The sequence below is a fragment of the Euprymna scolopes genome, chromosome 9, assembly GCF_053919585.1.
Source record: "Euprymna scolopes isolate OS-2025 chromosome 9, ASM5391958v1, whole genome shotgun sequence".
Classification (NCBI taxonomy): domain Eukaryota; kingdom Metazoa; phylum Mollusca; class Cephalopoda; order Sepiida; family Sepiolidae; genus Euprymna; species Euprymna scolopes.
The window spans coordinates 39,914,956-40,132,455 of record NC_136490.1 but is presented as its reverse complement, the minus strand read 5'-3'; the positions used below and the strand labels follow the sequence as shown (position 1 = coordinate 40,132,455).

At 33.6% G+C, this 217,500-nt stretch overlaps 2 protein-coding genes across 8 annotated transcripts in view; both read left to right on the top strand.

The window, feature by feature from the left end:
• The first annotated feature begins 23,971 nt into the window (after positions 1-23,971).
• On the top strand, positions 23,972-193,038 carry LOC145284509 (electrogenic aspartate/glutamate antiporter SLC25A13, mitochondrial-like). 6 transcript variants are annotated; one of them, XM_080133392.1, is made up of 20 exons: positions 23,972-24,437; positions 24,871-25,038; positions 25,502-25,570; positions 52,037-52,090; positions 62,566-62,708; positions 82,009-82,124; positions 85,607-85,746; positions 105,890-106,036; positions 110,767-110,908; positions 120,229-120,325; positions 126,686-126,703; positions 140,596-140,680; positions 142,363-142,456; positions 145,084-145,292; positions 147,750-147,830; positions 154,171-154,314; positions 155,355-155,493; positions 159,691-159,849; positions 161,490-161,580; positions 192,611-193,038. In XM_080133392.1, the coding sequence occupies exons 2-20, from the start codon at positions 25,018-25,020 to the stop codon at positions 192,819-192,821; spliced, it is 2,160 nt and encodes a 719-aa protein (XP_079989518.1). In that variant the 5' UTR covers positions 23,972-24,437; positions 24,871-25,017; the 3' UTR covers positions 192,822-193,038. The 6 variants fall into 6 exon arrangements, with proteins under 6 accessions (XP_079989518.1, XP_079989520.1, XP_079989516.1 ...); XM_080133389.1 differs by lacking the exon at positions 23,972-24,437 and adding an exon at positions 177,304-177,324 and having other exon boundaries at positions 24,728-25,038; XM_080133394.1 differs by lacking the exon at positions 126,686-126,703 and having other exon boundaries at positions 23,987-24,437.
• A 21,884-nt stretch (positions 193,039-214,922) lies between these two features.
• Positions 214,923-217,500, top strand: part of LOC145284510 (nuclear envelope integral membrane protein-like) — a 148,139-nt gene continuing 145,561 nt past the window's right edge. Inside the window, exons 1-2 of one of the 2 annotated variants that reach the window (XM_080133396.1) lie at positions 214,923-215,076; positions 217,093-217,223. In XM_080133396.1, coding sequence (XP_079989522.1) covers positions 214,995-215,076; positions 217,093-217,223 — 213 coding nt within the window. In that variant the 5' untranslated portion in view covers positions 214,923-214,994. The remainder of the gene's footprint in view (positions 215,077-217,092; positions 217,224-217,500) is intronic. The other variant, XM_080133395.1, reaches the window with a different exon arrangement.

Here is a 217,500-nt window from a genome sequence, read left to right as displayed (position 1 = left end):
CGCACGCATACACAATCACACACATACATATACATGCACACACATATATATACACCTATGTATGCACATACACATTCACATACATACGCATACGTATGCAGGCACATATATATACATACACACACACGCATATATATAGAGATATAAGCAGCCCATATATAGAGAGACATAAGCAGGGGCTCATACATACGCATACATTCATATGCACACATACACACACGAATACATTTACCCACCCATATATATGCATACATATATATACACACACACACATATACAGATACATATACATTCACCCACCCATATATATATGGACACACACACCCACTATCACGCACACACATACATATTCATACACCCATACCTCACATATATATTCGTTGAAGTTTTCTTTCTTTCCTAATCCAAGCACATATTCATACATGTATTCAGTCACCCAAACATAAGTGCACGCACACACACAAACAAGATGGAGGATGGATAACAGATGATATATATACACACACACAATCACACAATCACACACATACATGCATACATACACATACACACACATATATATATACACACACACATGTGTGTGTACATACACATACACATACACACGTATAATTTCTAATTGTTTAGGGAAATAGTATTATACTGGATATGGATGTGTGCGCCCGTGAAAGTGTGCGCATGCTTTATTGTGCTTGTTTTGTTTCATGTGTGAGGGTGCACATTTACCTAAGTATGCATGCATATAAGTGTATTTTGTGTTTTGCCTATTTATGTGTATAATTATTGAGAGATGTTTAAGACGGGGTTGAACTTTGCTATGAAGTTTTTTTCTTGTGTTAGTAAGTAGAAGTAGTTGTCAGTTTGGAAGATGTGCATTATCTCAAATTTGCCTCCACTGCATGTGAGTATATGCTGTGATACATGCAGGTGTCTATTTTCCGCGATTTTGATGCTGGATCGGTGTAGGGCTACTCTATTACTAAGGTTTTTTGTGGCGCCTATGTAGGATTTATCGCATGCTGCACATTTTATTACATACACCACGTTTTTTGAGGTGCAATCTAGTTTTTTTTTAAATTTTGAATGTTTGTATGGGGTTCGTGAATGTGTATGTGTTTCCCTCTAATATTATGTTGCAGACTCCACATCGTTGTTTGTTGCATTTTGTGACTCCTTTTGTTGTGTCTTGATTGAGTTTGGATGAAGTAAAAATGCGTTTTAGGTTTTTGAGTTGGCGTTTGCTTTTTATTATTTTTGTTGTTTTAAGGAAGTTGTTTAGTTTGCTGTTTTGGTTAAGTAGGACGAGGTTTTTCGTTATCTCTGTGAAAAGCTCTGGGTTGTTTGTGTTGTGTGTGGAGACGTATGTTAGGATTTGTTCTTTTTTGGTTCTTTAGGGGTTCTCAAATCTTCTACTGGTATATTTATCGCAAGTTGGATTCCTTTGTCTATAAGTTGTGGTGGGTATTTTCTTTTTCTTAGATTTATTCGTAGTTCCTTGAGTCGGATTGTCCGAAGGTTTTTGTCCGTGATTATGGTGCAGATGCTACGTGCTAGGGTGTAGGGAATGGCTTTTATGCAGCTTTTAGGGTGGTGACTTTTAAAGTGTAGGTATTTTTGGGTGTCTGTAGGTTTCCGGTAAATGTCTGTGATAATGTTATTGTCTTTAATCTTTATCAGTCTATCTAGGAAGGGTAATTCTGTAGAGCTTTGTTCCATGGTGAATTTAATTTTTGGGTGTAGGTTCTGGAGTATGGTGTGTAAGCCTGTGATGTCCCCCCCCCCCATGTGGGTTTCCACAGGATGAAGCAGTCATCAAGGTATCTTTTCCAGGATTCTATAAACAGTTTTTTAGTGCTGTGGCCAAATTTTTGTTCTATCTTTTCATATTTTCTTCTAGGTAGACTAATGTAAGTGTTGCGTAAGTCGGTGCCATTTTCGTTCCCATTGCTGAACCTAGTGTTTGGCTGTAGTTGCCATTGTTGAATTCGAAGGAATTATTATTTAGGATTATGTCTATACTATCGATAATGAATTGCTTAGTGAATCTAGGGTGTAATGTTTGTGCGTGTCTGTTGATCCAAAATGTTATTGCTTCTTTTCCTAATTCATGGGGTATATTACTATATAAACTGCTAACGTCAAATGTAACTAATAGTGTCCCGTTTTCTACTGCATGTGGTAAGGTAGTAAGAAAGTAAATGTCGTCCCTTATGTAGCTCTTAACTTGATCTGTGAAAGGTTGTAATAAGATTGGATTCGGAAAGAAAGAAAACTTCAATCAATATATATGTGAGGTATGGGTGTATGAATATGTATGTGTGCGTGTGATGGTGGGTGCGTGTGTCCATATATATATATATATATGGATGGGTGAATGTATACGCCTCTGTATATGTGTGTGTGTGTGTGTATATATATATATATATATATATATATATGTATGCATATGGTGGGTAAATATATGTATGCATGTGGTGGGTAAATGTATTCGTGTGTGTATGTGTGTATATGAATGTATGCGTATGTGTGAGCCCCTGCATATGTCTCTATATATATGCGTGTGTGTGTATGTATATGTTTGTGCCTGCATACATATGCATATGTATGTGAGTGTGTATGTGCATACGTGTATGTATTTATATGTGTGTGTGCATGTAAATGTATGTGTGTGTGCGTGTGTGTGTGTTTGTATATATCACCTCCTACCTATTCTCCATCTTATTTGTGTGTGTGTGTGTGTGTGTGTGTGTGTGTGTGTGTGTGTGTGTGTGTGTGTGTGTGTGCGTGTACTTATGTTTGAATGATTAAGTACATGTATGCATGTGTGTTTTGATTAGAAAAGACAACAAAATAAATTTAACCAATATGTGTGTGGTGTGATATGTTGGTGGGTGGATGTGTGTGAGTACGTGTGTGAGTGTATAGGTGGGTATGTATATATGTATGCTCCTACATATATTTCTGTGTATATGCGTGTGTATATGTGTATATACCTGCGTGTGTATGCGTGTGTATATGTATATGTACGTGTATGTATGTGTATGTGTGTGTGTGATTGTGTGTGAGTGTGTGCTATACATCAAAAAAGAAAGTCATAAAAAAAACCCATAAAAACCTTCACCAAATGGACCAAAAGCCCCCTCTTTGAACTTAACTCTGACTGGACACTACCAACACTTACTGTTGGGGACAGAATGTCTGAGACTACATCACTCTGAAAAACACATTTAGTATCAGCAGATGTAATAATAACATTTCAAACTCTCATTTAAAAAAAAACCTTTTTACGAAAATATCGGAAGAGAGCGAAACAAAGCTTGAAACGCGTTATAAAATTATTTTAAAATAAAAAATGATAAAAGGCTGAAAACCCCACAATTGTTGATGGCTACACTCTTTTATATACACACACACACACATATATATATATATATATATATATATATATATATATATATATATATATATATATATATAAAAGAGTGTAGCCATCAACAATATATATATATATATATATATATACCAAGTCGGCTTTTTTTCCATTGGGTTTTATTATTTATATATATAGGACATAACGCAGAAGTTACACCATTCAAGTTTTTAATGACTTCCTACATGTTATCTATATATCTATAAAAATGAAATTTCTGGTCTAAACATTTGAAATTTTACATAAAGGGTATTCAGAAATAGGGCAAGCTTTTTAATCGGTTTGGGTCAAAAATTTGAGTTATCAATATATAAATCTATGTATGTATGTTTGCATGTCTGCCTAAAACTTTCGACAGAGGCGACGGATTTTCACAAGATCAGTATCGTTTTGAAGATCGACCCTTCAGACGACAAATACCAAAAAATTGGCTAAAGAAATTAATTTCTTCATCCTCAATTGCGCACTTTTCTACAGGGAGGGGTCGCTTTTTTCACCGATATTTTTGAAAGTCATCCCCTGTTTTCGATTGTCTAGCCTTAATTTAAACCTATGTCACTTCCGGTTTGGCAGTGGTCGTAATAGCAAAGACATCACGTTATTTTCCTGATCTTTTCCTCCTTTGCAGTACGGGTTTGAGCCTGCCTTCCTACTACCAATTTTTTTTTTTCTTTTGGTCAACACACACCTCTAACCACCCGGTCAACATCGGGCTGAAATGCTAGCCTATCTATCTATCAATATATATATATAAAAGTGAACGTGTCTGTGTGTGTGTCTGTGTGTGTGTGTGTGTGTGTGTACATTTCCCTACAACATAACTCTGTCAATTTTTAGTCTACAGACTCGAAATTTAATATACAGGGTACTGAGATTTGGGAAAATCTTTGTGATCGGTTTTTGGCTAGAAATTTGGGTGTTAAGGAGTCAATATTCAACGATTTGAACTTTGAGAACTCGACCAAACTCCTCCTACAATTTTGGGTCAAAACACTTGAAATTTTAGATATAGGTTACTTGGACATGGATTTAACTTAATAACTTGATTTGAGCCAAAACAATAAATCTTAAGGGGTCATAATAGGGGTCAAAGTTAAAAAAATTGACCGCTTTTTTTTTTTTTTGCTCCACATACGCCTCCAAATACCTGGGCAACACGGGGCTGAAATGCTAGTATATCTATAAAAGTGAACTTGTCTCTGTGTGTGTCTGTGTACATTTCCCTACGCAATAACTTGATTTGAGCCCAAAACAATAAATGTTAAGGGGTCATAATAGGGGTCAAAGTTTTTAAGAAATTGACCTCTGCGGTCTCTACTCAGACAATTTCCGGTTTGGCAGTGGTCGTAACAGCAAAGACGTCACATTTTTTTCCCGATCTTTTCCTCCTTCGCGGTATGGGTTTGAGCCGGCCATACTACTACCACTTTTTTTTTTTGTCGACACACACCTCCAAACACTCGGGCAACATCGGGCTGAAATGCTACTCTGTCTCTATATATATAAAAGTGAAAGTGTCTGTGTGTGTGTCTGTGTACATTTATCTATGCAATAACTCTGTCAATTTTCAGTCTACAAACTCGAAATTTGATATACAGAGTACTGAGATTTGGAAAAATCTTTGTAATCTGTTTTTGGCCAGAAATTTGGCTGTTAAGGGATCAAAGTTCAACGATTTGACCTTTGAGAACTCTACCAAAGTCCTCCTACAATTTTGGGTCTAAACACTTGAAATTTTAGATATAGGTTCCTTGGACATGGATCTAACTTAATAACTAAGTTTGACCTCAAGACAATAAATGTTAAGGGCTCATAATAGGGGTCAAAGTTAAAAAAAATAGATAGATTGTGGGTTGTCTTATAATAAAATTATACATGAAAAATCTATTATTTACAATTATGGTTTCAAGTATAACATGCAACGAAATTTGCAAAGCGGTAGGGTACATAATCTATCTATTATATATATAAAGGTGAACGTGTGTGTGTGTGTATGTGCATTTTCCTACGCAATAACTCTGTCAATTTTTAGTCTACAGACTCATAATTTGATATACAGGGTACTGAGATTTGGGAAAATCATTGTAATCCGGTTTCGGCCAGGAATTTGGCTGTTAATGGGTCAAAATTCAAGGATTTGACCTTTGAGAACTCTACCAAACTCCTCCGCCAATTTTGGGTCTAAACACTTGAAATTTTAGACATAGGTTCCTTGTACATGGATCTAACTTAATAACTTGATTTGAACCCAAAAGAATAAATGTTAAGTGGTCATAGTAGGGGTCAAAATTAAAAAAATTGTCCGCTTTTTTTTTTTTTTTTGTTTACTCAACAGACACCTCCAAATACCCGGGCAACGGCGGGCTGAAATGCTAGTATATCTATAATATAAGATATCCGTGTTCCTGTCGGTTTGTTTGCATTCTCACAATGACGTAATAGCGCATAATGTAAATGTTTTATGTCGTCATGTATGACGACTAGCAGATGATGTCGATTATGACGTAATATCGACTGGCGGCACATATGATGTCATGTATTGGAGTGGTTGGGTCAAAAATGAAAGTAGATTCATCGTGAAGCACCCAGCAGCTTGCTAGTATATCTATAAAAGTGAAATTGTCTGTGTGTGTGTGTGTGTGTGTGTGTGCATTTCCCTACCAAAAAACTCTGTCAATTTTCAGTCTACAGACTCGAGATTTGACATAAGGGGTATTGAGATTTTGGAAAATATTTTTAATCGGTTTTTGGCTAGAAATTTGGCTGTCAAGGGGTCAAAGTTAAACGATTTGACCTTTGAAAACTCTACCAAACTCATCTGCCAATTTTTGGTCTAAACACTTGATATTTTAGATGTAGGTTACTTGGACATGGATCAAACTTTTAATTTGGTTTGAGCTCAAAACAACAAATGCTAAGGGGTCAAAATTGGATTCAATGTTTAAAAAAATTGACCTCTGCGTTCTCTACAAAATTTCTCAGCCAATTTTTGGTCTAACTATTTGAAATTTTACATAATCGTTTTTCTGGCCGAAAATTTGGCTGGCAAGGCATCAAAATTCAAAAGATTTGACTTTTGCGGTCTCTAGTAAACTATTCAGCCAATTTTGGGTCTAATCATTTGAAATTTTACATAAAGGATATTCAGACATGCAGTAAGCTTTTTAATCAGTTAATCAGATTTGGGGCGAAAATTTGGCTGCCAAGAGGTCAAAGTTAAAATATTTGACTTTTGCAGACTCTACCAAACTCCTCTGCTAATTTTATTACCGAAAAGGTTGTAAAAAATTGGATCTTTTGGAGGTATCGGAATCAGAAAAATGTCCCTATTGTATGAGCAGCACATGTCAGGAGGCGGCATTTTGAGAGGGTAAAAATAGAATGCGTATACATGTGTGTGTGTGTGTGTGTGTGTGTGTGTGTGTGTGTGTGTGTGTACTACTTATGGTATGATTCAAAAATTTTCCCCGATTCCGATTCAATTATCGATTCTGTATTAAACTCCCGATCCAATATGATTCCCGATTCCGCTTCTTTTTCAATTTCTAAATATTTAATTGGTGATTTATTTTTGTCTTTTTTTTTTTTCGAATTACTATAAAACATATTCATGTCTGCATATATTTTCGCAAACAAAAAATGCAGTTAGTGTGTGTGTGTAAGGAACATATATTAAATTTACCAGAGGGGTGGGGGCTAAATATTTTTCTCTAATATTTTCCTTTTAATTGATTTAAAATAATGAAACAGCTAAAGACACATTTCTCTTTTAAAACAAAGCCAATTTGCATTTGTCATTAGTTGGAAAAATGCTATTTGAATATTTCATAAACTATTGAAAATAATTAACGATTGTTATGCAAAATAAAACGGTATAGGAACAGAATAGTTAACGAAGTCCCCCTCTCTATTTTAAACATGAGTTTCTAAATAACATAGTTAATATATAGAAAACAATTCTTAACTTAATAACGGATGTTAATGTATTCTTAACTATTCTATACGTTCTCTCTACCAAAGAATATTCACGTGTTTACCATAATCATAAATATTTGCCCGGTTGTTACTACTGACAATGTCATAGATATGTAGCAGATTGATTTGTTTTAATGCAAAAAACAAAAAAAAAAAAAATGAAACAAAAAAGAAGATGCAGATAATTATAATAAAAATACTTTTTACTAATATTGTGCGTATTTTAGACTAACACCTTTGGCTAAAAATGATATTTTCCTTTTGTTTTATTCGACTTTCATTTTGTTTTATGCGATTGCATATGGACACCTAGAAAATCTTGCCGAAAAAAAGCACAAACAATTATTTTTAAATTTAAACTTTCGTACATTAATTTAACCTAAAATGATAAATAATCATCATTTCTAGACTACTCTTACATTATAGAAATGTTCACTAAGCTGAAGCCTGACTGGCAAGGTTGTAAAACTATGCGTAATCGTTTAGACCCCCCCCCCCCCAAAAAAAAAAAAAAAGCTTACAGAATTTATTTCCATGAGGAAAATAATAATTTTTGGTTAGTGTTCGAAAATGCTAAAATGTCTCTGAAATGAAAAATCATTTTACGTCCAATTAATATTGCTCAAGCATTTCTCAACTGGAAGGATCTAGAGATCCGACTTGCTGAAGGAAACATAGTTAACAAAGTAGAGCAACATCTTATTGAGAAGGAAACTAAGAAGTAGCGGGAAATTCTAGCTAGATTGCTGGACATCATCAGGTTTCTTGCCAAGCAGAATTTGGCACTACGGGGTCACCAGGAAGACATCCATAATGATGAAAGATCAAGAAAACAAAGGTAATGTTTTAGAATTAATAAATTTATTGGCCAAGTATGACCCTGTGCTCCGTAAACATTTGGTGAAAGTTAACCTGGGAAAGAAAATCGCTACTTCTTATCTGTCCCCAGAAATTCAAAGTGAATTTGTGAACATTTTGGCAAAGCAGATGAGAAAGAAAATCATCGATCAGATTAAAGAAAGCAAATATTTTTGCATAATTTTTTTATAGCACTCCTGATGTATCTCACAAGGACCAGATGAGTGAGGTGTTGCGCTACGTAAAAATTGATGAAAATAAAGTGACAGTGGGGGAGTCATTTCTGCGCTCCATCGAAACAAAAGGTAAAAGCGTGGACGACATTTCTAAACTGATTTTGAGAGAACTGGGGAACGATGGGATTCAGATTTGTGACTGTATTGGCCAGGCATTTGTCAATGCTGCTATTGTGGGACGGGTGTGCAGAAACGAATCTCCAAAATCAACCCAGAAGCTCTATTTGTGCCATGCATTAACCATTCATTTTATCTGGCTTGTGTACATGCTGCTTCTGTAGTGGTTCACTCTTTTGCATTTTTGGCATACTGGACCGGTTATTCTCGTTCTTTTCTGCATCTACACATCGCTGATACGTCTTGATTCAGTTGACTGGTCTAAGTATCAAGCGGACTATGGAAACTAGATGGAGTAGTCGATTAGATGCTGTAAATGATGTGGTAAAAAAAATTATTGGAAGTCGTCATTGCCCTGGAACAGCTCACAGAAGAAGGAGAAAATGCAACCAAAAAATCAGATGCATCTTTAATTCTCAACTTGGAATTGTTGTTTCCGTTTCTTTTATTTCTGAGCTTTTGGAAAACTATTCTTCCAGAAATCAATGATGCCCAGAAGTATCTTCAAGAAAAGGGGCTGGATCTGCAACAAAGTTCTGTCACGTTGACAGCGTTAAGAGATTACCTTCTTCAGAATAGAGAAAAGATGGTGGACACTGCAATAGACGAGTAAAAAAAACTCTGCTTTGAAATAAGGATAAGCATGGAGCATCGTATCCACAAAGAGAAACGAATGGGTGGTGAATGATTGACTGATGTAGCACTGGGGTTTGATACTGAGTTGATACGGGAAATGCTGTCTTTCATAGACAGGTTGACTGAAGAAATATCTTGCAGATTTCAACAAGTTCATAATCTTGCAAGAAAATACGCTTTTCTTACACCGTCAAATCTGCTTGATGATAATTATGATTGCCAGCTTGGTGAAGTTGACAAAGATATAGAAAAAGATAAATTCTTTGCCGAAGGGAAGAGGTTACAGTATTTTGTGAAAGCTTCAGGAAAAGACAAAATCAATGGGCCTCTTGAACTTTTGAACTTTATACAAAGATACCACCTTATTGTGATCTTGCTATGCATTTTCCTTACTCGAGCTATTAGCGTTGCAAGCTGTGAGCGCTCTTTCTGAAAACTGAAACTCATAAAAAACTACTTTCAATCAAAAATGAACCAGACAAGGCTTACAGACTTGGTAATCCTTTTCATAGAGAGGGAACTTGTCGATAAAGTGAATTTTGATAGAGTTATTGATAACTTTGCTGAAAAAAAAAGTGCAAAAAGTATGTTTGTAAATTTTCAACCAACTTGATGCTTTGCGATAGTTCTCTCACAAAAAATAAATTTCTAGACTTATTTTCAATTCATAAATATATTCATTTAAAAAATTTTTTTTAACTATTTTTATAAAGGAGTAAAATATTATTAATAACAACAAATTTCTTAAATTTCGCCCTTAAACCAAGCGATTAAACACACGGATTTCAAAAGGCACAGACACAATACGTTTTTTTTCTCTTAGGGAGGCTCGATTTCTTAATAATAACATTATGAAGAAAAAGAAAGGAAAACTTCATCGGATTATCCTCTCCTTGATACAGTCATGTTTTTTGTGAAAATTCGGAAATAAAAACAATAAAAAAGCAAATAAAAATGATTTTATCATTTTTTAACCTTTTCATGTTTTCAAATGTTCTCATTTAAATTTATAAATTCAAATTTCAAATATTTTCATTTTAATTTATAAAAAAATGTTTTCTTAAATTTTGCGCTTAAACCAAGCGATTACACACAAGGATTTTGAAAAGCGTTGATACAACACTTTTTTCTCTTCAAGAGGTTCGACCTCTTAATAATAACATTATGAAGAGAAAGAAAAGAAAACTACATCGAACTATCCTCTCTTTGATACAGCCAACAAAAAAAAGTAAATAAAAATGATTTTATCATTTCATAACATTTTCAGGTCCAAATGTTCTCATTTAGATTTATTATTATATTTGTTTGTGTAGCCAATTAATTTAATTTAACATTTTTTTATAATTTGAATGATACAGTTTTGTTTTGAAATAAAATATTTGGTTTCCTTTGTTTCGTATTGACATTTACATAATTCCTTTCAGATTAATGTTTATATACTTATTATTCAAATTATTGAAAAGAAATTGTTAAATTAAATTAAAATTTAAAAAAGGGAAATTGTGTAAACATTAATCTGAAAGGAATTGTGTAAACATTAGTTCAATGGAAAGAAATATTTTGAGGGCTTTTTGGAATTTTTAAGGTTTTAACAGGTTGTCATATGCCAGCAGTAGACGGGGGAGGCAGCAAAACAGGTAATCATATGCCAGCGGGGTGGGCAAAATAGATACTCATATGCCAGTGGGAAGGGGACAAAACATGTAATTATATGCCAGTGGGGGGGGGGGCGAGTAAAACAGGTATTTATATGCCAGCACGGGGGGGGGGGAAAACAGGTAATTATATGCCAGCAGGGGGGGGGACAAATTTTCCGACCACTCCGGGCGACAAAAACTGATGCTACACCATTGCTTGGACATAAAAATTTTGCAGGCAAAGAGCAACGATCTTTCTCGTGTGGACACAAAATAAAAAATTAGTTGCGGGAATTCTAAAAGAGCCCATATTTTTATGGAGCCATTCCGGTTTATGATTGGTTGCTAGCAAAATGTGGCTCCATTTGATTGATCAGTTCCTATCGCCAGTGTTTATAAGTAGAACCTTCAAATTTTCTCTAATCATACCCTCATATTACTCTTTGAATTATGAGCATGATTCTCCTTGCTGCTTCGGCTGGTTGGAGATTAGGTAGAAAGTGCTAGTCAAGAATTTGTTCTTGACAGGTGTGGGGCCAGGAACTGGCCCAGTACTTTTCAAACTGAGGTTGGTATCTAGGTATTACCTTGGAGGTCCACCTTCCTAGGCCTTGCCACCCGGCTTTCAGATGGGGTCAGTTTATTACTTGCTGCCTGAGGTGCCCCGACCAGGGAATGCTAACAGGGATGCCCAGCCAATTTTTGCTAAGCAAGAATACCTCTTTTTTTTAATGGGAGCTGGTTTAACATTTCCACTTCCCTGACCTTGTGTCACATCTTGCTGAGGTGGGCAGCAAGTAAATATCTACCCTCATATTATTCTTTGAATTATGAGGATAAGTCTCCTTGCTGCTTTGGCTGCTTGAAGACTGGGTAGAAAGTATGTCAAGAATAGATTCTTGACAATGGTGATGAGGATGCCCAGGTAATTTTTGCTAGGCCAGACTGCTCCTCCTTTATGAGCGCTGGTTGGACATCCCCACTTTCTGACCTTGTGTCACATCATGCTAAGGTGAGTAGCATGTAAATATCTACCCTCATTTAATAAAAAAATATTGCAATAAATATATAATTACTAGTGTACACTCTTGACAAAAAAAGTATGCTTCGCCAGTGTTTGCACTCATAATTTATTAATATTTATTTAAAATCATAGAATTACATTAGAAATTTAATTTGCATGTATGAATTATAATTATCATTTCTGACAAGCAGGGAGACCCGACATTTCCCAGGACTGAATGATGATCAACGAATGTTTCACACTCCAACATTTTTATTGTCATCAAAACCGATAAAATCACCCATTTTAAAATCAAATCGATTCATTGCTTCCTCTAGTTGGAGATCCATAACAATGCACCAAGAAGAAAACTTCACATGCCTCCCCGCAGTAACTCAGTCCAAAATATATTGTAGTTTACATTGCACTGTAGAGAAGCTACTGTTGATTTTATAATTTTGTTTTATATATAATGGCTTAGATTAAAGTTTAAAAATGCGAAAGTCAAGTACCATGGTTCAATTGTGCTTTAAGCAGAAACATTAACTTCGAACGCACTCCTGTCATATCAAAGAACCTACTGCTAATTTTATATGTTCAGCCTTACTGCTTGTGTGATGATAATAGCTTGAATTTAAGTTTAAAATAAAATGTCTTGATCACATAGGGTAGGGCAGAACAGGTAATCATTTTATTTGTATTATCACCTTGAACAGTACTTGCGTCACATTTCAAGCAATCTGCATAGTACACTTGACCTTTTATTTACCAATTCACCTTAATTTTCTATATTTGTTGATTATAATCTAGGTTTTAAGGTTCTGTAAATTACTAAACAAACTATGTTAATCTTTAAATCTGTTTAGAAGAGCCTCCATTTTCTTTGCAGAAAAGAAAGGACACATTTTTATTTTACAAGGGTGTCACCACTCATCAAAACTCAAGGGCCACGCTAAGATAAGGGTAAATGGTGGTCACTGAGACAAGAGCATAATGATCGTTAGTAGTGGAAATTAGGTAGAATTTGATTATTTAAGGGGACGGTTCAACAAGAACTTGTTTACATTGGACTTGAAGACAACCATGTTGCAGTTAGTTGGAAAGCGTGCCAGCATAACAGAGTTCAGGCAGGTAGTTCTAGGAAAGAAGCTTTGTTCATGGAATTCGCATTTAGTTATTTTTTTTACAAGGTATTCAGCACTTGTCAAGGCCTAAAGGCCACTCGAGGATAAGGGTTAATGAATGTAAGGTGGCAGTTTAGTATAGTATAGATTGGGTAAAATTTGGATTATTTAAGGGGACGGCTCAACAAGAACTTGTTTACATTGAACTTGAAGGCTACCATATTGTAATCTACTGGGAAGCAGTCCAATGAAACAGTATTCCACATGTGGTCAGTTCTAAGAAAGAAGATTTTGTTCATTGAATTTGTGTTTAGAATTAGACACAGGCACAGATAGAGTGTGGGGAAATTGTTGATAGTGATTGTAGCTAGACGAGTGCTTTTTGTCAAAGTTTGGCAAAGGGAGAGGACCATAGATTGAAGCTCAGATGAGCACTTATCATGAAGATAACTATAGAGCAGAGACAGATTTGCAACGTCTCACGTAAAAGAGATTACGGGGAGTAGTAAAGCCCATCACCTACTAGGTTTCGAAGCTGTTTTTGAACTCTATCAAGGCAGGATAGGTGCTCCAAACATTTATTGATCCCAACACTAACCCTAACTCGAAATACAAACATTAAACAACTAAAATATATTAGCAATTTTGATTTAAAAAATTGCGTCCAATTTGGATATACAAAAACATGATTACTCATTCTATGTGGTTAGGAACTGGGTGATCATTTTACACTAAATTTAGACAGTAAAATGAACCCCAACTCTTAAGACTAAAATATTTTACTTACTTAAAAATATCTTTTACAGGTAGTTCCAGGTGTTGACAAGAAAAAAAAAATAGAATCTCATTTTTATTTTTCTGTTGACCATGTGGGGGTAAAGAGTAAAACTTACCTGAAAAACATCTCAACTTATAACGTGAGTAGAGTTTTATTACCGGTTGGATTTCAACATAAAAACAAAAGTATCATTAAAGAAAAAAGTAGCATTAAATGTTTGTATAACGATATCATTTTATATGACTTTTGTTTTTATGTTTGTTCACACAGAAATCAATAGGAAATAGAGACAACAACAACAACAACAACAACAACAATAATAATAATAATAATAATAATAGTAATTGGCGCTAAAATAGAAATATTTACTTGTAATTTGCGCAAACTTTAACAGTCTATAACTCTGGTTGTGATTAACGCAATTTTATGGTCAAGCCACCAACTTGAGTAGCTGCTCACGCTTGTGTTTCTAACTACTGTGCCCGGCTGCAACTATCGCATCTGTACATGCTAGATTGTGTACCGGTAGCTTCGCACCTGCTCCTGCTGGTGCTTTTAATGGTTTTGTTCAGTTGGCGACTTTCTCCATTTTATCCATCCATCGACTCAGCCAGGCCATAAAGCAAACACAGCGATTGATCCCCTGAAACACACCACTTTATGACTAGACACTGGCATCCCATTAGTCTGTCCCAGGACAAAAGCTGTTCTTTTCAGGAAAAGACACCCTCAACAAATAGTGTTATTTATTTGTCCGTTTCAAAAAAAGCCTCTCACTACAAAATATCATATTCTACCTGTCCTTTTCAGTACAAATCATTCACAAGAAATTGAACAATTTTACTTGTCCTTTTTAGGAAAATTAAATTACTATAAATTGTACGATTCTCCCTGTTCTTTTCATAACTTACCAACCACATTTTCAATGCATTAATCGTCCGTTTCAGGTGAACTCCCTCTTTCAGTCTGTCCAGCAATCATCCAACCTTGGTGCGATGTTCACCTTTGATGTGCATCGATCGACCAGACTCCTTTTTTTTGCACTCATATTCACCCCTAACAAGGTATATCACCACTTAGACATAAGGGGCTACTATTTGGACCATATCTAGGAAAGATAAACAAGATGTTGGTTCACATTACATTTAAAATTCTGCATATCAGTACAGCCAGGGAAGCATGTAACAAGAAAGGAATTCCAAAGTTTAGCTGTTCAAGGAAAGAAACTATTAGAATAGAAAGCTTTCGGGCATTTAGGGACCTCAACAATGAAGGGGTGAGATCTTATTGCTAAGCGGGTTTGTCAGGGATATGTACGTTGAGGGGGCAGAAGTGCAATGATTTCATCAGAGCACATTCCATTAAAATATTTGTAAAACAGGCACAGAGATGCAATGTTCTAGCGATGGGAGAGAGGTTTGAGCTTAATAAACAAAGTGGGACCTATTAGATTGGAAACTTTTTTAGACCCTATCCAAGAGGGAGAGGCTTGTGGTAGATGCACCAGTCCCTATGTGGCAACAGTACTCTATGCATGGGCGAATGGTGGCTTATAGAGGTACAGGATACTCTCAGGTGTGAGTAGTCTTCTAGCTCAATAGAGGGAACCCATCTTTTTTGCAGCAATCTATGCAATGTCCTCAATGTATTTGTTCCAGTTCATATTGCCCGCAAATGTTAGGCCGAGGAGTTTGAAGGAAGAATTCTCAGGTAGGGTGTCATTTGTCATGAGTATAGGCAGTTAGAGAGGCGTCTTGTAATTGTTAAAGGAGAGCAACTTAGTCTTACTAGCATTAAATGTTACCATCCATTTTCTGCCCCATTTCAATACAGCCTGGATGTCATTTTCTAACAATTCTGCCATTGTCTTAGATTTATGTACATCTGTTCTTCCCTCATGCATGTTATAGAGCGTTCTATCATCAGCAAATATACCCATCTCGGACACAATATTATCAGGGAGGTCATTTATGAATATCAAGAATAATGGGGGTACAAGGATCGACCACTGAGGCACTCCCGTATTAATGTTATATTGCTTAGATGTACATCCATCAATGACAACCTGTATGCTTCTATTGTCTAAGAAGGATCTAATTATATTTAGTATACATTCAGTTGTACGATTTAATTTTAAATGCAGCCCTCCATGCTAGACGTTGTCAAAGGCCTTGGATATATCAAGGGCTACAGCTCTGGCTTCCCCCGCCTTATCCAGTACATGGTAAATGCGTTCAGAAATGACTGTTAAAATATTTGCAGTAGAACGACATTGCCTGAATCCATACTGTTTGTCAGAAAGGTTGGTTTTTGTGAGGTGGTGGACTAGTGTTGGATTAAGGTCTCAAAGATTTTAGCGAAGAGGGGGAGGAGACTAATAGAGTGATAATTGAGAGGTTCAGTCCTTTCATCAGAACTCTTGTACACTAGTACCACAGAGGCCATTTTCCAGCTGTTAGGAAAGCAAGATTCAGCAAGACATTTATTGTAGAGCTTGGAAAGTATGGGGGCTGGCTCAGCTGAGCATTTCTTAGTGAGTATAGCAGGGATGAGATCAGGCCCACACACCTTTGAGATGTCTAAGTTTTTTATATCACAGACTTGAGAAGGGGTGATTTTTACATCATTTAGTGTGGCTTAGGTTCACGTAGAGAAATTTGGGAGGGAGTTGTTATTTGGCTCTAAGGTGGAGTTGGAGGCAAATCACCGGACAAGCAGTTCTGCCTTCTCCATTGCTGTTTGTGCTCAGTGCAGGAATTACTAATTGCCCTTTATTCACTACACTATTATAGATTTTCCAGAAATCACGAGTTCCTATCTTTTGCGATTCTATGCGTCCCCTGATTATTTCAGCAAGCTTTCTTTTGGATGTTGCTATTTCATTCTTACAATGATTTCTAGCATCTATGAATTTTTGCCTATTTTTATTTGACTTATGACGTACAAACTGGCGGAATGCATGCTGTCTTTGTGCAATGGCAGCTGCAGTGGGGTTTGCTATAATACTTCTATGTGGAAACATGTGCTTCAGTACCCGCTTTGCACCATTCAGTTGTCTCATTGACACACTGTTCAGCAGGAAGAGAAGATATCGGTCCATGGGCATCTCTAATGTGTTCTCTAATGACTTCTTAGCCAGCCCTGTTGTAGTACCTTGTTGTTTTGAGCAATGGCTCCTCACTTTGGGGTTGGAATTTAAGTGTGATTTCAACTGATACCACTAGTTGATCTGCATTTCCAAATGGACTGTGGGCATTAGTCACACAATCCTTGAGTACTGTGATGACTAAAGGGCTAGAAGTGAAGCCTGCATCAAAAAGGAAAAAATATTATTTGTATTTTACAATCAGAACTTATGCGTGGAGACAATGCTGAGATGACATTTCTAGCCATTGACTATTTGAGATCATGTGTAACAACAAGGGACTGTGGGGAGTTAAGCAGTGAGATGTCTGTTTGCATTACGTCAAAAGGACACAAGTGCTACTGAATTCATGAGAACACATTCTATTAAAGTTCTTGTAAAAAAAATGAAGGGGTGCAACATTGTGGCGAGGGGACAGAGGTTGGCTTTTGGCCAATAGTGTGGGATCTATTATATTTGAGACTTTTTTGGGAGCCTGTCTAAGAGTTAAGAGACTAGTGGTATGTACATCAGCCCAGATATGGTAACAATACTCCACATATGGACGAATTGTTTTGTAAAAATATAGGATAGTCTCCGGTGTGAGTAATTTTCTAGCACGGCAGATGGAGCCCACCTTATTTGCAGCAGCCTCTGCAATGTCCTCAGTGTATTTGTTCCAAAACATTGTTCAGGCCGACGATGGGCTCTCTGGTAGGATGTTATTTGTCATGGCAATCCGTGGTTGAGAAAGTTTATTTAAATACTAAATTAGGCTTAAACTTTTGGCACTTTAAAAAATAAATTTGGATTTTATTTCAGGACAAGAAATTCAGTTTTAAGATTAATAATAAATTTCATCCCAAGTGCAGGCAAAAACTAAGTGAAATCTCTCTCTCTCTCTCTCTCTCTCTCTCTCTCTCTCTCTCTCTGGTTTGTAAATTACTAAATAAAGTTGGTTTTTAAACTAAGTTACGGAAGCTACATATGCAGAGAGTTTAAGAGAACCTTACAGGCGTCTCTATTTACTTGCTTCTTCTTCTTTTGGTTTTTAAGGAGCACTCTGGATTAGGAACAAAACTATAGGTTTAGGAATTTTTGTATTATTCAGAAGACAAAAACAAAAAGTTTTAAATCTCTTTATAATTTTAACCACGCCTTAATCTTTTTTTTTTTTTTTTTTAATTTAATTTTCATCCCAAACAAGGCACAGTGCCACTTTGAAGTAGGGGGCTACTATCGGGGACATAAGTTGCAGGGATATTATGAAGGGAGATGAGCAGCAAGATGTCTGTTCACATTACACTTGAACTTCTGCATGTCAGTACAGTTGGGAAAGCAGAATCCTGGAAGGGAGTTCCAAAGTCTAGCACTTCTGGGAAGAAACTATTGGAGTAGAAGGCCTTCTTACACATAGGGATCTCTACTGTGAAGGGGTGGGATTTGGCTGCTTGTCGAGTTTGTCAGGGGTATTCATGTCGAGGGGATACAAGTGCTTGTAGTTCGTCAGAGCATTCACCATTAAAGTACTTGTAGAACAGGCAGAGGGATGGAGCATTTCATTGATGGGAAAGAGGCTGAAGCCTAGATGACAGTTCAGGACTTATCAGGTTGGCGAGTCTCTTTTGAACCCTGTCCAGGAGTGAGAGACAAGTAGTCTCTGCCTTTAAAATAGAAAGTATTAAGAAAAAAACAAAAGTAATTTATTTTATTGCATTATTTTATTCCTTTTCTATATTCTGCGCTATCTACTCGCTTGAAACTCTATTTTCCCCGATCTGTCTCACATGCCATCTTGTTTGTAATATATTAATAGTTAGCAATATATGTATAGATACCATAGAAAATTGGAAAGACGCATCTCTTTTCTAGCACTCATCACCTTCGGAAAATGAGTTTGTATATTTTAAATTATTAATACGGAAATCGAAAATTATACCGTTTCAATTAAATAAAAGAAGGAAGTATTAAAATCAAAGCCCACATTTTACTCTTAAGGCATATCCTCCTTCCCTTCCTCCCTCTTACTGCTCTCAAATAAATGCTAATCTTTGCACCCCAATTTATTCCACGTGGAGACACTGATCTTTTAGCTGACTAACATGGATCTCTCGAAGAACACCAAGTTAAGTGCATCTATCTATCTATCTATCTATCTATCTATCTATCCGTCTTGTGTGTAGCCTCTCTATGTAGATCTAGTCCCACCATTTCTTTTGTTTCTTTGCTTTATATTCTCTTACATATTCAAGTAATCAATATTCTATTCATTCGTTTTAATACAAATTAGTTGCTAGAGCAGATAGGTTTTCTCACAGTACTTGAAAGATACAATTTCTTGTAGATGTTAGAGGGGAACCTATCACCAATCCTCCGCTTATTTATGAAGAATAGAGAAAAACTTTAAAGTAAGATACTCAATATCTTCATCCGGGCGGGGGTGCAGAAATACCTGGTGTAGAAACCAGGCGCATAGTTACCTCTCTCGGTGTGATGGACCCATAGATCATGTCAGATCATCCATCTAAGAGAAAGAAAACTCTGATAATAAAACTGGGGGAGAGAGGCTTCCTCAGTCATGGACGACAACCTTCCTAGAGCTGATGACCAAACAAATTCCCGGTTTGCAAACCTAACTTGCTTAAGGACTAGATAGGCTCTGCCTATTGCTGGCTTTCACACTCCTTTTTTATCTATTAGCCAGGCGCAGAGGTACAATACCAGGGACTCATCTGAGCCACCCTGTGCTTGGCCTCGTTTCCTGACTAGGGCATTGAACGCCATTCCTCTATTCCCTATTTTAACTTTTTTCTCTTAGAAACTGAGCAAATTGGGTTTGCTTGCATGCCACTTGCGCTCTCAACTTGTTTGAGTCGATCTTGTTTGAGAGGTTGAGGGTACCTGATTGACAGTTTATCTGGCTGCTGTTTCTGACTGACAGTACAGGGGCCCTAACTCTTTGGTAGCGCTTAGAGCAGCTGCTCTATCATCAGTTGTATAATATCAGGATAGTTGTAGTGCCATGTCGCAGATAGAAAGGGATTCTGCTGCTATCTCTGGTGAGCTTTCACGAGGCCACAACTTTCTAGAGAGGACTCGGCTAATGGACCACTGTGTGTGTATATTTAGCATCAAAACTGGCCCCCTTTTCTCAATACTCTTCTCCTAACCTGACATTAAACAAACACGTAATGAAATGACAACCCAAACAAATATCACGATAAAACCAGACAACCACCCAAACAAAACCAATTCATCTTCACCCTTGAGGCTCGCTTTCACAAATATCCATAGGCTTAAACGTAATCTAGATGATGTAGAGTCTTACCTTTTAGTAAACTCCCCAGATATTTTAGCATGAAGTGAAACAAACTTACACTCATCAATCCCCTCTAACTAGTTTAACATGACAGGATACCTCCGACTTTGAAGTAAGAACTCTGATAGATATATGCACGGGCTTGGAGAATATATCCGTAACACCCTCCTTTTAACTAGAGAGAAAAATCTTGAATCGGATGACCAGGCTTTTATGTGCTTTCGACTAACATTTCATCATTGTGTTAGTTACTTATGTTTTCTCTACCATTCTCCCTCAAGCCAGGATTGTACTCTAATCGATCATGTCTCTGATAGTATAGATGCAGCACTCTCTTTAGACAGTAACGCCCAAATACATGTGTTTGGTGAGTTTAATGTCCACCATAAAAATTGGCTTGGTCTCTCAGGTTAAACAGATGCAGCTGGACGCTCTACTTATAGCCCATTTCCTCACACATACAGTAATGTTCCCAACCTGCCTACCAGATCGTGAACCTCAGTAGGCTTCAGTTCTAGACCTATTTCTCACCACAGTACATGAGGATTGTGTGACTAATGCCCACAGTCCACTTAGAAACCATTATTATTATGATATTCATACACGACCTTCCTGATAATATTGTGTTCAATAGTGGTATCAGCTGAAATCACATTTAAATCTCAACCTAAAGGTTAGGAACCATTGCTCAAAACAACAAGGTACTACAACAGGGCTGTCTGGGAAGCCATTAGAGAACACATTTGAGATGTCCCATGGACTGATATCTCCTCTCTTCCGGCTGAACAGTGTGCCAATGAGACAACTGAATGGCGCAAAGTGGGCATTGAAGCACAAGTTTCCACATGGAAGTATTATAGCAAGCCCCACTCAATCCCATGGTTTACTGCAGATTGTGCAGCTGCCATTGCACAAAGACAGCATGCATTCTGTCAGGTTGTACGTCATAAGTCAAATACAAATAGGCAAAAATTCATAGATGCTAGAAATCATTGTAAGAGTGAAATAGCAACAGCCAAAAGAAAGCATGCTGAAATAATCAGGGAACGCATTGAATCGCAAAAGATAGGAACTCGTGATTTCTGGAAAATCTATTATAGTGTAGTGAATAAAGGGCAATCAGTAATTCCTGCACTGAGCACAAACCAGAAGGTTGCATGCACGGCAATGGAGAAGGCGGAGCTGCTTGTCTGGTGATTCGCCTCCAACTCCACCTTAGAGTCAACAAACAACTCCCTCCCAAATTTCCCTATGCAGTTTGAAGCTACACTAGATGATGTAAAAATCACCTCTTCTCATGTTCGCGATATCATAAAAAACTTAGACACACGCAAAGGCGTGTGAGCCTGATCTCATCCCCGCTATACTAATTAAGAAACGTTCAGCTGAGCTAGCCTCTATACTTTCCAAGCTCTACAATAAATGCCTTGCTGAATCTTGCTTCCCTAATAGCTGGAAGATGGCCTTTGTGGTATCAGTGTACAAGAATTCTGGTGAAAGAACAGATCCTCTCAATTATCGCCCAATTAGTCTCCTCCTCCTTTCTGCTAAAATCTTTGAGACGTTAATTAATCAAACACTAGTTCATCACTTTTCAAAAGCAAATCTTCTTTCTTACAAACAGTATGGATTCAGGCAATGTCGTTCTACTGCAGATATTTTAACAGTCATTTCTGAACGCATTTACCATGTACTGGATAAGGTGGGGGAAGCCAGAGCTGTAGCCCTTGATATATCCAAGGCCTTTGACAACGTCTAGCATGGAGGGCTGCATTTAAAATTAAATCGTACAACTGAATGTATACTAAATATAATTAGATCCTTCTTAGACAATAGAAGCATACAGGTTGTCATTAATGGATGTACACCCAAGAAGCATAACATTAATGCAAGAGTACTTAAGGAGTCAATCTATGGACCATTATTATTCCTGATATTCATAAACGACCTCCCTGATAATATTGTGTCCGAGATGGGTATATTTGCTGATGCTACAACGCTCTGTAATATGCATGATGGAAGGACAGACGTACATGAATCTAAGACGATGGCGGAATCGTTAGAAAATTACCTCCAGACTATAGTGGAATGGGGCCGCAAATGGTGGGTAACATCTAAGCTAGTAAGACTAAGCTGCTCTCCTTTAACAATTACAAGACGCCTCTCTAACCGCCTATATCCATGACAAATAACACCCTACCTGAGAATTCTACCTTCAAACTCCTCGGCCTAACATTTGAGGGCAATATGAACTGGAACAAATACATAGAGGACATTGCAAAGGCTGCTGCAAAGAAGGTGGGTTCTCGTCTATTGAACTAGAAGACTACTCACACCTGAGAGTATCCTGTACCTCTACAAGGCTGAGAGTATCCTGTACCTCTACAAGGCCACCATTCACCCATGCATGGAGTATTGTTGCCACATCTGGGCTGGTGCATCTACCACTTGTCTCTCCCTCTTAGATAAAGTCCAAAAAAGAGTTGTCAATCTAATCGGTCCCACTTTATCAACTAAGCTCCAGTCTCTGCCTCATCGGTGCAATATTGCATCACTGTGCCTGTTTTACAAATATTTTAATGGTATGTCTTCTGATGAACTCATTGCACTTGTACCCCCTCGACGTACATATCCCTGACAAACCCACTTAGCAATAAGATCTCACACCTTCACTGTTGATGTCCCTAAATGCCCAAAAGCTTTCTATTCTAATAGTTTTTTCCCTTGAACAGCTAGACTTTGGAATTCCCTTCCTGCTGCCGGTTGCTCTGGTTGTACTGATATGCAGAAGTTATAATGTAACATAAATAAATATCTTGTTAATCTTTCCTAGACATGGCCCCAAATAGTAGCCCCTTACGTCTAAGTGGCGATATGCTTTGTAAGGGGTGAACATAAGTAAAAAAAAAAAAAAAAAAAGAAGACAATTCTCATTTTGGTTAATCCTCGCCTCCCTAATTTTGTCATTTAGTCTTCACATTCCTTAAACGATTTATATGACAAAAGGGGGGGGGGGGATCAGAATTGCTGTTTCTTTTTAGTTAGAATCTATCCATCTAACACTTATCGCTAGCTAGTTTTTGACCTTGAATTCTTTTCATTCCTTACATCAGGTGGCTTCATGCCTTGTCTGGAGCAATTTCGGTACTTGTTCAAAGACATGCGACAGATCGATTTTTTAATATGTCCTTTTAATCAAAAACAATATTACTTAATTGCCATGTTGAAAATAGTAATATATCAAAATATTATGAAAATTCATCGAGTAGAAAGTTATAGTTAAAAGTAATTGTTATTAGGGGAAAATGCATTTTCACAGACGTTTCTGAGTAGACTGTAAAGATTGAAGAAAAAGGGGGCATAACTCAGAAAGCATATTTTAGATTACATCGTAATGGTGGCCAACATGTTTAGCCGATATCGATTAACTTCTTTTTTTTTTACTAAAAATACAATAGCAGTTGTTCTATTTGATAAATTTTCGTAATTTTGGATATATTACTATTTTCGACATGACAAGTAAGTAATATAGCTTTTACTTAAAAGGACATATAAAAATCGATCTGTTGCCTATCTCTGTACAAGCACTTTCTATTAAAAAAAATAAATAAAACATAAAATAATTTCAAAAATAAATATTCAGTGAATATTATTCACAAAATTTGAAAAGACCCTGAATAAAGTGGAGTGGAGAGTTACATCGACCGAAAAGTACGGGTTCAAATAATTCAGACAATACAAACACATCTATATAGTCTCTTCGGAACGAAGGAAGTAACAGGTAATAACCCCCTCATCCGAAAAAAGAAGGTAACACTTGGGAGAATAGCTGCAAGCTGCACTGCACTATTGCATCATCAGGGACTGAACAGATAGTACACTTTGATCTGAGCCAAAAGGCAGACACAAAAACTCCTCACTTATGCTCGGACATGTTCTTAAAAGCCTATATCAGAGTAAATTATAGCTATGTTCGACTCCAGTAAATTATTCTCCCAGGTATTACTTTCTCCTTTTGATGTGGGGAGGGTTGTTGCCGGTCGTTTGAGTGCGATGCAGTATGCAGCAGCACCCCAATCAGGGAATGCGGACGGGTTTAATCGATGTAACTTTCGCAACGATCCCGACTGTAGCCCTTTTTAGGAGAAGCTGGGTTACCTAACGTTAAACTAATCTCAGCCTTGTTATAGTGAGCGACAGGTAATTTAACAGATACTACATTGTGATCATTTTTTTTTTTTTTTTTTTTTTTTTTTAAGGCAGGAAACCCTCCGATTCACGTCAAAGCAAATTTTATAAAAGGTGATATTTCTCCATCGGAATATTATTAAAATAGATCGAGATTGGCACAAAATATTTATAAATATTTGAATGACGTTTTTTTTTTTTTTTTTTTTTTCGTAGAAATGTAAATAAAACGGTTCCAAGAAAATGGTAATCGCACGCCAATTTTTTTTTTTTTTTTTAATCCCATGAAGGGCATTATGAGCGCAGTCATCAATATTTCCGTTACAAGTGGTGACGGAGTGTCTTTCTTTTAACCCTAACGCGTCATTTTTTCCAAGTATTTATATACATTAAAGTCTGTTTCTCTGCCTTTTCTTTTCCTAGTAACCTCTACTTACACTTCTAGATATACAAACAAGAAGAGAAGAAGATCTTGCTAAGGAAAGAGGAAGAGGTTGCCTAAGAAAGCAGACTCCCGGATTGCGTGGTGGCCTTCACGCGAAATCTGAAGGTCAGCAATAAATATTCTCCGTCTCCTTCATTCAGCTGCAGCATGGCGGCGACGAACGTGCTCGTAAGTGCTTTCGGGGAGCCTTATTTCCCCGTATTTTCCCCATATTTTAATTTAACTACATCTACTATTATCTTTCTCGGCGATTAGATTAATCTCGGTAGAGTTTAGTCTTTTATTTTTACTTCTATTTATCATCTGATATGGTTGTCATGCATATCTTTTGCTCCAAGACCATAGCAGTCGTTTTTTTTCTTTTCTTTTTGTTTAGATTAATTTTTCACATTTGTAATCTAATAAATAATTATTTATTAATCTCTGTTTTTTAAACGGTCTATTTAAAGTTCGAAATGGTTGATATTTTGGTTGTTTATTTTAAATAATTATTATTAAAAAAGAATATGACTGCCGCTCCTTCGCATTCACCTTGTGTTAAACTATAAACTTTTTTAATGACTTTTAGTAGATTTTTTTTTTTTTTATTATTATTATTAAAAAAATGATCGATTTTTATTTTTACTTTTAGGGAGGACGAACAAATTTTTCGGGGAACTGGTCCATGGGCATGATAAAAGCTGAATGTGAAGCTCACAAGGTGGGTTTTATATGGAAATAGTTTCTTAAAAAAAAAAAAAAAAAGATTGTCATTCTCTCTCTCTGACCATTTCTACGTGACTAAAACATATATTTTTTTTTACACTATTAACCGGTTGTTCTTTTTTAATTATTTATCGAAAAAATAAATAAATACAATTAGCGTAAAATAAAACGAAAATTTTGAAGTCTTATTTAAAAAAAAAAAAAATGAATTTTTAAATCCGCCAGAATACATTTCGCTGTCTGTGTAAACAAGTCTGCTATTTTGATCTTTTTATTAAATAGCTGAAAATAAATAAATAAATAAATAAATAAAAATGATTGATTACTTTGTAACCGTTTGAAATTAAAAACAACGAAATTGGATACGTCTAAACTTTCGAAAAAAAACAAACAAAAAAACAAACAAACAAAACAAAAGGTACTCAGTCATGCAGAGAGTGATCAGTGCTAAAATAATATTATTTTAAAAGCCATTCTTAACATGGGGAGGGTGTTTTGTACCTACAATTGAATAAAAAAAACATAAAACTTTAATTAAACGTGGAAATACGATTTAAACAATAGCGCGGATCCGGATCACTCTCTGCATTAGCACCAAACAAAACAATATTTGGCATTAAATTTCGGTATTTTTGCAGAATACGGATCGTGCCGAAACAGTAAACACTTACTTAGAAACGCATTTTTAATATGGAGAGAAGGGCGCTGTTTTAACTATTCTGTACTTTCATGTAACAATTCAATTAAAAAAGAATACCATAAGAATTAAATTAACGTATAGATTCGATATTAAAAAAAAAACCTGAGTGTGTGTGTGTGTGTATATATATATATAAAAGTGAAAGTGTGTGTTTGTCTGTCTGTGTACATTTCTCTACGCAATAACTCTGTCAATTTTCAGTCTACAAACTCGAAATTTGATACAGGGTATTGAGATTTGGGAAAATCTTTGTAATCCGTTTTCGGCCAGAAATTTGGCTGTTAAGGGGTCAAAGTTCAACGATTTGATCTTTCAGAACTCTACCAAACTCCTCCGACAATTTTCGGTCTAAACACTTGAAATTTTAGGTATAGGTTCCTTGGACATGGATCTAACTTAATAACTTGATTTGAGCCCAAAACAATAAATGTGAAGGGGGCCATAATAGGGGTCAAAGTTTAAAAAAAATTTGACCACTTCGCTTGGTGTATCAGAATTTTGGGGCAATTTTTGACACCTCTTACAGTAACACGAAACTGCGAATAAAATATAAAAAAAAAACTCGTAATTTATCTTTTAAAAGTGGGTTGTTTATTTTCTTCATGGAATATACTTCCAAAATAAACTATTAAAGTTGTTTAAAAAATAATAGAAATATTTTTTAATTTTTAAAAAACAGTGTTTACAAAGTGCCGGTGCGCCTTCATGCAGCCATTTAAAAAAAAAATTTTTACGCGATGAAATCAATTGAATTTTACGAGTTAAATATTTTTCAATTTTTAAACTTTGAAAATCTATCAAAATTTTTCTATTGGTGAAATTTTTATGATATTTTCAGGGTCAGTGTGAAATGTTATGCTTTTTCCAATAAACTGAATATAATATTTTAGACAAACGGTTTTTTTTTAATTCACCCCCCCCCATTTTGAAATGTCTATTAAAATTTTAATAATTAATTTCCGTATCAAAGTTTTATATATCACAAATTGAAGATAAAAGATCAATAAATAATATATTGTAAATTAAAACAACAAAAAAACTGTTTTTTTGTTGTTTTTTTTTTTAAGTCCAAAGTGTAAAATCTTTTTTTTTTTTTTTTTTTTTTTTTAAACCACGTTGATTTTTTTTTTTAATTGGAAGCCTATGTTCTGCTTATATTGTTCAGTAAGTAATGGACGCTGATGACAATTTTTTCTATTTCATTCAATGTTGTCTTCTTTTAGATATTAAAAAAAATGAATTTCACTCGATAAAGAAGAATGAAAATATAAGAAATCAAAAATTTATGTATTTCTGAGGAAAAAAAAAATTCCCTGAGTGTTTTTTTTTTTTTTTTTTTTTTTTTAAAGGCAAAAACTTATAAGTAAAATTTGACTATTTTTAAACTATGGGAACACATATTTCTTCAGGCACAAGGCTAGACGGCTAACGCGAACGTGTGGTTTTTACTGCCTTCTATCCATCCGTAGTTCTAAACAAGGACAAACGGCTACTTCCGATTTTCGATAAAGATGTAAAAATGCTTGCATAATCGGCGTTTAAAAAATTCTTTTATTTAAAAAATAAATGGAATTTAAAATATAAATATGGATAAATTCTGAACAATGAAGAGTGGAACTATATATTCAATAGCATTTTTTATAGGTAAGTGATTTTTTTCGAATTTATATCGATTTTTTTTTTTTTTTTATATAACCGAAGTAAGTAAAATTTTGTTGATTTTCTTTAAATCTTTTTTAAAGAAAACCGATCTAAAAAAAACAAACAAATATTGCATAATTTGCTGTTAAACCTGTTATTTTTTTAAATTTTGGTCTTTGCTCTTTTAATTGAAAAAAAAAATTAGGGTTTGAATTAGATGTTTCAAGTAGTTAGAAGCTTGTAAAGATAGGAGGTCGAATTATTCAATTTTTTATGCATTCTTAAGATCGGTTTCTGATACTACTACCGCTTCGCCGAATTACTCAGACAATTTCTGGTCTAAACATTTGAAATTTTACATAAAGGGTATTCAGAGATAGGGCAAGCTTTTTAATCGGTTTGGGTCAAAAATTTGAGTTACCAATATATAAATCTATGTATGTATGTTTGCATGTCTGCCTAAAACTTTCAACAGAGGCGACTGATTTTTACAAGATCAGTATCGTTTTGAAGTTCGACCCTTCAGACGACAAATATCGAAAAATTGGCTAAAAACAATATCTTCACTTTCAACTGGGCACTTTTCTACAAGGGGGTCGCTTTTTTTGCCAATATTTTCGAAAGTCATCCTCTCCTTTCGATTGTCTAGCCTTAATTAAAACCTACATCATTTCCGATTTGGCAGTGGTCGTAACAGCAAAGACGTCAGGTTTTTTTCCCAGTCTTTTCCTCCTTTGCGGTACGGGTTCGAACCTCTGCCTTCCTACTACCACTTTTTTTTTTGCTCAACATACACCTCCAAACACCCGAGCAATGCTCGGCACCCATGCTAGTGTGTGTGTGTGTGTGTGTGTGTGTGTGTGTATATATATATATGTATATGTATATATATATATATATATATATATATACACACACACTTTCCGATTAGGTATTCAAGAGTGATAACTTATAAATTTAACAAAGTTAAGAGTGCTCAATAAAAGTAGAGCAAGATATATTTTTATTAACAGAAACAAATTTACATAGTCGTGTGAAAACTAGGAGTCCTCTTCAGCCGACTTATTGGTTTCTTTGTGTGTGTAATATATATAGCTTATCAGAATGCGATGAAGAGAAATCAAATAAAGTGCTCGGTCGCGAATGTGAGAGCTAAAATACAAATATTTACTTAAAAACCATACGTACATATTCCAAATACAGACCAGCGGTTTCATCGTATTGACCCAGCCAATATATATACATATACACGTACACATGAGGTGCCTCTAATAAGTTTCCATGGGTGCTACCAGATCAGGCTGTCTGAAGATATTGGCTTCCTGAGACGAAATGCACCTAACATTGATGCGTTTTGTTTTTCTACTTCCTTTTTCAAAACTTAATTATGTTCTGCGAAACCAAAAACAAAAACAACTCACCTTTCCCCCCTTTTCCATCTTCCCATTTCCCTTTTCTCTTTCTATCTCCCCAACTTTCTGACTGGTTTCCTAACTTAAAATGTACCAAACATTAATGCTGTAACCCTTTTCCCTCTCCCATTGCAAAATTCATTCATGTTCTGCAGGACAGAGAACAAAAACAATAAAATTCACTAAAAAACAACCAAACCAAACACAACAAACTAGCGATTGAAGATACAAAGAGCTTGAAGAATAAAAACCTTCTACAAAATAACTGAATGCAACATAAATACTATTTCCAAAATAACTGGATTTGGCATTAAATAACCCGAAAAGTGTTGATATGCCATAAAACAACCAAACCAATAAATTTCCAGACTTTTTTCATGTGGCACTTTTATTCATAGTACACACCTGAAACTCTCCTCCGGTTGCAATGCACTTGTACCGTTCCAACGTCTGGAAGGCTCGATGGAAGTTCTCTTGTGTGTGCATATCAATGACCCTCGTCTCTTTCATCTCCTCAATTGTCTCATAACGACGGCCTCTAAGGTTTTCCTTGGGCTTAGGGAAAAAGTCACAGTGACCAAGGTTTGGACTATAGAGAGGGCTAGGAACTGTCTTGATGCCATCTTGGTCAAATCGTCTGTGACAAGGATGGAATTGTGGACATGAATTTGTGAAAATCTTCCGCATCTTCAGTTCCTCACGAATAATTGTATGACAGTTCCCACACTGACATCAAACTGTGCACTCATTGTCTCTATAGATGCACGACTGTCCTTATCCATGAAATTCTTTATTTGGCCAATCAACTTCTAACTTCCTTACTCCTCCTATATCTCCTCATCCCTCACAGACTCCCTGCCTTCCTTGCATCTTTTATACCATTCGACTGCTGCTTAATTCATGCAAGATGATACAAAAGCAGTCTTAAGTATTCCATACGTTTCTGTGGTATTTTTTCCAAGTTTAAAACAGAATTTTATTGCATATCATTCTTCTAAAATGTCCTCACATCTGGATTGCATTTTTGAAATTCAGCTGTGACAATCTGGCTTAAGTAGGTTGCATTCCAATTCCTGCTGTAGCTGTTCATTTAAACCTGGAATCATAAATATTGGTCAGTCATCTCATAAGATTATAGTAATAAGTAACATACTGAATTTCCAAGAGTCTATGACAATTTTAAATGCCTGTACAAAAGTCTGGAAACTTATTTAAGATACCTTGTATATATATATATGTATATACAGACACACACACGGACACATATAATGACATAATCACATTGACAAACCGATTCTCACCAGATCATTAAAGTTAAGCAATGATGAGCCTGGTCAGTACCAGGTGGGTGACCATTTGGGGATGCTACATGCTGTATGTACCATATCGGTACGTAGAAATTTTCAGATCATTGGGATAGATGCACCTTCGGTCTTCGTTAAAACATGCATCTAAAAGTAAAATCTTGAGGCTTGCTGTCTGCTCTGTCTTATGGCAGCTATTGAACCGACTGAGATTAGCAGTTGTACCAAAACAGTGTGGTTGGTCCTGCAGAAAACCTTCACCATTATAAACAAATCACCTGTGGATTTTGGTCCTGGATATGACCTAAAACTATATCCGATGGTGAGGCCCCAGCTTGCGGGCCTTGGGGAGTGTGGAGCCACCGTTTAATTGCCATTGCTCCCAGGTCCATTCTGACCCGGAGTGGTAGTACCTGTTAGGGTCCCAACTATGGGTTAAATAGAATCAGACTTAAAAAACAAATATACTCCATTAAAAAATCGTTTCTCAAAATCACTAGATTCGGCATTAAATAACCTGAAAAGGGTTGATATGCCGTAAAACAAAAATAACCAACCTGTGGATTTCCAAACAAATTACTTTTTGTAGTGAAACTTGTACATCGAAATCGATGGGAGTATCATCATCGTCATATATATATTAGAGTTTGGACGATTAATCGGAATCAGAAAAAAAGCAGACCTTTTGGAGTATTGGAATAAATAAAAAAAATTGTGCCTATTTTCCAAAGGCAAAAACGGTTCTTTAATTATATTTTTATTTTGTTTAATACTATGAACAATTATCTTCTCACCTATTTTTGCTCGAAGACAGTGTCAAAAAAAATTAACGAGGTGCTAGTGCACTTATGATCCGTGCTATTTTTTAAATCGTATTTCCAAGTTTAATTAAAGTTTTATGATATGTTTTTTATTCAATTGTAAGGTTAAAGTATAGAATAGGTACAAAACACCCTCCCCATCTTAAGAATGGCTTTTTTAAATAATGTTATTATTTCAGCATGGATCAATAAGTGCACTAGTACCAACAACAATTAAAACGAAGTATACCTCTAAAATTCAATACAAATTTTATTCATTCTTCATTGCAAAAAAAAGGAAATGCCTAATTTGTCTCTGTATAGAGCTGGTAACACGTTGAAAGATAATAGTCTTTTATCTTCATCAGGAACTGGAATATGGGTTCTGCACTGTTCGAAGATCGGATTAATTACAGCCGTTTGAAGGAGTTGGTATGATGCCTTCTGATGAAAGATTCAATTCTCAACTAGAGGTGACATCACAGAAGTTCATAAAGAATGTTGAATTGAATGAAACGTCATAAAAGGTCAATAATTCTGACCTTAAAAAGTCTCTGTGAGACAGTTAATAATAACTTGACCTAATCATTTAGGCCCTAAATAAAGTCTCAAGAAGACGAAGGGTAGAAACACCCAATTGCCTCCGATACAGAGAGAGAGTTGAGTTCCATCTTTCTTCTATAACTGCTTGTCTGGAACTAAAAGGAAAAAGTATTCAAAAACCTGCCAAGCCCAACGCTCAGCAGTTAAACTCTCGACCAATCTGATTGAAAGACAGTGGATGGCCAATCAGTCAATGACCATCCCTCTTGAAGAAGCCCGCATAAATCGGGCGAAACGTTGAGTATCCAGGTCCTTCCACCTCCATTTTATTTCATATCATCGGATTTAATCCAGCTCAACAATCATATATATATATATATATATATCTATATATATTATTTATGGAACGATTCCGATACACTTACCAAGTCAATGACCATCCCTCTTGAAGAAGCCCGCATAAATCGGGCGAAACGTTGAGTATCCAGGTCCTTCCACCTCCATTTTATTTCATATATATATATATATATATATATAATTTACGGTGAAACTAGTATTAAGTCATTGATATTGATTATTTTAATTCAGAATAATATTTAATCATCAAAATCTATCAAGTTTTAACTAATTTTATGTCTCTATTGGGATGTTCATTGTTTAATTCTTATTCTAATCACGTCATTTATTTCGAGTGAACTGGTCATTACCCCCCAACAACTTATTTTTACTTAAAAGACCTTTTTAACTAGAAAATTATGAACTTCAGTTATCCTACTCCTTAGCTAGCTTTGTCCCCGACTTGTAGCGATAACTTTAGCTTTTCTTTTCTTTTTTTTTTTTTTTTTTTGCGTCCAAATTTTAAGTTTCTATTTCGGAGTTTCGCATGTATAATGAAACTTTCTATAACTTAAGTGTTTCTGATGTTATTTATTTTAATTTTCTTTTAACTCTGACCTGCTCAAATAGAAATAAATTGTTTGTAAACAAACCTAGTTATTTATAAATAATTTAGGTAGCTAAAATAGGAATTATATTTTTTGATGAATATACTTTCATAGGTAAATAATTGCTTATAAGATATAAGTGTTTCTAATGAAAAATATCCCAAGTTTCTCTTTTAATGTCGTGGCTAAATTATGGGCTGCCATGTATTTTCGTTTTCGTTTTGATTTGGAAAAAATTATAAAATATAATTTTATAAAAAAAATGACATTTTTCGGAAACCAAGCAAAAATGCTAATTGTCAACAATAAAATTACAAACATAAATATTGGTCGTTTGTGTGTTTTGTTAATGTTAAGATATGATTTAAAAAAAAAAAAAATATGGTAACTCTAATAATTATTAATTCTACTAATACTCCTGGCAGGGAGTTCTCTTCCAGTCCACTGCAAGAACTTAGACACCAAGCGGAAAGTGGGATTGAGAAGTCAGTGCCTCCAAGGAGGAAACACTCTGATCTGCAAAAAGTGCCATCGGTATTACCAGTGAGGGCGCCTAAGGCGACTAGCAATGAACGAACTCCTTCTCAAAGAGAGAAGGCAAAGCCTGGGAGTGTGGACCTCCTAGAACTGCACAGAACTAAACTTCCACTACAAAATCAACAGGGACCGAATCTTTACAGGAATGCTATAATCTCTTGATTTTGGAGATCCAGGATAAAAATCTCTAGAGATGCTAGTTCTTGTGTCTAATGATACAATAGTGACGAAAGAATATGGACGGGGCCTATTAGTAGCACAAATAAACTAAATGAAAATAACTAATACTTAAACTTTTGGCTATGATGAACTTTAATTCTCGCCCTCAAAATTAGTTTTGTACTGAGATTCATATTTAACAAAAAAAAAAAATCTCGGAATTAACTGAAAAGCACTTGACGAGTTGAAAGTCTTGAGAAAAAGAAAAGTAAAAAAAGTAGACAACACTAAATACACCAAGGGTTATGTTAAAGTTAAGAAAAACATTCTAGCCTATCAAAAAATGTTGGAAAAAAAAAAGAAAAAAAGGTGCTTGTACTCTTTTGCCACCGCTATTTTTAAATAGTTTTTTCAGATTCTTCACGATATCTTTTTTTTTATTATTATTAAAGTGTCAGGTGGAAGCACAGAATAGTTACAAAACACTCTCCCCCTCCTTATGTTATGAATGGCTTTCAAAATAACGTTATTTCAGCACGGTGGCAAAAGTGCACAAGTACCAAAAAAAAAAAAAAAAAAAAAAAAAACTTCAAAAGGTGTTTTTCAAATCGTAAATTGCTGCGGTCATTTCTGAGACTGACTAAAGATTCTCCGTCAATACCCTGGACTGGCTTTATAAGTACTCTGGATACCCATTCCATACATTCGTAAATTGATGGCTAGAATTAAAGCTGCAAGTCAAACATTCAAGTATTATGGTTCATGCGTATTACTGTTCTCAAACTAGAGACGAGCGAAAAGGATCTGTTCTCGTCTGAGGGATAATTGAACAGGTGCTACATTTTGATCATAAGAGATCGATTCCGCGTTTGATTTGATTTTAAACCATTGAGGATATTTAAAAATAGGGTAGAGCCCTATAAAGTAAATGTAGTATTTTGGTTACTGCTGATATGAAATTGAAAAAATGGGTGGTGAAAGAAATTGGGTATTGGTAATCTAGTTAAAATTATCACCCATTTTGGATGGCCTGCCTAATTTGTAAATATTTTTTAATGTTTTTTGAAAATAATTAAAAGTATATTATCTCCTCGATCATTAGATTAGTCTTACAAGACTGGGGAACTTTTAAATTTTTGTTCTATTCTGTGTCCGCCTTCAAAAAGATGGAGGTTGTATATTTTCCTTACATTAAAAAAAAAAAGAAACAAAACAAAAAAAGAACGGTCTCGTATCTAACTTTGTCCTCGTAGAGCGGCAAATGAATTGGGACATTCGTGTCGCCCCTTTTCATTGTGTAAGAAATGTTTGTAATTATGTAAGAAGTTATAAAATGGTTCGTTTTTGTGTCCCCCCCCCCGCTTCCAAAAAGTTCGACGTACTAAAACTAAAAATTAATATTTTGTAAAGAAAGAATACTTTTAAAATTATTTTTTTTATAAATAGTTTTATTTAAAATAAATAATTAAAAATAACAACTACTTAAATAATAACATTTAAACACTATTTGTCGTCCTTAACCTTTTCTCCTTGGAACGAGAAACCGGCAAGTTACCTTGACTTTTTTGTTAAACTGACAGACATAAGAAATGTCGAATATTTTTTCTTTTTCTATTTTTATTTCAATATTTTATTTTGTTTAGTAATTTTACTTAAAAAAAATAAATAAAATTTTGATATGACCTTGACTAAGTTTTGATTTTTTTTTTTTTAATTAAAAATTCATATTACTAAAAACGTAAGTAAATTAAACAAAAGCTGAATTTTTACGATGTTCCCCAGCGTATTATAAACATCCAACCTCCCCATGTTAAGAACGGCTTTCAGAATAAACACCCCCCCAACCCTGAAAGCCGTTCTTAACATGGGGGGTATTCCGGAAGCCGTTCTTAACATGGGTGGTTGGGAGTGTTTATACTACGCTGGGACAGATCATAAAAAAATGCCGCAAATATACCCGGTGTACCAAGTGCAAGAGAGATTCAAACAATTTTAATGTTTTGATTTCATAAAAAATATCTGTGAGATGAACAAATGAACGAATCTCTTAGTAACTGAGAGTTGTCTCCCTCAGCACAATGACAAATTGTAAAACAGCACCGGAATGGCGTTTTTAAACTGGCTTTAAAATGTTTAACAAATCCAAATATTGAAAGTTTTTTGTTTTGTTTTTATCCTTTTTAGATTAATTTAAAGCAATATTATCTTAATAATGATCTTATTTGATAAGAAAATAACTTAATTAAAAATAAAAATCCCGGGCAATGTTGTGTTTATAATAAATAAATAATTCACATCATTAGCAAAGTCTTTTTTCTATTTATTTTGGTACTTGTGCAGTTTATGCACCTTACTTCTTTTTTCTTTTTTTTTTTTTTTTAGATAAATTGAAATTTTACGGTATCTTTTGTTATTGTTAGGTGAGCGTACAGAATAGTTAACACAACTCGCTCTTTAAGTTAAGAATGGATTTTTAAATAGCGTTATTATTTCATAACAGTCCGTAAACTACAGAAGTATCTGTTATTTGGTTTATTTTTAATTCATTCATCGTCATGACCTCCAATAAGATGCCCTTACTAGTGTTAAGGTTGTCAAGTCAACTTGTTTTTGTGATATTTTCGTCGAGTAATTCAATCTTTTAACCACATTAATTTCTTTTTCTCTACTTTATCGATAAATTTAGTTAATTTTCTTGTCTTTTCCTTCTATTTATCATTTAACTAGTTGTACATACCCAACGTTGCCCGGAAGTTTTTTTTTTTTTTTTCACTTTATTTTTTGGCAGTTTATGGCATTCTTTCGTTTTTATTTATGTTTTTGGCAAGTTCAGTTATGTAAATTATTTAGAGTGGAATGAGTTTCGCCATTATTCCCAAGCAACTTTATTTTATTTTTTTTTATACTTAAATTCTGTAGTTTTAAAGCAATAACATTAAAAACACTAAATTATGACAAGTTTCATCGTACACGTAAAACGCCACGACGAAAACTAGTCCGATTTAAAGAAAAACAAAAACAAAAAAAAAACGTAACCGCCATTTTTATAAACAAATCGAAACGAGTTCCTAATTCTTTAGAAACGGTTTTAAAGGAGAAATGGTTAACTACAAAAACAAAGAACGTTCTTTTACCTCTTATATTTAAATAGAATCCCCTCTCCCAAGAAATGTACCCTGTCTTAAACTAGAAAATTATAAACAAGGCCTCGTTTCGACGTGTTTTCATTTCGGCGTTCACGTGTATAATAAAACTTGTTATAATTTACTGTTTTTAATGTTTTTATGGTGTTTAGAGTTGACTGTTCGATTTTTTTTTTTTTTAATATGTCGTTTTAAGCAGAAACAATATTACATACTTAATTGTTATATCGAAAATAATAATAGATCCAAAAATTATGAAAGTTCATAGAGTAAAAATATATAGTTAAAAGTAATTTTTAAGGAAAATCAGGTAAAATTGTATTTTTCTTAGCGATAGGCTTTATTTACTAAAAACAATAGCATTTATGAAAATTCATCGAGCAGAAGTTCTGCTCGATGAATTTTCATAATTTTTGGATATATTCCTATTTTCGACATGACAAGTTATATTGTCTTTGCTTAAAACGTCATATTTAAAAAAAATCGATCTGTCGACTCATCTTACCAAGCACTATTTTTATATTTATTTAATTTTGCAAAAATATGATTAAAATAAAAATAAGTTGTTTGTAGGTAATGACCATTCCCTCAAAATGAAAGGTAAGTAATGACCATTCCTGCAATGACCTAGTCCATATTGATTGCGGTGCAATAATGCTAGTTCTGTGCAGTTCTAGGTCCACCTTCCCAGGCATTGTTTTCTCTCTTTGAGAGAGGGTCAGTTTCTTGCTAATCGCCTGGGACGAACCTTATCGGTGAATGCTGACGGGACTGCCCGGGCACTCTTTGCAGGTCAGAGTGCCCCTGCTCGAGGGCGCTGACTTCTTGATCCCACTTTCCAACTCTGGTGTCACAGTTTTTGCAGAGGGAGAGAACTAACCCCCCCCCCCCCCCAGCCAGTTTAACCCTAAATAAATTCTGTGACTTAAATAGGAATCGATTTGTTTTTTTTATTTTTGCAATTTTGTTTTTGATTAAATACATTTTCCATTTTTTTAATTATAATATAGTTACAAATGTAAATTTTAATTTTTTTTTACAACATATATTTAAATTGTATGTTTGTTGATAAAATAACATATTTTTGAAGAATTAATGGTAACTTTTTTAGATTAGAGGCATAAAAATGGGGCGACCTCTATTTCGAACTTCTGCTGTAAAACTTTATTAAAATCGTTATTTTCATGCAGGCACTCGACTGAGCTCACTCTACTCCACCCCGTAAAGCATACAATAAAAACTCATCTAGCTACAACCACTGTCATTGGCCTTCGGGACAAGATAAAAGTGTAGTATCTGTTCTTCAGATGCTGCACTTCTACTTCTTGTTCTCTTTCGGTGGAGGAGAAATCCTTCACGACTGAGACAATTTTTATTTTTGTACCTTTTCTCCACGTTAAAAAACGACCCTGGTGTCTAACTCTGTCCCGTGGGGATGCATAGTAAATAGGTACAACCACTGTCATTAATTTCTTTCTTTCTCTCTCTCTCTCTAAAACTAAATGAAACTTCCATGGACAATGTTTTTTACCTAGAACAGCCCATTTGTAGAACGTAATACTACACGGCTGCTTCCCAGTTGACTATAACATGAACTTTTTCAAGTCCAGTATAAACAAAATCTTGCTGAGCCACATTATCAAATTCTGGCCAATCACCATCATCATTACCAATAATCACAGTGTAGTTTCACCGTCCACCTGACCGTCATTTTAACCGTTATCCTCGAATGGCTTTTTGGCCTTGGTAAATTGTGCCGCCTTAATAAAATAAAAAAAGAAGAAAAAAGTAGATTAATGTTTCTGAATTTTTTTAGGTGATGATTGATAATTTTGAATATTAACTTTGGATGTTACTTTCACAAAGTTTGAGGTGCATCTTTTCGAACTCTCAATTCTGTACGGAATTCAAACTGAATCCTTTATTTAATCTGTGGAGATAAATTGTCCTCATTCTATCAGCCATGACCTGATACATATGTCAAGTAATTTTTATTATATTCTTAATTATCAGAAGACTGTCATTTGGAATTGTTACTCAGTGCATTTTTGGTCGTTACCCCCCCCCCCCCCCCGACAAAGGTGTGATTGGGCTTTTACTCCTCTTTGTCCGTTCATTTGTTTGCACTTTTCTCTATAACCATGCTTTGGATTTTTAAAAAGTTTGACACAAGCATTCGCCCCCCCCCCTCCCCCCGGGGCCATTATGCCCCCAAATTGTTCATCCATGCATTTTTTTTCTCACTTTTCTCAATAACCAGGCCATGGATATTTTTTTAATTCTTGCACAAACATTAGTCATGGTGAAAGTAAATTTTTCACCCCGTATGCTTGACTTATTTTATTTATTTATTTATTTATTTTTTTAATGGAAATTGTTCCAGATAAGGCATGAAGCCAGTTGATGTAAGGAACTTTTAAAAAAATGTTATATAACAATTCAAAAAGATGGCCTGAATTAGATCGGAGGTTACATTGACTGAAACTCTTTCTATACAAAAAACATACTACCTTAGAGTCCACCATTCAAATTCATCGGCGTAACATTCACAGGTAACATGAACTGGAACAAATGAATAGAAGATACTACCAAGTCTGCAGGAAGGTGGGTTCCCTCTACCAGGTTAGAAAACTTCTCACACCTACCAATTTATTGTCAGGTTGACAAGGAAGTTCTTGCAGTTTTTAATTTTTAAATTCAGATGAACATATCTTGGCTCAAATAATAATCAAAATAAACGCCATCAGAATCAACACACTTTTGCCAATGCAAAAAAAGTGTATTTATGTCAGTAATGTAAAAGAATCTTGTGTTCTGGTGGTGGTGATGAAGTTGCTGAAGGTGTTTTTGATATCGCTTAGGTTTTTGAAGCATTTCTCACAAAGAAAGTTGTTGAGATGCTTGAAAAAGTGGTAGTCGATAGGTGAGAGGTCTGGAGATTGTGACAGATGAGGCAGTTTTGTAGCCCAATTTGTTCAACTTCTACAGGGTCAATTTAGCAATATGTGGTCGGGCATTGTTGTGGAAGAGAGTTGGGCTTTTTTTTGTTGCCTAATGCTGGTTGTTGTCAAAGTTTCTGATGCATTTCGTCTATTTATTGACAGTAGTTCTCTGCCATAATGGTTTTGCCTGCATTCAAAAACCTGTAATAGATGAGACCGATTGCAGATCACCAAACAGCATGACCTTCTTTTGGTGCAACTCTGGCTTCAAAAAGTGTCGTGGAGCTTTGTTGCCGTCTAACCACCAAACTGTGCATCGCTGGTGGTTGTAATAAACCCATTTTTCATTGCAAGTCACAACCTGGTCGACAAACGAGTTGTTCTTGTTGTGTAAAAGATGACACTACATAACGGCATTTCTTTCGATTGTCATTCAATTTGTGAGGCACCCATTTATCAAGTTTTTTTGTATTTCCAATCTCTCAAGTGGTTGGAAATCTTATGTGTTACGTCTAATTCAGAAGCAAGTTCTCAAACAGTTGTGCGTGGATTGGCTTCGACTGAAGCCCTTAATTGATTGTTAACATCCGATGGCCGACCACTACGCTCGTCATTTTCAAGACTCGTCACCGCCATGAAATTTTTTAAACCACCATTGTGCTGTGCGTTTGGTAGTGGTTACTGGGTCAAACACATCGTTGATGTCACAAACTATTTCACAACCTTTTGGCCTAACTTGAATCGAAATAAGAAAATTGTGCGAATTTGCTTTTAGTTAAATATCTCGATCAATTTGATCTACCTCTGATAACTAAATAAGCCCATAATACCATTTACCTTAAACCAAGCCAACCTAATTACTAAACCACTCTCAATAAAATATCTGCCTAAACTATGTATCTTCTAAATGTTCTTGTGGTACCATTATAATACACTGAATACCCCCCCCCTTTTTTTTCTTATTACTCAATATATGGATCTTGGGAGTTAACTAATCTTCTCCTCTAGCATATATTGGGCTAATACTTAACTACCTGAACATTTCCAACAATTAATTGTACTAAACCCAATATAAGTTAATGAATAAATCTCTCAAATGAATATATAGATTTGCTAGAACAAAAAAAAAAAAAAATTGCTAAAATTTATAAAGATAAATAAGGTTCTCAAAAACAGTATCGTATTTTATTTAGATAAGGCTACTTAACTAAAGGGATCACAAGTGATTTTAAATAGAATTTTGGAAATTTGGGAAACCTCTGCCAAATGGTCTAGATTGGGATTTCCTTTTATAAAAAAAAAAAAAATAATTAAAGCACACACACACACACATATATATATATATATATATATATATATATATATATATATATATATATATGTATGTGTGTGTGTGCTTTAATTATTTATATATATATATATATATATATATGTGTGTGTGTGTGTATGTCTATATGTTAACAAACTAAAAGTTAGAATAAATACTATCTGGTAAATTTCTTAAATAAATGTATAAATTATTAAAAAAAAAAAAAAAAAATGGAATTTAATTCAGCCCCTAAAAAAGTAGATTTAATCTTAAAAAAGTTGTCTTAAGATTCTAAACATAAAAAATTAAAAAGTTCCCCAAATTGGAGACAGTGATATAATATATAAAAAGATAGACCCTGACCCAAATTCAGTGAACTGCTTCTAATTAATAGATGTATCCCACTTCCACCATCTACCTAATTCAAATTGGTTGAAATATTGTTTTCTGACCTTCCCATACCCCTTCTCATTTATATTCATTTTATATCCCTTCCCTTTTCTTTTTTCTTTCATTCTTCTCTCTCTTACTGGCTACATGAACCCCCTCCTTCTAAAACTTTCCTCTTTCACACTCTTTCTCTCACTTTCTTTAATCTCCAAACATCATCCCCCACTCTGCTTTTCATAATGGAAAACAGTTATAAAACTTTCAACTTGATATCATAAGATATTTAAACCATGCTACAAGTTAAACATGGCAAAATATTTTCCCCTCTAAAATTATAAAAAGTTTTTTACTTACAGACACAGCTAGTAGCATAACACATAGCTTCTCTATATCTCATTCCCTATCACAGACGGTTACTTTTCCTACACGTTTCGCAGATCAGCAAGATCAACGTGCCTCACTTCTAGATCTATTTCTGACCACAGTTCACGATGATTGTGTAACGAATGCCCATAGTCCACTCAGAAAATGCTGATCACGCTGTGATAATGATAGAAATCGCCCCAAATTCACGACTCAAAACTGAAGAGTCATTGCTCAAAACTACAAAGTATTATAAAAAGGGTGACTGGGAAGCCATCAGGGATCTCATCAGAGATGCCCTATGGGGAAATATCTTTTCTCTTTCCACTGAACAGTGCACAAATGAGACCACTGAATGGTTCAAAACGGCAATTGAAGCACATGTTCCCATACAAAAATTCTATAGCAAACCCCACTCTCCCCAATGATCTACTTCTACTTGTGCAGCTGCTATTGCACAAAAACAGCATGCATGTTGGAGACAGGACGGTCTGCAGTGCGATAGACGATCCCGTCTCCATGTATATAATGGTGGATGGATGTATTTAATGGTAGAGGAATTGAAAAGACAAAAGGTCGCACAATGAAGACGAAAATATACCGTTATATATCAACAAAACAAATGCAATTTATTTGCATAAATATACAGGAAAGAATGATAGAAAGAATAAGAGTTCAGTGAGAGATGTGGTTGACTGGCTAGTCAGGACACGGCGGTGGCTCATGGCCCCACCGGAGCGGTGTTTGTCACATCTTGACTGGTCGAGCGTTCAGCGGAAAAGAGGGTGAAATATGAGAAATAGGAAGTGACGTAGCTAGGTCGCTCTTCTGAGTTAAAGGGCGACAATCGAGTAAGGCTGGGAGTTTTCAACTCCCACAATACTCCCTTCCTAGTTAGCTGGAAGCTAGAGAAAAGAAAATTGGAGAAAAAGCGTGCATATATATGTTTGTGTGTTTCCACTGTATAGAGAACGAGAGAGATTTTTTTTATTTATTAAGTAGAAGGATGTAAAGATAGTTGCGACGTTAAAGGATATCAGGAAAAAAGGTGTGCAAGCTTGTACAACTGTGGAATTGTCATAGGAATGATGTTATGAGTTTGAGTGCAAGTGTTGCGGTCATAGACTGTATTGCCGTGGAGTCTATGAAGCGTGCGCAATGGTCAGCACGGTGATTGGAGTTGGTCACAAGTGGGTCTTCGAGGAAATTTGTCCGTCCGTAGAGAGCAGTGTCAACGTTGTTCAGGTGCTCGCGCGTACTCAGTGGGTCGGTACGGTCTGAACGTCCAGGATGAGTGTGTCAGTGTGCATGATGCAGCTTACTCATGTTAGCTGGAGAACTTCGGTGAGGTGAGGTGAATCATTGTGAAATCCAGAAGTGTACAGTGTTTGGTGAACATCTTTGTGTTGGTTGTCGCGTTTGTTGCTAAAAAAGGTTGATATCCTGTGAGGTGTTGCTGGAAAGGATTGATATGCTGTGGAGAGGCTTGATGCGTGTAACGTTACACTGGAGAGGCTTGTTGTCGCTTTTTCCTTTCCATAATTGTGAAAAACTGGAGTTGAAATAGCGTGAGAGTTGCTATTTGAGTTTTGCAGTAGGCTTGTTGCCACACGTTCTCCATGATGAAATCGAAAGCTGAAATAATTTTTTTTATATTCGCACATGGCAAAAAAAATATTTCGGTAAAGTGAAGAAGGTTTAAAGTTTTGATACGTAGCTAAAATGCGTGTGACAGAATGTTTTGAGACTTTGTCGTCCACAGCAAAATCCATATATGAAACGCGTGCATGATAGTATGTTTGTTAGACTTCGTCATCCACAGCAAAATTCATACATAATTTCTGGTGTTGAACATACGTGGAAAACACGTTGAAATTGCTATTGAAGTTGTTAGGAATCTCGTTCAAATAAGGAAATAATTTTCGTTCGTTGTAGTAGTGGATGCATGTCGCTGGAGTTACATCTGTGCTATAGTGTGACGTTCGTTCGTTTCAAGTGCTCATTACATGTGCGTAATCATGTCTCTTCGTGCGAGGTGTTCCTCGTCTGAGATAAACAAGAACTGATCCTCGGAAAATAGTTTTGTTGAACAAACTGATTATTAAGAATGAAGGCAACAGAAAAATTTGACCTTTCAGGTTCTCGAGGTCATATTTTGCTTCGATTATGATGGAGAACAGAATAAAAAAGTTGGAGTTAAATGACGCGAAAAGAATGTCTAAGAATATTTCAGGGAGCACGTTATATTCAGGACGTCATTAAAATTATTTTCTCGATTGGATTATAACGGAAATGTGCATCGTTTGCGAGAAAAATTGAAATGTTTGTGAAAATAGTAGTCCGTTGGTATCGTCAAAATTTTAACAGACATTGTTGTTCAAAGATACGCTTCATTATAAAAAATGTGAAGAAGATAATAATGTCTATATGTTTTTTAAGTGCGTGAATATAGATAAAACTTATTGTTCTTTTATTATTATTTAGGCTGTGACGAAAAAATATTTTTTTTTTTTTCGAGGGGATTTGTTTACATGTATCTGATCACGAGTAGGAAGAAAAAAATATGGCGGACGATAGATAATTGACGCACGTGTGTTTAGACATAACATTGAAAATGCAACGAAAATTTTTTTCTCCTTTTTTTTTTTTTGGAAATTGCGTTTTTTGTTTTGTTTTTTCTTTCTTTTTTGAGTATATTTCGCTGATTATTTAAAGATATAACGGTATGTTTCATTGCGACAGTGAGGACGTTTTAAAAGTTTTTGGGAACGAAGATTGTTCAGCGTTCGTTAGGTCATCATTTGAAGAAATATCACGTCGGGGTCACCAGATGTTTGAGACAGGACGGTCTGCAGTGCGATAGACGATCCCGTCTCCATGTATATAATGGTGGATGGATGTATTTAATGGTAGAGGAATTGAAAAGACAAAAGGTCGCATAATGAAGACGAAAATATACTGATATATATCAACGAAACAAATGCAATTTATTTGCATAAATATACAGGAAAGAATGATAGAAAGAATAAGAATTCAGTGAGAGATGAGTAATGTTACTTGCGGTTGACTGGCTAGTCAGGACGCGGCAGTGGCTCATGGCCCCACCGGAGCAGTGTTTGTCACATCTTGACTGGTCGAGCGTTCAGCGGAAAAGAGGGTGAAATATGAGAAACAGGAAGTGATGTAGCTAGGTCGCTCTTCTCAGTTAAAGGGCGACAATCGAGTAAGGCTGAGAGTTTTCAACTCCCACATGCATACCACAGATTTAACCACCATAAGTCCAGTACAAACAGACAAAAGTATATAGGAGCTAGAAGTAATTGTAAGAAAGAAATAGCAACAGCTAAGAGAGAATATACCATGACCATCATGCATCGAACCACAGAAATATGAAACCTGTGATTGCTGGAAAATCTACAACAGTAAATAATAGACAATCTCCCCACTATCCAACAATCATGAGGTTGTTTGCACGGAAACCAAGAAGGCTAACATACTTGCCAGTCGGTTTGCCTCAAACTCTACATTGGACCCAGCGACCCACTCCCTCTTTGACTTTCCTTTGTGGACTGATGCCACATTAGTTGATCTGAAAATTACCCCTCTCGGGTGCATGATATCATTAAAAACCTAGACACCTCAAAAGCATGTGGACCTGATCTCATCCTGGCTGTGCTATTAAAAAAATGCTCCGCTGAGGTTGCTCCCGTCTTAATGAATCTTGCTTTTCTGACTGCTAGAAAACTGCTTCTGTGGTATTAGTTTACAAGAATTCTGATGTAAAAACTGATCCATTAAATTATCACCCCATTAGCCTCTTCCTGCTTTTTGCCAAAATATTTGAATCCATAATTAACCAAGCTCTAGTCCGTAACCTTACAGCTGCTAAACTTCTGATCGACCAAATATGGATTTAGGCAAGCCCGTTCTACAGCAGATATCCTAACTGTAATCTCTAAACATATATACCATACACCGGGCCAAGCTGGAAAGGGTAAAGTAGTAGCTCTAGATATATCTAAGGCTTTTTACAGAGTATGGAATGATGATCTTCTAAGGAAAACCAGGTCAACGGCATCACTGAATAAATACGTAACATAATTAAATCCTTAAACGGTCATACAATATGATATAAATGCAGGTGGACCTTTATTATTCCTAACTAGCAGTTCAGCCTAGCTTTGCTTGGGCCCTATGTATTGTTCATAACTTTATGTGCATATGTATGTATATGTGTGTGTGTATATATATATATATATATATATATATATATATATATATATATATATATATATTAAAAAGTTTGACTCATATCCAGGTAACGTACATCTAAAATTTCATGTGTTTAGACCCAAAATTGGCGGAGGAGTACGGTAGAGGCTGCAAAGGTCAACTCTGTCAACTTTGACCTCTTGGCAGCCAAATTTTGGCCCAAAAGCTGATTAAAAATCTTGCTGCATTGTCTGAATACTCTTTATGTAGTAATACACACGGACGAAAAAACGCTTTGGATAATCACAGATTTCAAGGTAGCTCTACTAAAATAGCCATATTTTTTAAACCAAAGCACTTCAAGTCTTCAAATTACTACTGTTTTGTTCGGAAATGAATATACTTTCAAATGAATTAATAAATATGAATGTACATTATATATTTTAAGAGTTTTAAGCAAATAAAGTGATAAAAATGTGAACGTCATAAAATGGCGTTTTCGGTAAGGTTTTGTAATGACCCCCCCTGTTTTCTAAAGGTCCGTACCGTGATTGTATGAAGAATTTCGTCATGAAATTTGGGAACCAATTAGAAGAGGTGTTAATCTTAATACTGTCAAGTGTCCGAAATATTTTTGACCATTTCTTTTTTTGTCGTGTTAAAAATAAGATTTTAATATGACGAGTATTGAACATTTTGAAAAAAAAATTCTTCGGACACCCAGTAGTAAGTAAATCAATCTTTTTACTATCTTTATCAATTAAAAGTATTGTTTTATGTTGAGTAGGACCGCGGTAATTGATAATTTAAAAGGACCTACCCGAAAAAAAAAATTGTTTCTTTTTAATCGAATTTGGTCAAATGAAGTTTAAGCAGCAGCAGCAGCAGCAGCTCCAGCCTGTAGAATCAGCGATAGCACAGTTGTAAACAAACACGCGTTCTTTAATTTTTATTCAAGAACGAATTAAGAAAAACATGAAAATATGAATATAAATGTTCTTATGTTTAATTAGAGCTATTTTGTTATCAGAATAACATTAGTTTAGAACTATTCGGTTTTCAGAATATATAATAACAACAATCCTAACCAATTCGGCATTATAAATCTGTTGCAATTTCTCACAAATCTCGTCAAATTTAAAAACATGGTTAAAAAAACAAAAACTTTTGTAGATATATAGCTTGCATGCACTTTTATTCTTTAAATTAGTTTTGAACAGCGAATTAAAACAATGTTTTACTGCGAACAGCCACAAATTTTTTTTTTTCAAAATCAAAATAAGTATCAAAATCTCGTTTATACATAGATTCGAAAAAGTTGTCAAAAAACAAATATATAACAAATAAATGTTATCAAAGGCAAGATAAGTTACTTTTCTACCAAACTGGATATATTTTTTGTGTTTTTATTCAATGTAACATGTTTATTCAGCTCGAAAAAAATACAGTGTTTACCGTGGAAAATTAAAAATGGCGCCCGGCCCGACTCTCTTTGACACGGTAAGTTTGAGAAAAGGAGTTAAAAATAAAAAAAACTATACAAAATACTGTTAAAAACTCACCGAATATATGTCAGCCTATGTCACGGTAACATATATTGAGCGAGTTTCTAGCAGTATTTTGTCTACTTTTTTATTTTTAACTCTTTTCCCCAAACTTACCGTTTCAAGAGAGTCGGGCGCCATTTTAAATTTTCCAAAACATCGGTAAACACTGTTTTCAAGCTGAATAAACATGTTACATTAAATAAAAACACTAAAAAATTATCCAGTTAGGTAGAAAAGTAACTTGCTTTTGATAACATTTATTTGTTATATATTTGTTTTTTTGACAACTTTTTCGAATCTATGTGTATAGTAATACAAACCCTCAAAATCTATATCAATATTCTTGAAATTTTAAAAGCAGTTAGAAAACACATCAAACTACAATTAGGAAGCTTTTTATTTCGTTATTTTTTTTTCTACTTATTAAGCGAAAGATATTTTTACAACCTGCTCCAGCGTAGTATAAACGGCCTATGGAATTAACACCTTCAACCTCGAAAATAGAAATCAACAAATTTTTGAACGCTCTTTTTGAAAAAAAGCTCTCTTAACTTCACCTCTAATACAAATTATGTGTGGCAAGTCTCCTCCTAAAACACTCTTTAACCCTAACAATAACACTAAGTTCGAGTGGCAAGCCCCCCCCCAACAAAATACCTCTGTAAGCCACATACAAGCATCTAAAACAAACAAACAAAAAATAGATCCTTCCTTAAAGAAAAATACACATAAAAATAAATTGGTTAACTGTCCTAAAATGCTAGAACGGCCAGGAAATGATGAATTATTTTACATTAAATTTTTGTGAAACTAACCGCTCCCCCCTCTAATATTGTTTTTGTTAGCTTTGTCTCTGTCAAGTTTTCAGTATGTTCACACATAATTTTCCTTGCCCTACAATTAATTCAAAGTCCGAATGGCAACCCTCCCCATATTCTCATTGCATAGAAACCCTCTTAAAACTACACATAATCATCTTAAAAAAAAAAAAAAGCATGCATATTTTCCCATAGAAAAAAAAACAGTTAACTGCCCTAAAATGCTAGAATGACCTGTAATAGGAAATTATTTTACATTCAATTCTAAAATAATTTGTTTATCTTTCATTAAAGTTTTTCATGGCATTTTATACATAATTTCCTAAAAAGGTAGAATCACATTTTGGAGGGGTGGTCAGAAGGAGTTGAGTGGGGTTAAACAGAAGGTGTTAATCTACAATAATACCAAAGAAATATTGCAATATATTCATTTTTAAATGGTCTTATGTTTAGATTTAAGTTTTTTGTACATAAAGCACATTACAATTCAACTTTGAGTTCTCCAACTTCTTTTCTGTTTATGGATACATGGCATTTTTAAGGAATTGCTGCATATTTATGCACATTTACTGCAGATTATTTGGAAACCATAAACTTTGGGAGATTTTCAGTTGCATATTCTGATTCCTTGTACAAAAATACACTTATATGGTAAATTTCATTTCTTAGTCTTGTGTTTTAACAAAGATATGACATTTTTACTTAAAAAGTAGTGTAAAAAATGTGACGAAACGCATATGGTCTTAAAGAGGGAAAAATATCCAAACGTGTGAGGCACAAAAATAGCCATAACTTCCTTAATTTTAATCAGATTTAAAAAATTTAAAAAGATTCTTTCTTAGCTCATCAAGCTCTTTCTATGCATACCAATATTGAAATATTTCAAGCTATTTCAATTTTTTCATGTGTATTGCTACTTTATGTAAAATTTCAAATGTTTAGACCCAAAATTGGTAATTAGTTTGCTAATAACTTCAAAGGTAAAATCTTTTGAACTTTGACCCCTTGGCAGCCAAATTTTTTGGCCAAAAACCAATTAAAAAGGCTGTCCTATGTCTGATTACACTTTATTTAAAATTTTATATGTTTAGACCAAAAGTTGGCTGAGTAATTTGATAGAGACTGCAGAGCTCGATTTTTTTTTTTTAACTTTGACCCCAATTTTGACCCTTTTACATTTGTTTTGGGCTCAAATCAAATTAAAAAGTTTGATCCATGTCCAAGTAACCTACATCTAAAATTTCAATTGTTTAGACCCAAAATTGGCAGAGGAGTTTGGTAGAGTTTTCAAAGGTCAAATCGTTGAACTTTAACCCCTTGACAGTCAAATTTCTGACCAAAAACCAATTAAAAAGACACACAATTTTACTTTTATAGATATTCATAAATGACCTCCTTGATAAAATAATCTCTGAGATGGGTATATTTGCTGATATAACAGACATGAGGGGAAAACAAATGAACACATATCTAAGGAAATGGCAGAAACACTATAGGAAAACTTCCCATCTGTAGTGGAATGGAGACAAAAATGGATGATCACATTCAATGCTGCCAAGACAAACCTTGTTTCCTTCAATAATTACAAGAAACCTCCACCACCAATAGCTATGGCTAAAGATACATTACCTGAAAGTACTTCTTTCAAACTCCTCGACTTAACGTTCACAGGGAACATGAGTTGGAACAGATACATTGAGAGCATTGCCAGGGCTGCTGTGAGGAAGGGGGGGGCTCTCCTTACTACACTAAAAAGTTTCTTACACCTGAAAATATCCTGTATGTATGGAGTATTGTTGTCACATTTGAGCTGGTGCACCTGCTACTAGTCTCTTGCTCCTGGACAGGGTTCAAGAGTTGCCAACCTGGTAGGTTATCCAAGCTTCAACCTTTGCCACAACGATGAAATGTTGCATCCCTCTGCTTGTTCTACAAGTATTTTAATGGATGCTCTGACAAACTACAAGTCCTTGTACACACTCTATGTAAATACCCCCGACAATCAGCAAAATCCCACCCCTACAGAGATCCCTAAATGTAAAAAAGGGCCTTCTACTCTAATAGTTTTTTCCTCAGAACTGCTAGACTTTGGAACTCCCTTCCGGGTTCCTGTTTTTCCCAATGGTACCAACAAAATGATAAGAACAAAGTGCTGCATTGTCTGAATACTCTTTATGTAAAATTATCTGTTCTGATACTACACTTTACCTTTTCTGTCCTCTGTCAGTGGAGAGGAAATCCTTCATGACGGAGACAATTTTTTTGTTCCTATCCAGAGTTCCTCTTTTTGGGAGCTGGATTTTCTTAATATTAAAAAATCGACCTTGTGTCTAACTCTGCCCTCATGGTGAGACAAGTAAACAGGAACAATAAAAAAATTTAAAAAAAAAACGTGAGTTTTCAAATTTATTCCTGATTCACACATAAATGCTAGTGCTGATACAATATTTCCACAAATGTAAAAATACGCTGGTGGATTATGGGGGAGGGGGGATCTATAGATTTTACTTTCATTGTTAGTTTAAAAATTAATGAATATTTGTTGTTTTATCATTGGTACCAGCAAAAGAAAATTTAAGTTTTAAACAAAAAAAAAAAACAAACAGACAGACAAAAGCAATTAAAAGAATTGTTTTTGGCATTAGAAAATAGGCACAAATTTTTCTGATACCCTAAAAAGTTTTGATTTTTTTTTTTTTTTTTTTTTTTTTTTCGATTCCCAATTCTGATCAATTGTCTCTTCACTAACAAATACAAGTTCAGTACACAACAATTAGCTGATATTTTTTTCTAGTAGTAAATAACAATTTATCACACACATACAGATATACATGCACAGAATTAAAAAAAAAAAAAAACTACCTGTTATACATAAACTAGCTGTTATACAGAATATACCCGGTGAACCAAGTGCAAGAGAGTTACAAACAATTGCACTTGAAGGGACAATTAGAATCTTAAAAAGATCTCTCAGTTGGAATATATGAGATAGTGGGTGAATGCCTGGCATCCAGTAGGATGTCCCATCCTCAGCTAGAACAAACTGATAAAATTTAAAAAGGAAAGATATAACCCATACACCTGTATGTTAGTACATACATAAACAGCGCAAAGTGTTGCTGGTCGTAAGTGACACTGGGATGCAAAACAATTTCCTGTTCGCACCTGGATGATTAATCAAAAAAATATACCTGTAATATTGTCTGGAGAGGTTGACTGTCCAAGACATAAGTAGGAATACTTACTACATGTCTCGAAGATCCCAAATTACATACTAGGATTATTCATATGGATCCGTGGTGTAACTGTTAAAGCCATTGATTAACAATCAATTTTCGGTGGCTGACTTGTGGAAGTTGAAGGTTCATTCTTAACTACAAGTACTAATAACTAATAATAACAAACTAATTGACCCTTCTACCGAGTCATGGCATCATAAATTAAAGAAAGAGATTCCGTTCAAAATTGCGTATGGATTCTCAGAGTTCGATATAAAAAAATTCTCAAGTTCAAAAAGATGCACCTGAAGAATGTCTGAGGTTACATCAACTGAAACATTAAAAATAACAACTGAGAATAGTAGTCTGAATAATACAGATTATCAGTCCTCATCTAAAAAAAAAATTGTCAGATATAATATTCGTTTCTTTTTTTTTTTATTATTTAATTTTTATAAAAAATTTTTCTTTTCATACAGATTGAAGTCTTCAAGCGGGCAGATACTGAGAAACTAAAAGAGATTTTTCTTAAGGTGAGTGACTTGTTGTTCATTTTCAAAAGTATATTTTTTAAGGCTAAGTACTTAAAAAGAAAACAAAAAAACAAACAAGAATAGATATAATGCCAATGTGTCCATTCAGTCTATACAATTTAGCAATGAATATTCTATTTTAAACTTAAGTATAACTGAGTTGGTGGAAGAAGGTTACAGGAAATTGTGTTTTTTGCTTCTATATCTTTCATGCTTATAAATACATGCTTTATACATATAAAGTATCTTGCATGCTTTATACATATAAAGTATCTTGCATGCTTTATACATATAAAGTATCTTGCATGCTTTATACATATAAAGTATCTTGCATGCTTTATACATATAAAGTATCTTGCATGCTTTATACATATAAAGTATCTTGCATGCTTTATACATATAAAGTATCTTGCATGCTTACAAACTACGCCAGCAAAATAAAGCGTAAAGATGTTTTACTGCTTTTGTTAATAATAGACTATTCCAATCATTTTATTCTTTCAATTTTTTCTATTAATTTTGACTGTAAATTTTAATGGAGAGGGCAAAAGTGATAGAAACTGTTACGAAGTTAAGTGCAAGATCTTATTTCGATTTGTGAAGTTTTCTCGCAAAGAAAACAACAAATTAGCAGCAAATACATTATGGAATTAGAAGGGACAGCCCCGATCATGACAAATAATAGCAGCAGCTGAAAACAATATTTACAAATCTTTACAAAATACCAAAATACTCAACTCTGATTGGTTAATTTTCCAACAATTTGATTGGCTATCAAAATCTAACTTTGACCAATCAGAAACAACTTGCCGTGGGAGCCTGGCATCTGTTATGTTTACATTTTAAATAGAGAGGAGCCAAGCTGATCCAGGGAGATTGGCTCGATAGAGTGCGGTGCATACCACACGAATCTCTGTCAGTTGAGAAACTAACTTCAAACCCAAGGAGAGCAACCAACTTTAACCCTGGCCAGTTTGGCCATGGGTCTTGACTAAAACCAAGATATACTACAACTTCACTGGTCTACCACCGGCTAGTACTGACTTCCACACCAGATCACTGGTCAAATCCTCAGACTAAGGATCAACAAATACATCAAAGGCACTACTACTAGATGCTTGCCTGGGAGATGAGATGGCTGCAGACAATCGATATCACTAACTGGCAGACAAATAAACATCCCACCTAAACGTGAGAAGAACAGCATTTCAAAAACAAGTGGACGACAAATCTGCTAAGTTGCTTCCCTTAATGTTTCCCCTTGAAAAACATTCTTATTTTCCGAGAGTATTATCAAAGCTACCCAGCGCAAAGAATAATATATAGTGCCATATTTCATCAACAGTAGATGACAAATCTGCTGTGTTGCTCATCTTAGACGTATGGAAAAAAAAACCCCAAAAAAACTCTTATCCTTCGATATTGTTATCGAAAATAACACCATAAGGAATAACAAATATTGACATTTTACCAACAAAGAAAGATGTGAATCGCTGATAAGGATTATGCTGAAATGAATAACCTTAAAAGCAGGGGCAAACTGTTGTTGAACTGAAGAACTCTATAGTTTATTTTGCTTTTCTTAAGTTTTTTTTTTTAAATAAACGATTGAGTAATCAATCGCTTAAAATCAAACTTATATTGTTTGTCTGGTTCTTCCCGCCACCATACACTTATTCATGATATAACAAAACTGTATAAAATGAAAGAGAGGGGGGGGGGAGAATGATAGAGAGAAACTTAGTAAGGGATGGTTCATTTGTTGGGTTAATTGCCAATTATGGCTAATTAGATCAATTAAAAGAGGATATCTTTTGAAATATAATTCAATCCCCAGACTAAGGAATATTTTAACATGTATTAAAATATAAAAAGAAAAAAGCCTTAAGGAAACAAACAGTTAATTTTGCTTTAGTCTAATAAATTAGATACGCTTTCTTTTTGCTTAATTATGAAATGGGAATATTTGATTTTAGTGTCTAAATAATAGAAACTGTCCATGTGGACTTAAACTTTTCAGCCATTTCTATTTTTGTACTTTCTGCTCTAGATGACAGAAATATGCCACTCCACTGTAAATTTGTCAATCTTATCTATATATTAACAGGATAGCGTGTGTGTTATTTTGTGTCATGCTTACATCCGAGTGACTGCTGTTTAATTGTTATGGACTTCCATTTCTGGTAATAAATAATTTTACCAAGAATTCTTCATAAGTTTCAGTTTTCATTATAGCTGAAGGAACTCAAGCTATGTATACATATTTTTTTCAAAAGTTTGAGTTTCAGGTTCAATCCAAGCTGATGCACACAAGTCATATGGATATAATTTTTATTTTTGAAATCGTAACTTCATAATATGTAAAAATCGATAGGGCATTAACTCTATAATAATCTATATATATATAAAAGCAAAAATGTATGTATGTGTGTTCGCTTTTTGTGTATGTCTACAAAAGGCTTTTTTCGCTTGGCTCATTCCTTCTTAAAACTTTTTATATCACGTCTAAATGATAATATATATGAGTTACGAATGGGGGTCACCTGTCTATTTAATTTGCCCAACTTTCACGCGTTATTTTTTCCAGGTTTTTAGAGCGTCCCGTATATCTTTCGCTTTTCAGTATAAAACAAGCAAAAACTGTCTTGCAGCCACGTCATGTTTCAAGGTCAAACATCACGTGACAAGGTTCTTGCACCTATTAATTTCATTTTATAAACGTTAAATTAAGAGGTTTTTCATTCCTCTTCTCTCTTGGCCGAGATGACTAGGTTTCAGGGTTTTTTTTTCCATTTCGTTTCCATCTCCACGTCAAAGGTTCGGGGTTCAAGCCTACTTTCCTACTAAAACTTTTTTTTTTTCTTTTACACCTCCAAACACCTGGCCAACTTTTTTTTTTTTTTTTTTTAAACAGGGTTGTTTTGATCACCCCCACCCCCCAACATGCACACCTACAAACACCCGGGCCATGCCGGGTAACCCCCCCCATCCCCTGCACTAGTATATATGAAATCTCCAAAAATTAAAATGTCATATTTAAGTGTACTTTATGACTGGGCTTTGCTGAGTGTCTCTGCTAGCTTAGATAAATACTTTTGCAGTTTTAACAAAAGAGCTACAATCGTATCGGAGGGTCTCCATTTATGCTGAACATGTACAGAATGCCAACATCAATATATTACATATGAATGAGTCCCCTGTGGAATTTCTACAGGTCCTGCTAGTATAGTTATTTCTATCAACAGCAGATTTGCTTTTATTCAAAATAGTCACAATCACTTATGAAAATTTCAGCTTAAGTAACCCCATCTCCCCAACCCCCATTTCTTATCACTGTTAACAGAATCCACGACTTTGTGATTGCAACCCTATGCAGAGAAGCAACAAAATATCAAAATGACCTGGAGGCCTTTGCCGACCTGTGATGCCTTTTGGCGGGATCCTATTGGTTGTCGTTCTTCTCCTTCAGCTAAAGAGAATATCAGAGAGGCCCAATTTGATCGATCATTTCCAACCATGTTATTAAATCTGATTCTTCAAAAATAAAAAAAATAAAAACCTTATTTCTCTTTTCTATTTCTCTCCCCAAATCCATACTAGAAGGCGGTGGCTGAGGATCACTCATGTTGAGAACAAAGAAGATTACCAATTCCAAAGAGTAATGTTCCTACTCTCACTGAAATTTCCTTCTATGAGTGATGTTTTCTGAGAGCAGTGTATTCTTAGAATATAAATAATTATCCTATTTATAGAATTACATTTGACAACTTTATTCAGCTTTTAAATAACCAACAGATGGTTGATATGCTATAAAACAAACCAAACCTTTCAGGATAAAAACTTTTCAATGCTGCTGCCATATTCAGTGCTTCTATATTGAATGAACGAATCTAAATATTGAATTCCAAGTAAAATAAATGGTACCTACATAATTGTCATGACACAAATAGTAACATATCCAAAAATTACAAAAAACAATAAAGTAGAAAAATAATTGTTAATGAAAAAAGAAAATCTGTGAAGTGAAGTGAAATCACTATATTATCTATCTATATTCCTATAAATTCGTTTTTCTTTTGTGTTAATTGATATTCATATTAAAACCCCTCTTTTCTATTTCTTTAAAAAGAAAATACAATTTTCTTTATATATGAGTTGTGGGATTGCATTCACTAGCAAGAGATCTAGCTAATTTGCATATTCTTTTAAACATTCATTTTAATTAATTCCCTATTAGTTTTTTCAGTTTTCTTAAGGAATGATCACCTTTAGTTAACTATTACGTGTAATTATATTCATGCAGATATTCTACATAATTTATACTTGCATAATATTTGCGTAAAAAGTTTATAGTAAACACAAAATTATTTCCATATATATTTATATATACGTATATATTTTTGTTTAATCTATCTATCTATAAAAGTGAACATGTCTGTGTATCTGTCTGTGTATCTGTCTGTCTGTGTACATTTCCCTACGCAATAACTCTGTCAATTTTAAGTCTACAGACTCGAAATTTGATATACAGGGTACTGAGATTTGGAAAAATCGATGTGGTCGGTTTTCGGCCAGAAATTTGGCGAATAAGGGGTCAAAGTTCAACGATTTGACCTTTGAAAACTCTACCAACCCCCTCCGACAATTTTGGGTCTAAACACTTGAAATTTTAGATATAGGTTCCTTGGACATGGATCTAACTTAGTAACTTGATTTGAGCCCAAAACAACAAATGTTAAGGGGTCAGAATAGGGGTCAAAGTTAAAAAAAATTTGACCTCTGCGGTCTCTACCAAATTACTCAGACAATTTCTGGTCTAAACATTTGAAATTTTACATAAAGGGTATTCAGAGATAGCGCAAGCTTTTTCATCGGTTTGGGTCGAAAATTTTTAGTTACCAATATATAAATGTATGTATGTATGTATGTTTGCATGTCTGCCCAAAACGATGGATTTTCTCAAGATACGTATTGTTTTGAAGTTTGACTTTTCAGATAACAAATATAAAAAAATTGGCTAAAAACAATGATATCTTCACCTTCAACTGGGCACTTTTCTACACGGGGGGGGGGGTCTTTTCGTCCTTTGTGGTACGGGTTCGAGCCTGCCTTTCTACTACAACTTTTTTTTTTTTTTTTTTTTTTTTTTTTGCTCAACACACACATCCAAACACCGGGCTGAAATGCTAGTGCTTACTAAAAAAAAAAAGAGACGAGTTGACAGGGGAGATAATTAAGTTCTGTTGCTTATATCATGTGACGAACATAATTACCCCCCCCCCATCCCCTCATATAAACTTCATCAAAAACTGGTTTTCATTAATAATTATTTTTCTACCTTATAGTTTTTTTTTTTTTTTTTTTTATAATTTTTGGATATGTGACTATTTGCAACATGACAATTACGTAGGTACCATCTTGTTTTACTTGAAATTCAATATTTCAAATTTTATTCATTTAGTCTAGAAGAAGCACCGCATATCGTTTGTGCCTACTCCGTGTTTGTGGGGGTCACCCTGATATTGTGGACCAAAGCTGCTCTTCAAATTATGCTGTCCACTTTTCTTCTCAGCCAGGGTTGGAAAAAGCATTTTTTTGCTCACGATCGATAGGCAATCGTATTCTTTAATTAGGCGACAGCAATTATTTTTCACTTACTGTATGTTTCATCTAATTGAACTTTCTTATCTAAGATGCTTCAGGTTATCTTTCAAGATAGCACAAGGAGAGTAAAGTAGGTGCCGACATTTGGCGAGAAAGTATTATTTAGTTGCTGATGTGACTCGAATGCCTTTATTTAAACTCTCTTATATTATCAAACTAGCTGGTTACCCAGCGTTGCCTGGTCATACAACACATTTTTTTTTTTTTTTTTACATAGGCATCACCACATTATCAAGGCCAAGAGGCCACTCAAGGATAAGGGTTAAAGAGTGTACAGTAGAAATTGGACATTATAGTAATCATTAGTAATGAAAATTTGGTAAAGTTGATAACTTATATGGAACGGCTCATCAAGAACTTATTTACGTTAGACTTGAACACAACCATATTGTAGTCAGCCGGAAAGCAGGAAAACGGAAGACAATTCCACAGGCGTGCAGTTCTAAGAAAAAAGCTTAACATGATATTTTAATTTATACAGATTGCGTATTATTATAGAATCAGTGGTCTATTAATTATTATATATTACGAGGAATAAATTGCCCGGTGGACTAATTCTCAAAAAAAAAAAAAAAATATATTTAATACTTATGCAGTATTCTGTATAAGTATTAAATATTCTCTTATTATTAAAGCAGACATTTTCACTTTTCTAGATATACTATACTGGCAGACAGCCCTGTGTTGCCTGGTTGTAAAATATGCAGAAATATTATATTTTAATTCATGCAGATTTATCTATTATAAAACAGAAATACTGTAGGTATTAAACATCATGTTAAATTCCTTAAAAAAAAACAAAAAAAAATGTAAAAAAAAAAAAAAAAACCCAAGGAAACTGAGACATGTTCATATGAGGATTATATTTTTTTTTTTAACAGTTCACTTCTTGCAAAAAAACAAAAATACTTGACCTGAGATTGAAAACAAAACTTAAAGAAAGTGAGTCAAGTATGATGACCATTAGGCCAGCTTGCCATGAGCTTTTAAAAGTGTTTTCAAACTTATCCTTAACATAAGAAAGCTGTCATATGAATATTCGCGCATGCAGTCATGAAACAGTTGACAAACAGATAAAAATAAATCGATGACCTCCATGTACCAATTTAATTTTGACTCCTTAACAGCCCCTTTTTTTCTAAATGAAAAGTGATTAAAATTTTTCCACATGTCTGAATACCTTATATACCAAATTTCAAGTCTATAGATCAAATATTCGTTGAGTATATAGGTTGAGAAGTGCCCTCAAATACATGCACACTCCCTTACATGCTCATTTTTATAGATATATTGATAGACTAGCAAGCTTTGCCTGTTCTCAATTTAATTTTTATTCATCACTTGAAATGAAACTAATTGTTAGGAAAAGAACTTTCTGGTGTTTATCCAGATTGGCACTTATGGCTGCATTTAAAATGAAAGAAATTACAGAAATGTCTGTATGATGTATGTACCGGTCATGGGATGAAGATCAAAAATTCCATAATTTGATCTAGCGTTTTTATTTGTTTTTATTAAAAAAATAAAATTTTACTCTGTTTCAATGCTGGTGAAAAAAGCATCCAACGAATCTGTAGACAAGAGCAGACAACACTGAAACCACTAAAAAATGCATCGAAGCACAAAAATTAGGAACTCATGACTTCTGGAAGATCTGTAACAGTGTAGTAAATAATGGGCAATCAACAATTCCCCTACGAACCAACAATCACGAGGTTGTTTGCTCAACAACCGACAGGGCTAATATGCTTGCCAGTCGGTTTGCCTCAAACTCCACACTGGACCCTTCCAACCACCTCCTGCCTGACTTTCCTTTGTGAACAGACACCATGCTAGACGATCTAAAAAGGTGCATGCTATCATAAAAAAAACCTTGACACTTCAAAAGCATATGGACCCGATTTCATCCCAGCTGTGCTAATAAAAAAGTGCTCAGCCGAAGTAGCTCCAGTTTTCTCCAAACTCTACAACAAATGCCTTAATGAATCTTGTTTTCCGGGCTGTTGGAAAACTGCTTCTGTGGTACCAGTATTCAAGAATTCTGGCGAAAGAACTGACCCATCAAATTATCGCCCCATTAGCCTCCTCTCACTTTTCGCCAAAATATTTGAGTCCATAATTAACCATGCTCTAGTCCATCACCTTACAGATGCTAAACTTCTGACTGACAAACAATATGGATTTTGACAAGCCCATTCCACAACAGACATCCTCACTGTAATCTCTGAACGTATATACCATTCACTGGACAAAGTAGGGGAAGGCAGAGCGGTAGCTCTAGATATATCTAAGGCTTTTGACAGGGTATGGCATGAGGGTCTCCTCAGGAAAATTAGATCATACGGTATCACTGGTAGAATACTTAATATAATTAAATCCTTCTTAGATAAGAGAAAAATCCAGGTTGTCCTCGACGGTCGTACATCTAAACAATATGATATAAATGCGGGAGTGCCTCAGGGGGTCTATCCTTGAACATCTATCGTTCCTAATATTCATTAATGACCTCCCTGACAAAATTGCCTTTGAGATGGGTATATATGCTGATGACACCACTCTCTATAACAGGCATGACAGGAAAACAAATGAACACATATCTAAAGAAATGGCAAAAACACTAGAGGATGACCTCCAATCTGTAGTGGAATGGGGACAAAAATGGATGGTCACATTCAATGCTGCCAAGACTAAACTTGTTTCCTTCAATAATTACAAGAAACCTTCTCTACCACCAATAGCAATGGCCAGTGACTCTTTATCTGAGAGTACATCTTTCAAACTGCTTGACCTAACGTTCACAGGAAACATGAGTTGGAGCAATTACATTGAGAGTATTGCCAGGGCCGCTGCAAAGAAGGTAGGCTCTCTCTACCATACTAGAAAACTACTAACACCCAAAAGTATCCTGTACCTCTATAAGGCAACCATTCGCCCATGTATTGAGTACTGCTGTCACATTTGGGCTGGTGCATCTGCTACTAGTCTCTCGCTCCTAGACAAGGTTCAAAAGAGTCGCCAATCTCATAGGCCCTGAACTGGCATCTTCAGCCTCTATCCCATCGACAAAACGTTGCGTCCCTCTGCCTGTTCTACAAGTATTTTAATGGTGAATGCTCTGGCAAACTGCAGACACTTTCGCCCCCACGACGTAAACACCCTCGACAAACCCGACAGGCAGCTAAATCCCACCCCCACACAGTAGAGATCCCTAGATGTAAAAGATCTTTCTACTCCAGTAGTTTCTTCCCCAGAACCGCTAGACTCTGGAATTCCATTCCAGGTCCCTGCTTCCCCAACTGTACTGACATGCAGAAGTTCAAGTGTAACGTGAACCGACATCTTACTGCCCAAATCCCAACATAGTACCCCAGTAGTTGTTGCCCCTGATAGTAGCCCCCTACACCAAAGTGGCAATGTGCTTTGTTTGGGGTGAAAATGTAATAAAAAAAAAAACTTTTAAAAAAACTTGGAAACTGTGAAAAAAATAATCACTGATTACTTCCCCATATTATTTTTTCTAGATAAACATTGCCTAGTCTGTCACTTATCGATAAAAAATAGCAAATTTTTTTTTGTAAATAAGAAAGAAAAAAAAACTACTTGATGAATTTTTGTAATTTTTGGACTATACAATCTTCATTCCGTGACAAGTAAATACAATATAAAAGTTTTTCTGCAATTTTGTTTATTGCTATAAGTGTCAATCTGAGTAAACACAAACTTTGTTTTTTTTTTTTCTGTTTTTTTTATTTTTTTTATTAAGAACAAAAAATTAATAAGAAAAGGGCAAACTCTCTTTCTCCCCGTTCTGTTTTAATAAAAGAATATTTGATACTTATGCAGAATACAGACTGTGCTGAAATCATAGCATTATTATTTATAAACCCATTCTTAATACTATTCAGTATATTCACCTTAAAGTTTAATAAACAAAAATATTGTAAAGAATTCAATCTAACTTGCAAATCTCACAAATATTTTGCATAAGTACCAAATATTTGTCTTTATTAACAGTGAAATTCTTTGTTTTTCATTATCAAATATTGAAATTAAGCTTTTTGCTCATGAAAATTAAATTTGCGTATGCGATTATTCCCGCCTTTTTTATTATCAGTTATTAAAATTAAATTTTTCACTTGTTCATAAATTAAATTTCCTTACATGATGATTTAAATGAGCCGACAATCCAAAGACTCCCTTTTCCTACTACACCGAAATGAAGGGGAGGACACTACTTCATTCCTTGGATTACTCTGCTTGCCCTTGATCATCCTCCTTATAATGCTGAGTTTTACAAAGAGCATCAAGCCCCTCCCCCTTTTCCCTTCAAGTTTTTTGTATGACTTAACCAAGAATTGAATCCTGATCTCCCGGTTTGTTACCAGACACTTTTACCATTATGCCAAATAGGTCAGTTAACCCATTAGCTGCTGAATTAATTAATTGAATTATAAAAAAAATAATCTAAAAAAGAAAAAGTAGAATGTCTGAAAAACAATGATAATTCAATACTGCATAAATTATAAATTTTGTTGAAAATTTGTCAATGGTTAGTATGGAATGAATGGACATGAATAAAGACTACTAGACTAGCAAACTGTTTTAATTTTAAGTAACCATTGAAAAATGGCGTTTTCTTTTTAGTGTCTTATTATTAATGGGAACGTTGGCAGGTAATAGGTTAAGATAAAGAAATACTGAAAAGAAAAAAAATAATCTAAAAAAGAAAAAGTTACCAAAATGCTGTAAGTTTTATTCCATGATTTTACAAATCCATTTTTTTTTTTTTTTTTTTTTTTTTTGTCATTCAGTATGCCAGCCAGAAGATACAGGATGAGCATTTTATGACTTACAATGATTTCGTCATCCATTATCTGCAAATTTTGAAGCATGACAAATTTGATGATTATACACTTCAATTATTTGCTGCTTCTGCTGATACATCCCGAGACAGGTAAGTCTGTATTTAAAGCTGTCCTAGCTCTGAACAATAACCAATGCTGTGTGGAAAATAGGAGCGGCCTACCTTTCAAACGCCCTCATGTCTGTCTTTTCCTGCGGGTTGGGATGAAAAAAGATCCAAGATGGCGTCCGTGAGGTTTTAACACACACGGTCTCACAAAGTCATGCAAAGTCGCATCAAATGAGGTGTGTCGGGCTCTATAAAGCAGGTTGCTTGGAGGAATTAGGGAGGATTTCCTTTTTTTGCACACATTGCTTTGCAGCAGACATTTTGAAATGTGTTGGCACGTTGAGGCATGCGGGAGAGAAAGAAATGTATCACTTGGGATACATCCCTTATTACTCATTATGACTGACGTCTACAATGCTTTTTTTGTCTCTCTAAAATTTTTTCTTGCTGATTTTTTTTTTTTTTGTTCTGGGGAATATTATTGATGAAATCTGATCTTCAAACCAATATTTAGCCTCAAATATCCCATTTATAAATACCTTTTCAGTATTTTACGTGGGCATGTTTTAAAAAATATATATTCATAATCTGAGGATTTTGTGTTTAATTAACATAGTAATCTGAAAATTTATTGGTACTTCTGCAGAGTTTGAACCAGACATAACTAACCGTCTGATCGGCTTGTAAGTTCTTCTAAAGGTCAGTGGGGTGACCTTACAGACAGAGAGGTTGGGCCACATTAATTGGTGCCGTGACCAGGATCTATTAAAGCTATCTGAGCATAGTCATCCGGCTCCCCAATGAGGGGCAAATCGCTCCCTTAGGTTGATCATGTTACAGGCTTTGCTCGGAACATGATATCATGCACTCGGGTTTGAGTGTAATCTGATGTAAAATGCCAACCAATGCGCGGCAAAGGAGCAAACGATCTTTGGAAAAAATATTGGTGGTGGCGTCAACAGAGCCAGCTGGGAGCTTCTCGACGGTTATCTTTTCGGGTTTATGCGGAGACAGAAATTTGGTAATGATCCTTTTGTCTCCATCTTAAACTATATGTCGGAAAACTACCCAGTTGGGTTGGCGAAGTTTCTTCCACATCTGTTGTTTCTTTTCACAGCCAGTTAGTTACGTTTGGTTCAAATTCTGCACAAGTCCAATTTATTTTTTAATGGATTGTTAAGAAATTAGCAAGATATATCAACTCCAAGTGTATAATTTTATGATTAAGTTATATAAGAACCTGAGAAGTTTTAAAAAAAAAAAAAAAAAAAAAAAAAAAAAAAAAAGATACATTCACTAATAGAATTTGAAATGAGCGAGGGAACATTTGTAACAGAGCGTGTATGGGAAAAATCAGCAGCAGCCAAAAGATAGCTTGCTAGGGAAAATGTTAACAGCAGTAGCCATTAAAGCACATATGCAAATTAGCAAGTGTGCACAAGTTGGCGTCACAAGAAAAGAGAAAAATGTACCACGTGGTTCAGGAGAGAAGCAAGTTGCATGTTGGGCAAGATGGACATGTGAATACGAAGGCACTAGCCAGCACAGAGTGGCAGGGACAGAGACTTTTAAAAAGCACATGTGTGTGCGAAAAGACTTTGGAAATGAAATGCATTGTTTGGAAAAACCAGTAAATAAATGCATTTTATTTGCACTTAAAAAAAATGCTGAATCGGATTTTTATTTATATCCTGTTTTACTTGTTTGTCACTTTGCGACGGTGCCAGACAACGTATGGGTCTGAGAGGTTTGAAATGTAACGACATAGTTTAAAAGTAACGGCCACGTTACACATTGTACATATATGCACTAAAATTTCAGTAAAGAAAAAGAATATCAATTTTTATCATTCAGTAAAATTAAATATCCCAAATCAAAATTTGATTTTTATTATATCTAAAGACTTTTAATGTGGCCAAAATATAAACAATATACCAATTATCTGTCGAATTATGACAATTCAAAAATTGTTTGAAAATTGTTTTTTTAATTTATTGTCTTGTCTGCTATTGTCTAGAAGCTAAATTTCATGGTGTACAACTAAAAATGCTTACTTTGAACAATAGAAAATTTGGTGCTTCTATATTATAACCATGAAAAAATATTGAATTTCAAATAAAACAAATGGTACCTAGATAATTGTCATGTCACAAATAGTAACACGTCCAAAAATTACAGAAAACAAGGCAGAGAAATAATTATTGATGAAAAAGTTTTCGATAAAATTTGTCCAACATTTTTAATTGCAGTCCCGAATTTTTTAGATGAGGTCCGATTGTTTATATTACTTGTATTGATCAGACTACTGTTTTCATCTTGAGTGTTATTTGTGCAACGTTTCGGTCAGTGTAACCTTCGACTTGTGTTAGGCATGTTGGTTGTTATCTTTGTCAACAAAAAAAAATTTTTTTTGCGCATACAAAACCACAAAAAAACTAAAAACAACTCCAAGAATACAGGGTCCTGGATATGACCTTAAATTATATCCAGTGGTGAGGCCCCAGCTTGCGGGCTTTGGGGAGTGTGGAGCCACCCTTTAATTGCCATTGCTGCCAGGTCCACTCTGACCCGGAGTGGTAGTACCTGTTAGGGTCCCAACTATGGGTTAAATAGAAACCGACTTGAAAACAACAAATATATTCTATTAAAAAATTTTTCTTCAAAATCACTGGATTCGGCATTAAATAACTTGAAAAGGGTTGATATGTCGTAAAACAAAAACAACCAAACCAAACCAAGAGTACAGAACCATATACAGAGCCACTAACTTTTATCCTTTCTTTTCCAAGATAATGACCAACATGCCTGACGGTGGTTGAAGGCTACACTGACCGAAATTTTGCACAAATAACACTCAAAATGAGAACAATTTTCTGATCAAAACAAGTAATATTTTTAATTATGTTCAATGCATAAGTAACAGAATTTAATTATCTTCCCTGTCAACTTGTTTATTTTATTTTATTTATTTATTTATTTTTTTTAGTAAGCGTAAGTGATTTTACTAATTTCTTTTTTCATTAATTATTATTTTTGTACCTTATCGTTTTCCATAATTTTCGGATATATTACTTTTTGCACCATGACAATTATGTAGGTACGATTTATTTTACTTGAAATTCAATATTTTTTCATTGTTAAAATAGAAGCACCAAAAATTCCTTACAAATGTAAAAATGGAAACAATTATTAGATTAAGTCGGTCTCAGCATTGGACAAAATCTCATTACCTTGCAAAAAAAAAATTGCTTTAATATGATGCGCAAGTGTAATTTTGTTCATATAAGTAGCAATACACATGGCCGTTAAAACGCTTTGGATAATCACAGATTTCAAGGGTTTCTGCTAAAATAGTCATATTTTAAAAACCAAAGCACTTTAAGTCTTCAAAATACCACCGTTTTGTTCAGAAATGAATATACTTTCAAATGAATTAGTAAATAATAACATACCTTATATATTTTTAGAGTTTTAAGCAAATAAAGTGATAAAAATGTGAACATCATAAAACAGCATTTTTGGTAAGATTTTGTAATGATTCCCCCCCCCCTGATTTTTAAACATTCGTACCGTGTTTCTGAAGAATTTTTTTATGAAATTTGGAAATTAGCCAAAAGAGATGTCATTTTTAATAATTTCGAGTGTCCAAAATTCATTTGACCACTCATTTTTTTGTTGTGTTAAAAAAAAGTTTTCAAAATGATAAGTATTGAAAATTTTGAAAAATTTTCTTCGGACACTCACTATTAATTAAAACGATATTTTTACTATGTTTATTCGTTAAAAAGATGATTGAACAGTGTTTTCTCTAGTGGTACGTAGCAATTTAAAAACATAATATCCGAAAAATTTGTTATGAATTTGAATCAAGACTTCTGTAGTATTAGTGATAGTAGCAGCAGCAGCAGCAGCAATAACATGGAGTAAACAGACGTTTTGTTTTTGTTGTTTATTTTTATTCCAAATCGATTTTTTTTTAATTGAAAATCTGGTTATAAAAAAAAATTCTTACATGTTTAGTTAGAGCTATTTTGTTATCAACCCTACAAATATTTTTAAAAATTGTGTAGTAGTAAATTTTTAAATATTTTAACAAGCGAAAATGTGAACTATCATTGTTTTGGTTCACGTGTACGAACGGTACACGCACTTCTAATTTTCGTCCCTTAAAAAATTTTTTCAGTGAATTATTATCGAATGGAAACTAATGTACCCGATTATTAAAAATAAAATAAAAAAAAATAATCAATATTTTAATATTTGTAGGAGGTGCTCAGTTAAAAAATAAAACCGGTAGGAAAAGACATGAAATGTAATTAAAAATCGAAATAACATTAATTCAAAATTTTTAACAATTTGTCAGCTTTAGCAAAAACTTGTTTCTTTTTTTATATTTAAATAGAATTTAAATACTTGATATTTTTCCAAGCATCATGTTTTCTGTTAGAGGAACGTCCTTTTTTAAATAACATTTATTTTTGTCTGTTTGTCATAATTCTTGTAAAGTTTTACAATCGGTATCAAACACCCTCTTTAAAAAAAAAAAAAAAAAAAAACTTGCTTAATTTTATGTCTAATCCTAGGTATGAGTGGCAAGCCTCCTCCTAAAACCTTTAGCCTTAACAATAACGCTAAGTACAAGTGGTAGAGCTCCCCACTAAACAAACTTCCTCTGTGAGCTCATATAAGCGTAAAAAAAGCATAAAAAACGTTTAAAGAAAGTGCACATGATTAATCTCCTATAAAAAAAAATAAATTGGTCAACTGTCCTAAAACGCTAGGATCGTCTTGAAATGGTGAATTATTTTACATTTATGTGAAACCAACCCCCACTCTAAATTCTAAAATTGTTTTTGTTTTGTTTCTATCAAGTCTTCAGGATGTTCACACATAATTTTCCTTAGCTCTATCATTAACCCAAATTCAGAGTGGCAACCTCCCCACCTACTCATAATTGCACAAAAACCCGTTTAAAACCACGCATAATCGCGTTTTAGAAAACAAACAAGCAAACAAAAAACACCCAGGATTTATCTATCATAGGAAAAAGAGGGGGGGGGTAACTGCCCTAAAACGCTCAAATGATTCAAAATGGGAAATCATTTTACATTAAATTCTAAAATAATTTTTGTTTATCTTTTAAAGTTTTTCAAGTTGTTCACATGCAATTGTCTATAAAGGTAGAATCACATATTTGGGGGGGGGGGTCAGATGGACAGGGGTAGCAGAAGGTATTAATCTACAATAATACTAAAGAAATATTGCAATATATTCATTTTTAACCAATCCTAGATTTCGATTTCAGTTTTTGGCGCATAAAATGCATTACAACTAAACTTTGAGTTCTCTAACTTCTTTTCTTTTAATGAATACATGGCATTTTTAAGCAATCGCAGCAGATTTATGTGCTTTTACTGCAGATTTTTGGAAACCATTCATTTCTGGAGGTTTTCAGTAGCATATTCAAATTCCCAGCACAAAAATACACTTATATAGCAAATTTCATTGTTTTTACAAAGATATAGCATTTTTACTGAAAAAGTAGTGCAAAAAATGTGACAAAACGCATATGGTCTTAAAGAGGGAAAATATCCAAACATGCAGGGCATAAAAATAGTCATAACTTCCTTGATTTTAATTGGATTTTAAAAATTTAAAAAGATTCTTTCTTAGCTTATCAAGCTCTTTCTATATATATATATATATATATATATATATATATATATATATATATATATATATACCAATATTGAAATATTTTAAGCCATTTAAATTTTTTCATGTGTATTGCTAATATAAGATTTATTTCAACAGCTAAAACTTTGACTTGGATCTTAATATGATTCATAGTACATTAGCAATCGAGCTAGATTTTTATTTTCAATAAAAAATAATTTGGTGCTTCTATATTATAACAAAAGAACATATTGAATTTCAAGTAAAACGAATGGTACCTACGTAATTGTCATGTCGCAAATAGTAACATATCAAAAAATTATGGAGAACAATAATGTAGAAAAATAGTTATTCATGAGAAACAGTTCCAATAAGGTTACATGTTGGGTCGGACATATTGGGTTACGTGATGTAAGCAAAAGGGCAAGTAACTCAGATGAAACCCAATGTGTAGCATACAAAGTTTATTCAGAAAACAAAAAACATAATGGTGCTTATGTATTTAGGTTACTGTGCTATTTTTTAAAGAGTATTTTCAAACTAAATTTAAGTTTTACAATATCTTTATTATTAAATTGTTAGGTAAAAGTACAGAGTAATTACAAAACACCCTCCCCTCCCCATGTTAAGAATGGCTTTCTAAATATTATTTCAGCACAGTAACCTAAATGCATAAGTACCAACATCTAATATATAAACGGCTATCTGTCTGTCTGTTTCCATATTTTCAAACTCTATCTCATCTGAAACTAAAAGTCGCAGTGCTAGGGGCTTCAACTGATTGGATTTTTATGGATCTTTATCTAGTTAAAATTGTTTTTAAGGGGTCAAAATAGAAAAAAATTGTAAAACATTTTTTCACTCATCTTAGTTTATCTTTAATTTTTAATCGGTTTATATGCGTGTCGTATTCGTACAGTGGTAACATCATCAGCTTTGAATACTGCAGTTTTAGTTTTGATTCTAGTTGATGGCACCTAAATACTTTTATCAAAATGACTACATTCTGCATCAAATAATCTGAAAGGGGTCAACATGTCATGAAATAAAATGATCAAACTAAATCATTAATTTGCTTTGGGATTTGATGAACTTTTTCCAGTAATTTACAGTGATTGCATCCAGATATACTATATCTTCCCAGCCAACCTTTGTAGAAGCCTTATGAACCATCTCCAATCATTTTGATGCCTGATATCCAGGGCAGGAATTTTTGCTTTTCTCTCACAAATATCCTCCCATGACGTAACTTCCAGTACACATCGGCATAACTTGACCGCTAATGAAAAGTTCTATTTCCTCGCTTGACTTCAACTTTTAACTTTATCTTTTTACGCACTCTCATCTTAATTGTCAGAAGGTTTTGTTTTTTTGTTTTTTTCTGGTTCAAATTGCTGCATCATGGAATAGGCTGCCAGAATCTGTAGTCAGCCTGCAGACAACCAAATGGTTCAAGGCAGCACTTGATGCGTCATGGCTGCTAATCGTGAATAGTATAGAATGTGAGATGTAAATCTGGGGTAAAATATCAACCAGAATTTAAATGTTTTAAGGAATCTTTTCACCTCAGCACCAAATCATGGTCTTCAAAAGAACTGGTCCTGGATATGACCTTAAACTATATCCGATGGTGAGGCTCCAGAGTGGTAGTACCTGTTAGGGTCCCAACTATGGGTTGAAAAGAAACCGACTTAAAATAAACAAATATATTCTATTAAAATTTCTTCTTTGAAATCACTGGATTTGGCATTAAATAACCCGAAAAGGGTTGATATTCCATAAAACAAAAACAACCAACCAATCAAGAGAACTAGCAAAAGATATGCCAGAGTTGATTTCGTCTCATTAGGAGAAAGACAGCATTCTCTGCTGGATTACTGCTTTGTTAAACATCTTACAAAGATCGTGATAATGCCTTGTATCCAGGTTTAAAGTTGCCTCGGACAAAACATTCAAACAGTATGCATCTTTTTTTTACACTTTTACATAGCTTCATGCATTTTGATATTTTTTTTTTGCCAATTAATTTCATTTGATAAATATTGCTTTTGGTTGTGTTTGAATACTCCTCTCCACTGGACGTAAAGAAATGTCTTTAAAGATTGTGCAACTCTTGTTAACTTGGTGCAAATAAGCCAAATGAAATTGATGTTGTTTCTTCGAGCCTAAGGTGAAAACAAATGTCCCGAGTAAGTCTTGCGTCTCTCCTTCTCAGGGAATTTGTGTCCATATTTTTTTAAAAACTGTCTTATATACATCAGATCTATGTCATTGTTTCTATGTTTTAATTACAATACAATCTTTATTTTTTCTTGTATCATTTTGTTTATCAAATTTTTTATGAATCACTCAACTCATTTCGGAGAACTGTGATTTTTATTGTTCATTGTCTGTTGATTAATGGCATACAAAAGAAAAATCCCAACACTAAAATTGTTTTACGAATTCTCCAACCAAATGCATTCCAATAATCCTTTCACTTTTTAGTATTTTTTTTTTTTAATTATTACTTGATTTTCAGTAAAGTATTCATCTGTATTTTATTTTTATAATACTTATCAATGTTGCCAGATCAACTTTATTTTATACTAGCAGGTAGACCTGACTTTGCCCGGGAGTGAATGATGATCAATGAATGTTTAACACTCCCATATTTTTATTGTCATCAAAAACGCTGAAATTGCCCATTTTTCAATTAAATCGATTAATTGCCCGCTCTAGTTGGGGATCCATTGCAGGGCACTTGAAGGAAGCTTCAAATGCCTCATCACAGTGACTTAGTTCACAATACATTGTAGTCTACGTCGCGCTATAGAGAACTTATTTTGATTTTATAAAATTATTTTTATACATAATGGCTTGAATTAAAGTTTAAAATGCAAAAGTAAAGTATCATGGTTCAATCGTGCTCTAAACAGAAATATTAATTTTGAATGCACCCCTGTCATATCAAAGAACCTACTGTTAATTTTATATGCTAGGCCTTTCTGTTTGTGCAGTAATAAACCTTCCCAAATGCACTTGTGATGTTAGGCTGTATAAGATGTTAACTTTAGTCAAAATCGCCTGTTCTTTCTTTCATCGGATTTTTTTCGATTATCAATACTTATCAAAGACATTCTAATACAAAACCTAAGAACACTGTCAGATACATAAAGTACATTTGTGTGAAATTTCAAAAAAGTCGGCCCGGCCGTTTTGGAGTCTATAGAGAACTCTCTTTTTCTCTCTCTCTCCCTCTCACGCACACACAAAGTTCATTTTATATAATGGTAGATAAATACATGCATACATAAATTTTTAAGAAATCTTTTTATTTTTCCAATTTATTTGGCATGCAAAAGTTTATTTGGCATTTTGCCTTTTTCATATACTGAAATGCTTTTTTAAGAAAAGTTCTTTTTATAGTTGATTATATTTGGCATTATTTCTGCTACTTGGAATAGGTAAGAAAGGTGTCTTCTGCCAAGTTGGAACTAGTTAGGCATATATGGTTTTGAAACGGGTCAGATTGTCTCCAACTTTAAAGTGGTTTGCTGTGCTGTATAATCGTTAATAATTAATATAAATAAGTGTTTTTTGGGGGGGGGGGTTTATACATAAATTTCTTTTTCTTTTTTTTCTTTTTATTTTATTTTAATTCATCTGTTTTATTAAAAATTATTTTATCATTTTTTAAATTTTATTTATTTTACCTTTTTTTTTTTTTTTTAACAAATCGGAAATTCTATATCGTTGTGGGTAAATTACATTTGTTTAAAAGCATGATCAAATATTTTCAAAAATATACCTTTTCAGCGAAATTTTTTTTCAAACATTTTTATTTAAATCCATATGTAATAGGATTTCAACAACAAAAAAAAAATTAGAATTATTGACTTAATAAACAACAAAAAAGATATATTTCAACAGAAGGGTTAAAAATCTCTAGAAAAGTTTCTAGCGTTACTTGGCTTTGTATTAAAATTTAAACTAAAAAATCTTTAAGTTTTATTAATTTAAATGCAAATATAAATTTCTCTCCTTATTAAATATCAATTGATAAGCTTTGAAGATTGAATGAATAATCTTAAATAACTGTGGCACTTAAAATAACTTAAATAAGGAACTTGAACATTTAATGAGTTTAATGGGAGATTTCCCTGATTTCAGTGACAATAAAAATATGGGAGCGTGAAACATTTGTTGATCATCATTCAATCCTGAGCAATTTCAGGTCACTCTGTTGGTCTATTATATAAAATGTGTTGTCTGTTTGTAAAATCAGAACAGTAGTCCAACAAATAATTCAAATAATACCCCTGTCCAAAATGCAGCAGTACTCCATAATGATATAGGTTCTCTTATCATTTTGTTTAAGTCAGGGATGGGGCATCCTACCAGATGCCAAACATACACCTGCTATTTTAGACACTCCAACCGAGAGATCTTTTTAAGATTCTAACCGTCCCTTTAAGTGCAATTGTTTGAATCTCCTTTGCACTTGGTTTACCTGGTATATTTGTAAGATAGTTTGTAAAATTCTTTTTCATAAGTCCGGTTGCTCCTATAATTACTGGAATGATGGTTCATGATTGGGAGGAAGAATGTGCAGAAATACTTATTTGTACCTGAGCAGGATTGGATGTGTTTGTTAACATATTATAGTTTAAGAATTTTATCTTTTGTTTCCTTCCCTTCTTTATTGCTAATTCATAGTTGATAAAAGTTCAGGTTCATTTGTTAAATTCTTTTTTTATTATTTAATTGATGTTGCATCCAACATAATCCCTAACCCCCCACCCCCACTCAACAATGCTTATTGTTGCCACTGAAGCATAAGCTTCAACTCTTACAGGATTTCTTTTTTATGTTGAGCTGGACAGCAAGATACTTGTCCACATTGTTTTATTAAATAGGAATCGTAATCTAGATAGAAACAAAATGTCTGTCTGATGTATGCGTAGATGTCATGTTCGGACTGCGACTGTTTTGATAATTGCAAAGTTAAGATGAAATAAATTTATAAATATATTATCGCTTGTATTTTGAGGTAAGCCAATTTGAGGAATGTGTTAATCAATATATATATATTTTAATATAGGGCGATTCTGGATTTTGGATTCCTCTTTTTAATTTTGAATTTTTTTTTATTCTATTTTCACCCCAAGCAAGGCACAGTGCCACTTTGATGTAGGGGACTACTATCAGGGCCATAAGTTGCAAGGATACTATGTAGGGAGTTGAGCAGCAAGATATCTGTTCACATTACACTTGAACTTCTGCATATCAGTACAGTTGGGAAAGTGGGAAACCGGAAGGTAGTTCTAAAGTCTAGCAGTTCTGGGGAAGAAACTATTAGAGTAGAAGGCCTTCTTACATCTAGGTATCTCTACTGCGTAAGAGTGGGATTTTGTTGTTTATCGGGTTTGTTGGAATTTTTCATCGAGGAGGTACAAGAACTTGTAGTTTGTCAGAGCATCCACGATTAAAATACTTGTAGAATAGGCATCGGGATCCAACATTTTGTCAATAGGACAGAAGCTGAAGCTTAGATGACAGTTCAGGACCTGTCAGGTCCTGAACTTAGGAAGTTGACTACATCTCTAAAAAAGGAGTGTACCAAGGGAATGTCGACATAATTATAAATCATTCTTAAAAAATATCTTTTTTTTTTCTGCAACACGCATCTCATTTTGGGACCCATAAAAAGCAGGCCATAACATGTTTTGCCTCTTCTGTGACCAAATTAATGATGTAGATTAAGGAGATTTCAGCATCTTATATACACACTCCTCATCATCTTTTGTGTTTGCCTTTCTTTCAAACAAATCCTTGCATATTTCATACTGTCATATGGAACGTAAAGGCTACTATGTAGGTTTGTATCTAACAGGGGACTGTAGGGAGTCGAGCAGCGAGACGTCTCTTCATGTTACATTTAAACTTCTGTGGGTTAGTACAGTTGGAGAAGGAATTCCAAAATTCCAAAATCTGAGAAGAAACTATAAAAGTAGGTTTTCGGCATCGTAGAACCTTAACATTGAAGAGGTGGGATTTTGCTGCTTTTTGGGTTAGTTGGGAGTATGTACGTCGAGGAGGCACATGTGAGTTCATCAGCGCATATTCCATTAAAGTACTTGTAAAACAACACTATTGCAGCCTCTCTTTCAAACAAATCTATGCATGTCTAGTACTGTTGGAGTCAATCGCCAAAATGAGACTCTCATCTCTAGTATGTGTGATATTGGGGTTACACATGGTATCATTTAATCTTTTTATATCCTTTCACCTTTTCATGACAATACTAAAAGTAAATATTTGTAAAAAATATAATCATTGAATTATCAGATAAAGTTTATCTGTCAGTTGGATTTTTCTCTGGGGTCAAATTTACTCTGTTGGAAGCTTATTTTTATTATTATTTTATTTATTTTTTTAATAAGAGAAAGGGTAGTTTCTGCTGACTGACGAAACAAAACACCTTCCTGTGAGACGGTCTTTGTTAGTTATTTTATTTGGCAAAACAATGAACCTGTGTGGTATTTTTAGGAAATAAGTTACACCTAACCTACCTAACAACTTTTGGAAGATTTCAAATATATAATGTCTGAGTCTTTGTTCCGGCCTTCTGTACTAAACAAAAGAAGAAATGTTTATTAGAGTGGAAATTCTTTTACCATGTCATAATTTTATAACATACTAACATCAGGTTTCTCAAATTTTTCTCTACTACAAATCTGTCCAAATTTAAAAAAAAATGAAAAAAAATGTTTTCTTTTTTATTTATTTATATTTTTTTTTTTTTACTTTAAACCAACGAACATAATTTTTTAAAATATTCAGGTTTATGATTATGATATCGCTAGAAAATAACTGGAATGTTTTGGCAAAAAAAAAAAAAAAAAAATTGAACCCTGAAAGATGACATAAGACTGAACTGAAGAGAAGACAAGCAATCTGAATTTTTATATCTATTTTCCTACTTTTAAATTATTCTAAATCGTTACTTCCATGGCAAGTGCTCGTCTGAGCTCCAATCTCTGGTCTCTCCTCGCAAATCTTTCACGAGGAGCACCCGTCTAGCTGAAACCACTGTCAAAAATTTTCCCCACTCTTTATCTGTGCCAAAACCAAAACGTAGATTCCATGAACAAAGCTTCTTTCTTACAAGTGCACGCCTATGAAACTCTGTTCCATCTGCCTGTTTCCCACCTGACTACAACCTGGATTTCTTCAAGTCCAACATAAACAAATTCCTTATGAACCGCCCCCTTAAGTAAAACACTTTATAAAATCTCAACACTAATGTACTGCACATGCAATAACCCTTATCCCCAAGTGGCTTCCGGGCCTTGATAAGTGATGACCATCTTGTAAAAAAAAAAAAGATTTTTAGATTATTCTAAATCAGTCAGGTGAAAAGAAATATTTGCCTCCAATGTCATTTTTATGTACTTTTAATTTTGCTTGAGTTTTAAAAATCTGATATGACATAGTATAAACAAAAAAATTGTATATCATCCAATGATATGATATAATGATTTAGTAAAAACGATTTCATTCAATTTTTCCTTTCTGTATTTTTCTTTGAACCATGAAAGAAACATATGAAATATTCAGTTTTTAAAACGGCTGTTGCATGCAGTTCATTCTTCCTTATTTTTTTTTTTTTAATTCAATTTTCATGAAGTGTAATTGAATTATGTTAATCTAATAAAATTTTTTTAAACATCAAAAATTTTTAATTTGAACATGAATTACCACCGATAATGTTACCTGATGCTTTTATTGGATATTAGCTTTCCCTAGGCAGTGTTGCCTGGTAGTCTTTAATTTTTGTTTCGCTCCTTTTTTAATATTTCAAGTTAAGTATAATTATGGATATAAAATTTATTCAATAAATGCTCAATTTTACGTTTGAAAGCATAGATTGAAATTTAACAGTTCATGTAAGCGTTTACTTTATTTAAAAGTTCCATTATAGCATATTTATTATGAGGTGGAGCTGGAATGCTTGAACATTCTGGCATGAGGTAGATAAAGGCAAAAAGTATCCATGCATTAACATGGTAGGGGGAGACTATCTTCAAGTAGTATCCTAAGCTGGGAATGGGGCAACGGACTTAAGTAAATATTAATAAGTCCTTCTCACCTTTTTTTCTCCATTTTTTTTTTTTTTTAATGGAGAGTAGATAATGTATGTGGATGTGTTATCAGCAGCTCCAGTAACTCGCTTCTTTTTTGTCCCTCAGTCCTCATTTCCAATGAATGATTTTTCTGACAAAAGGTGAAGAAAAAGCTGCTTTCCAGGTCGGTAGTACTTTGTGAACAGTAGTCGGAGATATCGGAAAATTTCTGTTTCTATGTCTATCCTTGTGGTCATGTCACTAGTAAGGGTGCTGGAGGTAAACGTTTCATCTGGGCTGACGTTATCCGCCTGATAGTCAGGGACCCGAACCTTGGATTAACCAGTAAGGAGGCTGTCCTATCAGCAGGTGCAAAGTACCCGGGCTGCTGTATTGCCATTTAATGAATGGATTCTGGACCATACAGTAGTTTCTGGTAGGGCCTCTCGATGCCATACTAGTGGGTAATTGTTACAGCTTTACCTTATCATGTGCTACAAAAAAAAAAAAAATTCTTGTCTTTTTCTCTCTTACTTTCTCTCGCTGTCCTGCTCCAACCAAGTCTATCGACCTGCTCCACAAATCCCAAAACCTCAGCATGACAAATCTCCCCAAAAAAAAAAAAAAAAAAAAGCATGAATAAAACTAGAACCCCATCTTCCAACGTAGACCCCTACTACCAGGTCTCCTTCTCCAACATCAGGGGTCTACGTTCCAACCTTCCAGAGGTTGAAACACAATTACAGGAGACAAAACCGAACATATTCTTTCTAAGTGAAACTGGCATAGGGCCAACCACTTCCCTAGACGAATTCATAATTAAAGGCTACTCTAACTTAACATCTAAATCTGACCCCCAAGATCGCCATGGGCATGGAATATGTGCCTACATTAAAGATGGCTTTCCATGTGGTAGGGATATCTCCAGAGAAGACACTAATTTACCTTGTATGTGCTTCCGGGTTGCACTAGCTTGCATCGCTGCATTTATATTTGCCCTCTATCACCCCCACAACAGTGGGGTTACTATCTTTAAGAGCATATCTGAGAAAATTGACCACATCCTGTTTGCTCATCCTTCAGCTAACATTCACATTTGCGGTGACTTCAATGTCCATAATGTGGAATGGCTGATCCACTCAAATAAGACCGATGACGAGGGGAGGTTCTGTCATGATTTTGCCACTGCCTATGACCTCACTCAGATTGTTCACAAACCCACCCGTGTGCCCGATACTACCAGTCAATATGCAAGCCTTCTAGACCTTTTCCTCACAACTTCCCCTGAGCTATTTTCATGTTCCGTTCTATCTCCTCTGAGATCCTCCGACCACTCCGTTGTAGCAGTTAAGATAAAAATGAAATGTAATAAGTCTTCAGACATACCTCTCCACCGGTATATTGATACTCTATAGCTGACTGGGATAGCTTCCATACATTCATATCTGATCTACCTCTGCATTCCATGTTTAAAAAGGATGTGTCCTCTATAGTATCAGACCTGACCGAATGGTTAATTGTAGGCATAAACTGATTCATACCATCCAAAAAATTCCAACAAAAACCTAACAACCAGCCATGGTTCTCCCCAGAATGTGCTGCTGCCATCGCACACAGAAATCACTTTACCAACGTAACCAATGTAATAGATGTACTGAGACTAAAGCTGCTTTCAGGACTGCCAGCAAACACTGTAAAAGAGTAATAAAAAATGCAAGAGAGCTATATGCCCAGTCTGTTAAATCCAAAGTAGCTGAGCAGCGGCTTGGTTCCCACCAGTTTTGGCAAATAGCAAACAGGATCTTGAACAGAAGCGTGCGTTCTATCCCAACTATCATCAATGGACCTGAGGTCATCTCGTCAGCATCAGACAAAGCCAGACTATTTGCCAAGAACTTTGCAGCTAATTCTACCCTATGCGACAAAGGCCATCAACTCCCCATATTTACTCCTATAACAGACAACACGCTATGCAGCATACAAATATCTGTGCGTGAGGTCGCCGAGCTAATCAAGAACCTTGATTCCAGTAAAGCAACTGGCCCTGACAGCATTCCAGTTACTGTGCTGAAAAAGCTCCAACCAGAACTTGCCCCCATACTTACAAAACTGTTTAAGCGTTGCCTTAAGAAGAATTGCTTTCCAACACCCTGGAAAACCTCATCAGTATGCCCTGTATTTCAGGTGAAAAGTCATCTCCCTCTCAGTACAGACCAATAAGTCTCCTGTGTGTCATGAGTAAGTTGCTTGAATCCATATTAAATAGAGAAGTAGTCAACCACCTCAGCAGAAACAACCTTCTTAGTGACATGCAATATAGTTCCCGCTCCGCAAGATCTACAGTAGATGTGCTAACGGTTATATCACATAGGATTAGTGAATCTCTTGACAAAGGCTTCCTTTCCAGGGCAATTTCTCTTGACATATCAAAGGCCTTCGATAAAGTATGGCATAAGGACCTACTTTACAAGATTTCCAGCTACGGTATCATTGGAAATATTTTTTCAAACATTAAATCATTTCTCTTCGATAGGTTCATAGGAGTAGTGGTTGATGGGCAGAAATCAGAGGCCCACAGTATTAATGCTGGAGTCCCTCAGGGGTCCATCCTAGGCCCAACTCTCTTCCTGATCTACATCAGTAATCTCCCAAAACACATACTTAAAGCATTCATTGACATCTATGCTGATGACACGCCAATCTTTCACAAGAAACCCTCGTCTGGCTGAAACTACTGTCAATAATTTTCGCCACTCTTTATCTGTGCCTAAATCCAAACATAGATTCCATGAGCAGAGCTTCTTTCTCAGAAGTGCACGACTGTAGAACTCTCTTCCGTTTGCCTGTTTCCCACCTGACTACAACTTGGATATCTTCAAGTCCAACATAAACAAATTCCTGACAAACCGCCCCCTTAAGTAAGACACTCTATCAAATCTCCAATACTAATGATTACTACAATACTATCTCATTGATTACTGTACACGCAATAACCCTTATCCCTGAGTGGCCTCCGGGCCTTGATAAGTGGTAACCTCCGGGCCCTCCATGTAAAAAAAAAAAAAAAAAAAAAAAAAAAAAAAAGATACCTTTGTTATTACTTAAAATTCAGTATTTCGGTTTTTGAATTTTGCTCTAATAAAAAGGAAGCATCACCTGTTTTGTATCCAAAGTTTCCAAAAAACATTTAGAAGCATGCGTTATTTGCCCTTGGATTCAACCGGACGTCAACAAACAGGAAGATGCAAATGCAAGCACTTACTGACATCAGCTCAGTGAACTTCCTCATTTTCATAATAATTCTCTTCAGTGCTAAGTTATCAAATATTTATAATTTTAATCGGTAATCTCCAAAAATACCGTTAGGGCTTACAACATGGCCGCCAGAAGAGTCACGTGATCCGGTTGATCCAAAACATGAATCGCCATATTACGAAACCGGAAAACGCAAATTTAAAGCAAACTTTGACAAACAAGCATAATAATTAAGTACAAAAACTTTTTATAAACACTGTTTTAACTAAAAACAACCTAAGATTGTTTCTCAAAGTTTGCCTATTTTTATAACAACATTATATCAACAAAAAATTAAATACAAACAAATTGTGATTGTTTGTCAAAGTTTGCCTTCAAGGCTGCGTTTTCCATTTGCACGATTCATGTTTTGGATCAACCGGATCACGTGACTCTTCTGGCGGCCATGTTGTAAGCCTTAACGGTATTTTTGGAGATTACCTTTTAATCTATATATATATATATATAATCGTTTTCATCCACTTTTTTCTTCATATTTTCATTTTACCACTCACAAGCCACTTCACAATAGTATGGGTACTTATGGTTTACCCATTGTATCTAAAATTTTGGTGATGTCTTTCAAAATAAATCTTAGGTTGATATTAACTTCTCAGCACAGTTTTCATGCCGTTCTTATTTGCAATTTAGATTTTCCTTTACACGCATGCAAATTTTCTGTTGTCTCAAACTGTTTAAACTTTTTTTTAACAACCTGTACTGTACATCTAAAAATAGCTCACAAATTTGAAATAGTGTTGAAGTTAAACATTCTGTCTAAAGTCAATGTTTATCTCCTTTGTCTCTCCCATAATACTGTTAATGCAAGAATAATGAGGCTTTGTACTGTGATATTCTTTGATGTAATTATAAAATTTTACTGAATAAAATAACCATATCAAATTTCATAAATTGATTAATTTCAGACAATATTTTTTACTCTATGAATAATTTTGTTTTTTCTCCTCCTCATTCTCTTTCCTTTTTCGTCTCCCGACAAAAAGTGGGTGGACTTGTAAATTCCCCTTCGTCTGTTCATCCGTTCGTCTGTCCGCATTTTTCTCAATAACTACGCTTTGGAATTTTTTGAAATTTTGCACAAACATTAAACATGATATGAGTTTAGAAAAAAAAAAAAAAAAAAAGTAACAACGGATTTTCTGGGGAATCCGGTGCCCCCCACACCCCACCCCGGGAATGCCTTTCGGGTTAAAATGGTTAAAATTGACACTTTTGTGCTTATTAAAAAAATTGATGCCTTGGATTTTAATAAAATTTTCTGAAAAGTTGTAACTAACTGATTTCTATATAATTTTGTTTGTCTACATTTCACAATAACTCTTGTGTGCTCCAGGGGCTCTTTTAGGGCTAATAAAAACACTCCATTTTTGGGACTATTTTACCATATTTGTCCAAAATTTTCTTTGTATGTCTATTTATCAGTTTTGCATGGTGCTGGACTCAAATTTAAATATGTTAAGGCCTTGGGGACTTTTGGGGCTAAATGGGGGGAGAGGGGGCAATGATGGACTTAGTCATTTCTTTTTTTGCATGGTGCAGAACTCAAATTTACATATGTTAAGGCCTAAAACTGTACCGTTTGTTCATTTTCACCAGGATTTGACGTCCCCTGAAGACTTTTGGGGCTAAAGGGGGAGGAGGGGAGTAAATGCTGAACTTAGTCATTTTTTTTTATGTCTCATTCATTGTGCACTCATGGGGAACCATGTATGCTTCACTTGATCCTCTCTCAACCTCTCTATTTCTTTCTTGGTTTCATTAAAAAAAAGAACAGAAAGCTGTTTTATCTCGTTTCAATTTTTTTGAAACAACTACCAGTAATAATGAAGGGGGGGGAGTTCTAGGAGGTTCACCTTCTCTTTTTGAGAAAGGAGTTTATTGCTAATCGCCTGAGCTGTCCTTACTGGGGAATGCCAATGGGGCTGCCCAAGCAGTGTTTGCAGGTCAGAGTACTCCTCCTCAGAGGCACTGACTTCTCAATCGCACTTTCTGACCCTGGTGTAACAGTTCTTGCAGTAGTAGAGAACTAAATACTCTCCCCTTCCCTGCCTTTTCACCACGGGAATTTTGTGGCTGTTGATTCCAAAGAGTTTTTATTTGTTTACCATGAACAGGTTAGGGATCACACTAGATCTGATGATGTAATGTTTATAAATGTATTTCGTGTAGTTTCTAACTTTTAGCCAGAACACAGACAAAATTATGACTTTCTTTTCTCTAATAGATTACTTTTTGTTTTCCAGATTGATCTCATTTCATGAATTTCAAGCTTTTGAAGCATTACTGTGTCTTCCAGATGCCCTCTATGCCTTGGCTTTTACCATTTTTGACCAAAATGGCAATGGCTACATTACCTGTGGTAATTATTTTTATCTTCTGTTATTTATCTTATCTTTGAAAAATAAAAAATGTGGTTCTTGGCCAGAATTTCATCCTATTATTAAAAGACAAAAATAAAGAAAAAATCATTAACATATCTGCGATAAGCAAAACTATATTAAAAAAATCACGTAAATTGATATTATATTGATCTTATAAATTGTCTTATATTTATAAAGAAAATAATTTTTAAAGGAATTAATAGGAAATTGTAGGCATTACAACATAAATCTAGTAAGCATGACTTATTGTTGAATTACCTCCCTTTTGTTTCTTGGCAATTTTTTTTTTTTTTATTAAAGATGGTTGGTAAGACAGTCACTTCTTGGATATTCATGAAATTTGATTTTCTTATTTAAAAATAAACTATAGGGAAAATTCTGGACAAGAACCAATTTTTTGTTTTTCAATTCCTCTGATAACACGATGCCGTTGTATTGTCCTTACAACTTAATAAAATAAGATGTCCAGTTTTAATTCTAATGTTGTTGTACTCCTTTTCACTAATACATCCTTCTTTCTATCAATGCTAACAACTCTTTTGTCTGAGTGCATAAAGACATAAGGAGTCAGAATCTGCTAGAAACGTATGTAAATATTGGCATGGTCTGTGGGAAGAAAGTAGTCTTACTTTTTTTGTGCCAAATCTTTCCATCATTATCTAAAAAAAAAAAAAATAATAATAAAATAGTTTTTGTTTCACTATTGGCGGGGAGCCTAGCTTTGCACGGTCATAAAATACGCTTAAACATGATATTTTAATTTGCCCAGATTTCGTATATATTTTTATAGTCGTAATTTCAAAAGTAAAAAAAAAAAAAAAAAAAAATGTATTTGGGTGCCATCAGTAGGAATCGAAACCGTAACTGTAGCATTCAAAGCTGGTGACGTTACCACTCTACCAACGTGACATGCATATGAACTGATTAAAATTAAAAAAATAAATCAAGATGAATGTACAAATTGTATATTTTTATTACTTACTACCTACCTTTACTTGCATATTGAGCACTGTTGAAGTAAACACTAAAAAGTAATACATAAAATATTATATCACCGTATAGAATTTTATTTGAATACATGAAATTATATATATTCATATTTTCAGAAGATCAAATAACACAGTAGAATCCCAGGATACTTTTTTTCAGGTTACGATGTGCAATATGATGTTTTACCGGCCCCTGCTTACGGTATTTGTTCCGCCTTACAGTGTTATTTATATGGTATTTAATTATATACCTGTGTATTATATACTGTAGTGTACTTTGTTACTAATTTTTAATATGTACTGTATAAAATTTTGCTTAGGCCCCGTCATAAGGTGATTTCACCTCATGATCCGAACTCCGGAACGGATTAATGCTGTACCCCGGAGTTCTACTGTACATTTATTTTAGATTTTATGAATTCCCAGGATATATTAAATACTGCAGATAAAAATGAGCTCAATAGTTATTGAATAGAGCTTTCATGTATATAATGATCTAATATATAAAATTAAGTTAGTCAGATTTTCCAAGTTAAACCTAAATACTAATGCATCTGTCAAACCGATATTTGATTCTGACTCACGGTTTCTTCCATTTTATTTTTACAGAATTAAACTAATTTTTCAGAAAATAATTATTTAGACTAAGAAATTTGTTATAGTAGGGACTTTTTCGTTTACAATGTAAACACCATCGGGCATTTATGTATTTAATAAAAATAATTTTTTAGTTTTCTACCATGTCGAATTTAAGATAAGTACTTTTTCAAAAATCTAAATATTACTCAATCCATTTCTTAAATTTATTAAATACTAGCGGTGGGTACCCGGCGTTGCCCGTGTGTTTGTAAGTGTGTGTGTTAAAAAAAAAAACGTTAAAAGAAAAAATGAAAGTTTTAGTAGGAAGATCGGATTGAACCCCGAAGCCTTGATGCGAAGGTGAAAACGAAAGGGAAAAAATAGGCAACCACCTAGGAATTGAGAAGCGTGTTAAATTAAGGGTTAAAAAGTCCCAGAGGTTTGATTGACAGTTGGCTGCTTAATGAGGTCATCACGGGGTTGTTACGGTGACGTGTCATTTTTTTTTAATTACTGCAGGGCAGTCTTTTGGCACTTGTTTACTTTGTTTCAATGCGGGTCAGTTTTGGCTTCCCGAAGATGATGGGAGTGGAAACCAGCTCCCCATTTAAAGGGGATATTCCAATCGGACGTTCGCGGTGATCGCGCCACGAACGATGCCTAGCTGATGTTTTTTTGTTATTTTTTTTGCCAAATATTTACCCGTAGTTTTTTTTTTTTTGTGTTTATTTTCCAATTCGTTTCGTTTCGTAGATTATAAATATCGGTTAAAGACGGTATTTATTGCTGTCATAGTATCTTTTAAGTTAAGAAAATAAATAATGAATAAGTAACTAATCTAATAAGAATTCACCCTTCCACCTTAGTATCACCTTAAAAGTAACTGTGAACATAGTCGACGGAAAGAAATATAACTAAAATAAGAAAAATATAAAGTCGAGTATCTCCTTAAAAATAACTGTAAACATAACCGAAGGGGGGGAAAAAAATTAATAAAATAAGGAAACTATAAAGTGGAGTAATCGTATGAACATATGGAGAACGGTCGATGGTGACACCGATGATTGCTGGTGTCGCCCGATCCATGCCTGACCGTAAATCAGTCGCAGTTGGTAAAGGGAAAAAAAAAATCATGAAACACAGAAAATAAAACTCCATGGTGGAAAAGAAAGGAACGTTGCATAAATACAGTTGGATACGCAAGTAGTAGTTGTCGACTGTAAGAGTTTATTGTAAAACATGGAATCCATGGTTAGTTCGTTTCGTTTATTTTTTTTAATAAACACGATTTTCTCTGTGTAAACTGTAAACGATGATGAGAAAAAAAAACAATAAAATAAAAACCAACAAAGGAAAAGATGGCATAAGTACCCATTGGATTAGGTAATAAAAGAAAAAGGACAATAAATAAATAAAAAATGTAAAAGAAAAAAAGAAAATGGAATAAGTAACCGTTAGAATCGCTGTATGCCATCCACTTTTTTTAAGCCACTACGAACGCAAACCGATGTTTCTTGTAATTTTCTACTGTGAACGGTCAAGTCCGGTGTAAATGGGTGGCGGTGGAAGGAGGAATCTAATAGAGAGAGAAGAGTTTACTACTTCCATTGATCCTAAGCGATTTTTGCAGCGAACTCTCACCAGATGAAATATAGGAATCTACGATCAGCAACGTTATATAGATAGAAGAGAAGATAATAGTAAGTAAACTAATTGGAGGCTCACTTCCATGAGAAATGTTTTGCTATTTTTGTGACTTCATCTTGACTTTGCTTTATGCAGCCCACCTGCATGCCATGCTTGGTTGAAATATGACCAATAATTTTTTAGTCAGCATAGTAAACAAAAAAATGTTTCAATGTTATTTGTAACTATTAACTTTTATTTTTCAGATGAGTTTGTTAATATTATCAAACATACAACATTGCACAACAAAATCCCTTTCAATTTTGAAGGGGATTTTCTACAGCTACATTTTGGCAAAAATAAGGATCGAAAAGTTTCTTATGCAGAATTCACTCAAATGATACATGTAAGTATTGTTCCTTTTTTTATTCATTTTCTTTTGCTTTTTCCTCTTTTCTTGTCTTTTCCTACATTGATTTGTGTCCTTTTTTTTATTTGTGTCCTTTTTTTATTTGTGTCCTTTTTTTTTTATTTGTGTCCTTTTTTTTTTATTTGTGTCCTTTTTTTATTTGTTGTGTTTTTTTTCAATTGTGTCGTTTTTTTCATTTGTCGTTTTTTTCATTTGGGTCCTTTTTTTTTCATTTGTGTCCCTTTTTTCATTTTGCCTTTTTATTTTTTGCATCTTTTTATGCATTTTTTTTGCTTATTAGCATTCTTTTTTTGCATTTCGTTTTCTTGCATTTTATTTTTTACAATTTTTTTTTAATGATTGCTTTCTTTCTTTGACTTTTAAAAAATCCTTTTTGCTTTGTTCCTTTTACTTTTTCTTTATTGTTTCTTTGATTTTTTTCTATTTTTCTTAATTCTTTTCTAGAAAGTATAAATACAAAAGCTTACAAATTTACCCATAATTCTGTATGCTTGTTTTGTTTTTTTATGTCTAACTAGTTAAACATTTTGGAATAACGTCATTAAATAGTGGAGTAAATGGGACTAATAATCAATCTTAAGATTGTTCACAATTCTATAATTGGGCATGTTGTGTATGAATAGTTAGTAAATATTTATCTCCTTAGACATGTAGCCACCATATTGAATACGTACTGTTTTTGATAAAATCTTATCTCCTTATTTTTATTTCCATATGAATAAAAGAGAACTAAAAAAACATACTCTACTTCATTTTAGCAACAACTCTGTTTACTATCACCACTGTAAAGAGTTTTTCTTTCTTCATTTGCCTAAAATCAAATACAATTTGCATGAAAAAATTTTTATCCAAGAACTCTATCTGTAGCATGTTACCAGAAGATTGCTTTAATATTATTAATATATTATTATTATTAATATAATATTTTTAGTAATTTTCAAATCTAATGTCACCAACCATAGTGCTTATAAAACATGCTCATAAGTCATCAAATTTTATAGGAAGAAGAGTTTGATGACTTTCAGCCAAGAATTACCCCTCCCCTCCCCCAATCCCTGCATACTCAATGTCTTTTAAATTTAACTAAGTTGAAACTGATTGGGGTTTTTCAGGAAAATGCTGAAAACTAGTTGATGAGAGGATAATGGGGAAAGTGAACCTCCCTCCCTCACCTCATCCTCCAAAAAAATAAAATAAATGAAAATAATCTGAAAATGCATTTGTCAGTTGAATCAATTCTGATTAATTTAATTATAAATTCACTCGTTTTTTTTTTTTTTGTTATTTTTTTTATTTTATTTATATTTTTTTTTTTGCCAAGATTAATTTTAGCTAACTAAATGTTTTTCCAAATTATTTTAAACTAGAAGGACCTGTGGAAATTCCACGGGATGAGAAATATATTGAATCGGCAAATGTTTTGATCAAGTTAATATTTGTCTGGATAGTGCAAAAAATTTTTTTTTTAACATAAAAACTAACACACAGCAAATATGAGTTTATAAACATTTCTATGAAAATATAGTATCCATTGTATTTTAAATAGGGAACTGATCCAAATGAGATAAATTTGTTAAGTACTAATAAAGACCCAGAAAATACTTTTTGTGCTACATAGTTCAGTACAAATAATATCACATTGTACAGGGCTCTACGGACAAACTTATCTTTAGTTGACCTTTGACAACTAAATATTTTCGTTTACTAGCCAAATACAAAAGTTACTAGCCAAACCCACATGATTTTTAGAATATGACATCTTAGTTCTGTGACGAGTATGTATATCATAAAGATTTTTCTGTTTTTTTTAATAAGTGTAATTCTAAATCTACAACAAATTTTATGTTGATACTTGAAGGTATAAACATTTTAATTTCTTCAGATATTTTTATAAATAGCCTTCGTTAAAAAAGTATATTTTTCTATTAAACTTTTATTGTTTAAACAATTTAACTTTGTTCGTTTTATAAAAAAAAAAAAAAGTTGAAAAGATATTTTTCATTCAGTAGTGAGCTTTGGAAAATTGTCAGTGAAAGAAATACAATCACCAAAAGATAAGCATTTCAGTATTTCTAGTCGCCATTTTGAAAAATCGCTCGCAAATGTGACTGCTTTACTTGCAATGTAGAGCCCTGTTTTAAGAGACAAGCTTTAATTTACATCTTCAGTTCAGTATTTCTTGATAGACAATGATCTTTTTTACCCTGTTTCTTTAGGGAAGAAATAACCACAATATTATGTAGGTGTGTTTTTACAACCTATCACTACTATACCATGGCAGGTGCTCAACTGAGCTATCTGCTCCTCCTCCCCCACTACCATGTAGAACATTCACTCGTTTAGCTACAACAACTACTAACAATTTCCCTCATCTATCTGTGCCTAAAACTAAAGTCAAATTCCATGAGCAATTTTGTTGTTGTAGTCTGTGGAACATAATACCATGGGACTACTTTCTTGCTGACTATAACATGGCTATTAAGTTCCTGTTAAGCCATCCTTTTAAATAAACAAGCACTATCCAAGTTCCAGTATTATCGAGATTCACTGTGTTATCTAATCAGCTACCTGACCCTTATCCTCAAGTGGCCTTTAAACCATAAGTATGACCCTCCCTCCTCCCACCTCTCATCGGGGAAAAAGTGGCCTTTAGTTTTATGCTGCCCTCTCCACAACACCTACACATACACTAGTCCCTACCCCACTTCCGGTTGGAAATTCATCTTGTTTGTCATTTGCTACTTAGTTCCGAGTTTGTTTTTTACATTTAGAAAGTCATTGTATGTTTTACTGATGTCTAATACAGGATGGCCCACTTAAAAGTAGCCCAGAAAATGTAGTAGAGAGGAGGAACACTCTTTTATTGTTTAAATTACCTGTAGTGTAATAAGATGCCAGAAGTGCTCACCGTTGACGTCTATGAATTTCTGGCACGTTTCACGTTTGCAGATACTGCTGTAGATCATTGCTGGTGATTTCCTGATAACGTTGGTAATGTTCTCCTTTATTTGGTCTAGATTGTGAGGATTATTTGCATAAACATTTTGTTTTAAAGTCCTCAAAGATAAAAATCATATGATGACAAGCCCAGGGAACGTGGTGGCCATAACCCTTTGCACATTGTTCTCTCTTCCGTAAACATGTCATGAATTCGTGGTATTGATTTGTGAGATGTGTGGCATGGAGTGTCATCTTGTTGGAAAAAAGAATGGCATTTTGTCTTGTGGTGTCAGTTGGTTGTTAAGAGAAAGATTAGAGAGATCGGGCTACTTTTAAGTGGGCCACCATGTACAATTAAAATAACAAAAATGCAGAAAAATCTTCATGATGTACATACCTGTCATAGAAAGAAAATGTCATATTCCAAAAATTATGTAAATAGATCAAGTAGTTATATAGGACGATGTAACTAAAAGAAAACACAATTGCAACTTCTCTTCCGATTTTCGGATTTTGTAATCATGCCCATATTCCTTTGTCTTCTTTTAAAGTTGAGGAGTTCCTCTTCTTCTGATGAATTAAGGGCGGAATGAATTGAAAAATTGACATAATAATTACATGGAATTACTACGAAATGGGTGGTGTTAAGATTTGAACATTTCAACATACTTAAAATAAAAATAATCAGTGAGATGCACAACATTGTGAAATTTGGAATATAGACGTTTTGTCATTTATTTGTATATGCTCTGTAGTTACATTGAGCTTCATAAATTAAAGGATTGGTATAAACAAAAGGTGAATTATTTTTATTATTGAAATCTTTTGAGTTGAGTAGTTTGTATATTTATTTATTTATTTATTTATCCTACCAAAACCGTCCAGAGGATTAGTTGGCCAAAACGTGGTAAGACGACAACACTATGGAAGGCAAGGATACAGGTTAGAGATTCAGCATTCCTATCCTGTCGCAGTTAACCACCTAACAAAAGCAAGAAGAACAGTTGGCTGAAATGTTGTGAAAGAACAACTATGAAGATGCAGATATTCCATAAATAAATAAATGGTGAAATGTAATTTTTTTTTTTTTTTTTTTTTTACACGGTGATCACCACTTATCAAGGCTCGGAAGCCACCCAGGGATAAGGGTTATTGCAAGTACAGTATGTTAGTGTGGAGATTTGATGAAGTGTTTACTTAAGGGGGCGGTTCATTAGGAATTTGTTAACGTTGGACTTGAAGACATCCAAGTTGTAGTCAGGTGGGAAGCAGGCAGACGGAACAGAGTTCCACAGGCGTGCAGTTCTAAGAAAGAAGCTTTGTTCATGCAATCCACGTTTTGATTTAGGCACAGATAAAGAGCGGGGGAAATTTTTCACAGTGGATTAAGCATATTTTTCCATAAACATTATATATATATAAATAAAAATTTCATATGGAAGTGAGGATAGTGTGTTCCACCTCGCCATCTTTAATAAATAAAGGGAGACAACTGAAATTAAACTACCAAGATCAAAATCAACCTTGTAAAGGCTACGATTTACTATTAAAATTTATAAAAAAAAAAGTACTTGATCAATTTATGTGATTTTTGGAATCTGATATTTTAGTTTTGTGATGGGTACGTCTACTTTTATTTATTTATTTTTTAATTGGGTAAAATTTTGGACAGTCCATTGTTTCTTTTCAAGCCAGAAGAAATGAGGTGCTAAATTTTCATGTAGTCCTTTATTTTTTTTTATTTACTTTATATTTTTGTTTATTCTTAATTAATGTCACTTTTTACAAATGGGAACATCTGTATTACTGAGCATAACATAATCTTGCTTACATTGTTTTCATCTATCGCCTTTAAACATTGTTTTATCTTGTTATGTTTATAGTGTTCTGAATTTCAGAGCCAATCTCCAACATGGTGGGAAATTCACTAGCATTCTGGAAGACTAAAAAAAAAAAAGGTTATTGTTTTGCTTGCTAGTGTCTCTTATGTTACGCCTTAGTTGTTGTATGCAAACAGATAACTCTAGAATTTGCAGTTTTTGTCCAGAATTCCTCCCATATTAAAAAAACAAAAGTAAAGAAAATCTGAACTATGTACGTATCCGTGACGAAACAAAAATATCATATTCCAAAAATCACAAATTGATAGTTTTATTTTCAAGTAAGAAAATCAAATTTTATAAATAAAGAGCAGCTGTATTGTCCACCATTTTTTTTTTAAAACCATTTGAAAAATTAGATAATTTAACAATAACTAAAAATTGCAAGATTTTTTTTTTTTTTGTAATGCCTATGAATTCCTATTAATCGCTTAAAAATGATTTTCTTCATGAAAAAAAATAAAACTACTTGATCAATTTACATAATTTTTACAATATGATGTTTACATTTCATCACGATTATATACATCATACAGATTTTTATTTTTGTTTTTAATGTGGGGGAATTCTGAACAAGAACCGAATTTGCTAGCATAAATGATAAATGTTTGAATGTTTTCATATTGTGAAATTTCAATTTTCATAAGTGTTCACTTAAAAACAATATATATGTACAGGCTGCATAATATATTTGAGGACAGATTTTATGCAAACACAACAATTATTACTTTCTTTTTTTTTTATTACTGAAAACGTTTTTGAAAATAGAATAAATATATTGCTTTGTAATAAGTTCAATGAAATCTCATGCCATTTTGCTAATGGCTTTGAAGTTTGAATCTCCTACATGCTAGAATAAGGTGGTCAGTACTCATAGTTGATGTGACATATTGCAGTTTTATGTGAAAATGAACTTGGATGAAAAAATTTAGGTAATAGGTCAATAGTAATATAATATATTTACAACAGAAAAAGAATGTATTTTTTATAATAAGGACATTTATTAAAGCTGCTGTATGACACATCTATAAAATCTCTGCTCTTTTGAAATGAATGCAAGGAATGTAACTCTTAAAATATCTTTTAGGCAAACGAGATGAGGGTAAGAATTATTTCTCATTAAAGTACAAAACCGTTTCCATATTTGTTCTCTACTAAAAATATTAGACATTAAAAGAAAAAAGTGAAACTAAGCGGCATTCACCTTAGGCAGAGTAAATCGAATTTCTCCAAAGGAGATAGTTTCTAGATAATATCAAATTCTCAAGTGATTTTCGGTGGCATGCATATCCTTGTCAAAGGAGATGATGTTGACATCCTCTGATGCATGGCATTTGGTATTCTCAATTAGTTACCCACCTAGTACTAACCAGGCTCAATGTTGCTTGACTGGTGATCTAATGAGAACTCGTGTGTCAACGTGATTATGCTATATCTAAATATTGGATACTTTTAGAGATTATTTAAGATATTAACTTTTTTCTTTTAACTTGAATCTTTTAGGATTACCACCAATGGTGTGCTGTAATGTTCTTCTGCTATCAGTGTGTCTAGAATGTCTTGCTGTTGGCATCCATCTGTCTCCTGAGACAAAGTTCTGTGCCTCAGATTAGTCCATTGCCAAAGTACAATGTCTGCTGTGATTGTGCAAGCCTATCCAGAGTCGACAGGTTCTGTTGCAGTTGCCGCAACATAGGTGGTGTCTGGTTGTGAGGGCTCTGTAACCCTCTCCCTCCATTGCTAGTCTCTCCTCATTCCTCTTAGAGCATGTTTTTACAGCTCTTTTCTAGCACCTATGGTTTTCAGCCATGAATTTTCAGCCAGTTAGATGAATTCCACTTCCCTCATATCTTGCTTACAGACATCCTTATAGTGTAGGACAGGTTTTCCTGCTAGTCTGGATGTGGTTGCAAGCTTATCCGCAAAGGATATCCATTGTCCATTTGCCTAGCATATCCAAGTCACCAGAATGTCTAACACTAACATTGTGATACCTTTTTTTTTTTTTTTTTTTAACATAGGAGTCACCACTTATCAATTGTGATTTGTTATATAGTTGTTTCATTAAAGAGTCTTAGAGAGAGACTATTATAAGTGATGCTTTTTCTTGTGAGAGTTCTTATTAGTAATGATACGAGTCTTAGTGAGAGTTCTTGTCTTATTACATATGATGTTGTATCTTAGAGAGAGAGATGTGTATGTAATGACATTTTATAACACAGACATATAATAACAATACAATTTACCTTTTTGTAGAAATCACAAACACAAAGATGAGCTTTATCACAAACACATGATGAATTTATTTTCTTACGACCGGTCGGGATTTCCTCATTAAGAACTCAAAGTTTCACATTTTAGTTTCTGAAGTGACGTCTCGCTTCAGACGTCCGCCTGTCTCTGAGTTTTCTCACTGCCCGTCTCCCCTGACTGTCTCTCCTGACTGACTCTCTCTCTGACTGTCTCTGCGACCAACTAACTCCCACTTCCTATATTGAGAAATCCATGCATCCCGGCCACGTGAGCAAAATTCACGTGTTTCAACATGCGCGACTTTGCACGTTTCCGACATTGATTTCCCAATAACCTATTTTTCTTGTGTTGTTTCCACAAAGGAATTTAACCTACATATCTAATTTATTTAACCAATATTTTATTATCCACATTCTTTTAACAATTGAATAGTTTATTTATTATTTATTTCATCCGAATTAACAATTTACTGGACATTCCATTTAAACCTATTGTTCTTTAAAACTTATGTCCAGGGTTCGATTTCTGCTTTCTCTTATTTTCATTTTAACTAATCTCTCTATTTTTATACTTACATGAACAGGGGACAGCTCTTATCATGTAACAAAAGGCCACTCGAGGATAAGGGTCAAAGAGTGTACAGCAGTCAATGGGACAATATCATAGGAATCGTTAGTAGTGGAAATTTGGTAAATTGGATTATTTAAGGGGAACAGCTCATCAAGAACTTGTTTACATTGGACTTGAAGACAACCATATTGTAATCAGCTGGAAAGCAGGCAAATGGAAGACAGTTCCACAGGTGTACAGTTCTAAGAAAGAAACTTTTGTTCATGGAGTCTACGTTTAGGTTTAGGCACGGATAAATAGTGGGGGAAGTGATTGATAGTGTTTTCAGCTAGACGAGTATTTCTCATGAAAGTTTGGTGAGGAGTGACCATAGATTGGAGCTCAGACGAGTACTTGCCATAAAAATAACAAAGTAGAGATAGGCTCGCAACGTCTCTTCTGTGAGAAAGAGGTTGCAGGGAAGAGAAAAGGGCATCCCCTACTAGGCTACAAAATCTATTTCCATCTTAAGCCTTCAAATCTTTGGGAATTTTGTAAATGAAAGATTAAATGATATTTAGAAACGATCAGATTGCTAAATTTTTACATTCAGTTTTAATTGTCACAATAACTGCATGCTTCTTCATTTGTTATGTAAGCACTGACACAAATTGGCATAGTTGGAGCAGCTCTTATGGAAATTACGAGTAGAATGTTAGCTGCGTCCAAATGGATTTGGATAAAAATTGATAATAGCCATGGAAAAGAAATTGGTGGAAAATGAGGCAAAGGATTCAGAAGTAACTTTGAGCTTTTCGTGTCTTTCACAACATTTAACGGCTTATTTATAATGGTGCGGCAATATGATGCCTACTGTCATGTCATTGAAAAGAAAGGTGGTAGATTTTTTAGCAATATCAGTACAAGTAGCTGATGGCTTTCAATGAGATGATCTGGCATGTTCGAAGTCAGGTTGGGATTGCTGTCTGAGCCAATATGATGCAAAATTTGAAATCGTTAATGAGGACAGTGCATCACTGAAGATTTCTCTTGGAGGATTCATATTAATGTATTTCATGATTCGGGGCAGCCATTGATAATTCTGAACTACAGAAAATATAAAGTTTAATAATATTTCTGTTAAAATAAAAATAATGCACTATGTGCTCTGTATATGTGTGCGTGTATATATATATATATATATATATATATATATATATATATATAGGGAGAGAGAGAGGATCAAAGAAGTATATAAGGATTTTTTAAATGGACTTTTCAATGTAATAAAAAAAACTCAACATTAAGGTGGAACTTAGATACAATAGGAAAATATATTATAATAGAAAAATATATAATGGTGTATATAGATTTATTGGTCAAGTTGAAACAAAATAATGCAATACAGTGTGTAAGGGTTATATATATATATATATATATATATATATATATATATATATATATATATTTTTTTTTTTTTTTTTTTTTTTGCCTTGAAGGATTCTTAGTAATGTATTTCATGATTAGGGACAGTCATTGATAATTCTGAAATATAGAAAATAAAAAAAGTTTAATGATACTTCTGTTATAGTAAAAATAATGTATAGCCTCAAATACCTTATGCATCCTGTATGTGTGTGTGTGTATATATATATATATATATATATATATATATAAATGGGAAAATCTTATTGGAAATGAGCTTTACATAATGCATTTTCCTTTTCTAATTTTTATATATTTGAAGAAAGTAGATAGTGAAATATCCCAAAACTGTATAAAAGGCCTATTTGACATAAGATTTTCCATTTCTCATTTATGTGATCTTGTTGAATATACCCCCCTTCTCAGTAGGTAAAAAAAACTGTTTTAAATGGGTTTGACCTTTACTCCTGATCTGAAATGGAACATGTACATCAAGTCTGTTGCCAAGGTCGCTGGGAAAATGGTGAGATCCTTCTACCACTCCAGAAGATATCTCACAACTGATGCAATTCTCTATCTATATAAAAGCCAAGTATGTCCAAGGATGGAGTACTGCTGCCACCTGGGCAGGAGCTGCTAAAAACAGCCTATCCTGCCTTGACAGAGTACAAAATAGACTTTGTGGCTTAGTTGGGGATGCCCTTTTCTCTCCCCTGCAACCTCTCTCTCTTACAGGAGAGATGTTGCAAGCCTGTCTTTGTTTTATCGTTATTTTCATGGCAAGTGCTTGTCTGAACTCCAGTCCCTGGTCCCCCTTCGCCAATCTTTCACAATAAACACCCGTCTAGCTGGAACCACTGTCAATAATTTTCCCCACTCTTTATCTGTGCCTAAATCAAAACGTAGATTCCATGAACAAAGCTTCTTTCTTAGAACTGCATGCCCGTGGACCTCTTTTCCGCTTGCCTGTTTCTCACCTGACTACAACTTGGATGTCTTCAAGTCCAACATAAACAAATTCCTGATGAACTGCCCCCTTCAGTAAGACACTTTATCAAATCTCCAATACTAACGATTACTACAACACTATCCCATTTATTACTGTACATGCAATAACCCTTATCCTCGAGTGGCTTCTGGGCCTTGATAAGTAAAGAAAAAAATAGGTGCCTTAATAAATTCTCAATAAAAAAAGCTTTTTCCACTAATATTCATCAGGCAGGAAACATTTGACCTGTCCTAACAGCTAAATTTCACTCCTTCACTATAGATGTCTCTAGAGGCCAGAAAATTTTCTACCATAGTAGATTCTTTTCTTCAATCGCTTGCTTTGGGGTTCCTCCCCTATTTTCTGCTTCCAATAACATGTTCATATTTTAATGTAATGATGAATAAACATTTTGCTGCCCAACTCCCCGCCCAGGTTTCCCCTTCTATAAGACAATAGCCTCTTACATTTCAGTGGCAACACACCTTGCTTTAGATGGACAACACCAAAAAAGTAAAATAATAAGTAATTTATCTCCTGATGAATGTAAGAAGACCAGTTAGAAAAAATCAACTTTAACCCACCTTTTTTTTTTTATTATTTTTTTTTATTTTTTTAGAGCTGTCAAAATTATTGATACTTCAATATTTTTCATATCTTTCTGGTATAAGTTATTTATATTTCCAATGCCAAATTTTCTTCCTCTGTCTCTCCCTTTTTTTGTTGTTGTTGTCCGTTTTGTACTTGTCTTCTCATTATGCACCTTTTTGATCTCCTTTCAAGCTATCCTGATCAGATTTTTAATCTACCTGTTGGCATGGTAACAAGATTGACTTCCCTTCCTTCTACATTGTGTCCATTTCACTTTTAAATTGTCACCCCTCCCCCAACTCACCATGCCCACTCTCTTTGTTATTCCTTTTTTTTTATTTCTCCCTTGCTTTGTCTGGTCTAAAAGTCTTTCACATGCGATGTACAGGGCAATTCTTATTGTGGTGTTGTAGAACATTTTCCCTGGTATTGAAAATTGTATAATGTCATATTATATAGTGCCATTGTGTATGTGTATGTGTATATATATATATATATATATATATATATATATATATACACTTGTCATATCAAAATGAAAATGCTATTATTGTGATATTTCTATGAACTACCCATAACCCCTTGAGTCACAGTAGCTACAGCTATTTATTCTACTTTGATTTTATTCAAAAATTTCTTTCTCAGAAAGAAAAGAGGGTTAAGTAAAATAAAAGCAGTCCCTACTTTCTCTTTATGAACTCTTCTATTACTTAATCAATATATATTTTTAGCTGATATATTGGATTTCATTCAAATTACTTTCCATGAGAAATTAATAAATATATTTTAAGAAACGTTTCAGTAATTCTTTTTTTTTTTTAATTTTATTTTAAATCACTTTAATAAATCACTGTTAATATCAACAAAAATTTCCAGATTACATACATACATACATACATACATACATACGTACATGTTTCTGTAGAAATATATTTTCTTATAATATATACCAATCCTTATTTAAGAAGCTCAATGTAATTACAGAGCAATATAGAGAATAGATGACAAAAAGTTATATTCCAAAATTCATGATGTTGACCATCTTATAATTTATTTATTTCATTCAGTTGACTTACACAATTCTTGACATGAGTTAAGGGCATAATAGATTCACTGATTGATATAATAATTGATTGGTTTTGGTGCTATAAAACAGATACTGTCAAGAATTGTATAAGTCAACTGAATTAAAGGAATGAATTATAAGATGGTCAACATCATGAATTTTGGAATATAACTTTTTGTCCTTTATTCTCTCTTTCTCTCTCTCTCTCTCTCTCTCTCTCTCTCTCTCTCTATATATATATATATATATATATATATATATATATATATATATACACACACACTAGCAGACCACCTGGCATTACTCAGTTGTAGAATATATTTAGATGTGATATGTTAGTTTATGCAGATTTCATATTTATTACTATAAAGCCAATAGTCTATTAATTATTATATTGTACCCAATATATAATAGTGATTTAAAAAGTAAAAAAATAAAGATATGCCAACAAAACATTTAGCTCTCCGCCATTATTTACTACCATCTGAGCTAAGTCCATATAAAAACAGATAAAATAATGTTGTTAAAGGCATAGACGTATATTTGAGCATGCATTTAGTCAACTTACGCCTGTCAAGTTCTAATCTTTTTCAATTTAAACCTCTTAGCAGCTATTTTTACCAGATAAAATCCAAAGCGAATTTGTTTCATAGATTTAAATCCCCTATATATTAAGTTTTAAATCTGTAGAAAAAAATTTGACATAGTAGTTTGGTAGAGGCTATTCTGCGCGCACACACACACATATATAACTATATAATTATAAAACTCTGGACTTGCCTTGCTTGCTTGCATCTGGTCTTCAATGACCGGACAATTCCATCTTTTAAAAAAAAAAAAAAAGGGATGACAGGTGAATTTATGTTCGTGGCATAGCAAGGCCACAGTGGAGACAACCAAAATAGCAAAACTGAAGTTGGCCTGTAGGACATTATATATATATATATACAAATGTAGGCAAATTTGGTCATTGATTTGAAAATATAGGGCTTTTTTTTTTTTTTTTTTTTTTTTTTTTACCAATTGTCATAAAATTTTAACCATAGAATAGTATTATAGTTTTCGAAATGTCTGCAAATTTACATGTACTTTTGTCCCGTAGAACCAAATATATGAGCATTTTAATATTTAATTTGGCTACCAGTATAGATACATCCATATAGAGATAAACCACCTTTTTTGGCAATTTTATAAGTTCCAAATCTCAGTGACTATTGATCAGAATTTACCAAAGAAGGCTCATTGAAGAGGTAATAATCTGAATTGTGTAGTTGGCTATGTAACATTTACCCTTAAGATCACACATTAAGCGATCATCCATCATCCAGGCCTATTTTTGGCACTTTTTTACAGCCATAAAATGCTTCATATTCATTTGTTTTCCTAGTTTTGCATATGAATTACAAAATATCTGATATTTCTCCAAAACCTCTGACCTTGATGGAACGAAGACTAAAACTTGCTGCTATGGTTTCTAATGATCTGAAATAACAGCAAGGGGAGACTTGATTCCAAATATTTCTTATATGTTATATCTCCCCTCTTTAATTTTACATGCATAAAGTAAATTTCACAGTGTATAAAGATTATTTGATACTGGAGATATTCATAATTGTACCCTATATCCAAAAGATGGTAGATATAATGTACGAGAAATATTTGGAATAAAGTCTCCTCTTGCTTTCAAAATTTCAGCTCATTTTTTTTTTTTTTTACACAGTGATCACCACTTATCAAGGCCCGGAAGCCACGATAAGGGTTATTGCGAGTACATTACGTTAGTGAGGAGATTTTATGAAGTGTTTAATTAGGGGGGGCGGTTCATTAGGAATTTGTTAACATTAGACTTGAAGACATCCAAGTTGTAGTCCGGAGGGAAGCAGGCAGACGGAACAGAGTTCCACAGGCGTGCAGTTCTAAGAAAGAAGCTTTGCTCATGAAATCCGCGTTTTGATTTAGGCACAGATATAGAGTGGGGAAAATTTTTCACAGTGGATTCAGCTAGACGGGTATTTTTTGTGAAAGATTGGCGAGGGGGGACCAGGGATTGAAACCATAGCAAGTTTTAATCTCCTCTCCAAGGCCAGAGGTTTTGGGGAAATTATGTACATAGGCATGGTTCAAAGATTAAGGAATGGGGATAAAGTTAAGGAATGGGGGGGATGTAATAATCGACAGAGAATTGTTTCTATTATAATAAATGTGTAAATCTGCACAAATTAAAATATATTTAAGCGTATCTTGTGACCGGGCAATGCCGGGCGGTCTGCTAGTACTAGTGTGTGTGTGTGTGTGTGTATATATATATATATATATATATATATATATATATATATATATATATATATACTAGCAAAAGTACCCATCATTGACTGGGTTCAAAAACAGCCTACAGAAAATGGGCTCTGATTTATGAAAGTATGATAGGTTATGAAAAGGAAGGGTTGTAAAGAGATAGCTTCGAATTTGGGGGTATCAAAACCAAAGCAAAATATGATGTAAGTAAAAATAAAATAGATAAACCCCATAATTTATTATACCATACCTGTTCACACTGAAACACTTATCACAATATTCTATGGATCTATATTAAAAAAAACCTTGTTAAACTTTGTGACATATTTCCATTCTATGGGGGTCAGGTGTAAACGAACACCCCATAATTTTATTATACCATATTTCTTAAAACTGAAACATAATTATCAAAGTATACTTACACAGATAGATATGAAAAGTCTTTATTAAAGTTTGTGCCTATTTCCATTCTATGGAGGCCAGGCGCGAATGCAGACCGCACAATTTTATTATATCATCCTTATTTAAGTTAAAACATACTTATCAAAGTATTCTTATTTACATCTATATCAAAAACACTTGTAAACGTTTTTTTTTTAAATTTTTCATTTTCATACTTTGTGGACTAGGCGCGTACGCAGACCCCACAATTTTAATGAATCATCATTATGCCAGATAAAAAATACCCATTTCTGTGTCTCGATACATCTATCATTATATGTGATCAGTTTTCTATAATAGTCAATCATATGGGAGCCTATTCATGACCAGACACACACACACACACACACACACACACACACACACACAGACGTTCAGTTTTATAGTTATTTATACATATATATATATATATATATATATATATATTACTTTTACATGCAAAATCCGATCCCACATTTTGCTAATTCCTGCCCTCTGATGAGGAGAGTATTTCTTTGAAACTCCGTGGATTAAGGACTATTCACTTATCTTGTGCTTCCTTTTTAAAATTAAATATGTTTTTAACTCTTTTTCAACATGTCTTTTAACATGGTTTATTAATCATTTGTTCATATATATATATAACTACTTAATTTACTCACATAAAATTAATATACGAAAGTATAGATTTATGCGTAAACTTTAAGTATTTACTTCAAAAGTGCTCAATACGTAGAAAATAAACAAAAATAAATTAAATAAACATGAATATACATAAACAATCACACATATGTATATATATATATGTACACATATATATATTTATATATAAACTAACATTAAAAAAAAAACAAAAAAACACTAACCTAAATGTAAAACAGATCAAGAAACAAAATATCCAGGCTATATAGAGCACACACAAAGGAACAGGTCAACCAGAGGTCGAATAGGCCTTTGTCCGATAAGTGCATGCCCATTGGCTGATACTAGAAAGCTGATTGGCTAACTAAAATCTCAATAGAAGATGCGCATATAAAAACAACCGCAGAATTCGCACATAAGTCTGAAGAATCCTAGAGTGGATGAAACACGGAATGTTCAGTGTAGCTTAATCGCCATATGCATTTTATAACTTACTATATATATATATATATATATATATATATATATATATATATATATATAGATCTTTAATCCCAAGGACTTTGTTGTTGGAAAATGTCTTTTCCATAAGTCAGTCAATTTCTTGTAATTGCTGTATTAGTTGGCTCTCCAGAATTTATGCTAGTTTTCACATGGAACGATGTAGAGATTTTCACATGTAGAGATCATCATTACATATATATATATGTGTGTGTGTGTTGTGAAAGTTTTCATTTTTTTTTTTCTTTTTTTTTTTAATCATTTCTATACTTTTACCAAAATGATTGACCTATTATTTAAGTTAATATTAGTGTTTAAAAATACTGTATAGTTTTCGAAAAAGATTGGAAGGAAAACTAGACGGCACATACACCCATATGCTACGAACAGTATTAAATATCTTAGCAAAATCATCCCACTAAGCAGCAACTTGATGGCAACCTACTTACTATATCTAATACCATCAGGGAGAGATACCTACGATTTGCCGGTCACTGTCTGAGGAGCAAGCATGAATTAGTGAGTGATGTATTGATATGGACTCCACGATGCGGACACGCAAGCAAAGGACGGCCTAGATCCATGTCCATCCAGCAGATAGCACATGACGCCAACTGTGAACCTGAAGATCTGAGGCAGCTGATGGAAGACAAGAATCTGGAGAGGAAGAGTCACATTGCTTCGAGCAAGGAGCCTGTCCTGATGATGATGATGATGATGATGATGATAGATAGTAGAAAACAAAGAACTAAAAGAAACATCACAAATGCATGTGTTTTTAAAAACCTAAACTTACTGCATCTACTGCATATGGGTTTTATCGTTTCCTTATAGTATACATGTACACCCATATAACACCTCTCTCCCCCATGAAGGTGACGCAACAGCTATCCAAAACTGTTGGCTCAGTCAAAAAAGATACATCCCTTCTATTCATTCACCACGTCAATTTAGTGGCATCCTGTCTCTGTTGCAACACTGTCGTGATACGTAACTCTTACGGTTTTTATATGGGAAATTAACTATACAAACCCTATATATCCACACCTACATCAATATATTACTACATAAGGAAAAACAAAAAAAAACTCCAGCTAAATCACAAATTCCTAACCCGACAAGCAGCAAAATTCCACCCCTTCATTCTAAAGTTTTCGAGATTTAGATGCCGAAAAACATTCCCTCAAACTGTTAGACTTTTGAATTCTTTTTCCGATTCCCTGACTGTACTAACATGACGAAATTTAAATGCAATGTGACTCAACTGCCTACATAGGCATGGTCCTACATAGTAGCCTCTTACATTCAATTGGAGACAGCTTGTTTTAGGGTGAACAAGGATTAAAAAAAAATGCACAAATTGAAACTTTCTTTGTGTTCGACTTACATCATTGTATATCAGTGGTTAAAAAAATCCGTTTTTTGTATTTTCCAAAAACTCTGTATTGTGTGGCTTCATAAAACCCAGTATTGCCCAGCTTCAAGGTGGAACAAATATTAGTCTGATTTTTAAAAAAATTAGCAGTAGATGCAGTAAGTTTAGGGAACTATATCCTTTCCTAACCAGCGGAGTGTTATCACTGTTGACTAAGAGAAGAGTCTATCAAGTATGTGTACACTGTGTGATGATGTATGGAAGTGAAACCTCACCAGTGAAGGTTGAGGACATGCATTGCATGGCGAGAAATGATGAGATTGTAAACAATGTGAGTGTTAAAGACAGGTTTAGTTCTGATGAGGTTTAGAGGAAAATTAAACCTGGATAGTATAGGAAGATATGTACAAAACTGCGACATTTATTGGGTAGGTTTCTACCAGTATTTGGTGTAATTTTTGATTTTGGAACTATTATCCTGACACCACAAATGACCATTTAATGTCAGCAATTTTTTTTTTTTTCTTGTTCTAACTTAAGACTCCATGCTTCTTGTGTTTCAAAATAATTAAACTCTTTAAATTAGTTAAAACATAAAAAAAAAATTATCCGGGTAGGTAGATGAATAACCTATCTTGCCTTTGATAACTTTTCTTTGTCATATATTTGTTTTTTGGCTATTTTTTCACTTTCTTTATACTTTAAAATGCCCTAAATTTTTTTAAAGCAAGTACACTTGAGACATTCGTCCAAAAACTCTTTTCTCTCTTTCTATGCATTTGTGAAATATGTTAATTTACTTGATTAAAATAGGATTTATCTATAAATAATGGATTGCAAATTGTGTTAATAGGTCAGAAAGTGGACGATTTTTTCAAACATTTGCATTAAAACAATTTATGTTACTAATATTAATTTGTTTTATGAAATTTTTGGATAAAATTCTTTTAATGCATTTTTTTTTATACACAGACTTTTTGCAGAAAATAAGCACACTAAAAAGTAAATGACACAATAATACGCTATTGAAAATAGAAGAATACAAAAAAGAAACATTGTAACTCCTCCATCCCTAAAAAGAAGGAAGAAAATAACTGTTCTTTCTGGTATTAGTATTTGAATTACTTTTTTAAATAAAATATTTACATGATGACTCCTTGAATGATTTCTAACTTTAAATTTCATATATGAGGGTCGTTCCAAAAGTAAAGCCTCCTATTTAATTTTTTTTTTTTTTTTAACTAAAAAAAGTTGAAGAGCTACAAAGACAGGAATGGTACCATAAAAACGAGTGACCTTTTGTGCTCCAGAATTTATTTTTTGTACGTAGTCACCACAATTCTCAGTGCACTTTTTGCTGGGAATTCAATGATACATCTCTGCTTCTGACTCGCGTCAATGATGGAGGTTGTTTTTGTAAGTCTCACATTGTCAGTATCTGCAACAGAGCTGAAACAGTTCATTTATTATAACAATGAATTTCCAATCTCCTCTGATCCAGTCAGCAGAATAAAAAAAAAAATAGGAGGCATTACTTTTGGGACGCCCTCTCATATGACAGTGTTATTTCCTAGTTTACTCAAGGCATAAGCATAGTCAACATCAAAAACCAACTGCAACCTATTTGTGTTAATGAAAACTGGTGTAATCTGTTAAAGATATATGACTATATCATCTGTTCTGTTTTTGGTCAGAGAAGGAGAAATCCTCTACTGGTGATGTAATTATAAAAATAATAAATATCAGATTATGAAAAAAAAAAAAAAAGAATTAAGTGTGACGAAAAAATAATAAAATTAGAAATTGGAAGTTTTGTCACAGATGCTGTTGTAAATCGTTTGCTATGCATTTGGAAATGACCGGTACTTGTTTAATTTTTATTTGATGGAAGATTATCACAAGGTTGATATTGATGGTTATGAGAGTAGATAAATAGTAGCGAGTAAAAGCGGATGCTACTTTCTCTTTAGATTTGTTTTGGAGAAAATATAATTAAAAAAATAGAAAGAGGACCATTAATGAATGATTTCTAGAAACTTGCATAAGTGCTTAAAGTAACTGGAGTGTGGAAATCTGAATGTAACATCAGATCTTTTATCAGGTGTATCTGATAGAACTCTGGAATCTATACAGAATTTCAAACAGAATTCTTTATTCTACGTGTAGCATATTCTCATTCAGCTAGCCATGATTGGATAGAAGCCTTAAGTAATTCGCAATTGTATTCTTAGTATCGCCTGCACTGAGGATTGAGTGTTCAACCTCCAGAACTTTAGTCACTTAGAACTGAGTTTTACCTTATTTGTTACATCGCAACAAGATACCCAAAGAAGGTTGGGGGTTACATTGGCTGAAACGTGAAAATCACACTTAAAATAAAAACGGTTGCCTAAATATCAAATTCAAATTATCGATCCTCATCTAAAAAATTCAGAAATGTAATATTTTGAAGACTAATTAGAAATTTCTTTTCAATAATTCTAAAATAAATTTGTATGACTCACTCAACGCAGTACCACTTATGTCTGGCTCAATTCTGTTGTTGGCATTGTTTTTTTTGTTTTTTTTTTTAATTTATTTTTTTTATAGAGGGACCACATGAAGGTTGATAACAACCTTAATGCAAATAGTCCTATGGAACAGACAGGATTAGAACATGACACACCCAGGTCATTAGTTCACATTGATATTTATTTTTTCATGGCCACCTCCCCTCACTATGATAAAATCAAAATTTTGTAAATTGTAACAAGAAATTAAAGCACAACGTAATCTCCAACCTTCTTCAGGTGTATCTTGTCGAACTTCTTGTCCGTAAAAGTCAGACGTAAGTGACACCTTTTCTGAAGGTTGAAGTTTCAATCCTTAATGTGGGTGACACTCAAAATACAATTGTGAATTACTTAGGACTTCTACATAGTCATGGCTGACAGGACAACACATTGCACCCCCCCCCCCGAAATAAAGGGTTCTGTTTAATATTCCATGCAGATTCTCTGAGTTCAAGATACCCCTGAAAAAGGTCAAAGGTTACATCAGTCAAAATGCTGAACGAATGATGCTCAAAATGAGAACAATCCGAGTAATACAAATTATCAGTTTTTAACTCCTATTAAAGCATATATGGTGTTATGTGGGCATTTTTATTCTTGTATTTTTAATCATTTTATTTGAAAGCTTCTTTTTTCTTTCAGGACTTCCATGAAGAACATGCTCTGCAAGCCTTTAGGCGTCTTGATGATGATCAAACCGGTTATATTTCTGCCATGGATTTTGAGAACATCATGTTGTCGCTGAAAAGTTACATGCTAACACCTTTTGTCAAAGATAATTTAGTTACGGTAAGTTAATTTTTAAGACCAGTGACATTCCTCCTTTGAATTTATTTCAGTTTGTTTCCTTATTAAATGTTTTTTTTTTTTTTTAATTCTCCGTGTATGACAGCTTTTCCGTGTTCTTCTAGTCTTGCTGGGAGGGAGGGGAGGGGGTGCACGTTTCACCTTTGTAGCGTAAAATCAAAAAATCAACCCTAGCAGACTATATATGGAGAGAAAAAGGTACCCCTTCCCGAATGTGGGATGCTGTTAAAATACTAGATATAGAAGAAAGATGGAGGATTAAAAACCTCAAGGAAGCAGCAAACATGGTGGATAGCAACAACACCCTAAACCATACAAGTATTAAATTTAACCGCATTTGGAATCCATTAATTACAAATTTATTATTTATTTTTTATTTTTATTTTTTTATTACATTTTAACCCCAAACAAGGCACATCGCCACTTTGATGTAGGGGGCTACCATCAGGGACATCAGCTACAGGGGTACTGTGTAGGAAGTTGGGCAGCAAGATGTCGGTTCACGTTACGCTTGAACTTCTACATGTCAGTACAGTTGGGGAAGCAGAGTCCCGGAAGGGAATTCTAAAGTCTAGCGGTTCTGGGGAAGAAACTACTGAAGTAGAAGGCTCTCTTACATCTAGGGATCTCTATTGTGAATGGGTGTGATTTAGCTGCTTGTCGGGGGTATTTATGTCGAGGGGGGGGTACAAATGCTTGCAGTTCATCAGAGAATTCACCGTTAAAGTACTTGTCGAACAGGCAGAGGAATGCAACATTTCATCAATGGAACAGAGGCTAAAGCTTAGATGACAGACAGTTCAGGACCTATCAGGTTGGCGACTCTCTTTTGAACCTTGTCCAGGAGCAAGAGACTAGTAGCAGATGCACCAGCCCAAATATGATAACAATACTCAATACATGGGCGAATGGTGGCCTTATAGAGGTACAGGATACTTTCGGGCGTTAGTAGCTTTCTAGCACGGTAGAGAGAACCTATCTTCTTCGTAGTGGTACTGGCAATACTCTCAATGTAATTGTTCCAACTCATGTTTCCTGTGAACGTTATGCCGAGGAGTTTAAAAGATGTACTTTAAGATAAAGAGTCTTTGGCCATTGCTAATTGGTGGTAGAGAAGGTTTCTTGTAATTATTGAAGGAAACAAGTTTAGTCTTGGCAGCATTGAATGTGACCATCCATTTTTGTCCCCATTCCACTACAGATTGGAGGTCATCCTCTAGTGTTTCTGCTATTTCCTTAGATATGTGTTCATTTGTTTTCCCCTCGTGCCTGTTATAGAGAGTGGTGTCATCAGCAAATATACCCATCTCTGAAACAATTTTATCAGGGAGGTCATTTCTAAATATTAGAAATAATAAAGGTCCAAGGATAGACCCTTGAGGCACTCCCACATTTATATCATATTGTTTAGCTATACGACCGTTAAGGACAACCTGGATTTTTCTCTTATCTAAGAAGGATTTAATTATGTTAAGTATTTTTCCAGTGATACCGTTTTGATTTAGGCACAGATAAAGAGTTTGAACTGGACTTATGTCAGTTAAATCTGTGGTACGCATGCTGCCTTTGCGCAATGGCAGTGACAAGTTCCGTATTTATATGGAGAAAATAACAAAAACAAATACGCCCAGCCCAAAGGAGATAAAATAACTTTTCTTAGAGTCGCCTCCCTTACACTGTTTTCTAATAAAACAAAAACATGCATGGTATGTCTATCCATGGTTTTGTAAAACATTTTTTGGTACTTGTACAGTTTAATCAAGGCATTAAAAAATGAAAATATATAAAAAAAAAAAAAAAAAGGTTATATTGTACATATCCTTTATAGAATGAAGTTCTCAAAAAAAAAATTTCACTTAATTTCATCAAGTAGGGTTTTTTTTAAACAGCGAAAAAACAATTTGTTATGATACTGAGCAAAATATTCGATTTTTAGGAAGAAAAGCTAGTATTAAACTGAGTTATCTTCCCATGGCATTTAAAAAAAGAATTCAAAGATGGCTACCTTCAACGCACTGTCATAAAAATGTGTTTTTCCTCAGTAAAAAAAAAAAAACTACTTGATCAAATTAAGTGAAATTTTTTTTTTTTTTCAGGGATCTTCAGTCCAAAACGGATATGTACAATATAACTTTTTTTTTTTTTTTTGTTTTTTTTTTTTCAATAATTTCATTTTTTAATGTCTTGATTAAACTGTGCAAGTACCCATTTTCCCCCTAAGATTGACAATTAGGGTAAGGATTCAGTTAAAAATTGAATCATAAGAAAGTTTTAAAGATTACCCTAGTGCCCCCTGAAAATTGAACTTTTTTTTTATATAATTCATGGACACGCGTTCAATCCCACGGTCCTATTTCTTACAATATAAAGCTACTCCCCCCTTTCCTTAGTTGAAAAAAAAAACATGGAGTTCACACCCGATGAAGGTTGTAGGTTTCAACGACCAATACATTGTGCCAATAGCATCCAAGATGAAAATAATTGTCTGAACAATCAACACAATAGAAACATTCATATCTCATCTAAAAATTTAGAACTGCAATTATTTGGTAATAAAAAAATAAGAGTTTCAAAGATATATATGGTCTGTGTAGTGTTATGGGGTAAACTGGTATACCTATTTCAGAAATAATGAACTTATCCAGAAACTATAGGTACATCTAACAAATTATAGGGTAGCGATTCATGGCAGTCATGCCCCCCCCCCCGCCCGAATTATGTGTGCTTTTGTAAGACTTTTGTTAATATACTTTTCTGCTAATTACATCACTGTGTTTGTCTTGATTATTATCGGTCTGCAGGGCTACAACACGGCGATGAAGAATTCGAAACTTACACCAATGTTTATGCAGTTTAGCAAAGATATTAAAAAAACAAAGATAAATAAAAATTCTCTATTACGTTATGGGAATGAAGTTCTCGTAAAAGAAAGCTTGCTTAATTTGATCAAGTAGATTTTTTTTTTTTTTTTTTTTTACATAGGAAAATCAGAGTTTAGTCAGATCCTTCACAACGCAGACATCTTGACTATTTTAGTTACAAGGTGGGGCTGCGAGGGGAGATAACTCTAATTTTTGGAGTTTGCCAAAATTCACATGAAGTTCTAGTAATTTTATTAATAAAATTATTAGAAACTATAAAAGTAATCTCGTTAAATATTGCCAAACTTCAAGAATTAGACAGTTATCTCCTCTGGCGCTCCCTTCTTCATAGTTAAAATTGCCAAGATGTCTTTGTCGCGAGGAGTCTGATTTAAATTTGATTTTCTTATGTAAAAAAAAAATAAAAGTAGCGTTGGGATGATTAATTGGAAATTGAAAAAATTTGTGCCTATCTTTCGATGCCAAAAACGATTCTTTTAATTGTTATTATTATTGTTATTATTTATTTATTTTTTTTTTTAAACAAAATTTTCCATGGCTGGTTGTAATGAAAAAGTAATAAATATTGATTTTTAAACTACCAGTAAAACTAATACCTATAGGTCATCACCCACAAGTGTATTTTTCCATTTGAGAAAATATCTGCATGGTCAGTATGTGTTTTAACAGTAATCGGGAATAAATAAACTATATTGTTAATTATTTAGAGATTTATAAAGAATTGGAATTGATAATTGTATTGGAATTGGGGAAACATATTGTGGTAAAATTAAATTTTTGTCTTCCTTTGTTTACAAAACCATTTGGCGGAAGTGACAGTCGACATATTTTTAGCTACGGATGACCAAAACTGTATAGAATGAACCTTTTTTTTTTTTTTTCTTATAGAAGTTTTATTCAAACAGTCTTTATGGACTGGGTTTTTTTTTTATGAACTGTTTTTCCCCCATTAATGTTTTTGAACGTTTACCTAACTTTTATAATAAAAGTTAGGTAAATGTCGATATCGAAATTTTAAAATTAACGAGTTTGCCAGGCTTAACTGCAAGACTGCCATCAATTTCGAAAACTTAAGTCATGTTAGAAAAATTTTGTTACAAATATCTGATTTCGAAAAATTTTGTATTTTTTTTATTGTAAATTGGTTTATCATTTTATTATTGAATAAAATTTCAAAGTGATAAATGGAGAAAAAATATCTTGAAAAGAAAAAACACCTCGTTTTTTTTTTGTTTTTGTTTTTTTTAATAAAACAGTTCTAATTTTGTTTGATAAAACAGTTCATAAATATAAAAAATAAACAAAAAAAAACGGTCCATTAAGTTCAAATAAAGACTGTTTAAATAAAACTTCTAAAAAAAGAAAAAGGTTCATTCTATACACTTTTGATCATCCATAGCTAAAAATATGTCGGATGTCACTTTCGCCAAATGACTTTGTAAACAAAGGAAGACGAAAGGTAAATTGCAATAAGCCCCCACTAAAAAAAAAAAAAAATCTACTTGATCAAATTAAGCGATTTTTTTTCTTTTTATTTTTTTTTTAATGATAGCATCATTCAGTAACACACATACACAATAGAGATTTTTCTTTATCTTCATTTTTTAATATCTTTCCTAAGCTACATAAGCACCCTTACATCATTATAGTATTAACTGACTATTAAAACAAAACAAAAAAAATCAGTGTGTGTGTGTTTTTTTTATTATACAAGTTTATTATCGTTTTTAAATTTTGAATACATTTACTTCTAAAACTTTTATAAAATATATTCAGTTTTAACATTTTAAGAAATATCTTATTGATCACGTTTTGATATTTCTATTGCAGGTTACTTTGGGTGGTGAACGTCATCGTCAAGTCAGCTACACATACTTCATTGCCTTCATTTCTTTACTTAACAACATGGAGTTGGTCAAGAAGATATACTTGGCTGCTTCTCAGAAGGATATCAACCGGGAGGTTACCAAAGGTTGTTGTCCAATGCATTTTCTTTTTATATATTGATATTTCAGAGTAAAAACTTTTATTTTACTTCAGTCGAAGTTCTCAGAAATCAAGAGGCCCACTACATGGAGCTAACACAAACTCTATATGAGATATAAAGATACTCGAATGTTCCACTTAAAGTTCTTTATCTCTCAAGCATTGAGTTAGTAAAGAAATTGAGAACATATTTTCCTCTCCCCAATTGACCATTTTCATATGTTGTAGTATATATTACGTTTTGGTCTCTTGGTCTTATTGGATTCCAGGACAAGAATTTATCTAGTCTGGTGGAGTATCCAGCTTCGTGCTGTTACTTGAGGTAACATCACTTGGAGAAAGTGCACCATTTCTTGTAAAAACTAATGTAAGTTAGCCATAATGAGATCTTATTTGGGCAGCAAATACTTATGTGATTTTGAATATTTAGTCAAGGTTTACTTCTAGGGAAAAAGTATCCTCATGCCAGATTGTTCTGACAAACCCCTGTACAAAGAAACCTTAGACACTCGAGGATAGTGTCTAGTAGGCATTCAAGTTCTCTCCAGTAGGCATTCAATGTTTTATGTGGGTGCATGTGCTTTTTTAAGATGAACATATATTTGGGTGAACTATTGTAGGATAAATTATACAAGATAAACCAAAAATCATCCGATCCATTTGTAGGGTTTAATAAAAGCAAATTAGAAAAGATCTGTAAGGTTTTTAGATCAGGGCTTTGTGCTACCTTCTTGACCAAGTTACTCTCCAATTCTCCAGAAAAAAACCCAAAAAAAACTGAGGCTTTTTATGCAAGCCGGCATGTTAATTTGCATGTGTAACATGTGAAATCTCACGATTTCATAAGATTTTCCTGTTGGCAAAACTGATAGAAGACACCATCTTTCCCCGTTACACTTTTCTTTCTAGTTCACAGCCGGAGAAAGGTAAATCATTTTACTACAATTATCTATATATCGTTATCCGTATTTACTTTGGCCGTTATCATGCTGTGCACCCCTAAAAACGGAAAAGGGAATATTCCAAATAAACCTTGTCACCCCTTAAAAGGAAAGTGGAATATTCCAAATAAAACAAAAAAAATTGGTATAGCTTTTAAGGCAAAGTTAATAAAAAATAATTTGTTCTCCTTGGCCTTTTGGCCAAGATCAAAGTGTAGTATCTGTTCTTCAGATGCTACATTTCAATTTCTTGTTTTAATTATTTGGACTACTGTTCTCTTGTAAAGTGTTATTCTCCCATTTCAACCGATGTAACCTCTGACCTTCTTCAGATATATCTTGTCAAATTTGGAAATCTTTCTTTTCGAACTTGGAGAATCTGAACAGAACCCTTTATTTAATCCAGAGATAGCATGTTCTCATTATCAGTTATGACCAAGTAGAAGTCTTGAATATTTCACAATTGTATTCTTAGTATCGTCCACACTGGGGAGTGATCCTGCAACCTCCAGAAGAATGTCAGTTAATGATAAGTAAAATTTAGTTCTATGTATAAGCAAGGTGAGCCAAAAGAAGGTGGACAGTAAAGTAACATTTATTTAGAGATCACCTGTATGTAAAACTATATGTAATAAGACAATTATATTATTGAAAATTGTATATAATTGTTTTATTACATATAGTTCTACATACACGTCATCTTTAAATAAGTGTTACTTTACTGTCCACCTCGTTCTGTATACGTATATATATATGTATGTGTGGAGATATGAAAAACGAACAAACTAAATTATATATTTCATCTTTATTTCAAAACTTCCTCAGGATGAATAATTTGGAGAAAATAAAATATCAGTCCAATATATGAAGATATACTTGTGTTTGTGATGTGAAAAGGATATCTTTTGTTATATTTCAGAATGAAAAAGGCTGTTGGCAATTCATGTGTATATATAGCATTGTGAAATGGTGAGGGTTTTTTTTACATATGGCTGTTAAGGATTTGAAAAGAATATGATGCAATTTTTTTTTTAATTTTCTTCCTTTGAAGATTGTAACATTGGATATGGGGCAGCCAAACCAGCTGCCAACATTGCCCTGCTTTTTATTGAAACCAACCGAGAGCTCTTTTTAGCATCCTCGCTGTTCCTTTAAGAGCAATTGTCTGGATCTCTTTTGCACTTGGTTCACCAGGAATATTAGTTAGATAGGACTTCAAGTTCTTCTCCATAAGCCCTGTGGCACCTATAATAACTGGTATGATTGATATATACCTAAGATTCCAGTTTCTTTTCCTATCATACATGAGACCTTGATTGGAATGCATATGGCCATTACAATTAAAATGTTTGATGTGATATTGAAATGAAATGAGTGTTGTTTTTATTGCATAATGATTGATTATATATATTAATTATTATAGATATTATTTTCTGTTGTGTATGTAGAGGATGGATCACGTTAGCTATCCGCATAGCGAACGATAGGTGCCCGCTATTGTTAAGTAGGGGAATAAAGAAAGGTCGCGTGGTCTCCTTGCCATGAAATGAAGACACAAAATTAGCCGGTATTATAAACACCACCAAATAAATTTATTTACAGCAGATACAAAATAAATGATAGTAAGAGTTCAGTGATAGATTATAAGTAATGTTACTTGCGTTTATAGTTTTTGAGAGGTCGACAGCGAGGTCAGGGGCGAACTGGTGTTCACCGGACCAGAGAGCATTTATTGTCACATCTGCACTATTTGATATCCAGCAAAGAACGAGAATGAATGATACACACTGGAAGTAAATGTAGCTGTATCGCCCCCTGGTGGCAAATAATGATATTACCAGAGTTAAAAGGGGGATAATCGTGTTTACCTTAAGGTCATCCGTTTGTGTTGATGTGTTCACTAGAGTGGCGAACACGGTTTCCATATGTAAATAACCCAAGTTAGGTTCTTTTAATAAACCTCTATATTGTTTAATTGTATTTGAGTTTGTAATAAGTGCTGGTTCAAGAAGTCTTCGTCGAGATTTATTTAAATGAATTTAATGAGTTCAGCTTGTTTGAAGTTAAAAGGATGACCATACTGCAATGAATGAGAATAATGCATTCAGGGAATTACTATTCTTTTATATCGGCATGTTATCGGCAGCTCCAGTAACTCTCGCTTCTCCTATTTTGTCATTCAGTCCTCATTCAATGAGTGATGTTTCTAACAAAGGGTGAAGAAAAAGCTGCTTAAAGGTCGGTACTACTTGATGACCAGTAGTCTGAGATGTCGGATATTTTTCTGTCTTTGTCTGTCCTTGTTGCCATGTCACTAGTAAGGGTGCTGGAGGTAAACGTTTTGTCTGGGCTGACGTTATCCGCCTGATAGTCAGGGACCCGAACCTTGGATTAACCACTAAGGAGGCTGTCCTATCAGCAGGCGCAAAGTACTGGGACTGCTGTATTGCCATTTGGTGAGTGGATCTGGACCATGCAGTAGTCTCTGGTGGGGCCTCTCGATGCCATACTAGTGGGTAATTGTTACGGCTTTACCTTTTCGTGTGCTACAGATAAAAAAAGATTTTTCCTGTCTTTTTCTCTCTTACTTTCCCTCTCTGTACTGCTCTAACCAAGTATGCCGACCTATTCCACAAATCCTAAAACCTCAACATGAAATATCTCCAGAATAAAAACTCGATTAAACCTAGAACCCCATCTTCCAGCGTAGACCCCTACTACCAGGTCTCCTTCTCCAATATCAGGGGTCTACGTTCCAACCTTCCAGAGGTTGAAACCCAATTACAGGAGACGAAACCGGACATATTATTTCTATGTGAAACTGGAATAGGGCCGACCACTTCCCTAGATGAGTTCATAATTAATGGATACTCCAATTTAACAGCTAAATCTGACTCCCAAGATCGCCATGGGCATGGAATATGTGCCTACATTAAGGATGGCTTCCCATGTGGCAGGGATATCTCTAGAGAAGATCCTAATTTACCCTATATGTGCTTCAGGGTTGCACTTGCTAACACCACTGCATTTATATTTGCCCTCTATAGGCCCCACAACAGCGGAGTTACTATCTTTAAGAGCATATCTGAGAAAATAGACCACATACTGTCTTCACATCCCTCGGCTAACATCCACATCTGTGGTGACTTCAACGTCCATAACGTGGAATGGCTGACCCATTCAAATAAGACAGATGATGAGGGGAGGTTTTGTCATGATTTTGCCATTGCTTATGACCTCACTCAGATTGTTCGCGAACCCACCCGTGTGCCCGATACACCCAATCAATATGCAAGCCTCTTAGACCTTTTTCTTTCAACTTCCCCTGAGCTATGTTCATGTACCGTTCATTCTCCTTTAGGATCCTCCGACCACTCCGTCGTATCAGTTAAGATAAAAACAAAATGTAAGAAGCCATCAGACGTACCCCTCCACCGTACTGTATACCGATACTCTATGGCTGACTGGGATAGCTTCCGTACATTCATATCTGATTTACCTCTGCACTCCATGTTTAAAAAGGAAGTGTCCTCTATAGTATCAGATCTGACCGAATGGTTAATTGTAGGCATAGACCAATTCATACCATCTAAAAAATTTCAACAAAAACCTAACAGCCAGCCATGGTTCTCCCCAGAATGTGCTGCTGCTATCGCGCACAGAAATCACTTTTTCCATAACTACCAACGTAATAAATGCACTGAGACTAAAGCTGCTTTCAGGACTGCCAGCAACCACTGTAAAAGAGTAATAAAAAATGCAAGAGAGCTATATGCCCAGTCTGTTAAATCCAAGGTAGCTGATCAGCGGCTTGGTTCCCACCAGTTTTGGCAAATAACAAATAGGATCCTGAACAGAAGTGTGCGTTCTATCCCAACCATTATCAATGGACCAGAGGTTATCTTGTCAGCGTCAGACAAGGCCAAACTATTTGCAAAGAACTTTGCAGCTAATTCTACCCTATGCGACGAAGGCCATCAACTCCCCATATTTCCTCCTATAACACAGAACAAGCTAGGTAACATACAAATATCCGTGCATGAGGTCGCCAAGCTAATAAAAAACCTAGATTCCAGTAAAGCAACTGGCCCTGATGGCATCCCAATTATAGTGTTAAAAAAGCTTCAACCAGAACTTGCTCCCATACTTACGAAACTATTTAAGCGCTGCCTTAAGGAGAAGTGCTTTCCGACCCCCTGGAAGACCTCATCAGTTTGCCCTGTATTTAAGAATTCAGGTGATAAGTCATCTCCCTCTCAATACAGACCAATAAGTCTTCTCTGTGTTATGAGTAAGTTACTGGAATCAATATTAAATAGAGAAATAGTCAACCACCTCAGTAGGAATAACCTTCTTAGTGACACACAATATGGTTTCCGCTCTGCAAGATCTACCGCAGATGTGCTGACGGTTATATCCCACAGGATTAGTGAATCTCTTGACAAAGGCTTCCTTTCTAGGACAATTGCTCTTGACATATCAAAGGCCTTTGACAAAGTATGGCATAAGGGTTTATTTCACAAGATTTCCAGCTACGGTATAACTGGAAATGTTTTCTCAATCATTAAATCATTTCTCTCCGATAGGCTCATAAGAGTAGTGGTAGATGGACAAAAATCGGAGGCCTGCAATATAAATGCTGGAGTCCCTCAGGGGTCAATCCTCGGCCCAACTCTCTTCCTGATCTACATCAATGACCTCCCTAAACACATACTTAAATCATTCGTTGACATCTATGCTGATGACACGACCATCTATGGCAACACATCAAAGGCTGTAAATGACGAAGTTCTCTCGGATTCTCTCTCCTCTGATCTCGAGCGCGTGGTTCAGTGGGGGAAGATGTGGCTAGTTACCTTTAATGCATCTAAAACCAAACTCCTATCCTTACATCATCAACGCTCTGATCCCCAGCTGGCATCAATTGTGATGGATGGCTCTCGTCTGGGTGAGGCCCCGTGTTTTGACAAGCTTCTGGGTTTGACCTTTACTCCTGATCTGAAATGGAACACGTACATCAAGTCTGTTGCCAAGGTCGCAGGAAAGATGGTGGGATTCTTCTACCGCTCCAGAAGATATCTCACTACTGATGCAATTCTCTATCTATATAAAAGCCAAGTACGGCCAAGGATGGAATACTGTTGCCATATCTGGGCAGGAGCTGCCAAAAACAGCCTATCATGCCTTGACAGAGTACAAAATAGACTTCGTGGTTTAGTGGGGGATGCCCTTTTCTCTACCCTGCAACCGCTCTCCCACAGAAGAGACGTTGCGAGCCTATCCTTGTTTTATCGTTATTTTCATGGCAGGTGCTCGTCTGAACTCCAATCCCTGGTCCCCCCTCGCCAATCTTTCACGAAAAACACCCATCTAGCTGAATCCACTGTGAAAAATTTCCCCCACTCTATATCTGTGCCTAAATCAAAACGCGGATTTCATGAGCAAAGCTTCTTTCTTAGAACTGCACGCCGGTGGAACTCTGTTCCTTCTGCCTGCTTCCCTCCGGACTACAACTTGGATGTCTTCAAGTCTAATGTTAACAAATTCCTAATGAACCGCCCCCCCCTAATTAAACACTTCATAAAATCTCCTCACTAACGTGATGTACTTGCAATAACCCTTATCCCTGAGTGGCTTCCGGGCCTTGATAAGTGGTGATCACTGTGTAAAAAAAAAAAAAAAAAAAAAAAAAATCTCTTTTATGTTCGTTAAGTCTTTTCTTCAATCAGTGTTAAGTTTCACCAACGTATATTTGATGACAATTATGGCATGGGCAGTATATATATCTGTATTAAATGTGTGTTTGTTTAGAAAATTTTTTGCCATTAATGTTTGTTTTATAGTTTGTGATATAGTTTGCATTATTGAAATTCCTAGTTTGTTTAGAGTGTTGCAAATTGTATTATTGGTGTGGGTGGGTAAAATATGATGAAACTTATGGAAATAATTATTCCAGGATGATGTAGAGATGAAGAAGGAATACACCAGAATTGTCATCAACATTTCGTCTTTATTTTCACCCCAAACAAGGCACATCGCCACTTTGAAGTAGGGGGCTTCTATCAGGGACATAAGTTGCAGGGGCATTATGAAGGAAGATGTGTAGCAAGATGTTTGTTCACATTACACTTGAACTTCTGCATGTCAGTACAGTTGGAAAAGCAGAATACCGGAAGGGAGTTCCAAAGTTTAGTAAAAGGCTTTCTTACACCTAGGGATATCTACTGTGAAGGGGGGGGGACTTGGCTGCTTGTCGGGTTTGTTGGGGGTAGTCACGTCAAGAGGGTATAGGTGCTTGTAGTTCGTCAGAGGATTCACCATTAAAGTACTTGTAGAACAGGCAGAGGGATGCAACATTTCATTGGTGGGACAGGCTGAAGCTTAGATGGCAGTTCAGGACCTACCAGGTTGGCGACTCTCTTTTGAACCCTGTCCAGGAGTGAGAGATAAGTAGCAGATGCACCAACCCAAATGTGACAACAGTACTCGATTCATGGGCGAATGGTGGCCTTATAGAAATACAGGATACTTCCAGGTGTAAGTAGTTTTCTAGCACAGTAGAGAGAGCCCACCTTCTTTGCAGCAGCCTTGGCAATGCTCTCAATGTATCTATTCCAGTTCATGTTGCCTGTAAACGTTAGGCCGAGGAGTTTAAAGGAAGTACTTTCAGGTAATATGTTCTTGGCCATTGCTATTAGTGGTAAAGAAGGTTTCTTGTAATTATTGAAGGAAACCAGCTTAGTCTTGGCAGGATTGAATGTGACCATCCATTTTTGTCCTCATTCCACTACAGATTGGAAGTCCTCCTCTATTGTTTTTGCCATTTCTTTAGATATGTGTTCATTTGTTTTCCCCTTGTGTCTATTATAGAGAGTGGTGTCATCAGCAAATATACCTATCTCTGAAACAATTTTATCAGGGAGGTCATTTATGAATATTAGGAATAATAAAGGTCCAAGAATAGACCCCTGAGGTACTCCCGCATTTATATCATATTTTTTAAATGTATGACCATCGAGGACAACTTGGATTTTTCTCTTAAGAAGGATTTAATTACATTGTGTATTCTTCCAGTGATACCATATCATCTAATTTTCCTTAGAAGACCATCATTTCATACCCTGTCAAAAGCCTTAGATATATCGAGGGCTACCGCTCTACCCTCCTGTTTTGTCCAGTGAATAGTATATACGTTCAGAGATTACAGTTAAGATATCTGCTGTGGAAAGGATTGCCTAAATCCATATTGTTTATCGGTCAGAAGTTTAGCATCTGTAAGGTATTGGACTAGAACTTGATTAATTAAGGACTCGAGTATTTTGGCAAAGAGCGGGAGAAGGCTAATGGGACGATAATTTAATGGGTCAGTTCTTTTAGCAGAATTCTTGGCTACCCATTATTTACTACACTGTTGTAGATTTATTTCATTTAAGACTTCCTCAGGATGATTGATTTGAAAAAATAAATAAAAACAAAACACTTATTTCATTTCATCTAGATATCCAACATTTGGAATTTCTAATGGTGATAATAATTTTAAAAAAGAAAAAACTCCATTATATCTTTAAATTTCTTAAGGCTACAAATAAAATGTCACTCACTCCATGTTATAAAGGCTATACACACTTTGAATGGTAATGGCTTTTATTTTTTTTATTTATTTATTTTTTTTCTGAAATAAAACAAAGGCATCCATTTTGCATTGCAAATACAAGTATATTTTCAAATATTGTATTTTGGTATTTTATTTCTTTAAATCAACCATCCTGAGGAAGTCTTGAAATAAAGATTTATACTAAATGCAGGTATTTTTTCAATTTCTCTTATCTTTGCTACCCATTATTGTTCTGGCTGACTAGATTTTTACATAACACTCATAATGATATAAAGATGACGCATTGATGAATATATAATTTTGGTTTGTTCCTTTTTCATCTTATATAGTGTGTGTGTGGGTGTATGTGGGTGTCTGTGTGGCAAGAGAAAATCACGTGATATAATGAAGTGTTACCTTTCATTTTCTTAACAATTAGCTTGAAAGATATTTTGCTGTACATGTTTTATTTTGTTTGATTTTATTTTTGGTGCTAGTGGACTTACTGATCCGCGCTATTTTTTTAAATCGTATTTCCAAGTTTAATTAAAGTTTTATATGTCTTTTTTTATTCAATTGTAAGGTATAGAATAGTTACAAAACACCCTCCCCATGTTAAGAATGGCTTTTTAAATAACGTTATTATTTCAGCACAGATCAATAAGTGCACTAGTACCTTATTTTTTTTTTAACTAAGTTTTTAAATTCACCAATTTAAAAACCAATATATTGAAAAAATATGATTTTTATTTATTTTTTTTATTATTTCAGAGGAGATGTTATATCAAGCCCAAGATTTTGCCGCACAAATCACACCAATGGAAGTAGATATTCTATTTCAGTTGGCCGGTCTTCGACACCAAACTGGGTAAGCGATAAAAAATATTATCGATGGAAATGGACTTTTTAATCAATTCTTCTGAAGCACCAATACCATTTCTACACACTTGTAACCAAGAAGACAAGGTGGCCATTCCATTTAAAAACCAAAATCCTTGCATAACAAACAAAATAATCTAGAGGGTTCATTTTAACGTAACATAAACAGCTAAATCTTGTTTGTTTTTTACGTTTCTTAATTATCAACGCAAACACCAGAATAACAAATCTTTTTGTCCCCATTGATCGTTTAATGTTGAAAATGGGTGTTTTTGAATAATTATTCACCCCAAAACATCTTGTTAGTTAATATTTATTTCTAATCAGCATGTTTTTAAATATTAAACTATTTTTTTTTTCTTGTTTTTTTAATTCTGTTCATTTTTAACAAATTTTCTCAATGTTTTCTCAAGTTTATATTATACTTATCACCTAGACTCAACTTTAAAAAAAAAAAATCTAAAGATATTTTCACACTCGGGTTAAGAAAGTTCCTTGGTTTTAAGAAGTTTTTAAGAACATTAACAAATACGATAAATTTTATTTTTTCTGCTACATTATTTTTCGTAACAGAAGAAGAAAATAAATAAAGATGCAAGTTTATAATCTCCCTCCTCATAGAAAAAACGAAAATATCAAAAATAAAGAAAAATCTTTATGGTGTACATACCTAGGATGAAGAGAACATATTGTACCCCAAAATTGATCAAAAATTTAAAAAAAAAAAAGAGAAAATAAAATTTTACAGCTAAATGAATATCGACAAACTCTGGACACCATTTTGCAGGACAAAGGAAATCATTCCAAATAATTAAAACTTTTGCGAGAATTTTATCCATTCTTAAAATAAGGAGGGGGGTATTGGAGAAACTCAAATTCACTAAAAAAATGAATTTCTTTATAAAAATAAAAGTACTAATTTTAGGTGTACCATATTTTCTTTCCAGTACGAGTATGTAGATCATAAAGACTTTTTTGTTGGGGGTGGAAGGTATGAACAAGCACTTGAGTAAAATACATATGGGAGGAGGGGGCTTTCTTTTTTTTTTTTTTTTTACTGTAAATCAATTTATACTAAATGCAAGTATCTTTTGAATTTCTCTTATCTTTGCTACCTATCATTGTCCTGGCTGATTTTAGATTTTTACATAACCCTCACAATTAAATTACGAATATATAATGGTTGTATTCCTCCAAACCATGTACCTATTTTAGGTGGCAATACTTCTTCCTTAAAAGAAACAAAACACACACACACACACACACACACACACACACACACACACACACACACACACACACCAGTACTTTCTTGGGTAAAAATGATTTTTTTCCTCCTTTTTTCAAATCCAATGTATGCACATTTGTCTTACGGATTACTACTAAGAGCATCTAATTTAATTTCAAAACAAATTCGATTCCTGTCCAGAATTGCCTTTGTATTACAAATGAAAATAAAAATTAGTATAATGTACTAACCATGACTAGAAAGAAATATCATATTCCAAAAGTTAGGTAAATTGATGAAGTAGTTTTATAAAGAAAATCATTTTTAAGCAATACAACATAAATTTTGCAATTTTAAATTATTGAGTTATCTCCCATTTTTTTACGCTCTTCTGTTAGTCATAAAATTTGATTTTCTTATTTAAAAAATAAAACTAATAGATAATTACATAATTTTTGGAATATGATATTTTCATTTCATCACATCATTACTAGGCACATCATACAGATTTTTCTTTATTTTTGTTTTTTAATATGGGGGAATTCTAATTAGTCATCAAAATCTTTCCCATGTTGTAATAAAAAAAAATTTTACATATAATAAAACTTCCATATTGGAGTTCAGACTGGATTTTTATGTGTGGTTGTAAAATGAATTTTTAGACTAAACGTCTAATATTGGCTGTGAAAAACATAAGGCAGAAAGATTCCGAGTAACCTGCCTGTATGTTGAGACAAATGATGAGCCTTACACAAAGTTAAAGATGTTCAATTTTTCAAAAAGTTTTTATATCATTCAATTTGTATCAAAGTTTTGAAATGTGTATTCAATGCTTATATAGTATAATGGAATTTCAAAAAATTAAGTTTAGGTTAAAAAAAAAAAAACATTGTTACGTTCTTATGTGTCATGTCAAGATTAATAAAAATTAAAAAATTAAAAAAAAATGATTGAGTATTAGATATACTAGAAATAGATTTTACAAATAAACATATTAATGATCCGCCATTTTCTAATTTGAAATGGCAGATCACACTCATGTCAAAATCACACTCTAGTTACCTCCCCTGGTTTTTAAATAGTCTTTTAAACATTAACAAATACGATAAATTTTATTTTTTCTACTACATCATTTTTCATAATTTTTACTAATTTCCACATAACACTTAAGTATATAATAGTGTTTTTACCAAAATTCATTGTATTCCATTATACTGCACAAGCACTGTATATTCATAACAGCTTTTTACACAACTAAAATTGAAATGTCTAAACTGCAAATATAATAACAAAAATATTTTAGCTTTTAATTATTCTGTTTGGATTTTTTTTTTTTTTTTTTTTTTTTCATTTTTACATTTTGAATTTTTACAAAATTGAATTTTCAAAATTGAATTTGCTTTTATGATAATTTATTTTTTTTTTGCCATTTTATTTTGTTTCTTTTTCGTCCCCCTTCATTTCTTTTTAACAATGTTTCTATAAATGATTTAATATCATGTATACAGTTAAACCAAACATCCATGTACAGAATGGCAATACAGGATGACCCTAAAAAATGCCAACCATGTTAATAAAATTCATAATCATTCCTGCAATCCAACCATATTTAGTACAAATAAAGTTCAATCTATGTCTGACTTGTCCACTTTCAGTCATGATGAGCCAGAAAACTGACTAAATTCTCATGTGAGTGGAACAGGGTTTTCTTCTGGATAAGAAAGCACACACTCTAACTTTAGCCAGAATAAATTCAAGGGAGATAACTCAGATAATTATGTGACAACAACAGCCAATGCCAAGTTTAAATCCTATCCAATCTATTTGTTCAGCTTTGTCTTGTTGGGAGACTATCCCAGTATTATCTGAACAAAAATACCTCCTGGGTAAATCAAAGGGAGATAATTCTGAGACATACGACATGGAATCAACCATGCAAAGTTCAAATCCTATCCAATCTATTGTGTTTAGTTAAATACTAATGACGTTAGGAAAGGTACTTCTAGAGTGGAGAGCCATTCTTGTAATAGAAGAATGATTCAAAATGGAATAGCAGAAGAAATAATTGTGTCGTAGAGAAAATAAAATTATCCATTTGTGAATATTAAATATAGTTGTCCCAGACAAAAATTGACAGTATCCATCCAGCCAGAAGCTTTAAATTGTAAAAAAAAATTCAGGTGAAAAATGTGGTAGTATTAATCAAGATAAAAACCTGTGACTGAACAATTGAAAGAGATTCAGTATACAGGGTGACCCCCCCCCCACCCCCACCAAAAAAATACAGAGGACATTCAATTGTTTTTCTGAGCATTTTACAGTCAACGGGGGGAAAAAAAGGTCAAAGACCCTAGTGTTTTGATGTGATGTTTTGAATATAATAAACTAGTTATGACCAACGTTTCATTTCATTCGAACAAAACACTAAGAAACTGAGCCTAATTAGAGTTGGGGCCCGTTTTTTTTTTGGGGGGGGGGGTCACCCTGTATTTATACATCAATTCTGGTTTGATCTTATCACCCCTGGCTCTAAATCTTTGTGATCATTGTTCCATGTTTGTTTAGGCTCATGAGCAAGCAACAAACCAAAAGAGTAAATAAAACCAATCAACTTCGACTTATAAAAAAAATTAATGCTCATTTTTCACAAAAACAAAACATTTAAATAACATTTACAGATAAAAATATTTTGTTTGTACTGTTATAACAAGACTGGAATTGCTGGTATTGGTACTTGTACAGTTTAATCAAGACATTAAGAAAAGGTTACATTGTACGTATCCGTTATGGAATGAAATTCTCTGAAAAAAAATTTCACTTAATTTCATCAAGCAGTTTTTTTTTTTTTTGTTTTTTTTTTTTTTTACAGCGAAAAAACAATTTATGATACCAAGCAAAAGGTTCGATTTTTTAGGAAGAAAAGCTAGTATTAAAGATGGGGAGGGAATGTCGGCGCTTTAAACTGAGTTATCTCCCCGTGGCGTGTTAAAAAAAATTCAAAGATGGCTGTAAAAAAAAACAAACTACTGGATCAAATTAAGTGAATTTTTTTTTTTTTTTTTTTTTTTTTTTTTTTCGGAGATCTTCAGTATACCTACAATACAACCTGTTTTTTTTTTTTTTTTTTTTTCCGATATTTTCATTTTTTTGAGTACCCTGGTATTAAGTTTATAACATCTTAAGATGCAAAGGGAAATAACTCTTAAGTTTGAAATCCAAAATAATTATAAATGAATCAGGAGTTTGAAAATTTAAGACTTTGATCAATGAGAAATCCAATTCTTTAGTTGATGCTGGAAATGGCCTTTTTAAAGTTTCTTTTGGCTGAAATGATGTCCTAGAAACATTAATGGAGTTCAAACGAGTTGTTAGCTCATACATTAACAACTGTTTATGAAACTGACTTGAGTGCAAACAACGCGTCCTTTCGTACAGAATTTTCTGATTATTCCAGATTGTTTTTATTAGGTTGAAAAAAAAAAAAGAACACTTTGTGTTCTCGAAAGTCTTTCTAGATTGTTGTTAAAATGAATTGAAAACATTTTTTTTATTTAATTTTATTATTTAATTATTATTTATCAATTATATTATTATATGACATTATTTATTATATTATTTATTCAATTATAAAATTCATAATTATTAATTATGTTATTATAATATGTATATTATTATTTTATTAACTATTATAAAGTATATATTTTAATATTTTATTCGCTTTTCTAAAGAAAAATAAAATATAACAATTTTTATGAGGGATAAACTCGCATGACATCATACCAATATCATTGTGCTAAAAATATTGCAACACTATTTTCCTCCAGTCATGGGTAAAATGATATTGTGTGCCGTCATATGTGTACAATATATATTGTGTGTAGTCATATATGATATATGTACAATATAAATATATAGAGTATTAAATATCCTATGATAATATTGATATTTTGTTAAAAAAAAACAAAAAAAAACAGCAATATCCGCTACATTAGAGATTTGCATGCATGGATCACATAATTCATCAAACTGCCAATGAAATAAATCTAAATGACTCTATACAAAAGTTTTGCAGACAGATTGTATTTTCCTAGTTGGGTTCCAGGGGTATCATGCCTCCCTGGCCCTGGATATAACCTTAAACTATATCCAGTGGTGAGGCCCCAGCTTGCAGGCTTTGGGGAGTGTGGAGCCACCCTTTAATTACCAGTGCTCCCAGGTCCACTCTGATCTGGAGTGGTAGTACCTGTTAGGGTCCCAACTATGGGTTAAATAGAAACCGACTTGAAAACAGCAAATATATTCTATTAAAAATTTTTTCTTCAAAATCTTTGGATTTGGCATTAAATAACCCGAAAAGGGTTGATATGCCGTAAAACAAAAACCAATCCATGCTTCCCAGCATTATGTGATGTACAAAATATAGCCTCTCCATAGTTCCATAAGGTCAATGAATGATCGTTTGTGTATCGTGAGGAGTCACATCCCAATCAAAGTTAATATACATTGGCATAGAAAGAACATGGAGGATCTAGAGGAGTAAACATTGACCACAAATCCTGCTATTCCATAGGTAGTGATAGTTTTTCATTCATTGACAAACTTATGATCTGATTTTGATAACAGCATGGCTTTGTAGATGATCATATATATTTGGCAGTGAGAGGACATAACTGCAATAAATAGTTGGGTATCATGGACTATATATGCAAGTTTGATGTGCTGTATATAAAGTAAGCCTTACATTAAAAAAAAAAAAAAAGACAACTTCACTGTTGATATAATTCTATTTAATTTCGACACATTTTTATACTTTCAAAATTTATAAAATTGGTATCATAAAATATTATCTTGTTTGTTTTTAAACTTAATAAAAAAAAAACTAATGAATTTTGTATTCTTATGAAAATTGGAATTACATTTCTGTTACTGGTGTAGGTATTTCTGTATACATGTTTATATATTAATCAGTCTTTTATGCATGATTTAAAACTTGTTTACTATTTTTATTTATTCATTTATTTTATTTATTTTTTAATAATACTAAAAGACAAGGATTTTTTTTTTCCTCCCTTGAGTGAATGGCTGCAATCATTTTTCGTTTGATATTAATTTTTATTTCAGTTATGGAAAAATGACTGGGTGAGAATTTAATTTTTCTGTTCCAGTAGTGTTTTTATTTTGGTTAAAAAAAAATTTTTTTTTTTTTTTGTATTTTGCCTCATTTAACAAATATACCTTATTTAAAGATGCAATACAACAACTAATAAGGAACCATCAAATTTCAGTGAAAATTTAAATAAATTTACATATATAATTTTATCCTGTTTTTAAATAATTTTTATTTAGATTGTTTTCCTATTTCTATTATGTTTCAGTCGATATACTAGGGATCTAAGTAGCCAATTGAAGGGAGGGTAAAAGGATGAAATCAAAGTGACTGCCCCTCCCCCCTTCGCTATGTATGCGTGTGGAGACAGAGCAGTGCAGAAAAATAACACTTTTTTTCTCTCAAAAAACTTCTGTTAGTTTTAAATCTGAAAACTCCACAGAAAGACACGGTGCACATGTGTAGGAAAGGATACAGGAAGTCATTCTTTGATGGAACAGATCATCTAACTGCTGTAGCCCCTTTCTTTCTCCTCCATTAAATTGTATGAAGTCTTAGCCTCCGTGTCAAATTAACATTTTCAGTTTTCAGCAAGAACTGTTATCAGAGAAAAAACAAAGGAAAAACAAGACAGAAAAGGATAAAAATCAATAAAAGAAAGAAAAAAGATAAAGTAAGAGAGAGGAAAAGAAAGAATAAAATCCAATCAAATAGTAACAAAAAAAAAATAAGAACCTTGGGTTCTAGTGATTTGGCCGGTGGGATCCCATATTTAGACCGCTAAAGTACAAAAGTCATTATTTGTATCCATTGACGTCTCTTGTTGCAATGGCATTCACCCTGGTCAACTTCTTTGGTCTGCATTATGTCATGAATCATGGCAGCCCATGGTAGATCACATAAGATGGCTAACTAATCGCAATTCCACCATTGAAGACCGACCGTCTGTCTACTCATATGCTTGCACTATCTAGGAAGGGAGGATTACGTCGCAAATCAACTTTCTCTTTAGGTGACAAACTACATGCTCAAACCATCAAAGATCTTGCTTTAACGGGACATGCTCCTCTATAAATCATTTCGCAGACACCTAGTTTTAACTAAACCTCCATCTTGGTTATCCAGTCACTGAACCTACAACAATTAGCAAGGGGCATCACACTAAAACCTTGACATAAAAATAAACCTTTTAACTAAAGATAAGGGGAGACAACAGGACAGATGGTAAAGGCAGATTAAATCAAATAATTAATGACTTCTTTTTTTTTTTTTTTTTTTGAGGAAGGGGTGCATCTGTAGAAGATCAGAAAGCTCACACTCGCTGAAATGTAATAGAAATATCAACGTTAATAAGGAAAATAGCCTGAAGAAAAACAGTCTAAATTTTTCATCTTAAAAATTCATACAAAAATAATCTTTGGATTATTATTTTCATCCTGGCTATGTAGACAATGTTTCTGATGATGTAACCTTCGACCTTCTTCGGGTGCGTCTTTTTGAACTTGGTAATCTTGGAACTCAGGAGTCCCTGAACCTTTATTTAATCTACTGAGATACATCATTCTCATTCTGTCAACCATGATAGCATGATCGATTTTATGTACTCTATCTGAAAATACTGACTTCCTGATTAAAAATGCACTAAAGATTAATTTTTTCTCCCCTTTTATAGAAAAACTCAATCATGTTCCACAAAGTTTAAAACAAAATCAATAATTTTCCTCTAAAACCAAACAACCAAACCAAACACCATAGATGAATATTTGAAAATATAAATAACTTGAAATGTAAAAACTTTTACCAAAATTACTGGATTCAGCATTAAATAACCCCAAAAAGGTTGATGTTTTGTAAAACAAAACAATCAAACTAAACCTATAGTAAGAAATAAACCTTCAACGTCCAGAACTCATTGTTAACCATTGTTTTTAACCATTAAATAACATTCTCCAATGGATTAAATGAAGGGTTCATTTTGGAAATTCAATACGGATTCACAAGCCTGACAAAAAATTTGTATATTTGACTAGAAGGTTCATGTTCGAAAGCTGCATCTGAAGAATGACAGGTACATCAGTTACATCAACCAAGATGAGAATAGTAGTTCTGAAAAATACAAATTATCAACCCTCATCTCAAAAAAAAAACAAATCTGAGACAAAATAATCTTTGTTAGCAAACAATTTTCTTTAGTTATTTTATTTTTACATAGCATTTTTTTTTTTTTTTTTTTTTTTGATGATTACGAATATATTTTGTAAGTCTTTAGATGTAATTTTGAGGTAGCATGTAGGTTGTTGGCATAGACACATTAGATTACAATACTTTAATCTTCTTCCATGATACTTGTATATTAAATGTAAAATAGGGACAGTAGCTTTTTTATCAAATACTGTATCTACTAGGATGAGTCAAAAGTTTCACAATATTTTAGTAACTTATTTGCTTTTGCCAGTGTTATGTTGGTGACAAACCACATTCTACTGTGAAATGCAAAACTCAGCCGATATTCTAGGAGTGTATTTTCCTCTACAGCTTCAGAATCCAATTTTAGTTTTACTTCACCATGCTTTTCCAACTTAAACAAAATTTCTTAAGTCATTTGCTTTTTATATTGTGATCAACGGTTCCTCATTATACTGAAAGGATAAGAGTTATTCCCACTGAACTGATTGTTCTTTTAATCTGGCTATTTAAGAATATCTACTTGTTAGAAAACTGTTGGATCAGATTAAGTATATTTTTTTAATAAATTCTAGCAAAGTACAATAATTTATATCTATAAAAAAAAAAATTGCTAGTCAGAATCAAATTGCATGCCCAGTGGAGCATTGTACATGTCTGTTCGAACTTCCATGATTCAAAGCACAAGATGCAGGTTGTATTTTTGATTTTTGGATTTTCACTTCATGGTTCCCAAATGAAATATGTTCAGTGGTCTAATAACCAAAATCTGCACGTCTCCAAGCAACATCACTTTGAACAAACATTTCTTATTGCTAATAACTCTCTTGCGATCAAATGACCTGGACAACAACCTCTGTAAAGCAGGCCTGTTCACTGAAAAGCGAGGTCATGCACGTGGCAAGCAAGCAAGATATTTTATTTGTATTGCTCTATTTAATACACGGAGCTTTCTCTTATTTTGAGTGTGCATATAATATATATATATATTATTACGTGTGTATGTGTATATATATATATATATATATGTGTGTGTGTGTATATATATATATATATATATATATTTCGAATCTCGCTAGATTCAGACACTCTGAGGAGTCATAAACGATGAAACACCTATATTTACCTATAACTGGGGGATTTTTTTTTTCATGATACACAACAAATAAAAAAAATGGCCAAAAATAAAAGCAAACTTTTTTTTTTTTCTTAACCTTTAGTCACTGTTGTATTTTGAAAAAAATAGTGATGCTAAGGATTTCTAACTTTATTGACTTGATAATGTAATAAAGTTTCTATGTAACTTTATACTTTATTTTACTTGGATATATTAAATCATATAGAATTACAATATCAATATATTTGTTGAGTAGAAAATATTATTTAATATGTGCATTCCCCTTTACTTGTTTCTCTGTAAAGGCAGAGTTAGACACAGTTAGATACAAGCTCATGTGGGAAAAATCCAACTCTCAAAAAGGGGGAAACTAGATTGGGACAAAAATTTAAATTGTTTAAATGTAAGAGGACAGAAAAGACTGTAGTATCAGAACAGATACTACACTTTAAATTATTTGTAAAAAGAAATATAAAGATATTTAAATTTAAAAATCCAGGAATTTAGGGAACACAAACAGTAATTAAGCAAACAAATTATGAACAAATCATAAATAATTTAAAAAAAATAAAAGTTATAAAGAAATAGATATAATTGATTTTGTAAATGCTATAAAAGTGAAAAACTATTTAGAAATAAAGTTATTTTATTGTTCATTTTGCTTTGTTTAAATTGTATTTATTTTTTAGACAAATAGAAAAAGTTTTAAAACTTCTAGTCTGTAATATTTTATTGCTAACAAATTTAAAAAAAAAAATAAATAGAAAAAAGGGTTCTTGGCCTTCGGGCTAGGATCAAAGTTAAACAAATGACTTTTTATAAAATTTTATGTTTACATATTTATTTTATTGCTTATAAAAAAATATGCACACACGTTCTCTCTCTCTCTCTCTCTCTCTCTCTCTCTCTCTCTCACACACACACAATATGGTTTGGAAATCTTAGGTAGAATGACCCCCGGTGTGCTTGAGTTATTGTGATGAATGAGAACTTTAGTTAAGATAAAGCATACACTAGCAAAGGTACAGTGCCGAGGATGACCATAGACACCCCTCCCCAATTTTTGAGTGGCCTTGTGCCTAATTTTTTGTTTATTTTTGTTTTGTTGTAAACTTTTCAGAGTAAATAAAAAAATCTATAAAAATAAATAAAAAATATATTAAAAATATATAAGAAAATAAAAAATAAATAAAAAATATATTAAAAAAATAAATAAAAAATATATTAAAAAACATAACTCAAAGTGTAGTATCTGTTCTGATGCTGCACTTCTTTCACTTCACTTTTTTGGTCTCGGTTATTAGAGGAGAAATCCCTCATGACTGATATATTTTTTTTTAAATTTTTGTTACTAACCAGAGTGCCCCTTTGTTGGGGAGCTGGTTTCCCTCCACATTAAAAACCTACTTTGTGTCTAACTTTGTCCTCATGGAGAGGCAAGTAAGTAAAAAAAAAATTTTTTTTAAGGTCCACATGTGGAAATAAAATTTCAATTTTATATACATTCAAAATTAAATTAGAATTTTGTATCCATACAAAACCTTGTTATACATACAGACTTGTTACTGTGTAAAAAAAAAATATTTCAAACTTTAAGAAAAACAAGGAAGTATTTTTTATTTAATATTTTCCTATCAAGACTGGTTTAAATTTTAGTTCAAACTAGTTTGGATGCTTGGAAGTGTGTGTGTTAAGCAAAAAAACTCAAACCTGTACCGCAAAGGAGGAAAAGAACGTGAAAAATAACAAAAAAAACTGATATCTTTGCTGTTGCATCCATCGCAAAATTGGAAGTGACGAAAACTGCCCTATTGAGGGTGAAGAAATTGATGGTTTTAGCCAATTTTTCAATAGTTGTCGTCTGAAAGTTTGAGGTTTAAGACAATACTGGTTTCATCACATTCCAATGCATCTGTCAAAAGTTTTAGGCAAACATACATATATACATTTAAACAGACAGGTGAGATTTATGTTAAAGATTAGTGTTTGTATAGTTTTATCCTCAAATTGTGATCTGACTTTCACTTTAAACGCCACCTGTTATAATGCAAATATTGCAAACTTTTTGACTCATCCTTGTATTATACGCTTTTAGCAATCTTGTGCATGACTTTTTGAATGGCCTTAAGCTAGTAAATGTTTAATAAGGTGTGTTTATAGGAGGTAAAGTAAAACAGATTTAAATCCCATTTTGTTCATAACACATATTTAGTCATCATTAATTTTTGTCCCTTTTTTTTTTTTATTATTATTAATCAACCTTTTTATTAACTCATAAAAAGCTTATCTGGCCTCTTTTGCTTTCAGATATACTTCTCCCTCCCTTTTTTATTTCATCCTATAAAACCTCATTTTAATAACCCATTATAGGGTGTGAAATAAATTTTTAGAATCCAAATGAGTTCCCTGAATAATCCGTTTCTGTGTGTTAATAACATTAGTGATAGTATTTGAGATTAATTTGTATATAGAATTTTAAAGGATGTGAACTATTACAGACTGATGCCCATTCCTGCCTGTATTTTTTTTATATCATATTTTATTTTAATGGGACTTTTTCCATTCTCTGTTTTTTTTTTTTTTTTTTTTTTTTTTTTTAATGTAATTCAGTGTTTCAGTTATGTTCCCTCCAACATTCTCATGTTTAGATTTGAAAACTTGTAACTTGTCTCATATGTAGTTAAATGTCTATTAGTAAAATGAAAATTCTGTCATCTGAAATAAACTATTCTAGGTTACATTCTGTGTATGTATCGTTGATTAGTTTTCACCCTCTTTTCTTTCTCTCACCCTCGTTTTACTTTCTCTTCCCCCCCTTGTTTTACCTTCTCTTCTCCCTTGTTTTACCTTCTCTTCTCCCTTGTTTTACCTTCTCTTCTCCCTTGTTTTACCTTCTCTTCTCCCTTGTTTTACCTTCTCTTCTCCCTTGTTTTACCTTCTCTACTCCCTTGTTTTACCTTCTCTACTCCCTTGTTTGACCTCCTCTTCTCCCTTGTTTGACCTTCTCTTCTCCCTTGTTTGACCTTCTCTTCTCCCTTGTTTGACCTTCTCTTCCCCCCCCTTGTTTTACCTTCTCTTCCCCCCCTTGTTTTACCTTCTCTTCCCCCCCTTGTTTTACCTTCTCTTCCCCCCCTTGTTTTACCTTCTCTTCCCCCCCTTGTTTTACCTTCTCTTCCCCCCTTGTTTTACCTTCTCTTCCCCCCCCTTGTTTTACCTTCTCTCCCCCCCCCTTGTTTTACCTTCTCTTCCCCCCTTGTTTTACCTTCTCTTCCCCCCCTTGTTTTACCTTCTCTTCCCCCCCTTGTTTTACCTTCTCTTCCCCCCTTGTTTTACCTTCTCTTCCCCCCCTTGTTTTACCTTCTCTTCCCCCCCCTTGTTTTACCTTCTCTTCCCCCCCTTGTTTTACCTTCTCTTCCCCCCTTGTTTTACCTTCTCTTCCCCCCCTTGTTTTACCTTCTCTTCCCCCCCTTGTTTTACCTTCTCTCCCCCCCCTTGTTTTACCTTCTCTTCCCCCCTTGTTTTACCTTCTCTTCCCCCCCCCTTGTTTTACCTTCTCTTCCCCCCCTTGTTTTACCTTCTCTTCCCCCCCTTGTTTTACCTTCTCTTCCCCCCCCTTGTTTTACCTTCTCTTCCCCCCACCCCTTGTTTTAACCTTCTCTTCCCCCCCCTTGTTTTACCTTCTCTTCCCCCCCTTGTTTTACCTTCTCTTCCCCCCCTTGTTTTACCTTCTCTTCCCCCCCCTTGTTTTACCTTCTCTTCCCCCCCTTGTTTTACCTTCTCTTCCCCCCCCTTGTTTTACCTTCTCTTCCCCCCCTTGTTTTACCTTCTCTTCCCCCCCCTTGTTTTACCTTCTCTTCCCCCCTTGTTTTACCTTCTCTTCCCCCCTTGTTTTACCTTCTCTTCCCCCCTTGTTTTACCTTCTCTTCCCCCTTGTTTTACCTTCTCTTCCCCCCTTGTTTTACCTTCTCTTCCCCCCTTGTTTTACCTTCTCTTCCCCCCTTGTTTTACCTTCTCTTCCCCCCTTGTTTTACCTTCTCTTCCTCCCTTGTTTTACCTTCTCTTCCTCCCTTGTTTTACCTTCTCTTCCTCCCTTGTTTTACCTTCTCTTCCCCCCTTGTTTTACCTTCTCTTCCCCCCTTGTTTTACCTTCTCTTCCCCCCTTGTTTTACCTTCTCTTCCCCCCCCTTGTTTTACCTTCTCTTCCCCCCCCCTTGTTTTACCTTCTCTTCCCCCCCCCTTGTTTTACCTTCTCTTCCCCCCCCCTTGTTTTACCTTCTCTTCCCCCCCTTGTTTTACTTCTCTCCCCCCCCCCTTGTTTTACCTTCTCTTCCCCCCCCTTGTTTTACCTTCTCTTCCCCCCCCCCTTGTTTTACCTTCTCTTCCCCCCCTTGTTTTACCTTCTCTTCCCCCCCTTGTTTTACCTTCTCTTCCCCCCCCTTGTTTTACCTTCTCTTTCCCCCCCCTTTGTTTTACCTTCTCTTCCTCCCTTGTTTTACCTTCTCTTCCTCCCTTGTTTTACCTTCTCTTCCTCCCTTGTTTTACCTTCTCTTCCCCCCTTGTTTTACCTTCTCTTCCCCCCCCCTTGTTTTACCTTCTCTTCCCCCCCCCTTGTTTTACCTTCTCTTCCCCCCCCTTGTTTTACCTTCTCTTCCCCCCCCTTGTTTTACCTTCTCTTCCCCCCCCTTGTTTTACCTTCTCTTCCCCCCCCTTGTTTTACCTTCTCTTCCCCCCCCCCTTGTTTTACCTTCTCTTCCCCCCCCTTGTTTTACCTTCTCTTCCCCCCCCTTGTTTTACCTTCTCTTCCCCCCCCTTGTTTTACCTTCTCTTCCCCCCCCCTTGTTTTACCTTCTCTTCCCCCCCCCCCTTGTTTTACCTTCTCTTCCCCCCCTGTTTTACCTTCTCTTCCCCCCCTGTTTTACCTTCTCTTCCCCCCCTTGTTTTACCTTCTCTTCCCCCCTTGTTTTACCTTCTCTTCCCCCCTTGTTTTACCTTCTCTTCCTCCCTTGTTTTACCTTCTCTTCCTCCCTTGTTTTACCTTCTCTTCCTCCCTTGTTTTACCTTCTCTTCCTCCTTGTTTTACCTTCTCTTCCTCCCTTGTTTTACCTTCTCTTCCTCCCTTGTTTTACCTTCTCTTCCTCCCTTGTTTTACCTTCTCTTCCCCCCTTGTTTTACCTTCTCTTCCCCCCCCCTTGTTTTACCTTCTCTTCCCCCCCCCCTTGTTTTACCTTCTCTTCCCCCCCCTTGTTTTACCTTCTCTTCCCCCCCCTTGTTTTACCTTCTCTTCCCCCCCCTTGTTTTACCTTCTCTTCCCCCCCCCTTGTTTTACCTTCTCTTCCCCCCCCTTGTTTTACCTTCTCTTCCCCCCCCTTGTTTTACCTTCTCTTCCCCCCCCTTGTTTTACCTTCTCTTCCCCCCCCCTTGTTTTACCTTCTCTTCCCCCCCCTTGTTTTACCTTCTCTTCCCCCCCCCTTGTTTTACCTTCTCTTCCCCCCCCCTTGTTTTACCTTCTCTTCCCCCCCCCTTGTTTTACCTTCTCTTCCCCCCCCTTGTTTTACCTTCTCTTCCCCCCCCTTGTTTTACCTTCTCTTCCCCCCCCCTTGTTTTACCTTCTCTTCCCCCCCCCTTGTTTTACCTTCTCTTCCCCCCCTTGTTTTACCTTCTCTTCCCCCCCCCCTTGTTTTACCTTCTCTTCCCCCCCCCTTGTTTTACCTTCTCTTCCCCCCCCTTGTTTTACCTTCTCTTCCCCCCCCCTTGTTTTACCTTCTCTTCCACCCGCCCCCTGTTTTACCTTCTCTTCCACCCGCCCCCTGTTTTACCTTCTCTTCCCCCCACTGTTTTACCTTCTCTTCCACCCCTGTTTTACCTTCTCTTCCACCCCCCCCCTGTTTTACCTTCTCTTCCTCCCTTGTTTTACCTTCTCTTCCCCCCCTTGTTTTACCTTCTCTTCCCCCCCCCTTGTTTTACCTTCTCTTCCCCCCCCCCTTGTTTTACCTTCTCTCCCCCCCCTTGTTTTACCTTCTCTTCCCCCCCCCCCCTTGTTTTACCTTCTCTTCCCCCCCTTGTTTTACCTTTTTCTTCTGCCCTATTTGACCTTTCCCCTCCCCTGTTTGACCTTTTTCTCTCCCCCCCCTTTTTTGACCTTCTCTTCCCCCCCTTTTTTGACCTTCTCTTTCCCCCCCTTTTTTGACCTTCTCCCCCCCCCTTGTTTGACCTTCTCTTCCCCCTCCCCTTGTTTGACCTTCTTCCCTCATTGTTTTACCCCCTCTCTTCCCTAAAAAAAAAAAACTATTTCCTTCCTTATTGCTCATCTTAAATTCAATAGCCTGCTTCTCATAATTTGTCATCTTCCAAAATAGATTCTTCATAAAAGAAGACCATTTTCGTCCATGATAGTTTCTTGCTCTTTTTATTATTCTTATAATGGATATATTGAACAGATTAAAAAAAGAAATAACAAAATGAGGCAAAGTTAAAATATCAAAATATTTTTAAATGTAAAAATAAAAAACTGAAAAATAATCCTATTCCTATTAAAATTTAAAAAAAATATTGATTGATGTCACTTTTTAAGGTTTTATAATACAAGTATTAATAAGTTCAAGTTTTTTCCCCTGTTTTATTTATACTAAGTTGTAGGATGTACAAATGTCTATTAATAAAAAAAATGTGACACTTTACTAATTTTCATAACTAAATTTAACAAATTCATAATAAAAAAAAATCAAGAGGTCAAAACATAGTTTGCTATTCTATTAAACTATTGACTAATATCAAAAAGAAAATGCTAGCAATATGTAAAATAATTTGACATAAAGGTTCGATTTTATACATTTTTAGAAAACTGTTATCCTCAGTTTTATAGTTGGTGTTTCACTACATTTCAGCCAACTCATCCTCTGGCTTTCTTCAGGTGGTTGACTGCAACAGGATAGGGATGCTGAGTCTTGTAACTGTATCCCCAGTAATTACCGCCTTCCATAGTTGTTGTTGTCTCACCATGTTTCGGCCAACTAATCCTCTCCCCTGCTTTGGATAGAGGCATTTAGTCTCTACGTTTCCAAGTGAGCATTGTCTGAAGATAGCAGTTTCAATCCTACCCAAAGCAGGCCAAAGGATCAGTTGGTCCAAACTATGGAAGGCAGTAATTACAAAGGATACAGTTAAGACTCAGCATTCCTATCCCGTCACGGTTAACTACCTGAAGAATGTCAGAGGACGAGTTGGCCCAATTGTGGTAACACAATAACTATGAAGGTGAGAATAACAGTTCACAAAAAGAAAAAAAAATTGAATACACAAATTATGAATCCTCATCTCAAAGGATTAAAAAAAATAAAATAAATAAAATAATATATAATTTTATACATGTTAGAGAGTTAATGTAAATATTTACTTTGTGAGCTTGTTCTTGTTTTTATATAGTCAAATTTTCTATTCCAAGTGGAAAAACTTAAAATGAATCTCTTTGGTTCAAAAATCTTCAAAATATGACATCAATGAATTAACGAAAAATAATGAAATACACAAAAGGCAGTTTATGTGCAAGAAGTTACTAAAAAGTTGTAAACTAACAGATTAAGTGCTATTATAACAACAACAACAATAAATATGATAATGACAGTATAATAAAAAGAGAGAAAATTTCTGTATTACAATATTGGGATATCCTCCAAAATAAAAATTGAAATTTGAACTTGGGCCTTTGTCAGTCACATTAAACTATCCACTTACAAATGAAATTGCCCTAAGTTGAAAAGTACTAGTCTAATGACTTTTTTAAGAAATGTCAATTATCTTGATAATTGTGGAGCAGAATACTAAAATTAGAAAAAATGTATTTATATGAAGACTTAGAATGCAGTCAAAAATGCTTTGCAGATAAAACTTGAATTGTGGGGATCTCCATCGCACGTGACAGACTCCCCCTCTCTTTTATAGGTAACAAGATGTAACTAATCTAATTAAAAAAAAAAAAAAAAAGTTTCCCCTAGGTGTTCTACCTCCCCCATATTTCATGTTACGAGAACTAAACAAAATAAATTTAGGATGATAAAAATTGCAACATTTTTATAAAGCCGTAGAGTTTAAATGTTTAAAAAATATTTTTTTTTTATTTATATATAGAAACCCATTATTTTACTGTAAATAAAAAAAAAATAGACAATATTGATTTTTATGTCCATTTTTTTTAATTTACAGCTTCAAATTCTTGTATATTTAAGGAAAATTGTCTTTAAAGTACAAGTTAATTTAAAAATGAATAAGTATCTAAAATATGAAAATCTAACCATTAGTTGATTTTTGCTAGAATTTTTTAAACACAGGTAAGTTTTATGCTTTCAAAATGTTCATTTAGTAGGAATGTTGTTTTAAGGCACTGGTAATGTAAACACAATAGCATTTTCATTATTTTCATTAACTGATTTAAAAAAATATTAGTTTATTTGAAGCTTCTTTTGAATGGTACAAAAGTTGCAATGATAATATTAAATTAGATTACAGTTAGATTGTGTTATATATGGGTGGTGGAGGTGGGGGGGGATAAATTTGTCACGTGCGTTGGAGGCACCTAGTGAATTATGATGATTAAAACATTACCTGATCACTTGGTGTGAAAATGCACATAATGACACCAGTTGAATATCGTTTTATTGACAATTATTTACATGTTTCAAACTGTTTTTGTTTTCTTCTTGATCATCACTGTCAATCTCACAATGGTTTGTTTGTTATATTCTACGGCTTTCTTCAGGTGCCTTTGATCGTAGTTTGTAAAATTTTTCTCCTGCATTTATCCTGAAAAGCGGGGTTCACATTGGATTCTCCCTCCACCATACATAGCCAAAAGTTTTGTCAGAATGAAGTTCGGCCATCTTGAGATCTTTATGCAAGATGTCTACTCATTTTATGGATGTCATCTCAACTTTTTTTTTTTTTTTTTGTCTTGAATCTCATCTGTAAACTTAAGGGAATTTTGGACTTTTCTCTTAATTTTGGTATTTAGGTCCCTGTGAGACATGCCATATCTATCGGTGCAGAGTTGCCTGAGGAAAGTTTCAGGAGCTTCTTCCACTCCTGACCAATAATCGTGTATCCTTAGATGATTGTGGTGTGGTGTTCTGTAGTTGAGTCCACAATGTAATATTGCATGCCTGCGAATACTGGCCTCTTAGAGTCTAAGATAGGCAACAACTTTTGTATAATGAGCAAGCCATACTTCACTGCATATGCCGTGCAAAGGTAGCAGAACATGCCAGCAACTCCGTTCTTTGCAGCAAAATACAAATCTCACCTTTGGATATAGCACTATGTGAGAAGTGTCTCCGCTGGTTTGGTCATGTTGAGCATAATGGTTCGATAAACAGACCCTGTGTCATGGAAGTTGATGACTTGTCTGGCATTGGTCACCCTCTCCCGAACTTGGCTCAAACTATCAAGGAAGAACTTGAAGTATGACAACTTCATGAGGTGAATATCATTGTTACATGTTTAGTCAAGGGAATTAAACATGCAACATATATTAACCAAATAAAACTAAGAGTTTTAACTAAAAAACTAAAACGTTGAAGAGCTATGAAGAAGGGAGTGGTACCATTAAAATGAACATTGTTTTTTTTTTGTTTTTTTTTTTTTTTTTTTGTTTTTTTTGTTTTTTTTTTTTTTTGTTTTTTTTTTTTTTTGTTTTTTTTTTTTGTTTTTGTTTTTTTTTGTTTTTGTTTTTTTTTTGTTTTGTTTTTTTTACATAATCACTACTATTCTCAATACACTTTTGCCAAGAATTCAATGACATATTTCTACTTCTTACACATGTTGCTTTCTTGAGTCATACACTGTCAACATCTGCAGCAGACATGAAACTTCCAGTTTATAAATATATGTTCAGTCATCATAACAATGCAATTTGCAAGTCTGATTCTTTCACTTGGAATTTAAAGAAAAAAAAAAAGGAGGCATTACTTTTGAAATGTCTTTCATATATAACTTCAAAAATTTCAAAAAGTGATTAGTCTTTTGTATCAAGAGGTTCTTTCATGTGATCTTTTTCAATTTCTCTAGATTTTGGATTCTTTAAAAGATTCCTTTGACCGGGTTATCCATAATCTGTAAATCACAACCGACAATTTGCCTAGTTAGCGCAAAATCTCTTGTTATAGGGAGCACCAACCAATAATAGAGCCTTCTCAATTTTTCTAAAACATTCTATTCCTTCTTTTTTTTCTCAGTTATTAGAGGGTTTTCTTTTCTGAATTGATAGATAAAAGCATTTTATAGACATAGGTAAGCCTTTGTAACATTAGATTATAGCAAAAGGATATTTTAAAGAAGGCTGGAAAATGAAATTTCCAAAACGTTGTGAAAATACCATTGATCAAGAGGAGTAAAATTTGTAAATAATTAAAATGTTAAAAACGGGTGAATTAATAATTATTTAAAATTTTGTGAAGTTTAATGTTTGTGATTGTTTATTAATATAAAAAAAAAAGATTTCAAAAAATGATGTTATTTTGCAAACACTAAGCTGATATTGACTGTGAAAAGATTTCCACCAATAAGACATTTTATTGATAAGATATTTGTTCTGAATATTGTAATTAGATTTCTTAAAATCTTATTTCTTGATAGGCGTATCAGGTATGATGATTTGGAATCTGTTTCCCCAATGGAAGGCCGAGAAACTCCATATTCAATTCAAATGCAAATAGCAGAGGTAAGTTTGTTTTTTTTTTGTTTGTTTTTTTTTTTTTTGTTTTTTTTTTTTGCTGTGGTTAAATTAAATAAAAATTTATTTTTAGTCATTTATGTCTCCATTAGCATAATTTATAAAAATGAAAAGGATTTTGCATTGTAATTTTTTTTAATTAAAAATTAATTTTTCTTTATTTTTTTTTCTTAATTATAACCTTTTTTTTTTCTTTATAATTTTTTTTTAATTAATTGTTATAATTTTTTTTAAATTTGGATTTAAATTTTTTTGGCTTAATTGTAAATCTCTTTTGAATAAGTGTAAGAGTTTTGGTTCCAAACTGCTTCCAACAATTCAGAGGAAAAAATAAATGGTTGAATTTACAAGATTTAATTTTTTGTAACTTTTCAAACTAATTTTGCTGAAGGCTTATGCTCCATACACAAGAATAAAAATCTAAATATTTTTACATGTACACATACTTAATCCAGAATGTAGTTTGCTTTCATTCGGTTAGCCATAACCGTGTAGAAGTCTTAAATAATTCTCAATCGTATTCTTAGTATCACCCATACTGAGCATTTAACCATCAACCTCCAGAAGACTGTCGCTTAGAACTGATAGTTATTTAGCACTTAGAACTGTTATGCCACAAGTATTTGCATATTCCTAAGTCCAACAAGGTGCATCCGAAAAAAGAAACAGTAGTTCGAATAACCTAAATAAAACAAATCATGTTGTCTGTTAAGTTATATAAATATATTCAACTGAAAAGATGTTAAAAATTTAAGAGTTGTTAAAATTCAATGAGGGAATGTTTTTATTACATATTTTGAATATCGCCGAGGTTTAAAGATTGCCTTCTTTTCAACTTTCTTATGCACTGACGATCAGTTTACTTTCATCGATCCTAAGCTAGGTCACACAAGTGAAGACAAAGTACTTGTGGCCTGATAGTGCTTTTAAGTCACCTATGTTGTCAATTGTCCACTTCCTTCTCATGTCCAAATTCCAACGTGTTTAAAATCTATTTTATTAAAATAATTTTTCATTTATAATCCAAGTTAGTCACCTGACATGATAGCTTAACCAATGGAATTTTGCTACATCTGTATCTTCGAATGTCCGAGTGTTAGAGGAATTCGAAATAGAAAAAAAAAAATGAAATCTATACAATGATTGCCCGTTTCTTTTTAATCCAAAATTTTTTTCATTGACTTGAAAATTTTAACAGATCTGTAAACAGAATTTTTTTTAAAGTTCTATAAGAGTTAGATACGTCCTAAGATTAGGATGCAAGTTCTCCATGTTTTTTAATTCAGAAAAAGTAGATTTCCTCTTAAATCATTAGAGAACCTCATGAATGTGGAATACTGCCACCTGCTGTCTCGCAATCTGATTGGCTAAACACACTGTCATCTGTCTGTTTGCATAAACAACCAAAAGATACTGTCAAAAAGTCATTTTTAGCATGGGTCATAAACTACGCTAGTGCCTCCCTTATTCTTGAGTTGCGTTCAGCCTTGATAAACAATAACTTATTAGTAAACATAATTTACAATGTCAAGTTTTGAGACACAACTGGTCAGTCAATCCCCTGTAATCTTTAACCATTTTTTTTTCCCTCTAATCTTATTCGCCTTTTAGAAGATGTTTTACACAATTAGTAGTTCCTCCTTTTTTATAATCTATATCATTTATTACAGGAAAAAATTCGTCAAGCTGAAGGTACTGGCCGCAACCCTCTCATGATGGTCTTAGAAAGTGGATACCGTTTTGCCTTGGGTTCCATTGCTGGAGGTTTGTGATATTTTCGAAAACTGTTTTAAAATGAAAACTAATGTAAACGCAAAATGATATGAGAGTATTTTGGAATTTCGGTTTTGTTCTTGTTTGGAATACTGACCAAACATCAAAACAACCAAATTTATAAGATCTTATTAAATGTGTCTGTAACTGCTGATCTATGTGGACCTTCTTGGTATGAATTTATGAATAAAACATCAATAAATGAAACATTATGAAGAAAAGTTTTAATGAAGTTATGACTGTTGTTACGGGCTGGGAGAAGCTGAGTCAGGGTGATCACCCCCTGGTTAGAATCTTTGACTCTAAAATGGTGCTTCACCCTATGTTCTCGTAACACAGCATAAAAAGAAAAGAAAAATATCTAAAGCACGTCGGGTGCAGATTTGTGCCCTAGAATGACACGGTATCTAAGATTCATGAGTGAATCATTTAACCTTGAACAATTCAAATGCAAAGCAAGAATGGCAACACGTGCATAAAAATATCATAACTGCTTTATTAAACATGATTGAAATTTAATGCAACACCTCAATGAATTGGGGTGAGGGCAAGTAAACGAGAAAATAAGCAATAAAAAAAATGAGATCAACCGTAAAAAAAAAAAATGAGATCAACCATAAAAAAAAAATGAGATCAACCGTAAAAATAAAGAATAAAAAAATTAACATGAATATCATTTTGGTATAACAGTCCCCAAAAAAAAAAAAAAAAAAAAAAAAAAACAAACATGGATGGAGGCGGGGTTGGGTTTGTGAGATGGTGTATTAGAAATGGGGTACTTAACTGCTGATAGAATATATCGCATGGCCAGCGTAGCTTCTTTCTTTCTAGCTTTTTTTTTTATTATTATTTTTAAGTTTGTGAATGCAGATGCATTGCCTTCTGTAGACTTTTTCCAATTCGTCGACATCTCATCAACCCGAAACTTGTATACGATGGGCGCCATTTTACATCGTTCTACATGGATATCATTTCTACGTCGATTTATTTTTTTCTGGCGGTTGAATGTTAAGTTTCTTTTCATGGGGGGTTTGAGTGAGACAGCAAAAGAAAGTCCTTCGTTTTATCCTCCGAACAGTACGGAGATGATTCGTCCATCATATCTGGTCACTGGTTCCTTCCATTTGCTTTTTGGCAAGTGGCGCGAGGAATTTTTCCATCCGCTCCCTCGTGGTGTCGACCCCAAAAAGACCGGGTTTTTTCGTTTCTCCATTTAGAGATTTTTCTCCTCCTCCTTCCTTCCTTTCTCATTGCTGCTACTGCTTTCTGACACATTGGTTTTTACCCAGTGAGAGAGGAGGAATGAACGCAGGAAAAGAAAAGACAGATTGTTAAAGGTGGTGGTAGGGTTCCCGTTGCTAGCGCTATTGTGTATGAGGGAGCAGGGACTTGGTAGGATTCTTGTTTTTAGCAATGTCGTGCGTGAGGGAGGGGGGTGCTTGGTAGGGGGTCTACGTTTGATTTGGAAAAGGAGGAAGGGGAGGTCGCTACTTGCAGATATTTATTCATTACTCTTTTCTTTCGTTTCTTTTCCCCCTCTCCATCTATGTTACACTGTAAACAGTTTAGGTGTGTTTTTCAAGGCTACACTTACCAAAGAAATTATTTTAATAAAAACGATTTATTTATATTCATATTTATTTGAAAAAAAAAAAAAAAAAACTTGATTTGGGAATCTTTTATTGGATGACCCCTGGAGTGAATGCAGTATTATGGTGATTGAAGATTCTAGCTAGGAAAATGATAGACATAAGGTACAGTAATAAGGATGACCATAGACCCCCCCCTCCCCACTCCTACAACACTTTGGAGTGGTCTAGTGCCTAATTTTTGTATTTTTCATGAATAAATAAATTTTTCAAAGCTACAATAACATTTCTGTTTCACAATCAAGGCCTGTTGTATATCAACAAAAACGTATTTTGAATAAATTTCAATGAATAAATTACTTAGTCTGAATCTAAAATTTATTTTTTTTCCTATTAATACAAAGATCAAGTAGCAGGTATTATTCCGTTAAACAAAGGGTAAAAAACATAACATGCAGCCGCAGCCAAGATTGAACTCTACACGAGTTTGTAGTGTAATTCAAATCTTGTCCGTAGCTGAATACTTGATACTTCACTAGGGCTATCAAGGGTATTTTTTATCATGATGCCATCACTAGATGAATTGCCTATCACGGTTTAAGAGAGGCCCATCTACCCTCAAGAGAAGGATAGACTATGGTAGTTTCCCAATCTAGTATTTTACCTCGCAGTACATACAGTGCCTCACCTTCCCAAATGGTCACCCATCTGATACTAGCCAGGCTCAACATTGCTTAACTTCAGTGATCTGGTGAGAACCGGTGTGTCAACGTATATGGCACAATCACACAAGTATAAGTTTATCAGATTTGGTAGCCATCTTAAAAAGACAATGATATGTAAAGAAGAAACAAAACTTTTTTGCTGACAACTATGGTTCGTTACTGAAATTGAGGTGACAATAAACCTCCCCATGGTGCGAGTACTCTTTACACTCATTATTATTACTTTTTATTATTATTATTATAGCTTTCAAACGTAACAGTTCTCTATTTTGCTTGTGTGTATCAAATTCCTTATTTTTTTTAGCCACTGGTGCAACTGCGGTGTATCCCATTGATCTTGTTAAAACGCGTCTTCAGAACCAAAGAACAGGATCCTATGTTGGAGAATTAATGTACAAAAATAGCTTTGATTGTTTCAAGAAAGTTCTCCGGCATGAAGGTTTCACTGGATTGTATCGTGGTCTTGCTCCCCAGCTCGTTGGTGTTGCTCCAGAAAAGGCTATTAAATTGACGGTGAACATTTTTTTTTATATTATTATTACAAATTTTTGACTAAAACATATTTCATAAATATTTTTTGGAAAATATTTTTTAATTCTGCAGATTTAATTAAAAGTTAAATGCAAGTCCAGAATTTAACCTAATTAAAAAATACAGAAAAGTCTTCATGTACATACATCATAGAATGAAAATGTTACATTCAAAAATCAAGTAAATTGATAAAGTACGTTTTTTTTTTATTATATTTATAGAACATATTTCTGTGAGTTTTAACGATTTATATTCTGCTGTAGACATTACAAGGTTGATTTTAAAATGTTCGAATTGAGTTGTCTCACTACTAAGCACCACAAATTTCTTGAACAAGTTTTCATTCAATGATGGCTGTATTAAATCATAAAATTTTTTTGTGTATTTTTTGTTTTTTAATTAGGTTTAATTCTAGACAAGAAGCAAATTTTTGAAATAAATGGTTAATTATTGAATATTCAGAAATAAATCCCAGATTTATAAAATATATCAAGACATTAAAATTTTAAGTTTGTGGAATAAATTTAAAAAATTCTTTTAAGTTTTTAAAATCTCATGAATAAATGACTTTATTCATTTAAAATTGCATAATTTTCAATTTTAATTTTAAATAAAATACATATGAGATACTTCCTAAGATCTAAACATTTCTTAATTAAAACATGTACCACCAAGCACAACACATCGCCCAGGCTTGACTTTCCCCTTACTGGACATTTTCTATCTCAATAAGAGCCCCTGGATTTGTCTTCTGGGTTTTTGTATCCTGGCATTATCTGCTCACATGCCTTCATACCTTCCTTTTATTAAAAGGATAGCAGGGATAACTGGTGTTCCTCGGCATAAAAGTGTAACATATTTCTTTTAAAACTTCTACATCTTTACCTCTCTCTATCTGTTTCTCTACTTTTTTTTCCCCAACTTCTTCATTATCCTCCTCCTTATCTCTCCAACCCCTTTTCTTTTTCACTCAACCCATTCCCCTCTAGCTGGATACATACATACACATGCACACACAACTCTCCTTTATATAATCGATTCCTTGAAAAATGAGTTGGCATTTTGTTTCAAAATTCATACATAATAACATTGAAAATGGCTAACGAATTTGACGAAATCTGGCTCAGTTGACACTAAAAGAAAATGAATAACTTTTTTTTTTCAATTTTAGATATTATTTATCCAGGGTAGCACCGATCAATAATCTACCAACCTTGTGGGTGTTTGTTCTGTACTCTTTAACTTTTAGTTTAATATAAATACAAATTGCCCTTTGAAATAATAGAAGGCACATTTATGCCTAGTTTGATTCAAGATGTTTCCTAATTTTGACTTAGAATCTTGTCCTCTGATATATTAGTCATTTTTTAGAATTAGTTCATTCAGTTCAATAAAACATCTAAACTTTGGATTAGAATAGGATGACAGAAGGCCATCTGCTATCTTGCATGTATATACAAAAAATTGTTTATTGTTCCTATTTACTAGCCTTAAAGCTGAAAATTACAATTTGACAGTTTAAATGCATTTAAATTCTTTGAAATTTTCAGAAAAGACTATGAAATAATTCTTTGTTTGTTTGTTTTTTGTCCGCCCCACCCCTATCTTTCATAAATTAAAAAAAAAAAAAAAAAACTGAAATACATAGTAAAACACAAGGTCAGTTTTTTTAACATGGGAGAAAATCCAGCTTCCCCAAAATGAATACTCTGGATTTGAACAAAAATAAAAATTATCTCTGTCTAGTAGGATTTCTCCTTCTTCAGTAACCTAAGAAAGAAAAGACTAAATGCAACATCAGAACAGTTACTACACTTTGCTCCTAGCCAAAATTCCAAGAGGGGTTATTAATTGTTTATTGCTACTGTGATGATTCTTACATTAAGATATGTAAAAATTATTTTGATGCTTGTTAAGATAGTGGACAGATCGCTTTTTTTAAATATATCGTTTTAAGCAAAAACATTATGTACTTGTATTGTCGAAAATAGTAATATATCCAAAAATTGTGAGAATTTGAGTAAAGCAACTGCTATTATGTTTTTTTGTAAAAAAGTTTATCGCTATAGACAACAAATATTGCAGCCATGAACGAATAATCTAAGATATTTGTTCAGAGTGCGTGCAAACTCTTACTGTCAACTTTGTAATGTCTAAGAAAAATGCAATTTTACCCAATTTTTCATAAAAATTACTTTTAACTGTAAATAATTTTCTACTCGAACTTTCATAATTTGTGGATCTGTTACTATTTCCAACATGACAATTAAGAACATGATATTGTTTTTATTTAAAACAACATATTTTTTTAAAAATTGATTTGTCGACTCTATCTTAATAAGCACCATTTTTTTTTTTTTTTTTTTTTTTTTAAATTTTGTTTTGTTTTCGTTTTTTCTGGCAAAAAAAAAACTAATATAAATTTGTTTTTCTTCACAGATGAACGATTTGATGCGTGATAGGTTAATGAGAAAAGATGGTACTTTACCTGTTTGGGCTGAGATGGTTGCTGGTGGCTGTGTAAGTTTTAATTACTAATGATTTTAAGTTTAATGTGTTTATTTAATATAACACATGTATTTATGCATGTGTTTACTTATATATTAGTGATGGGACGATTCCAATATTTTTCACAATTCTGATACAATTACCGATTCCATGCTAAATTACAGATTCAGATTCTTTATAAATCTCTAATTATTAAACTATTAGATTGTTATTTCCCCTTGATTTTCATAAAAACACATGTTAAATATGCAGATATTTTCCTGAACGTCAAAATACACTTGTGGAGGATGATCTATCAATTTTAGCTTTACTGATATTTTAAAATCAATAAATGTTATTTTATTATTAATACTAGCAATGGAAGATTTTACTTTAAACAAAATCAAAAAAAAAAAAAAGACAATTAAAATTGTTTTGGCCCCTGAAAATAGGCATTAATTTTTCTGATACTCCCAAATCTTCCGATTTTTCCGATTCCTATTAATCGTCCCAACACTAATATATATATATATATATATATATATATATATAATCTGGGAAGTTTTTTTTTGTTTATATTCATTAGAAGCACCGAGTGAAATTTGAAGAATAAAATATGTATAAATACGTTTGAAGCCAAAACTGCAACGCAAAATTTTTTAGAAAATAAACGAGTGTTTATTTTTAAAGAAATTTCATGTTGCAGCTTCACTCAGCACTTCTAACGGATATAAACAAAAAAAAAAACTACCCAGATTTTCAAAATGCGCGACCATGCGTCACTTATGCGGCTTCATAAAAACCCCGCAGTTAACATCACGTGGACTCTTCATCGAACTATCTTCTACTCTACATCATGTCGAAGAAAAAGAGAAAAAAAAAATGACAAAGGAGTCTTACTCCGAAATATATTTCTTAAAAAATAAACATGCGTTTATTTTATAAAACATTTTGCGTTGCAGTTTTGGCTTCAAATGTATTTATATATATAAAGGTCTATTTTATGCATAGATTTTCAGTGTTTATTTCAAAAGTGCTAAAGGCCTGGTGATTCCCTATCATCTTCATGTAGATTAATTGCTAAAAGTATATGTTTGCAAAGTATAAACTAAAAGGCAGTCAACTAGCATTTATGCAACGTTCATGACTTCTGCTCATTCAAACACTTGATTGTCTAATGCCCGCACTCAAATTGTGTGTTTATTAGTTATTAATTCTTATGGCAATTGTTTGGTGGCCCGGAGGTAAAGGCTTAGCAAATGAAGTCATAGGTAGCTTCGTAACTGGGTTCAAGTCTTCTGACCAGCAGGAATTTTCACCTCCTACACTGATGATTGCGTAAGTATAAAAGAATACCTATTAATTATAATCACATATATATATATATATATATTCAATTTTTTTATTTTTTTTAATAAAGACTCAACAACCTACACGTAATAATATTGCTTATCATGAAACCAGTAATAATATTTTAAAATGCTTGAGATAATACAATTTTATTCTGGCATCGAATTTAAATTTTCCTGCAACAATGTGAAAATGTTCCCCCCCCCCCCCCCCAGCATCGGACTTTACATTTACATGCTTTTTTTTTTTTCGGCTTTTTTGTTCATTTGCTTTTTCATCCAATAGTGATTCGAAAATGTTCATGATAGATATAAAACTTATTTTAATTTTTTATATCATGAGAAAAATCATGAAGATAAAAAAAAAATGTACACGGTGAGTCATGGGAAACATGTTTTTAGAATGCTCCTTGCTTTCCTTGAGTAAAGGATAGGGGGTGAGAAAGGTAGTCTTTGGTTTGTTTCCCCGTGACTTACTCTGTATAATTAAGCAAGAAGATTTTTATTTTAAACAATGTTTGCTTATATTAACTTTACCAACATTGTCTGAGATTTATTTGTAGTACATTTTTAAATAGAATATGAGAATAAATAGAATAGGAGAAAAAAATGCTCAGTAGTAACTTAAATAATATAAGGGAGATAAGTCATGCTAAAAAGTTTCAGCAAAAACCTAACAGCCAGCCATGGTTCTCTCCAGAATGTGCTGCTGCCATTGCGCACAGAAATCACTTTTTCCACTGTTTCCAACGTAATAGATGTATGAAAACTAAAGCCGCTTTCAGGACTGCCAGCAACCATTGTAAGAAAGTAATAAAGAGCGCAAGATGGTTGTATGCTCAATCTGTTAAGTCCAAAGTAGCTGAGCAGCGGCTTGGTTCCCACCAGTTTTGGCAAATAGCAAACATCCCAACTATCATCAATGGACCTGAGGTAATCTCGTCAGCATCAGACAAAGCCAAACTCTTTGTCAAGAACTTTGCAGCTAATTCTACCTTTTGCGATCAAGGCCGCCAACCCCCAATATTTCCTCTTGTATCTGATAACACACTATGTGATATACGTATATCTGTACGTGATGTTGCCAAGCTAATCAAAAACCTTGATTCCAGTAAAGCAACTGGCCCGGACGGTATTCCAATTATAGTACTCAAAAAACTTACAAAACTATTTAAACGTTGTCTTAAGGAGAATAGTTTCCCATCTCCCTGGAAAATTTCATCAGTATGCCCTATATTTAAGAATTCAGGTGATCGGTCATCCCCCTCTCAGTACAGGTCAATAAGTCTCCTGTGCGTCATGAGTAAGTTGCTGGAATCTGTGTTAAATACAGAAGTAATCAACCATCTCAACAAAAATAACCTTCTTAGTGACACTCAATATGGTTTCCGTTCTGCTAGATCTACAGCAGATGTGCTTACAGTTATATCTCATAGGATTAGCAAATCTCTCGACGGAGGCAACCTTTCTAGGGCAATTGCTCTTGACATATCTAAGGCCTTTGATAGGGTATGGCATAAAGGTTTACTTCATAAGATCTCTAGCTATGGTATAGCTGGAAATGTCTTCTCAATTATTAAATCATTTCTTTCTGATAGGTTCATAAGAGTAGTAGTTGAGGGGCAAAAATCAGAAGCCCACAGTATTAATGCCGGTGTCCCTCAGGGGTCCATCCTGGGCCCAACTCTTTTCCTGATCTACATTAATGATCTTCCAAATCACATCCTTACATCATTTGTAGACATTTATGCTGACGACACTACCATTTATGGTAGCACATCTAAGACAATAAACGACCAAGTTCTCTCCAATTCTCTCTCCTCTGATCTTGAGCATGTAGTACAATGGGGAAAGGAGTGGCTGGTTACTTTTAATGCATCTAAAACCAAGCTTCTCTCTTAACATCATAAACATTCTGATCCCCATCTGGCATCACTTGAAATGAATGGCTCTCGTCTTCAGGAGGCCTCACGTTTTGACAAGCTTCTGGGCTTGACCATTACTCCTGATCTTAAATGGAACACGTACATCAAATCTGTTGCCAAGGCCGCTGGAAAAATGGTGGGATCTTTCTATCGATCCAGTAGATATCTCACTGCTGATGCAATTCTCTATCTATATAAGAGCCAGGTACGTCCAAGGATGGAATACTGTTGCCACATCTGGGCAGGAGCTGCTAGAAAGGACTTGTCCTGCCTTGATAGAGTTCAAAATGGACTTTGTAGCCTTGTAGGAGATGTCCTTTTCTCTTCCTTGCAACCTCTATCTCACAGAAGAGATGTTGCGAGTTTGTCTCTGATGTATCGTTATTTTCATGGAAAGTGTTCGACTGAGCTTCAATCTATGGTCCCCCCTCGCAAAACTTTCACAAGAAACACTCGTCTAGCTGTAAACACTATCAATAATTCCCCCCACTCTTTATCTGTGCCTAAACCTAAACGTAGATTCCATGAGCAAAGCTTTTTTCTTAGAACTGCACGCCTGTGGAATTGTCTTCCGTTTTCCTGCTTTCCGGCTGACTACAATATGGTTGTCTTCAAGTCTAACGTAAATAAGTTCTTGATGAGCCGTTCCATATAAGTTATCAAATTTAACAAATTTTCATTACTAATGATTATTATATAGGCCAATTTCTACTGTACACTCTTTAACTCTTATCCTTGAGTGGCCTCTTGGCCTTGATAATGTGTTGATACCTATGAAAAAAAAAAAAAAAAAAAGTCCAATGTGAACAAGTTCTAATTGAATCGTCCCCCTAAGTAATCCAAGTTACAAAATTCCCACTGTTTACTATGCTAAAATCACAATGACTAATGTATACCTATTAACCCTTATCCTTGAGTGGCCTCTGGGCCTTGATAAGTGGTGACACCCATGTATAAAAAAAAAAAAAGCTGCAAAAATTAATGGCCCTTAGATTATTTAATTTATTATTTCAAATTTTCGCCATTATAACAATCTTCCTCACCAGAATAATTTTTCTTTTTCACACAAACTAAAATCAAATTTATTTCATTATTTAAAACGAACTACATGCTGGAATGAAAAAATACAAAATGGTTAAATAGAATTAAACATTATTGCTAATTGGATCTAAATTCTAAAATCCATATTAATAAACAAAGAATGTTGAATAGCTAACAATCTGAAATCCTTCGTTTATTATTATTAATAATAATATTATTTTTTGCTTGGTACCCTCCACCCAGCTTGAAACCTAAGATACCCTCCACCCAGCTTGAAACCTAAGATACCATGTTGATCTGAACTTCTCTAACATTAAATATATAATTTTCTCTTCAGGGAGTCCAGATTCTATGATTTTTCTCAGCTAGAATTTTGTTTTATGTTTTTGCTTCATTTTGCAAACAGAATAATGGTTGCAAAACAATAGTACTTCATTCTGTACAACAAACCATGACTGGTCTTTTAAGTCTCTTATTTCTTTTTTTTTTTTTTTTTTTTTTGTGCACATGGTGGAGATAGGGGGCCAGGATCTTTTTTTTTTATCAAGGTCCGATTGCTGACATAGTTGGCCTCTGTCATTGCTAGAATGTTATTTACAGAGGCTGGAAAGTTTACACCATTACTTATCTCCTGCCGGGTGTGTAAACGGGATGAGGGGCCTTTTTATCTTGAATGCTAGCCTGCCAGTATTTAGTCTTGTTGCTTTCCATTATATATATATATATATATATATATATATATATATGTATAAATGAGATAGATTAGAGAATTTTCCTGTCAGATATTGCATTGAGGTAATACTCTCAGGTAAAGTTCAATATATAAAAATAGAGCAATATATAAGTTCAATGGTTAAAGTTAAATTCTGTAGATTAAAATATATACAAATATATTTAAGTTAAGAATTTATTATTTGAAACAAGGAATATATGGATAGAAATTATATTTATTTCCTTAATCCATGGATTTTCAATAATTGCTCATATCATCAGAGGAAATAGAATGCAATTGGCAAAATGTTCAGCTAAGAATAAACAAATATTTTGCTTTTCAACACATATATTGAAAATGTTATTTGAAAGTTATTTAGATGGTGCTTAAGAGTCATAGAAAAAGGATATTGTACAACCTGGGCAGTCCAATATCAGAAAGAGTTGAATAGTTTCCAGGATATTACAGTCAGTTCGGACGAGTAGTGATCCAAGGTGAAAATCAGAGGTGATCAACTAATCCGATATATCCAGAATATTTGGTGGTACCATACCGTTATTTCGAAGGGCATATGAGATGGTCAGGCATCTCATAAGCCCTTCGAAAATAACGGTATGGGACAACCAAATATAATTTCTCTCTATATATTCCTTGTTTCAAACGATAAATTCTTAACTTAAATATATTTGTATATATTTTAATCTACAGAATTTAACTTCAATCATTAAACTTATATATATATATATATATATATATAAGAACAAGTAGTTGATAAAACATGTTAAAAAGACACTTTGAAAAAGAGTTAAAAACATATTTAATTTTAAAAAGGAAACACTAAATAAGTGGATAGTCCTTAATCCGCTGAGTTTCGAAGAAATACTTTCCTTCTCATTTAGCAAAATGCGGGATCGGATTTTGCTTGCAAAAGTATTAAATAAAACTACAAGTAAGTTACTGGATTTCAGGACAAGAATTCTTCTAGTCTGGTAGAGTATCCAGCTAAGTGCTGTTACCTGAGGTAACGTCATATGGAGGAGGTGCATCATTCTTCGTATGAGCTAGTGTATAGCCGTGTCAAGGAGATCTTATTTGGACTTTGAATGCAACGTTAAGTTTTGGTCAGGGTTTACTCGTACGATGAAGTGTCAAGTTGTACAGACAAAACCTTGTACATATGTAGACTGATAACACTCGAGGATGGTGTCTATTGGGTAATTCAATTCTATATCTGTGTTATTATTTATCACGGCTTCATATTCAATGAAAAATATTTTAAAGGTTTTTCTTTTTTCATTAGATTGTGCCTAAATACAAGCTTTTGAATTTTTTTTTTTCTTTTTCAGGCTGGTGCATCTCAAGTTGTGTTCACTAATCCATTAGAAATTGTTAAAATCCGTTTACAAGTTGCTGGTGAAATTGTTGGTAGTAAAGGACGTATAAGTGCTATATCTGTGATCAAAGAGTTAGGATTTTTTGGATTATACAAGGTAAGAATTTGTATGTATATCTGTGTATGTAACGTGTTCTGAGTATCCTCTATATAATATTATACTATAGATCACCATCTATTACAGTTGTTTCTCTGTGTGTATGACCTACTCAAAATTTAAAAAAAAAAAAACTACAAAACAAATGTCCACAAAGTTGGTATACTCTTGATCAGCCTTGTCCTGTGGTGTTGAATAGTATTCTGGACAACGCCAGAATTATTACTGGGTGCACACATGCAAATATTGATGACAAGTCTTCAAACCAAGAAATGTCATTAAAAAATCATAATTGGGAGAAATGTACAGAAGCTTTGAAATCAACTTTCTTCAACTAACAAGTTTTGAAAACAGTTATCTTGGAATTTGGCCTTAGACAAATTTAATAAGGCATAGTGGAATACGGCATAGAAAAACGAAGTTCCTATCTAAAGTTTTTTTTAAATAAAAACAAATGCCAGTCAAGGAAGAAATCAATCAGAGAGTGACGGGGACCGAGCCGATCGACTTGTCATTTTGTTGTCACCCACAACACTCCACCACACACCATCTCTCTTTCTCCATAGCATATTTGTGGAAGTATTATTGCAAGAATAAAATTGTCACTTTTTTTATGTACTTAAAATTGACAGTGACTAACATTGCGAGTACATTTTTATACAGCCTAACATTGCAAGTACATTTTAGAAGTTTTGTACTCCAGAATTTATATTTCTTCATCGTTACCACCATTCTCAATGCACTTTTGCCACGAATTCAGTGACTCATTTCTGCTTCTGATGCACGTCAATGACAGGGATTTCTTTTTTAGTCTCACACGATCAGTATCTGCAACAGAGGTCATAAATGCATATGTTCAGTCATCATAACATTGCAATTTGAAATGCCCTCTAATTCATTTGAGTGAAAATAAAAATAGGAGGCATTATTTTTGGAACACCTCTCATACAAATATCTTTTAAATAGTTTTAAATCTATATTCACCGTTTTCTTTTTTTAATCTATGATTTCTACAAAAGATTATTTTGTTTTCTCTTTAGGGAGCCAAGGCTTGTTTTCTCCGAGATATCCCTTTTTCTGCCATATACTTTCCTCTCTATGCACACCTGAAGAAGAAATTTGCTGATCACAATGGTTATAACTCACCTGTTTCTTTATTGTGTGCTGCAACTTTAGCTGGTAAGTGTTTGTTTTTTTTTTTTTCTATCTCGCAATAAGAAACTTGGGATGTGAAGATTTTAGGTCAACTGAAGATAAATTTGTCCATAGAGCTTTGTTTTCATAAAATAGGATATTAAATATCATAAGATTAAAAGGAAGGTAATTTCCAATGATGCTGCAATGAAAGTAGGCTCCCTCTACCAAGCTAGAAAACTTCACACCTGACAGTATCCTATATCTATACTAAGCCACCATTTGCCGATGCATGAACTATTGTCACATCTGAGTGGGTGTATCAACCTCTAGCACTATTTAGCAAGCTCCCGTCTTTTGGGAGATGGTGCAATGGGTTATATAGAATGATTGGTTAGCTAGAGATTCATATAAAGAGTAGTTATTTAATTGGTTGGTTAGAAAATAAACCCCAACCTGTTTTTGGAGGTTTCATTCTTAAGAAGTACCAGTAAAGAATGCTCAACTGTCCAAGAACAGAAATGAGGTGATCAAAAACTGTTATGACCAGATTGGGAGTATAAATCCGACTTGGCTATCTGCAAATGTGGAGAGAAGATCTATACAATGCAGTACTGCCTTCTATTGTCCAATTGGTACAGTTTGGATGATCTCACAGAGTCCAGTGATAATAGAGAAAGGAAAAAGTTTCTTTTAATTTTTAATAAAAGCACAAAAATATTTCCTTATTGAAACAACAAATAGTTTTGTCATTTTTTTATTGATAAAGAAAAAAGAGTTTTTTTTTTTTTTTTTTTTTTTTTTTTCTTATCGATTTATTTTAATCATATCATATTTATCCATTTTATATGCTGGCATGTATAGAAAAAAATTGATTTCCAAACTGATCTATCTCTGACCAGGTTTTTATTTATCCCCCCCCCCACCCTCCTTCCATTTTTATTACTTCCTCCCCTGTTTTCCTTGGCTTTCCCCTGTGAACTGAAATTCTGCTATTTTAACAGTTCCACATCTACTCGCCTAAGAACTCTCATCCATTCTTTCAACATGACCATACCATCAAAGTTTCCTGTTCTGCACACATCTCCCTATTCTTTGCAGAATTAATCTTCCTTTGAGATCATCAGAACTAAACCTGCCTTTAAGACTCACATTACACATCTATTGTAACATTCTTATATAATTTCTTTCCATGCAATGCATGTCCTCAACCTTCACTGGCTTCCATACATCATTACACTGCACTTGGTTGATGCTAGTAATGCTCTGCTGATTAGTAATGGTAGAAGTCCCCTGAACTTACTCCAATTTTTGCAATCATACAGGGTGTCCAAAAAGTCACTGAAGGGTTGAAAATCTTTGTCATTTTACAAAAGAAGGCAAGGGTGCAGCCCTCCGCTGGCAAGGTCATGCTCACAGTCTTCTGGGACCAGGACCGAGTAGTGATGACAGATTTCCTGGCAAAGGGTACCACAATTACAGGAGCCTATTATGCTTCACTTTTGAGGAAATTAAGGGAAACTATCAAAATCAAAAGGCGGAGCAAGATCAGCAAAGGTACCCTCCTCCTGCAGAACAACGCTCCGTCCACAACTCGCATGTCGCCAGATCAGAAGCACGGGTGTGTGGTTATGAAATCCTTCCCCATCCTCCCTACTTTCCTGACCTTACACCCTCTGACTTTCACCTCTTCCCAGCGATGAAGTTGTTTTTGAAAGGAAAGCATTTCCCAGATGATGCAGCCTTGATTTCTGAAGTCACATTGTGGTTGGACCAACCTAAGGTGTTCTACAAAAATGGTCTCCAGAGCTGCATCAAACGATGGGAGAAATACATAACTCTGGGTAGTTCCTATGTAGTGAAAGACTAATAACTGTGCCAAGTTTCGTTGCTCTACTGCTATGAGAAGTGGGTCAGGGTCATTACTTATTGCACGCTCCTCGTATCGTATATACTTGTGTATAAGTCAAATTTCTGAGAGACGATTTTAAGGTTATTTTTGGGGGGTGAGTTACACGTAGGTAATGTTTTTGGAAATGTTGACTCAACGCTCGATCATAACATAGAAAACGCCATTTTGTTTGTGCGCTTGGTATATACCAGTAATCCTAGTAATTAATCGCACTCCTTCTGAACCTTGCTGCAGTGTATTCGCCAGCATGTAAGCACATGCACAGTCTTTCACTGGAAGGCTTAATAATAATTGGAATAACTCTCACAATGTTCACTCACTAGACGTGGCTATAGGCCTAAGTTCGATATGATGTTTTCTTTAGTAGGTTAGGAAATGTAGTGTTTACGATATGTCGTTCTCCCCTAAGTTCAACAAGTTTTGATAATTTAATGACAACTATTTAATAGACTATTTAACTTGTCTAGAATCTATAGTTGACTTATGCACAGGTAATACCTAAAATAACACAATTTTTGGTCTTAAAATGCACCTCGACTTATACACATGTATATATGGCATTATAGCATGTTTTCCCTTACAACTTGCACCACAGGAAGAGATTAGCTAGAAAATGAATGCCATTAAAAGGCATCATAGAAAAGCATTAAAACTGATTGATCCATTGAACTACACCGACAAATCGAGGCCATGAACAATTAGCCATTGAAAGTCAAAGGGTCAAGATTGGATATTTGGAAATGTCCTTTTCCCTGTTGCTTATCCTGTGCAGTTCTTTGCCTTATCTCTTTGAGAATAGGTTAGTTTATTGCTAGTCAGCTGAGGCACTTATACCGAGAAACACTGACGGGATGGTCCAGACATTTTTGGCAAGCCAGATTGCTCTTCCTCTGTGGCCTTGGCTCTTCAATTTCACTTTCAGACCCTTGTGTTGCATCTTCCCACTGTAAGAAGTGTATAAGTATACTAAGAAATTTAGTTTCTGTATTCTGGAGATGCTGACAGTCAATTGAAGAATGGCGACAGACCCAGAAAGAGAAGGATTGCAGTGAGAGGCGTTAAACTCAATCTTACCTCAGATGTAGATTAGTGACAAGACTCTAATAACTCGTACAAATCCGTGTCTAAAGGCATCTAATATGCAATGCCAGTGCCTGTATTGTCTTTCTTATTATCTAAATTGTTAACTGGCTTCACACACAACAACCACCAAGAAGAGAATTTTGGTTGGTTACTAAAAAAAGATGGAGAAAGACCGCAACACATGTGCCTGGGGTACGGTAGTCGGACAGTCACAGATATGGTTTCACACCTACATCCAATGTGTTTATAAACTTTTCAATTGTCCTGTAGCAGCAGTGTAGGTGAGTGCAATACATTCAATTTGATTTGAACGTCATTTACTCATTTCATAATCCGCACTGTTATCCATTATATGACTCCTAACCCCTTTGTAAGTCACTTTTTAATTCATAAGTAATTCTTTTCTTGCAATAACCCATATTTCGTTTGAATACAGTAACAAAATGAATAGAAATATGGCCGAACTTGTATTTGCAATAATATTTAGATTCCTGTGTGTGTGTGTGTGTGTGTGTGTGTGTGTGTGTGCGCGCGCGCGCATGCGCGTAAAAATAGTCTATAGACGGTATTTTCCACATTAGGTTAAATTAAAAAGTGGAATAGAAAATTCTATTAGAAGTAAAAAAAAAAAAAAAAAAAAATTAGAGTTAGAGCTACGTGTCAGGATATGACATCATTGAAGCCAAAATGAGAAATGATGACGTAAAGGGAAAGTTTTCTTGAACTTGTGAACTGATTGTGTTCGGACACACTTGTTTCGAAGCCTTGTCACGTCACCCTCTTCCGGCCACCTGGGAGCGTGTGAGGGAATTAAGTAAAAGAATAAAATATCAAACGTCAAGAATGAGCAACTATGTTGTTGGTGTTTTTTTTAATCATGTTAGCAAAATTTCTCTCCACAATTTTTGTGAGGCTGGGAGGATAAATTAACTGTAAAATAACTACATACAATATGTGGTTAAAGCAAAATTAATTGTTTTGAACTATGAAAATAATTTCCAACACTATTAATAATGTTTAACCAATTATTGTTTATTATGACTTATGCTTGAATTTATGTTTGATGGTGGAATGGTGAGTAGCTAGAGGTTGCCAGATCAGATGTCCAAATCCAATCAGGGGAAAGAAATACAAGTAATCATATATCCCTTGAGAAAGGTATAAAACTTATGGAAAACGGACAGAAAACTACAGTGTTTTATATATATTGCTATTATATTTTTCTTTTATCTGTGTGTGTATTTCAGGTATACCAGCAGCATCAATTCCAACTCCTGCTGATGTAATCAAAACTCGATTGCAAGTGGCTGCCAGATCTGGACAAACAACATACAACGGAGTCATCGACTGTGCCAAAAAGATTTGGAGAGAAGAAGGAGGCGCTGCATTCTGGAAAGGAGCCCCAGGTAAAAATTGAGCAATTCATTTTTGAATTCATAATTTTTATTGTTGCAATTTTTGAACTTATAATTTTTATTGAATCTTGTAGACATTTATCTTGTTTTACCTGAGTTTAAAAAAAAAATTATAATTGTACAAAAATTTATTAGATTTAAAAAAAAAAAAAGGCTGTACACTAAAATTTACACAAATTCATCCAGTATTTTTGTTTAAATAAAATCAAATTTGATTAGTAAACAATATTATTATGATGACAGTCAAATTATGTCCAAATTAGCCACTGACCTTAATGTAAACATAAAATAACAAGACATTTTACTATTAAAATGTGATTTCTCTTGTTTAAAAAAATATTTGCATAATTTTTGTACTGTCTTTTAAAAATCTTATTGTAACTCTTTTGTTAAAACTGCAAAAGTATTTATCTAAGCTAGCAGAGATGCCCGGCATAGCCCGGTTGTAAAGTATGCTTAAATATGATATTTTCATTCTTGCAGATTTTGTACATATTATTATAGAGTTAATGTTCTATTGATTTTTATCTTCTCTCTATATAAAATAAACTAATTTTTCCCCCTCTGATTTTGACCTTAATAGGATTAAAAATCAAGACATTACATGCAAATGTTATATGCACAAACTGCAGCACAATATCTGAGGTGTGTTATAGGCCTATTACCTCTCCACTTTCTCGATAATAGTAGATTCCTATATTTTTTCTGTTAAGAGTTTACGTCCAAAATCGGTTAACATCAATGGAAGTGATAAAAATCTTTTCTCTCTAATAAATTCCTCCTTCTGCCAAGGTTGCTGGAAAGATGGTGGGATCCTTCTACCGCTCCAGTAGATATCTCACTCCTGATGCAATTCTCTACCTACATAAAAGCCAGGTACGGCCAATGATGGAGTATTGTTGCCACATCTGGGCAGGAGCTGCTAGAAGCAGCTTATCCTGCATTGATAGAGTTCAAAATAGACTTTATAGTTTAGTGGGGGATGTCCTTTTCTCTTCCCTACAACCTCTTTCCCACAGAAGAGACGTTGCGAGCTTGTCTCTGCTTTATCGTCATTTTCATAGCAAGTGCTCAGCTGAGCTTCAATGTATGGCTCCTCTCACCAAACTTTCACGAGAAACACTCGTCTAGCCAAAACCACTATCAATAATTTCCCACACTCTTTATTTGTGCCTAAACCTAAATATAGATTCCATGAACAAAGCTTCTTTCTTAGAATTGCATACCTGACTACAATCTGATTGTCTTCAAGTCCAACGTAAACAAGTTCTTGATGAACCGTCCCCCTAAGTAATCCAATTTACAAAATTCCCACTACTTATGTTTATTACACTATAATCACATTGACTAATGTATACCCATTAACCTTTATTCTCAAGTGGCCTCCGGGCCTTGATAAGTGGTGATTCCCGTGGGGTTAAAAAAAAAATCAGCTTGTTTGTAATTTTACTCCTTTAGTGAGACATGCATAATATTGAACAGTCTTATGTAAATGTTATTTATAAGAAGAAACAAATATTTAAATAAAAAAAAAAAACAAGTGATTCTTTTTAATTTTTTTCTTTCTCTTTATAATTTAACAATTTACAGATCAGAATGATGCTAACGTTTTTTTATTTATTTATTTTAAGCTCGTGTTTTCCGTTCATCTCCACAATTTGGTGTCACACTGCTTACATATGAATTACTGCAAAGAGTTTTATACATCGATTTTGGTGGAAAGTAAGTCTATTTTATATTTACCTTTTTATTTGAAGAAACATAGAAAAGTTTACTGCAGGGTTTGTATGTATCAGGGAATTTACTTTATTTATAAATCATCGAAATATGGGGCTAAAATTCTAGCATATGTTAATTTATTTTTTTTTAATGTGAATGTGGTTAATGCAAAATTGTTTTAGACAGTTAAATAATTTCCAATGCTATTGATTATGTTTGCCCATTTATTTATTTATGGCTCATGTTTGAATTCGTGTTTTGAAACATCATGTAAATAATAAATCTATGAAGTCCCATCAAAGCGATAATTATTTTAAGGTAATATTTTAAGCTCTATTTATAAGAAAGTACAAATAGCTCGGTGAGTAGCAATTCAGACTGAAGATTTCAAGGTTTTCATCTGCTTTAATTGTTAATTTCTTATTTATTAATAATGCAATATTTTCCTAATTTAAAAGGAGTTAAGATATTTGATATTTTGAAATGAGACAAGTTCTGCAGTGTATTTATTATGTTCAAAATAATTTTTTCATTTAAAAAAAGAAAGAAAAGTTTACTGCAGGATTTGTATGCATCAGGATATTCGTTTTAGTTATAAATTATTGAATTATGCACCCTAAGAGACAAAATTCTAGTGTATATCAAATTGCTTATGATGCCAATATGTGGCTAAAATAATTTCCAATATTTTTGATAATGTTTACCCATTTATTTTTTTATTATTCTGTTTGAATACATGTATTGAAACATTATGTAAATTATAAATCTATGACATTACATTAATTATTTTGTGATGTGTTAAGCTCTATTTAAAAGAAAGTCCAAACAGCTCAGTAGATAACACTTCAGACTGAAGATCAAGTTTTTGATTTTTGGTCATGCCATCTGCTTTATTTGTGAATTTCTTATTTAATATTAATGCATTATTTTCGGGGGGGGGTCAAGTAGTTAAGATATGATATTTCAAAATGAAACAAATTTTGCAGTGTTTAAGAAAAAAGAAAAAAATTGTAACTGAATGACATATTTTTTAAGATTCAAAGTAATTTGTTTAACGCAACCTCAAATAAATAATGCAACTAAATAAATTTAAAATAAGCAAAATATTTTCACAGGATGGACGAATTCTGATTGTAATTTTTTAGATAGTCAAATTAATCATTGAATGAACAAAAAATATAAGTTTACATTTTGATTTCATGTTTTATCCATTTCAAATAATATGCATTTTGCAATCATTTTATCAATGAAGGTTGAACTTTTTTATCAAAATTTTATTATTTGTAATCAGGGATTTTTTTTTTTTTTTTTAAATAATCTATGTGTAAGAAGAATCCAAGGTTGTTATGGAAGAATTCAAACTATCCTGAACTAACGTAACATGGAAAAACAGGAATGTGTCAAAAGATGTGATGACCACAGTTTCATAATGTATTTGTCTCTTAAAAAAAAGGGGGGCTTTTAAAGTAAATTTTAATATGTAGAGAAATACTAGATCAGGAAACTAAAAGAACTGGCACCTACACTAATCTACAGTGATCTCTTAAGTAGAACAGTATAGAGAAGAATACTGGATGTCTGGAATAAACTGCTCGACTATATTTATAGTAATGGCATACAAAGGTGTTACAGCATCATATTGATTGAGGATAAGATGAGGGAATGACAGGTAAGATGGTTAGGATATCTGCTGTCGGCCAAGAATGACACCATCACAAAACTTGCCTTTTCATTAGAAGCCACTGAGAAACAAACCAATCGATGATGATATGGAGTGACATTCTGCACAAAGATCTCTATAAAACCAGCTTTCACCTGGATCAAGCCTGTAATTATGCCAAGTGGAGACAGGAATCTTTTATTATGGACCCATTGTATCTTGGGATTAACACTTAAGAAAGAGAGAATATATATATACATATATTCCAGGTTGAAAATATTCAAAAGATTAGAATCATTGAATTCCAACAAGGGTCGTTGATAGTGCTCAATCAAAGAGAGCAAATGTATCATTTTTATTTTCTTTATGTAAATATAGTCATACCTTGCTACGATGTGCAGACTGTTTCGATCATTATTGATCAAATCAGACAAGAAAAAATTTTGAAAATTAAAAAAAAGTTGAACTTTTTTTAATTTATGTATAGGCTTTTCGACTTCATATAATAAGATCTTTAAACCATGCTACATATCAGATATGGCAAAATATTTCCTTCTCTAAAATTTAAAAAAGGTCAACTTTTTTTAATTTTCAAAATTTTTTCTTGCCTGATGATATCAATAATGATCAAAACGGTCTGCACATCGTAGCAAGATATGACTTTATTTACAAAAAGAAAATAAAAATTATATATATGTTATTATTATTATGTTTATATTTTCTTTTAAAGGGTCATGGCTATGTTTTTGAGACTGTATGAATTGAACATTTTTTTTTTTTTTATGAACCTAAAAAAAATTTTCTTTTTTAAAGAAATAAATGGACCTAATAATAATTTCTAAAATTTTGTGAAAGATTGTTTTTTTTTTTTTTTTGTATAATGTATGATTCTCTATTTTATTTGGTTAGTTTGTGAGTATAAACTTTTAAAATTGTTTCTTGTATGGCATTCATCCTAGGTGGGTTAAACCGTCTTCCTCCAAAGGAGAAAGTGTCAAGGGAATATTAAATTCACAGGCGGTCCCCAGGCCTGTGAATTTAAAATGTGCTTTTACTTTATGCATGTATGTTGAACATTGCTTCAATGTAGCGGAACTTTATTCCTGATTTGTGAATTGTAATTTTAATGCCATCTCTGTCCTCATACATTTCATCACAGTCTAACGCTTAATGAAATGGAATTTACCAAAAATTTAATTCTTCATAAATTTTACAAAATCTACATTTTGTATCATTTAATGCTTGAAATTTTAAACGTCACTCAATGATTTCGATAGCATCATGTGTTACATACTTGCTTTTCCCTCTGTTCACACACATCAAATTTTTTGAACGTTTGATAGTTGTGACTTTTAAATGTTACCATATGTACTATTTGAATCATTGGACGTTGTTCTCGGTGTTTCAGCCGATGTGACCTCAAAACCTCCTTCGGGTACATCTTGTTGAACTCTGGAATGTGTACATAATTTCAAACAGAACCCTTTATTTAATCCACAGAGGTAGTTTGTTCTCATTTAATCAGCCATAAATGGGTAAAAGTCTGGAGTAATTTGGAATTGTATTCTTAGTATCATCTGTACTAAGAATTGAGTCTTCAACCTCTTGAAGACTTTCGTTATGCCACTGTTCTTGGCAAACAATTCTAAATGAATTTTAGGAGTCTTTAAACCTGTTTTTGTTTTAGATGTATAATTTTACTAAAACCTGAAACGCGAAAGAGAGAAAGAAAAAACGTTAATGGCAAATGCTATTGCCCCTCAGACAACAACTTATGACTTCATAACACTGCAAAATAAGGTTTTTAAACATACTTTCAATTTGCTACGCGTACGTGACTTGCAAAAGTGATGCCAAAAATGTGCCCCCTCCCTGCAAGAAATGGTCCAGTTGACCACCACAGAATTAATCTTTTTTTTTTTTCTAATTTTCACATATGCTTCTGAGGGGTCATTCTTTAAGATGGTACCGGTTTCGACCCAGTCATATGGCTGACGAAAGTTTTTAGCGGACATATGAACACACAAACACATGCACAAACAACTGAGATTTATATGATAAACTAGCAGGAGTACTCGGCGTCATATAAATTTAAATAGAAGTGAAATTATGTGTAATATCTTTGTTAAAATTTCTATCTCTTCCCCTCTGTCAAGCCGTATCTTTATATTTCTCTCTTTTCCTCTCCTTTTTTTTATCGTATTTATCTGTAAACCTTTTCGTATCTTTCGCCCAACTCATTCCTCTCTCTCTCTCTCTCTCGTCTCTCTGTGCTGAGAAAATGTAATCCAGATACTGGAGCTACCCATTTCAAATGTAATACTGCATTCTCATATTTATTGCTCCGAAGCAATTCCAAATAGAACAAAACAGTGGCATTCTTGAATAAAGGTAATTCTGTTCAAGCCACCCACTTTCACAATAATATGAAGATAAATTAAAAAGAAAAGATATTAAAAATATGTATGATATAGAGTAATTTTCAGATCGTAAACTGTTTCAGCTATTTTCGGGATTGACTCCATATACCAGCCCTCTCTTAAATCTATGTATGTATATGACATAAAGTGATTTTCAAATTGTCGTTTGCTTCAGGAATTTCTGGGACTGACTCCATACACCCCACTTCTTAAAAGTATATATATAAAATAAAGTAATTTTCATATTGTAAACTGCTTCAGCCATTTTTGGAACTAACTCCATGTACACCCTTCTTAAAAATATATATGAACTAAAGTAATTTTCAGATCGTAAACTGCTTCAGCTATTTCCGGGACTGGCTCCACATACCCATCTCTTAAATGTATATATATATTAAATAAAGTAAGTTTGAGATCATAAACTTCAGCCATTCTCAGGACTGACTCAGTATACTCCTCACTCTTAAAAATATATTTGAAATAAAGACATTTTCAGAACGTAAACTGCTTTAGCCATTTCCGGGACTGACTCAATATTCCCCCCCCCCCCATCTAAAATATATTTAAAATAAAGTATTTTTCAGACTGCAAACTGCTTTAGCTATTTCTGGGATTGACTCCATATATACACCCACTCTTTAAAAAATATATGAAATAACGTAATTTTCATGTCATAAACTGCTTCAGACATTTCCGGGACTGACTCCATAAACCACCCTATCATAATAATGTATTTGAAATAAAGTAACTATAAGATCGTAAACTGCTTTAGTTGTTTCCAGGACTGACTCCATATACCACCTCCTCTTAAAAACGTATATAAAATAAAAGAAATTTTGAGATTGTGAACTGCTTCTGCCATTTCCTGTAATGACTTCATATACCCCCTCTTTAAAAAATATATATGAAATAAAATAATTGTGAGATTGTAAACTGCTTCAGCCATTTCCGTGACTGACTCCATATCCCCCTCTTTAAATATAATTTTAAAAAATGTTATTTTCAAATCATAAACTACTTCGGCCATTTTCAGAAGTGACTCCCTCTCTTAAAAATATATATGTAAAAACGTAATTTTTAGAGCATAAACTCCTAACCATTTCCTGGTCCTGGATATGACCTTAAACTATATCCAATGGTGAGGCCCCAGCTTGCGGGCTTTGGGGAGTGTGGAGCCACCCTTTAATTGCCATTGCTCCCAGGTCCTCTCTGACCCGGAGTGGTAGTACCTGTTAGGGTCCCAACTATGGGTTAAATAGAAACTGACTTGCAAAAAAACAAATATATTCTATTAAAATTTTTTCTTCAAAATCACCGGATTCGGCATTAAATAACCTGAAAAGGGTTGATATACTGTAAAACAAAAACAACCAACCAACCAACCTAACCATTTCCGGCACTGACTCCATATCAACCCCATTTTAAAACTATATACTAAAAGTAATTAATAATGCTTGAGAGATTGCTTTGTGAAAACAAAACGGACACTACTTCCCCTACCGCTGCCTAAATACAGAAGGTTTAATCAATTTATGTGATTTTTGAAATGTGAAAAATAAACATAAAAGAAGTACTAGATACTTGTACATGACTTTTAGAATATGATAAATAAAGACGATAAACAGAGTTTTAATACGTCACACGTAACATTTTTTGTTTTTCATATGGGTACTATATTGTACAAGTACCTAATTTCTTGGGTAAGATACTGTACAACTACCTTATTTCTAATTTAAAAATGAAACTACTCAGTGATTTTTACATAATTTCTTATTTTGCTAACTTTTCCGTAAGTCACGGATAAGATTATTTTTATCCATTTGCTATAGTGAAGAAACACCTTATTTCTTAGATAAATGTCATACTATTTGAATATATTACATGCTTTTTGGTTTTAGTAACTTTTATGTACATCACAGTCAAGATTTTCTTTGTTTTTTTTTTATATGGCTAATATACTGTACGAGTACTTTATTTTTAAGGTAGGGTGCTGTACAATACGTTATTTCTAATTTAAAAATGAAACTACTCTGTGATTTTTACATAATTTTCTCTTGTGCTAACTTTTCCATATGTCACAGGTAAGAGTTTGTTTGTTTTTCATCTGTGTGCTATAGTGAAGAAGCACTTTATTTCTTATATTAATGTCATACTACTGAAATATATTACGTGACTTTCAGTTTTAGTTTTCTGTAGGTCACAGGTAGGATTTACTTTGTTTTTTATATGAGTACTATACTGTACAAGTACCCCATTTCTTGGGTAGAATACTGTACAAGTACCTTATTTCTAATTAAAAAATGAAACTACTCGATTTTACATTTTCTGTTATGCTAACTTTTCCGTATGTCATAGGTTGGTTATGTTTTTACATCTGAGTGCCATAGTTAAGAAACACCTTATTTCTTATATAAATGTCATACTACTTGAATATATAACATATATAACATGATTTTCAGTTTTGATAACTTTTATGTACATAACAAGTAAGATTTTCTTTGTTTTTTCATATGAGCACTATACTATACAAGTACCTTATTACTTGGGTAGAATTTCAGGATTTGGGAATGTGGCAAATAAGCACTCAGCATTACTTGATTAATATGTGAATTTTGGAATGTGATGATTAAGAACTCAGCATTACTTAATCTATTTATATGATTTTTGGAATGTGACAAATAAGCAGTCAGCGTAACTTGATCAATTTAAGTGATTCTTTTTGAATTGGCAGTTTTTCCATGTGATTTTTGTAATATGACCTCTATTGCCAGTGTTGTATATCAGATTTTTTATGCATTTTTTTTAATAGAAGATAATGTTTGGGGGGAAACTACACCATATAATATGGTTACCTGGTCTTTTGGCTAAGATCAAAGTGTAATATCTGTTCTCAGCATTCCAGTGACTTCATAGCCACCTTAAAGAGTTTTGGCAATTACTGCCATGAAGACATGAACGCAAATCACATTTTAACTAACTTGGGAGAATTGCCTTGTGACAACAAAACAGACACTAATTCCTCACATCCCATCCTCACCTAAAGAAAGAAGGTTTGGTAATCCCTGGAGGCCTCTAGAGCATTTTTAATAGCAACATAATCACTCTTATTCCCCCACCACCATCAACACTATTTTTGGTTTTAAGACAAATGACGTTACTTCTGGAAAATGACTCTGCAGGGAGATTGCTTTGTGAAAACAAAACAGACACTACTCACGTGATTTTTGGAATATGACAAATAAAGACAAAATATATTCTGTATTTTTTTTTTTTTTAAGGCAACGATAAAGTCTGGTATGAAACTACTGTATATTACAGTTACTTGGTCTTTTGGCTGAGATCAAAGTGTAGTATCTTGTTCCCAGAATTCAATCTCCCCTCCCACCCATAAACAGAGTACAGATATCATATTTGAACTAATACCAACCAAGATGGTCAATTGTGATTGGTAACAAGTGAATGATTTACGTCCATGATTGCCTGACTACCCCATCGAAACGATGGACATGACGGGGTAGCACCTTACTGACCAGAGACTGCTTGGTTTGAGGCGGGCGGTAGCCACCCACTGGGGCTAAATAGCCTCTCCCACCGTTGCGGAGGATCTGAAGCGCCTGGTCGCGACGTCAATTTGACCAGACTTTTAACTTTTTTTTTTTTTTTTTTTTTTTTTTTTTTTTTTTTTTACAAAGGCATCACCACATTATCAAGGCCCAGAGGCCACTCAAGGATAAGGGTTAAAGAGTGTACAGTAGAAGTTGGTCAATATAGTAATCATTAGTAATGAAAATTTGGTAAATTTAATAACTTATATGGAACGGCTCATCAAGAACTTATTTACTTTAGACTTGAACACAACCATATTGTAGTCAGCCGGAAAGCAGGAAAACGGAAGACAATTCCACAGGCGTGCAGTTCTAAGAAAGAAGCTTTGTTCATGGAATCTATGTTTAGGTTTAGGCACAGATAAAGAGTGGGGGAAATTATTGATAGTGTTTACAGCTAGACGAGTGTTTCTTGTGAAAGTTTGGCGAGGGGGGACCATAGATTGAAGCTCAGTTGAACACTTTCCATGAAAATAACGATACATCAGAGACAAACTCGCAACATCTCTTCTGTGAGATAGAGGTTGTAAGGAGGAGAAAAGGACATCTCCTACGAGGCTACGAAGTCTATTTTGAACTCTATCAAGGCATGACAAGTCTTTTCTAGCAGCTCCTGCCCAGATGTGGCAACAGTATTCCATCCTTGGACGTACCTGGCTCTTATATAGATAGAGAATAGCATCAGCAGTGAGATATCTACTGGATCGATAGAAAGATCCCACCATTTTTCCAGCGGCCTTGGCAACAGATTTGATATACGTGTTCCATTTAAGATCAGGAGTAATGGTCAAGCCCAGAAGCTTGTCAAAACTTGAGGCCTCCTGAAGACGAGAGCCATTCATTTCAATTGATGACAAATGTGGATTAGAATGTTGATGATGTAAAGAGAGAAGCTTGGTTTTAGATGCATTAAAAGTAACCAGCCACTCCTTTCCCCATTGTACTACATGCTCAAGATCAGAGGAGAGAGAATTGGAGAGTACTTGCTCGTTTACTGTCTTAGATGTGGTACCATAAATGGTAGTGTCGTCAGCATAAATGTCTACAAATGATGTAAGGATATGATTTGGAAGATCATTAATGTAGATCAGGAAAAGAGTTGGGCCCAGGATGGATCCCTGAGGGACACCGGCATTAATACTGTGAGCTTCTGATTTTTGCCCCTCAACTACTACTCTTATGAACCTATCAGAAAGAAATGATTTAATAATTGAGAAGACTTTTCCAACTATACCATAGCTAGCGATCTTATGAAGTAAACCTTTATGCCATACCCTATCAAAGGCTTTAGATATGTCAAGAGCAATTGCCCTAGAAAGATTGCCACCGTCGAGAGATTTGCTAATCCTATGCGATATAATTGTAAGGACATCTGCTGTAGATCTAGCAGAACGGAAACCATATTGAGTGTCACTAAGAAGGTTATTTTTGTTGAGATGTTTGATTACTTCTGTATTTAACACAGATTCTAGCAACTTACTCATGACGCACAGGAGACTTATTGGCCTGTACTGAGAGGGGGATGAGCGATCACCTGAATTCTTAAATACAGGGCATACTGATGAGATTTTCCAGGGAGATGGGAAACTATTCTCCTTAAGACAACGTTTAAACAGTTTTGTAAGTATGGGCGCTAGTTCAGGTTGAAGTTTTTTGAGTACTATAATTGGAATACCATCAGGGCCAGTTGCTTTACTGGAATCAAGGTTTTTGATTAGCTTGGCAACATCACGTACAGATATACGTATATCACATAGCGTGTTTTCTGATACAGGAGGAAATATTGGGGGTTGGCGGTCTTGGTCGCAAAGGGTAGAATTAGCTGCAAAGTTCTTGACAAAGAGTTTGGCTTTGTCTGATGCTGACGAGATTACCTCAGGTCCATTGATAATAGTTGGGATGGAGCACACGCTTCTGTTCAGGATTCTGTTTGCTATTTGCCAAAACTGGTGGGAACCAAGCCGCTGCTCAGCTACTTTGGACTTAACAGATTGAGCATACAACTCTCTTGCGTTCCTTATTACTTTCTTACAATGGTTGCTGGCAGTCCTGAAAACGGCTTTAGTTTCCATACATCTATTACGTTTGAAGCAGTGGAAAAAGTGATTTCTGTGCGCAATGGCAGCAGCACATTCTGGAGAGAACCATGGCTGGCTGTTAGGTTTTTGCTGAAACTTTTTAGAGGGTATGAAATGGTCAATACCTACAATTAACCATTCAGTTAGGTCTAATACTATAGAGGACACATCCTTTTTAAACATGGAATGCAGAGGTAGATCAGATATAAATGTACGGAAGCTATCCCAGTCAGCCTTAGTGTATCGATATACTGTACGATGAAGTGGTACGTCTGGGGACTTATTACATTTCATTTTTATCTTAATTGATACAACAGAGTGGTCGGAAGATCCAAGAGGCGACAGAACAGAAACTGAACATAGTTCAGGGCAAGTTGTGAGAAAAAGGTCTAGTAGGCTCGCATACTGGCCGTCATTATCGGGCACACGGGTAGGTTCCTGAACAATCTGAGTGAGGTCATAGGCAATGGAGAAATCATGACAGAACCTCCCCTCATCATCGGTCTTGTTTGAGTGGGTCAACCATTCGACGTTGTGAACATTGAAGTCTCCACATACGTGAATGTTAGCTGAAGGATAAGTAGAAAGGACTTGGTCAATTTTCTCAGATATGCTTTTAAAGATAGTAACTCCGCTGTTGTGGGGGCGATAGAGAGTAAATATAAATGCAGTAGTGTGAGCTAAAGCAACCCGGAAGCACATATAGGGTAAGTTAGGATCTTCCCTGGAGATGTCCCTCCCACATGGAAAGCTATCTTTAATATAGGCACATATTCCATGCCCATGGCGATCTTGGGGGTCAGATTTAGAAGTTAAGTTAGAGTATCCTGTAATTGCAAACTCATCTAGGGAAATAGCCTGTCCAATGCCAGTTTCACTTAAAAATAAAAGGTCTGGTTTAGTCTCCTGTAATTGGGTTTCAACCTCTGGAAGGTTAGAACGTAGACCCCTGATGTTGGAGAAGGAGACATGGTAGTAGGGGTCTACGTTGGAAGTTGGAGAACCGGGTTTAATCGTGTATTTTTTCTTGAAACTTGTCATGATGAAATTTTGGAATTTGTGGACTAGGTCGACAGATTTACTTAGAGCAGGACAGAGAGGGGAAACTAAGAGAGAAAAAGAAATGAAGAATTTTTTTTTTTTTTGTAGCTAATGATAAGGTAAAGCCGTAACAATTACCCACTAGTATGGCATCGAGAGGCCCCACCAGAAGCTACTGCATGGTCCAGATTCCATTCACCAAATGGCAATACAGCAGCCCCAGTACTTTGCACCTGCTGATAGGACAGCCTCCTTAGTGGTTAATCCAAGGTTCGGGTCCCTGACTATCAGGCGGATAACGTCAGCCCAGACAAAACGTTTACCTCCAGCACCCTTACTAGTGACATGGCTACAAGGATAGACATAGAAACAGAAAATTTCCACCAACTCTGCCAACTGTTCGCGCAAAAATACTGCCAACCTAGAAAACAGCTTTTTCTTCTCCCTTTGTCAGAAAAATCACTCATTTAAAAAATGAGGACTGAGGGACAAATAAGAAGAAGCGAGAGTAACAGGAGCTGCCGATAACGCATCCACAATGCGTTTTCTACTCTCCATTAAAAAAAAAAAAAAAATAAATAAATAAATAAATAAATAAAATAAAAATAACTATTAAGTATTGTACTTAATAAAAGTCCAACGGACCTGTTTAAGGGAAAGTATGGTGATAGATTCCCCTCCCACGAACTAAATATGAGTACAATTAGGTAATCTATTTTTGCAATAAACTCGGTAGATAAATAAACATTTATGGACGAGAAAAAAAAAAAAAAAAAAAAAAAAAGAAGCTAGCATTTAATACAACAGAAATACATAAATTAAATACTGAAATAAAATGTAGTTATTAATATTTGAATCTTAAAATAAAAAGTGCGAATTAGTAGAGAAAAAAATCACTTATCACAACAACGCATTCCGTCTCCAAACTAGTGAAGAATTTAACTTTTAATAGCGTTCAGAAGATTTTTTTTTTTTTTTAAATTAACCGTTAAGAGAAAGCGTGATTTTATTCTGAACTTTAACTAATCACGTTTTAAGCAACTTATGATATAAAACAAAATCGGATGGGGGGGGGGGGGTTCTTCCGAAATTAGTTGGTGACGTTATAAGTAATTGCGAGATAACTATCTTCCACCATTGCGAGAGCCTGGGCGAAGAAACTCGTGCGTTGCCCAAGCAGCACGAGTGGAACTTGACCAGAGCTGGTAGAACCCAAGGAAAGACAAGGTCGATACATTGGTACCGACTCTGGCTGCAGGAGATGGCCGTTGGCTCATAAGAAGCTCATCTGAACTTTGAGAGATCTTGTTTTTGGTCCTGCTGGGTGTCCCCACACCCTCCTCACCCAGATTACCCCGGGCAGGGAAGCCAGTTTAGTCGCCGACGACCCGACCATGAGGCAGCTAGCACTGGGTTACATGATACCAGTGGAAGTCTAAGACTCAGCTGACATTTGGTCAATTAAGTTAAAGAGAAATGACGTCATTTCCGGTAAAATGACTGAGCACTTTTCAATCTAATATATAAATGGAAAAATAGGCGCAAACGTTTGTATGTCCGCCAAAGGCTTTTTGCATTAGAGTTCTCGCATTGGTTAGATTCTGTGAGAAGTTTTTGCATACTTCCCAGATCGTAATATCTCGCATTCGCAAACAGGCATCCTTTCTTTTTTTTTCTTTTTTTTTTTTTTTTTTTATAGAGTTAAACAAAATTCCCACTGTGGCATCATCACAGCTGTTTCTTTGGCTTTTTCATATAAAGCGAAACTGTTCGAAAAAGTGCCAAGCATTTCTTGGCCTTCAGGCAGAGATTTCTGATGCTTCACTTAAGTTAATTAGTTCTCAGTCACTGGAGGGGAAACCTTTATATTGAGGCAATTACATTTTTTTTTTTTTTTTTAATCCTGCCTGAGTGCCCCCTTTTTGGGGGAGCTAGTTTCCCCCCACATTAACGACCTTGTGTCTAATTTGCTTTCGTGGGGAAACAAATAAAACAACAGAAAGCGAAAGTTAACTTGGCCCTCAGCCAGTTTAAAAGATGCATGGTGACTCTTAAATTAATTACCAACTCATTGAATTCACTATCCTCTTTGGCCTAATGGTTAGCAAGGAAGACTATTTACTCTGTTTTCAAGTTCGATCCCACCTCTCTCTATATCTTTTTTAAAATTTATTTCGTTCGTGGGCCAATATCCTCTACCTGGACAAAAGTTAATTACCAAGTCGTTGAGTTCACTATCCTCGTTGCTTGGTCGTAAAAAAAAAAAAAAAAAGAAAAAAAGATTGGGAAGGAATGGTAGATTGCCTGATTGTAAAATCCACTTTTAATTAAAAAAATAAATAAAATTGTGATAACCAGGGCAGGAGGGGGTGTCGTTTGAGTGCCATCAGCCAGAAACAAAACTGAAAGTAAAATTTTTTAATCAAAAGGAAAGAAAAATAGCATGGGTATCCGGCATTTCCCACATGTGGTGAGGTGGTATGGCAAGGGTATTGAGCCACCAAAGTCTCTATAAAAAAGAAATAATTAAATACCCATGAGTACCCGTGCTGTCCTCAATGATTGGCTTTTTACAGACTGTTCTTTTATGGGTCTTTAGCCGGTTAAAATATTTTTTAATGGGGTCAAAAATGGATCCATTGAAAATATCGTTACACATTTTATAAATTTCCCTTAGTTTATTTTTAATTTTTAATCAGTTCATATGCATATCATGTTGGTACAGTGATAACGTCATCAGCTTTGAATGTTATAGTTTCGGTTTCGATTCTAGCTGATGGCACCCAAAATACTTTTTTTCTTTTTTTTTTTTTTTTTTCTTTTAAAATCACGACTATAATAATATATACAAAATCTGGACAAATTAAAATATATCTGAGTCCCTCCCCCTCCCCGCTAGTTAAATGTAATTCTAAAAGAGCACTATACTTTTTTCAGTGATATCAGAAAGATTATTAAGTATCATTCTTTTTTTAAACTAATATCGTGATTGAAATTCTAATATTGTATCATTATAAATTTAAAATTCTGTTATCATGGCAACTCTATTGCAAACCAATATTCATTTTCTGTAGGTTTTTACACCTTTTTCGTTTTTTTTTTTTACTTAATACCAGTCTGTTTATAAATTGTAATTATATGTTAAAAAATATGAAATAATGGCAACATGCATTTTATTCTCATTGCTATTCTTGTATCATATTGAGACTAAAGTATTTGTATTATGACAATCCTAATTTTGATTTAAAATCTTTGCTTTAACAGGTATAAAAAATGTAGGAGAGTCTTTTTTTTTTTTTAAATATTAATATGAACACCTGTACTTATTATTAAAAGGCTGGTTTGTGAATTTGAGATTATAAAATCTGAAGTTTAATCAATTTTTTACTTTCCTTAAAATTTTGGAACCCACAGTTTCTCAGATCTGGGTAGTGAAACTCCCCTGGTTTAGGTAGAGAAACTCCTCTGGTGTTTATAACGACTTTTTAGACCTCTTCGGTCATTTTTAACACATAAATTGTTCAATTTGCTCAACTCCCTTTTATGACTGAATAATTTTTATTATTTTCGTTAGTTTACTTTTTTATTTCTATGCTATTTTTGATCACTTAAGTTATGAGATTTTTTTTTTTCAAGTTTTAAATGAAACTGATTTGTAATGGATCTAGTTACAATTTGAGATAAAAACAAATTATTTTGATAAATAATTTTAAACAAAACAATGTTTCTAAAGATTTTTCTCTTTTCATATTTGATTTACATAGATTTAATATTTATAGGCAGATAACTATTAAGATTTTAGAGTAATATTATGGAATGAAACTTCATATTAACAGTAGACTTAACATGGCGCAAAAGACCAAAAATCTAGAAAACTATGCCAGATAAATTATTTAGCACCCACCATATTCACTACACTTCACACCAACAGATTACCATCATTTGAATTAAGAAATATTTCAAGACAACCCCCACTTTCTATTGTAGCATAAACTTAAAAATGAATTCCATAAACAAAGCTTCTTTCCTAGAACTGCCCACTTGTAGAATTCTGTTCCGCTAGTCTGCTTTCCAGTTAACTATGATATCATTATCTTCAAGTCCAACATAAACAAGTTCTTATTTAACCGTCCTTGTAAATAATCTAATTATACTAAATTACTTCTACAAATGATTATCATGCAACTGTCTCAATGACTATAATACACACATTAACCTTTATCCTCAAGTGGCCGTCAAGCCTTGATATGTAGTAACCTCCTTTGTGAAAAAAAAAAGTTGAAGATAAAGTTTAGAATTTAATAAGGGAACAAGAATTTTATGAAGATGGCACTAAAAAACAATGAAAAGAGGTTATAGAAAATAATGACGACTATATGAATCATTTAAATAAATCTGATATTACTTGTTTCTTTTTTTATTGAGCCTTAAAAAATGGAAAAAAAACTTTTCATTACATAATATATTCAATCAAAACTTTTAGTCTTAGAACAAATACATTGCTTATATAAATCTTTTAGCATTTATATTTTTGTGAAACAAAAAATTGGTTCAAATCTTTAAACAAATTTCTTTTAAACTTCATTTTGCTTTACTGATACGGCCAAAGGTTGTGTGTGAATTGGGCAATGACTAGCACTCAGAATTATACCTTGTTTCATCTGTTGTGTAATTCCGAGCTAAAACCCTTGGGAAAACTATGAACCAACAGTTTATAAACCTAACCATTAAAATTTGAGATTACATTTCAGGAAAATAAATTTCTATGTTGCACAAAAGCAAACAAATATCACGATTTAAAAAAAAAAAAAGAAAAAGAAAAAAAGATAAAAAATACCTAAAATTTCATACATTGTTAAATCTATTCTTCCATTTTCTCTACTTCATCAAACTGACAAAGGCTTGTTCCGTTCTCTTCACAGGTCCTCGAGATTGCGGTTCAAGTAATTCCTATCTTCTGTATTTTATTAAAAGTTGTTTTATCATTAAATCCTCAAATCAGTTTCATGCAACCTACCATTGTTTATTTATTGTTCAGTTTAAGTTGAGCTTCTTATATAATATATTTTTCAATTTTATTTATTTTATTTTTGCCTCTTCATATTGTTACTTTAACTGTTGCATTTTATTTTATCATTTTTTCCCTCCAATTCCAGATCCTTCCTTTTTTACTATTTACTTTTTAATCTTTGCCTAATGTATTTATTAAGATCTGATTTTTCTCCATTTTTCTTTTTTGCGCTTGACCAGATCCCCTCCTACAAACACACACATATGAAAAAAAAAAAAAAAAAAAAGAAAACTCTGTATCATATATGTTCTCATGATGAAAAGAAAATATTGTACTAAAAAAAATGCATAAATTGATCAGGTAATTCTATTTATATAAAGAAAATAATTTTTAAGTAAATTTGTGCCTTTTTTTTTTTTTTTTTTTGTCAATGCTCATCTCCTCCCCATGTTAAGAATAGCTTTCTAAAGTTTCGATTTGGAGTTATCTTTCTTGTTCATTTAGAATATTTACAACATGGCATTGCAAGATCGTCTCTCATAATTTAGCAATAAAATTTGATTTTCTAATTTAGAAATAAAACTACTTGATCAATTTACGGCATTTTTGGTGTACAATATTTTCTTTGTAATGGATGGGTACATATATCATACAGATTTATCTTAACTTTTTATGGGGGAATTTCTGAACAAGCATTTTATTTATACAAGGTGCCCACAAAGTCTGGCTACATAATCTACAGGATGCTTCCACAAAGTCTGGCTACATTATGTAGCCAGACTTTGTGGACACCCTGTATATATATATATTTATTTATTTATTTATTTATTTGATATGGCATGGCAGAAGATATCCACTTTTCCCCCTTTCAAATTTGTAACAAAACCATTTGCACTATTGAAAATCGAATGCAACTGCAAAAGATCTATTTGAAAGTTGCATGAATCATTTTGTCTTTACTTTTGCTTTCCTTATTTTTGCCAGAATTTCAAGAAGAAAAGTATACTTTTTGAAGTTGATTGATAATTATGTATAACTTTAATGGATAAGAAATTTTATACTTTATTTATTTATTTATTTTCTTCAATATATGAGCACAAAATCAAAATGAATTTTCTCTTTGATTCATTTTGATTAACATTTTATGGATATGAATTATTTTTTTGTTTTTACCTGAAAAATTTCAGATGCTACAAAGCATAATTCATTTCAATAAATGATGGACCTCATTTAGATAATATTTTTGTATTATGACAACTTTTATTTTTCACAGATTTAGATTTTAAAAATGTTTAGAAATATTTTTTTTTTTTTTTTTAGATGAGGATTGAAAATTTTCATTTGAGTTATTAGGACTACTATTCTTGTGTTTGTAAAGTTTTGGCCAATGTAACTTCCGACCTTCTAGTCTAAATATGGGAATGGCTAACTGTGGGAATCTTTGTTGATCCCCCGACAAAGGAGGGATTGGACCTAGTAATTCATTCCCATTCGTTTGTTTGCACTTTTCTCAATAATCACACCTAGGATTTTTAAAAAATTTTGCACAAAAATTAGTCATGGTGAAAGTAAATTTTTGCCAGATTAACTTTGATTGCCTCCCTAGGGGGACATTTTAGGAATAAAATTGCCCCCAAATTATTTGTCGATTCGTTTGTTAGCACTTTTCTCAATAACCATGCTTTTTTTTTTAATTTTGCACAAACATTAATTATGGTGAAAGTAAATTTCTGCCAGAACAGATTTCTGGAATAATTCTGGTCGTTGAAAGTATTCACCCTCCCCACCTGTTAAAAAACAAAATCAAACAATTGTTAGTGGGAGCCACTTAGGCCCATTAAAATAGCAGGCACTGGCGCCCGTGGCCAAAATAAATGTACCGTGGCGAAGTACCGACGCATTTCATATATATTTATATATTGAAGTGTTTAGCTTCCAAATAATAGCATCTTATATATTATGTTTTTTTCCAAAAAATAAAAATGTTATAAAAAGAAATATGTTGCAGAAATAAGATTGTGGACAAAAATAAGTCTGTTTTATATCGTTCAATTAACTTCTGTATTTGTTTCTTTGTCAGTAAAATAATTTTTTTAAAAACACAACTGTTTGGGAACTAACCTCTTCAATTTAGTTACGAGTTAACGCATTCAATATAGTCATATTTAACTTCTGTACTTTTTTTTTATCTGCATAATAATTTTAAAAACGCAACCATTTGGAAGCTAACCTCTTCGTCACGAGTTAACATCCTCCATATAGAATTAATGACAGTAATGTTCAGGGTTCCAAAAAATTTAAGTTGGTTTTTAATTCTTTCACATTCATCCTAATTTGGCAATATATATATATTTCTATCGATCCAGTAGATATCTCTCTGCTGATGCAATTCTCTATCTATATAAGAGCCAGGTACGTCCAAGGATGGAATACTGTTGCCACATCTGGGCAGGAGCTGCTAGAAAAGACTTGTTCTGCCTTAATAGAGTTCAAAATAAACTTTGTGGCCTGGTGGGAGATGTGCTTTTCTCTTCGCTGCAACCTCTATCTTACAAAAGAAATGTTGCGAGTTTGTCTCTTCTTTATCTTATTTTCATGGAAAGTGTTCGACTGAGCTTCAATCTATGCCCCCCCTCGCCAAACTTTCACAAGAAACACTCGTCTAGCTGAAAACACTATCAATAATTCCCCCCACTCTTTATCTGTGCCTAAACCTAAACGTAGATTCCATGAACGAAGCTTCTTTCTTAGAACTGCACGCCTGTGGAATTGTCTTCCATTTTCCTGCTTTCCGGCTGACTACAATATGGTTGTCTTCAAGTCTAACGTAAACAAGTTCTTGATGAGCCGTTCCATATAAGTTAACAAATTTACCGAATTGATTACTATATAGTCCATTAATAATATAATTAATATATAGTATTTCTACTGTACACTCTTTAACCCTTATCCTCGAGTGGCCTCTTGGCCTTGATAATGTGGTGATACCTATGTAATATATATATATAGGTTTTCTAGTAAGCTGTGAACGAATAACACATGTAAAATTGATTCTGACAAATAGTTTTGTCATAAGTCAAACGTGCGCACATGCATTTTTTGGCTGTAGGAAAACATTTTTTAATACTGGAAAGCAAAATTTTGTCAAATCTCATGGAAAAGAGAAAATAATTAACAAATACTCTTCCTATTTTGTTAACTGTTTTTTTTTTTTTAATTTTTTAGGAGAGATCTTAATATAAAAGATGCAAATGCAAATAATTTGGGAACTAAACTTTTCAATATATAAATATATATATATAAAATGCAATGTTGTTAAACAGCATCAATCTACATGTAGTGTGCTTAATGGTGAAAAAGCTTGAGAAGCTGTAATGTTTTGACAAAGTCGCCGTCGTGAAAAAAATAATCAAATACATTTCTGTATTTTGTTGCTTTTTTTATTTGTCTTTTTAGGGAAAAATCTTAATATAAAAGATGCAAATATTTGGGAGCTGAACTCTTCGATAAATAAATATGAAATGCGACAGTTTAAAACATCACCAATACACAGTAGTGTGTTTAATGGTAAAAAGAACTCCAGGACCTGTAAATTTGTTGACGTCGTCATTGACTATGATGGAGATTCTTACCGTGGATAGCGTGTTTTAAACTTTGTATAAGAAAGCAAGTAAACGGGTTATTTAACGTTCATTTAATGATTTTCTCTCTCTTGTAAATTCTGATCTTACATGGCTGAAATGACCTATGCATTAAATGAATGGTGGGTGCGATAATATGTTTGTTAGTGACGCCATATATTTTAATGTTAGTAAGCGTTTGTTTATAAAGCGAAGAACTGCATTCCGGAACATGAGATTTTTCAAAGCTCAGCTAATCAGAAAGGACAGACTTTGGCAAGGAAGCATTTATTATTTATGAATCAAAGATTATGTATCTATTAGCCAGTTACGCTCCGTGTAATCACAGAATTTGTAGAACCTGTAGAATTTGCCTCCAGTGACAACTGGTAGCAATAGTGGTATTTAGAGAGAAAAATAGGGACTCCTTCCTCTAGAGATGTTATGATTGTGATGGTGTTGCTTGTAGAATGCAATTTAGTATTTTATTATCATGACTGAATGTGTCTAAAATAGTGTTCGAAAGCTACATAAGACAGTGGTTATTAGCCTGGATGTGTTGAATTTGTATGTGGCATCTGTTGTTGCAAACCTATTGCTGTATAGGCAGGTGGTTGATATTTTATAACAATTGTATTGAGAGGTGGGAGATATTAAAACGTGTCATGTTATATATTTTGGATGTGAGATATTGTTCTTATAACAGGATTACGATATAAACGTGTAAATTGTATGTATTATTGTTTAGCCAGGGAATATGATATCGACATATAAACTGAGTCATGTTGTATCAGAGAGTTATCACACAGGTATATATTACAGTTCATATATAAGAAGAATAATATATGCTTCATACCTTTTTTTTTTCTTGAAGAGTTCTTGTATCTTCACTTGCTGAGCTCCGTGATGAACCATGAAATGACCAACACCATCTGATTGAGACATCTGTTCTTCGTTCTTTTGTGAAACCACAGAACAACACTATATTTTTATCATATAAATTTATTTCAGTTGTCTCAAATGGTTTTCACAGAATCTGCAGTCGGTCTACATGCGTATTCTTCCCAGCTCGCTTCCTGGCTGTCTGTTTACTCTTGTGATCAAACTCTAACTTTCGACTCTAAGCGTCCTGAGCTTTGACCTCAGTTCCGGTGACGTTACCAATTAAGACATATCTTCTTAATGTGACCTTTCCATCATGTACGCCTGTTCAAGGTTATTTTGTTTATATTTAACTTAGCTAATTTATGTAGACATCCTTAGCTAAACTCATTGCTACACTTTATTCTATAAACGATAAATAACTCCCAATATAAACTATTTTAAGAATATCATTGAATAGATAGATAAATAGATAGACAGATCGATAATAACTAATTAACTTTTAACAATGTTCATTATTCAACACTATGATACTTTGGTTCAGAGGGGAATTTCTGCAGTCATTTTATTATATAGCAGATAAAACAAAATTGACTAATATGTGCATGAGAAAATAACAATTTTCCGTGAGCATATGATCAACCTCATTATGAATTCAAGATGGCCACCATCATAATATACAAGTTAGTTCGATTTTTACAACTTATTTTGATAGTTCTACTTGTATGCTACAAAAGTCATATACATTGAGCATGTAATGAAAGGTTAACCTTAAAAAGTCATTTTAAAAATAGGTGTGAAAAAACATTTCTCTACAAAATTTTAGCGCTTGGGAGTTAAATCTAATCTTGTCTGCATGTGTAATATTACTACTTATTATAGAATTACTTTTTTTTAATTGTTATTCATATTCCTGTTAAATAATAGAACGGGCCAACGCTGAAATAAGCAAGAATGAGAATAATTGAAGTAATAAAACTCCTGGGCAATGCTGGATGTTTCAGAAAGAGCAAGTGGGAGAAAGTGGCTTCTTTTTTTTTTTTTTTTTTACACAGTGATCACCACTTATCAAGGAAGCCACTCAGGGATAAGGGTTATTGCAAGTACATTACGTTAGTGTGGAGATTTGATGAAGTGTTTAATTAAGGGGGCGGTTCATTAGGAATTTGTTAACATTGGACTTGAAGACATCCAAGTTGTAGTCCGGAGGGAAGCAGGCAGACGGAACAGAGTTCCACAGGCGTGCAGTTCTAAGAAAGAAGCTTTGTTCATGGAATCCGCATTTTGATTTAGGCACAGATATAGAGTGGGGGAAATTTTTCACAGTGGATTCAGCTAGACGGGTGTTTTTCGTGAAAGATTAGCAAGGGGGGACCAGAGATTGGAGTTCAGACGAGCACCTGCCATGGAAATAACGATAAAACAAGGATAGGCTCGCAACGTCTCTTCTGTGGGAGAGAGGTTGCAGGGTAGAGAAAAGGGCATCCCCGACTAAGCTACAAAGTCTATTTTGTACTCTGTCAAGGCAGGATAGGCTGTTTTTTGCACCTCCTGCCCAGATATGGCAACAGTATTCCATCCTTGGACGTACTTGGCTTAGATTCTGACCTGATGCAATATGGAAACGTTAATGCTAAACAAAGGGACAGTAGATTCAGAGTTATGCAATCCTAATAAAAATAAATGGTTTTTGGAGACAGGACATGGAGGTCAGAGATGCACTCTACAAACTGGTTTGTTGGTGCTACTCTCTCATCTCTCTACTTTGGTTGTAAAATAAAGTGTGATTGGTTTTATAAATGAAAGAATTTGTCATTTGTTTGATAAACACAGCTATACATTGGACGCATGTTTGGTGTCATTAAAAGTACAGTTGAAAAAGGAAATGAAGATGTCTAGAAAAACGTACACTTGCAGGCATCAAAAACATGCTGACCTGTTTTTTATACATGCATGTAACATTTTTATTTTGTCACTGGTATTGTAATCTATTATTTATTGAATCCCATATTATATTCAATTGTAGAGTAGAACACCTTTCTCAAACATGTAATGATTTTTTTAGACATCTTACTTTTATTATCAGATGAATATAACAACCAAAAATGAGGATAGTAGTCTAAATAGAAATACACACACACACACACACAATGCACCCCCCTCCTTATATATTTTTTTTCTTTTTACCTTTTTTCAACTTACTTTTTCAGCAAATTATCAATTGGATACTACCAGATTATTAAAAAAAAAAAAAATGCACAAATTTAATATTTAAAGAGTTTTTGGATGTGCTAAGAAACATTCTAATAAATCGGTCCTCCATATTGGAACCAGTCAACAAGATCAAGAAACCAGAAGAGATAGATGCGTTTTTATTGGGTTTTTTTTTTTCTCTCTCACAAATTTTGAATAATTATTTTCTTATTTAAAACTTTAAAGAAATGTATGAAAATTCATTAAATTAAAAAAACGGGGGGAGGGGAGGTATCCCAAACCTCTAACTTTTCCTGGTTTCATGTTCTTTTGATTGGTCCCTCAAAAAAATGGGGGATCGGTTTACTAAAATGTTGTTTTAGAAACAGTGCACATCATAAAAATCTTTAAATATTGAATTTTTTGCATAATTATATTTTTAAATATTGATTTTTTTTTTTTTTTTTTTTTTTTTTTTATATTCTGGTAAATTAGTGTCCAATCGATAATAATCCACTGACAAAAAGAAAAAAAATATAAGAGGGTGTGTATTGCACAGGTCAACTAAAATATATATTAACCACTCAAAGTTGAGTCTCTTTTCAATATCAATAAATATTTTGATAGTTTTGTTTTACGGCATATCAACCCTTTTCGTGTTATTTAATGCTTCATCCAATTATTTTGGAAATAGTATTCATGTTGCATTCAATTATTTTGTAGAAGGTTTTTATTCTTCATGCTCTTTGTATCTTCAACCACTAGTTTGTTGTGTTTGGTTTAGTTTGGTTTATAGTGGATCTTATTGTTTTTATTCCCTGTCTTGCAGCACATGTAAGAGTTTTGCAATAGGAGAGGGAAAAGGTTACAGTATTAATGTTTGGTACATTTTAAGAAGGGAAACTAGTCAGAAAGTGGGGAAGATAGAAAGAGAAAGGGGAAATGGGAAGAAGAAAAAGGGGGGGGAAAGGTGGGCTGTTGTTTTTGGTTTTGGTTTTTACATAAAATAATTAAGTTTTGCAAAAGGAAGTAGAAAAACAAAAAGCATCAATGTTAGGTACATTTCGTCTCAGGAAGCCAATATCTTCAGACAGCCTGATCTGGTAGCACCAGTCAATAAATATTTGCTGATTAAACGTGTATACTTATGACTTGTACGTATTGTAACAGCTAAAGATATTTTGTCCAAAATATTAGATTATTACAATCTAAATCATTACTGCATCCATAAAATGTTTTCTTTTTAATATATTAAAAGTAAAATTTTAATATCGATTTTAAACAATCGATTCAGTTATGTATTTGTTTACTACTTAAAAAAAAACAATAAATTCACTCTGTTAACTATTAATTATTATTAACTGCTCTTGCTATCCTTTTTCACTATATTAATATATTCTTAAAGCACAAAACAAAATATATTATCCAAATTTAAGTAGTAAATAATGAAAATACATGCGAAATGTCTGTTATTTCAATGAACACTGATTCAGATTTTTAGATAGATGCAGCCAAGCATCTCAAAAAGAGGCTCTGTCAGTCTGTAATGCTTTGGTTTAAAATAGCTTTATTTGGTGCTTCTACAGAATTGGGACAAGATTTTGTAGTTGATAACTGAAGTTTTCAGATAAAAAAACAAAAACAATGGTAGCTTCCAAATTATAGTCAAAATTAACCGAATATTACTGAATTATTAAACAAAACTTTAATCGTGTTAGCAGGTGAAATTTTTCTGCCATCTTGTTCAAATCAAAATGGAAAATTACCTCCCGTTTGAATTCTCCTGTGTTTTACGATCGTTTTCATCAAATTCTATTTTTTATTTTCTTTAATAAATAATTTTCTACCTTATCGATTTGCGTAATTTTTTGATATAATCATCTTAAAAATACGAGGAATACAGTAGATACCATTGTTTTCATGTGAAATTCAGTTTTACAATTTCCAAAATTTCGTCCCAATAGTGTAGAAGCGTCCCCCCTTTTATTTATTTTTTTTTTTTTAAACTAAGCACACATTGTTTTGACGCTTCTTATAAATATCTGCTTTTCTGTTAAGATAACATAACTATTTCAATGCTGGTTGAGTGTTGGTTTTATACAAAGAGGCCAAAGAAAGTGGAATCCCTAGTGAAAATTAAGATACCTTAGATTTCTGTGAAATTTTAACAATAGGTATTAGGCATAAAGTAATAATTATTCTCCAGATTTTAGTTTCTTTGAATTATTTTAAAGTATATGTGCACAGCCTTCCATTTGACGTTTCAAATATTTCAGATTTGCTTTAAATTTGATTAATAGTTATTGGTAGGGCTAAGGCAACAGCATATTCTTTTCATTGTTTTGACTCTCGAGTGTGTATCTGTTGATATCTTATTATGCTTTTATGTAGAGTGATGTGGCTCTCTGTTGACTAATTGTGATTAACTGTGTCAGATATATACTCGAGAGTCAAAATCATGAAAAGAATATGCTGTTGTCATAGCCCTAATAATCATTTACACATAATTAAAGTTCATAATGATCGGTTAATTAATTTAGATATAAAACCAATACATAGAAACATATACACATAATTATAATTCATAATGATCGGTTAATTAGTTTAGGAATGAATCCAATGCATAGAAATATATAATCATTAGGGCTAGGACAACAGCATATTCTTTTCATTGTTTTGACTCTCGAGTGTGTATCTGTTGATATCTTATATGCTTTTATATAGAGTGATGTGGTTCTCGGTTGATTAACTGTGTCGGATATATACTCCGAGTTAAAACAATGATCGCCACTTATCAAGGTCCAGAGGCCACTCGAGGATAAGGGTTCATGGGTGTACATTAGTCAATGTGATTATAGCCTAGTAAACATAAGTAATGGGAATTTTGTAAATTGGATTGCTTAGGGGGGACGGTTCATCAAGAACTTGTTTACGTTGGACTTGAAAACAATCAGATTGTAGTTAGCTGGAAAGCAGGCAAATGGAAAAGAGTTCCACAGGCGTCCAGTTCTAAGAAAGAAGCTTTGTTCATGGAATTTACATTTAGGTTTAAGCACAGATAAAGAGTGTGGGAAATTTTTAATAGTGGTAAAAAAAAAGGGGGGGGGGAATATTCTGTTGCCATAGCCATTAGACACTAATTAAGCAAGTTTCTCTGAATTTTAATTCTTTCATAAGACCCTTTTAGCTTAAGCCTTAAATTTTAAACATCTAGATTCAAGATTATGATAATAATTCTAGAAATAGGATCTAGTATCATTATGTATCTTAATTTTAATAATTGTATGGGGAAATAAAAGTGGTGCAAAAAAAAAATATTCTGTGAAAGGCATTAATCTTACCTGCCATGGGATGGGGTTTTTAGTTTAAAATTTTTTTGGCGCTCCTATATTATACAAACGAAAAAATATTGAATTTCAAGTAAAACAAATGATACCTACATAATTGTGATGTCGCAAATTGAAATAGTAACATATCCAAAAAAATACGGAAAACAATATAAGGTAGAAAATTAATTATTGATGGAAAACTGTTTTCAATAAAGTTTATATAGGGGAATAAATTTTGTCCAACATTTTGAATCAGGTTCGTCACATGACATAAGCAATAGAACTTAATTATCTCCCCCTGTCAACTTTTCTTTTTTTAGTAAGTGAATTCGCTTCCTTTCACAAATTTTTTTTTTTTTAATTAATAATTATTTTTCTACCTTATTGCCTAATTGTTTTTAGTAATTTTTGGATATGTTACTATTTAAGACCTGACGGTTATGTAGGTACTATTTGTTTCACTTGTCATTCAATATTTTTTCCATCTGTATAACTTAGAAACGCTAATTTTTTTCATGATAAAGTTTTGATGCATATGATATAACTAATTGGTTGTTTGAATGTAAATTCATTTTATTGTGATAAAAATGTTTCTCATATTTTTGCTGCAATGCTTGATTTATTTGCTCAAATAATGTTATATTTCTCCAGTCATTTTTGGACGAAACAAACATTCTAATATTTTAATAATGAGCAGAAAAACTCTCCTTGATTTCCAGTAGATATAGAATTTAACTTTATATAACACAATTCATTTTGTTAGTTTTTTGCTAGAAAAATGGTTGGATCATTCTACCACTCCAGTAGGTATCTTGCTGCTGATGCAATCCTCTATCTGTATAAGTGCCAAGTATGTCCTAAAATGAGTACTGTTGCGACATCTGGGCAGGAGTTGCTTGGCATACCATATCTTAACTTGATAGAGTTCAAAACTGGCTTCAAAACCTAGTAGATGATGTCCTTTTCTCTTCCCTGCAACCTTTTTCATATAGAAGAGACCTTGCAAACATGTATCTGCTTTATCGTTATTTTCATGGCAAATGCTTGTCTGAACTCTATGGTCCCCCTTGCCAGACTTTCACAAAAAAAAACACTCTACTAGCTACAACCACTATCAACAATTTACTCTCTATCTATACCTAAATCTAAACGCAGTTTCCTAGAACTGCCCGCTTGTGGAACACTGTTCTGCTTTTTGGGTGACTACAATATGATAGCCTTCAAGTCCAATGTAAACAAGTTCTTGTTGAGCCGTCCTCTTAAATAATCCAAATTCTACCCAACTTATACCATTAACGATTACTACACTACCACCTTATTAACCCTTATCCTAGAGTAGCCTTCAGGCCTTGATAAATGCTGATTCCCTTGTAAAAACAAAATAAAAGGAAATAGTTTAAAACCTACATGTAAAAATAGGCAGAGATTTTCATGGTTTGATTGTGGCACAGACTGGCACTTTGTTGATTTAAAACAGCAGTTTGTTTTTCCAACTGAAATAACATGATTGGCTCCACATTTGGATATTTTCGTTTGATCCATCAAGTTGAAAAAAGTTTATTGAGTTAATGGCACCCTTTAAGGAAAAAAAAGTCATCAGCATTCTGTAGTAGAGGCACCTCAGGTGATTAGTTAATAAACTAATCCCTTCTCAAATGATGAGAAGGGAAAGCCTGGGAGGGTAGACCTCCTAGACCTACAGAGAACCAAAGACATACCTCAGTCAACAGGGAATAAGCCATCTCAACAATTGCTGAGATTTTGTTGGCTTTTATACCGATGTAAAATCCCTTGCTTAGAAGCAATAGAAAAAGTGTCAGGAATGCCTGGATAACCAGTTTATTTTCTATCTATGGTTAGGCTTTATTACCAGCTCAACGTATGCATTCTTGACTAATCTCAGACTTTCTCCATCAGACAAGAGAAAATACATAAAAAGATCCAAGATAAATCTCTGATTGCATCTGCATGTATATGGTAATCCAACAAGGTGACGATAATTCAACAAAGTTTAGTACCATGCTGGGGGTGTTTTGGGCTAGTGGTAATGATGCTTCAGACCCCAAACCATGCCTAAACCCTTTGCCCTTTGTTACCTCCCTTGATCAAACCCTTTGCCCTTTATTACCTCCCTTGATCAAACCCTTTGCCCTTTATTACCTCCCTTGATCAAACCCTTTGCCCTTTATTACCTCCCTTGATCAAAACAGCATTTGTGGAAAGAAGTTACATGCCTTCTCCATTAACCAGCCAACAAATGGGGAAAAATATGGTCCGTGTTAAGATAGTCGACGAATCAATTTTTTAAAAATGTCATTTTAAGCAAAAACAGTATTACATACTTAATTGTCATTTTGAAAATAGTATTATATCCCAAAATTATAAAAATTCATTGAGTAGAACAACTGCTATTGTGTTTTTAGCAAAAATAAAGTCTATCACTATAAACAACAAATATTGTAGCTATGAACAAGTAATTTAAAAATATTTGTTTCGAGTTATGTCCCCTTTTTAGTCTATTTTATAATGTCTAAGAAAAATACAATTTTCCGTAAAAATTACTTTTAACTTTCGACTTGTCTGACTTTCTACTCAATGAATTTTCGTAATTTTGGGATATATTACTATTTTCGGTATGACAATTAAGTACATAATAGTGTCTTTGCTTAAAACGATATAGTTTAAAAAAAAAAAAAAAAAAACTCAGCTTGTCAACTCTATCTTAACAAGCCCCACAAATATTTTCAATGGATGTTAGTTCAGTGAGAGACACTTAAATATGTCATGATTGCAAAGTAATTTCTTTTCAGTTGTATCTACATAATAAATAATTATTATTGTTGATCTACACAGAAGCATTTTCATCCAATTTATTTCTTCATATTTGTGCCTTACCATTCAAGATCACTTAATTCCAATTTCTGACTTTATTATGTAACTACTTGCAATATTCTTACACATTGGTAATTATAGTTTCATGATCGTAAGAGTTTCATCTGGTATTGTTTAGCATCACAGACAGTCAATATGCACCATGTTTATTATTCATCTCTGTCATTATCCATGTCTGTTCAGATCCTCTGGATTTAAAAACCCAGGAGTAGCAATCCTGCATAGTATTAACATTTCATCAGGCAGTATACTTTGATTACCGTTGGCATGGTTTAGGAGAAAATTTTGTTAGAAAATGAGTTACTTCCAACTTGAAGCTTTCATTGAAAATTTGACTTAACTTCATGAATCAAGGTTTGACTGCATAGCTAGTATTGCAAAAAAAGTTATGTTCAGTATCTTTTAGAAATCAAGGAATGTTTTCTGTTCACTTTGTGTATGGATTTTACTGTTTTAGATATTTTGATTGAGAATGTTAAACACTTTAAATAATTACTTGTTTCTTTTGAATATTTGTTTCTTTTGAATAATTACTTGATTTTTTTACATTTTGATGAAATTCTTTTTCTTATATTATACATTCCTGTAAGATTATGTGTATATTAATTTCTTTTTCAGAAATATTAATCAATTTCCATTGTTATTGCATGCCGGTTATTTTATTGTTTAATCATTAAACTTGCATCAAATAACAAATTTAATCTAAAGTGTTTATTTTAATGTAAATTAACTTATAATTTCTTCTAAATTCAATGTTAAAGATTTTATTTAAAACTTGTGACGAAAGATCATTGAGATGCAAAGTTAATTCCCAAACATCAGATCATGTTATTAGAATGCATTTTAAAGTTTTTACCATCTTCCTATGAAAAAAAATCTATTTATTTTTTTTATTTATTTATTAGGGATCTTTCAAATTTCTTTATAAACTTGTATAAATCAAACAATCCAATCTTATTAAAATTTATCAACAGACAATTCAGAGATTCAAGGATTTAATAGATAATGAATACTTCCAAGCAAAATTTGGAATTCCGGTTTTAAATATTATTTTCTTCATTTATTTTTTTTGGGGGAGGGGGGGGGGGCTTGTCCGGTCGTAAAAAAATTGTGAGGGGGTGCTCGGTTGTTAAAAAATGTGACAGCGAAATGAGTCAGCATTGATTAAAACATTGGTTACTTCCTTTTAGTTAATACTAGCAGGGGGGGGTACCCGGCGATGCCTGGGTGTCTTGAGGTAAATCAAAACTCGGGGGGAGGGGGTTAATTAAAAAAAAAATGTTTTGGTAGGTGAGTGTATGAGGATCAAACCCGTACCCTTGAGTTGGAAATTAATGTGTGAAAAAAAAAAAAGTGCTACGTTAACCATTGAGCCACGGCGACAGACAACATTAAGCCTGTTTGAATTTATTCATTTAACTATAAAAACAGGTGTGTGCAATAAAAGTTAACTCTGCTGCTTCCATTTGACCTAATTAAGAAGTTCAAATAGAAGTCATGCAGCGTTTGGGTTTGTTTACCCAAATTTGACTGTTTCTTCCCCCAACAGATGTTGGGGAGGGGAAAGCAGCTCCCAATTGTCCAGATTGAATAACAACTGTACAAGATTGATCAAAGCTGATTGCTTCTGGACGTTTTTCCCGGCGCAATGCCGAGAAGACGTCGTTTGAGTTTAGTTTCACATATTTATACTAAAAAGCCCAATCAACACACGAGAAGCCAAAATAGCAATTTTGTAAAAGTCGACATAAATAAATCTAGATGCGACGCGCTTTCCCAAATCGTACATATTATTATTTAGGACCCATATAAACAGTTGTAAGTGATCGTAACGACCTCGGAACCGTGTGTGAGAAAAGCCTTTTGAAGACATACACGAAATGATCACACGCATTTTGCCTTTTATATATATAGATGGCTGGAAAACAAAGCTCTTGATGAAATTTGCATCAGTTTAGGATCAAAGAATGAAGGGTTATTTAGTTGTTTTTTGGGGAGGGGTCTAAATTTTAGATATTAATCTGGAGCAATGCCAATTAAGAAAATATCAACTTTGTGCATGTTTGTTTTTTATATTTTTAGTTTTAGTCAAACATGCATGCATACACACAGAGAACTGCTCTTTATATAAGAGATAAGCAAACTTGAAATGAACGACTATAAAATAAAAGTAAATAAAACCCACAAGTTTTAGTGTGATATCTACTCTCTGGTTAAGAATAACATTTTATTTATTTTTAATTCTAATTTTTATAATTGAAATTTCACCCTGTTTCTTATTCAAATTTTTTTTCTTTTCTAGACGTCCAGAAGGATCAGAAGCCAGGCCAACACATCTTGAAGAGAAAATGTCCAGAAATCCTGACCACATTGGTGGCTACCGTCTTGCTTTGGCAACCTTTGATGGTCTAGAATCGAAATTTGGACTATGTCTTCCAAAGTTTAAAGCGCCAGTTATTCCTTCCGTACCTCCTGCTCCTGTTCACGTTGTTGTTACGCCAGGAACCCAGTAAAATTTAACTTGAATGATTTTTACCCTGGTTGATATAGTCAATAATTGCTATATCCTGTTTATTTTATATTATAGACAATGTAATGCAATAGTGTGTACAGAAAACATAAAATCTTTTGATTTCAAAAAAAAAAAAATGGCCATGGAAATTTTTTTTTTTTTATTACAGAAAGCCCTTGAGGATTTTTTTCTTTTTTAAATCATAAAAAATTTATGCATAATTGGGAAAGAAAAAGATTAAAAACAAGGAATCTGCTAAATATATATATATATAACGATTAATATAATAAAATCTGACAATGTATAGAAAAATCTTTAATGGATAATTGGCATAATATAAATGACAAAATCAAATCCAAAGACTAACATCTGTAATATCAGAAACTGGTGCTTATCCAGAATTTCCTCTATTAAAAAAAAATAAAGAAAATTTGTATGTGTATGGAAAGAAAATAATCTTACACCAAAAATTACATAAATCAATCGAGTAGTTTTATTTTTATAAAGGAAATCAAATTATATGCCTAAAAGATGAGCGACAATCTCACAATGCCATCTTTAAAACAGTCTGGAGTAAGAAAGCAGATAACTCCAAATAATTCAAATTTGTGAAATTTTAGAAATCTATTCTTAACATGAGGAGGTGATTGAAAAACTTGAATTGGCTTAAAAATTTCTTTTTATAAAAATAAAATGACTTAATCAATTTACATGATTTTAGGTGTACAATATTTTTTTTTTCTGTTACAAGTACAACATACAGATTTTTTTTTCTGTTTTTGTTTTTAATATAAGGGAATTCTGGACAAGGAATCAGGAACTTTGTTACTCAGTTGCACAATTTTCTTTCTTGATGTGTCTTTGATTTGGTTGGCTTTAATTTTTTTTGTTTTAAATAGTTTCTATACTTTTCAATATATATATATATATATATATATAATATATATATGGTGTTCATAAAGTCTGTGTGCACATAAACATAACTTTATTTGTGTATGCAATAGAAATAATCTGTAAAAAGAATTCGCTTTTGGAACAATTCATTTTAAAATTGTACAAGGACTTTATGTACACTCTTTGTGTGTGTGTGTGTTAGAATAAAAAAAAAAGGGTTTTCCACATAGCATCCTTGCCATAAATATATTTTCATACTACTGCTAAGCTCTATTCACATTCTGAGCACTTTGGAAGTAAATACTGAAAATATATGTGCATCATATCTTATAGTACTTTATATAAATATGGATCAATATTATGTTAGACTGTGATTTAATGCCAATTTCAGAGCAAAATAAACCTTACAGGTGTTTCAGTGCATACTTGAGCTTGATTTTTGCTTTGAAAATTGATTCTCATAAAAACTGATCTGAACAATATAAAAGAATATTATTTTTATTTTATCTCTTACATACACACACGTACCTATATATATATATATATGTGTGTGTGTCTGTATATAGATATGTCTATATATATAGGTAAATATATATATCACTACTTATCTGAAGAAGATCTAACTGAAATGTAAACTCTATATATATGTGTGTGTATATATAATATATATCGTATGATTACATAAAAACATTATTGCTACATATGTGCATACATGTTTCTTGCTCAAAATTCAGGTAGATTTCATGAGATTGTAGCTGAAGCATGCATGCATATATGTAACCAATAGTATTGAGAAATTTATATGATAATAAAGCTTTGTTATTGAGTACTATTTTATAAATGCAAATGTTCCATTGGATTAACATCTAGGTGACAGCAATAATACAATTACTATTAGCCATATATATATATATATATATATATATATATATATATATAATTTTTCTATCTAAGGAAATCTCTAATTTTTCTGGAGAGTATATGCACAAAAAGAGATGGTATTGACATAACCGTTTCTTTTTGTATAGCGAAGTGGATCTTTAAAAAAATGTACTGAAGTTTTAACATGCCGGAGGAGCTGTTTTACATGAAAAAAATAAATATTTGGATCTTGGGATGTAACTATACTGTTATTCTTTTATATATGCTTTAAACAAAAAGTATTGGTATACATAAAGAGTGACATATAACTGAAAAAACATTTTACTAAAACAGCATATATATATATATATATATATATATATATATATATATATATTAACCATTAAAGGAAATATTGTAATTGAAATATTTTGGTTTTGTCGTTAATAATATTCATAAACTCTTAGACATTTAATTCAATCTAATATGCAACTTTTTTTTAAGTTATAATTTTTAACTATTAAAATCTTATTTATAAATGAATTTTTTGTTACAATATTTATAGTATAAGTAATTAATATTTTAATATAATTTATTAATCTTTTTTTTTTCTATTATAAAAAATATACCAGCAGAAATTATAAAATCCAAAAAATTTCTATGACTAACAATGAAATACTATTCAGCTCTTTAGATTTTATATATATATATATATATATATATATATATATATATATATATATATATATATATATGAAATCTTTTTGTGTGGCCATTTTTGCTCACATTGCTAGGACATTGTTATAGATATGTAGATCCCCTGCCTCCAACATAAGCAATGATTTTTGAATCTCACTGGAACCAATTCTATTGGTTGGCTCCTAAATATTTTATATATATATCCGTTAAAGGATTTATTTTGCTAAACAATTTGTTGCTCTCTCTCTCTCTCTCTCTCTCTTTCTCTTGCTCTCTCTCTCTCTCTCTCTCTCTCTCTCTCTCTCTCTCATAATTTAATTCAGTTAACCTTGAATACTGCACCCTGTTTTTTTTTTGTCTTTGAAAATAAGGCATGAATTGTTGCTCCCTGGGTAAAACAAAAATGTTAATCAAAACATGAATAGTGGGGGCCAGGTCTGCGTCAGTATTCAGAGGTGCTATTTTGACTGTGAACCTTCTTTCTTATACTATTTTGCTTATATTTGTAACTAATTTAAAAAAAAAAGGGAAATTTGAAATTTTTTAATACTTTGACTTGAATTGAGAGAAGTTTGTTGTTTTTTTGTATATGTGTGTGTATAAATGTATGCATGAAAGGGGCGACCTGAAACTGGATAATCAACAAAAAATAAAAAGATTTTATACAAAACAAAAGGGCAATTTCTTATTTCTCTTTTAAAAAGATAACTGCTAAAATCCTTTTCTGGTACTTGTGATCTGAAACAAACATATTTCAGGTGAAAACACTATTATGTATTTATATATCATATCAAAATTAATATAAATTCCCAAATTTACGGAAAATGGTCCAGTAGAAAAATAATTAAAAAAAAATTTTTTTTTAAATTGTTTGAGTTGATTGCTTTATTCAATTTTATCATATTTTTTTAATGTTGAAGAGTTCTCAGAATCCAGGGGAGTTAACTGCAATCAATAATTTAACAAAAATCCGCCAGTTCAAAATGTAAAATGTTGGACTGTGGATTATTTATTTTATTTTTTTTTTTGTAAAAATTATATCTAATACATCTACTGGATCATTTTTTGTAATTTATACTAATTTACAGGAATGGTAAATACATAATGTTTACACCTGAAATGTGTTCGTTTCAAAATCCATTATTCTACACAAGCATTTTTTTTCTTTTTTCGTTAAAAAAAAAATGAAAGTAGTTTTTTTAACCATCTGTAACTAAAGAACAATTTTATAAATTAAATTTTTTTTTTTACTGTAAAGAGTAAATAATATTAACCCGTTACTTGACTATTAAATCCTATCTGAGTTGATATTTTAAAATTTTAATCCTTGCTAATGTTCCTTTTCATTTGCCTTCTCATGGGCGCAGAGTTAGACACAAGGTCAGTTTTTAATGTGGGGAAAACCAGCTCCCCAAAAATGGTGCACTTTGGATAGCAACAAAAATTAAAATTGCCTTAGTCTGGAAGGATTTCTCCTCTACTGATCGAGGTCAGAAAAGGTAAAGTGTAGTATCAGAATAGGTGGGTCTTATTAGATCAATAGAAAACATAATAATAATAGTAATAATGGTTATTATTATTAACATAATAAGCAATATTCACTTTTACCAAAACTAAAATAGTCTGCTGGATGTTTGAGAATACACTGCTGAACCACATCCAAAGGTGCTACAGCATCACACGAATTGATGCTAAGATGATAGAATGGCATCTCCGATCATTTGGGCATCTACTGAAAGCCAAGAATGGAACTGTTGTGAAACTTGCTGTTGCATTAGAAGTTGCCAAGAGGAAAGCCGAAGGTGAGATGGGCAGGCATCCTGCACAAAGATCTCTGCAAAACTGGCCTGCATCACTTGTGATCATGCCAAATCCATTATTGCAGATCCAACCAAAGCTCAGGACTAACACATAAGAACAATAAGCTAGTTGTCTAGTATATGCAAAACAATGAATAAAAGTAATGGTTATGTTTGAAAAACTCAATATGGAGTCTTGAATTTCAGAGAAGATTGCAAGGTGTATAAGGATGAAATCATCTTAGAAATGGAAGTATTGCATTGGTGTTCATATGAGTCTAAGATATGCCGGTAGCCTTTCTTTTGTCAGGCTTAAGTATGATCGTGTTTAGTCCTAGGAGGTTCACTCTCCCAGGCTTTACCTTCTCCTTTTGAGAAAAGGTCAATTTATTGCTAATCACTAAAGGTGTCTAGACCATAAAATACTAACAGACTTGTCCAGGCATTGTTTTGTTTTTTTTTTTAGGCCAGAATGCACTTTCATTTCCTCTGGTATACTAGCTTTTCAAATCCTCACCTGATCTTGTAATTAACACTTTTATCAATAATATCAAGTTAAAGGTGAATTTATAAATTATTTCTTTCACATGCTTTTGAAAGAATGTGATGATCTTGGACTGAATTATTTTTGTGTGCATCATATTTTTAGGTACAGGTGGTTTAATCAAACTCTTTGATCAATGAATTGTTTGGTACTTGTCCAGAATTCCTCCTTCCCTCCATGAAAACAAAAAAAAACTAAATCTTCATGATGTGTGTGCCTGTGACAAAAAGAAAATAATGTACATGAATGTTCACATAAATTGATCAAGTGGTTTAATTTTTGAATAAGAAAATCTAATTTTGTGGCTGAATGAACAGTGATGCCATCTTGAAAACAGGCTGACAAAATGAGAGGAATAAATCAAACATGAGATTTTATAAAGCCATTCTTAACATGTGCAGTGAAGACATTAGAAAAACTCAAATTTGCTTAAAAATTATTTTTTATATAAAAAAAAATACTTGTGCTATTTGCATGAATTTTGGTGTACAATATTTTCTTTCCTCACGGCTATGTACATACAACTTTTTTCTTTTTTTATAGCAGAGGGGGGATCATTTTTTTTAATTTGTTGTAACCTTGCAATTTAATAATTTTATTTATTTATTTTTTTTTTTCGGGGAGATAACTCTTTGAAGTAGAAAACATGAAACAAAGAAAATAAAGACAATGCTAATTGATGTAAGAGCAGCATTCATTTACAAGAAAAAAGTACTATAATTTATTGTTGCAGATTCGTGCATATATGACGTGCTGTACAATGAAAGTGCTATCAAAGGGAGATAATTAAGTAATACTTTAAGAAAGTTATTATCCAGTTATTTAATATCATTCCTACGTTTTTGCATAAATCAGTTAATTATTATTGACATTCGCTTTCTTGCTATCTTTCTAATTAGAATTCTTTCTAGAAAGACATCACATACCAAGGTTGTCAGTCCATGTCGTTAACCACTTAAGCACCATCATCTACTTGATATTGATGTTGGTGGTAATTGAATTTAAGTTCATAACTGGGTACTCTTGCATAATTTGACCTGGATCCTTGTGATTTCTCGTCAAGCCCGGATCGGGCGAGACCGCCAATCATCGGTGACAGCCGAGCGGCATAACAGACGCAGGCTAAGGAAAAAAAGCAAAACAAAACGAAAAAAAAACCCTGAAAATTTTCAAATAAGAAACCTACCTTTAAAAAAAACAAATATGTTTATTTATTGTAGTATTTTTTTTTTAATAATTATCAACAAGAAGTCTTTTTTAATTTATCTGCAAAAAAAGGTTGTTTACCCGTATAATTGTTAGGTGTAAGTACAATTTTTTGTTTAATTATTAGTATTATTTTTTTTTTTATCAAAAATATTGATTTAAAAAAAAAATTTTTTTAAATGGTAGCTCATCTAGGAGAAGGCAACTTTGATTCAAAACCTCCACTACTTTGCAGGATTACCCCATCAGGGGAGAGGCTAAGAGAGTAAATCCCTACAGAAAATTTGAAGACAGCCCATAATGTGATCTGACTTTATATTGTCATTACCAACAACTCCTGTAGCCAAGCTGTATCAACTCTGGATCCTCTAACTTCATGGAGAGAGGAGAACTGTTACACAGACAACAGCTATCCTTCCATATCACTCTGCCCAGGCTAAGTAGCTCCACTTCTTCATCATTATCTCCCAAGATGGATGGTTACCAACAACAGAAGGAAGTATAGAAAAGGAGAAAATGTCAGCTTTGAAGAGTTATCTCCTATGAACATTATTTTGATTAGTTATAATAGAACTTTTTAAAAAAGTTTTTTTGCTTTTGAAAACTGATCTCGGGGAAACAATAAACTGAAGCCGAATATTACTTTTTTTTTCTTCTTTTTTTTTTTAAATTAAAGATTCTACTTGTATTTTATGAAAGTTATATTTTCAGTTATGTATTCTATTTTTCAAAAAAAAAATGTAGTGTGGTTGATCTTAGTCAAGGACGACCGAAAGGCTCCGCTCTTCATTAGCAACTGAACTGAGATGTAAAGGAGGGCGCCACTTTCCCTGGATTATTCCACTTATCCTTGAAATAGTGACCATTCATGAGTCATAAGGCACAAATATGAAGAAACTAGCAAATATATGATCATTTTGATCACATATATTTGCGAGCCTGGGAAGATGGTATTAAGGTAAAAGAACATGTATTACACTGACCTCCAAAGGAAGAGGTAATGGTTGGGAGGATGATATCATGATGAACAAGTGTACCACCTCTCCCAACTCTATTTCCACCCACTTAAAAAGAAGATTGCTCCTCCTTAAAGGGGGAAGTAATATCTGGGAAGAATGTATCATGACGAACGAAAATGCATTCCTCTTCCCTACTCAAGAAAGAGGTAATACCATTACAACAGAAAAGATACTACACTACCCTTCTAAAATAAAGAAGGTAATACTTGGGGAAACTCGCCTATAAAAGGAGAATGCACTGCTTGAGAGTATGATATCATTGCTACAAAAAGAAAAAGGAGAAAGATAGTCTCATGACAACATAACAGATACTACATAATCCTCTCCCCCAAAGGTGGATGTCATGCTTGGGAAGATAACCTCTATCCCATTAAAAAAGAAGTTAATTTCTGGGCGAATGATTTTATAACAAAACCGATACTACACTATCTGCCTACATAAAAAAAAATCTATCTATATATCTATAAAAATGAACGTGTCTGCGTACATTTCCCTATGCAATAACTCTGTCAATTTTAAGTCTACAGACTCGAAATTTGATATACAGGGTACTGAGATTTGGGGGAATCTTTGTAATCCGTTTTCGGCCAGAAATTTGGCTGTTAAAGGGTCAAAGTACCGACCTTGTATTTAACTTTGCCCTCATGGGTAAACAAGTAAATAGGAATATCATGCATTTTACAATGAACCAAACGATTGCATATGTATAAGAAAATATGACGATAAAATCATAAATGTATGTTACAAAATATTAATTTCTTAGAAACTGTTTAAAAATATATGTGCAAATTAGGAATACCTAAAATGGTGTTTATGCAGTTTAATAAAGACAAATCTTTATGATGTATGTGCCCGTTATGGAATGACGCTATCATAAAAAATCATTTACTTTAATAAAGTATAAAAAAAAAAAATTTTTAACGGAGTAAAATCAAATTTTAATGACTGTGATCATGATGGAGTCATGACAATTTCAGCTATGAGGAGGGATGCACTGGGGGAGATAATTCCATCTAATTCTTGTAGTTTATCAAAATGCACATGAATTTCTGATAATTTTATTAATAAATTTTGAAATGATATTTTGAAAAAAAAAAAAAATAACACTTAAAATTATTCAAAGCTGCAAAAATAATCTTGTCAAATTTTGACAAACTTCAAGAATTAAATGGAATTATCTCCCCTGTTAGCGCCCCCACTCAGTCTTGTAGCTGGAATTGCCAACATGGCTCCATCACGATCACTGTGCCTAAAATTTTATTTCCCTCTGTTAAAAAAAAAAAAAACTACTTGAATTAAGTGATTTTTTTTGATTTTTAAAATTTTTTTTGTTCATTCCATAAAAGAGCACAAACATCAAAGCGATTTTTCTTTATCTTCGTTTTTTAATGTCTTTGCTAAACTGCATAAGCACCCTTGAAATTGTTGCGGTGTTTGCAGATTACTATATATACGATATTTCAAAATCTTATGTTGTGTCACAGAATCAAATAAGCATTAGCCGTTTTGATGTTTTTATCGTCAGAATAGATGAAAAAGATTTTTCATGAAAACGATTCTTTGGAGATCAACAATAATGAGGATATATTTAATTGTAGTCGCTGAGTTGACATCCATTGTAAACGTTTTTCTTATTCCCAATTGTGAATAAAATGATAGATAACTCTACTTTTCAAAATGCTCTTTTAATCAAGGGAGATAACAAATAGGTAAGAATTACTCCTCTTTAAACACTAGTTTTCTCCAGATGAAATCTTTTCCATTTAAATAACCTTTATCCTTACTTTATAATGCTGAGTAGCACCAAATACTAGTACATATTTTATTTAATCTTTTGTGTTAGTCGACTGTTTATGCCAAATGAGCTGCTAAATTCTACAGCTGGAAAGCTTACAGCCATTTTTAGTGTTCAGCAATCACTTTTTAATGTTCCATACAATTGCATAAAATTGACAAAGGGCGATGCTGATGACTGTTACTCAATCCTTCCGAGAGGATCAGCTTAAATGTCTGATATTTATTGCAGGACTTTAATCTCAACAGGATTCAAACAGCCACATACATCTACTTTCAAGACTTAATCAGGATAAAAATGACAGTTAAAGTTCTCATTACAAAGTGCCAATGTTTATCAAGTCTTAAATGGGACATCATGAAGAGACAGCAGTCCAATAACCGATCTACAATGAGCAGTATCTTAGTAAAGACTAATAAACCCCCAACAAGAAAGACCTCTCTGAGTGTTTGCTGGAATTATGGTGAGATGCATTCTGCAAGATTTTTTTTTTTTTTTTTTTTTTTTTTCCGGTTTAAAAAAACAGATGCCAATAATGCTACAATTATGGATATAACAAAGGATTTTGTAACCTTCAGGAAGATAACACGTCTAAATTACAGACAGTTCATTCAAATTTAATACAAAAGAAATTCCTAAAATAAAACCAGGATGGAAGAAATGAAATTCGGATTCTTTGTCTGTGATATTCAAAGCATTCATTAGTATATATTAAATGTTGTGTACCTTGTAAAATTTGTAGAAAACATCAGTCAAATATAAAAAATAAAATAAAAACAATGATCATTATTAATGTCACGAATAATATTCATTAACAAGAAAAGTGTAGTAATTTCTTATTGTTGCAGGTTCATGCATCTATGAAATGCTGTACATTGAACGTGTTATCAAAGGGAGATAATTAAGTAATACTTTGAGAAAGTTATCCAGTTTGATGTTATTTAGTATCATTCATACGTTTTTGTATGAATCAGATAATTATTGTTGACATTTTCTTTCCCGATATCTTTCTAATTAGAATTCTCTCTAGAAAGACATCGGGAGCTTACGGGAGGAACTATGCGAAGGTTGCCAACATTACTCAGTGAAAATGTTTCTGTGAAACAAACTGGATTTAAACTTGGCACACCAAGGTTGTCAGCCCATGTTGTTCACTTCCTTAGACACTGTCAACTACTTGATGGTGGTGGTGATGATTAAATTTGAGTTCATAACTAATATTGTTGTTACTGAAGGTCACCATTTTGTAGTAGGGGTTGCTGCGTAGATATCTATCCATCTGACCTTTTTTTTTTTTTTTTTACAAAGGAGTCATCACTTATCAAGGCCCAGAGGCCACTCGAGGATAAGGGTTAATAAGTGTACAGTCAATGAGACAGTGACGTAGTAATTGTTAGTAGTGGAAATTTGGTAAATTGGATTACTTAAGGGGAACGGCTCAACAAGAACTTGAAGACAACCATATTGTAGTCAGCCGGAAAGCAGGCAAATGGAAGAGAGTTCCACAGGTGTGCAGTTCCAAGAAAAAAAGCTTTGTTTATGAAATCCACGTTTAGGTTTAGGCACGGACAAAGAGTAGGGAAAACTATTGATAGTGTCTTCAGCTAGACGAGTGTTTCTTGTGAAAGTTTGGCAAGGGGGGGGGGCAAACAATGTCTCCATGTGACTCAGGCCAAACTACTCTGAGTGCAACAGAACCCACCTGGGCCTCTGATCCTGGGTTGACTAAAAACAAGGAACCAAAGAATACAGCATGGCTGCCGCCAGATCTGAACTCCAATGTAGTACACACTTGAACTCTTTTATTTTCCTCCAGAACTATCTAATCCTTACACATAAACTCTTTGCACAACTAACACTCATGCTTTCTTCACTCATACTAAAAAAGATAGTAAAAAAAGTTGTTATAAATGTTAGAATGTGACTCTTATTTTTTTATTCTACTAAAATGGTCTCTTTGAAAATGAATGTATTACATGTAACTCCAATTATTATCTCGTCTATTTTTCTTGCAACGCACCATGTGTTATTAGTGATAACACAAGATAGAAAATAGCTACCACCTGTTTGGAAAGAAACACAGAACATGTAGTTTCTATAAAAATATAGAAATAAAATAGTAAATATTCTAATTCTTTGGCCCATTTAATGTGTCTCCTCTTCTTAAAACAAACTGTGTACGTTTTTCGAATATTTGTGATGAGGATTGATAATTTGGATGTAACATCCAACCTTCCTCAGGTGTATCTTGTCAAATTCGGGAATCTGCACAGAATTTTAAAGGATTTCTTCATTCAATCCACAAGGGAGCATACTCTCATTCCGTCAGCCATGACAGGTACTTTATCTATTACATCATAGGCCTTGTGGTATTGTGACCTCTGATCTCATCTGAGTCACTATTCTAATTAACAATGATCAGATGTGACCTTTTCAATGCAGTAGGGCTCGTTGATTGCACTGGTCAGTCTTTCATTCACGACCGGTGCTTGTTAGTTTCTCTCACATCAAATCCCTATAGCAGATGACTATCCTTGAAGTGTAAACATTCATTCTCCAATATAGGAATTTGCATCATTTGCACCAGTTCACCGCATGTTTTCACTCAACCTTTAAATGACATGGTTGTTGACAGATAAATCCAAGATGAATATAAAACAAGCATTTATTATTTTGCTATTTTCCCTCAGCAGAGATTTTTGCTGTCGTCCAGGTGAATTTTAAGTTTTTGCTCCCTCCCTTGGGGAGCCAAACTGCTATTTGGATCAGTCATGTCACAGCGTAATGGACAAAATACTAAGTAAAATCTAGTTCAAGTAACACTCTTCTGGAGACTGAAGGTTCAATCCTCAGAACGGGCGATACTAAGAATACAATTGTAAATTGCTTAAGACTTCTACTCAGTCATGGCTGATGGAATGAGATGAGAAAAGTTGTTCAAAGAATTTTCCAATGTCAAAACGGTTCTTTTAATTAGTGGTCTTGATTGTTTTTGTTTAAAACTTAATTTTCCATTATTGGTACTAATGATAAAATGATTATTGATTGGTTTTAAACTACCAGTAAAACTAAAATGTATAGGTCACCTCGCCACAAGTATATTTTTTACATTTACTCAAATATATGATCATATTACATGGCCTTCTTTTTTATGGTAATCCAAAAAGAAATCCTTGTAACTAGATATTTAGGAATTTAAAAGAATCAGAATTGGTAATTTTATTGGAATCAGGAAAAATATTGAAATCATTTCATCAGTAGTGATAATATAAAAAAAAAAAAATATGAAAACTCTTCAAACATGTTTGCATTCATTACTTGAATTTGGAGCAAAACTAAAAGAAAATAACCTGATTTTTCTTCTTTGTAAACACCATTGCTGATTGGCTGTAGCAGTCAACTTCCTTTCGAGCTTGTCCGATCACTCACGTGAGTTGACCATGTGACCGAATTTTACTTTCAAAGGCTGTAGGTTGTGTGCTATTTTGATATGTGAAATACATGACAAAACAAACGAATTCCTTTTGTTTTATTCTGTAAAGATTTGCTAAAAATATATATTAAAAAAAACACCTACTCACAAAACGTATATACATCTTATTCGGATTATTTTTCTCATCATGCAAACCACAGTACTTAGAAGCCAGAAAGATTTAAAAAAAAAAAAAAATGTATTTAAAATTATAATTTTGTTTTATTCAAGCAATTCTGGTCTACCTTACCCTAAATTACAGACTGTCAGCCAAATTAAAAAAAAAATGCATATTCAAAGAATCCTAAAATGCAACAAGACGGGCTGAGTTACTTCCCCTGACTACATACTGTTTGTTTATGTGTACACTAGAATTCAAGTGCATCTTCTCAAACTTAAGAAACTTCTTGTAAAACCTGGGAATATTTATGTCAAACATGAGAACCTGGATGAAATTTGGGTGCAAGTCTATAAATGGTCCACAAGTAATCTTTTTTACTATAAAAATCTGAAAAAAATCTTTATAATGTACGTATTTGTCACTGCATGAAAATATCATATTCCAAAAATCACATAAATCGATCAAGTAGTTTTGTTTTTTTTATTTAAGAAAATCAAATATTATGAGACATTTTATCAAAGAAAAACTTCTCACCATCTTGTTTCTGAATGATACACTGCTAGCGACACCTATTGGGAATGTTGGGAATATAAGACCAGAAAGGGGCAGACACTTTCCACACTATAGAAAAAAAAACTTGGTAAATTAAGACATTTATAAGTTTTTGAGGATGTTGAAAATGAAAATAACGTTTAAAATTCCAGCAAACGAGTAGTTTCCAAAGAAAAAAGATTACTTATGGACCATTTATAGACTTGCACCGGAATTTGCAACTGAACCCTTTATATAATCCACCAGGGTTGATTGTTCTCATCAGTCATTAGGTTAGGGTTAGTGTTAATTTTATGTTATTCTCGATTGTTATCGTCCATGGTAACAGTTGATCTTTCAACTTCCAGAAAACAGTCAATTAGAACTAGTGATGAAATGATTCCAATATTTTTACTGATTCTGGTACAATTACTCATTACAATTCAGATTTAATTCTAAAATTGCTTAATCGCCTAAAAAAAGTAGAAATTTCATTTTTTGGACGAGGCTGAATTTAGTATGGAGTCCTTATCTACTTTAAACTGCAGATATAATTTTCTTTTTAATTTGACAAACTTCTTAATAATTTCCCTTCATGTATTGTATCCAAGATTTTGATAAACTCAATTTGAAATTTTTATTTATATTTTTCTCTGGTGCCATTTTTTCATATTTATCCATTTTTATCATTTTTGTCTCTGCTGCTTTTATCAAGCCATTTTTTTTTTTTTTTTTTTTTTTGTTATTTTATATTAATTCACTATTATGATTTATGAATTTTAGTTTTATTGATAGTTTCAAATCAATAATTATTTATCATTTCACCATTAGTAAGAAACAATTGAAAATTAAGTTTTAGTAAAAAGACAAAAGATAAAAGAGTCTAAGAATTAGAAATTAAGCTCAAATTTGTTCGATTCCAATGCCCCAAAAAGTTCCAATTTTTCTGATTCCCAATTCCGATTTCGAATAATCACCCTAATACTAGTTAGATAGCCCTGGCGAAGCATCAAGTATTCAGCTACTGACAAGATTTGAATTACACTATGAACTCATGTAGTGAGTTTAAACTCAGCTACAACCACGCTGGATGGATGGTATACTACTTAGAAGATTTTTAATCAACATTTTTATCCATTGTTGCATGGATCGACATTAACAATTCTAGTGTAGCAAATCGTTATTTCACAAACAGATTTGCTGTATACGTTGAGAGGAAAATGATTCAATTGAAATCATTTCAAGTTTTAAAATAGTTGCAAGATCTATAGGAATACCATTTCACTCACGCAACCAGATAGCGAAATGTTCACTGCATGTTTTGTCCTTAAGTCATGTGAATTCCACGGGGACTAGTTTTTTGTCTACTTGCATATGGGTGCAGTAAACAAACCAGGAGCATTGCAATTTTGATTGTAAATACAGTATGTGAGAAAAATTAAATCATTTTAGTAAGGACCATCTGTCCTCCTAACTCCATCGCAAGATGTAATAATTATTTTCCAGGAAATACACATGCTGAGATGATTCATGCCACCAAGGGATCTCTATTTACACAAGAAGCAATGAATGACTTTCTCTAAATCTTTGTCTTTTATTCAGACCGATGGACGTATACATATCTGCCTATATCAAAGCATTTCTAAGCCTGCTCTAAAAAAAAAAATTCTGCCTTATCTCAGTCCTTTCTCTTTAAGTCATACTTTATTCTTTAGGCAAAAATTAGGTAGATTTGTCTAACAGGTCCAATATATATAGGGTGTTCCAAAAGTCTTATGCACATTTGACATTAAATATCTTAAGAACTATTAAGATATTGGATCTAAAAAGAAATGAAAAATATCAAAAGCCTTACAAAAAACTTAATGCATTTAGCTTTAAAATGGTACCGCTTTCATCTTTCTACTATTCAGAGTTATGAAGATATGAGGACTTGAAATGTGCCCAAGACTTTTGGAACACCCTGTATAATGGATTTCAATTCTATATTGATGAACATCAACCTTCTTAATTTTGTAATGGCAAAAGAGACTTAATACTCCACACCACAAATAAAAAAAAAATACTGTGTTAAATAGAACTATTTTTTTAATATATATAAATTCTGTGTTCTAGTTGATTACTATTTCTAGTGTTGTTCTTGAGTGTTACATTTCATTTTATTTCTTTATTATAAAGGAGTCTATGATATTGTTATGTTTGACATTCATCTTCGTCGTCAACTGTTATGTTTGCAGGTTGAACCAAATAACATATAAGGCAATACAAATGAAGACTCAACAAACAAAGGTAGATCAATAAGAAGTGTATTAGAAAAAGTATATTCACAGTATATTTACATAATGGTTGTCAGGTAAGAGAGTCTTGGCTGGAGAACATATCTGCTCTCGGCTCGGCCTTCGGTGGCTTCTGGTTAACACACACTCAGACTAACCAGGTCTTGCTATTTAGGTGTAATATTATCCACATATGTAAATGAGTGGGTGCCACCACAACAGATATTTAAATGAATATTTAAATGTTATCAATTATATTCTCCTTTGTACTAGTATAAATTTTGTAAGCGTTAAACCTGATTTTGCATGAATGTGTAGTACTAACGATAGAATTACTGTTGCTCCTATTGCATTTTTCTTTTCTTCTTTTTTATGTACTAGCAAGTCATCACTTATCAAGGCCCATAGGCTACAAGAGTATAAGGTTTAATTAGTTTGTGAGGAGGACAGTGAAACGACAATGGTTGAAACTGTTAGATTGTTTAAGAGGATGGATCAGAAAGAATTTATTAAGATTGGACTTGAAAACAACTATGCTTTTTTACCTTTATCAAACCATGATCATAAAACGGTTAGCAAAAGACAGATGCTACTAAGCTAATTAGGGAATGTATAAACTTATGAACATCATGTGTAGCATATTTTCATCAGTTACATGGTTAGTAATCCTATACTCTGCTATAGTCTTCATCTTCATATCAGTGCAGAATACATGAATACGGAAATGAAGTTCACATAACTACTAAAAGACAATTATACCATAATGTAGACATTGGTTAAAAACTAAGAAAATATAGTAAATATCTAAATCAAGGTCGTGGTGAATTTGGGAGGGGACATTATTATAATTATTATTATTATTATTATTATTATTTCACTCATTAGGAGTTGTCTCATAGGCCATCATCAGTGATCGCTCACTGGCAGTAACCTGTGGTGTTCCCTGGAGACACAGTGGCAACAAGTCTCCACAGATTTCCAGTGTTCTCCACCTCTTGACCACTTGTGCAGATGATTGCATGTTATCGCAACAGCCGTTGTCATTGATTTCTCGTTGGCATCGGCCATTGGTGTTTGCTGGGGTTTGGGAGACAAAATGCCCCAAGGTACCAGATTTGAACTGCACACTTCCAGTGGAGATTTAGTTAGTACTCTCTCACCGCAGTCTTTCCATCCTTCCTGACCCTTCACAACTAGTTGGTGTGGTGCCAGTCGATGTCATCTACACAAGTTTTTTTATTATTATTATTATTATTATTACTATAATAATAATAAGGGTGCTTGTGCAGTGTACGCACATGTATCTTAAATATTATTTCCAAGTTAAATTAAATTTTGGGTTTGTATTACTGTACACATAGATTCGAAAAAGTTATCAAAAAACAAATATAACAAATAAATGTTATCAAAAGCAAGATAAGTTACTTTTCTACCTAACTGGATATGTTTTTAGTGTTTTTATTTAATGTAATATGTTTATTATTTTGTATAGTTTTTAGAATCTGTGTATAGTAAAACAAACCCCCAAAAAGATACCATAAAAATTTAAGGATTTATATTACAAAATAATGTTAGAAACACACTCAATATATGTCAGCCTATGTCACGGTAACATATATTGAGTGAGTTTCTAACAGCATTTTATATAGTTTTTTAGTTTGAACTTATTTTCCCAAACTTAATGTATTCAACAGCGAGCTCGCCGCCATTTATTTTTTTTTCAAATACATCGATAAGCACTATGATTTTCGAACCGAATAAACATTTTACATTAAATTAAAACACTAAAAACTTATCCATGTTTTTTTTTATATAAGCATTACTACTTATCAAGGCCCAGTGGCCACTCGATGATAAGGGTTAAGAGTGTACAGTAGTCAATTGGACAATATAGTAACTGTTATTAATGGAAATTCGGTAAATTTGTTAACTTATATGGAACGGCTCATCAAGAGCTTGTTTACATTGGACTTGAAGACAACCATATTGTAGTCAGCTGGAAAGCAGGACAATGGAAGACAGTTCCACAGGCGTCCAGTTCTAAGAAAGAAGATTTCTTTATAGAATCTACGTTTAGGCTTAGGCACAGATAAAGAGTGAGGGGAATTATTGATAGTTTTTTCTGCTAGACGAGTGTTTCTTGTGAAAGATTGGCAAGGGGGGACCATAGATTGAAACTCAGTCGAGCACTTGCCATGAAAATAAGATAAAGCAAGACAAATTCGCAACATCTCTTCTGTGAGAAAGAGGTTGCAGGCAAGAGAAAAGGATATCGCCTACGAGGCTATGAAGTCTATTTTGAACTCTATCAAGGCAGGATGTCCTTTCTAGCAGCTCCTGCCCAGATGTGGCAACAGTACTCCATCCTTGGACGTACCTGGCTCTTATATAGATAGAGAATAGCACCAACAGTGAGATATCTGCTGGATCGATAGAAAGATCCCACCATTTTTCCAGAGGCACTGGCAATGGATTTGATGTATGTGTTCCATTTAAGATCAGGAGTAAAGGTCAAGCCCAGAAGCTTGTCAAAACATGAGGCCTCCCCAAGACGAGAGCCATTCATTTCAATTGATGCCAGATGAGGATCAGAGCATTGGTGATGTAAATATAAAAGCTTGGTTTGAGAAGCATTAAAAGTAACCAGCCACTCCTTTCCCCATTGTACCACGTGCTCAAGATCAGAGGAGAGAGAATCGGAGAGAATTTGGTCGTTTACAGTCTTAGATCTGCTACCATAGATAGTAGTGTCATCAGCATAAATGTCTATGAATAATGTAAGGATGTGATTTGGAAGATCATTAACATAGATCAGGAAGAGAGTTGGGCCCAGGATGGACCCCTGAGGGACTCCAGCATTAATACTGTGAGCTTCTGATTTTTTCCCCTTTCTACTACTACTCTTATGAACCTATCAGAGAGAAATGATTTAATAATTGAGGAGACATCTCCAGCTGTACCATAGCTGGAGATCCTGTGAAATAAACCTTTATGCCATACTCTATCAAAGGCCTTTGATATGTCAAGTGCAAGCCCTAGAATGGTAGCCTCCATCGAGAGATTCACTAATCCTATGAGATGTAACTGTAAGCACATCCGCTGTAGATCTAGTAGAACAGAAGCCATATTGTGTGTCACTAAGAAGGTTATTTTTGTTGAGATGGTTGATTACTTCTCTATTTAACACAGATTCCAGCAACTTAGTCATGACGTACAGGACACTTATTGCCCTGTACTGAGAGGGAGATGACCGATCACCTGAATTCTTTAATACAGCACATACTGATGAGATTTTCCAGGGTGATGGGAAGCAATTCTCCTTAAGACAACATTTAAGCAGTTTTGTAAGTATGAGCGCTACGTTTTTTGAGTACTATAATTGGAATACTGTCAGGGCTGGTTGCTTTACTGGAATCAAGGTTTTTGATTAGCTTGACAACATTACATACAGATATTTGTATATCACATAGCGTGTTTTCTGGTAGTAATTTATCTTGCTTTTGATAATATTTATTCGTTATATATTTGTTTTTTGATAACGTTTTCGAATCTATATGTATAGTAATTTTCATTAAATTGTTAGGTGAAAGTGCAGAATAGTTAGACCCCCCCCCCCGATAAAAATAGCTTTCTAAATAATATTTCAGCACGGTGCAAGCAACATTTATTTATAAGATAAAGCAAGAAAATATGTTAACTAAATATGTTAACTAAAATTTAATGTACTCTTTATTTTTAGTTCATATTGTTGTATTTATAAATATTCGATTATTATACTTAGAATGATGAAAGTTCTTTTTGTTGTTCATGTTATAAGAAGAGTAAGAGTCTTAGTGAGAGATTAGAGTCTTAATCATGTTGTTGGAAGAGATGCTAGTTATTATATATATTCATTGTGAGTGTTCATATTGTTGAGATGTTCATATTGTAAGAGATGGGATGGAGACATTAACAAGTATATATATCTAACTTCGAACTCTTTCCTATATTGAGAAATCACATGTAAGTCTAGCCAATGTGACTATAATTCACGTGTCATCAACATGCGCGATTTGCACGTTTTTGAAACATTTCTGATGACCAGGAAATTTCCCAATTTCCTTTGTTGTTTTACAAAGGAATTTAACCTACTTATTTAATTCATATAACCCATATTTTATTATGTACATTCTTTCTAACAATGTGCATAGTTTCCAGCCAAATTTGTATTTATTAAATATTTATCAGAATCAACAATTTACTGGACATTCCATTTAAAACCTATTGTTCTTTAAAACTTATCTCCAGGGTTCGATTCCAGTTTTCTCTGATTTTATTTTAATTTACTAATTCTCTTTATTTTTACTTACATGAAAAAGGGGACAAGTCTTTTTCATGTAACAATATCAAAACTAAGTAAAACTGATTAGTAAATGAATTTTTAATTAATTTGTGTTGTTTGTGTTGTTTGTATATCTCGGGGGAGAATAAGAAATTTCCTATTTCATTTCCCGTTTCATCATGTTAATTATTTACAGTTAAAATCTTATAAAAAACAAAAACTTGAAGTTTTAAATATATGTAAAAGAAATATATTATGCCTTGTGCTAAAATATTGAATTCATCGATCGTAAAAAAAAAAAAACTGTTGTGGAAAACACTTACGAACACACTCCGTTTTTGCCATTCCGTTTTTTTTGACGTTTTGTTTTAAACAACCACACCAACAGCAAAAAACAGGACGAAAAGTCAATTGCCAAAAACATTATTTACAAAAAAAAAAAAAATATATATATATATATATATATATATATGTATATACACATACACTGCATATATTTTTTCTTTTCCTAGGAAGGGGAGTATTGCACGAGCCTTTTCTAGTCTCACACAAAAACACACACTCACATTTCAAGCTATATTACTTGTCATATACATACGCGCACACAAACATACGCGCCCACGTCCACACTCATACATATATTCACGTTCGCATACATACACTCACATTCACGTGTATATACACACACGCTAACGTACACATGTACTCACACACGCGCACACATACGCACACAAGGATGACATCACTTCCCCTTTCAAAGGAAATACACGCATGCGCAAAAGACCACCGGAAACAAGTATAAAAGAAAGAGCAATAGGCGGCTTCTTCCTTTTCGGCCCAGCTTTCAACTGTGTGCTTCACACCACTTGCTACTATGTGGGTCAAAAAGCTAACAGACCGCACGTACACATTCTCACTCTTTCTCTCTCTACATATACAACTTGTCTCTGAGAATACCTTCGCATAGCTGACTGCTAACATGGCGTACAGCTTAACCCACTATTTTTGTCTTTATCTACACGCTGGACTATCATTCTCATTTCTACTATATTACTCACTTCTTTTCCCATGCATTAACAAACGATAATGACCCGCATGTGAGATGAAAACACATTTCCTTTTTCCTTCTATAATACCAATCCCGCAACAAACGATGGCTACACCCGCGCGGACATGAACACATGTTATATCTAAAACGTTCATTCTTTCAACAGTAAATAAACAACACGCTTATCTATTCCAGCAATTGAGTCTTTGTTTCTTTCATTCCATTCGTTTCATTATTTTTCTTTTGTAACGGGATTAGGATTTATATATCCTAGTCCTCTACAAGTTTTTATGTAACAATTAAAGAAACTTTTTTTTAAGAAAAAGATTAATAAATTAACTTCTTTTTCTTTTTTTTTTCTTTTTGATAATGGTGATTTTTAATATGGGGAGGTTGGGGAGGGGTGTCTGTTCAGAAAGTCGTACTTAACATGGGGAGGTTGGAGAGGGGTGTTATTCCTAAAGCCGTTCTTAACATGGGGAGGTTGGGGGGGTGGCGTGCATCTCCACTAGCATCCATTCTTCTCAGATCTTTTTTTGGCGATGACGCACTTCACCACAGGAAACGCAGTTTTTTTTTGGGGGGGGGGGTTCAGCAATTAATTTTTTTTTTTTTCTTGACAATATGAGATCGCTTGTTCCGGCGTCATCAAATATTTCCCCAAACTGGAGATATTCATTTTTTTGTTTACACAGTTTTCAGAAAAGAGCTGTTCCCTGTTTAGGTGTGTGCTGATAAGACACTTCACTACGCCCGTTCGCACGCAAACGTATCATGTAAGAAAACACTACCGAAGGCGGTGAAATGGCACAAAATAGTCCCAAGGTTTAGGGGTTCATACCGTGCAAGCGGTAAATTTGCGGCGGGTTTGATTATCACATTCGTTGTCAGCGACCTTGAATACCACTAGAAAAACAAATTTGAGTGATCAGTGTTCTATTGTAGCGTAAGGCAACATTTACCGCTTAATGAATGGTTTTTATTACCTTCCAATTTTTGTTTCGAAAAGTTCGTCTGCTACTTTGCAATGCATTGATTGGCTGATCAACGTCTTACGTCACATTACAATCAATGGCGTTATGTTCCGAGCAAAGCCGATATCGGACGCTGAATTACGTCTGGTTCCAATTGTGCACAAGTACCTTTATTTCCTTTAACAGCGTGGAGGCAAAATATTATCATAAATTCTTTGATAAACGCGCAAATGTCGTCAAGATTTTATTTTCAAACATTTTTCTTTACAATTCAAAAGATTGTAGCGTTAACAAATAAAAAAAAATAATATTGTCGATAGAACAAACGTCAAAATATTTGTTGTTTGCTTTAACACCGGTTTTCAAAAGTTATATAGCCACGTTTGCGTATTAAAAATAAAACAAACTTTTAATTATTTATAAAATATTTCGATCTCACTAAAGATAATTGTATACAAATATATACAGTTAAATTATGTAATTATTTCATTGAATCAAGTTTATATTGTCTGATTTTTAAAAGATACGAAACTAAATGAGGCTAAAACGAAGCGCAGAAACCTAAATTAAGTGTTTATGAAATTTGAATTTTCGTCTCATCCTCGAGTGCGATCATGTTTGTTATTTTGCTCCTTTTTCTCATTCAACCATGCCACACTTCCGACATATTAAGCGATTGTACAAGTGATAAAAAATGTACGTCTCTCAAAAGATTGTTTTCTAAAGTGTTTGAACTTTTAAACTGTTTTAATGTTAACTCACGTTTATTTTAGTGAAAACTTGCAAAGTTTACCAAAACATAACCGTGTTTTTTTTTTAAAATCATTTTGTTAATTCTTTTACTTACATTATGTGACAAATTATTACTTTTATTCATTTTTATTATTTGTTTTACTTTTTAAAACTTTTGTTTTATCAAAAAAGTCTATTCAAAACAGAAAATTAACGTAGTAATAGTTATGAATTTTTTGTATTTATGCACTTTTGTTACCGTGCTGAAATAAAAACGTTATTTAGAAAGCCATTCTTAACATGAGAGGAGAAGGTGTTTTGTAATTATACTGTACTTTCACCTAATAATTTAATAAAAATATTACAAAAAAAAAAACGGGGTGGGGGGCGGAGGTTGTGTTACTATACACATAGATTCGAAAAAGTTGCCAAAAAAACAAATATATAACAAATGTTATCAAAGGCAAGATAAGTTACTCTTTCACCTATCTGGGAAAATTTTCAGTGGTTTTACTCACTTTACTGTTAAATGGTGTTCTAATCGGTAAATGTCGGTGCGTTACTTACGGAAAAAACGGTTAACTAAACCGCAGAAGAAGCACCTATTAAGCCACGTAAGTTCTATAATTGAATCCCCCTCCCCCCCCAAAAAAAAAGAAAAGAACGAAAAACATAAAAATGTTAGGTGCTTATGTTTTTGTAAACCGCATTAAAAACTACTGAGTCTACTGAGACCAAAAAAAAAAAAAGGTCCCCCAATTTGTTGTACTTTTCTTTAATTGGGGTTTGTATTACTGTACACATAGATTCGAAAAAGTTGTCAGAAAACAAATATATAACAAATAAATGTTATCAAAGGCAAGATAAGTAACTTTTCTACCTAACTGGATATATTTTTTGTGTTTTTATTCAATGTAACATGTTTATTCAGCTCGAAAAACATGCAGTGTTTGCCGATGTATTGGAAAATTCAAAATGGCGCCAGACTCTCTCTTTAACACGGTAAGTTTGAGAAAAGGTGTTATAAATAATAAACTAGACAAAATACTATTAAAAAACCACCGAATATATGTCAACTTATGTCATGGTAACATATATTGAGCGAATTTCTAACAGTATTTTGTTTAGTTTATTATTTATAACACCTTTTCCCAAACTTACCGTGTTCGAGCGCCATTTTGAATTTTCCCATACCTCGGTAAACACTGTATGTTTTTCGAGCTGAATAAACATGTTACATTGAATAAAGACACAAAAAATATATCCAGTTAGGTAGAAAAGTAACTTATCTTGCCTTTGATAACATTTATTTGTTATATATTTGTTTTTTGACAACTTTTTCGAATCTATGTGTACAGTAATACAAACCTAATTTTAAATTTTCCGCAGAAGATTGGTACGGACGCCATGTGAGAAGGCAGTTTGCTAAACGAAAGCTATAAAATGGCAGAAAGTAGTTTGTGGGTTCAGCGGTTTATACCATGCAAACGGTAAATTTGCCCCGGGTTTGATTATCAGATTCGTTGTCAGCGACCTCGATTACCCCTAAAAAAACAAATTAGAGTGGTCGGTGTTCTGTTGTAACATATCTGAATAGTTACCAAAAAAAGTTATCAGCAGTCTGCCATTTTCTATTTCGAAATAGTAGATTTGTCATGGACTGCAGTTACCTCCCTTGGCTTTTAAGTGCCATTCCACGTTAACCATTATGATGAAACTCTATAATTCAATAAATTTTATTTTTATTTGTAATTATTTTTCCATTCAATTATTTTTCATAATATTTTGGAATTTTTTAAGTATGTAAATGTGTTTTTACCTGAATGCATAAAAAAATCCATTATATTGCACAAGCTCCAGAGTTACTTTTCTATTTTCCCGCTTAATGTTATGTGCTTTTTAAAGTAATTTAAAGAATTTTTTTTTTTTTTTTTTTTCAAGTAAAAGTTTCATTAATTTTCTTTCTCATTCTTTCTCCAGGTACAATTTTAAACTTAATGACTAAGGAAGTACACATAAAGCTGGATGATGGTGTTGTAAAAAAACATTTGTGGACGTTCTGCTACCCTGGAGAAACCAGAACTCTTTACAAACTATGGTTATATCCAGTTGTAAGTACATAAACCAGTTAAACTCCCTTGCATTATTTTGATGTCAAATGTGTAAGAATTAAGTAGACAATTTTAGACAAAAAAACTCTTGGATGCATACAATTTTATTTGGGGTGGCGTGGTCATGTTTATGGATAACTTATAGATATAACCTCTCCTATCCATGTAGGATTATCTATATAATCCCTATATTTAAAGTTAGATAAATGTGTGTGTATATATATATATATATATATATATATTAAGTAATGTGATTTATAATTTAAAAGTTTTAAAA

What these genes read in the sequence shown, in the direction of transcription:
- LOC145284509 (XM_080133389.1), top strand. Translation starts at nt 25,018, where the DNA reads ATGGCGGCGACGAACGTGCTC. An exon ending in CTGAATGTGAAGCTCACAAG is followed by an intron (nt 25,571 to 52,036) that starts GTGGGTTTTATA and finishes CTTTTCATACAG; the next exon opens with ATTGAAGTCTTCAAGCGGGC. An exon ending in TCCTCGAGATTGCGGTTCAA is followed by an intron (nt 177,325 to 192,610) that starts GTAATTCCTATC and finishes TTTCTTTTCTAG; the next exon opens with ACGTCCAGAAGGATCAGAAG.